This window comes from Barbus barbus, assembly GCF_936440315.1.
Source record: "Barbus barbus genome assembly, chromosome: 10".
In the NCBI taxonomy this organism is placed as follows: Eukaryota; Metazoa; Chordata; class Actinopteri; order Cypriniformes; family Cyprinidae; genus Barbus; species Barbus barbus.
The window spans coordinates 27,586,684-27,791,124 of NC_136738.1; the positions used below are offsets into that span (position 1 = coordinate 27,586,684).

Sequence of the window (204,441 nt, forward strand, 5' to 3'; positions counted from 1 at the left end):
TATATATATATATATATATATATATGAATTTTTGAATTTTAATATCCTTTAGCCATATTCTAATTCACTAGATCCCTTGGCAGTGGTCACTGCTCCCTACACATCGAGCAGGACATATCTTTGGAAGTTAGATTGGAAGTGTACATTAAGTTTTATTTATTTTAAAATATATTATATATCGTCATAGCAACTGAGTTGCAACAGATGTCTTATTTGTGCAGAATCAGTATTTAAAATGTTGCAAGTGTTGATACGAGACCTCTGTACTAGATCCCTGCACCCTTATCTTGTGAGTGTGCATCCTCCCTAATGCTGTGTATGTGTAAACATGCATATTTTACATAAGATAGTCTTTTGCAAAGTCTGAAGCTGTCCTAACAGGCCTTTTCTTTAGCCCTGCATTCTTCACCAAACAGGAAGTGCCAAGGAGACGAGGTTCATGAAAGCTCGCTGACCCTGATGGTCCACAGCCCATATCCTTCCACTCTCATTTAAACATGTGGTCTCCCTTTACATACGGCTGCTGTTTGTAGACAGGCCTAATGTGGCAGTCGTCTGTTTGCAAGGGAACACTGGACTTCCTGAACCAGATTTCTCAGACTGCTCTGTCTCTTTCTCTCTCCACAGCCTCTTTCAGATTTGTTATGAATTTATGATATTTTGACTAACATTGAAATGAACTAAGAATTTTCCTTGCTTCTAAAAGATGAACTAGAGTAGAAAACAAATGCAGAATTGTAATTAGAATTTTTTATTTAAGTAGAATTAAATGGAATTAAATACAAAACACTTTTTTTTTTATTATGACAACAAAAATGTATAATAAAAATATGCATATAATATACATAATACAAAAATAGACATAAAATATTATTTTATTTTATATTATAACAAATGAAATGATCCAAAAATGAAAACTAATTCATAATATTACTAAAACATTTACATTTATGGACGATGCTGGAAGGACAAATTAAATGTAACAGCATGGATCATTGTTTTGTTGTTAAATTCAGATTTTTTTTGCTCCATCTATGAACCATTTTCCAAGTATAATTATAAAAATCACAACATGATTATTGGTTTCTTTGTATGACGGCAGGCAGAAGCGGTGAATTTAATGTTGCTGTTCCTCAGATGTAAAAACATGATTTGATTTCAGTATGTTTGTACAGACCACAGCCTTTGAGGTATTGAATATTTCAACAGCCACATAAATAATGCTCCGGTGGCCCTGTTTCCACAGGCATTTTACACACAATAGCATGAACAGAAGGGAAAACAGACTCAGTGGGATTGGCGTAACACCCCTCAGAGAGGCTTTTATGTACAGAAAAGTAGGCTTTTAATAAAAATACAAATACAAATGGAGTAATGTGTCCATGGGACATAAGAGAATCGTGCTGGGGGAAGTGAAGATTACATTCACTCACTCTCATGATGTTCCAGCCCTGATGATTATCCTTCTTCTGTGGGACACAAAAGGAGACTTTAGACCAAATGAACAAGCTGCTCTTTTCTAAACAACAAAGGATGATTTGGATTATTGGATTAGTTCTTTATTAAAAAGAAATAATGAATATAATAATATAAATAATAAATTTGAATATTTATTTACCATGATAGATAAATAAATAAATGTACTCAGTGTTTTTATCTTTTTTTGTTTTCAGTTAAAAATATTTGTTAAAATAAGATGCTTTACAAGCAAAATTACATGAAATATTAAAACCTGTTTTTCTCATTTTGCAAATAAACTTAATTCAAGATATATTCTTTGGAAACAAATCATATTATCTATTATCATATTATTTATCTAAGTACATGTGTCTTTTTAGATTATTTTTAATGAAAAACAAAAACAACATTTTTGAACTGTGATCCAGGTCATCGAGTTTGTCTTTCCCTTCACAGAGCATCTCTTATAAAAAGAGAAATAAAATAAAAATATACATATATAAAATGCACAATACCTAAAATAAATATATATAAAGATAATTAAATTAAATTAAATTAAATTAAATTAAATTAAATTTTATTTTATTTATTTTATTTTATTTTATTTTATTTTATTTTATTTTATTTTATTTTATTTTATTTATTTTATTTTATTTTATTTTATTTTATTTTATTTTATTTTATATTTGGCCCATGGTGGAAGAACAAATTAAATGTAATAACATGAAACATTGTTTTGTTGCATTTTTGCATTTTGATCCAAATGATTATTTATCATTTAGCTTGCTTTCCCTTCACAGACCATCTTTTCTTCAGATACTTTCATTAGGAAAGGATTTGGGGGGTTTCATGGAGTAAGGGTGGGTTTGGTGAGAAATTTAAGCTGTAAGTGGGTGGAAACTGGCAGGAAGTGAGTGTCCCATCTTTCTGGGACCGTTGCATAAATGTCTAAAAATTCTCTCAGTAAAGAAAACACATTTCAGGCATAGTAAAGAGTTTCTATAAACATATTTTAAAAGCAATGAGTGACTCAAAACGACTTAATCTTCAAGTCATGTTTAGATTTGTTGTTGTTGTTGTTTTTAGAGTCGTACAAGGAGTTTTTCCCAGCATGTACTGTATGTTATGAATGTGTGATCTTATGCTGTCCAGAGTCATGAACATGCATATTTCCAGCCTTACTTCATATGGACAAATTCCCATCCACGTTCACAGTAGAAGAAGGAACGTCTTTCATCTGTGGGACAGCTCTCTCAGGAACGGCCTGCCCTGAGTCATATTTATATTAGCGTCTGATGCATCTTTTTGCAGTAATATGAGCCTGCTTATGTATACTCTGGTAAAACACACAGCTTCTTTTAGAAATCCTCAAACATCTAGCTCCATCTCCCAAGGGAACAATGACATCACAAGTGGATATGATTGCTTTTATCACTATTAAGATTGCACTGCCTATCTTCTGAATCCAAACAAGCTAAATAACATTAGATCTACCATATGCTTGTGCTCAAATTAAAGGTTAAGCACTTGCTTAAGATCATAAATTCGGTTGTTTATCAGAAAATGTGTGGGTGTTGTTACCATTCTTTCATCAGGTTTAACTTTACAGTGAAAACACATTGCAGTCGAAATAAATCTCATATAGGTCTACATAATTCACATTTGATGTGTTAAATCTACCATTTCATGCTTAATCTTTTGTTACATAATAGTCTATATATTTAATAATTCTCACTATTAAATCATGGGATTTGTGGCTCTAATGCTTAAAAATGTTTAACATGAACATGGCTGCATTGTTTTCTGAAATGGTTGTAAATGATCACTTCTACCCATCAGCAGATGTTTAACCCTTAATACTTGAGCAGTTCCTGAAATAATTATTTATATACAAACAAAATAATTGGGCGTAGCAACGTGCAAAACCACAAAACCTTCCATGCATTTCTGATGTGAGCTCTTAAGCCGAAGGGATGATGATATATTAAAACAAAGATGCTTGTTTTGTTTTGCTGACTTACTTTTTTACCCAAACATAGCTTCTGGAGATATTTTAATATTATGTAAATGTGGCAAAGTCATTTAATTAAGTCTAAATACTGCAGGAGTCTCAAATTAGAGTGTGGGAGGACAAGATGTGTCCCAAACAAGAGATCAACTTCCTTCTAATGTGTGCAGGGGCCATTGTTTCTGGGAACCGCTGGTGTGTCCTGCTGTACCAGTCTTATGACTTGCACGCACATTGTTTTTGGAAGACGTTCTCCAGCTGTGCTTTTGCACGGGACCAATTAGCACAGAAGGTTCAAGTCACACACACACACACACACACACACAAATGGAACGTCCTTCCGCCTACTCATCTTTGTGTTTGATAAATTAGAGACGGTCTCCTTTATTTTAGTGTCAGCTTGACCGCGCTTCTTTTGTATTTCTCTTACTCATCGATCTCTCACCTGAGCGCACATTAATAAATCCGTGCCCTCACATGCTCTCCTCACAAAATAAACACATTATTGCCGTCATTATGGAGCAGGCGGTACAGTGGCGCGGCCCTGACAGCGCCAACCATCCTGCTTTTTGATCGCGGTGATAAATGAGCCGTTGCTTCTCATCCACACAGGGGTATTTCATTTAGATTACTCTTACTTTAGGGCCGCTGACAGTGGGAAACGTTGTGGGTACAGGTTAGCATTGTTTTGTTACGTCCCTGTGGTACATTTGTATAACAAACAGACAGGATAATAGAGCGTCGTTGTCAGGGCTGCTGCTTTTTCCTGCATTTTTCCTTTTTTTATGATTATTATTCCAGGCCGAGGGAGGAATGAGGGGGTCAGACCTGAAGACCTCATTTCACACCTCGCGTTGAGGCAAGGTCAGTGCAAACTCAGTATGTCTTTAGCCCTTTCTGCCGGTTTCATCCTGTTTCGCTGCACCTGCAACAATACTCGCCGTACACTTCCTATATTTAAGGGAGTTGCTCTTAATGATGCCGTCTCCTGAAGCAGTGGCTGTAGGCCTCATTTGAATGGAAGTAAATGTTAAGTGAATCAGTCCTGCTGAGGCTCCCCGTGGAGCCGGATTATGCCCCGTTTTGGGCCTGGAACTCCATCGTGGGCTCAGATGGGGCTCCTTCTGCATGGAGATAAGCTTGCCTTCAAGCCATGCTGCCAACACAACATGAAATTACAGTGCTTGCTGCCTCATTTAAGCTGCTCAAAGTTCTTTGCATAAAACTTAGACCTTCAAGCTGAAAGATTGTCTGTGACGGTGGAAGGTCACAGGTCAACTCTGATCTTGGATAGCAGGAGAAAAACAGTGCTAAAGAACTGTATAAGCATCCATAGTTTAGACTGAAAAATTAATAGGCCTATTAACTTAAACCAATGCACTGCAGATAGTTTGTAAGGACTAAAACGTTTGATTGAAACCGCTGTTTGTGTGTGTGTGTGTGTGTGTGTGTGTGTCTAACTGTTGTGTTGATCACTTTGCATGTTTTGCTTGTGTTTATTTGATTCATTTTTTAAGCACTGAATAATAATAAAAATAAAAATACTATATAATACAAAGCAATTATTTTTAGAATAATAAATATAATAATACAATTATTTTGATGCTATTAGTTTGAATTATTATGTATTTATTTTTTCAGGACTTTCTAAGATAATATTTTAGAAATTGTAGAGAATATTTTAACTAAAATGTTATATAAAGAATAATATCATTAATTAAATGTATTATTACTATCATTCATTTTATTCTTTTCAAAAATGTAATGTGTGTGTGTGTGTGTGTGTGTATATATATATATATATATATATATATATATATATATACTGTATATACACACACACACACACACACACACACACATAATATTATTGTAATCTATCTATCTATCTATTTTTTAATTAATGAATGAATTATTTTTTTAATTACTGTCGCGTATTGGCCATAAGCATTATGAAAAAAGCAAGGGCACAAAAACATTAAAATTCAAAAGTCATTTAAAAACAATATTTTTTTTCTATGTCCTGTTATTAATTTTGCATATTGTTGGGCCTGTGTAGTTTGCATTGCAGCTGTCTGTGTTAAGTATAAATTGTAACAGCTTTTTTTTTAGCAACATTTGCATCTCAGAAAGGTTGATGTTGTTTGTGTATCCACAGTTTTGTTTGAGATTCAAGCTGTGGGCCCCGATCAGACCGTTCCCCTGCTGGGTGACCTCGGTGGGCACTGAAGGAGGAGGTGGGCATGGTTTACATTTCCTCCATTTCAAAGCTGGAGGCTATCGACCACAGCCTCCTAAACAGGGAGCAGACCCATGTCTGTTTGATCATATGGCATGTGAAAGAGAAGTAATTAGGAGTGAAAAGACCCTTCTTTGAGTCAGGACATGCATGATATCCCATTACAGCTCTATGAATCCCCTGCTTGTGCAAAAGATTTGTGTGAAGTCTGACATATGATGGTTACATGAGCTTTGAGTTTTGACTTGACATGCAAAATCCACATTTACATGGGGTTTGGACATAAATGTGTGCTGGCAGTGTGTGAACACACCCACCCTACAATGATAAAAATTCACCCACTCCTCATTTTTTAATCCCCTTTAAATAGGGTGACCATACGGGCCATTTTTACGGGATGCGCACTTGCCAGGATTTCTGTATTGCCTAAAATATCCAGGTTTTGGCTGTTTGCACTGTTTAGATCGATCGTTGTATGACATTATTTCACAAGAGCTATATAGAGAGCAGAGCAGACGGCTCCTTATGCTTTCAAATCGCTCTCGCGGTGGTGTCATGTCAATGATGGGTGCTCAGCTTCAAGTCGAATGAACGAACATCGCTTTGATTGTTCTCATCTTCTCACATGCCAAGATTGGTCGATTATGTACAATACCTTCATGTTATTGGTCAAACTACTTTGGATATTTTAGGTAATATAGAAGTCCTGGCAAGGGTGCGTCCCGTAAAAATGGCCCGTGTGGTCACCCTACCATTAAACCAAGTCAGTCTCACTAGACCTGCCATTTTGATTCTCTCACAGTGTGACGTCACATTTCGGAGGGCCTGACCAGGGGGGTTGATTGACAGCCCTGCTCTCAGCGGATGTACGCTGTCCTCCATTTTCTCCACGCTCGAGCATGTCTCGCAAGCAATCCTGATGCTCTGTGTTTGGATGTAAGACTGAACATAAGAGTCTTCATTCTCTCCCAACATCTGAGCTGCTCAGGACGGTGTGGATTACTTTAATTTTTCATGGTAATGCACCTCAAAATCTACCTTATACGTGTATCACCCCAGACTCTTTTGTGAATGTCATGTCGATATAGTGCTTAGCATTTTAACCACATTTGAGTGCGTACATTAAGTATTTATTAACTGATCAGTGCCGCGCTTGTGAGATTGGTTCGTGCCATTGTAGCGCGAGATTTGTTCGGCAGTGTGGTCGTGTGGCTCTGTAACATTGTGCTGTTTCGTCCCACTTTCAGTCCATTTGGCTTCCCATATGTACGGCTAAACACTGGTTCTCTCGCTCTCAGTTATGTTGCTTCTACTGGCTGTTTATTGATGTAGATATGCAATGCAGAAAGACATATATGCAACATCCTCTTCTGGAGACGGGGCGGGAATATGCAGCTCATTTGCATTTAAAGCGATACACACAGTATATATGTTTGTGTGTGTCTTATTTATTACATTTTTACATTACATTATTTTTTATTATAGATTTATATAAACTATTATATATTTGCATGTAGGGCAAATCAAATGTTTAAAATATAATTTTTCTAAAACAATATAAAAAAAAAAAAAAAAAAAAAAATATATATATATATATATACATATATATATATATATATATATATATATATATATAAAACAAACTTATATTAAATACATTTATCAGCATTTATTACATCACAATCTAAACACATATATAATAAATTGAAGAAATAAAACTTACACACACACACTTACACATTTTATTCATTATATATTTTCATTATATATATATATATATATATATATATATATATGTATATACAAACACAATAGTAGATGTATTTACTGCTTATTATATATTAATATGAACTATATTAAACTATTATATATTATAATGTATATATAATTTTATAAAAATAGAACATTTTATGGAAATAAAGACAAAAATTGTAGCTTTCCTTTTACTGGCTACTCTCAGAATGACTAGAACTCTTTCAACTGGATACATCAACAATAACCAGAATGAATGTGCTAGTGTAGCAGTTAGCACTATTATGCTAAATGTTACATCACCTAATTAATATTCATGAGCCAAAGTAGTTCCTTAGCCCCTGTTTGCCACGACTTTCTAAAACTATTCCAGATATTTACAGTCTTCCATTAAAACAGCAGGGGAACGGCAGTGTAGTCGGCCAAGTAGACGTATACCAGCCACTGTCTCTATCTCATTCTTTCCCTTCACATACTACAGCATACCTCTCTGTCAGTGCATACTTCAGATAGTGTGTTTTATGTACGTGTAGTGGTGTGTAGCACTGGGCCCTCGGGCTAATGACCTCCAGCTGTCGGAACAGTGATGGCTCGCGGCTTTTCTGAGGGACACAGCGGTCGGCAGCACATTCCATATGTTTCATTCGTCGTTTCCCCCTCCTTCTTTTCTCCTACTCTTTTCTCCTCCTCCGGCTCCTCCCGAGAACAGCTGGGGCCGACCTGGGTGTGCGCTGTACTGCCATGTCTCAGTGCCTTGCCTCAGGACCCCTCATTTGTTTATGTTATTGCTGTCATTTCACAAGAAGCACATTTATAACCCCATGACAAATCGAAGTAGGGAGTGAATTACTCCTCGGCCTCCAAATAAACAAAGCGATATGTACAGACACATCAGTCACTGGTGCAATGGTCAGTGTCTCCCATTGGAATGTTGTGAATTCAAAGTAATAGTTCACCCAAAAAGGTAAAATTGCTCATTGTTTAGTCATCCACAAAAGCAAGTCTTAGGCTGGATGTTGAAGCTGCTCTTTCCATACAAGGAAGATGGATGATAATTTATACTGCCAAGATCCAAAAATCACCATAAATGTAGCACATTTCAACATTTCAAGTCCTCAGAAGCTGTACACTCTCAGAAATAAAGGTACAAAAGCTGGGGGGGGCGGTACCTTTTCAAAAGGTACATGTTTGTACCTAAAGGGTCCATTTTGGTACCTTGAAGGTACATATTAGTACTTAAAGTGTACATAATTAAACCTAATAGATACAAAAGTGCACCTTTTGAAAAGGTACGCCCCAGTGACAGCTTTTGTACCTTTATTTCTGAGAGTGTACGATAGCTTTATGTGAGGAACGGACCGAGATTTAAAGTGTTCATTGATCACCTCTGCTGTATTTCCTGAATGTAATTTGTAATTGCATGTTCCTCAGATGAAGCTAATGCATGACTTCAGAAGAATTGGTATATATATATGAATCTTGATCGGACAGTCTCCAAACATGACCTGGTTACTGTAGTATAGTAATGCCAATTGCATGCTAGTTTCAAACATGCTCCATTCCACAAATGTAAAGCAAGTTACTAGTATTTATTATATAACTGATTATTCTAACTCTAAATTCTCATTAGATGAGCCGTGTTCAAAGCCATTGCAGTGCCTATAATATGAAAAAATTTTATCGCAATTTTTAATTTATATATCACAGTCCAGACTTATTTCACAATTCTGAGAATTCCCAGAATTGTGATAAATGCATCTGAATTTTGAGATCTAAAATTGTTTTCTTAGAATTCTGAGTTTACATCTTACAATTCTGTTTTTTCCTCCATGGAATAAAAAATAAAAAAGGTAATTATACGACTTTTTATCTCACAATTCTGACCTTTCTTCTGTTGCAGAAACAAAGTTCCATACTATAAACACATAAGAAATATATGGAAATTTAAGGTGTTTATTGATGATATTTTCCTCTGTGATATTTTGCAATTGCATATTCCTCTTACAAAGCTATAATGTATGACTTCAGACGACTTGGAATGAGTTGTGTGGACTACCTTTATTGACAATTTTATGGTGCGTTTTTGCTTTTGGACTACAAATTACCATCCAATTTGCTAAAAAAAGTTTCATTTTGTATTTCAAGGAAGAAAGAAAATAATACAGAGTTGGAACAGCATGATGACCAAAATTTCAAAACAGTTTGGAACAAAATGTGCTAGAATAAAGACAAAAGTATGATGTGAGTTTCACACCTCAGCAGAATGGGACATCATGCAGGAAGGGCCTGCCTGTGTGGTGTGTGTGTGTATGTGTGTGCGGGTGTATGCTAGTGTATGTGTGGATAAACTCACACTCAAACAGAGTGTGAGTTTGCAGCTCCTTGCTGTGGTTTTGCCTGGTCTCTCCTTGTTGTAGCTCAGGTTTTCATCACTAAGTATTGACCCAGCACTGGCCCCAGCTGTGTCATTGGAGGCATAAAACTGAGCAAGTGCAGATTGCTGAGTAAAAAAAAAAACATGACCTAGTTACTATTCAGTATGCTTTGCTGCAAGTATCAAAGTAATGCATAATCATCTGCAAATGTAAAGTAAATTGTTATTATTTATGATAAAACTGATAAATTTTGAATTCTGTAGATGAGCCATAGTCAAAGCCCTTGTTAAGCCTATAACCACATACTGGTTCCTACACTGTTTGACAGCTGTTGACAGTCTGTAGTTAAAAAAAGTAATAATAATAATATATATATATATATTATGTATATTATATATATTATGTTATATTATGTGGAGCCCAGATTTTACACTAGGCATCAATTAAAAACAGTATCTAAATTGATTGTTTAATTAAACAAAATAATTATATAAATTATGTGTGGTTTGAGGGTCAGAATAATTTTTTAAAGAAAGTAATACTTTTATTCAGCAAGGATGGGTTAAAAAGGACGTGACGTGTGGTGACCCATACTCAGAATTTGTGCTCTGCTTTTAACCCATCCAAGTGCACACACACAGCAGTGAGAAGTGAACACACACACACACACACACACACACACACACACACACACACACATACAGGAGCAGTGGGCAGCCAATGCTGCAGCTCCCAGGGAGCAGTTGGGGGTTTGGTAGGTAGCAAGGGTCTTATCTCAGTCGTGGTATTGAGCGTGGAGAGAGCGCTGGACATTCACTCCCCCCACCAACAATCACAATATAATCACAATAGGACAATACAGACCTTCAGATTGTTACAAAAATGTGTTTTTTTATGCTGTTCTTTCTATTCATCAAGGAATCCTGGGAAAAAAATGGTTTCAACATTGTTTTCAACACTAATGTTAATAATAAGAAATGATAGGAATATTAGAATCAGAATATTCAAATAAATTCTAAAAATATTCTAAAATATTCTAAATTCTAAAATAATGAAGGATCATGTGTGACTGAAGACTGGAAAATTGGCTCCTGAAAATTCAGATTCAAGAAAACAACAACAACAAAAGACTTGATGTGCATGATTAAAAAATTGCATTGGCCCCAAACATTTAAATGGTATGTGCACCCTTGATCAGGAAAGATTTGACTAATCATGTTGATGTTGGTAAAGAGGTGTTACAGTATAATGTTGGATGTCTGGTTTCTTCGAATGGGGCGGTTTACTGTTCACTCTGTAGGCAAACGTGGGAAAACGTTCTGACCCTCGTTCTCTCACTATCCCGCCTTATTAGGCGGTCCAGCACAGCCTTACAGTACAAATTGCAGAAGCAAAGGAAAGTCAGAAAAGCAGAAGAGAGAGGAGTTGCATGAAAACCTCTGACATATCTGTAATGAACACACCCTGTCACTAACATAATCTCCACAATAGAGTTGGAAGCTGATCGGAAACTATTGTGATCTGTAGGGAAGTTGTCTGAAATGTATTAAAAGAACAATAGATGTGGATGAAAATCTCAAGATGTTTCATAACATAAGTCATGCTGCTATACAGTCCATGTGCAGCTATAAACATCTTATCCTTTACTGTCACAGTTTTCCTAATTTTAGATTAATAGAAAATCTAAAATATTAAATAACACAAAGAAAATAGAAATTGTAGCATTAATTAATAATAAAACGTTTTGAACAAATCAGTTGACTGAATGATTTAATGATTCATTTATAGATATAGCAACTTTTTCATTTCTGAATTCAGTTTTTTTTTTTCAACAAATATATATGATTTCAGACTCGAATCAGGGTTATTATTGTTAACTATATACAGTGCCCTCCAAAAGTATTGGAACAGTAAAAACTTGAAAATTGCTCTGTTGGCCGTGGAGTCAAGACATTTACAAATATGATTAAAAGATGAATATGAGACAAAACTACAGAATGTCACATTTTATTATTGAGTGATTCAACACATAGATGTTTTACCAGCTAAGAAGTTCAGCACTTGTAGAGTTTCAAAGTTTTTATAAAATATTGATAAAAAACTATAGTGTGTCGGTGATACTAAAATAACATTGACTCCTTATGTTCACACGGTTCAAAATGGAGACTTGAATCAGGGTTATCCTTAGCTAGATGTAATTTTTTTTTTAATTAAATAAATGTTAACTGAAATAAAAATAACAAAAATCTTTCTTTAACTTCTTTTATTTCAGCTGTAATTGCCAAGGCAACAATTCTCTCTTTTATTCCTTTTTTTTTTTTACATTTTTGAAAATAAATAAATAATAATAATAATAATAATAAAACATACAGACATATAAAAAAGAAAAAAGAATTAGTAAACTGCAACTACAAATAAAAACAGACGATATAAAAATGAAAACTAATTCAAAATATAAATAAAACTATAGTAAATAATAGTTTCATTCATTTCAGTAGTAAATCAGTGACACTATTAACTTGAATGCATGCATATGCCATTGTTTTGGAATAATTACTGATGTGTGTGTGTTCACGCTTGGCTGATGTGTGAGTGTATTGTGCAGCAGAAGAGGATATGGTGGTGGCACTGTATTCGGCATGGCTGCAGCTGGTTGAGATTCAGGTTCAGAAGACAGTGGCTCTTCAGCACAAAGCTCATGAAGTCAGCAGCCCTGCTCCCACCTGGCAGCCCCCGCTGGAACCACTCACGTCACATCAGCTTTAATGCTCTACTTCCCTCCTCCAGAGGCCAGAGCCCAGATCCTCCAGCGTCAGCGAGCTAACAGCTGCACTGCGTCCTCCGTGAATGCACACAAATGCACATGCACACATAAACACATGTGCATGTAGGCCTACACATGCACCTCCCATAAGCATACTGTTTGCCTCAACACTCAAGGCTAAAAGATGCCGTTATGTACACTGTTAAACACCCAAACACCCAATTAGACTGAGACATTCACATGCATGCCTGTAAAGGTAATGCATTATGTATTTTTAGTTGCACATTCTTACGCACAGTTGTAACCACGTTTACTCAAAATTTTTAATTTGCTGAAAATGTACTCACTCTTCCAAGATGTAGATGAGTTTGTTTCTTCATCTGAACAGATTTGGAGGAATTCAGCATTACATCACTTGCTTACCAATGGATCTACTGCAGTGAATGGGTGCCGTCAGAATGATAGTCCAAACAACTGATAAAAACATCACAATAATCCACAAGTTATCCACACGACTCCAGTTGATCAATGAATGTCTTGTAAAGTCAAAATCTGTGTGTTTGCAATAAACAAATACATTGTTAGGATGTTTTTAACTTCAAACCATTGCTTCTGGCCAAAATAATACATAATCTATAATATCGCTTCCTGCAATGAAAAAGTCTATCCCTTGTTGTCCTATATATATAATGTATACATGATGCATTACATAAAGATTACATAAAATCTATGCAAGATTTACAATAATTAATACCCGCATTAATTTTCATTTACATCAATCTCAACAGTCAATAGCATGATGCACATGGGAGGTTAATATGCTCCGAAGTGCTTAAAACACAGATGAGTGTCAGCATCTACGAGTACTTTTTAAAGCTCTGTTTAAAGAGCCCATAAGCTGTCAATCACAGACAGAATTTACAGTCTCTTAACCAGTCTGATCCGGTCTGGTCCATCAAAATGAAACTGCTACATAATGGCAGTCTCACATTAGAATCACATTGGAGACAATCCAGATATAAGTATTTAGTCCAAATACTACGGTGGCCGAGAGAGCTCAACGCGCTGCAACTTCAGAAAACACATGCAAATAGAAAAAAACACCAGCAAATCAAGAAAACATCTTCATCATTTTGACAGCACATGCGCTGCAAATCCTCACAACACATGCAAATTAAGAAACGCGCTGCAAATCCTCACAACACATGCAAATTAAGAAACACGCTGCAAATCCTCACAACACATGCAAATTAAGAAATGCGCTGCAAATCCTCACAACACATGCAAATGTCCTTTCTTTCATTAGCCTACTAAAAGGGCCTGAATAAATTTTAAAATATTATTCTTACTGTCATTTTTATTTTGACCTGGTTTTAACAATTAATGAAGCATTGCGAATTTATTTTCATTAACCTTGAAATTAGATTTAGTTGAGGATATTAAATTAAGTTATAAGTTAATGCCATCTTATATAATAACGTTAATCGTGTAATTTGTCATTATTAATCTAGTAATATCCAAAAGAAATCATGCAATCAGGGTGTTAAAATAAACAACAACAACAACAACAACAAAAAAACACTCACCTTTCAGTTCACCAACAACTCAACCAATAGCCACTGCACAATAAGCAAATCCCGCTGATCCGTCACTTTTTTTGGGTCCCCTTGAAACATTTCCATTGTGGTTCATGCAACGCGTTTCTTAATTTGCATGTGTTGTGAGGATTTGCAGCGCATGTGCTGTGAAGATGCATGATGAAGATGTTTTCTTGATTTGCTGGTGTTTTTTTCTATTTGCATGTGTTTTCTGAAGTTGCAGCGGTTGAGCTCTCTCGGCCACCATAAAATAGACTATCATTGAAACTGCATCAAAAATAAGTGGAGATTTTTTAGGGTAAATAAGACAACATTCTGAATAGGAGTTTTTAATAACTGGTGGGAAAATGTACTGCAAGCATGAAATAAAAAGCATGGGAACCAGCCATCTCCAACCGGAAGAGAGAATTTGGAATACAGTTAAAGCTTCCATTTATATCATGAACATCTATGATGTACGATGTAGGCTTGCTTCTAAGGTCCTTTGTATGGCAGTGAGATTGTTTGCAGAGATGACAACCGGCCAAATATAAATGGCTTCTAATCATGTTTATGAGCTGGCAGACGGCCCACCCTGAGCCCAGCCCTGCCCTGCCCTGCCCAAGCTCTGCCCAGCACTCAGGGGTATGTCCTGCTCCTTTCTGTGTAATACCATTTCACTAAAGCGTGGTGGAGAGGAAGGAGTGTTAAATGAGCTATGTGTCCACTTATTTCCTGATCCAGATCCTCTCTCTTTTCCTTCAGTGCTGCAGGCAGAGTTCATTATAAATGAGGCGTGTTGTCTATAGCCTTGTGACCCATACTGCCTTTCTGACTTTGGCCAACATGACAAAGGACATTGCTAACTGTTAGATTTCCCATTCACCTCGATGGGGGTGTAGAATACAAGTAATCGAACTCTGTTCGGTGTACATATAACTGGATTAACCACTCACAAAGGAGTGACAACTGTATTTAGCAGCAAGTTTTTATAGGTTGTATTCTACGTTACATTAAAATAAAATAAAAAATCCTTATAGAATGCTGCTTCTATATATTTGTTGTTCTTAAACCATATTCGTCATTCTATGATCATCCTTTCCTTTCTGTTTTGTCACACTTTCTTCAATATACTAAGGTTTTTGTCTGCTCTTTTAATGAATAAAATTAAATAAAATTAAAATCCATTTAAATTTGTAATACTGTATATATTTACTCAACTTATTCCAATTGGTGCCAATATGTTGGCATTAACAAAACCTGGGCAGGGTATTTCTAATTCCCATCATGCTTTGCATGGGAGCAGATAGGGAGAGTACATTTTGAAATGAAGGGTTTTTGTTTGTGTTCTTGGGCAAGATGAAAAGAGGGAAGCTTGTTAGTGTTTAATGTTCTGTTATTTTGGGATGTAGAAGAGTTTCCATTGTAGTGGCTTTGTGAGGTTATGCTGAAGAACTTTGAAACTTGTTGAGAATGATTTAAAAAAGTTTAATATATAAAGTGCTTTATATAAAGGAGTGCTTATTGTAAGAATGCCATTCTTTACACGTTGTAAGACTAAATGTTTTTTATCAAGTTAATCTAATTGTGAACTGGAAGTGTTGCTTCAATACCACATTTTATTGGGCCTTTCATAATACACTCTTAAAAATTAAGAACCTTCAACATCAATGAAACAATTCCATTGCATAAAATGTACGTTATAGTAGAAAAAAGTTATTTCTAATTTCCAACATGTGGAACTACTGTTCACATTTGAAGACTTACTGCATAAAAAGATACAAACACTGTAACATAAATATAGACCTCTGCCATTATCTGAGAAAGACATCCCTCTTTATCATGATAAACTCCAGTAATAGAAATCATCCCTCTTTTTTCTGAGGGCCAGACTGTGACACTAAAGGGCTACGCTAATGGGATCATGTACCAATTTTTACTCCCACTGGTTCACGCTTCCCTGTCTGTCTGCATTCTTTAGCACATTAATAAAGCCACTGTACTCTTGTACTCTATTGAGTGTGAATATGTAATTTACAACACATAAAGACAGCATCCCACAAGCCAACTCGATTCTCAGACTACTACGTAAATTAAGCATTTGACTGAAAATTGGCTAGTAGGATCACATCACAATATAGTCTCACCTACTATCCATACAGTGTCTAATTAGGAGAATAATTAGTGTAGTTCTTGCACATATATTCACACAGATAGTACAGAACTCTTGAAACTCATACGCTAACATTCTTCCAGCTGTATCAACATAACATGTTTAAAATGGGTTTTTGTTTAACTTGGTCTCAACGTGGGTGGACAAAATAAACAATGGAAGTGTTTTTGAATTGCCTATGATGTGAGAAAATGTATCAGGGCAACAAGAGGATAAATAAGCCAGCTATAAGCAGCTATATTATGGTGTTGTATATGGAAAAGAGGATGCAAGACTTTGATGATCTACCAAAATGCTCTCAAAATGACTCAAGATCTTCTTTTTTGAACTATGAGGAAGTGCAGAGCTCTGTTGTAACAAGGAGTGGCCTCTTCAAATATACTGTAGGCATGTTTTCCATCTATTTAGTGCTACTTATTTCTTTTAAAACAATAAGAGAGCTGTAAATCTGTCACAGATTTTGATTTAGATTTGGAAATGAATGTGGATTGTGATAAAGATTCAGGATAACTTTTCATTTTAGATTTGGAATCTGATTTATATTTATATTTGGTTAAAATCTGAATCTGGATTCTGATTCTAGAAGATTTATTGACATATAATATATGACTTAGCACTGATAAATCTTTATGAATTATTATGTCTGATTATTATTTTTATACTATACGGTATAAAAATGTCTCACAGCGTAAATAAGTATATAGTTCTGGTTGGCTGTTCAAGTTGTAAAGCATTATTTTGCCATATTTTGTTCTGCTCTCCTTTATTGAAGTGCTTTTGGGAGACATGTGTAAACTTTTACCCTATATATATATATATATATATATATAATTTTTAAACAAAATTGTTTAATGATTGGAAGTAGGTTTTCAATTATTAAACAATAAATATGCAGTTTTAAATAAAGATGAAAGTTTTGACTCTTACTGATTAAATGTTAACTTGTATTTAATGTGATGAAATACACTTGGTTATTCTACTGTGTAAACTTAAAGAGAACTTATGTAATACATCTACGAAACATCATCTTGACACCAGCTGGTTTTCATTACAAACAATGTCTTGCATCTTTTGTTTGAAGATGATTCTTAGTTTGATATTTTGTGAGATATTAAATGTGACTTTTTTAAGTGTTTAATGCTGTTCTGGCATCTTTACACACATACACAATTAAGGTATCTGTCTCTCTTGTTCTCTCTCTCCAAGGGTGGAAGCAGCCCCTCCTTGTTTCTTCGGTCCTGACTCCATCTCTTTGCCTGTGGCTGGAACAGCTGTTGCAGAGGCTGAGGATTCTGGGTACACAGCACTGGGGCACTGCTGCCAGTCATGCTCATCCTCAGCACAGCTGCCACTCTCCATGCAGAAAAACTCCAGCAAAACTTCATCGCAGGGCCTCTTCTTGTGAGTTACTTTGGTAATAAAGAGCTACACACTTGAATGTGTAGAAAACGTTGTTTTCAGTCCTCTGGGTGGATGTGATACATTGCACAATGAAAATCAGTCAGCGCTCTTCTCTCATTGAAAGAAGGCAAGACAGCTTCCAAAATACAACCCATGGGACACAGTCAGTCAGCTCACTGATTACTTTACAAGGATCATTTCTCCAGCAGACAGGCCTCTTGCCAGGCCCACACGAAATCTGAGGCTGTAGAAAAGTGAGCAGATTACTCTTACTGCCACTGTTTCTATAAAAAAATGTATATATGTTTGCATTTTCATTTATTTGGCTAATTTAATTCATACATTTTGCTTTATTCTGCAGAATCCAGTTGATCCTAAAATCTGGTGGCATGCGATGACAACACTGTTGGCTATGAAACTCTTTGGAAATAAATACTAAAAGCTGGAATACACTACATGACTTTTGCCTAGATTTTAGCTCTGATTTACAGCCTGGACAAGTCGACTCCAGTTGCCCAAAGTCATAGCCATACTGCAGATTTTGCATAGTCAGAGTTGACAGATGTTCACAGAAAAACACGTTGTGTATGATGGGCACTGATTTTTTTAGTTACAAACTGCATCCCAATTCACATACTATACATCCTAAATAGAATTCAAAACTAGAATTAATGCATTCCATATTGTAGTATGCTGACTTGAGTATTCAAAGTTACATGGATAGACTGAATCAACATCAAACTGGCTTGAGCTGAATAGCTAGACTTTCTTCAGGCTGAACTTTTCAATTGAACTTTATAATGTAATTTCATAATGAATTAACTTTACACAGTTGTTGAATGGAACCAACACTGAACTGATTTGAGGTCAATATTGAGATTGTCTATTGTCTTACTGCAGCTGGGGCCACAGCATATGATTTCATCCAGTCGGACGATATCAAACATGTTTGATATTTTGTGCTGATATTTGTCATGTGTCTCCTAGCAATGAGGCGCATGTTTCTATGTCAGCAGTGTTTGGAAACAATAAAAAGTCTGATAGTGTGTGATCCTTAGTCATTTAGTGTATGATGCCTAATTTTTCTCTGTAACCATTTACAGTCTGTAAGTACAAGATGCCTAGTGTTTGTCACACAGCAACAGCCTGGTAATGTAATATTCAGAGAAACTTGAATGTGAAATGATTTATGACTAAATTACAGGGAGTCATTTATTGTAAGATGTTGTACTCAAGGCCACAGACATTTCAAATCTACAGCTTCTGGTGCACTGACACAACTTTGAGATAAAGTCTCCAGTTTTTTTGCCAACAACCTTGAGCTAACAAGACCACCCTATACTGCTTGCAGTAAATTCAATGTACCTTACGTTACTTGTCATTTACTAAACCTCTTATCTTTCCAAACCACTATTTTTTTTTTTTTTAATCAAAGGGCTACAGAATGTCTTAAAATTACTTTAAATAATATATTATTAATGCAATTAATATTAATGCTGTTTTTAAAATAATCTTAAGATAAATTGAAAGTCATTTTTCCCCTCAGTAACTATTATTTTTATTGAAGAAAAAGCAGTTCTTGAAACTTCTGGGATCACAATATTAGTCTTGGTTAATTAAATTAATATATCAACATGTCCAGTTTCTGTTGGTAAAAAATGAGGAAATATATTAGCTTATATTGGCGGGGTGGCAGTACAATGGGAGGCCTTTTAGTGAACCACTGTAATAATCTATTTCAATAATTAATAATTTAATGAAATTTTCTTTAATGCAGTTCATAATGACCAATAATCTACTGCAATTTTATTCAGTGTAGTCGGGCCATGTACTGTTGTTGTGTCCCTACAACAGGAAGTCAGTCACCTCCCTCACTTCCTTCACTCCATTTTCCCTAACTTCTGTAGGAAATGACAGCTTCATTTAAACAAAGCAAGGCCTCACATGCTGAAGACAAACACGTCCTCTCTGTCTGCTGCAGGATTATTGTTCCTCATTGCACAATCTTAAGACAAAAGACTTCCTCTGCTCGATGCTGAGTGGAGAGTTAGACACGCAGCTACTGAAATTCTCATATATCCCATTAGGCACCTGAATGTACGCCGAATTCCCATGGTGCACGGGGAACACCTCCTTCTCTGAAGCACAGCAGTTAGCCCACATCTGTCAAGCATCGGTGTGATAGACAGAAACCGAATATCAAATATTTCCAACATATGGCCATGAATTTTAGAAATGGAACTTTGGCTCTGATATGCTTCAGTGAATATTTTTGGGAACAGCGTGAAATAAACATTTGTGAAATTTCCGCATGACATCAGAGGTATAGTAGTAAATTATAAAAGGTTTAAGCCAGTTAACATTCTGTATTAAGGATGAGAATCTCAATAGAACTCAATGATTCTACTTCTAATTCTTTTTAACAATTCCAATATTTTATGGTTCCATTAACGATTGTTCTACTTATCTACAAAAAATATTTGGAAAAAAGAAATCTATTGTCAAATAATAAGATACTTACAGCAATAAATGTAAATGTTTTTGCAAAAGGTTTGTTTATGTTGTACTTCACTTTTGAATGGCCAATAAAATAGTACAGACCAATAATTGGTAATCTAATAGTGCTACTGACTACCCAGCATGCTTTTCATCAAGGTAATTTCTGAACAGGTTTGTGTCTAATCACTTGAAGGAACTTTTTTTTTTTAATGCAAAATATGTTCTTAGTTGACTGTAATATTGCCTGTTGCCTCTAGTCTATTACCATTGCTGAGATATTTAATTTCAGAAATGTAGTGCTGGCTTGACAGTTATTGTCAGTGTCGTTTTTTTAAATGTTGCATTTCTTAGCATTACTTAACTGCTACATAAATGAGGTGGCTAATTCGTACAAATTTGTACAACCTAACTCGTACAATTTTGTAAGAACGGTCTAGACCCCAATGATATGGGTAGGTTTAGGGACAGAGTTAGGGGTAGGTCATTTGTACGAATTCATAAAATATGTACAATTAATTAGCCACCTTGTAAAATATGTACGAATTGCCATGAGATCGGGTTGGAAATGACAATGAGTCTTATGTTCAAATGCACAGTAGCACTGTAGTCTATATATGATTTGATTCATTAAAAGAAGCGGCTCATATGATTCATTCATTCTAAAATGGACAACACTGGTTGTGCTGTAGGTTTACATTTTTCAATCTAAATGTTATGGTGCCGCTATTTTATACACGTGCAAGAACCTCTAACGGAAGCGAAAGTCAGACGGTTGGTATTACAAAAAAGGTTCTTATTTCCCAATCTGCATTGACCGTTGTTCCAGGGTCCAAGGATTGTGTATGACAGCATGGGTAAAAGGAGCAGAGACCAGGGCCGTGTGTCAGGAAGAGGCCCCAGAGAGAGAGCAGAGTTTGAAGTGAAAAGGAAATAGCCTCTTCTCGGATACCAGAACAGGAACTCATAACGTACAGGATAGTGCTGTAAGTGTGCTTTAGAGAGCTTACACTGACATTTTTACAACATTCAGTTGACCTTGACACATCTTCATCAGCTCATTTACATAAAAATACAAAGAGAAGAAAAGACATAAATATGACAGATTGCGTTTTAAAATCAACAGATTGCGAGCTGTTAAAATTATTTGTAATAATATTTCACAATGTTACTGTTTTGACTGTATTTTTAATGTACTAACTATACAGCCTTGGTGTGCATAAGAAACTTCTTTCAAAAACTTAAAAAAAATCAAGTTGCACACATATTCTTTATGTGAGCTAAAATGTCTCCGTGGGCGACATGAATGAGACTTAAAAGCATGCGGTATTTTACACAAGGATGTAGTACATTTTGTTATGATTTAGGAACAGCAAGCTTATGAGTTTATGTCTAGTCTAGCATAAATTAAAGTACATTTTAACAAATGTAACTTTTTGGCAAATCATTAAGGAAAACGTTATATATTGATTTATAGCCCTAGATGATTTTCCGCTACAAGCACATTTCCTCTTTGAGGTCCAACAGTTAGTCAGTATTATTCATGACCACAAATTACAAGACATAGCTGTTCTTTGAACAAGAGACAGGTCTGATACCTCGTACACTTAAGTTTAATCATCTAGCTCTCTCATTACCAAATGCATATATTTTGTAAATCAAATCTATGGAAATTTGCAAACCTAAATTATGTATATCAAACACCAAACTAAATGCACCTTCAACATTTAGTTTAAACCAGTCCAAGTTTGAAATAACCAAATTCCAACTAATCATCCATGTGGATTCACCTTTCAATCTTTAGCCTTGGAAAGCAAGAGCTTAAAAGATTTCAACCAGTGCTTTGATTTCAGTTTTTTAGTCTTTTGACCCTGTGGCTTTGTGCCCAATTGTGCAAGCTGAAAAGGGTGGCCACTCTCTGTGCATCTCTCCAGCTTCCTGTTTGTCTTTGAGTCTGTCCTCTAAGCTCTCAGTACCCTACTGCAGTCTCTCTCCACAGGATGCATCTCTCTCTTGACCCTTCCTCTTTGTTGAGCCTGCAGGGATCTGGGTGATCTGATCCATAATCACAGCTTTCTGGCCCACATCTGGCATTCTCCCCCCCTCAACCCCCCCAGTCTTGATATTTGATGGTTAAAACAAGCACTGCCAACATCCAGCAGACCCAGTTATTGGAGATGACCTCACAGGCAACGGTTCCTCCCATGCAGAGGCTGTTAAATTTGCTGATGGTAGATTATTGTTTTGTGGTTGTTCTTATGTTAAGGACTGTTGTGACAGCGTCATGGCTTTGTGTCTAAGGAGATGTTTAGGAAAGAAAACATGTGTGCTAATTACATTGTGACTGATCAGATGAGGAAAGCTTCGAAAGAAAGCGGCAGTCAAGGATAAAGAGAAAGAGAGAGTCTGTTTCTTATTCAACTGCTGAGCCAGATGCACCACACCCATGAAACAATTTTTCCAACTCATCTGGCTCACTAAGATATTGTAGTCGACACATTTATTTAAGAGAGTTTTTTATTCTGTAAACTGTGAGTAGAGACGGAAGAACGGTTATAGGTATAGTTCACTCAAAAATGAAAATTTGCTGAAGATTTACTCACCCTTTGGCCATCCAAGATGTAAACAAGTTTGTTTCTTCATCAGAACAGATGCATTCCCATGCAGTGAATGGGCGCCGTCAGAATGAGAGTCCAAACAGCTGATAAAAACTTCACAATAATCCAGACTCCGGTCTATCAATTAACGTTCATTGAAGGGAAAAGCTCTGTGTTTGTAATAAACAAATCCATCATTAGAACTTTAAACAACTGCTATGGCTAAAATATGAGTCCTCTATCCATAATAATAGTTTTCTATGTTTTTATCAGCTGCTTGGACTCTCATTCTGACAGCAACCATTCACTGTAGAAGATCCATCCATTGGTGAGCAACTGAAGTACAACTGGGTGCAACTGGGGGGGTTCTCCTTTAAAGAAATGCTTCTGGTGACATAAAATTTGCTGTTTCAGTAACACTTGTTCCAGAAGTTTCAAAAGCAGAAATGTGACTCAAAAAAACTCAAATTTTTCCACTGACATGAACTATTCAGTAATCATACATTCATTATTTGAGCTGTTGAGAAGTTGCTTTGTCTTTTTATCCTTAAAACATTTAATTGTATGTATTTTAATCTTATTGTCTGGCCCAGTGTACTTCCATTATAAAAATAGCTTTTATCACCTTTAATGTCAAACACCGTTTTTTGCATGTAATATCCATGCTAATACATTTTGTATGTTTCTTTTTTATTTTGTATATTCCAGACAGAGAGATGTATTGATAGATAGATAAACAGATTGATAGATATATAGTCAAGTCACCTTTATTTATATAGCGCTTTTTTTTTATACAGATTGTGTCAAAGCACTTAACAGTATCAAATTGGAGAATAGAGTGTCAGTAATGTATAATAGTAAGATTAAACACTCAATTTTCAGTTAAAGGCATTTCATTATTGAGTTCAGAGATGTCATTGTCTCTCAGTTTAGTTTAAATAGTATCTGTGAAATCAAATTGACGACAATCGCTAGAAATTAAGTGTCTCCAACTGAGCAAGCCAGAGGCGACAGCGGCAAGGAACCAAAACTTCCTCTGTGACAGAATGGAGAAAAAAACCTTGGGAGAAACCAGGCTCAATCAGGGGGCCAGTTCTCCTCTGGCCAGGATATTATTGTTTATTTATTGTTTTAATTAAAATGTTAAATGTATAAATGTTTCTATTTCTATTTTTATATTGTTGCAATTTCTAACAATAATAGTATTATGTAGTTAGGTATTTTATTATATTTTGAGTTATTTTCTTTTATTTTTAGTTTTTTTGTATTTTTAGTCAAGGTCTTCGCTGGGGATATGTCCCCGGGGCTCATCTAGGTGTCCGGCGTCCGCCGACAGTCAGGGACTGTCAGACATCATCTCCCGGCGCCGATCCACCATCTGATCCAGACATGGAATGAGAAACAGAATAAGAAAGAAACAGACAAATATTAGCGTAGATGCGAGTATATCGTGTGTTATGAGGAGTGTTCCCGGTTCCGGTTGATCTAATTAATGCAGCCTAACAATCCTTTAACGGATTTGAATAATAGAAGTGTATTAGTGTGTTTTGTGTAAACCAGGTTAAAGAAATGTGTCTTTAATCTAGATTTAAACTGACAGAGTGTGTCTGCCTCCCGAACAGTGTTAGGTAGATTGTTCCAGAGTTTGGGTGCTAAATAGGAAAAGGATCTGCCGCCCACAGTCGATTTTGATATTCTAGGTATTATCAAACGGCCAGAGTTTTGAGAACGCAGCGGACGTGGAGGACTATAATGTGATAAGAGCTCGCTCAAGTACTGAGGAGCTAAGCCATTCAAGGCTTTATAAGTAATTAACAAGATTTTAAGATCTATACAATGTTTGATAGGGAGCCAGTGCAGTGTTGACAGAACCGGGCTAATATGGTCATACTTCCTGGTTCTCAGGACTCTAGCTGCTGCATTTTGGACCAACTGTAGTTTGTTGATCAAGCGTGCAGAACAACCACCCAGTAAAGCATTACAATAGTCTAACCTTGAGGTCGTAAATGCATGAATTAGCATTTCTGCATTTGACGTTGAGAGCATAGGTCACAATTTAGATATGTTTTTGAGATGGAAAAACACAGTTTTACAGGTGCTAGAAACATGGCTTTCAAATGTAAGATTGCTATCAAACAGCATACCTAGGTTCCTAACTGATGAAGAAGAATTGGCAGAGCAGCTGTCAAGTGTTAGATAGTGTTCTAGGTTATTACATGTGGGGTTTTTAGGTCCGATAATTAACACCTCCGTTTCTTCAGAATTTAGCAGTAAGAAGTTACTTGTCATCCAGTTTTTTATATCGACTATGCATTCCGTTATTTTCTCAATTTGGTGTGTTTCACCGGGCCGTGAAGAAATATAGAGCTGAGTATCATCAGCATAACAGTGAAAGCTAACACCATATCTCCTGATAATATCTCCCAAGGGTAACATGTAAAGCGTGAAAAGTAATGGCCCTAGTACTGAGCCTTGAGGTACTCCATACTGCAATTGTGATCGATATGATACCTCTTCATTCACTGCTACAAACTGATGTCGGTCAGATAAGTACCTTTTGAACCATGCTAAGGCACTTCCACTAATGCCAACAAAGTGTTCTAATCTATTTAATAGAATGTTGTGGTCGATAGTGTCGAACGCAGCACTAAGATCCAGTAGAACTAATATAGAGATGCAACCATGATCAGATGATAGAAGCAGCTCATTTGTAACTCTAATGAGAGCAGTCTCAGTACTATGATACGGTCTAAATCCTGACTGGAATTCCTCACAGATACCATTTTTTTTTCTCAAAGGAGGAATATAATTGTGAGGATACTACATTTTCTAGTATCTTTGACAGAAAAAGGAGATTTGAGATCAGTCAGTAATTAACTAGATCTTTGGGGTCAAGTTGTGTTTTTTTAATGTGAGGCTTAATAACAGCCAATTTGAAGGTTTTGGGGACATATCCTAATGACAATGATTAATTAATAATAGCCAAAAGAGGATCTATGACTTCTGGAAGCAGCTCTTTTAGTAGTTTAGATGGAATAGTGTCTAACATACATGTTGTTGGTTTAGATGATTTAACAAGTTTATACAATTCTTCCTCTCCTATAGTAGAGAATGAGTGGAATTGTTCCTCAGGGGATCTATTGTACACTATCTGATGTGATACTGTAGCTGACGGCTGCATGGTTACAATTTTATCTCTGATAGTATCGATCTTGGAAGTAAAGTAGTTCATAAAGTCATTACTGCTGTGCTCTTGGGAAATGCCAACACCTGTTGATGCGTTATTTTTCGTTAATTTAGTGACTGTATTGAATACAAGGGGTTCTAGAAAAGAGACAGTCCATGGTTTCTGTTACATCATCAAGTTTTTCTGCGCTGTTGGATATGCTGAGGAATTGAGATAAATCAGGAAGATTACTTTTGTGGTAGAAGTGATGGTTCTACCATACTTGTAACAAGGAGTAGAATTTACAGTTTGAACTATATGGAGTTTACACAAGACTAGATAATGATCTGAGATATCATCACTTTGCTGCAGAATTTCAACACCACTAACATCAATTCCATGTGACAGTATTAAATCTAGAGTATGATTTCGACAATGAGTAGGTCCTGAAACGTGTTGTCTAACCCCAATAGAGTTCAGAATGTCTATGAATGCTGATCCTAATGCATCTTTTTCATTATCGACATGGATATTAAAATCACGAACAGTTAAGAATTTACCTGCAGCCAGCACTTACTCAGATAAAAAAATCTGCAAATTCTTCAATAAATTCTGTGTGGTGTCCTGGTGACCTGTATACAGTATTCAGTACAAACATCACAGGGGATTTATCACTAACACGTGTTTCTCTAGATAATGTTATATGCAGCACCATAACTTCAAGCGAGTTATACTTAAAGCCTGCCCTCTGAGAAATACTGAGAATATTGCTTTAAATTGTAGCAACACCTCCCCCTTTACCTTTTGGGCGTGGCTCATTTTTATAGCAGTAATCTTGGGGGTAGACTCATTTAAAGTAATGTATTCATCTGATTTTAGCCATGTTTCTGTCAAACAGAGCAAATCTAGGTTATGATCATTGATCAAATCATTTACAAAAAGGGATTTTGTAGAAAGGGACCTGATATTCAGTAAGCCAAGTTTTATCAATTGTTTCTCTGTATTGTAAACAACCTGTTTGATGTTTTGATCAGAACGGAACAGCGGTGTTTTAACCTGCGACTAGGCCGCCTTACAGTCACCCATTTGCCCTGCTACATGGGCTCTAATGCCGGAACCAAACAATGTACAGGACTGCTGTAGATAAATCACTTTCAAGTTTGTTTTGCCCTCAATTAGTCTTTTTATAATACATGACCGTTTCCTTGTAAACAGGCAAATTCATTCATTATGAAAAAATGTACACTTCTTATGAGTTTTTCGAGCGGATGGAACCACAGTGCTGTTTATTCTCTTCCTCTTGGGAATGTATGCACATTGATTTGCTTTCATGTGCTATAAATAAATAATATCATGTAAAATTGGTCACACCTGGTCTGTGGATTTGTGTCACTGTCCAGTAAACCTCTTCTGAAGATGTAATGAAAGACTCCGAGATATGGGTGGTCCACGTGCCTGCTAATGAATCGGGTCATGTGATGAACGCAGCAAACCTAACAGAGAGATAATTATAGACACACACACTCTATTACAAGACACACATCAAAGGAAAAGGCAGTCTGAGAGCTTGTTCCTATGAGGCATGCCCCACCACCCCCTTTAAACAGAATCTCAAATCTTGAATGCCAACGACTCAGCAATTACCCAAATTGACTCGAACGCTTTTGGCACACCTTACAAGACCCAGTCATTACTGCAGGGGTTAGCAGAGGTTGGGGCTATGCCAGATATGCTTAGAAAACTTTAAATGAATGAATGAATGAATAAATAAATTGATAATTTATCTATTTACTTAGGGTGCTCTCATTTTTATTTGTACGTATGTAGGGTGTACATACTTGTATGTTGGATAGACACTAAAACATTTCAAAGTTTTGACAGCGTCCATTTGGCTGAAAGAATAAATATGCCATAAAGGTTTATTTTTATTAAGTTGTGACTTATTTTCTAATAAGAAAAAAACATTGCAATCATTAAAGGTTTGGTTGGTTATCTTTAAAGCTCAACTGAATTTGTTCTTGATCATTGAGAATGACATTGAAAGCATTGTCCATGACATGATGTTATGGTACCTTAGTTTATTTAAAAGGTGTCTTTGTACTAAAACACTGTCTATTGATCCAGTGACTGACTGGGCAGTGAGGCAGCAAGGCAGCTGTCTATGGTTTCAGACACAGCTTCATTTATCAGTAAATGATGGAGAAATTCTGTCAGAAAAGGGTCTTTTTAATAGAACATTTATTTATAAATTAAATCCAGATGGGGCTAATAAAAGAAAAGTCTTTGTATTTTATATTAATTTTCATCGAATCAATAAGTATGAAATGGTGTGCAACATCAATGCTAGGGATACGCCACCCAAAAATGTAAATTCTGTCATCATTTACTCACTCTCGCATGGTTCCAAACCTGCACTGCATTTCTTTCTCCTGCAGAGCACAAAAGAAAATCTCTTAAGAATGTTGGGAACCAAACAAGTGTGATACGCTTGCACTGATTTATGACTGCCTCTTTTGAGTTTGAGCTCCATCAAGTTGATTCTTTATCGTCTATCTTAAAAAAAAATGTATACACTATCATTTTCGTTTCTATAATGTGTGAATATATCCCCTATAGCATTCTAAAACAAAACCAATCAGAGCGCCTTGTTATCACTAGTTTTATTTTGATTTCTCGAGTCTGCTATTAATTTATAGCCCATTAGCATCGGCAGCGTGGCTGCCGCTAATCTCGCTTAGATTGCTAATACTTTATTCACACACATTACCATTGTTTCACTGTTACTTGCTTAAATGGCAGATTTGTGTCTACCTTTGAGTGCAGGTGAGGACACATTCGAGCTGCATTCGGTGCAGCTGGAGCTGGAGGCCGTGGAGAAGCAGTTCCGCGACCTGGTAGAAAAGCAGGCCCAGCTGAGAGAGCGGAGAGCCGCGCTGGAAACATCCCGGGCTGATGCTCACAAGTCCGGGGTAAGTATACAGCACGCTGCTAACACTCCCACCAAGTGGATGCTGCACACTGGTGGTGGTAGAGGAGAGACCCCCCCACATGATTGTAAAGCGCTTTGGATGTACAGCAATACACAATAAAGCGCTATATAAATGCATCATTCATTCATTCATTCATTCACCACCTCTACTCCGTGTGTTTCTCTGCACAGACCCTGTGCACCCAGGATGCGATCTTCCCAGATGTCCTTCACTCCGGCGCCGGGACGCCACAGACCCTGGGTGCACCAGCAGCGGAAGACGCAAGCCAGGCCCCGGGGTGACGACCTCTCCCCCTCCGCCGCCTCCGGTCTTCGAGATCTCCACCCGGAACCGTTTCGCGAGACGGAATGCGACGCTGTGATCGTCGGAGACTCCATTGTCCGGCATGTCCGTGCTATGTTAGCTGGTGTAAAGAACAGAAACTGCTCTTTATTAATAATTGGAATATTTTCTGCGAGCGTCCTAGGTTTTTCCGTGCTGATGGCCTGCACCCCAGCAGAGTCGGAGCGGAACTCCTGTCGGACAACATCTCCAGGATGCTACGCTCCATCTGACTAGTAAGCCAATTCTCAAATAACTGCTATGATGACTTTTGTTCTACCCACTTAAAAGATAGAAGTACTTGCGTTGTCCAATCTATACAGACTGTGTCTGTTCCCCGAATAGCGAGGTCAAAATATTTTTTTATATTTTATTGTCAAATAAATTTAATGCAGGATCTAGAAAAAATCTGATCGTAATTAAACCAGAAATACGCAAAATAAACGAACAAAAACAATTTTTAAAGCTTGAGCTCCTAAATATTAGGTCACTCGCACCCAAAGCAGTTATTGTAAATGAAATTATCACAGATATTAATTTTAATGTACTCTGCCTGACTGAAACCTGGCTTAAACCAAATTAATATTTTGGTCTAAATGAGTCTACTCCACCAAGCTACTGTTATAAACATGAGCCCCATCAGACTGGTCGTGGCGGCGGTGTGGCAACAATATATAGTGATATTCTCAATGTTACTCAGAAAACAGGATACAGGAGGTTTAACTCATTCGAAATACTTCTGCTTAATGTTACACTGTTAGATATGCAAAAGAAATCTCTCCTATCCATTGCTCTGGCTACTGTGTATAGCTCGCCAGGGCCATATACAGATTTCCTAAAAGAATTTGCAGATTTACTCTCAGATCTATTAGTTAATGTTGATAAAGTGCTAATTGTCGGAGATTTTAACATTCACGTTGATAATACAAATGATGCGTTAGGACTTGCGTTTACTGACCTAATAAACTCTTTTGGAGTCAAGCAAAACGTCACCAGGCCCACTCGTCGTTTTAATCATACGCTAGATTTAATTATATTGCATGGAATTGATCTTACCGATATAGATAACGTACCTCAAAGTGACGATGTTACTGATCATTTCCTTGTATCGTGCATGCTGCCTATTATTGATATTAGTTATATGGCTCCGCGTTATCGTCCGGGCAGAACTATTGTTCCAGCCACCAAAGACAGATTCACAAATAATCTGCCTGATTTATCTCAACTGCTCTGTGTACCCATAAATACACATGAACTAGACAAAATGAGTAGCAACATGGGCACTATCTTCTCTAATACATTAGAAGCTGTTGCCCCCCTGAAATTCAAAAAGGTTAGAGTAAAATGTACTGCGCCATGGTACACCAGTTATACCCATTCTCTCAAGAAAGAAACTCGTAATCTTGAGTGCAAATAGAGAAAAACTAACTTGGAAGTTTTTAGAATTGCGTGGAAAAACAGTATGTCCAGCTATAGACAGGCTCTAAAAGCTGCCAGGGCAGAGCACATCCGCAAAATCATAGATAATAACCAAAACAATCCAAGGTTCTTATTTAGCACAGTGGCTAGATTAACAAATAAACAGACGCCACCCGATCTAAATATTCCCTCACAGTTTAATAGTACTGACTTTATGAATTTCTTTACTGATAAAATAGATAACATCAGAAATACAATATCAAATGTAGATTCTACTGTGTCTAGTATTTAAGCTTCATTCATTGCACCCAAAGAAAAACTGCAGTACTTTACAACTATAGGACAGGAAGAGCTAAATAAACTTATCAGTGCATCTAAACCAACAATGTGTTTATTAGATCCTGTACCCACTAAACTACTGAAAGAGTTGTTACCTGTAGCAGAAGAACCGCTTTTCTATATTATTAACTCATCGTTATCTTTAGGCCACATCCCAAAACCATTCAAGCTGGCGGTTATGAAGCCTCTTATTAAGAAACCACAACTAGATTCTAATGAACTGGCCAATTACAGACCCATTTCAAATCTTCCGTTTATGTCTAAAATTTTAGAAAAAGTTGTGTCTGCTCAATTGTGCTCCTTCTTGCAAAAAAAATTATCTCTATGAAGAATTTCAGTCAGGTTTCATGCCTCACCATAGTACAGAAACTGCACTTGTTAAAATTACAAATGACTTGCTTCTTGCTTCAGACCAAGGCTGCATCTCATTGCTATATTATTACTTTGATCTTAGTGCTGCGTTCAACACTATAGACCATGGCATACTCATAGATTGATTACAAAACTATACTGGTATTCAAGGGCAAGCTTTAAGATGGTTTAGATCCTACCTGTCCGATCGCTACCACTTTGTTCATTTAAATGGGGAGTCATCTCAATTATCACCAGTAAAGTATGGAGTACCACAAGGATCTGTCCTAGGTCCTCTGCTATTTTCAATATACATGTTGCCTCTTGGTAATATTATTAGAAAATACGGGATTAGTTTTCATTGTTATGCTGATGATACTCAACTATATATCTCAACAAGACCAGATGAAACTTCTAAACTATCTAAGCTAATAGATTGTGTAAAAAATGTAAAAGATTGGATGACCAATAATTTCCTCCTATTAAATTCAGATAAGACAGAGATATTACTTATTAGACCAAAAAACAGTACACAGAATCTCTTGGATTACAATTTACAACTAGACGGATGCACTGTTACGTCCTCTAAAGTCAAAAATCTGGGTGTTATATTAGACTGCAACTTGTCCTTTGAAAATCATATTTCCCATGTTACAAGAACAACATTCTTCCATCTTAGAAACATTGCCAAGCTTCGAAACATGCTACCTGTTTCTGATGCAGAAAAGCTAGTTCAGGCATTCATGACCTCTAGACTGGACTATTGTAATGCACTGCTAGCTGGTTGTCCTGCATCTTCAATAAACAAGCTACAGATAGTCCAAAATGCAGCGGCTAGAGTTCTTACCAGGTCAAGAAAATATGATCATATTACCCCAACTTTACAGTCCCTGCACTGGCTACCTATTAAGTTCCGTATCATTTACAAAATATTATTACTTGCCTATAAGGCCCTAAATGGTTTAGCTCCTGCGTACCTAACTTGTCTTCTACCATGCTACAATCCAACCCGCTCCCTAAGGTCGCAAAACTCTAGACTTTTGGTAGTACCTAGGATAGCAAAGTCCACTAAAGGAGGTAGAGCTTTTTCACATTTGGCTCCCAAACTCTGGAATAGCCTTCCTGATAACGTTCGGGGTTCAGACACACTCTCTTTGTTTAAATCTAGATTAAAGACACATGTCTTTAGCCAAGCATTCACATAATGCATCTTATAATCTTGTACTGCAGTTATATCTGATCAAATGTACATTATTATTATTCTTTAGCTTGGGTTGAACAAATAATTTTTGCTTAGATGGAACAGCAGCTACGCTAATTATGTCTCTATTTGATTCTCTGTTTCTGTCACGGGATTAACATCCCATGGTAACTAGGAATTACAGAAGCTTCAGTCTGGATCCAACCCTTAAATGATCTGAGATGACCGAACACCTGAGAAAATATAATGCCAACCCCTCAGAGTACCTCAGAGGATGCCAACGCTCAGACAACATACAGAATTACCAAATTTTGCCATAAATTATATATATTAAGGTTCTGCAATATATAAATATATTGTGGAAACTTAATTTCCTGTAGAGCTGCTTTGCAACGATTTGTATCGTAAAAAGCGTTATACAAATAAACTTGAACTTGAACATCAGAGCCCACTGACTTTAACGGAGACATTTCTCAAACTATCTGTTACACAGACGAAAGAAAATCATACAGTATTTGAAAAGACATAAGTGTGAGCAAATAATGACATTTTTGGGTGGAGTTTCACTTTAAGATGAATGGGTGTAACTGGTTTAAGAGAGAGAGAGAGAGAGAGAGTTTGTGTGTGTGTGTGTGTTACTACAATGATCTGGGCTGTGTTTCCCAAAAGCATTGTAAGCCTAAGAAGTTCGTAAAAACGATAGTACGACTGATCTTAATATTGCGGTCTGTTTCCCAAAAGCATTGTAGCTTAAGTAGCACTTGAAAATCAACGTAGATCTACGGTAAAGCCCTACGTTCATCGTAAGAAGACAGAATTATGAGTTCACATGCAGGACAATATCGGTCTATCTGTCTGTCTGTCTATCATAAAACTTACTCAAAAGGGATTCATCTAGAGCAAAACTGTCTCTCTATCAGTCTTTCAGTCTGTCTGTCTTTTTATCTTTTAGGCAAGGCTCTGTCAAGCCGCCATTCTATATTTGTCTTGACAAATTGTTACAAATATGTATATTTGGGCCGTGAGATTTGGTTCATTTCAGTAAAATGAAAAGGAAATCAGTAGGACAATTGAGACCAGAAACAAACAAAAGTGCATCTTAAACAATAGCCACAGTCTCTGAAAATATTTGTTTTCACAAACATCGAGCTTTATGTATTATTGTACAAATGTAGGTCTCAGTTCTGAACATGTTTGCTTGTTTGGCCAGCTTTTCCTCCAGCTGAGAGGCTGAAAATGAGAGGAGTGAGAGGAAACCTCCTCAAGGCTCTCATTGTTGTGCTTAATCCTCTTCAGACGGACCCGGACAGAGAGAAAGAAAGGCACATTTTCTGAAGCGTGCTCTGGTTCTATTCATCCACAGAGCTCTCTCTCACCCTCAGCTCAACAGTGTCGCGTGTCTCACCCCGCGCAACCAACAATGCCTTTAGTCATGCTAAAGACCAACCTTTAGCCACTTTATTTAGCTGAGCGGCGGTGAGGACATAACTGGACTACACAGTAGAGCTCATGACACGGAAATGAGATCAGTGAATGTTGATAGGATGATATATATAAGAAATCCACGGAAATTCACACAGGAACAAATTATGTTAACATGATGTCTTGATTCAACTGCCAAAATACACCAAATAAGTAGGTCAAACCCATTATTAATAATAATTTAGGTGTCAAGTAAACTTTGTGTAGATATCACATGACAAATTATATCATTAAAGGCAATGTTAAAGAATGAATGGAGGGTTTGTTGTCTATTTGCAATGTGTGTCTGTGACTGAAATATATAGAACATCTATGACAGGAACTAAATTAAAAGATATAAATAAAAAAAAAACATCACATTTTCACAGCATATTATAGCTGTGACTGTAATTTGAAGCGGATTTTGTTTCTTGACTTGTAAAAAAGTATTTATTGGCAATATACATCTTTTGTGACATTAGAAATGTCTTTAATATCCCTGCTGTGTGTGCTTCCTGAATAAAAGTATTTCATTAAAATAATCTACTGACCCCAAACGTTTGATCGGTGAAAAAAAAATCCGTAAAATTTATGGTAAAAAAATGGCAGGTGTGGTTGCCGGAATTCTACCGTAAAAAAATACGCTAACAACATTTTAGGTTTTACGGTTTTAACTTAAATGTACAGTTAAATACCAGTTCATAAAGGGGCAATGTAAAGAAAAAGAAAATAGGGCAAAAGTTTGGATACATTACTATTTTATATTTTTGCAATAAGTCACAAAATGTTAATATACTTTAAAATAAATTTTATGCAATGCTGATTTATTAGCAATGTTGGAAATGAGTCATACATTTTTCAGGATTCTTTGATGAATAAAAAGTTAAATAAGAACAGCATTTATTTAAAATATAACTTTTGTAACAATATATACTACCATTCAAGCTTGCGGTCAGTATTTTTTTTTTTTTTTTTTTAAGAAATTAGTTTTTATTCAGCAAGGATTTGTTAAATTGATAGAAACAGTGATAGTAAAGATTGATATTGTTAGAAAACATCTATATTTTGAATAAATGCTGTTAAATTTGATCAATGAACCCCCCAAAAATATCACAGGTTCCAAAATAAATAAATAAAATAAAAATAAAAAGCAAAAAAATTAAGCAGCACAACTGTTTCCAAAATAGATAATAAATCAGCATATTAGAATGATTTCTGAAGGACCATTGAAGACTGGAGTAATGATGCTGAAAATTCAGCTTTGATTAGAGAAATAAATTATATTTGAAAGCATATTAAAATAGAAAAACATTTTTTAAAATTGTAATATTTCACAATATTACAGTTTTTCTGTATTCTTGATCAAATAAATGCAGGCTTGATTAGCATAAGACACTTTCATAATGCTGCATAATTATCAAAAATGGTAATATGATAAAGTCATTTCATGTCACCATTTCGTCAGCCTACACTTCACATAAGAGGCCTGTAGCTGGCACTCGGGCTTCTTTAACTATGAGAGTTTCATCAAATAGTAAACGGCGTAGGATATCATACATAAATATAAGTCAATTGAATAGCCTACTGATTACCATTATTGCGACTTTTGTTTTGTGCAGTGCTTTTGTAGTCATTCAGCATCTATTTTCTCAGCGATATAATTTGATTTATAAAATTAGACAAACCGCAGATCCAGATCACTCCACAAATAAGCTCGTCTGTCCCATGTAAATTTCTACCGATTTATGAATAAGAACAGAAAATAACTGCTCCACTTCACATTATTGTCCAATGAAATTTGAACTTGAGCCAGATCATGACTGGTTGGTGTATTATACATGAAAAACGGGCATTGATGAATTATGTAGCTTAATATTCAAAAATATATAATATATGGATTTTTTATTAAATCGACGGCTAGCTTTGATTATTGATGAAAAAAAGTTTTAAATATTTTTGGTTTATTTTTTTCTTTCCGTCGACCCACTCACTGTTAAAATCCCGGTCATTTTTTACAGTGTATATTAGGCTATGTAAATTTATCATGATTATTAATATTAATACATTTTACATTGTTAATGACTATCTTATGATATTTCTGTTGCGTCATTTGAACTTCTTTAAAGCAATAAAGCACTTCAGGCTCGAGTGTCACAATGGTTTTTACCACAGGTTAGTCACTCACAATCCTTCACAGCATGCCTATTATCACTGCTTATCTGTGGTACAATCACTCTAAAACGCAGACCCTTTTATGTATTATTGCTGTATTCGATTTAGTAAATAAGTATCAACACGACAGCAGCGCTATCAAAGTGAGACATGAACGCTGACCCCGGTAAACTTCACACACTTCAGAGGGAATGACGGGGTGACAGGTTGGCCGTGACTGTACAGCGCTGCTGATCCGAGCAGAAAGTCTGTTTCACGGCTGTGAATTATCCTCAGTCAGTGTGAAATATCTGTTGTGTTTGACAGCGTGTGGTGTCGTAGGAGGTATTGTGTTATGGATCTGACGGCCCATCAAGAGCACTGACAGCACAAACATCTCTATCCATTAGAAGCCTGACAGAGGCCGTGACAGACAGGAGGAGAGGAAAGAGGGAAACGCGGATCTGAGGAAACTGAGTCAGCAGCACACATCTGTTGCCAGAGCACCGGGGCGAGCCAGGGTAACAACAACCAAGCACAGATGAAAATCACTGTCAAACTCGAGCGAAACATACTGGGCAAAATAAATGCACCTGTGGCAGCTGCATCTGGTCCAAGCCTCTGTGTGGAAAATGAATGACAATTTGTAGAATTTGTCATACTAAAATAAATCTAATTTAATTAAGATAATTAAAAATCGAATTTAATTAATAACGTAACAATAAATAAAATTGATCATAAATAATCAAATAATCTTTGATGTTAATACCATAAGGCAACATATTTTTTGTCCTTAAAAATTTTAATATGAATTTATATTTACAATAAATGTATGAATTACTAGATCATGCAGTACATTCCCATGCATCCACCATAAAAAATGTTTTAAATAAAAAACTAAATGTAATATATATTAGAAAAATTTAACTAGTATTTGTTATTGTTTAGGTAAAGCAGATGTTTCCAAACAAAAACAAAAAAATCTTGGGAATACAATTTTTTTTGTGTCCCTCACTATCTTACTTCATCCTGTTTGTTTCTTGTAATATAACAAAAGACTCTTCCTTAATGACATCACCATGCAGGAAGTGATTTAGGAGGGAAACCAGCAGGACAAACATCAGTGAGTATTTGATGGATTTTGGCTTGTCTCATGGTATTAGTTTGTCTCCTTTTAAAACATTGCTTCCTGTCAGATAATATGACAGATTTCAGTTTGCTAATATCAAAATGTCAAAATAGGGTTTAAAATGTCACAGTAAACTTTAGTTGCATTGAATGTGTTTGAAAGTACTTATTATTATTATTATTATTATTTTGCTGTTCTGATTTATACCACTTCTGCTTCCTCTGTTCATTTTGAGCCTGTTTTAATTTTGCAGTTTAAGTAACTTTGCATGCCATACAGTGGTAGTTTTTCTTGTAACTTCCACTTTCCAGTAGTTATGATTGTACTTTTGATATTTCTAATGAAATAGTGTTATGTGAATCACAAGGAACTCCCAAGCAATTCCACAGAGTACTGAGATCAGCTGAAAACGAATGAATAACAGTGACAATGATGTGAATAAAATGAGCTGTCATTGTATTGGTCTGTCATATCAGTCAGAACCCTATATGTTTTATGCAAAAGAGCATGAAAACACAGACAGCTAGTATATGTAGGCAAGCATATGTTTTGGGAATTGGCAAGTAGCCATCTGAAAGTCCCTAGATGACTACTAATGAATTGGGCTTTCAATGACTACTGCAGCTTGGGGGCTCCACCCTCAGCTTTCATGTAATGTTTTTGTGTCTGATGGTAAAATTGCACATTTAGGATTGTTATAAGCCTATTTGATAATCGTGAACTTGTTTATCCACATTGAAGCCCATATATCTTCCATAGATTTTCCTGTAGCTGTAACTAGTATTGGTCATAGATTTAATTTATATCGAATGATATGTACGCCACTGTAAGTTGATTTTGATAGTTTTAACCAAATGAATAACTGTGCATGCAGCACTGTTACTTTGTAGATCCTCCATTTTTCCAAAAAAGAAAGAGCTGAAGTTGAAGTCCTACCTCCGAATGGCTATAATCATTGGTTGAGGGCCAATTAAATGATCTTCAAAGGCATTTTGGGCAATGAACTCTGGTATTAGCTAGTGTGTGTTAGCATGCAGAGTCTTGGTGGATAAGTAATAAGACCCACTTAACTCTTCAATTATTTTCCATTACAGGGGAGCCACGGCAGTGTTTTGCCTGCTCAGTTTATTGGTAATGGAAGGCTCCATACTGGGGAGTGTTAATTGGTAGGTGTCAGAACTAGAGAGTTGTGGGTTATGTTTAGAGCATCTTCATTAGCGCATAGATCCTTAAGTGAAACTCGTCACTGCCTGCGCGTACGAGCGTGTGCTTTTTATCGTACCGCTTGCATGGCGCTTTTTCAAGCTGGTCTCCAAGCTGAGGCCCTTTCAGAAGGGTGGATAAATTATGTACATTTTTTAGCATTTAAGTGAAACTGTCTTTCATTGGGCGCAGCTGCACTCATGGGCACTTTCTTGATTTCTGTGGTGATTAATTCAGTTCACATCTTTATTTTCAAAAGCCGATTACGTCATTTAAAGTCATTACAGATTTATCCTCTTTCAATGTCTCTGGATAATTCACACAGCCAGGATTAATAGGAATTATTTCACCTCTTGTGAATTATTTCTTAAATTCAGATTCCAAAGAGTGCCGTTTGGTCAGGAGGGACATCAGTGGAGATAAAAGCCATTTGTTCTGACAGAGCATTTCGGTTTTGTTTAGGGGGTGTGAGGACACTACATGGACTATGTGCATACACTCATGCTTCATTGTGTGTACGGTTTCATTAAACTTTAACTGCAGAGCCCTTCTGGCTCAAAATCTGTCTAGTTTAGCCCCAAATCCAGCACCCCTCCCCCCAAACACCACCCTGTCTCCCACGTCTCACGGGACCGCTAGATCTCATTTAAACACGGCCAAGTCACACGAACACATTCGCCCTAGAGAAGTTTGCTTCCTTTGACAGACTACCCTTCACCGACGGCGCGTTTTCATTAAGGCTTGCAATTTGGACACTTTCCAAATCACCTCTATTCTTTCGGGCGAGAAGCACACTAATTATGCCAGCGTCTTAAGGAGAACTGGAAACACAATTACGCATCTTCCTTCTGGTGCCTGTGCGCAGTGGTTTGTAGGTCAGGGGGACGCAGGCCCATTTCATCACAATGAACGCATGAGCTGCATGGCTAATGTTTTAATCGTAATAATTAATACCACTTCGCTCTCATGCTGCTGCTAATTATGCATCCACACGTCACAGCGCAGACCTCGTTGATATCTGGAGAGAGGGGATTTCAGCCAGGTTTTCCAAACCCCTAGGAAGTCAGGGTTCATTTGGCAAGCCATTTCCAACACTTCACTTGAATGCAAAACGTGTGAAAAGGGCTTTCTTACTTTCTAGATTTTTAAGTTGCATTTTTAGTTGTGCAGTATGTTTCAGCTATGATGAAAAAGCAGACTGTTCAGTCTGTTCACACCAAGAGTGAAATTTATATTAGCCAGTATTTACAAAATGTGCCACTGATTGATGATCAAATGTTGTTCATTTCAGGGGTTTTCTGGTAATTATGCCAATATGTGGGCAAAAAGCATATTTCTCAATTTTTTCGGCCATTTAAAAGTATAAATGTAGAGATTTTTGTAAGCAGCTCGATTGACGTTCATTGTATGGACCAGTGGTGGACAAAGTACACAGATCAAGTACTTGAGTAAAAGTACAGATACGTATAATAAAATATTACTCCAGTAAAAGTAAAAGTACTGCTTTTTCAATTTTACCCGAGTGAAAGTACAAAAGTACTCGATTTTTTATGTACTTAAGTAAAAAAGTACTGATAGATTTATTTTGCAATTTTATATAGACTACTTTATTTATTTTTATAATCCTACTGCCCAAAATACCTGTGATTTTCCCAAAATAACCACTATATGGAGTCAAGATATATATTTTGTTGTTGATATGGACTACGTTAATGAGAGTGATGTAGTAATGTTCACTGTGAAGCTTACACTGCGATATACCTGAGAGAAAACAGATTTGACCATCTAATTTTCACCAGTAAGAAAAAAAGTGTTTTAAAATTTGTTATTTTGCAGAACGTCAGTTATATATGACATGAGAATTAGGCCTGAAGTTAGGAAGAACATTTTAAGGAAAATATAATTATATTTCATAATGATTTGTTTCTTCTCAAACCTTGTCTATGGTGTAAAAACACCCCTGGCCAAATGCCCCCAGAGGGCATCACTTCATAATTACTGTAGTTACCATGTTCTGAACATCACATCCTTTCTTTTCCCCCAGATGTAATCTATCTAGGTGGCTAAATAAAAATATTTGGACTAATATAACTAAAAATTTCCTCAACATGTCACCTGCAAACTTGTTAGCTAGACAGTTGGCATCAGCTAATAATATTTACTTATTTTCAGTATAGTTATGAATAAACATTCATATCTGTCTACTCGGCTAGTTGATCTAAACAATATAAAAATTTGTACTGTTGATAAACAATATAAAAACAGATGTCACATAGAGTCGTACATAAATGGGCTAAATGCGTAGCATTTTAATAAAACAGCAACTGGGAATATGAACGTGCATGAGTTATTTTATTTAATCTATGTTATTTTAATCTTTTGTTTTTTGACCTATAACATAGAGACACTGACATTGATCTGTCTGCATTCAAGCATTTCAGTGGGCTTAAATAGATCACCCTTTACAGCAGATTTAGTTCACGAACAACTGACGGTTTTGACCTAAATGTGATTTTCAGTTACAATAATTAATCCTAAAATTCGACATTAGTAATTTACTATTTGCAGCATTAGTTGCGTTCTTTACTTGTGAGTTCAGTTCACTGAAGACTCGCTCTAACGGATCATTTGAATCAGTGAGTTGTCGACTCGAGAACAGCTGCAATCGGATCATTCCAATTCGTAAATTAATCGTGTGTTGCGATTTGCGAACCGATTTAACAGGTTCATTGAAAATAATCAGTTTGTTCGTGAAGCAGACACCACTTCTGCATCTCGGAGCACGTGATATATTATAAGGAGTAACAATATGTTTTATGAAATGTAGTGAAGTAAAAAGTACGATCTTATGCTTTGGAATGTAGTGAAGTAAAAGTAAAAGTTACTCAAAATAAAACTAAAGTACAGATACTTGGAAAATTTTCTTAAGTACAGTAACGAAGACGTTTTACTTCGTTACTGACCACCACTGGTATGGACAAAACAAAACCAAGACATTTTCAAAATATCTTCTTTTGTGTTCCACAGAACAAAGAACATCAAACGAAAGACATGAGTGAAATATTAGGACATTATTTGCAAACATTTTCAGGACTCTTAATAATTCACTCATGTCTTTCTTTGTTCTGTGAAACACAACAGAGGATATTTTGAAAAATGTATTTGTTTTTTTTATCCATAAAATGTAAGCTAATAAAGTCCAATGTTGTTTGAATTCCAATGTTCTTCAAGTATTCTTTTGTTTTTCGTAGAACAAAGAAAATCAAACAGGTTCGGAATGACGTGATTGTATTTTTAGGGCATTATTTGCAAACATTTTCATGTTTTGATTTTTTTGTTTTTCTTTGAAGGACTCTTAATAATTAACAAGTTAACAACTCGTGTTGTTCCAAATAGCTTTGGTTTACTTTGCTTTGTGGAGCACAAAAGAAGATATTTTGAAAAATGTCTTTGTTTCCTTGTCCATACAATGGAGTCCTATGTTGGTTGAACATCAGTGTTGTTCAAAAATTCTTTTGTGTTTCATAGAAGGAAATGAGGAGTAAATTATGACAGAAAGCTAATTTTTAGGTGTGAAAAGTGTTGAAATTAATTTGTGGCTTTTTTTTTAATTGTCTGCGTGACCGATTGCCGTTGAGATGTATGGGAATGTTAAACAGTTTCTCCAGGTAGTAGACCTTATTGGTTCTCCAGACCTTTCCCAGTTCACAGATCCATGATGTCTCCTCATTTTCCTGAGGAAACACATCACTTCCCAACTGACAGGAACACTTCAATGCAGACGGGGGCGTAGGTCGGGTCGAGGGGGAAGTTTTTCAGCAGCAAGGTTGCTGAGGAGATGAACGAAAATGTCCGTTAGTGGGTGGAGGTCCTTGGAGATAATAAGAGAGCAGTTCCACCGCTTCAGATCAGGGCTGAAAGATAGTAGCCTAGCTGAAATCCTCACAAACACTCCAAACGCAGATGTTCTTCAAAAGACCTCTGCTAACATGGAGATATCCCGCTTTCATGTTTAGTCTGTCTGTATCTCTCTGGCCTGTAACCTAAGCTCTCCAGAGCAAGTGTGATTTTACAACCCCTTTTAATTCTACAGTAGTGCATAAACCCTGTATGTACTTACTATAGACACTGTTAAAGAAATGTTCAGATTAATAAATACTTTCTTTAAAGATGCAGATAAACGTTCCTGTTTTTCTGATCAAATTCTGGTGACACACATTATTAATTTTTACTTGTTTTAAAGCAGCGACTGTAATATCAGTTGGAGACTCACACTGTGCATTTAATGTATCTATCTACCCAATTAAATAATGTCACAACCATGCAGTTCATTAACATGCAAATGGCGTCTTATGAAGAGATTAGTTAATTGCAACTCATTTGCATAATTAATGAACACTCGAATGAATAATGCTTTAGTGAATTTGTGCTGCGCTGTCATGAAATAAATTATAAAAGACAGGCTGAGACCATTGTGTAAAATCCCTGTGAACTGCATGAAATAATAAGCAGGTGTGAGATGTATAATAAAATCAGAGCATGGGAGAAATATGCATGTATGGTCATTCGTACACATTACTTAAAGCTGGATGTTAGCGTGTCACAGTGACAGCACGCAATATCTCTGTAGGGTATCTGACTCTGTAATAAAGAAGACTGATTGTCACTGGGAAAAGTTATGATGGCCATTTATTACACCAAAACGACAGAGGGTCTGTCAAGATGATTTCTTAACCTCTTTGCAATGTGGTTATAAGATTTTTGTCCTCTAGTCAGAAGAGCAGACACACTTTATCCATTTTTAAGCTGATAGTCTCGGTGAGAATTCCAAATGGTGTCTTGGCAGCCTAGAAGGGCACTAGGATTGTAATCGTAGAGTCATTGCAAATGTACTTGAGCAATCAAATCCATTCACTAAATGGTCTTTCTAAAAGACATAAAATTTTTTGTAGTTTCTGTGGTCTTAGTTGGTGCTTGTCGGCAATTAATTTTGAAGTCTTTATCTGAGATTTTGTAGAAAATATTCATTGTATTTTACGTATTTTCATGTTTGTTTGTTCGATTTTAATAGCCCCATATGGAGAGAAGCGTATTTTAATCTTAAGTTTTATTTTTTTGCAACAGTCTTTACACCCACACTCTCACTGGGACACTTTTGTACCTTATTTACCACTTAAAGGTGCATATTGGTACCTTAATGGTACGTATGTGACCCTAGACCACAAAACCAGTCTTGGGTATATTTGTAGCAATAACCAAAAATACATTGTATGGATCAAAATGATTGATTTTTCTTTTATGTAAAAAATCATTAGGGCATTAAAGATCATGTTCCATGAAGATATTTTGTAAATTTCCTACTGTAAATATATCAAAACTTCATTTTTGATTAGTAATATGCATGGCTAAGAACTTCATTTGGACAACTTTAAAGGTAATTTTGTAGCGCCCTCAGATTTTCAAATAGTTGTTTCTCGGTCAAATATTGTCCAATCCTAACAAACCATACATCAATGGAAAGCTATTTATTCAGCTTTCAGATGATGTATAAATCTCAATTTCGGAAAATTGACCCTTATGACTGGTTTTGTGGTTCAGGGTCGCATATTAATACCTAAAGTGTACTTATTAGTATCTAAATCTTACATATTTGTACGTTTTGAGAAGGTGCTGCCCCATTGAAACTTTTGTACCTTTTTCTAAGAGTATATACAAATTGATATTTATGCATAATCAAGGTATTTAAAAATGGATTGATTTATTGTGTGTGCCAAACATGCACATATTTTTTTGCAGCAAATATGAACAAATGAGAAAACTAATTACAAGAAGACATTTTAATTGTTTTTGTGTATAAAAGCAATAATCTCTATTCTGGTGAACTGCTGAGGGGGTGTGTGTTTTATGACTCTTGCTATGATTCAATTGTTCAAATCTAAACGTTCTTAATTATTTATTGGCAGTAATTGACTTCTTTCTGAAACTGCCATTGTGGGTGACAGTAAGATGTTTAATGATATCGCTTGATCATGCAAATTTAACCACAACTGCAGAATCAGATGCTACTGATTTAGCACGTTATTTTTCCTCTTTTCTCTGAGATTTTGTACTTCTGAAAGGTCAGTGTCCTACATTAAGACAAATCATTGTGACATGACCTCACAAAAAAAAAGAGGAAGCCAGTCTCTTCCCGTGTAGAATTGAAGAAATAGTTCACCCAATAACATTTAGCATTATTAAATCACGCCATATGTTGCTCCATGTTTTTTTTTCCAATGCAACACGAATAGAAGTTATTTTCTCCTATGGCGTTGCATAGAAAACAAAAATAAGTTTGGAATGTAAATAATTGGATGAACTATTACTTTAACTCCCATTTACACAGTAGTACACCAACTCTAAATTCTATATTGTAATATTAGGACTCCCTGCCCTACTGACACAAAAACCTAAAGAATCATTTCTCAAATTGAATTGCAATATCCCACAATCCCTCCGCTTTTATAAAGTCAGTGAGTCGGATTACATTTGCTTTTACTTGCCTTTAATCTTTCACAGCATTCATATTACATTCTTTCTGGGGATTTACTTGCTGCAGTTTTATTATCCTGCAGCATTGAATTATATTTGAATTTGTTTCCCTGCAGATTTGCTCATAAATCACATTCACAGTCATTACTATGGTTGTTATGTGGCTTTTTGTATTCTGGACAACTTTAGTACCAATTTTGAACCATAATGATATTGTTCTTTTCTGAAACACAAAGTCGCAAAGTGCTTTATGAGTTTATGCACATTAAAAAATGGTATTATGACCGACCTCATTGAAACACTGTTTAAGCAGTGGTTAAAATAACAGTTTCTCAATGTTTTGCTGAGAATTTCAAAAGCTAAGCATATCATATCATATCTAGTGCTGTGGTCTGGGGTGGTCAGGAAGGAAGCTGTAATCTTTGGGGAATATTGCAGCTTTGGGCTTGGAGGGGGTTAAACGGCATTCAGATCCTGCTGACTGCCGGTTTATTTAGACGAGACACAAGTAGGTCATTGATATATCACTAATTAGTGTTCCCCTCACATCCTTGACTTTTTATACAGACCTAGAAAATCCTCAGCGGTTTTAGTGTCTGCTTGACTGAGTATACAAAGGAAACCAATGTGAGGTCAGATTCCTGTCCTGTTTATTTGTACATGCAGTTTAAGGTAAACTGTTAAGCAAAGATGGTCTTACTGTAAGTCTTTGGGGTGGTTTAAATGACATCTGTACTTAATAGACCAGTTGTGACTGTGCATTCCTTGTTATAATGGATGATGTTGAGTAAATTCATGTCATTGAACTTGTTAAACTGGCATTATGCTATTTTGTGGACAGTGTTGTAAATGCAGTTGAGCAATGTCATTCCATTTATCTAGTACTGAGAATACAGTCATCAGCTAACCACAATTCTTTCCTGCATCCCTCGTCGACCATTTCATTTTGACCTCCCGGGGTAGTTCTCCATGACTTTGACCCACTGGACCAAACTCAGAATCCACTAAACACAAGGGAATGTTTCTGAGAAGGTCTTAATAAACTTGTTAAGATGTTGCTTGACAGTTTTATAGCCTGTAACACAATGAGCAGTATAGTGTGATAGAGGAGGACCAGGACTATGTGACAGGCCCTGGTTATGTGCATAGAGTGTTTGGATCCCTAAAATAATTTTAATCATGTTCCATGTTTTTACATTAGCTCTGCTCCAAAACTTACAGTAGTTGATACTGTATCCTGCCTATTGACAGTGGCCTTCCAAGGCTGAACATAAGAGTTTAGTTGCGTGAACTTGATTTTATGCATTCAGAAATGTGTCTGACTTCAGTTTATAATGAATCTTTAAAGAGAGAGGTCAGCCAAATATGAAAATTCTGTGTTTATTTTCCCGTTTCGTTCCAACCCCATATGATCGGCTGTTATCCGCGGAACACAAAAGATGACAGTTTGAAAAATATCTTTGGGTAAAATGGAAATCAGTGGGGTCCAGTGTTGTTTTTCAAGGAAGAAAGTAAGTCCTAAGACATGAGAGTGAATAAATGATGACAAAATTCTTAATTTTTTAGCTTAACTATCCATTTAATTTAGCATTGCATGATGGTGAAATAGTCTCATGGGCATGCAACGCTGTTGCGCTTTGTGCATCCCCAAGTTCAAATCCTGAGATGTGGACTTTGCCGGATCCCCCCCCCCCCCTCCCACTTTGCTGCCTGTCTGAAAGTACTGTCCTTTCCTAATAAAAAGCAAAAATGGCAAAAATAAATCTAAAATAAAATTTGCATTGCATTCTCATAATTGCCACAAGGGGTGCTTTAGTGGGCATTAGCATAAACCGTCTTCTACAATAAGTTCTTTTGAGAATTCAGTAGTGTTTGTGATAGTATATTGCTAAGCTAACAATGCTGTTCACAAATTTTCCAAAACCACACACAAATATTCAAAACATTTGTTTGTTTTAAATTAGCTTTCAGTATTGATTGTATTATAAGTTCATTTATGATACTCTTTTATCTAGCTTTATCCACCACCTTGAATACATTATGAACTGGCAACACGACTGAGCCTGGTTTCTCCCAAGGTTTTTTTTCTCCATTTCTGTCACCGATGGAGTTTGGGTTGCTTTCCACTGTTGCCTTTGGCTTGCATAGTTGGGGACACTTAATTTTTGGCAATATTGATGACTTTATTACACAGACACTATTTGAAGAGAGCTGGACAATGACATCACTGAATCAATAATGAACTGATTTTAACAGAATTGTGTTTGCATTATTGACATACTGTTTCCCTGTTTAACACTGTAAATCTGCTTTACAGCAGCAACAATCTGTATTGTATAAAGCATTATATAAATAAAGGTGACTTGACTTACTTGACTTGGCTTGTGGATCCACAATGCCTTATGAGATTACCTTTACCAGGTCTGTGATGGATGCATGCACTGCCTTAGTATTTGAACAAAATACTGTATATCAAAAGCAGGCTAAGCATGAGTTCTAGGTAGGCAGCTCACTAGTTTTTCAAAATAAAAGTAATGTCTTCGCCCATTTCTCCTACTAGCTTGGTCTTTCTCGGTTTAGACATTTTCTCAGTCTCTCTCTAAACCCTGAATGCCATTACATTCTACGCTGGAGACATAGTGTGTGTTAATAAGCTGGGACATCTGGTAACCAGCTTCTTTTCTGATTTATTAACTGACGTAGTTGCAGTGGCCAGAGGGGTTTACGGTAGATATTTGAGGGGAGGATGAGGTGCTGGAGGGGGGAGAGAGGGTTTGGGTTAACCAAGAGACATGGGTGCATATGTGAAGTGAGAACGATAGTGTACTGCCTGGGATATGTTCTCTCACTCTCTCTGCGTGTGTGTGTGTGTGTGTGTGTGTGTGTGTGTGTGTGTGTGTGTGTGTGTGTGTGTGTGTGAATGGAAAGTCCTTGAAATGATAGGAATGCCAGTGCGAATGAGTGTGTGTTCTTACTCATCAGTGTGTTAACTATAGACCACAGGCATAAATGACACTTATCTGAGCTCAGATTAAGTTATAAAGCATTCTTCCAGATTCAATACAAGCTGATCTCTATTAAATTCTGCAGTATTTGTGGTATAATATCAGTTTCCACAAAGTATTTTGACTTTTTAAAATGTATGCATCTCATTACACTTTTTTTTATAACAATTTATTACAATTTTTCCTCATTCTCTTATTACGCTTGCAACGGAAGTACAAGAAATATACATTAACATGCACACCATTTTAAAAAACAACAACAAATGCAATAATTAAAATTAGTTTATGCTAACTGAAATTAGGCTGAAATTAAATATTACATATTATAAAATAAATTAGAAATGGTGCCTTGGCAATGGACTTTAGTATTACTACTAATATAACTTAACTAGCACTAACCAGTACCATAGTATAACAACATTTACTACTACTAGTATAACAACATTTAACATTTACTAAAATTGAAATAAAAATAAATTAAAGCTAAATGGAAATAATAAAAACAAAAACTAATAAAATGAACAGGAAGATAACAGGATGGTTATTTTTATTTATTTATTGTACAATTTCCTGAAAATGTGTAACCACAGTTAATATATTACAACACTTATCAATTCATTGTTGCACTAACCATTTTAAATTCGGTTATAATTATTTATGACAAGCTATAATGTATTACAACACACATTTTGAATAATTATAATGCATTATACCCTTTAATAAGCCTTTATAATGCATTATACATAAAGGCTTTAAGTAAAGTGTTACCAAATTTTCTTTTGTGTTTATTTCCAATTTATTGATACTGATATTATATACCAAAAAAATGGGAAGAAGAGGGCAAAACAGGATTGGAAAATGTTGCAAGACCATCAGGCCTACTTTAAATGTGTTGCCAGTATGGATAGATAGAATTAACCTGTATGAAATGTTCTTGGGTTAATGAAGTGCAATGGTAGCCGCAGTAAATAAGATCATCAGCCTGCCGCAAGAAAGCCCCTCCCACTGCTGAAGATGATTCAGCAAGAAAAATACGATTTGATGGCACACATTGAAGGATGAAATTGACAATGTTGTTTTTACACAGTAATTAGAATCTGTCCTATGCTTTTTCTCTCACACACATATATATGAACAAACACTGATTTAAAGGCTTCTCTTGTGTTGCCTTTATAAGATCTACTGACACATATGATGTCATTATTCCGGTCAGTTCTTCTGATGATGCATCTGTTCTCAGACCGCCATCCGCTGAGGCCTGAACCGATTATACGGCAACGGATCATCCAAACCAAATACCTGCTGTGAACTTTGACCCCAGGAACATGCAAGGGTCACATTCCAAGTTGCAGTTCCACTGAGAACCAGTCTGTTCGTACTGTTTGGCCTGCTTTCGATTAATGGCAATCGCTATGATTTCCCAGCAAATAAACATAAATAAAAACAAAAGGGGAAAGCCGAGCGCGCAAACTGCCTCATTTATTGCGATATCACGTCTGTTATTCATCACCATGGCGACCTGCGAGAGAGCCTTGATGCGTCCCGCTCACAGATGTGACCGGTTTGTATTCATTGGATATGCAAATGTGTTGATCCAATGCTCATTGTTATTCACTGCCCCTGAGACAAATGAGGTTGATTCTGTTTGTGTATTTGCTGTCTGCCTTTAGTCCCGGGAAGAAACGGCGACACAGATCGCTGGATGCTTCAACAGGGCTGAAAACGAATGCGGATTTTTCGAAGGTTTGCTTCGAAGCAGCTGCGAAAGGGAGAGGTAGAGCTTTGGCTCCTCTCTTCTCTAATCTCATCCCCCGTGGAGGGAAGCATTGGGCCATGAACCTGGCTGCGAGCTGATTGGCTGCTGAGGTGATGGGTAGGGGGCTGTCAGTGTGAGGGACGCAGCTGTTTTGGAAGAGCCTGTGTCGGTATCTGCAGCATGTCGACGTGTGAAGTACAAAAGATGAATCCTATTTCTCAAGAGAGCCCCACATATGTCAAGTATATTGTCCCATTATACCAATTCATTTATCAAGCCACTGAATGCCAATTAGATTCACAGGATGGTGCAGGTATATGGCGAGTGGTCGGTGCCAACGCTCTGCCACAGCTGAGCTCCTCTGGCTGGCTGCACCTCGAGCGCCACCACTGCCTCCCTCTCCACGGCGGGGCTTACCGGGGCGTAGTAACCTTCCCGAAAGGGCGAGAGGCCTCCCGGCGGCGACGCCCTGCACCGAAACCAGAGAGTTGCCGTTTCGGCTTGGCCCCCCTGATGAAGATGTCAGGGAGAGGGGCCCGAGCCATGTGCCAAATGTCTCCACAGCCTGGAGATCAGATCAGATGAGAGGATCGGATGATGAAGCAGCCCGCCACACACCTTCAGCTGGGTACGTCCCAGCTGAGACAAGCTGAAAATTAAAGAAGGGGAGGAAGCGGAATCGGAGAAGTTGGAGAGTGGAAAGAAACCGGCAGAAGGAGAAATGGATATTGTGACATCAGTGTTAACGTGCTTTCTGTTCAGGATCACAACTGGATTGCATTTAATAAATTCAAGATGCATTGTGGTCAGATCATTGAAACCACATCAGGAATCAAGTGATACTGTTTTTTTTATGATATTCAAGTCTTTAATTATTGTCATGTTTCTTCTTTTAGACACAATAATAACTAAATCACCCTTATTAGCATCAAGTGAACAATCTTCTTTTTAAGATTGCACATTGTCAACAAAGAATTAATTTAATAAATTTTTTCGCTACTACGTTTGTCCAAAGCTTTTCACTTTATTAACGTATTAATTAATTAATGTTATTAATTCAGATGTTTTTTGTTTCCACTATGTGAAATAATCATTGTTTTTTGGTTACTTTTTATTTGTAAACCTATAAACCTGTGTCTTTAAACTTTGAATTTGTCATCTACAATTTATGAAAACTTTTTAATAGTTTTGGTAAACAAAAACAACAGAGAAATGTAAATGCTAATGTATTTTAATCATTGTGAATTTTCTGTCATGCTCTTTTTTATGTTTGTTGGTTTGTTTTTGTTTTTAATTCTGCTCTTGTAATGTGAAAAAGGCAACACACCAATACTCACACACATCATTTTATCTATTTTTGTGGAGTAATTTTCTCCCCATTTTCACTGCTAATCTCTATAAGCATCTTTTACTGTGGGAATGTTTTTAAAGTAGTGAAGCATAAAAGACCAGATAGGGTCTTCCCAAAATGATAGGGAAGCATTTTGAATTATCTGTATTTTTTTTTAAATTTGGTAGATGACAGAACACTTTGAGTAATTGTAACCTCTGATGTAATAGAGTGTGGTGAAACAATGATACAGTCAATGCCAGGTGAAACAAGGGCCAATGATAGTACAGTTATAACTGTCAAAAAGTCCATCATGTCAATTCATAACGACAGCCAGTGATTGAAAAGTAACGATGACTAATTACAGTCCCACGTGAGAGATCTGCCCCAGTCCCCAGCAGCGTAACGTCATAAGATTTAAATAGTTCTTATTCCCATGGCTGTGGTTCACATTCTCCACGGCTGTGCTCATGTGCTGATGGATTCAATTAGCTGGGCTGTATATGCGCCTGTGGACGATTTAGTGACCGTTTGTTTGCCTTGGGGCCTGGAGTTGCCTGGTTTTGTACATCCGGTTTTATTTTGCTTGATTAGATTGTCACTGGCTTTTTTGGAGTTACTACATTTTTACATAGAAGTAGTTTCTCAGAAATGACTTCATGTTGCCTTTTTTTTTTCTTGATCTGGAGATGCAGCAATGCTGGGCAGCCTACTAAAAATCCTAAGCCAGTCTTGGTGTGTTGCAACCCAAAAACAGCCACAGAGAGAAGGGAAAAAAAACTATGCTAAATTCTGGTAAAATCTAACAACAGTAGATAGAAAAAGGAGGTGAAAAAGACTGTGCATCCAACATTTGGTAGTATGACTAATAATTAATGTGTCATGTTATTGATTTTGCATATAGTGCATGGTAATATTAATCACTTTTTATATTTCATTTTATGTTCTTGTTGTTGTTATTTTATTAAAAAAATGTTTTTGTCATTTATTGTATAGAGTTGACACTTGATGATACATTCGTTGGACATTTGTGACCCTAGACCACAAAACCAGTCTTAAGTCACTGGGGTATATTTGTAGCAATAGCCAAAAATACATTGTATGGGTCAAAATTATTGATTTTTATTTTATGCCAAACATCATTAGGACTTTAAGTAAAGATCATGTTCCATTAAGATATTTTGTAAATTTCCTACTGTAAATATATCAAAACGTCATTTTAGGATAGTAATATGCATGGCTAAGACCTTCTATTTGACAACCTTAAAGGCAATTTTCTCTGTATTTAGATTTTATTGCACCCTCAAATTCCAGATTTTCAAATAGTTGTATCTCGGCCAAATATTGCCTGATCCTAACAAACCATACATCAATTGGAATCTTATTTATTCAGCTTTCAGATGATCTATAAGTCTCAATTTTGAAAAATTGACCCTTATGACTGGATTTGTGGTCCAGGGTTACATTTGGTCCAGTGTAAAATCTGGGTCCAGTTAACAAGTACTGATTTTGAGTTCACTGATGACTGTTTTAAAACACTGTTGTTCTTTGTCTCTTAAATCGCTTCCTCAAACAGAGGGTAAAGGAGAAAGATTTAGAGATTTGAAGCCCCCTGGGACACGGCATGCCACAGCTGGGCTTTATCTTTACTGATAGCTTTGGGTGCCGTCACTGATGTTGCCTCTTATCATATCTCTCCTGATCTCCCCAAACCTGCCAGACAGAGTAAAATCGTATTGCTCTGAGCTCTATCATTAATGTAATGGTTTCTCAGTTTTGTCTCATGTAAGTATTAACTTTGTCTCAGATTTTTATTTATTTATTATTTGTAGAAATTAATTTAGACACCAATGAGGCAACTGTGTTCAGAAAATAGGAAATTAATGAGAAATGTTTGAATTAAAATTCAAATATACCTTTTGATTGCAGGTCTTCACATTTTTAAATATTTGAAAATATACAATATTAAGGGACCTGAATATGTTGGTAATATAGATTTTAGACTTTAGACTTACTTTTTTGTTTTGTTTGTTTTGTTAACAAATGCTTATTGAATTTTCTTCTGGGAACAGTATAAACCAAAAAGCAGCTGTACATAGTTAGAACCCACCCCCTGGTAGACTTTAAAATAAGTAAATAAATAAATATTAATAGATTAAAAATAAGTATTAATATTTTCTCATATATTATGCCATTTTTAAATGTATTTTCAATTTAAATATGCATTTTGCATTTACCCAAAGTGCACCGTTAGATTGAAAATGTGTTTTATTGCTGGTTGACATGCATTTTGTTATATATTTTATCATTCTGAGGTTTAAATGAAATATATTTTCAATTTCAATTTGATATATTTACCATGAATTGTGTTTTAGCCAGAATACATTTTTGCCGTATGGATATTAGATTTTATGCTGATTGTTAAGTTTGATTGAAGTCTTTGCTATAGTTTCTTCATATGGAAGTCAGGGCCATTAACACACAAGAAGTTCTACATTCTTTTTGCGGAAAAAATGCACCAAAACAAGGTTTCCAGTCATATTTTTTATGTTCATACTGGAAGTGGAACTCAAAAACATTTACATTTTTTTTCATGTAAATGTAAATAACTAGAGCTCATATTGTAAAAATAGCAAACAGGCAGCAAGTCTGAATGGTCTTAACTTTAACATCCTCTGTAATGTTTTTATGTCTCCTTAAATGTTGCCGTCAGTAATTGAGAGGTGATGAAGGTATGATCTCATGGGGGAAAAGTTTCTGGAACAGTAGCGGGGGAAGGAGAGGAGGTCTCTACCCCACGGTGAGGCCACATTCTTGGCTCTGCATAGGTAAGAGGTGAATCCCATTAGCATTTCTGCTGATAGCAATATCTGCCAAGAACAGCCTCCTGCAGAATCTCTGCTGCTTTGAGAGATTTGAAGCCTCGTTGCAGACTGATCAGCAGGCCAGTGTGAAATCTGTGAATGTTATGGGCATTCTGCACTGATCACGAATGGATTTAAACATGCTAAAATTGGTTAAATTAAGATGAGAATACTGTGGCTGTATGGGTGCATGGCTAAAAGCATAATTAGCCAAACATACTTATAAAAGAGCTAGTTCTGGTCCTGTTATAATATTTCTGTTCCACTAACACACCACACTACCCCCATCTCTCATTAATTGGACAAACAGATAGTCCTTTAATTAGTTAAGCTATTGGGCTGGTTGGGATGTTATTTTAGTATTGTTTATGTAGTATTTATTAGTGTTTTGTATTTAAATTTTCAGCGTTCACTTTAATTTCATCTTATGTTTTATCAGTTTTATGTGCTTATGCTTTATGTATTATATGTGTAATATTATGATTATGATGTAAATCACCCATATGGAAGCCTATTTTCGGCATAGGATAACAAAGCTAATTGTGACTTTTTGTCTATCAATTTCTCAGAATTGCACTATATATATATATATATATATATAGATGTAAACATTAACTTGCAACTCCATAATTGAGATATAAACGTAAAACTGCTAGATAAAAAGTTGTGATTTTTTTTTTTAATTGATAATTACAGAATTTCAACTGAGAATTCAGAGCAAAAAAAGTCAGAATTGACAACAACCTCTTTTATCCATGATTGCATTCACATTATTGCACTTTCAAACCTTTATGTAACTTGATGGACATTCCAGTTTTTGGGAAATCTGCAGATCTTAATGTGAAGTTTAGCAGTAGCAGATTTCTTGTTGACCCGCTGATTAGCAAAACTGCTTTTCTATCGCAGCTCCAGAGACGTCACACAGGTCATGAGGTGTTTCATATAACAAGGACGTTTTGATGTTAAAGGCAATTCATCAAGCCTTACTTCTGCTCCCAGAGGCCATAACAGCACATGGCAAATAGAAAAATTTACTCTTATCAGGATTGTGCAATATAATCCTTATTTTATCTTAACAGATCCATTCTCTTTCTGTTTTGCTTTCAGGATCAGATAGCAGGCCCTCGATGTGTTCAGAATGGGAGCTTTCCAAAAGATAGAGGAATTTGGGTCACATTTTAGAATAACTCCACTCATGTGCTACTCTAACTAATCTGCAGATTCAAAATAATCCCTTAATGCTGTAATAACCCTTTATATAATTATGCATGGCTTTTATTCTCAATACATGTAATAGTTTGAATAGGCACAACTGCGGAAATGTTCAGCGGTCCATCTGGCCGGTGTTAGCATGCAGTTTTCCCAAACTGGTTGTGAATCACTGGAAGGTCATGACCTACAGGGCAATGGAGTGAATCTGTGATCGTAAAGTTTTTTGTTTAATATTAATGTTTACTACAACATGGCTATGGCACAAACTGGTTTATTGTAATTTGCATGTTAATAAATGCACCTTATGTGCACCCCTTTACATGATAATTAATTGAATAATTTAGCTAATTTAATGCTATTAGCTACTGATATGAGTGTTGTACTCCATTTAACACATTTTAGGATGTTTAAATGTGAAGTGTGTAATTTCAGTTTTAACCTGCCACACATCTGCCATTAATTGGAAAAAAGATCCTGCTAGTTAAGCCAATGCTATTGGGCTGGTTGGGATGTGTTAATTTATTATTGTTTTTATTAATATTTTTAATTAGCTTTTATTTTTATAATATCATTTTAATGTAAACTAAAATTGTTGTGTTGAAAGTGCTCTATACATAGAGTGGAGATTTTAGCTGTTTTGTGTTTTTTATATTTCTGTGTATCTGCATTTTTTTGTTTGTTTTAAAAATTTTAGTGCTTAAAAACAAATAATTAGAATATTTTTTTTAATTTAAATTTTTATTTTATTTTTTTTAGTTGGTAACAACACTGCCAAACAAACACAAATAATGATAATAATAATAATTAAATAATATTTTTAATAATTTAAATATATAATTAAACTAAATGTAATTTAATTTATGTATTTATTTTGCTGAAGTTATGATAAAAGAAAATACTTTTTAAAACCGATACTCTGCAGACATTCCCCTAAAATAAATGTAGGAAAGTTTTGTCTGGTGTTTATGAACTGTGATGTTGAGAGGAGCATGAAAAGTGAAGTTGTGAAATGCTTTTGGCTGACTGTGGAACCATATATACTGTATGTATATGTGCAAGTGTTTTTCATGCTTTGCACGTGGTGTCTTGCGTAAACATCAGCAATATGCATCGTAATGACCATGCAAAATACCCATGAAGAACTAGTCATCCCTTCTATGACCTTTGCTCTTTTTCTGCTCGTTGCATTTGCACGTGTTAGTAAATTTAATAACTATTGCACCTTTGAAAATTCAGTTCATTCCTTTCTCTCTCTTTTTTCCAGGACCTCCCAGAAGTTTCCACAAATCAGCCCCCTTTTGTCCCCCAACACACTTTAAGGATTGTTTGTTTATCCAAAAACTTATTTCATAAACTCTGTCAGCAAGGGTGAAAATATCAGGAGCACTCTCTAGGACAGAGCAGATGTTTTTTTTTTTTTTAAAAGCATTCGACTCCAGAAAAGTTAAAGGTACAGCGTCTAATTTTGGCACCCATACTGTAAATTCAAAAAGAAATAGTGATTATTTTCAAATAGGTTTCCCAAATACTCCTATACTATTTGCCGTTTGCAATGATATTACGCAGCGCCTGAAAGTAGTCCCCAGCTAAGTAGTCTCGCATAGCTAGACCTCAGACTGACGGCCGAAGGTCTGGAATGTATCGTAGCTTTCATTGGCCAAGGCCCGCCCATGAGGCCGTTTGACTGACATGTCAAACAACCAATCACAGTTCGTTTCGTTTCGGGGGGTGGAAATGTCGCCACAATAACAAACCGGTGTGTGAAACTCTCGGTCTCGGATGTATTTTAAAGAGTCTATGCCGCGAACTTTAAATATTTCACATACTTTTGAAAACCCAGCATTTATTGACCCTGATAAGCATTCATCGTCACATTTGTAAACATGACGGCTTTCTTCTTTCGTAAGGGGGTTTGGCGCCACTGCATCTTTGTTTCCCGGCGGACCGAAAATAAACGCGACACTCGCGTCTCCTGGAAATCCGGTTTAATTCAACCACTCAGATTACGACTTTGACATTCCTGAAGTGTTTCCAGAAAAGTGTGCCATATGCATCAGACGTTTAGCCAACGGTCCATGAGACTATCAGCTAAGACTATCAGCTAAGTAACTAGTTATGATATAGCTGGGGACTTCTTTCAGGCGTTGCATAATATCATTGCGCCTGCTGCACCCATGGTACGGCAGCAAAGTTCCTTGATTATTACGCCGGAATGAGAGTATAGTTCCTAGCCACATCGGCCTAGAAAATCGCAACTTTTCATTTTCCGTCAGTCTTAGTAAACGATGTAACTACAGAAGAGTCAAGCTTTAAATAGGAAAATTATCGAAACTCTTTGGTCATTTTTGAGCGAGATGCTAATGGTCTAATTCAATGATTCAATGATCTATGCTAAACCCAGAGATCGGCTGAATGGATTCAAAAACGGTAAAACTCAACTGTTTAACTCTAGGGGAGTTATAAAATGAGCCTATTTTCAAAAAAAGTGGAGTGTTCCTTTAAGGGTGATGTGACACTAAAGGCTGGAGTAATGATGCTGAAAATTCAGCTTTCTATTACAGAAATAAGTAACATTTTATAATATATTCAAACAGAAAGCACTTTTTATTGTAAAATTATTTCACAATATTTACTGTATTTTAAAACAAATAAAGCATGGAAAAAGCATCATTCTCTGTTGATGGCCATTCAAAATACCAAATATTTTTACGTGAAAGGAAAAATAAAAACACTTTTAAGAAGTGAAATACAAAATCCAGAATAACCAAGTGAGTGATGCAGCTGGCTGATCATTCATTGCCTCTCATTCTTAAAAGCAGAGTGTGTGTGTGTGAGAGAGAGACAAGACTCTCTTTCACACTTATTAAAAAGTCTCTGTGGATTCGTCCCTATGGAGGAAGGAGACAGCGGCTGTAACTATTGATAGGCACTGAAAGAAATGCACACACAAACTGTGAGTCTCAGAGCAAAAAAGTGACACACAAATGTGCTTAAAGAGTGTCTGAAAGACTTGATGATGTCCCAGGACTCACACTGTGCTCCTTATCCACAGCACATGTGCGCTCGCTATTATCACTCAGAGGGGAATTGTGTCTGAGGCATCCTGAGACTCACACATTTAATAAGGCCACGTGTGTGTGTGATGATCTGCTTTGTCATGGTCATAAGGCTCACATGAAAGTGAAAAAGGATTTATCATGGAAAAGATGGTTAGATTGATAGATTGTCAGATAGAACGGTAGTACTCAGACATCACCCAAACTAAATGAGATTTCACAAAGCCTTAAAAAAGCACTAATTCATTTGTGTACATTGTTTGTGCTGCAAGACATTACCAACTGTCCATAAAACCCATTGCATTCCTCTATAATTGCTTCCATTACCTGAAAATCTAAAGTTTATGTATGAACAAATGTAAGCACTTTGTGTCAAGTCAACCATATAACTTGAAAAATCTTGCTGAAAGTCATTCCAAATATAAAATATAATCACCTACATTATTATTATACATTATATTTTACATTATATTTTAATTAAATTAACCCCTTGTGTCAACCCCCCCCCCCCCCCCCCCCCACACACATTTTTGAACATAGACATGAAAGTGCACTATCAAAACTTAAATAGCTATAATTCATTAATTTCATGGAATACAGACTCTTCTCTAAGGTTGGACTCTTCTTTAAGAAGACAATCTGCAGATTACTGCAGGAGTGTAATCATTTCAAAATATTAAAGTATCAAAAAGTTATAGAAGTTTAAATTTACTGTAAATAAAATGCACTGTACCACTTTTTTTTTTTCATTTTAGCCTATATAAAATAAATATTTTACAAAATATTTGTGAATCCAAAATTGCTATAAAACTAAAGCCTTACAGTAGTCTATGTCTAAATAAGTTATGTTACAATTTTGAAGTTGATATAAAAAAGAGGTTCCTGTGAGATTTTATTTAGGGCATTACACCAAGAGCCACGAGTGCCATCAAAACTCCATTTAATTTTTTTGATGCATTTTTGTGTCGCAAATGTCTAAATTGCTCATCAATATTACGTCTATCAAAAAAATAACCACTGAACATGGAATCTTGAGACTCAGACCTTTCCGAAAAATGTTGATACTAATAGACCATAATACATTTTTTAATATGACACGTATTAAGTGAAGTGATGTGAAGTGGTGTGTGGCCAAGTATGGTGACCCATACTAAGAATTTGTGCTCTGCATTTAACCCAAGTGCACACACACACCCCGTGAACACACACCCGGAGAAGTGAGCAGCCATATTGCTGCGGCGCTCGGGGAGCAGTTGGAGGTTCGGTGCCTTGCTCAAGGATCTCATCTCAGTCGTGGTATTGAAGGAGAGCTGGTTATTCACTCCCCACCTACAATCCCTGCCGGCCCTGAGACTCAAACCCACAACCTTCGGGTAGCCTAACAAGTCTGACTCTAACCATTAGGCCATGACTGCCCCATAAGGGTTGAAGACCTCTAAAAGATATGAAAGTACCATTTCCATAGTAACGCAATGTTTGATTTAAAAATGGTTTTCACAGGATGAATTCTGAGGTTTCAAATTATATATAATTTATCATGATTACTAAAGTATGTGATAGAGAAAAAAAGACATCAAAAAAAAAAAAAAAAAAGAGCACAATTAGGGTCCACTAAAATGAGTTTTAGCATTAAAATAAGTCAAATTTAAAATCCAAGTAATCTGTTCAAGTTAGATCGTATTTCTAATCAGTTCTCACAAAATTTGGAAAAAGCCTTGCTTTTGAGATATTCACTTTGGTTTGGGGCGTCAAACAGAACATGTTAATACATCGCGTTTTCCCGGTGGGCCGTTGTACAATGTGGGCCAGCTCTTTGCGTAATATATATAAAACATGGATTATTAGTAAATGTACATGTATCCTTCCATCGGCCCAGACTAATGGCCCGCGCGGCCCACTTCATTCAAAAATTCTAATTAATGTAGCGTGTTCCGGCTCAGTGTAGCGCTCGTCAGTGTCAACATGTTTGAAACAGCCAATCAAAGCGCAGAAGGCGGGTTTAATGTTCACAGACGCTGAGCTGCGCGAGACTTGAATGCGAGCTGAGGTAAGATGTAAGCAGCTAAACATGACGAGAGACAATTCAGCAATATTTGACATTAATTTTCAGGAATGCAAACTACTACTGGTCTTTTCACATTTCTCATATTTTAATGCCGTTATTCGAATCGTCATAATGTAGGCTACATAATGCAGTTTTCAGCAGACATGAGATAAGAGTTAGTTAATGTAAATCTGCTTTCTTCCGTGATTTCACGTGTTAACTTAAAAATATAAAAAATCGTTCTCAATCTTACTCTAGAACAATGTAAATCTGAAGACTTTTGCTTTTGGGTGCTGTGCATAGGAAAGTGATGTATATTATAGGCCTAATAAAATATAATTTGCTTATTAATTCACATGCATTAGCCTATTTTATATACACACTGGTGGTTAAAAGTTTGAAATAATTAAATAATAATTTATTTGAAAGAAGATTGAATTTATTTGATCAAAAATTCAGTAAAACAATAGCATAATATTATGAAATATTACACTTAAAATAGTGGTTTTCTATTGAGGATGTTTTAAAATGTAATTTATTTCTGTGATCAAAGCTGTATTTTCAGCATCATTACTCTAGTCTTCAGTGTCCCTTCAGAAATAATTCTAATGCTGCCTAATTTGCTGCTTTTATTATCAGTTATTATTTGTGATCAATTATTAATAATGGTTTTATTATTGGTATAATGGTTCTCAGTTAAAGAACATAATTTATTTGAAATATAAGTACTTTGTAATAAGTGTAAATATCTTTACTGTCACTTAAATCAATTTAATCAAAGTCCCTTTTTGTATGCTATAATCTTTGATTAATTCAACATTGTTGAAGAAAAATATTAATTTATATTTTTTAATCTTACCTAAGACTGAATGGCATCACATTTTCCACAAAAAATGAAGCAGCACAACAGTTTTCAACATTAATAATAATCAGAAATGTTTCTTGAGCAGCAAATCAGCATATTAGAATGATTTCTGGATCACGTGACACTGAAAACTGGAGAAATGATGCTGAGCTACAAATAGTGTATATGACAATATAAAGGACCCATAAAAACAGTCCACATTCTGCACTATTCAAGTCTTCTAGACGATACCAGAGCATTGTGTCATATGGACTGCTAATATTGGTATTTAACTTTAGTGACATTAAAGTTGTCCCTCGTAAAAATTATTTAAAATCATTTACTATTTGTCATATACACCAGAATTATAATGTCAAGAATATGCCACTCATTTATGGTGTGTTGCGAACCGAGTTTGGTGGGCCGCTCTGTGCCAAAAAGTCCAGGGTCACTTTTTGGCCCCAGTCCACCCCTGCTGGAGTCTGAAGCGTGTGAGAAGCTCAGCGCGTTCCCGACCATGCGGCGCGCCCGCACTCACTTCAAAGGCTTCCCTTGACTCAGAGCGCTGTGACGTCTGAAACGCGAGGCGCGCTCGAGCAGATGAGATACCGGAGCGCAACAGGCGAGCGCACATCGCGAGCTCACAACTACAATGACAACTTCCTGATATCTTTACCAAAAGTTTATTCGAACTCTGCACTTTTGTTCTAAGGAAACATTGGCTTTCTTTTGTGTTCTGTGTGGTGCTATGACTCTTGACGAGATGAATTCGCTGAAGTGGAGATCTGTGTTTGGGATCCTGTGGTACCTGTTGATTCTGTGTGACTGCTACAATCTGGATGTGGAGCATCCTTTAGTTTTTCATGGACCCAATGGATCATTATTCGGATTCTCGGTTCTCCTTCATCAGCATGCTGAGGACTCTTGGTAAGTGCATCAAACATGCATGAGAAGTTTGAATGTTTTAATTCAAGGGTGAATGAGCAAGTTTGAGATTTAAACTAATATTTGCTCTCTTTGACTGATTTTCAGAAGCATTTTCTACATTTTTAGTGCATTTGTTTGTATTTCTAACCTGCATTTAATTCTGTTGAATCAATTAAATAAAATATATTCTCACGTGTGAATAATTATGGCTTTCACCATTACAATTAAACTTTCTGACAGCATAACCTACATTTTATACATTCATCCAGCTGTTAGCTGTCTCCTACTAACACAGTATATTTTGATATAATGATGATCACTGTTTCAAGCTTTAGAGTTATTGGGAGTGGTTTTTCACCTTTATTGTTTCAGAGATTGCTTTATTATTAGTTTTAATTCAAAGTCTGAGATGATAAAGTAGCCTAGATAGTGGAATATTGTGAAATGCATCAAATGTTCCAAAATAACTTGCTCTTATGAGCATATCTGTGAGAATTTCTTTTGCCCCGAGTCCTGATTAATTTCATACCCTGGATTCATGGTTGCAAAACATGTATTGTTGACACGTCCTGCAGTGTGACATGCTTTTCTCCATCTAAAACCATTTTAAAATGCATTTTATGCTTGCTGCTTTAATGACATCTTATTAATTCAGAGATAATTGTACTTAAATTAATTTGTCACACTGCTGGGCCGTTTATCATGAAGCATTCCTTCTAAAATCTTGATGTTTGTTTCAAAAGTGGCAAAACACACTTGTTTAATGTCATATTTATTGTTAAGGCTGATAGTTGGAGCGCCTGTGGCTGATTCCAGCTTTTATCCTCATACCAAAAATCCTGGAGCCATCTACAACTGCAGTGTGTGGAGCTCCCAATGTGAGCAGCTCCCTGTTGGTAGGTCTTCCCTCCCTTACCTTCAGAAATGCAGCTTTTCTTGTCGTTTTGTCTATGATCTGAAAGGCAGAGTTGAGTAAGAGGTTCATTTTTAAAAGGGTTACTCTAAAAAGGTATGCAATATGTGGTTATTTGGCAATGAGGTTTTTTTTGGAGCAACAACAAATTTCATCAGTAAACTGTTATACTATGCTTAAGAGATCAGTAGTGCATGTGGGGTCCAAAAGATCAACAAAGCTTTGAAATCTCATTTAAACCTGGGAAAAACAAGTTTTAGGATTTTGCTAGATTTGTCCATGCCAGCTCCAATCATGCTGTCATTAATGCTAAAGGTGACAAATAAAATAACCCCATAGACTGATCGTATATTTAAAATGTGAAAAAAGTATAATAAGTAGTCAATATACCAATATAATATAAATCAGTTAATGACTTTTCATAACAGACTTTAATGATCTGTTAAGCAGGGCTCGTTATGTTATTTATAAAAGTTATCCCACAGTTTCTGTGGATCACCCTCTTTTTTTCTCCGTCTGTTTGCTGAAGACCAACTCTAAACAGTCAAGCATTTGCATTTGACCACGTTGTACCATTTAGACTTCACACTTTTTGAAAGCGCTTTGATTGAACTTGTGTGTGATTTCTAGACCCCTGACTGTGAAAACGTCCTGTGAATAAATTCCCCATGCGGGGTCAGCCAGACTGTGGAGGGTTTCCTCCTGTCAGGAAGAGGATGCTTATACTCCCAGCCCGAAACAAGGGATGGGGGATAGTCTTCTTTGTAGGTCATGCTACAGGATATATATAGCTAGCAAATAAAATGTCCCTGTTTAGTCAAGGGAAATGGCATTAAACAAATAATTTCCACCAAAAGCCATGCCGGAGTGCACACACGTTCGTTTCAAGATTGTTAACGTGTCTGAAAAGGTTTCATTATTAGTGGCATTTGCTAAGAGAGGTATCACTATTATTATTGCTCGTACTTAAGATTAGAAGTTTAACCAAATCCATAGTATATACTGTAACTTTAGCATGTAATTCACTGCGATTTGTGTGCTATAGATGGGTTTTTGAGTTGTGGAGTTATGTGTGCATATACGGGTATTCCCTGGCAATAATAAAATGGCAGAGAAAAAACTATAATAGACTTTCTTTGAGTGACTGAGCCATACATAGGAACCAGAGTTGGTTCTTAGGGACCTTTTTACTTGGGCCAGTACGCAATCACAGGCTAAAAACACTCAAAATACCTTAGCAACCACATGCAATGCCCTGGCAACCATCTACAAGATCACATTGTGTAGTTTTGCATGAGCAAAAAAACACTATTTTTTTTCTGAAATGTTAAGATCTAGTTGCTGTTAATGGTCTTACAAGAATATTTAATGTATGTGGAATGGACATGGTTCATAAGTGTTGCTCAGAAAACCCCAGTTTTTGTACTAGTGCACTTGACGCAGTGTCTCAAAACACTTTCTTTTTACATCACATCATGCTGCTTTCAGAGATATTTGTAGCCTTGTTTTAAGTTTCACAACACGCTCCTCATCCTGTGTCATTCAGAACTGAGCTTGTGAGCCACAGGTGTGAATTTGCTTGAGATGAAAAACATTTGCACTGCATGTCTCTAATATTTTGCAGTTTCCTAAAGTAAGCAGCTTGGGCTCTTGATTGATTGTGTATTAATTTAGGCATATTAAGTATATTAATTTGACTGCATGATTTCAGGAGGTGTACACCACTGTGGAAAACACTGTTTGGCAGAGAATGATAACCAGTGGCTCGGTGTCAGTCTGTCGCGGCAGCCCTCAAAAGGCCATGTTTTGGTATGTCTTTTGGTCAAAGCATGCACTTCATTCACCAAGGCTGCATTTATTTGATCAAAAATACAGTAATAATGTGAAATATTATTGCAATTTAGAATAACTGTTTTCTATTTTAATTCATTTTGAAATTTAATCTACCGCTGAACTTCAGAGTCACAGGATCCTTCAGAAATTAGTCTAATATGCTGATATGGTGCTCAAGAATCATTCCTTAATATTTTAAATGTTGAAAACAGTTACAGCTTAATGTTTTTTTGTTTTTTTTGGAAACCCTGACATGCTACCATTCAAATGTTTGGTGTAAACATGAAAACAAATGAAAATAATACAGTTCTTCAGTTGATAAAAAGTGACCGTAAAGACATTTATAATGTTACAACATATTTCTATTTCAAATAAATGCTGCTCATTCATTTGAAGTAACACTGAAAAAATGCTGAAAAATGTCATGGTTTCCACAATAATATTAAGCAGCAAAAACTGTTTTCAACATTGATCATATAAAACATTATTAATAATAGTGCACCAATAATAATTGATAATAATTAAGCACCAAATCAGCATATCAGAATGATTTCTGAATGATCATGTGACACTGAAGACTGGAGTATTGACTGCTGAATATTCAGCTTTGCCATCAAAATAATAAATTAGATTTTAAGAAATTTAAAATATAAAACAGCTATCTTAAATTTTAATATGTCACAGTATTGCTGTTTTATTGCATCTTGATTAAAAATAAATGCAGCTTTTGGTAAGCACAAGTTCTTTCAAAAATGCTTAAAAAATCTTTTAACTGATGGTTACATTTTTTATAGTGTTACCTGAGTAAATGCACTATGATTATTAATGTTAAATGAAAACTCCCCTGTTTACTTCTAAGTCAGAAATGTTAATAAAGAACTAAATTGTTTCATGATAGTTTTGTGTGGAATATGTATGATGAAGGGTATGATAAGTAAATAGTTGTTTAGTTCACTCTATTCTGGTGTACATTTTAGGCATGTGGACATCGGTGGAAGAATATCTACTACTCTAGTAAAGACAATCAGAACAAGCTACCGCATGGTGTTTGCTTCAGACTCAGTCCAGATTTGAAACATGCCAGTCATATTATCCCCTGCTATAAAGGTACAGATTTCTATTACTCCTGTATTGGTTAGGTTGTGGTTCACAGGTTCAAATCAAGTGTAACCTAATGCAAACTACTGCTAATTGTTCCTTAGATCATCAAAGGAAGTTTGGTGAAGGTTATGGGTCATGTCAAGCAGGAATATCAAATTTATTCACAGAGGTATAAGGAACTTTAATGGCATTTTGATTGAGCTGACATTGAATTCAATCGATTTGGTAACAATATATTGTGTTTGTAGGACCTGATGGTCATGGGAGCCCCTGGTACCTCATACTGGACCGGATCCGTTCTTGTCTACAACACCACAAGTAACATTTCAGCTGCTTATGTGGATGATGACAGTGAAGTTCTCTATGGAAGCTATTTAGGTGAGTTCTGAAATTGACAATGTTGTATTCTTTGTAACAAATCCAAGTAAGAATTACTGCCTGTGTAGAACATTCCAAATCGGCCATTCATGAGGTTCCATGATAGCTAAAAAGCTTCCTTAAAATGCAGCTGCCTATGAAGGTGATATACAACAATTACCCAATTCTACAGATTTTGGAACAGAAATACTGTACGGTCTGTTTTTTTATGATTTGTTTAAAAAGTAGGAAATAAGTGCTTTTCCTTTTGGTGTTTAGAGATACAGTGGTCTAATTTTGCTAAAATGTTTACTATTAAGCATGTAAAAATAGAAATATAATCCAGTGATCATCAGCTTCTTAAGACGTGCAGCAGGATACAGACTTTTGCTGTGATATGGCATAACGTTTTTCTATTTAAACAGGAAACAGACACCGTTGCATAATCTATGAGCATCTGGTGCAAAATATGGCTAACGAGTCACTTTGTTTTGATCTCATGGCAACCTATTTATACTTTCTAAACAAAGAAACTCATTTTAAACTCATTTTAGTCATGGATATTGCATTTTGGACATGATGATTTCTAGGGTTCCTCTCTTAACAGTAAAGTAGTCAGTCAAATCAAATTTATTTGTGTGCCACTTTTCACAACACACTTGTTTCAAGCAACTGATAATAATAATGTAATGATGTTAATGTTTATATTTAATATCTTCTTGCCCTACAGTCACATCTACTAAAGGGTTCCTGCTGTCAATTTCCAAGCCTGAAAAGTCATGCAGATTAATAAAATAAAAAAATAGCTATAGTGAATATAAAATTGTATTTGTATTTCATCCGCAAGAAATTGCTTGTGAAGGCTCTCTATAATATGACTTTTAAAAAATATTTTCCAGTTATCACAAGCATTGTAAAGTCTAAATGAACAGTTTTTATTGATTATCACTGAATGAAGCTACAAAAGTGACTTGCAAGGGTTAGTTTAGCATTGTTATTTTAGTATCACTGATTAGTATCAGTCAATTTTTATTATTAATATTTTGAATTACTTTCCATTTAAAATTTTCCATTTTTGTTTTAAATTGAAAGTTTTAGTAATTTCTTGTGTTTTTTTTGTCATTTATATATATATATATTTTTTTTTTATATGTCTATACAGTTTTCTTTTATTTAAAATTGTGTTTTTTTAGTACATCAAGTTAAACTACTTGAAAGTAAGAAATGTTGACTTGGCAATTAGCTGAAATAAAATAAATATTTTGATATTCAATATCATTTTTATATTTTGTTTTATTTCAGTTAATGTTTATTTTATTTCACGTTTTAGCTAACCATAATAACTCTGTAGATTAGGAAGATCTGGACTTTAAATAATTGCTTTTTACTTACTTTTTTTGTGCACTTTGAATGGGCAATTGGGATATTTCACCACAATATATGGTTTTCTTCCCATCAGGTTATGCTGTTAGTGCTGGACACTTTCTAGATCCTCAAAGCACTGAGATCGTGGGTGGTGCTCCCCAGCATGAACAGACTGGTAAAGTAAGGGTTAACACCACCACCACCACCATCATCATCTGACTATTAGAACAGACCCAATTTTAAAGTAGTTAAATGTCACAGTTCTCTAGTTTGGTTAGTTAGACTGTTTGACACAGCCTGTAGGTTTTTGCAGCTTAATAGCAATCTGCTGAATCAGAATCAGAATGAGCTTTATTGGCCAAGTATGTTTACACATACAAGGAATTTGTTGTAGTGACAGAAGCTCTACAGTGCAACAGAAAGACAGCAACAGGTCAGGACACAGATAATAAAGAATAATATACAAATATACAAATAGGCAATGCACAAAGCAGCAAAAACACAATATATAATATAGACAACTATGTATGTACAGGTCTGATATGTGCAAATTTGAAATGAAAAAAAAAAAAAACGTAAGTGTGGTGAATAAATAATGTATAATAGTTGTGTGTTCCGCGTTTATTGTCAAGTGTTCATGAGATGGATTGCCTGAGGGAAGAAACTGTTTCTGTGTCTGTTCGTTCTGGTGCTCAGAGCTCTGTAACGTCGACCAGACGGCAGCATTTCAAACAGGGAGTTTGCTGGATGTGAGGGGCCCAGAGTGATTTTGACAGCTTTTTTGCTCACTCTGGATAAGTACAGTTCTTGGAGGGTGGGTGGGGGGGTGGGGGGGGGGGGGGTTGTACCAATGATTCGCTCAGCAGTCCGGACTACTCCTACTCTCTGTAGTCTTCTGAGGTCATATTTGGTAGCTGAGCTGAACCAGACAGTTATAGAAGTACAGAGGACGGATTCAATGATGGCAGAGTAGAACTGTTTCAGCAACTCCTGTGGCAGGTTGAACTTCCTCAGCTGGCGAACAAAGTACAACCTCTGCTGGGCCTTCCTGACAATGGAGTGTATGTGAATGACCCACTTCAGGTCCTGAGAAATTGTGGTGCCCAGGAATCTGAATGACTCCACTGCAGTCACAGTGCTGTTCATGATGGTGAGTGGGGGAGAGCAGGGGGGTTTCTCCTGAAGTCCACGATCATCTCCACTGTTTTGAGCGTGTTAAGCTCCAGGTTGTTAAGACTGCACCAGACAGACAGCTCCTTATCCTCCTGTCTGTAAGCAGACTCATCACTATCCTGGATGAGGCCGATCAGTGTGGTGTCGTCTGCGAACTTCAGGAGCTTGACAGAGGGGTCTTTAGATGTGCAGTCGTTGGTGTAGAGGGAGAAGAGCATTGGGGAGAGAACGCAGCCCTGAGGAGCTCCAGTGCTGATGGTGCGGGTGCTGGATGTGAATTTACCAAGCTTTACTAACTGCTGTCTGTCTGTCAGGAAGCTGTTGATCCACTGACAGACAGAGGTGGGGACGGAAAGCTGTGTCAGTTTATTCTGAAGGGTGTTCGGGATGATGGTGTTAAAAGCGGAGCTGAAATGAATAGTGAATATCAGTAGTTGTGTATAAATGGATTTAGATATGAGACCCTCTTGACATCTATACTCTGTAGGCAGTTGCGAACGGTAAAACAGTTAAACTGAACTCTTCTTCCATCTTTGGGGAAGAGGAAGTAGGTTTTTATTTGCATATGTGCTGAGTTTGCAGTGCTTATGAGTTTGTGAGTAACAGTATGGTGTCTGAGGATTTTACCAAAGTAACAGAGACTGGAAAAAAAGTTATCGGGGAGCTACCATTCATATTTGTGTTGAAACTATACGGAAATGCATTTCATTCACCATCATATGCAATCCATTGTTAGGCTGCTGTGTGTTATAGTTCCCATTTCCCTTATTCCTGTGTTTTCTTTTACTCCAGGCCTACATTTTCAGGATTGAGGGCAACACTTTGAAAATCGTTGCCAAAACCAAAGGCAAGAAGGTAAGAAATTTCAAGAATTTTAATTTCCTAGGGCATGTTCCTGTTGAATGAACACAATAGTGATGTTTGCTCCTACAGCTCGGCTCTTATTATGGAGCTAGTCTATGTGCTGTTGACTTGAATGCAGACGGACTGTCCGATCTGCTGGTTGGGGCTCCTATGTTCAGCTCAGTCAGGGAGGAAGGACGTGTTCATGTCTACATAAACCAGGGAGAGGTGAGACAGTGACATGATATATATTTAATTATGTTTTGATGCATACCTATGGGTTAATCTCACAAAAAATAGTTTACCCTAAAATTAAATGCAATAAAATAATGTTTGTTTGTTTATTTTTAGGACCGCCAAAAGTACTTTTGAAAATCATTTTGTTGATGATTTTAAAAAGTTATTTTAATGGGCCTAAACATAAGCATGCATAACAAATAAAATTAAAAATAATAAATAAATACTATTTTATTGTTTTATATGTAAATCAGCATAAATTAAAGACATTACATCAGATACTACCAAGATGTAAACATACGTTTCAGTTTTGATTTTTAAATGATTTGTTTCTCAATTTAATTTAATTTTTAAATAATAATAAAGTAAATTATATTTATTTTATAATAAATAAATATATAATTTATATTTATTTCACTGTGTATTATTTTATATTATTTAATAATTAATTATTTTTCTAAATTACATTTTTTGTTAATTTGTTAATTTGCATATCTAAAAATGATGTGAAGGGATAATGAGAAAATGTGCTTCTTCTTTTTTTAAGCCATAAAGCTTTGGGGGTGGAATATGACCAGTATGTGTTCTTGATGTGTTTGATGCAATTCACCCATTTATTCCTTGGTAATTTTAGAATGGTACGAGTTGCGTTGTAATGCATTTGATAAAATTACATCTACATATTTAGAGCTGTCTTATCTTACTGTGTGTTTGTTCAGTTTAGAAGTATGTATTCTGGCTTTGATCGTGACCACCAAGGCCATATCAATAGAACAGGTTTCCTTTTCCCATAATGTCAAAAATTAACCACCTACTCCAAAAAAGCACCATGCTTTTAACACTTCACATGTGACTGCTTGACTGTCACCATTTACTGTGCTGTTTAATGTTAATAGATAGCACATTTTCTGGTCACAGTTGAAGCACAAAAACAGTCCAGTCAACTGTGGTGAATTGTGTATGAACTTCTAACAATTAACATCATGCTTCTCTTGGAAATATCCTCAGTGTCACTGTGTCTCTTTCTCAGGCTAAATTGAAAGAGGCAGACTTTGAGTTAGTTGGGAGTGACTCTTACGCAGCACGTTTTGGAGAAACCATCATGAACCTTGGTGATATTGACGATGACGGATATCCAGGTACAGTTCTGTATGTCTGAATGACACATCAAACCACTTCAGTTTTTTACGTTTCTCATGCTGAATTGCTTTATTTGACTAGCCAAGTGTACTAAAATGGTTCTGTATCATGTTTTGCTGTATTTAAAAATGGTACTAAGGGTTGGTTTTTTTTCCCTCAAGCTAGGTTTGATGTTAAACCTCAATGTTTCACTTCCTCGTTTTGTATCTTCTTTATATTTCAAAGCCTGTCTTTGGTCTAACCCCATCTTCACATTAAAGTGGTTTCTTGGCTAGATATTTGTTAATCTCTGAATCAGATTTCAGAATCATGACCTTGATGATTCTCGGCAGAGCGGTTGGTGTAGTTTACAGACAGAGCATGGTTAGAAAGAACAATCACACATATAATGGACATAAAATTATTATATAAATAATGTTTTCTCTATTATAAAACCTAGTGAGCTGCCTGTTACCTACAGCTATCTTCTTAATAAAACATCCTAACAATGTGTTATTCTAATAAACCTAAAAATATCTAGCGCACCAAGCACTGGGCATAACAGTCTATAAGCTCTTGTCAGTATTGCATGCATTTTATGTATATTTGTAATAATTTCTTTGAAATGAATGCTTTCAGTGAGCTTGCATTGCTTTATGGGAATAGCTTTTTATGAATAATATATCATTTGTGACCCTGGACCACAAAACCAGTCATAAGTAGCATGGGTATATTTGAATCAATAGCCAAAAATACATTGTATGGGTCAAAATTATAGATTTTTCTTTTATGCCAAAGATCATTAGGATATTAAGTAAAGATCATGTTCCATGAAGATGCTTTGTAATTTCCTACTGTAAATATATCAAAACTTCATTTTTGATTAGTAATATGCATTGCTAAGAACTTCATTTGGACAACTTAAAAGGCAATTTTCTCAATATTTAGATTTTTTTTGCACCTCAGATTACAGATTTTCAAATATCTGTATCTCAGCCAAATATTGTCAGATCCAAACCAGTAGTACATCAATGGAAAGCTTATTTATTATATTAGCTTTATGATTGGTTTTGTGGTCCAGGGTCACACATTTATTTTATATAATATTTGCAATGCTATGTTAGAATTTGACCATTTGACCAAAATAAGAAAATAATAGAATTTGACCAAAATAATGTATAGTACCATTCCAAAGTTTGGGAATAGTAATTTGTTTTTAAAGAAAATAATATTTGTATTAAGCAAGGATGCATTAAATCGATCAAAAAGTCACAGTAAAGACATTCAAAAGATTTCAAATATGTGCTGTTTTTTTTTACAACTTTCTATTCATCAAAGAATCATGAAACAAATGTTTTACCATTTCCACAATCTTTATAATAATTTTTCTTCTTAATAATTCTGAAATTCCAAATCGGCATATTAGAATGATTTCTAAAGGATCATGTAACACTGAAGACCAGAGTAATGGCTGTTGAAAATTGAGCTTTGTCATCGCAGGAATACATGCAAATTATATTAATATTCAAAACAGTATTTAAAAAAAATGCAGTAATATTTTTCAGTTTTGCTGTTTTTACTATATTTTTATCCAATAAATGCAGCCTTGTTGAGACTTTTTTCAAAAACATTTTAAAAATCTTTTGAATGTTATACCTCAGAAGGTTGCTTTTCTTTACTTCCTATGTTAAGCAACACTCTTGTTTAATTATGTCTAATTTGTCTAATTATGCTTAACACTAGGTTTTGGAACAAAGCTAATGCAACAATGCTTGTGTTTCAGATGTGGCCATTGGAGCCCCTCAGGAGGACGATCTGCGTGGTGCTATATATATCTACAATGGGAGGAGAAGTGGCATTGCACGGAGTTTCTCTCAAGTACGTTCCCCAGCTGATGTTTGTGCTGATATTATGGGTGGGGAAGAATAAAACGGAGGCGGGATAGGTCAGACCTGAGCAGTCCTCCCCATCCTGTGCAAACTGCCCTATTGTTTTGAGTCTTTCTTCTGCTCTCTTCCACACTGAAGTACTAAGCGTCCAGTCTAATTGCAGTAATTTCCTGAAATCCCTTTCTCTCCATGTATAGTTTCAAGCAGCGATCAGGGCAAATCCAAATCATGTGAATCCAGTTATAAAAACTAATGTTTAGGAAGAACTTCATCTAATTATATTAACTTCAGGCCAAAATGATTACATACAGGATGTTTGTAGTGATCAGCAGCAGCTCTTGTGGCCTTGTAACAGTGCTGTGGTTTTCCAGTAATTGTAGAGCATGACTCTAGAAATGTCAAAGGTCATGGGTTTGATTCCAATGTTACACAAACTAATTAAATGTAGAACGTAAATGTAAGTCACTCAATAAAAGTGCCTGCAAAGTAAAAAAAAAAAAAAAGCTATAATATGCATTCATCTGATCATTATTGCAAAATAAACTGTCACTGACCGTTCAAAATCAAGTATATTAACGTGATCTCTTGAAATAGATGTAAGAACGTCCATAAATAAAATCATTTGCATGTCTCTTGGAGTACAGTACAACTCCATTGGCATTTAATATGTCAAATTTTGAATCTAAATATCTTCTGAATGCTGTCTTTGTGCTTTCTTCAATGCAGAGAATAACAGGCTCTTTGTTGGGCAACGACTTCAGGATGTTTGGCCAATCAGTATCTGGAGGAGTTGATATTGATAGCAACAATTTCCCAGGTAACGCTTTTAACACAAAAACATGAATAGCATACGTTTCCTTTGTGAACATGAAACATGTTCAACCTACACGTTCAAAACTTGGGGGTCAGTAGTATTTTTAAAGAAATAATAATTTTATTCAGAAAATATGCATTTTTTTAATTGACTGAACAGACATTTTATAATGTTACAAAAGATTTATTTCAAATAAATGCTGTTCTTTAGAGATTTTTATTCCTAAAAGAATTCAGAAAATGTATCATGGGTTCCACAAAAATATTAAACAGCACTGTGTATTGAAATATTCAACTCTTTTTAACATTAGGCATATTAGACTGATTTTTAAAGGATCCTGTGACACTAAAGACTGTATTAATGGCTGCTGAAAACTCGAAGCTTTGCATCGTAGGAATAAATTACATTTTAAAATATATTAAAAGAGAAAACAGCTATTTTAAATTGAAATAATATTTCACAATATTACTGTTACTGTGTTTTTGATCAAATAGATATAGTCTTGGTGAGTGTAAAAGACTTCTTTAAAAAGTAAGTAAAATCTTACTTTCCCCAGTCTTTTGAAGAGTAGTGTACCTGTTTGGTTTTTGACAGGATATATCGCAAATTAGACCTCAGACAAAGTATTAGTGTCTAAGAGAGTGGTGTTACTGTCTCGACATGTAGTTGTTTAGTTCTGTGCACACTACTTGTATTGAATGTAAATGTGTCCATCACTCACTGACATTTTGGGAGTGAATTCACTAGTCAAATGTGATTTCTCTTTCTGTAAACAACCAAACTCTGCATGCACAAATGAAGAGCAGCAGGCTAGTGTGTGTACATGGCCATAACACCTCTTTAGAGGAAAGGACATGCGCAACATGTTTTCAGATCAGCATTTTTTATCAGTTATGCTGTGGGTATCAGCTGTGATGTACTTCCTGAATATGTATCACACAAAATCAAAAAGAGAGACAAAATTAAGCTGACGCAATTTTTTTTTCTCAGATTTAACAGAACTTCTTGTTCTCAGACTCTGTTTCCTGTCTTGAAGAGTAAACTTTTTGAAAGCAGAAAAATATGCACAGTACCACAGCCACATCACCCTGCAGCCCAAGACCGGTTACCCACTGAAGCTAAGCAGGGTTGAGCCTGGTCAGTACCTGGATGGGAGACCTCTGGTGAAAACTAGGTTGCTGTTGGAAGAGGTGTTAGTGAGGCCAGCAGGGTGTGCTCACGCTGTGGTCTGTGTGGGTCCTAACGACCCAATGTAGTGACAGGGACACTTTACTGTCAAAAAGCACAGTCTTTCGGATGAGACATTAAACCGAGGTCCTGACTTGCTGAGGTCATTAAAAAACCGAATGGCACTTCTCGTAAAGAGTAGGGGTGTAACCCCGGTGTCCTGGCCAAATTCCCTCTACTGGCCCTTGTCTACCCACACGGAAAGAACCTATATAAACATATATGTTTTAATATAGGTTTTGATATATGTTTTTAATATATGTGACATATATAAAATTGGCCGTTTTATAATCTAGAAGTATTAGGCTTTTTTCTGTCCTGTTTTGACCACCCTCATCGGAACGCTTCATATGAATAGGCATGGTGGATTGTAGACTCAGAAGTAAACGCTCACTCCTATAATTGGCTAACAGTTGTGTATGTCTGACAACCTACATCTTTCATAGATGGATGCTGCTGTGATTTAGGTTAAAAATGCATAAATACTCAGTGCATATCAAACAATCTGTAATAAGATAAAGTAATAGTGATCACATAATAAAACCAGTTATTCACACTTTTATTTACACTAGATGTGCGAATTGGAGGGCGGGGCTAAAGAGGCAGCGATGTAGAAGCAGGTGTTGATCATCTTCTGTGGAGGCGGTGTTTTGCCACACTATTACATTATAAACTGGCACATTCCACAAGCTGTCATTTTGGCAGGCTGGCTTCAATATAAGCTGTTTTAGACTAGCAAGAAAGTTTTGAGTTCTGAAAATACATTTAACATTTAACAAAAATTAAAAAATGCAGAATAGCCCCATTTATTTATAACTAGATGCCACTCCCAAGTTAAATGTAGTATGACAGTTGTTTTCAGTAAAATTAAAATGGTTAATATTTGAAAGAATATTAGTGCACTTTTGAGTTCTGTGAAAGAATAACCAAGTCAGGTATGTTTTATGGGAATTTTGTGTTCTCACCCAGATGTTGCAGTGGGAGCTTTCCTGTCAGACTCAGCTGTGGTGTTCAGGTAAAAACAGCAGATTAATTTTTCACACACATTTGCTTTGGTAACTTTTAAGATTTGGTATTTTCTATAGGAATTTATTCCTGCATAACTGAATGTGAATGCCCATCATTCAATTCTGCTCATCTTCCACTCCTGAAGTTTAGCTAATTTTATTATGTTTTCAGATTCCAATAAGACTATAGAACTCTATTTAGCACATTTAAATACATTCCATAGAATTCTGAAAATGACCTTATAAAATCAGCATGGAAAATGCAAAAAATTCTGTAGCATATTCCATAGCGGGCCTAGCTATTATGGAGACCGGGGCTAGTTGTCACTTTTTTTTTTTTTTTGTCCCAATGAATATTATTCACAGAGACTTTTGTGTTAAAGTCTGTATAAACAGTATTTTATTTAAAAAACAAAAAACATTACATTTCAAACAATGTCACTGTTTTGAAATGAAGAAAAGTCACTTGAGCAGGCATGGGATGTTGTTGTATGGGATAAGCTGTCATAATGGGAACCTGCCATTAAAAATCTATATACTAACTAACTATATACTAAACTTAATTGGTCAACTAAATTTGATCAAAAACAAAATGAAACACTTTGGTAACACTTTACTTAAAGCCTTTTTTAATAATGTACATTGTAAGACATAAGATCTTGTTGTAAATGATTATAACCGAATTTAAAATGCATAGTGTAAAAATAAAAAGAATTGATAAGTGTTTTAAAGTATTAACTGCACTGAAAAAAAAAATTGAATTTACTAAATCTTTTTAAGGTAAGTGGTTGCAATCAATTTATTTTATTTAAATAAACAAATTTAGTTGACTAACTTTCAAATTTTTTTAAAATGTAGGCCAAGCTAAAATAAATAAATGCAACCACTTACCTTAAAATAATTTGTAAATTCTATGAATAATTTTTTTCAGTGTGTGGTTACAATTATTCATGAGATAATATAATGCATTATAAGGTCCATTACAAGGCATAATTAATGCATTAAAACTACTTTTGTAATGCATTATGCATTAAGGCTTTAAGTATAGTGTTACCAACACTTAAAATTGAAAAGTTAAAGATCTTTTTTTTTTTTAAATGCAATGACCTGACAACTAACCCAATAACTCTGGTTGTTTCAGGACGCGTCCAGTAGTGAAGGTGGATGCTGTCATGTTGTTGCCTGACAGCTTGAACCGGTCCATAGCCCAGTGCACTGAAAACGGTCTTCCTGCCGTATGTGTCAAAGTTAAGGTGTGCTTTAGAGTCGGAGGGAAACAAATCCCAGGAAACATAGGTGAGACCATAATACCCACTCAACATAATTTTAATTTAAAAAGTGTTTTGAAAACTGTACTTTTGACTTAAAATTCCCTCCAAATCAACAATATCTGTGCAATAAAACCCTGCAGTGATACAAGACCATTTTGCAATTTCCTGCAGTGCTATCTGACTTTTTAGATACGATGTGAAGTGACCTCTGATATTTTGAGCTCCCCACACATGCTCTCAGAGTTGTGCACACAGAGTTCAAGGATGAACGTTTTGGGCTCAAACTCTTTGTTTGCAAGAGGTTGAGTGTTGGCACGTCTTATCAGCACGTGCTGAAGGCAGTGGCAGTTTGCTGTACTTCAGACATCTTTCCCAGCTCTTTATCTCGGCCGCACATCCCCTCTTTTGTTGTGGCGGTTGGAGGGCTCAGGGTGTGTGTCAAGGCCTGCCTTCACTGATAGATCAACGCTCTCTGACAAAATAGTAAACAACAGAGCCGTGCTTGATGACAAATACTCATAATCTTGAAACTGATATGAAGCAGCGACAGCAGAAATGTGCCACCCAGAGATTTTGCTGTAGCGTTTATACAACAGTAGATTGATAGAGCTGTATATCTGTCAGTTTACAGGACTGCTGTATGTGTTATTTAAAAGTGAGATAATAAAGAGTGGGATGTCCCAAACAAGAGCAGTACTGTTTGGTTTAGTTGTTTACAGTCACACAGTAACATCATAACGGCTTTGACTGTAGCTCATCCAATCAGAATTCATAATCAAAACTATCCATTTTATATTATTAGTTGTACTGTTTTTGCCCTGATGCCTTTTTTGTTTTTGCCTTTTCATTTATTTGTAATGAATAACCTTTTGATTAGCCATCATTAAACAGAAAATAATTAAATAATATAAAGTACTTTTCATTTTTTAAAAGTATTTAATTAACTTGATTATCTAAAACAGGTGTTATTTAATATATGACCAGTTTTTGTAGAATTTGCAGCCTTTCTGTCTGCTAAATCTGTATGACTTTTGTTTAATAAATGCAATGAATAGTTTTATGCATTTAGAATTTTACTGTTTAATTTAGTTTTGCTGTTTTTCAGCATCTTGCATGTCCCCTGTCATTCCTTCATAAACCCCTAGTGTTTCACCATAAGATGCAAATGAGATTCTGAATTGTTCTGAAGTTTTAACGGGTTGTCTTTGCCTAACTGTAACTTTGTCTCTAAATACCATACTTCTTCCTGTGCAGAGCTGAAGTACAACATTACAGCTGATGTTCACCACAAAGATGGCTTCCCTTCCCGATTTTATTTCAGTGGAAACGGCACATCCAATGTTACAGCGGGGAGGGTGAAGGCCAAGCATGAGCAGCTCACTTGTGCCACCCACCAGGCCTTCATGAAGGTGCGAGAGATTGTTTATATGTTCATTTATATGTACATATGTGTTGGGGGATGTTACTTTTAACACTGTAACATTATGACTTTAGTCCCAAACAAATTACTGTACATTTTATGACAAAGGCAGATTCATCATTTTGTTTGTTTTATAAGTTACCCTGACACTGTTTTTTGGATTTAGAAATTGTGTTGTTTTGTTATGTGCTTTTGTTTTTTTTATTAACTTTTCATATTTCCATTTGGCCTTAATTTAAGTTTTATTTTAGTTTTCGTCATTTGAGTCTTTTTGTCTAATATTTATGTTTAATTTCAGCTATATTTCAGTTAACAAGTATGGTTTATACATTTGGTTGATAACATTTGCATATTGCATGTTCATACAGAATATATAAACATTAAGTATCTTTTTAGATAAAGAGTTCTGAAGGTAAAAGTAATTTGAACATGTGCTTAGATTTAGATTTTTGCTTTGTCACTTGCATCACTGAGGGTCAACATTTCTTTCTTACAGTTAATTTATACCATATGTTGCCATTCTTTTACCGTTCACTAATGAGAAACATTTAAACTGATATTTGGTCATATAGATTGAGTACAGGAACGAAAATCCCTTAGGTACAGAAATCTCTTCCAGCATTTCAGTGTATGGATGAAGTTCATCTAAAAATCCACACGTGTCTTGATGTTTTCTTAGATCGCCCCCCATTGTGCGTCACAAACTTAAATACTCTATACAAAAGTGCTGACTCAGACTGAAGCCCGTAGACTTCACAGCTGTGATTCGCCCATGTCACTCTGCTCTTCATGCTCGAGTTAATCAGCCTCTCTGAGAGGCCCAGGTGGTGTGACTCTCTCTCTAGGTTTACAGCATGACTCCACGCAGGAGGCCGGGATGATAAAGAGGCTCTTACAGATAGTTTGTTGAAGTTGATAGCAGGTTGTCGCTGCTGGTGAACAAGAGTAAGAGCCAGGCAGGATGGCACGGGGGAGGACGGGACAGAAAGAGACCTAGACAGTTGATAAAGTGTGGATAGATGGCTCCGTGAGTATGAGTGAATGTTCCAGGTGTTTGGTGGGCCCCTCTGGACGCCTCTCCCTCTGTCTCTTCCTGTAATCAGGGCCATCTGATCCAGCTCATGTTTTACACAGTAATTAATGGAGGCCTGTGTATGGCTCCGCTGTTATTAATGGCCGCTGATGGAGACGATGGCCATAAACAAGTGTGATTATCTGTCAGAGGCAAACCCAAACAAGGAGGCTGCAATATTTGAGGTATTTTTAGAGCTTAATTAATGAGCAATAAGAGTAACAAATGGAACACAAAGCAGATGTGGCGGACACCTTGTGCTGTGTTTTAGAAAGGTGACGGAGGAGCTTGTCGAACCCTGTTATATTTTGTTGTATTTACTATTTCTTTTTGAAAAAAGGAAGTTTGAGATGGGTGTATCGAATATTGTGTTCATTTAAAAAAATAGCCTATAGTCTTGTTTATGTCAGTGGCTACTTACTAATATGCAGGGGATATTGATGAGAGAGATGTTGTTGTTCTAGAGAGAATTTGACTGAAATTTTGATGCGTTACTATTTAAAAGTTTGGGGTGTGTAAGATTTTTAAAAAACTTTTTGGAACAAGTCTCTTATGCTAACCAAGACTACAGCAAAAAAATAAAATAAATAATAATAATAAATATATATATATATATATATATATATATATATATTGTGAAATCTTATTACAATTTAAAATAAATGCTTTCTATTTTAATATATTTTAAAATAGGATTTATTCCTGTAATGGCAAAGCTGAATTTTCAGCATCAGTCTCATAATCCTTCAGAAATCATTCTTATATGCTGATTTACTCCACAAGAAATCTTTATCTTATTGAAATTCTCATCATAATTAATGTTGAAAACCGTTGTACTGCTTAATATTTTTTGTGGAATACAGTTTTCAAGGGCTCTTTGATGAATTGAAAGTTCAAAAAAGGCCCATTTATTTTAAATATATATATCTTTTGTAACTCTTAAGTCTGTATTGTCACTTTTGCTCCATTTAATGCATTGTTGCTAAATAAAACTATTGATAAAAAAAAAAAAAAAAAAAAAAGCTTACTGACCCAAACATTTGAACAGTAGTGTATTTATGTTAGCGTAAAATGAATCATCAGTTTTTGGTCTGTTTTTGTCCACTTTTACTATGACATATAAATGGGCTCAAAGCTTTACTCTAAATTTCATGGGGTCTGTAAAAGATTTTTATGCTTTGAATACTGACGCTTTATGCTGTTGATTAACACAGCAAACTATTTACTCTTGTCCTTCAATTTGTAAAAACAAACATTTAGAATAATTTAATTGCAAAAAAAGGCCAGTAAATAATGTTTCTAAATGCATCCATCTTGAAAGCGCTAGTGTGATATTAAAGCGACAGTACCAGGAAGAAATTTGACATCTACATTTACAAACTTGGCAGGCACTTTTATCCACATTTTAGCTCCTGTAGCTATGGCTTTGACTCCCAGGAAGTTAATGGACTGATCAAATACTGTACCTTGAATGTAATGTAAGTTGCTTTTGATAAAAATGTCTGCCAAATGCATAAATGGAGATGTAAGTGAAGTTCCACCTTGAAAAGTAGTCCAACCTCAAAATGGTGTTTTAGACAGCTTTACAGCTCTCAAGTGTCTAATTTTTATACAATTAATCAAGAGTGCTTCCCATTTTTGGTTTTAAATACCGCAGTGCACTATCCTGCTACATTTGTGCCGGTTGTAGTTGATATTATTTTCTGTGGCGATCAAGTTGCATTTATGACCCCTCCACCCAAAACTAAAGAAATCTTGACTGACGAGCTAAGGTTTTGACAGTGTGTCATTGAGAGTTGCAAATGTACCAGGCCTGATTTTTTGAACAGGAAAGCAATATTTTCAGTTCTTGTTCTGAGTGACATAAACTTTGAGCTGGATGAAGGTGTGAGGGGAAACACCCAGTCTTTCTCATGATCATATAAAGCCTGTTTTCAACACCATGGTGAACCACAGCAGTTTTCTCATAAATCATTTTGCAGGTTCCTTGAAATAATACTCTATTATTATAATGGGTTGCACCTATGAGATTAGACATGCCAAAGATACACTAGATGTGTGTGCGCACATTTGGACGACTGAATTTAGTGGCCATATCCTGAACAAAGTATACAAGTTCACAGCGTTGACTTTGAGTTTAGCCTTTGCTGCAGAAATTAGCGTCTCTCTGAGGTTGTTGTTGTGGCTGGAGTCCAGCTCATTTGCACTGGCCATGGAAGAGCCTTCCAAAACCCCGGTCACACATCTCCCCTGCAGCTAAATACAGGCCCGAGAGACCCCACAGGACAACTCCCAACCACCGAGCCCCCAATTAGAGACGGCCATCACAGCTGACAGAGCAAACCTTACCTACATTAATTATCTGCACTGAGGTTAGGAAAATTAAGATGGGAGGATTAAAAAAAGTGTAGTCTAACACAAGTTTGGGGTCTGCAGTTTTAAACAAAGCATCTTGTGTTCACCAAGGCTGCATTTATTTATTCCAAAATACAGTAAAAACAGTAATATTGTGAAATATTACTATAATATAAAATATCTGTTTTGTGTTTTGTTATATTTTATAATGTAATTTATTCCTGTAATGGAAAGCTGAATTTTCAGCATCATTACTCCAGTCTACTGTGTTACATGATCCTTCAGAAATAATATTAATATGCTGGTTAATTATTATCAATGTTGGAAACAGTTGTGATTCATATTTTTGTGGATACCATGATGTATTGTTTTCTGATTTCTTTGAATAGAAAGTTAAAAAGAACAGCATTTGTTTTAAATAGAAATATTTTGTAACATCAAACATGTATTTTTTGTATTATTGAATTAAAAGTATTAATTACCTTCCAAAAAAATAAATAAATAAATAAATAAATAAATTGCACAGATTCCAGATTTTCAAACAGTACTACTGTACCAGTAGAAACTAATTGAATCATGCGAAATAACCAAAGTTTGAGCCCTTATCCCAACCAGCTTGATATTGCAACGTTGGTTGTTTGACCAAATGGCAAATAGCAGGAATGTTTGGGAAACCTGTTTGGAAACAATTATTAGAAATAGAAATCATTTGTAACATTATAAATGTCTTTACTGTCACTTTTGACCAATTCAATGCATCCTTGCTGAATTAAAGTATTAATTTCCTAAGAAAAAAAAACAACCTCTGAACACCTTAGCAACCGTATCGGAACACCTTGCATTGGTGGTGGTGAAATTTGGATAGACAAGCACCAGTAATTTTCTTCAGAACATCTTGTTTATATGTTTTATTTCTCATGTGTGCAGAAAGACGTCCGGGATATCTTCACACCCATCCATTTTGAGGTGAAATATGAACTTGGAGAGCACCACGTGCTACAGAGGGACTCCGGGGACTTGCCTTCTCTCAAACCCATTCTACAGCAGAAGGATGAACATGGCAATGTCGTGAAAAACAAGGTCTGTTTTCTTCATTTCTCCATCTTTGTTTTGTTATTGTGATCAATTTCTGTGGCTACTTTATTAACCTCATTGTAGGTCACAATGTGTCTTGATTTGAAATCTTTCCATCTTTCTGTAGACCATCTTTGCCAGATATTGTTCCTGGGAAAACTGTTCAACCAACCTGCAGGTTTCTGCTCATCTGGTTTTACCACAGTAAGTCATCAACATATACTATATTGCCAAAAGTATTGGGTCACCCCCTTCTAATGAACAGGTTTGACAACATTTATGCATTTTACATTTAGCAGACGCTTTTATCCAAAGCAACTTACATTGCATTCAAGTTACAGTTTTTGCATTTTATCAGCTCTTGCTTTCCCTGGGAATCGAACCCATGACCTTGGCATTGCTAGCACCATGCTCTACTATTTGAGCTACAGGAAAGTTCACTTTAGTAAAGACTACCTAGTAATTTCTATGAGTACAAATCTTAATGTTAAAGCATATAATGATATTCTGTTGTGTGCTTCTAATTTTATAGCAACAGTTTGGACAGGGCCCTTTTCTATTCTAACATGACAGTGCCTCTGTGTATAAGCCACGGTTCAAAAAGACATGATTGATTCAGTCGTTGTGGAAGAACTTGACTGATCTGCAGAAAGTCCTGATCCCAGCTGAACACCTCTGGTGTGACTTTATATGCAGACCTTGAGCCAAAAACTCATCACCAAACACCATAGACTTGTATAGACACTATGAGGACAAACGTGTTGGGACACCCCCTTCTTTAGAACAGAAAAAGGCACTAACAAAACTGTGGCAACAAAGATGGAAACATAATTCATGTATTTAAAAATTGTATTTCCCTCTCTGTAGCAACAGTTTTGGACGTGTCTAAAATGACAGTACCCATATGTACAAGTCATTGGTGTTTGGTGAGTTTTTGGCTCAAGGTCTGCATATAAAGTCAAACCAGAGGTGTTCAGCTGGGATCAGGACTTGGCTTTCTGCAGATCAGTCAAGTTCTTCCACACTGACTGAATCAATCATATCTTTTTGAACCGTGGCTTATACACAGAGACACTGTCATGTTAGAATAGAAAAGGGTCCTGTCCAAACTGTTGCTATAAAATTAGAAGCACACAATTCCATAGAATATCATTATATGCTTAAACATTAAGGTTTGTACTCATAGAATTTACTAAAGTAGTCAAACCTGTTCATTAGAAGGGGGTGACCCAATACTTTTGGCAATATAGTGTATGGCTGAATCTCTTGGAAATTGCAGAGAAATGTCTGTTCGTTATTTAACTTTATTTAAATATAAAAAATGCTATTGTACATATGTATGTCTGTGTTTTACTAAGTTTAATTTATGCTGTTTTTTCATGAACAAATAATTGCATCCAGACATGATGGTTTTCATTACTGTATTTCAGTAAAGCTAATTCAACTTTTTGCTTTATGGTAATGAGAATTTGGGGGGAAAATGTTCAGTTGTCAGTGTAAAATGTTGTTTATAATGTCACAATACAAAACATCTTAACAATCCTAAAACTGGCTTCATTTTATAAGAAAATTATTTTTTGGGGATAAAATGAGGATATTTATGTTGTACATGTATACTGTTATACAACAGCTTAAGCTTTAATACTTATAGTTTTCTTGAGTTGTTTTTCTTTTCAAGTGCATGGTGAACTAGTACAGACCTCTGTAAATATTCTAGTTGTGCTGGTGTTGTTTGTGACTAACAGGAGGGCTTTTGAGATTATCTGCTCTCCTCATGAATACACCCATTAAACCAGCATGCACAGTAGCCAAAGCTTTATATTGATCCATTTTATGCATCACATTTCTTGGACTCGCCCAAATGAGGCGAAAGCGTGAGTATGAACATTAGCATTTTGGATCATGTTTGCAGCCGTATGCAAACTAATTTATGGACCCCCCTCACCCATTGGTGATAATACATGATCTGATTATTCATAAGGCTCTTGTGTGTGTGTGTGTGTGTGTGTGAGAAAGAGAGAGAGAGAGAGAGAGAGAGAAAGAGAGTAAGGGGGAGAGTGTCTTGTCACTCTCCCAGATGCACCTGGTGCCTTTAGATGAGAAACATCAGGCTTGAGCCCTCACTGCACAAGCTACACAAACAAATGCAGGAAAAACACTGGCACCTTTCCCCATCAAATTCTACAATAATGAGTCTTTCGAATATTCAAAAATGAACATAAACTATTAAAATTATTTTTACTATTTTAAAAAACAATTATCACAGTTTAGGTAATTGATCAGAACAAATATTTTAAATGTGTATATTTTTATTTTAAATTATTTGTTTTGCTTTTGCACCATTTACCACAATATATACAATTTTATATTAAAGTATTTAATTGTTTGCACATAATTTGACATACAATTATTTTAAGGCCTTGTAAACAAATTGTACAGGGTATAATTATATGAACATAAATTCCCATTGTAATGCCCAATATTTAAACATTTAAAATATTTAGCCCAGTTATAATGAATGTTATAATTTTATTAAAAATGATGCAAAATGCTAATTCTGCAGTTTGTTTTATTAGCAAAAAGGTTTTGAAGTTTTTCCTTAATTTGGCAGCTTTAAAAATGTTGTGTAATGTTTTTCAAATATTGAAAATCTATAAAAGGATGTGCCAAAAAAGAAAAAGGCATTGAATGGTATTTTATACTGAAAATTTTCAGTATAAAATTATGCTTAAACCATAATAATAATAATAGCTATTATTATTATTTATATATTTTTTCTGAATCTTTTCTTCACTCTGAGTTAAGAATTATACAATCTAAACAATGGATTAAATATGGATTAAAATTATTCACTTATAAAATGTATAAAATGTTATGTTTTAATTAACTGTTTTGCCAACAGGTCCTACAGGAACATGCCATACTTTGCCCTGGGTAATGGAAAAAGCATCATGTTAAACACCACACTGGTCAACATTGGAGATGATGCTTTTCTACCCAAACTTTACCTGAGGTTTCCCAGCAACCTGCATTTCATCAAAGTGCTGGAGGTAATTTAATTTCGTTTGGGTTTGTCTTAGATATCTGACAGCCAGCTTTTAGCTCTTTGTATGTCTGATGCACTTCACTTGAATCTTGCCTTTGATGTGCTTTAATATTTGTGATATTATTTCAGGAAGATAAATACATCAGCTGCGAAATTGCAGAGGAGAATAAAGTGGGCATTGGACTGGACTGCAATGTTGGGAGTTTATACATCCCCCCTTTCTCAAAGGTAAATGTCTTTAGCAATGGAAGATAAATGAGTTTGTTTGTCACTATGTCTTGTTGGAATATAAACATCTCTGTGCTTTCTTCCAGCTCAACATCACCTTTTTACTAGATGTGATGCAGAACAGCAGCGCGGGAAACCTTAGCATTAAAATCAATGCGACGAGGTGAGAGATCCAGAGATCTCAGCCCTAGATCTGAGGAATTCGTTACAAAGGATGGTTTACACAAATACAAAGACATCTGAGCCTAATGTAAACATTTGTGTAGAGCATCTCGCTACTGCTTATGGTTGTAAATTGACATCAGAATGCAAAAGACAAACAAAGGCATTAAACAGCACGCTCAAAGGTGTTGTGTGCTCTCAGTGTTACTGTTAGAAACAAGAAAAACAGTGGATCTAAAGATGCATGCTTACATAGCCTTGTAATGAGTTCCTATAATGAAATCTCAGGGTATATTAGGGTTGTACTCCAATAATTGAACTCATTAAACATTTTCCCACATATACATTGACCCCAAAAAGCATTTGGACACTTAAACTGCACTTAACATGACATTTCATTAGATAGGGCACTATCAAACTAAGTGGCATCTGCAAATAAATGCTGCTAGAGCTTTCCTCAAAACTAACTTCAACTTTTTAAGAACCATTTTCTTGCATTTATGCATTTTTAACTTTTAAAAATGGATAAATGTGAGAAAATGGCCAGATAATTTGTGTTGCTTATGTAGCCTGTTTCCTGAATAGTGAATGTAAACCAATCCAATGTGTGTTTTTCAGCGAGAACTTTGAGAACACAGATCTTCAGCACGACAATGTGGCTGTTCTTACGTTGCCCTTGAGATATGCAGTTGACCTCAATGTTCACGGGTAAGTTGTAAGTCTGTTTTGCTTATGAATGTGAATCCATAGATATCGGAAGAATAACAGACCAAATTACGGGATGCTTCTCTTCATCTCTCCTCTGCAGATTTGTCTCTCCGACTTCATTTCTGATTGGAGAAGAAGAGTCGGTGCCGGTCGACTGCTATCCTGAGAAGTTCAATTATACGTACAAGGTATTTTAGCGCTCATCAGACAGACAACAATGTCATTAAGCACTAATGAATCATTTGACATGATTTGTTTCGTTACAATGTCTATTAACTTGCAGGTGATGAATATGGGTCCTAGTAAAGCTCGTGATGCGAGAGTAAAGATCGGCTTGCCTCTGATGCTGGTGCCATACAAATACCAGCTAATCAGGATCACCGATTTACAGGTGAGATTTACATATGCAGTTATGCATTTGGGGTCAGTAATGAAATGGATGCTTTTTCATCACTGGAGTAAATTGCATTTTAAAATATATTAAAAGTGAAACATATTTTAAATTGTAATATTTCACAATATTACTGTTTTCACTGTATCTGAAACACAGCCATGTTGAGCATAGAGACTTGTTAAAAAATAATATTGATGAAAAAACATTATCTTGGGGTGGTGATGGCGCAGTGGATAAGACACATGCCTTTGGTGTGAGAGACCCGGGTTCGAATCCACTATGAGACACCAATGTGTCCCTGAGCAAGACACTTAACCCCTAGTTGCTCCAGAGGCGTGCGACCTCTGACATATATAGCAATAGTAAGTCGCTTTGGATAAAAGCGTCAGCTAAATGAATAAATGTAATAAATGTAAATCTTAACTGGTGTACTGTATATTGTATACAGTGTTTTAAAGGAATAGTTCACCGCAGAATTAAAATAGTCTATTTATATTCACTGTCATGTCATTCCATCTATTTATTTTTTCTTTCACAAAATGAGATGTTAGGCTGAATGTTTGTGCTTCTACTTTTGAAACAATAAAAGCGGAATGAATGAGGATGAAGATTTATGGTGTAAGATAAAAAAGAACAAATGTATCAGTTAAAAAATGAGTCAGTTTTAGTGTTTTCATGGAATATTTGACATCTTTGTCAAAGCCAAACTGCATTGGCCATTGTATGTCATGTGACAAATCATGACATGTCAAGTTTGAAAAAAACTAAATTTGGATTATTAATAGACACTGGCTTAAATTTCATCTGTTCCTCACACAGAGCTGTTGTTCAACTTCAGAAGGCATCAGATATAGCAGTTTTGTTATTAATTATATTATGTATGGTGCTTTATTATCCTTTCTGGAGCTTGGTATTATAAATCACAATCGGCTTACCTTTTATGGAAAACAGAATTTCAGACATTCTGCCAGACATCTCTGGCTTTATTCACAGAAGAAACACAAACTATTCCTAACAGTGCATATAACTTAGCTTATAATAAATGCTATGCATTTATATTAACACATCTTTTACTTTACCTAAACTTGAGTTGTTTTTTTGTCTTGCAGACAACTCATGGGCATTGCTTCCAGAGGAACAATTCAGTGCAGATTATTGATGACTGTGACGTCCCAGAAGCTTCCTTTATTCAAGAACTTGTATTCTTTTTCTCCCCAAAAAGCAAGCGCATAATGGTAAAATAATAGTCATGGTATTGAGTTCTGGTGTGTTTAGTGTAAATGCTACGAGGAGGTCTCACGCTCTGTTGCTCTGCAGTTCTGTGGTCCTGAAGATAAGACCTGTAGGATGGTGGAGTGTCACTTCGGTGACTTGGAGGTTGGAAAGGAAGTTACCATCACTATGGAAGTGGAGCTCAACCCCAGGGTTCTCCAGATGAGTCCAGTGAGTATTTGTTAAAGATGAGACGAATAATGGACCAATCATACCATCTGTCAATCAACCATTGTTTGACAGACGGATTACCTGAATTTTATAACTAAAAATACAACTAAAACACATGACCTTATGCATGTTTATTTCCTACAGGGCAGACACGCTGTCATGATGCTACGTGGCATGATTGACCTTATTTCACCAGTGAAGGATGCCGACACCATCCTACTAAAGGATGATGTTTCTGCTAGAGTAAGTCATCTGAATCTCTAATGCCAGAAATGCATGATGAGATGCTGCATTTACAGCCTTTTGTTGAACTTGAATGTTTGCTATGTTTCAGGTGTTCTTGGAGGCTCTGTACAGCAATAAGCCTGTGAAGGCTGTGCAAATTTTTCTAATAGTATCCAGTCTGATCGTTGGGCTGATGATTTTAGCACTGCTTGTCTTTGCCCTCTGGAAGGTATGCATCACATGACACTTTCTCAAGTATGATTTAATGTCATATTCTCATGCAAGACTCTTAGGAAGACTCATAGGAATTAAGAACATCGGAATTGTTCATAAATTTCACTAAAGTTAGACCTGAAATATCTGAAGATATGACTTTTTTTTAGAGATACAACAACTCATAGAGGGTTTAACAGCATGCTGGGTTTTACCATGGTAAACGTTTGTGGTAAAGGATGTAGAACCTATCAAAGCAGTGCTTTTCTAAAAAACAAATACAGTCAAATGTACTGTATAATATTTTTAAATGATCTGAATATGTGCACATTGATGCATTCTGCTGATGTTTTTCAATGTTTTGTGCCATGAGTGTTGCAATTTTAAGTATCAAGTTTCATTTTAAAAAACACTTTGAAATCCAGATGTTCACTTTAATTCCACTATGCTCCATCCAGCTGTTTTTGAATGCAAGAATGTAGTTAAGAAACCTGTGTTTGGTTTCTGGTAAATGTGAACCCGTTCTAATCTAACACAATTATATAGGGTTGTTAATTAAGACCGAACAGTCATTCAGTCAATCTACCAATTAGTACCCTACTAAGCAAATACATCAGCAAAGAGTAAAAAAAAATCCAACTTGTTGGGTTTGAAATTGAGACATACTTTTGCTTATTGACAATCATGCATTCTCTTGCTTTTATTAGCTTGGATTCTTTGAGCGGAAGTTGAAGGAGGAGAAGGACAGTTGGGACTATGTACCTAAGAATGAGAGTGTGTCATAATATGGGATTTACACCACATACAAAACCAATCAGAATGGAAGGGACAAACCATGAGGACTACTGCTCTGTCAACATCAAGAGCTGCACTCATGATAACCTACGGCCATTAACCGTAATGGCTGAGAACATTCGTCACAAAGCGATGAAGAGTACAAAGACTGTCAAAAGAATCTGCATTTTCTGTCAGCAGGATGAAGCCAATGCACTTTAGAGTATGGAACATACTACATGAGCTCAATGAATCACTCCAGGACTGTGCCAAGGGAGAAAAGGATTCAGAATGTACTGTCGCTACAGAGCGTTACGGCTCTGTTCCAAAACCTAGTGAGCAACCTTTGTAGGCAGCATTACTTTGGAGGCGGTTCTTAAAGGTAGGAAGCGTGGCCAAATTTTAAGACAACATTACAAATACAATTTATAAGGTGCTATTTGGGTTTGGATTCTGCCTTAACAGCTGCCTATATAGGCTGTAGACAGCAAGACAGCTCACTAGGTTTTGGAACGGAGCCTAAGTGTTTCATCACAGGTTTGCCTTTGATCACTGAACATATTGGCTAATGGCCCGCTGTAGAGGAGAAATTTCACTGCTGTAGCTTTTCTTACTATGGTTATTCCTGTGTTTATCTGAAGAGAGCCTTGCTCTTTTACGCCCGCAAGTTAGTATACCCTCCACAGAGGTGACACAGGATTTTCTGGCACTTTCCATCACCCTTTCCGAAGCAGAACATTGCTTCGATAGGGGTTTTCACACCTTTGCATCACTGCAGTATCGGTTCTCCTTGCAAAAAAAGGAGGAAATGACACGCATTCTCTCTCCTCCCAAACTCTCGCTGCTGAGTTCAATAGTTAGAAGTTTAACGGAGACGCCAGATGGAAGGAGCGAGTGTTTGCTGTGTGCTCTGGCTGGGTGCCATGGAAACGGGGCAAAGGAGGCTGCTGTTGTGTGTCTATACTGCGCTACAGAAGAGTGACGGGATTGGCATGTGTCTGGCTCCCAGCCATTGCTTAAGTGTGTGTGTTTATTTATAGGACATGAAATCCACAAACATACAAAGCACCATCACCGCTCACTCATATGCAGGCCCATAGGGAATCCGCACGTGAAGAAAGCTCTCTGCTAAATTCAAACATTAGTCAAAAATTATATTCAATAAAATATATATTTAAGGTTAGAATTGAAAACGTGTAAAAACAGCACAGAGTTAATTTCAAAAATCGAAAATCAATTCAATTTAATTTCCCAAACCTGATTATAATGTCAAATGTGTCATCGTATGCTAAATGATTTTTTATATTGTTATTATTATTATTATTATTAATAATAAAAAAATGTTAAGTAACATAATTTCTATATTTTTAATATTTTAGATTATAAAACATTTATAAATTATTTCGCAAAACCATTTTTCCCAAAATAAATGCATAAAATATGGAAATGTCAGCTGGTTTTGCTTGGACCTGCTCAAAAGTGTGAGTTGGTGTATGAATAAAAAAAAAGATACAATTTGTGGGATATAATCTTTAGATTTGGGAAACCACATCGAATAGGTTGCTTGTCGGTGCTTTTTATATAAAATATGCAAAGAGAAAAAAAAGAAAACAAGTCTACTGTTCAGGGATTGGTGTACAAAAAAAAGCACATTGTTTATTTTTTTAAATCAGTATTTTTAATAAGTTAATGTTTTCATTTTATTTCCTGTGTTTAAAAATTATACAAAGTTTTGTAAAAAAAAAAAAAATACTTTGGTTTAATTAAAATTTTTATGCACTGGAATGTACTATGTGTCATATGGTTTTGCTCTGTCATAAAATGTTCTATATAAATGTTAAAGCTTTGCTCTGTGCAGTTTGTTCTTTCAGTTTCTCGTAGCTCTACTATCTAGCACAGTCTCTCTTTAATGTGGTTGTGTGTGTTCAGATACAGCTGCATTTAACCGGTGACTCCTCTGCCTCCTCCATGTCTGCTCCAAAGAGTGTGAGGAGCTGCGGGTGAACTCTGGAAAATAAACAGAGCTGTCAGGACATTTAAACATTACAAGGATTTATCTGATATACGCACACGTCCCTCCCTTTTTCTTAGAAGCTCACACTTTTCTGTTTATTCTTCTGTCACTCTTTCTGCAGCTTTAAGAAAAAATTTTTTTTCATATAATGTTTGCAGTGTCTTCAAACAACACGGCCTGTCCTTACAAAGGTCATCTGAAGTTCAACTTCTGCAAGTATACAGTGGCTATCTTCACTACTGTTTTGCAAATAAACAGGGATGGGACTTATTCAGTGTTTTGAAATGAAAAATTCTGACTTTTAGGACATTGAATATTTGTCTTTTAGGATATTGCTGTATTTGCAACTTGCAAAAGACACTCAAGGTTATGTGTTGCAGTGATTTTACTATGTTTTTGGAGTTTAGTCAGTTTTGGAGTCACTGCTGTACATTTGGCTTTGACTGACATTTTACCTGATCAGGAGTTCAGATGGGACCTCCAAGAGATCTCCGTCAATGTTCCAGGGGTATGTTCCTTCAGAGGAGATGATGGGCACGGTTTTTGAATCGCATTCCTCGTTCTCCTCTGAGACGTCATCAGCCCAACTTCCCTGAGAGCGTGGCCGCAGCTTCACAGCCTTTACGGTGTGTGTCTCAATAAACGAGAATCCAAACTGCAGAGGGAAAAAGGACAATCTATCATTTAATGTTTTTGGCAATTACCAAACGTTAGGGGAAAAAATATATACATATCATATATAAAATATATCAAAGATGAATGTATTAGATTCTAATAATGCGCTACAGTACCTTTTACTGTACTGCATTATTTTTTATTTATTTCATTGTTTTGCATTGTTTATTTTTTTAATTGGTTTTATTTGCGGCTGCAGTTTACTTGTTGACCACAAGGAGGCAGTGATGAACAGCTGATCCTCTTCGACTCACCTCAGTCCTGTGTGTGTGACCTGGAGTGAACCTGGATACAGAACCAGGCCAGGACTGGGCTCTCCGTCCTTCACATCATATATCCTTTTATTTACTGATAAGCAGGTGTGTCCATCAAATTCTTAATTAGATAAATGGCTTAGCAGTCATTATAATTCTTCAGTGCAGAGGTCTAATGTAAGTACCATTTGCTTAACGTAAATGTACTAAATGTAAAGTATGTATATTAACCCTAGCGTTTTAGTGGAATAACACTTGCTCTGACCCAAATCCTTGCAGCAGTCATGATGTAAAGCTTGACCCAGACAATGTGCATCAACTACAGGAATGTTCCTGTTCGGTGTCTTAGTGGGTGATGAGTTCACATGCAAATTGATTTGACTAAATCTCACAAAAACATGTCCAGGCCACATTTCACCCTCCAATGATAGGAAATTATATTTAGCATATATTTAGAAATATTAAGTGTTTTTGCATTATAAAATTTATTTCAATGCCAATTAAACAAAATTTCCCCTAGTACCATAATGTGCAACGATGTTTTACAATTGAGTTTGTGTTGTAGTTTTTGAAAATCCTATTATTATTTCCAGTGATGATATTTTTATGTTAGATACGTTTTATTTTTTGCATGCATATATATATATATATATATATATATATATATATATATGTATTTTGCAAATGCAAAAATACAGTACATTAAATATATATATATAGAGAGAGAGAGAGAGAGAGAGAGAGAGAGAGATAATGGGATCTATTTTTTTTTCATGTTTTATATAACTATATATATATATATATATATATATATATAGTTAAACTCATGTTATATGTAGTTAAAACATGAGAAAAAAATCCCATTATCTCTCTCTTTCTCTATGGTACATAATATACAGCATATGTTTAAGCATTAAGCACATTTTCTCTTTTACATGTAGCTTACTTTCTACATGTAAATGAGATGAACACACACAAGCTCTTTTAAAATGGGCAATAAAGGCCCATCAGTACAGCACAGAGACCCAAAAATAGGCAGCGTTTTACTCTGCGGCACAATGACATCTCATACAAAAGTGAAGAGCAGTAGGTCAACGCCACAACCTACACAGATTATTTATAGAATGTGGGTTAACAAACAGCACTAGATTGGATTGCTTAAGAAAAAAGAAGAGACAGGATCTGAAATGGGCTAATCTGTATTAGCCTGAAAAGTGTTTTGTGGGAAGCTGACAATCAGCGACTAATTTGACTTGACAGTATGCTAATTCTGCTTAAGCTGGGGAGGTTGTTAACTCTATTTGCGTGGGCTAGATTTCCTGTATGTCTGACTGATGTGAGTTCAGGAAGTTCCCTCAGTAGGCAGGTGAGCTCACCTGGTTGTTTGTGCTGCTGTATCTCTTCAAGTGCTTGATGAACTCTGACCTGGAGGTGTTTCCAACAGCTATCAGTGCCATACTGCCATTGTTTAACCTGCGGTAGACAGAAAAGGTTATTCGTGTTTATTGTTCTTAGGTGCTTCATTTGTTAATAAAAACTTCTGTGCCTGCCATGTATGGAGAGTCTGTGGCAAGCATTATGACCAGAAAGCCAATTCAATATTATAATAAACCCACACTCTTTTCATATGGAAATGAGAATTGTTTATTTAATAAAACCAGTTTCTCTTCTGTTTTTCCACAGGTCTATAAATAGAAGTAACTCACACTTGTACTGTTCCATATCTAAACGTCAGAGGAAAATGTAATGGGAGCTTCAAGGTATAAACAGGTCCTGATAGAATCTATAATACTATATAAGTAAAAACGTTAGTATTAAAAGTAGTTTTGTAAAAGATTAATTTAGTTAATCCAATATATATATATATATAATCCTATATATATATATATATATTTTTTTTTTGCGTTTTGACTGAGCAAATCATAATATATATATTATATAATTTTTTTATTGAGTAAATCATAATATATATATATATATATATATATATATACACACACACACACACACACACACACAAACACACACATATATGTCTATACAGTAGTTCTGTTATTTATCACTATATGAGATATATTTTGGAACTTGAAGTGAAAAATTATACAATTTTGAGTGTCCAATCAAAATTATAACTTGTAAATATGAAACATGGAGGTTTTTTCACGAAAATGTTTTTTGACAAAGAAATTCTGTTCACACGTTTATTAACAATAGCACAAGGATCAATATTTTTGTCTCATTTGCTTGAGATGTAAAAGTTGGCAAAATATTAAGACTTGTTTTTAAAAAAATTGTAATTAGTATTTCTTTCAGATTTTTCTTGTCTTCTGCATAAGCATCATTAAATTTTGTCCGATTTCTGCTTAAAGCAAGAAAAAAAAACTATTTACGAATGAGGTCAGAATAATTCAATATGTATTTTCAGTAAGCAAGTCTTAATGTTTTATGCAAATTAATTTCTATTGTTGAAAGTTTGTTTCGATTCTTACTGGAAAACAAGACAATATCAAATAAAGAAATGATTTCTTGCTGGGCGAACTCTGTGACCGCATTGACTCCGCCCCCCACTAAAGATGCTGCTTACGAGAAGCTGAGCTTAACTTGTGTCGCTCTGTAAAGACAGGAAGGAGAGGGGGTTGTTGAGCACTCGTGGACAGATGCTCGGTCCTTAAGTCTACCCGGCCACTCCCTTTAATCAGAGTAATTATGTGCTGATTAGTCCAGTTAGGTGGCTTTGACCTTACGAGTCTGATCCAACCACTGATTCCAATCTTCAGGATTACATTGGCCTACTCTAGCCGGCTTCACGCACCAAACGCCCACGATACGGGCCAGAAAACAGTCAGGAGACTGACACACTGACCTGGCCTCAAGGTTTTACGGTCTACACTCATATCAGCTTACTTGCTTTTAAGGTGTACAGTCTGAAGGATTGAGGGCAATGCTTAGTTTGTACATTATGAGGTTCCAGAACAAGAACCAAGGCTGATCATAAATACGTAAACAGTGTTTTAAACCGAATCAAACAAAAGAAACTTATATTGTCATGATCACTGCAAAAAAGTTTTCCCATGAAGGAATTAGGTGTTATGGAGGAAGTTCTGACCTGGTGTTTGGGGCAAGGCCCCTGGGGGCCATTGAGCACAGGCAGGGAATAGCCATGATGCTAATATTCAGGAACAGGCCTCGTCTGGTCTGCCAGGATTCATCCTCACCTATCAAAGAATGGAGAGAGAGAGTTTTTCATGTGTATATAATACTCTTAGATGCACTTGAATGTCTCTAGTGTGAAAACGTTAATAGAAATAGGAAAGAATGGTAGAATGGCAGCTAGCATGGAAGAGGGGGAGTCCAGCAGTCATCTAGATGATTTTTCTAAATGGTCAGGAATGATGACGCTTAATTAAAAAATTAAATATGATATAATATAATTTACATACTGTATATATTATATTGTTATTTAATTGCAAGTCATTATCATCCAGACCACTGCTGAACTAAGATGTAAGAGCATTTTTGTCACATGGTACATGTTACTATACGCGCTGCTAGAGATGGACCATATGGACCAATCACAGTCATTTGTGATAACAGGCTATTTTATTCAATCATTTTCAGATTTGTATTGTGTATAAATCTCCAGTCTCCAAAAAAAAACATCCTAAAATCTGAATGCAGCTTATTGGAAAATTCAGCTTTTAATTCGCCCAGTAAACACCCCCTTTGTTTCTCATAGGAGGCACTTATTAACCAAGAGCATTTGCTGCCCAATGAAGCAGATATCTAGTGGTGCAATATCTTCAGAGTATCTTCTAATTTAGCTGTACTCACAAATGTCTCCTCCATCTCTGTTTTGCTCAGCTCTGTGTAAAAGAAAGAGATGCTTTTTAGTGCACAACCATTATCTGCATTTGAGTAATAATGGAGTTGCATGGGCTCCTCACAGTGTGGGGCATCCTGCCTTATTAGCATTAGCTGGGTGACCTTCAGCATCTCCAGCATTTTGATTTCTTTCCAATGGCCAATTAAGCAGGGGGTGGTTTATTTAAAATAACATTCAAATAATTACGCTCAAAGTTGGATGGGGATGAGGGGTGAGAAAACCTTAAAAATGCTCTTTAACACACTTTGTCTGATCCTCGGCTCCTCTGCTGGTTATAAAGGACAGTTCGCAGTCTTCAGGTCTTCACAGGCACGGTCGGTCAATCGGGGAGGGATACAAGGAGAGAGAACAAACGCGTTAGATGGAGTGTTATGATAAGTAGAGGGAGATTTCTAAGAGACGCTGCCCATGTGTGCTGTGCCAGGCTGCTCTGACACTAATCCCAGATTTGATAGAGCACCAGCCAGTCCCTTGGAGCCCACCAGATGAGAGACAGCTACAGCTGACAACACAACTGAGAAAGAAAGAGCGCTTACTTGAGGTTTGCCAGTGTTTTAATGAGAGCGAACTCGCGGCGCTGGCTGGGTGGCATCCAGCGGTGTCTCTCTGCCAGTGCGAGCGTCCGCCCACCAAAACCAAACATGGCAGAGAAGCCGAACCTCAGCAGGCGACCCATAGAGCTAAAGCTGCACACGTCCACAGGCTGATGATGACCTAGAACAAACCACGTAATGCAGTCAGTATGCTGAGGTACCAAGGCACTGCCCTAAAAAAACTACAAACCACTAGGAACAAAGCACACTAGAGCCACAGGAGGGTTAAACACAAACCCATTACAAATGAAGATTACAGCTCTGTTACAAACGACCAATTTCGAAAGCAGTATGGCATGCATTCTTTGTAAAGAAGGTGATCTCATAAAGCATAGCAATGAAAAATATAGTAAGAGATTAGGTGTTAATTATAAATGCATTACATTCCATACCAAAAATTCTAAAAATAAAATAGTTCAATCAAATTGACCATTCTACCCAATATATGCTCCATTGATATTCTCAGTCAAGTGTCCTGAGCACTTCATGAGAGGAGCGCTACTTTGCTTATAAATGAAATGGGTCACTTATGAGGCGTCATTTAAGATGCTGCCTTAAAAGGTATGTAGGTAGTAGACAGTGAGGCTTTGAAACAGAGCCATTAAGAGCATGATAATAACTGATGCAAACATATATATGGTAAGATTTTTGAAAGACATCTTTTCTGCTCACCAAGGCTGCATCAAAAATACAGTAATATTGTGAAATATTATTACAATTTAAAACAATGTTTTATATTTTAAATATATTTTAAAATGTAATTTATTTCTGTGAGGCAAAGATGAATTTTCAGCATCCATTATACTTCAGTCTTTAGTGTCACATGATCCTTCAGAAATCATTCTAATACTGTATGCTGATTTGGCACTGAAGAAACATTTCTTATTATTATCAAAGTTGAAAACAGTTGTGCTGCTTAATATTTTTGTGGAAACCCTGATACATTTTTTGTTAGACTTTATTTGAAATAAAATAAAATGTTTACAGTCACTTTTGATTAATTTGTTGTGTCTTTGCTCAATAGAACTATTATTTCTTTCAAAAGAAAAAAGACAAACCTTTGACCAAACTTTAGAACGGTAGTGTACAATGCGTGTATTTATGTACATGTATGTATATTTACATATTTAAGTAGATGTAAATGTGTATTCTATAATCAGCAAATCTAATTCTAGTCCATTAGAAACAATAGAGTCATCTATCAAGTGTCAATGTGACATCTCTTGAGTTAATTCATTGCATATGTCGAAGTGAACAGGAATGACTGGATCTGGTGGCCCATTGGTTGAGTCCAGTCCCTGTAGCCCGGCACATTCCTGACCTCCTTCTGTCTCCCCATGCATACGCTCTCCCCACTCATGAATTATTCATCGGATCCTTCCAAATCCCGCCAGTTGGCCTTATTCACATGCGTAAATATTGCTTAATTAGAAATGGACAAGACCTATATTGGCCCTCCTAAATGGGCATTACGCTCTCATTCGTGTCAGGTGTCTTATGTGCCGTTGATGTTTCTCTTTTGCCTCACAGCGACAAAAGCCAGACATTTTGTGTAGTCCAGAAAGGGGAAAACGTTTTTTATTCAGTTTGCTTCACATAAGACGCCTAATGCCTGCATGTCGGAATGTCTTCTAAGGAAAAGCTGTCTTTTGTTGAGCGAGTGCCTACACATAGCTCAGCGGTTCGTACCGAGAGCCACAATGTTTTGAAGGAGCAATTAATCACGACGGTATGAGGATGTTTCTCAACGTTCCTGCTGAGATGGCGAGCGTACCGCGGTGCACAGAGAAGGTGCCAATCTCAGCGAACAAAAGAAATTCAGCACTCGTTCTTAAAACTCACACCTCCCTTTAGTCAAAAGCTATGAGTTACAATACCATATGGCTCAATTCTTAGGACTTAATGATGAGACGCATTCTCGCACACGTGGAGGTCAGATTGCGGTTAATCATCCGAGTCTGTAGCCAAGCGAGAACAAAAATGGGCCGCAGAGTTTTAGGCAGCACCAGTTCTGACTGGTTATCAAGCAATCCAGTTTTGCGCCTTTAAAGGGTTCACCCAAACATTTTGTTACAAACCTGCATGACTTTTTTTTTTTTTTTGAAACACACACAAAAAACTTGAATGTTTTAACTGTTTTTGTTCATACAGTGAAAACCGATGAGGGCCAAACAACAGAACTCCCTAAACAAAGACATTTTCCAATATATTTGTGTTCCACAGAAGAAATAAAGTGAATTACGACAGTGGTGAATTAGGGTGAATTACTATTAGCTTTTTTGGGTTAACTGTCCCTTTAAATTTCTTTTTTCTTTTTTCACAACTGTCATATGACTTAAGAATATAGTGCATGAGTCATATGGACTACTTTTATGGTATTTTTGTGCATTTTTTAAATCTAATTGTTGTATGAAAAAAAAAAAAGTAAAATTCCTTAAAAATTCAAATTTTGTCTTCTACAGAGGTAAATACCGACATACAGTTACAAAAAGCTATCTTTACTCAAAGCTATTATATGATTTTAGATATCTTATATGTCTTCGAATATAGTGCATATCATATTAATTGTCATTGTATTAAAAAAAAAAAACTATGAAGATTCCCTAAAAATCTCCTTTTGTCTTCTACAGATATAAATATGCATATATCATTCTGGAATGTCATAAGGGTGAATAAATAATGAACTATCTATCCCTTTTCAGTCTGTCTTCACACAAAGCTTTAGTATGACTTCAAATGACATTGCTTTTGTACATTTGGAACCCTGATTGTCATTGTATGGAAAATTCACTTAAAATTCTTATTTTTTCTTCTAGAGAAGAAAACAACTGCATACATTATTCTGTAATGACATGAGAATGAGTAAATGACAGGGTTTTCATTTTTGGGTGAACTGTCAGCCTGTTCTTCACCCAAAGCTTTAGAGATATAGAGTCATTTGGCCTACTTTTATGTTGCTTTTTATGCTGTTTTTGTACATTTTGAAGTCTGATTGTCATTGTATGGAAAATAACTACAGTATATGAAGCTTCCCTAAAATGCTCCTTTTGTCTTCTCCAGAAGCGGTCTGGAACAACATGAGGGTGAGTACATAATGACAGGATTTTCATTTTTGGGTGAAATATTCCTTTAACGCAACAAGGAACTTCATATGAAGCCTGTGATTGGAAAACAAAATATCACCAGACAATCATTTCTCAATAATCCAACGATACAGTAACAACAGAAAACCTCATTAACTTGAGCACACAACTGATTCTGTAATTCTATTGTGCGGTTCTGATTGTGTTCATCCCAGTCGTAATTCAGCTGTAAAGCGGAATTTTTGCCAGTACGTGTTCTTTTCTTTTTTTGGAGGATGCAAGCTTAGCTTGTGCATGTAATCCCCTGACACAAGCCAAATCCGCTTGTCTGTTAAGCTAAGCCCAGGAGAGCTTGCACAGTCGACACAATGGCCCAGACATATTGGTGCTAACTTCAAAAACGCCTCACAGAAAGACAGACAGACAGGAACACGCAGCACTAAAGCCAAAGCGAACACTGCCAGCCAGAAGTAACACTTCCAACGACGGCCCACAGCCACGTCAAAGAAACTCAGTGTTTGTGGCAGGACCGTACGGGTGATTGACGACAGACGTATCTCCACCTCTCCCGGGACCGTCTCTCGTTCCATGGGACCTGTTAACCATGATCTCCAAAGCTGGAGAGGCAGAGCCCACGCGGGGGGTTTGTCTTCTCTCGGCCCCCATAACAACAGTCTGTGCACTCTAATTAAACAACAGATTACAGAGAGCCACTGCATGCGCCGCCACAAAAAAGAGGGCAAGAGAGACTTCCAATGGGTGAAAATGAAACCATTGCCCCTGCACACATAACTCAGTGGAATTGAAAAGTAAATACAAATCTCATTTACATATTATTATCATGTATATTTGTGCTCCATTAAGTCCCACGGTTCCTCGAGGCCTTTCTGTTAGCGTACAGGCTAGAGAATGACTAGAAGCTCATGCATGAAGGAGAGAAAGAAACTAAGATTAAAAAACATACCCATGATGATGTGCAAGGCTGCAGTCACAGCGCGTCTTATTCCATGCACGGAGCAGGCCACCACATCAGTAGAACCTATAGAAGGATAATTAAACACACTTTACAGGTTTTCTCAGTCGCTTTGGTACATTTCTCGAATCATCCTTGATATTTGCAAAACAGTAAGTGCATTTCTCAAAACATCTAGCGTACAAATAGCAAAACACCATGGATTACCTGCAAAAGCCAGTCTCTTGCTCAAAATACTTAGTTAAAATAGTTCATCTCAGATAGATAGATAGATAGATAGATAGATAGATAGATAGATAGATAGATAGATAGATAGATAGATAGATAGATAGATAGATAGATAGATAGATAGATAGATATATAGATAGATAGATAGATAGATAGATAGATAGATAGATAGATAGATAGATAGATAGATAGATAGATAGATAGATAGATAGATTGATTGCAAGTGAATAATGACATAAAGTTTGGTCTGCTTGTCCGACAGAGCTATGCTTTAGAAGACTTGGGATATAGCACAAGTCTATTATTTGGAGCTTGAGTCGTGGTAAGAAAATAACTTGAGTTAAGATTCATCGGTATTTCTTGTGTGCCACAGACACAGCATTCAGATTTGGATTTGCTTTTTGGGTAAACTGTTCCTTTAAATGGACTTGTGCATTTCATAAACAAGCAAGCTTTCTATCTAGATAAATTCTGTTCTCCGCACAGGTGATTTTGTGATAAAGCTTTTTCTCGTTAGACACACACTGATGCTGATGCTATGAGACCATCTGAATGCTGTGGCATATGGTCCCATGATGTTTGCTATAGTGTGTATCCCTGCACAGACACTGTTTACTCTCAGTGACTGATGAGATTCCATTAAGAATGGCTACAGAAACGTGAAAAAATGTAGCTTTGCTTTATTATAGTAGACTCTCTCCTCTGCATATCAATGTTCTCCAACACCTGCTACAGGGGACAGAATGGGAACCTGTCCATTCAATTTCTGTTCGACCAATCACGGCTCACTCAAAGTCCTCAATAATCTATGGCCTTTATATTCTAATTACGCACAGTTTTCTTTGTTTAGAATGTTTTCTTTTCAGAACGTAATATTACAATATGAATTTCAGTTGATATATCAGTTATTTCTATTAAATTACTGCTTGCACTATGCATGAAAATCATGTACTTAGGGAAAGTGCATACTTATTTGTCTGTAGTGATGCTGTTGTGACATACTGCAAAAAAAAAAAAATACTTGTCTATAAGAATTTTTGTAGACAAACGTCATAGCAACAAGGAGTCATGGGCAATATTAGGGTCATTCTTACAAAGTGTTAAACACAGTGTTATTATATGGCTTCAGAAGATTTGGAATATAGGAAATTTCAATAGTCTATTACAATAAATTATTTTCTCTGGACAGGTGATTTTGAGATAAAGCTTTCTCATTAGACACATGCTGATGCGATGAGATCATTTGAATACTGTGACATAAAATTTAGTTCATTCAAATATTTCTTTGTTTTTCAGGTGAAATATGACCTGAACAGGAGATAAATGGTCTTAAAGTTCACCCATTGGGAAATATTAGGCACCTTTGGAATACTATTTTCAATGTCCTGTGATGTGGGACACACTAAATCTCGTCTGGCACACTGTGATTTATAAAAACATAAAACGAAGCAGCTTCGCCCATCTAATGAGTGAGGTAAAGTTAATCATTACAGGATGAGGACTTTGTTAAAGGGCATTAATTTAAGTTAATATCGCCTTGTGCCAATTAAGGTGGTTTACCTTGCTGGCAGCTTGCGAAGGGAGAACAGGTGTGTGTATTTGTACTGATTACTACCAGAGACAAACAGCAGAGAGAGGCTTGTCCTTGTCGGGTGAGTAGGCATTTCCTTTCATGCAGTTATCTGGCCAGTGTGTTTGCTCAGATCAACAGGGTATGAAAGCAAATGTCTGTAAATGAGAACAGGATGGAGGTGTTGGATGAAACCGTTCCCTCCCTTTCTGCCGATAGAGACGGCCAGGCCTACAGTGCTGGACACACACTCCAACTGAATTTGGCTGCAAGTATGTGTGCCTCTTCCCACCTACCAGGTCACTGGTAATGTAGCCCTCCCTCACAAACACATCCATGATGCTTCCTGGACTCTCTGGGAGTTTCCATATGTTGTGATGATTTCAACACAAAAGCCAGGCTCTGAGCCTCAACTCAGTAAAGGTAACAGCGTCTGACGGACTGACTTCCAAAACATAGTGAGCTGCTGTACTGTCTACAAGCTACTAGGGATGGACATTTTAGTCATTTTGTTTACAGTAGATTAATCAGATGAGTACATCCTGTGTGCGTCAGACATGGCATTGTTTCATGAGTCGTGACTCAGTTTTTTTTGCATATTCATTATTATATGTCCCATTAAAACAAAAGGCAAGACTTTTTGCCAAACTCAATAAAACACTCAGAAAATTTGTATCTCTGAGATTTCTGCAAAACAGATATTTGTCCCGTATTAAATTAATAAACTTTTGGAGCATTTTATTTAAAATACAATTAATATCATTTGCTCCCCAAAAATTATTTATTTTAATGTTATGTAGATGATATTGTAGTTCTAATTTACTGAATTTAAATTATACTAATTCTAGCTTTAAAAAATGTGTTTGGTAATGAAAGCAAAATGTGATTATGTTAATTTTTGGGAAAATGTTCTTAATTGACGTGAAAATGTCAATAACAAAACAATAGCACACTGATTGGGGAAATTGTATTAAAAAAAAAATTGATAATTTTTAAATTATTTTGAATCAAATTCACATTTTACTGTATATATTTTTCTGTACACTGTAAAAAATTCCCACCTACTTATTAACTTAATGTAAGTTCAGTTGCTGCCTCAATTTTTATTAAATATAATTACAATATATAATATAGTATGTCCCATCTAAGTTTTTTCCATTTCAATTATGAGTTAGACTTCTCAGCGTGAAGACACTTCAGAATTTTGCCTGATGCACATACAGTTTCTTTTTTCTTTTTGAAACAGCCTTCACATCAGGAACATGCATCTTACATCTTAAAATATTGCCTACGTAGGCAGCCCACTAGGTTTTGGAACAGAGCTGATATCACTCCCCATCGTAAACGTCAAGCTGTGGCTTTAGCAAAGTGAGTCCTGCAGGGATACATTCTGGTGCAAGCAATAGGCGTGTGAGAATCTGTAATATAAGGAGCCCTTGGTCTACAGCCAATTAAAAGAAATATAATGAATGCGGTTACTTAACAGTCTCAGTGACTGTGATAAAAATAATCTCATTATCTGAATGCTAAAATTACCATTTCTATCAGAGATCTGGTAAAGCTGAAATGCTGTCATTCCACATCGTATGTACTGCATGTAAAACAATGTTTTTGGTGATTGACATTGATCGTTTTGTTCTTTTGTTGTTGGGTGGTGTCTGTAGCGCTGCTGTTGTGCGGTAACACTATATTTCAAGCATGCATCTGCCTCTCCCGCAAGGCTCAGAGCAACAGCCTGTGCCAACATCATCAGGACTTCCATATACAGTATTACCCATCTCCATTCCAGAACCCGGTGAGGAATGGTTGTAGCGCCCAGATATTAGAGTAGGGGGGCGAATAGGAAGGAAGGGGGCTTTGAAAGCGGGAGATGTGGGGGAGAAAGAGAGAGAGAGAGAGAGAGAGAGAGAGAGAGAGAGAGAGAAAAAATTGTCCTTGGAAGTGCGAGCACTTCTGCAGAACAATTAACTTAATTAAGCAGACAGCATGAATATTCATAAGGCAGTTAATGTCTCCCTCATCCAGGCAGATGAATGTGATGCAATGACTCGCTAGTCAAGCATGTCTAAGAGTCTCGAGGAAACTGCACCAACATTTTGGTTCTTTGCCTGGAATATCAAAGAAATTAACAGTCCCCCTGAAACCCTTAAAAGCAGGCAAATTAATTAGAAGCCTGCAATTTATATGCTATACGTACCGAGGTGTATATACTATGGTGCAGTGAGAAAGCCTTTAATTGGGCAGGGCGCTGCATTTTTGCATGTTTATCCTGCATTGTGTAAATAAGATATTTGAAACGCTCTTTGTAATTAGTTTAATCTTTCGAAAAAAGAAAAACTCGAATGTTTGTTCAACTTGACTGTGTTATGAATACTGACAAAAAGGAGCATAAAAAAATGACAAATTAAAGTGTTAAAGAAGCTAGTCTGTTTTCCTGCTAAGATAATTAGACATCAACTTGGCTACCATAGGAGGGCCATTTCATGTATATTTTATTGATGTGCACTTGGTAATTACTTGCAGTAAATCGCTATAGTTGATTCGTGTTCTTTATTGGCATAGATGGTTCCATGAAGAACCTTTAACCTCCATTGAACCTTTCCATTGCACGAAAGTTTTACATTCTTAAGAATAAAGGTTCTTCATTGGCACCAATGGTTCCATGTAGAACCTTCAACATCCATGGTTCCATTAAGAAACATTAACCTCCATTGAACTTTTCCAATGCACAAAAGGTTTTTTTACATTCTTAAAAATAAAAGTTCTTCATTGGCATCAATGGTTCCAAGTAGAACTTTTAACATTCATTGAACATTTTGATTGCACAAAAGGTTTGTTGCATTCTTGAAATAAAGGTTCTTCATTGGCATCAATGGTTCCATGTATAACCTTCAGCATCCATGGAACCTTTTCATTGATGGTTCCATGAAGAAACTTTAACCTCCACCGATCCTTTCCATTGCACAAAAGGTTTGTTACATTCAAAAAAAATAAAAGTTCTTCATTTGCATCGATGATTCCATGTAGAACCTTTAACATCCATGGAACTTTTTCATTATACAAATAGAGGAAGAAGGTTTTTTAGATTATGAAATGTTCTTCACACTAACAAAAAAAAAATGGAACTGTTCACCGAAAGGTTCTTTGAAGAACCCAAAATGGTTCTTCTACTGCAATTTTTAAGAGTTTACATGCGTTTTTGCAAAGAGAGTCAATTTGACTCCATTTCCTCTATCCCTAAAGATTGATCTGGGTCTGATGTCACACCAAACGACAAATCCAAACCTGCGCAGGAAAACGGCAGAGACAGGGGGTCGTTTTTTTCCCCTCTGCAGTTGTGACAGGAAACTGTTTACAAATACTCCCGTGGGATTCGGCACTAATGAAGAGAAAGCGTGACCCCGGTACGGTCAGTTTGCAGCGGGTGCGGAGTTGGAGGGCTTCCATTGCTCCTAACAACAGCACTCCATTTTGCTGTGCCTGAAATGACAAGTGAAGGTCAATCTCTTGGCCGCAAAAGTAGGGGCCCCTACCGTACCCATCTACCCTGCTCTCCCCTCCTCTTCCCAGCCCAGTTTGGCAGCTCTTTGGGGTTGGTTTGTGCCACACTCCCGCTAAAAAAGAAAATATCTGAGCTTAGTCAGTCCTATGTGAGTGTACACAATACGCAGGGCTCTGGGCCGCTGATCCAAGGCCAGAGGAGTCCATTTCAAAGGCAGCAAAGGAGAGTCAAATGGAGGATGCTCCATTTCAGACACTCTTGAAGGCAATTAACTCAGTGTGTGAGTGGGCCATTCAGAGGCCTGACTGTGATTAAATCAATTTGATAATGATACACTCGCTTGCTGCTGTTATGAGCTGCCTGTTTGTTTTCGCTAGAGGAGTTTCAGAACACAATCAAACTAAATCATTCTGACAGCACAGAAACTAGAGACCGAAATTACTACAGGGTTCGATTTTTAATTGGAAGCACGCCTCTGATTGTTTTAGTGCCGAAATGAAGCATAAAGGCTGTTGCTATACCTTATATTCTACTCATATTTTGAGTATGATAATTAATGGACTCATGATTTTGAGTAAGGTATTTAAGTACCTCAAATTTGTTTGTGGCTTTTAGTCTTTTACTCTCTATGTCTTTTTTGAGGATGTAAACATGTATGCTAGCGTACTCATTAATAATTTTTTTAAGTTTAATAATAAAATAATTAATTTGACAGATTATTCAAGCAAAATTAGTTTTGATCTGATAATATAGTATATGTTATAGAATATATAATTAATTAATTAATCTAAGTATACAATAAGACAAGAAACTATTATTATTATTATTATTTAGTTAGTTGTTTTTTACATTTATGTATTTATTTATTTGGTAACAATGAAATATTTATTAAAAATATGTAATTTACAGATTATTCAAGTAAACTTGGCTTCAAATTAATAATACTGTATAATATAAAACATAATATATAATAATTTTTTATATATATAATAATAATTATTATTATTATTTCATTTAATTTTTTACATTTATGTATACATGTATTTGGTGAAAATTACATTAGAATTATGTATTATTAGAAATATGCAATTTACAGATTATTCGAGGATAATTGGTATGTGTGTGTGTGAGCGCGTGCATGCGTGCGCATTTTTGTGACAAATGAGGACACAAATTTGTATAATGACACAGGTATGACACAGGTATTACAAGGTGAAGTTGACTTTTCGGGACATTGCCCCATGTCCCCACTTTTCAAAATGCTTATAAATCATACAGAGTGAGTTTTTTTGGGGGGAAAGTTGAAATGCAAAGTCTCCTGTGAGGGCTAAGTTTAGGTGTAGGGTAGGTGTAGGGCAATAGCACCTACAGTTTGTACAGTATATATTGTACAGTTTCACAAAAACAAACGTGTGTGCGTGTGCGCACGTGTGTGTGTATACATACATATACACGCACACAGACAATTGGACCAGAAACTATTATATATAATTTATATTATGATTATTATTTTTTTATGTTTTTAATATTAAACTTAATTTATATGTATAAAAAAAAAACGTTTACACATTATGCAAGTAAAATTGGTATTTACTTTCATAATGTACTTCTGAAACGTGATATTCAACAAGAATAACCATTGGGAATTTGTGTTTTGGAAAGTGGCTTTTACATACTAGAATGGAGCCAGGTGGTTTGAGGGGGAGGGGTTAAAGATTTGGTTTTGTGACATCATCTGAAAAAAGCAAGATATATATTGATATACATATACAAAGACTAACATTTTTTCTTACTTTCAGGATAACATGTACTGTATATGTGATGTGTATAATGTATATGATGAATTATGCACAGAAAGACCAGAAATGTGTGTAATAAATGCAAATTGGGTCAATTTTGAATTCATGTTGACTCAGCGAGGACCGAGAGCTGATTCGCATGTGCTCTCCTGAGAAGAGCTGGACGCTTTGGGCTGTACTGGGGACAGCTGCAGGAGAAAGAGATACACCACCCCTGATCCTCACCTGCTGGTATTATGCCGAGAGGAAGTGCTGCTTGGACAGGCGTGAAGATGGAATCTGTGTCCCTCCCAGCGTCCATCTGGGCCCGGAGAAGCAACCCGTGGGCCACCTCAGCTACAGAGCCATCTCCCCCAACACATACCACACTAGAGAGAAAGCAAACGGATGGGCAGTGAGTCACGTGACCCAGACTCATGGCCAAGGGCTGGCTAACACACATGTAACAATTAGGCTGTTGTTCATTCATATGTGGATAAATGTAAATCCATATGGACGAGTATTTGATTGAATATACAGATTACACATGGCGAAAATGGTACAGTTATTCCTTAAATATGATTAAATTATTAGAGGAATCCATTTCAATTAATGGAAACCATAATTCCCATTACGTCGTATTGAACAATAGATTAAACCGTGGAAGGCGTATATTCTAATTGGGAAATGTCCTTTTTTTCAAGAATAGCAGAAAATCTGTCAGATCTCAGCAGCAAAATAAATCATTAAAAAACGGCTGAGCCCACTAATCTGCTTTAAGCACATTACTAATAAATGAACACAGCCTAGTAAAGCTGATTACATTTAATTCAGAAATGCCCTTTAGCAATACTGTACAATCTCACAAATAGATTTGTTTAGCAGACACGGCTAGTACTAATAAGCAAGTAGTCATGCCACTCACAAAATGAGTTCTGTGACCTTGCAGTCGCAGGTGTTTGGGATAAATCTGATTGCAATGTTTTGATCTGCCATATATGTTAAGCCACGAAGGACGCTGCAAATCTACCAAATCTGGATAGTAAATATTAAGCGATACATCAAAGCTCACCTATTCACCTTTGGGTTATTTTATGGAGCAGTGGAAGGGACTAACTGTGATCTTTTTGGCAGGTGTCAGAGACTGTGCCTTATCTTCATCTGTAGAGGTTAAAGCTTCAACCGAGAGGCCTCACCAAACACGCGGTGTGCAGAGACAATACAGAGCTTTATGGGAATGACGGATGGGGTCGAGATGAACAAGCCCCATTCCACATTAACCAAGGTTCACTGTTGAAGTTAACATGTTGCATGCAGGGCAGTCAACTGATTAAGAATGTTAATTACACGATTTGCTGATTAACAAACTCCAAAAAATAAATTACTGTAAACTAGTGATGAGCAAAACTTTATGTTGATGTATAAAGCTTGTCTTAAATATTGATATGCAATGAATTTTAATTTAATTAATCTGCCCAAGACAAACTTCACATTCACTCTCAGAAATAAAGGTACAAATGCTGTCACTGGGACAGTACCTTTTCAAAAAGTATACTTTTGTACCTATTAGGTTCGAATTGGTACACTTTAAGTACTAATATGTACCTTTAAGGTACAAAAATGGACCCTTTTTGTACAAACATGTACCTTTTGCCCCAGTGACCGCTTTTGTACCTTTATTTCTGAGAGTGTTGAGTCTGCCATTTCTTTAAATGGTTTGACTATGTACAGATGGCTTTTTGGTTGTTTCATCAATCACAATTAGGAGTTTATTGAGGCAAAAGTCGTAGTTAATGGTTTGTTAATGCCCGAGAATCGGACTTTAAAATAAAGTGTGACTTAAATTTCTTATGCAGTTCCTCATGCTATTATTAAAAGTCAGAAGGTATGATTCATTTTGATCAAATGCATGACTGATTTATGCATGTATGTTTGTATGTGTGTGTATTTTCAAATAGCGAAGTTAATTTGCAGCATAATATCTCACTTACTTAATGCACATTTCTAATAAATAAGTTTTATTTATATTTTAAGTTATTTACTGGTAAATACACCTGAAAATGGTGAAAATGGTGTGTCTCTCTCTTCTGAAAACGTCTCTCTCTACAACTGAAAACGTAGATTGGGGTACTTTATTTACTCCCCAATGGTAAATATTAGTAACTTTTGAAAGTGTACCGCCCCAGTTTTGTACTTTTTTTTCTTTTCTGAGAGCCTATGCAAGAAAAACATGAATAAAAATAAAAATTTCAATATAAAAACGCCTAAAAGTCAATCATACGGCTTTCATGTTGAAGGAAAGAGAGAATCGGGGAGCTGATGGTTAGGAAAACTAATGCAAAAGTAATGTAACATACTGAATACATAAAAGTAACGTTCCTCAACGCTGCATGTCAGTCTAATATTGTAGCACTTATCTCACTTCCCATCTATCAGCAGTCAATGTGATGGCATTAAAATTTGCACAAATAAGGTCTTTCCATTCAGGGTGCTGATAATTACCATAAATGTGTGAGGGGAATAATTGCATCTATCACTGATGTGCCATCACTTTAATGTCTATTGTGTGTGGCACACCGCGTGACTTCATGTGAGACATAACTGAAATAGCAGCACTCCATTTAAACTGGTGGAAGCATCAGTTGCTGAAGTAATTAATGAGTGATGATCTATTAATGAAAAAACGTGTGATTAGTATTACCTTTGCGGAATTAATTCTTCAGAGGTTAATTAATCGAGTTCAGAGAAATGAGGACAGGGGACTGAGTTTAGAATGTTGTAAAACATTTCCTCGACAGGGAAAAATGGGACAGGGGGAATTATTCAAGTTTCTTCTTTTCTTTTCTTTTGCTTTTGCCGAGGTGTTGAAGATGGTGTGTTTTAATGTTTCTAATAAAACACTCTATGGATTGTTCTTGTCAAGCTGTCCGCTATTATGTAAAATCTGGACTAGTATATATATATATATATATATATATATATATATATATATATATATACAGTGCCCTCCAAGAGTAAAAGTATTGGAACAGTAAAGACAAAATTGCTCTGTTGGCTGCGGAATCAAGACATTTACAAATTGATTAAAAGATGAATATGAGACAAAACTACAGAATGTCACATTTTATTATTGGATGATTCAACACATAGATGTTTTACCAGCTAATAAGTTCAGCCCTTTTAGAGTTTCATCCCTCTATCTGATGTGAGCATAAGTATTGGAACAGTTGCCTCACAGGTCTTTCTAAGTGATCAGCTGTGTCCTGTTGCATTAATTCGTCAGATATTAAAAGCAGGGAATGTGTCGTATCAGATATCCATTACTTCTGTATTCTGAATCTTGCATTCGATGATGACACACACAAACCAGGATGAAGATGAGGGAGCTGACTTTGAGAGAAAAGCAAGCAATTTGGATGCTAAAAGAAAAGAGGAAGTCAATTAGAGCTCTAGCAAAAACAAAGGGCATGGAAGTTTGGAAACCACCAGCGACACCAGCAACCAACAACGATCTGATCGGCTGAGAAAACAACAGTAGTTGATGACAGACATATTATAAAAGCTGTGAAAATGAATCCTAAAAGACGTCTCTGTAAAATCACAAACAACTTACAAAAAGCTGGGGTGATGCTCTGACAATTTACTGTCCTCAGGAGACTTTGACACAGAATTACAGATGCTACACAGCAAGATGCAAACCTCTGACCAGCACCAGAAATAGAAAGGCAAGATTAGAGTTTGCAAAAAAGCACAAAGGTCAGAAGAGTGTTTATGGACCGATGAGACAAAGATTAACCTTTATCTAAGTGATGGGAGAAAAAAAGGGAACTGCAAATGATCCCAAGCATACAGCCTCATCTGTAAAGCATGGTGGAGGTGGTGTCATGGCATGGGCATGCATGGCTGCCTCTGGAACATGCCCTCTCAACTTTACTGATGACTTAATGTATGATGACAGTAGCAGAATGAATTTGGAAGGGTACACAACCATCTTGCATACCAATATTCAAGAAAATGCCACCAGATTCATTGGGAAGTGCTTCATATTGCATCAGGACAATGACCCAAAACACCCTGCCAGTTCAGTCAAGGAATTTATAAGGGCAAAGAAATGGAAAGTCTTAGATTGCCCAAGTCAATCTCCAGATTTAAATCCGATTGAACATGAATTTCTCCAGCTGGAGATGAGAGTAAAGACAGAAACTCCCCAAAACAAGCAACAACTGGAACTGGCTGCATTAAAGGCTGGGAAAAGTATTTCAAAGGATGAGGCCAAGAGTCTGGTGATGTCTATGGGTCACAGACTCACTGCTGTGATTGTGCGCAAGGGATCTGCAACTAAATAATAGCTTTTAATCTTTTATATCTGCCTTATGTTCAACTGTCCCAATACTTATGCTCACATCAATGAGTGGGATGAACTCTAAAATTGCTGTTCTTTTTATTTGGTAAAACATGTATGTGTTGAAACGGCTAGTAATAAAATGTAACATTCTGTAGTTTTGTCTCATATTCATCTTTTAATCATATTTGCAAATGACTCCACAGCCAACAGAGCAATTTTGTCTTTACTGTTCCAATACTTATATGTGTGTGTGTGTGTTTTCTATACAATAACTGACTTTTCAAAATATCTTCTTTTGTGTTCCACTGTAGAAAGTCATACAGATTTGGAACAACATGAGAGTGACTAAATGATGACAATTTGTATTTTTTGAGTGAGCTATCCCTGTGAAGACCCTGTGATTGAAACGTACCCCATATGGCTGTAACAATAGTACTGACACAAATTCCCTGCTTGAAGATTATCCTGTTTAGCAAACAACAGAAAGTGTGGTCTTTTTTTCTCTTTTTTTCCCCCATCGGGTTAAGTAGCTTAGATATCCTCAGTGATTTGTCATGCTGACAGAAAATTAATTTTCAACAAAATCATCAGAGCATCATTTCTATAATCCTCAATAAAGAATAAGCTTTGTGAAATTGGAATACACAGAAAGATCATGACTGATGTTGAAACTCCAGGCATTATCCTCAGCATTAAGTCTTGAGTCTTAGAGCTGCGCTATACAGGAACAAGATAAATCTTTTATCTTTAATGATGCCACAAGGTCATAATAGTGAGGAGTAACTAAAGGTGTAACTAAAGCAGTATTGCTACTAACTTAACATTACATTTTTTTCTCTCATTTCATCTTAACATGCAGAGACAGCTACAAGATATTTGTGGGTTGAAGTGTGGGTTGAAGCAACTCAACACAGTAGAATTGTCTGGGTGAACTTAAGGTGGGTGTTTCTGTTTGTTCAATGTTAGAAAAAACTTGCAATTACTTCACCTCTAACCACATTTTTCAGTAGCATTATTTTGAGTTGAGCTTTTTTTCTGTAAAATTCTTTAGGTTTGATGTAATCACTCTTATTGATAACATTGATTTAATATTACTCTTTTTTTGAAGCAGTTATATAATCTGATCAGAACTTGATATAAATTATAAATCAGTAAATTTCAGTACAAGTCAGTAATTTTTTTTTTTACAAATTAACACTTTTATTCAGTAAGGATGCATTAGATTTACCAAAAGGGACAGTATAGAGATTCATAATGTTACAATACAATTATATTTTTAAAATAAATAAATAAATAAATAAACTTTGTTCATCCAAATCCTGATTTTTTTTTGTTGTTGTTAATATATTTAAAATCCAGCCTTACCCTCACAGGAATAAATTAAAATGATAATATATTTTAAAATAGTAATAATATTTCACAATATTAAAGTTTTTCCTTTATTTTGATCAAATAAATACAGCCTTGGTGAGCCTAAGACACGTTAACATTAAAACAAAAATCTTACAGACCACAAATATTAACAATAAGATAATAATAATATTTAAAAAATATTTATATTTCTATTAATATTAAAACAGAAAACAATAATATTAATATTAAAGCAGAAAATATTTATTTTTTAAACTTTTTCAGCACTTAGTGCAAAAACAGCTTCACATCAATTAAATTAAATTTTAATGTGGCAAATTGCTATAAACCACTAAAATCGACCCTTTTTCCTGATCTGTATTTCTTCTATTTTCTCATTGCTCCATGTTTCTTTATCGTTCTCACATATAAATGATATAAAGCAGTCCTGCACACATCTCTATCAGTAAATGTATTGTGATACCACCCAGCCCTATAGGCCTCACAGTAATACAGACACCATGTGGTTTTACGTCTTCCTGTGCAAACGTCATCTTACTGTTGAAGATCCGCTTCGACCTCTTACAGTGTCTGATCTCTTTATTTCTAGATTCGCAAGAAGCCGGCCACCAAGCCCTCTTACCACCTTCATACACCACAGATTAATCACCATTCAACATGAATGTGTTCTTCGCTTGGCGCTTGCCCTTGTCCCTTTGTCACTGCCGTGAACCTGCATGCTGTGTTTTTAATCAAAGACCACTGTGCCAGACCCAGCACGTCCCCTCCCACCGAGCCCAGAGGATGCAGCGGAACAGTAGGGCGGCAGTAACGGATGAGCGTTAAGCCGGGGCCGGAGATATTTAAGAGGAGCTAATTGTGAGAAGTACTGGAGCACGCGGAGAGAGACCGTACGATGTGGTGTGAGCGATGCCCCGCACCCGCGGTCGGCTGGATGGCGGTACTTCATCACTGCTTCCAGAACAGGTAATTAAGGAGCCACCTGCCGAGCCGCACCGGAGAGACCTGCTCTACCGGAGAGCTCCGCACTGGGCCCCGCGGCACGCTGCTCCAATCAAAGTATTATCACTCATTTTGCAAAAATCCACCTCTGCCTTTCTCTCTCTCCTCTCTCTGTCCCAAACACTACTTTATTTATTAAGGCTAAATGTCACCTCGAGAGAGGCAGGATTACTCTGTCATCTGGCTTTGAATCCATGCCATCTTCACTCGAGTGAATAGTGACCAGAGGTTGACAAACTCCCAAAACGACTACATAGTTCATGCAACTTCTGCGCTATATTACAAATATTCTGAAGCCGTGTGATAGCTTTCTGTGAGGAATGGACTAAAATGTATTTATTCATTAAAAATCTTGTCTGAAATGATTGAGCCTCTTGAGCTGCTCTCCGACATACAGTGCAATTACACCTCCAGTGACCCAAGTTTAATTTCCGGCTTGAGTCCTTTACCGATGTTGTTCACCACTTTCATGCCTGATCTCTATGTTGTGCTATCAAGTGGAGGCATAAAATGGATGAATAAAAAAATCTTGGTAGCATTTTAGTTTAGGGACCACTTTTCACTAGTTGCTTATTAGCATGCATATTACTGCCATATTGACTGTTTATTAGTACTAATTATTAGCACATATTAATGGTTTATTCTGCATGACTGTATTTTAGACCCCTTAATCCTACCCCAGACCTAAACTAAACAATTACCGTACTAAGAACTAGCAGTAAATTAGGAGTTTATTGAGGCAAAAGTCATAATTAATAGCAAGTTAATAGTGTAAACTAAAGTGTGACCAAAATCTTGATTGACAGCCGTAGTCACCATTTACTTTTACTGTATGGAAAAGAGCGACTTGGACATACCATAAATGACACTTTTGATGACATCATTTTAATTAGTTTAGTTTACTTTTTCTTATCTTTTGGTTCTGCACATTTAGGCCCGGTTTCATAGACAGGGCTTAGCCTAAACCAGGATTAGGCCATAGTTCAATTAGGACATTTAAGTCATTTGTATAAACGTGTCTTAGAAAAAACATTACTGGTGTGCATCTTGAGACAAAGCAAAGGCACTGATTTAAGATCAATCAGCGCAAGTTTATTTCATTTGAAACAGCTCAGATTTATATTTTAGTCTGGGACTAGGCTTAAGCCTTGTCTGTGAAACCGGGGGGTTGTGTTTGATCAGAGAGGCCACTGTTATTTTAGGATCATTAAGATATTTTTTATAACTTTAAATTAGTTTTCTATTTTCATTTTGTCATGTTTGTCATTTTTATTAGTTTTGTTTTTAAATATGGCTTTGTATATTTCATTAATTGACTTCCATTTTAGTTTGAGTTATTTTTAGTACATCGAGTAAAAAAGAAAAATAGTGAAATATTTCCCTGGCAAATAGCTGAGCTAGCTAGTTTTTTAAAAAAATATTTAAGTTGACATTTATTTTATTTATTTTTATTTTATTTTATGATTTTATTTACTTTAACTTTACTTAGCTAAAATAACCCTGAGACAGGTAAATGATACCTCAAAAACTATAATTTGCATTACTGTAAAATTAAAACGCATGGTGTGGATTATTAGCATATTATATATATATATATATATATATATATATATATATATATATAAACATATTTAAGAGAATATTTTTATGTTTAAAAAGCAAAGCATATATTTATGCTCGTTTGAATGAACTGCTCCAACCTACTGCTAAAATGCTTCAGAATGAATCATATCATTGGAGATTATTTTTTGTTGTTGTTGTTGTCATGAAGTATACATACCCATCATAGTCTTCCAAGCTACAGTCTTTCAGAATGGACAGTGCGTGGCCCTTTCTCTCAGTGACTGTGGAAAAGAAAGAGTTAATGTTAAAAAAAACCCCAAAAAAACGAAAGTGCCAAACTGCCTTTAGTACCCTTTTCCAGGCATTGGCAAATGGCTTAAGCCGAACATATGGTCCTGGCTGTAAAGCAGAATTTATACTTGCATGCTGTTTGCATTTTTAATCAAGAATATGAGTTGTGGTACAAAGAGGCGACCGCTCTTGTGTTCAGCTTGCCTAAGCTGCACAAAACAAGGTCAAGATTGTTCCCAGCATTCACTGTGTGATTTGCAGTTACTGCAGTGCTGTGACATAACTTGGGTGACAAGGTAATCCGAGGGTCACGGGTCTGAAAAAATAGGACTAAATGTGGTCAGTTTGTTGGATATAGGCTTGATCCAGTAGAATTGTCGTGTGACAGAAACCCCTGGCCTGTGTGGCACGGAAGAATGCCACTGAATGCGGGGGAAGAGGGGTGGCACGCCGCAGATGGCATTGTGCACGCCCGTGCCCCACTTAGCATTTTCTGGGGCACCTCCGCCATAGAGCGGGTCCCAGCTGTGACCAACCATCAAAGGGCTCACCGTGGCTGATGTGACACTTGCAGATGGATGTTTTTTTGTTGTTTAAGAACGTGTTTCATGATGCACATAGAGATGCAAGTGCTGTGTCTGTTCATTATGACACGCCTGGCTATTTCTGGTACCAGCTCCAATACAGAAGCACACAGACCACAGAACCTGCACACAACTGCGGGGACAGAAAATCATGTGATTATAGTTTTAAATTAAACTATTTCTTTTTTTCTGTATGAGTTTTATTCATTTCTGAAACTCACATAAGATTTTCACAGATTTTTTTAAATGTTTTTGAAAGTTGTCTCACACAGGCTACATTTATTTGATAAAAAAAATACAGTAAAAACAGCAATATTGTGAAATAATTCTAGAAATAAAATTACTTTTTTTCTATTTTAATATATTCTAAAATGCATTTATTTTAATTTATTCATGTATTGGCAAAAGTACATTTTCTGTAGCTATTAATTCAGTCTTGAGTGTCACATGATCCTTCAGAAATCTTTCTAATATTCTGATTTTCTGCTCAAGAAACTTTTCTTATTATTATCAATGTTGAAAACTTTGAACTTTTGTTAAGAACCATGATACATTTTAATTTCATTTTTGATTTGATAAGGATTCTTTGATAAGGATCATTTATTGGAAATATTTTTTTTTTTTGTAAAAATTACAAAAGTTGTGATCAATTTAACATGTCCTTGCTGAATAAAATAATTAATAAAATAAAAAAATCATACTGATTTCAAACCTTTGAACAGTAATGCTTGTTTGTGTGTGTGTGTATTTACATATATATATATATATATATATATATATATATATATATATATATATTTATTTTATTTACTTTAATATATATGTTATATATTTATATATATTCTACTGTATGTATATATACATATATATATATATATATATATATATATATATATATATATATATATATATAGACTGAGGTTGACTGCTCTTGTTTGCGATTAATAAACATGCAGTTATCTCAAAAATAAAAATTATTATTTTTTAATTAATTTATTTTTTTTGTGTGTAAAAAACACCAGATTTAAAAAGATGCTTAAAGAATAATGCCACTTATATTATTTTCTGTTCATTCATGACATGAAAATAAAATATATTGCATTGTGGGATGCAGTACAGAAATAGCAGTATGTTAGTATGCTGTTCCAGAGTCCAGACATAGTCACAGACTAAGATTTGAGTTCAATTCTTAGTGCTGACCTGTAGGGGGCGAGCTTTCAAATCAAAGTGAACTTAAAGGATCATGTGACCCTGACCTTGCCAAACAAAAACATAACCCAGGTACCTGACTGAGCCACATTCTGTCCTGAACTGTGAAATATCATTCAATTTAGTTAAAAATCAAACTTCGATTTAAAACTGGTCTAAGCACATAAAATACTAAATTAGACTCTTAAATGACCATAAACATGCAAAAAAGGAGATTTCCATGTAAAGCTTTAGTTATCAGAAAATAGACTTGAATTACACACTAATTGCTTCTCTCAATTGTGACAGTTCGCTAATATTGCCTGTTCATCTCTCACAAAGTCTATAGAGCTAATTCGATCACGTATATATTCTCAAAGCTCTGCGTTGTGAGTGGCAGAATGAGATATTTAATTTCTATTAGGTAAAATGTTGTTTAATGGCTCCACCTCGAGCTCTCAGCCTCTGCCCTCGGGAGCACATAATCAGGAAACGGATTCTATTACTGTTCAAATGGCTTCTGGAATCAGGTAGCCACATTCATTAGAGCACAGATTGCGGAGTCCCCTTCCCAAAAGCAGGGGGCGCCTGGTGCGTGTTTGGGTGTATGGGGTCCTGTGTGTGTGTGTGTGTGTGTGAGGAGGTGGGTAAAGGGGAGGAGAGGGGGGAGTCCCACACTGTGTTAGAACAGATGGGTGCAGTCCCTCCCCTTGGGTCAGGTTACTGACGGAGGATACACTTCTCCTGTCATTATGAGTGTGAGATGCATTTAGGACCATCCGCAGCAGTGTTGTACAGCTGCTACTTCCAGTATGAGCACACACACATACACAACCTCAAACACACTGCAGAGAGATATGGAGAGAGGTGGGAATAAAAGCAAAGGAGAGCTCGGTTTGTGCAAACATTTGTGCATATTCATAAGCATCACATTTGTATGCATCTTATCAGTTCATGCATTTCCTGAAATTGTTTTTGCTAACACCATGCTCTGCTGTTTGAGCTACAGCAACCCCAACACAAATTTAAAAAAGCAAAATAACTCTATTGTAGATGGTATTCATTTTAGCAGTTTGCGCTACAGCAAGCCAAATTTAATAAAGGAAAGTAATTTGATTAACTCAATCCAGTCTCATGGGAAAATGTAACTATTTTACAAAGTGGTGATTTCATTTGAATTCGCACAATGTGATTTGTATGGGAACGTATGATTTTTGGAAAAAAATAAGCATTGAGGTTTTCCCCTAAACCTAACTGTTAGCACGCCATAAGCAGAGTGTACAAAACATTTGTGCATATTCATATGCATTTACATGTATGCATTAGGTAGACAGTATACATTTTATCAGTTACATTACACATAAATTTTATCAAACAACTCTACCCAGTCATGAGAAAACATATCTATTATATGAGATGGTGATTTCGTCTCAATTTGTGTAATGTGATTTAATATGGGAGCAAACAATTTTTAGGGGGAAAAAATAACATGAATGTCCACCCCTTGAATCTAACTGTGGCTTAAGCAGATTGTATGAAACATTCATGCATATTCATAAGCATCACTATTACATGTATGCACTTGGTAGATATTACATTTTATCAGTATGTGTATTTCCTAGAAATATTTTTTAGAGGTGTTAGCACCAAACTGTACTGTTTCAGCTACAGCAACCCAAATCAAAAGAGCAAGCCAACACAAATTTAAAATAAATAAATAAATGCTTAATAAACTCATCTGTATTCGTAAGGAAGCATAAGATTTTTAGAACAAAGCAAGCATGAGGATTCAACCCTAAATGTACCCACCAGTGGGGCGTAAGCAGATCGTAGTATGAAAATGTACAAATAAGAGTGTACAAATTCATTCAAATTAAAGCAGCAGATGCAGCACACAGTTATAATAAAGTTTGGAAAGTTGGCTAGTGTGATGTTGTGTGGTTGCCAGGGTGTTCTGAGTAGTTGCTAGGTGGTTACTTGATGGCAAACTCTTAATATTTCTACACTAATCCTATTTATAACCAATGTTTTCTCCAATTTTCTAGTTAAAATATCTAAAAATCCTTTTCAACAATATAAATTTCTTGAAAAGCATCACTGCATATTAAATATGTAAATATGCTTTCAGAGCATGCATCAGTAACACAAGTGTACTTTGTTTTACTCTACTGGCAGCTTCTATCCATTTGTTTTAAGTATAAATAAGTTAAAAACAAATCTGTGAAAAAAAAAATTGCTAGTGCAATAAGACGAAATGCATTTAAATTCATACTATGAATCTATGAAAACACGTTTTAATATCTTGTGCAGTGTTGCTTCTCAAGTATTTGATTTCAAGCATTTTTAGAATGAAAAAGTGGTCAGTGCAGGATATTCTGATATAAGTCAAATCTAGTATTTTTTCCCCTTTAATGTTGGTTTTTAGTAAATTGCATGGAGAGATTTCAATTGCAATGGTAAACATGATTAATTTTGCTTTTAAGTGTGTATTCAAATGATGCATTAACATAGGGACCTTGACATTCCTCACCCTAAAATATTGATTTCCTATGATACACTGCCAATGCCTAATGGCGTAAAGCACCAGCTTGTTAGCATATAGGGAATTGTTGAGCAGTGAGGGATGATCCTATGAGCGAACAGACCCTGAGGGCAGCCGTTAATGCACTTCGACCTCGAGTGAGGCCTGAGGGGGCGGCAATCACCTGTGCGTGTTGATTTCAAGCTGAAACAGTGAAGAAAAGCTACCTATGTAACTGTTTGTTATCCTGTACAGCGTAGATGCATGAGACTTACTGGTCACATCGGCTTCTATGTCAGCCATCTTGAAGAGCGGTGCAACTTCGTCCAGGTATAGCTGGTACGCCTCTTTCTTGTGGCTGATGGGATTCACAAAGACTTTGAGAGACTTGGGACGGTTCTTAAAACCTGCAGAGCAAAGAAAACAACACAGAGCGGGGAAGATTCATCAATCCCCTTGTGTCATGAATCCCATGGGCATTCATTTAAGTGCTTGATACTCCTCCAGTTTAGAGAAGCGCACATCTGTTAATGTGAGCCAAAGCCCCTGTCCTACATAATAACGATTTCTTGTCGTGAGTTCAGCTTTTGTCTGCCACCCTTGCTGCAGAATGGCTCTCACACAGTGTGAGTTCAGTCTCCAGCAATTGAAAAGGTCAGATCAGTGTCTGTTGTTTACAGCGGCTGAACGTCTGCCAAGAATGAGGAGAAGGCTTGAATAAATACACCATGTAGGTTCTTTGTTCACGTTTTTGTGGTGGGAGAAGTGGTCGATTGATATGTGATGTGGTTTTAATGAGTGATACCAATAACTATAAAGTGGGGTAGTCAATGCATTATATGTGAATATTATATGAGAACAAATTTGAACCCAGAACTGAGCAAACATTTTTATATATATATATATATATATATATACATATTATCTGTATTTGAATCTTATTATTATTATGTTTTTTATTTTACTTATTTTTACAGGGGTTATTCACTGTTTTTGCAAGAACAGAAGAGGTGCTTGATTTCAGTTATTCTTTCATTCAGACCGTTTTTAAGATGCTCTTATAACAGGTCAATCTGAGGACAAACAGGACAGTTTGACAGTTGCACCTGTAGTAAATACTGTTGTCAATCCCAAACAGCAAATATGTCCACGTGCACCTGGCCTATGCTACCAACATATGTTTTGGGGTCGGTAAAATATTTTAAAAAATGTTTTAGAAACAAAGCCTCTTACTGTATGTTCTCCAAATATGCATTTAATTAATCTAAAATGCAGTAAAAACAGTAATTAAATAAACTTTTTTAAATAACTTTTTATATTTTCATTAAATAACTTATATTTTCATATATTTTAAAACATAATTTACTCCAGTGATGCATAGCTGAATTTTCAGCATCATTACTTCAGTTTTCCGTGTCACCTGATCCTTCAGAAATCATTTTAATATGCTGATTTGCTTCTCAAGAAACATTTCGTCTTATTATCAGTGTACAAAACAGCTGTGCTGCTTAATATTTATGTGAAAAGTGTGATACTTTTTTCCAGGATTTGCCATCAATATTTGATTTAGTATTTTCTGTATTTCCTCCTTTGCAGGGAGAACCCAGTATTGAGTAACAGTGGATCATAATTAGCAGAAATTAGGGAGCTGCTTTCTCTCCCGGCCTTCCTGGAGTGCCTGAGATCGATGGAAGCTGAGGTGAAGCTCAACGCTCTCTCTCCTTCCTCCATCATCTCCCTCATTACTCTAATCCGGCCCCTGAAGCTCTCGACCCTCGACCTGCTAACGAGCCGCTACCCTCGGCTTGCCCTCCGCCATACCCCCTGCTGACATCACAGCGCAGGAGTTCCAGGGGGTGCCCAAGGTCACAGTTCAAATAGACACAAAACGTGCACCAAAGTAGATGCAGGATGTGAGGTGGGGAGGCTGGGGGGATTTGGGATCTTGAAAGAAGGTTGCGAGTCTCGCTCAGCGTGGGGATGCTGATCCCATCTCCCACTATGTGGCTCTTGGGGGCCGCGGTGCCGGGACGGTAGGGTCCACGCGGGGAGCAGGTGCAGGAGGGGGGCGGCACCACCGCTGCTGTTATAGCTGTGAATGGGGCTCAGGAGGCTCAGTAACCCTCATCCTCACCGAGGGGGCTTTGGGCCCACCACACGACACATGAAAACAACGATGTGAGGAAACGCTCATCTATTGCATCAGATTTAGTGGCCACATTTGCATCATAGTTTAATAGAGGTAGTTCAAAATACCCACACAAAACATGCTATTTATAAAGAGTCTCTGGTTTTCCCAAGATACTCTCTGTTCCAAAACCTTGTGTGCTGCGTATATAGACAACATTATTTATTATATATTATATTATATTATATAGTTATGAGGCAATGGCTATGCTGGTAGCATAACCATACTGCGTTCTATGAATCATAATGTGTACTGCATCTGATGAACACTTTGCAGAGAGAGCAATCCCAGAATTCACTGCAGTGAACTTGGTGAAAAGATTGCTGACAAAAAAAAGAGAGAAATGCTTTTTACAAATGTATATATGTCAGATATATATATATATGTATATATATATATATATATATATATATATATATATATATATATATATATATATATATATATATATATATGACTGTTTATTTATAATTATGAAAATATATAATACCCACACTACTTAAGTTTACATCATCACAAAAAGATTCATTCATTCATTCATTCATTCATTTCAGGAGTTATTCCTTCTTTTGCAGGAATAGTATTGGTGCTTAAATTTAGTTATTTCTTTATTCAGTTTATTGTATTGTTGTTTATCAGCATATTACATTGTTAGCTTAGCAACATGCTAACACCAAACTTGTATGTATAGAATTTTCCAAATCAGTTTAGGTTCTATTGCAGTTAGAATCCTGCCGTAGAAGGTAGCTGTCTATGTAGGCAGTAGACAGCGAAACGGCTCACTAGGTATTGGAACAGAGCCCTCATCTCTTATTAATTCATTACGCTGAAACGGGAAACTATGTTTCTGTTGTTTTAATGATCATATCTGAGCTGGAGTTCAGGATAAATCTAAGCACCACAGAAGGGAGAGTGGGGACGTAGCCCGTCTGTATGCACGATACCGTGTTACTATGGCACATAATCCCATGTTTGTGTGAGCCATGCACGGTGGCTCCCAGGAGCTCGCTGAAAGACAATCGAGACGAAGGGGCCACACTCAGGTTTCACCTCCATGAGTCCTGTTTGTGTTCCCGCAAAAGGCCACTGTGATTAGCAACCTGAAAGAGACTTCAGACAACCTGTGTTCACACATCAATTATAACCTTTTGGAGACACCAGACGACACATCTAAATATTGTGTTCTGATGTTAATCACTTCTGTATTCTGTTTTGAGGTAAAGCTGTAAGGCATTTATTCCTATTTTTCACTTAAATGGGTCGATTTCACAAAACATGTTTAGAACATGGCTGGGTCACATTTCATAAAAAAGTAATATCATATAAGTGATAGAAATTCAATGTAAAAAATATAAATATTTATAATAAAACAAGTAATAATAATAATTTTTATTCCAGAAAATTAAAATTGTATGTAAGAGTATGTCTATATTGTATGTCTATATAATTTTTTTTAACTGTACAACAAACGCTACCATTAAAAAATAAATAAATAAATAAATAAATATATATATATATATATATATATATATATATATATATATATATAGGGTATGTCCCCTAAGGTACAAAATCTAAAAAGTATATATTTGAACCTTATTGACACCTAAACGGTACATATTTGTAGATTTTAGGTACTAATATATACTTTTAAGTTACTAAAATGTTTAGTAAGTTTAGTGTTTACTAAATTACCATTTAGTTTTTTTACCTTAGGGTACCCTTCAGTGAAAGTTTTATTCCATGTTTTCTGAAAGTGTATATGACCTGGATGAAATATGACCTGGGCATGTTTTCGTTGACATTCACCCACATGCATTATGCCCTTCATGTGAGTAAGTTGGTTCTGTTTGTCCTCTCAGTAGCTTTGTAGTGACGTCCACGTTTCAGACATGTGTCTCTGCCACCTGTGGACATTCCATGAGGTCAGCACGTTCTGCGGTGATGCAGCCGCCCTATGACTCAGAGGCTTAAGGCTGTTTTACCCCTGAGGGCTATCAAGACCGGCTAATGTCACCCAACACAGTAGCTACATCTGTCTCTGTCCAGCCCCTGTCTCAGGGCACAGAGGGTGCTGATGGGAAAGGTAAGGAGCATCTGAATGGTGTGGCTGAGGGTCTCCCTGCGGAGAAGATGATTCAGCACAGGGGAGCACTTTTCCCATAATCAGGGGTAAATTACCTGAAAGCGGGGTCAGGTTACACATTGATTTCAGAGACAAACTAAGCCCCAGGACTGCCCGTAAACACTTGCCCGCTGCGCTAATGAGAGGACTGACCATGCGGTTCAGTTATGTTTGATTGCAAAGCATCGATGCTTCATATTACAATGCAGCATAATTTGTGACTGTGAATTCATTCGTTTTCTGGGTTATGTGCCATGTATAATTCAAAAGGAGAATCTTTTAAATTCCAAATAAATTGTTTGGTTTTAGATGTAGAATTAAAATAAATTGAAATTCATAAAGTCAGACTTTAACATGTTTAACTTTGACAAATCCTTGTTTGAAAGTTTTGGGGAAAAAAGCCTTTTGAGAAGATGGATCGATGGATGAATAGACAGGCAGACAGACAGATAGATAAATAGATAGATAGGATGGAAGGATGGATGGATAGATAGATATATAGATAGATAGAAACTCAAAGGATGGACAGATAAACAGAAAAGATATGGCATCCTGAGTCAGAAAGGACTCTGAAAGAGCTGAAAATCAATTAGGGATTTTGAAAAATAAGTATATTTCTATACGATACCAGTATGCTAATTTGGCCAAGACCACTTAAAAAGGTACATAGAGGACAAGAGAGTCACAACGTACATAACACAGCCATCAAACTGCACTTAAGTAACCCATAAACCGTTCCACTCGCTGAGCCCACAATACCCAAATGAGCTTTCTGGGGTGCACGGAATATTTGCTAATCCTCGAGAACAGATGTCTTATTTTTGCCCTGAAATCCCTGACTGGCGAGGGGAGTGAGCCCTCCGACGGATAAACCCAGATTGGGGCCTTGCAGTGGGAAAGGTCAGGATTGGAGAGGAGCTGGATCCGGCAGGCCCGAGGGGAGGTAAGAGATCTGGGGGCCATACAGGAGATGGAACGGGTGAGAGAAAAAGAGCGTCACTGTCCTGTCCCGCTTTCCTACCGGCCGTGAGATCTCCATACGGGGGACGAGTGCTTCGACATTTCCTTAGATCCTTTGCCAAGAGTGGAGCATCTGGCATGGTGTCAGAGACTGGCATTAGTGCGCATTAGCAGTGGGGGAGACCCAGCCCTCTCCAGATTTGTCACCTTCAGCAGGGGCATCACCAGGCAGGAGCTGCTCCAACCGCTAGACGAGGTGGGGAACTGTGGTGGAGGTTTGGGCTTCAAATCAATACACTTGCTTTCAATGGAACAATTAATTCACACAGGCACCATATAATGAGACGAATGGAGATGCTTGGAAAAGAAAATTAAGCGTGTAATGCATTCTATTAATTATTCCATGCTAAAACATGGGATGCACATGCATATTGTTAAATTAGAGCCATTGTAGTTCTCATTGTGGATGATAACACCTTTCCTAATATTAGCCAGAGAGGGGAAAAAACAGCACCATGTGTTAGGTGCCTCCATTATGTCTGCGTACACGTCTTTCTGGGGGCGGGTGTGACAGACAGAGAAATGGGGAAGTTCCGTTGGGAATACGCAGAAAAAATCCACAAGCAGCACTCAGTGAAAGTGATACTGCAGTCGTACCTACAGCAGAGCCCGTAGGAGCATCTGTCCACCCTGAGACGTCCCAACACAGCCCCAGATACCTCTCACAGCGGCATTTAGGGGTGGGAACCTTTAGGCACCTCAAGATTTGATTTAATTTGGACACTCTCAGGAAAAAAATGTTTAAAAAAATTGTGCCTTTAGGGTTACAACAGCTTGTCACTGGGACAGTACCCTGAAAGGGACATATTTGTTCATTATTTACCCCTAAAGGGCTCATAGTAGTACGTTTAGGGTACACATTACTACTCTAAGGTACAAATATACACCTTTTAGAAGTAGATAAGTTCTCCCTTTAAAGGGTTAGTTCACCCAAAACTGCCACCCTCATGTCGTTCTAAACTAGTAAGACCTCTGTTCATCTTCGGAACACAAATTAAGATATTTTTTATGAATTTTGAGAGCTCTCCGATAGACGGCAATGTAATTAACACGATCAAGGTCCAGAAACATAGCAAGGACATCATTAAAATAATTAATGTGACATCAGGGGTTCAACCGTAATTTTACGAAGCTATGAGATTACTTTTTGTGCGCAAAGAAAATAAAAACAATTACTTTATTTAACAATTTGTTTCCTCAGCGTCACCCTGGTGCCATTTTGGAGAGTATCACATATGTAAACAACGTATGCTATTCTGTGTCAGCTGTGTCACGCGGATACGTTGTTTTCGTTCAGATCAAAGCGTAAACAACGTAGAAAACATCTGCGTGATGCAGCTGACAAAGAATAGCATACGTTGTTTACGTTCAGTAGATACTCTCCAAAATGGCACCAGGGTGACGCTGAGGAGACAAATTGTTGAATAAAGTCATTGTTTTTATTTTCTTTGTGCACAAAAGTAATCTCGTAGCTTCGTAAAATTATGCACTGTAAAAAAAATTGTTCCAAAAAGTTGTTTCAACTTAAAATCATTTGTTACCCCCGCTGACTTAAAATTTTTAGTTTAGTTAACTTGAAATTAATGTTAATTTAAGAGACAACTGGAATATTTTAGTTGAACAAACCAAAAATTTTAAGTCAGCAGGGTAACAAATTATTTTGTTAAAACATCTCAATTTCTCAGTTTGTCTTCTGAAGATGAACGGAGGTCTTACAGGTTTGAAACGACATGAGGATGAGTAATTAATGACAAAATTAAAATTTTGGGGTGAACTTTCCCTTTAAGGCTACTGCCCAAGGGATAAGTTGTTGTAACCCTAAAGGTACAAAAGGCTGTAAACAGATCTAACAGTTTCTGGCCAATCTTAAACTTTAACTGGAAAATTACTTTTAAAATATAGTCTAAACAAATTAGACTTTTGGTTCAATTAGACTTGTTTTTCAGGTAAAATCTTTATAATAAGTTTAATAGAATGTGCCTTTTATTAATATATTTTGTCTTACTACACTAGCAGATTTTTTAATTGTTTTAAACAAGCTAAAACCAAGTAGAAAAAAATCACCAGTAAGAAAAATTATATATAAGATATTGCCACAAATCGTGATATATATGGTCCGGATACATGTTTATGTTCTTTGAAGGATTTTTGGTCACACTTTATTTTAAGGTTCTATTCTCGCTATTAACGAACCATTAACTACAACTTTTCCCTCAATAAATTCCTAATTTGCTGCTTATTAATAGTTAGTGAGGTAGTTGTTAAGTTTAGGTATTGGGTAGGATTAGAGATGTATAATATGCTCATGCAGAATATGTGCTTTATAAGTACTAATAAACAGCTGATATGTTAATAATAGGCATGCAACTAGTTAATAGTGAGAATTGGTCCCTATACTAAAGTGTTACCGGATTTTTATGTAAAATAGGACATAATTACTCACTAAAGATAAGATTTTTTGCAGCATTGTTCATTGGCGTCTTGTTTTCTGTAGTCATACATCCATGACCATGTTCAACTTTCAAGTGAAGCCTATGCAAATGCACTGATGTGCTACATTAAACATAATTTTTAAAGGTCAAGTCTGTTATTGTTTGCTCCACTAGTAGTGCCAACAAGAATTGCAGTCTCTTTGAATGGCATGATAAGGATGCACATAACATTCATTTTGAGCAGGAAAACTGACTTGTCTGAATAATGGAAGACAGGAAAATGTTGGAAACTTGTTTCATTTTTATTTATTTTTTTTAGTTCTGTTTGGCAGTGCTGGAGGTGCAGACATTATACACTTCAGTTTTATTATTCAATTTGAAATTGTGATTCTTGAATTTTTATCGCTAATAAGAAATAGAAAATAGTTACTCTTCCACAGAAGGAAGATTACACGAGTTTGCAAGGACATGAAGGTAAGTAAATTATTCCAAAATTATCTTTCTTTTAACACTGTCATTGTGGACTTGAACTAAACCTTTCACTCACTCTTCATTAACCTTTTTTGCCTTTAATGTAAAACAGGATCAGAGCAAGCAACCCTAAACAGAGTTTGGGCTGGCCAGAAAACATCCCAGCTGAAGTAAAAGCGCTCCAGTCAATAAGATACACAGACTGATCCGTTTCCAAGGAGCCAAGGGGAAAGAGTCACCATGGATATGTAGGTTGACTTAATGGAAAACCTGTTAATGTTTAACATTATCCACTCGGCTATCGAGCTATTGTACATCAGCTCACGTAAATGCCGTGCAAGGCCCAGCCTCCTTCAAATGCCGAACGCGTTTTTAAAATCGCGTTTCGAGGCAGATTTCGCTTCCCCTATTATCTTGTTAAACAACTCAAAGCAATTTCATGCGTGGTGCACAATAGCCACTGTTGTGCTTTATGCCAAATGCACATATGAATTCAGATGGGTCACAAAAGCCTTTGGAGGAATGAGATGGACCCGGTCCTTGACCCTTGAGTTCTCTCCTCTCTCTGTTTGTCTTTTCTCCTCCCTTTAGGGCTGCAACAATAAAGTCCAGCTTGACGCAGGAGTGTGACCACGCGCTTTGACAAGAGCACCAAGAGCACATTATGTGTCCGGAGCAGAGCGCGGAGGGCTTCCCGGGCTCTGATTGACCTGCCTAGACTAATCTTTCAAAAGAGGGTTTAAGGACACAAGGAGTCTATTCCAGTTCGACTCGATGACTACGTCGGACCCGAGTAGACTGTAGTACAGGTGCTACTATTGTTACTGGTTGTCTCCCCACACGTTTGGTCTGTGGCCTGGCCCGAGCGCTCGCTCTCTGACCGCAGGGTTTAATCTGTCAATTGGGCGGCTGCACCTCATGTGTCAGCGCACATCACATGGCTTGTCAGAAAAACACGGCGATGCTGTGGACGGCATTCACGGCTCACCTTGAATGAAATCACACCAGGGATTGAGGGTCTGGGTTTTTTTTTGACCGTTCACCTTTTGTGCTGAGTGTCAGCTGGGACACACCCTCCATTGTGCCGCCTCCCTGGGAAACACCACTGTAACCGGTGAGCACCCCTGTAATCCAGAGTGCCCGCTCCAACCAAACCCCCCCCCCCCCCTCCCCCCGATTCGTCAGCACTCGCTTAACAGCCAATAAAGTAACAGAGATAATCCAGCTATGGAAAACATGCGTCCGTGTGCGTGTGAGAGCATGTGCATGGGATGAACATTTCCATGAGGACAACTGTATGAGTTTGAGAAGGTATAAATTTAGTTGGTGATCGTGTAACACATGACAACTGTGCTGCTGCTTATCAGAACCTGGAGAAGGAAAGGCACAGGCCCTAATCAATGTTCCTTTATTACATCTATAGGAGAGAGAATGGACTGAAATCCATTCCCAAAATGGTTGAAATATTTCATTTACAATGAATAATGATCAAATATTTCTCATTTAAATAATAAGACTTACTAAAAAAATGTTTTTGAGTGATTTCCTCATAGCTCTGGAGTTTAGTTAAAAAAAAAAACTTTTTTATGAACGAACACATGATGTACAATTCAGCCGAATGTGTGAATCAAGATTTGCATGTTTACGTGAGTCTTAATTCTGTGGCTGAAATCAGGAAAATATACTATAATTATACTGTTACTATTTCTGCCTATATGTTATTGCTAATATGCTATTACTACTATGCTCTTCTACTCTTGCACTACTCAAACTTGTGTCATCATCATAATAAATATTTTTATTAGCAGCCTATCTGTCAAACGACCTTCCTCAGGTTAGGGAAATAATTGTGATAATGCAAGTTATTGCAAGTGATTTTTGTATTTTGAATTGCTTTTGTAATTCTGTTTGGTTAGTATCACTGAAATTACCTAATCTGTAAATTAATTATTCAGTAAAAACCTGTTTATTATTTGATCTGCACTGCAAAAACACCTAATCCTGATCAAATCTTCTAGTTGTAATATCTAAATCTCCTTACATTTACATTCAAAGCACATTGTATAGGATATAAAGTATTATGATATTATGTTTTCAGACAATATAATTTTAATAGTGTTTTCAGGCAGATATTTTCACTGAACATTAATCTAATTAAGAAGTCATTTTTAGCTGTGTAAAGTGTGGCTATTTTACAAGGTGGACACATTTCCTATATGAGAGGAAAATGACCAAGTTTACCAGCATTACAAGGTCATGAATATGAAAGACTGGATGTAACTTTACACAGACAAGATCCAGAAGTGATTCTAATTTTATGCTAACACATATAAAGTTTAAATCTACAGGCCATATACTTTTTAAAACACTGTATTTTAATGGCTGTGAAATGTCAATTGTAAAACACCACAATGAATCTCATCTTTGGGTATTAATTGTTCTCCTTGCAGCACTAAATAAGCATGTCCTCTCTCCTCTGGGCTCCCTCAAGGCACATTCTTTAATTATGTTAATTAATTCATGTTCTACCCACAGTACATGCAGCCCTCACTCACAATTACCCGCAAAAAGCCAGCATTTCAATTTTTAAAGGGCTACAGCTCAGAAACACTTTCGTGCGAAGAAGTTACATGGCCAAAGTCTTAACAAGGATTCATCAAGCTGGGGGAAGGGTTTGACAGTATAAAGTTGTGAGGCCTGGACAATCCCCTCTTTAATTCCCAGTGCGTAATGCACCTCCTGAGCACTGCTGCTGTTACATCACCTCTTACTCAGTGCTGTAACTGAAATTCCAAGGATTAGCTGGCGTTAATACAGCATTAAGACTAGGCCCTCGTCGGACAAAAACACTTTCCAGAGATTTCCCCCACACCATTATCTAGTCCCAAACTCACATTTCATATCCAATCCGGTTTTTAAATATCGCCTACTACTTGCATAGTGTGCGGTATTTATGTGGGGCGCACAGCGGGCAAAGAAGGATTTCTGAAATTGAACTTTCAGCCTAATTGTGACGCTAGATTAAATCAGTGAAAATGTGCAGCTCTGCATTGTCTGCAGACTGGGATTAACAGAGATTACACATACTCATTTTCACAAAGGCAGCATCTGAATGCTCAACGCTCATTTAGCTGACGAAGGAAGTTTATACTAAATCATTTTGTTGGTCCTCAGGAGAGTCTCAGACGGGCTTTTACTGAATCCCCCGCTATGAAATCTCCTCCTTGCATCCCTCCCCCTGGTTTTCGAGAACCGGAGAACGAAGAGTTCTGACGCATTTGGAAGGACACCTGTCTCCCGTGCAGCACAGCGAAGCGCTAGGCAGGGCCGCTGGCCCTTCTTGGCAGTGAACGATAGCGAGAGGAGCACAGATAATTACAAACTCCAGGGAGGCTGTAGGACCAACCTGTTCCTCTAGTCTGATCCAGCAGGTCCTTGCGGCCAACACCACCTCTTTCAAGACCCCCTCTGACCCCCCCTTCAGACACACCACACAATGATACGGTCATCACACAAAAGAGATGGTGCCCCTCGACTTTCAACAAGAGTACCTTATAATCCAGTCCGTGGAGTTTATTCATGGCTGTTTTGTGTAGTCAGGATGTTGCTGACACACCTAGAACATCATTTCATATCATATTTGCAGGTCTGATGCATAGTTGAGAAATCATTTAATTGTGATACAAAGGCTCTGTTCCAAAACCTAATGAGCAAGTGAGTCTAATGCTCTTCATTGACTACTCAATGAGTTATACAAATAGCTTTCCTTATGCAAAGGACTAACTTGATTTGAGTTTGGTGTTGCATGTGTTGCACATGTTGCTAAATTAATAAACGGTTTATTATTTAATAAATCTAATAAGCATAAAAATACACAATGTTCAAAAGTTTGTCTAGTAAGATTTTTTAAATATTTATTTGATCACAGTAAGACACAGTAAGAACAGTAAAATTGTGAAATATTATTTCAACTGAAAATAATTGTTTTCTATTTAAATATTTAAAAAATAATTTATTCCTGTAATGCAAAGCTGAATTTTTAGCATCATTACTCTAGTCTTCAATGTCACAATGATCTTTCAGAAATCTTTCTAATATTCTGATTTGGTGCTCAAGAAAAATTCTTATTATCATCAATGTTGAAATGCAGTTGAGCTATTTAATTTTTTGTTATAACCGTCTTTATTGTCACTTTTGATCATTTTAATGCCTTAAAAAAAGGATTTATTAAAAAAAAAAAGACTTACTGACTTCAAACCTTTGAGCTGTACTGAACGCAGCACACAAAAATATTGGGTAAAATATTTCATATTTAAATTCGATTGATCAAAGGTTGTTGTAAGTATTTATCTGACTTTCTTTTGTGATATATTTGTTTCTCATCAGTGCATTATGAGATTGCCTTCACTGCAAATGAGACATGCTGCCACAGAATTTGGCATAAAATAGTATCAGCATAATTAACACTGTCTTGCATCAAGAGCACACTTAAAATGCTGCACTCACTAGGTTTAGGTACAGAGTAATTGTATCTTATTCATTACTGGGTTGGGCTAACTTTATTCCATAAATGTCAGCAAACACAATAAAATTTAGCAAATGTTGACCAGGTTAATGTTTGCATGCCATAAAATTCACTGAAGCTCCAAGATGAATTAATTCTAAAATGCCTAATGTTTGATTTGTGACCTTGTTATTTCAGTGTATGGTGTGTGAACGTACCGCTGAGGATCTCTTTGAGGCTCTTGAACCAAATCTCACAGTGGTCTGCACTGAGGTTGTTGAGATGGATGGCATGTTCCTTGAGTTTGAGCCCTTTCTTCTTGCACTGGAAGAGTGTGATGCCCAGCAGAGTTCCACCCGTCTGCTGCCCCGCAGAGCGCCGCCTCTTTACCTTCACAGCAAACACATCCTTAAGCTCCACATACTCTTCCTGCATCTTCACATCACGGTCAGCTAAAGCAAACACACAAGAGAGTTGTGAGTTGGGTTTTAAAGTTATGTGTTTAAATGCCAAAACTTAATGTAGTTTTTTTTTTTTTTATCATTTTACACCCCAATTGACCCTTAAAGGCCTGGTTAAATTTAAGACTGTAGTATGCAAATGCCAATGTGCACTTTTCAGCACTTATTCAGAGGCAATGAGTTTGCATTCATAACTAGTAGGAAATAACTTTTAGCATAAGTGCTTGGGAGAACGTTTTATTTCAAAACAACAAGCAAATATGATTTATGACAAATATGACACCGGTTTATTTAAGTTTGGCTCTTTATATTGACTCTTTTTTTTTTTGATAACAGGGAAGCAGCACTTGACAATTAAATGGCTTTAAAGGCATAGTTCACCAAAAAAACTACAAAACTGTAAAATATTATTACTATTTCAAATAACTGTTTTCTATTTTAATTTACATTTACATTTATGCATTTAGCAGACGCTTTTAATATATTTTAAAATGTATTTATTCTTGCAATGGCAATCTTCAGCCTTCATGGTCACATGATCCTTCAGAAATCAATCTAACATGTTGATTTGGTGCTCAATAAACATTTTTATTATTACCAGCATTGAAAACAGTTGTGCTGCTTAATATTTTTTGGTAGAAACTGATTTTTTTTTTTTTTTTAAGAATTATTTGATGCATAGGAAGTTTAGAATAGCAACATTTATTTGAAATAGAATTTTTAACAATGCAAACGTCTTTACTGTCACTTTTGATCAATTTGATGTGTCCTTGTTAAATAAAAATATTCATTACTTCTTACTGACTCCAAAATTTTTAACTGTTTTTGCCCATTCAAGAAAGATCAGTGGGGTATCAATATCAGACCCCTTTGACTTTCATTGTATAGACAAAATATGTTTAACATTTCTTCTTTGGAACAACAACATGATGATTCAATGATGATTTTCATTTTTGAGTGAACTATCCCTTTAATTCTTCTACAAGAACCAAAACAAACAACACAAAGTTTTAATGGGTGAGAATTCAGACTTTCAACAGCGCCGCACTTCATACCCCAGCGTTACGTTGGGCTACGAGCTTCCTATTCTCCCCTGACCCCCCGCTGTAAACCATTACCCACAGGCAAACTCCAATTAAACCACACTGAAATCTGTCGCTAAGCCTCAAGATGGACAGAGTTCTGTAGCTGCCTTTCTAAATGACAGTCTCTCTCTCTCTCTCGTGTGAAAGCCTTTCTTCATTAGGAGCACCCCAAGCTGCACCTCCGCGTTTCAGAACATTAACTACCCTCTCACATTACTGCGCAGGACACCCGCCGCCATCTGTTCCTACTCAGGCGTCTGCTCGAACCTCTCTATACCTCCACCACTCTATTTATTTAACTCCGAAGCTGCGTTTCATTGTGGTCACTCTACAAAAACCCAGAGTCAATTGAATTAGTGGGAATAGGACATAATCTCTCCCGACAGAGCTTTCCGAGAGCAGGGGCAAATGACAAAGTGGCCCGTGTTAACGGCCGTGTACAGGAAGCTTCCTCCGAGGGGGCGAGGGAGGGTCTTGAAGGGTAGGTGGAGACCGGGACAAGGATGAAAAGGGGGGCTTCTCCCTGCTACATTAAAGTTAGCCTGCGCCTTGTCCGAATCATTCTTGGCACATCTGCCTGATGCCGACCGTAAACAGGATTAGAGAAGGACTTATCTGCTTGATGCTAATTGTGTTGCAGTTTTTGCACATGCCCACCCTTTTAATAGAGAGACTCCAAACGCTGCTGTACAACTGCCCTTTTCAGGCAGCGCTTATCAGCATGTGCACTAGTCAGGTTGGTCTGGGCTCTGAGGTCTTTTTTTTAAGTCTTTGGCAATAGGACCTAATTAGTCTCTCCAATTAAGAGCAGGAAAATTGAGTTTAAATGAGTGGCCCACTAAGTAGAAGCAATGAGATGTAGATTGAGTTAATACACCTGGTAGAGCACGAGTCTGACTGGCGTTTCCTGCTGATTTGCTCAAAAAACAGGCCACACAATTGGAACTTTACTTTTTGCTAATACTGTGCTCTCTCTATTTTTGGGAGCTCATAAATTTTTGCTTACACAAACTTTTTTTATATATCTCTATTGTATTTTAGCCACTACAGCTCCACACTTGCTAATCTATTCTTAAGGAAATAATGATGCAACTTTAACAACTACATTAAAATTGGCAGCAAAATTAATCTCTTCACATGGCTTTGCTGATGCAATTAGAAAGCTAACGCACGTATTAGAAAGCTGACGTAAGATGAAAATATGCCAGAAAGAAAGAAAAAACAACATAAAAAACAACATAAAAAACTACTTGCTCTTAAATGATTGTTCCAGTTTCTTTTTGCAAAGGAAGTGTCATAAGTTTGTGCAATAAGTCACTGAGTGTTTATTCCATTATTATTTAATTAAAATTTGATTATATTCCGATTATGTATGTATCATGTGACGGTGATTACTCAACTGCCATGATCCAAATAAGACTATATATAAAAATACTGAGTAAGACAACTGGCATATGCCTGTATTAGGAATGCTGAATCTTATTCCGAATATCCATTTTACTGGAATATACAAGTAATAATGGGAGCTAAATGATATAGGCATTAGGCAATAGTGTAAAGTTTAGAAGTGCCTAATTTCGCTCTCTTGTCTGCTTTTTGATGTTCTTGGGTGTTTTGAAAATGATAAAATAAGTGGTCTTGAAAATAGAATATATATAGCCTACACACACACACACATATATAAATATATATTTAAATATATATATATACAGTGTATGTATGTATGTTTATATATATATATATATACATATATATATATATATATATACACACACACACACACACACACACTTTTTTATTTTATTTTTTACAGCTTGACATAAATGGTCACTATATAAAAATGGAAAATGTATATAAAATATTCTTATATTCTTCAAAATTTCTCCTTTTATGTTTCAGGTGAAAAGTTAACAGAATATTTGTTTTGAACACCATGAGGGTGAGTGAATGTTGACTGAAATTTCATTTTTGAATAAACTATCCCTTTGTATGCCACAGGTAATCATGTGATCATGTGGATAGTGATTACCTATAGCATATGCACACACTCACAAGTTCATATTCACAGTATCTAATCTGAAAGATTCCATATTGCAGCAATCAAAAAGGCAAAACACACCTTTAAGATGCATAGACAGATGTAGATTTCTTGTAAAAGCCGTTACGCCTCTTTTGTGTTATCTAAAAGGGATTTGAGAGTAATCCATATAGAAACTCAAAGTTGGGGATAGAGAAGGGGGTTGAAGATTTTGGCCGCTGGTGCCACTGCTGCAGGGCACACAAGTTCACAAATAAGAAGGGCCATATGTTCAGGGTCATTGGTCTAAAGGGGCTGCAAAGGGCCAAATCAATATGACACGTCTGGTAACACACAAGGTCATATAACACAGAGCCCTCCTGAAGACTGAGTATGGATCTGTCGTCTCCGGAGATCTCATCTCTCTCATTGACAATTACATGCGTGTCTGTGTGTAGACACCACTCACAGCCATCGATGACACACACACACATGCTGTCATTACACTCACCGGCTGCCGATTCATGTTTTCTGGATTACTATGAAATCAGGCTGGATGAAATGAAACTCAGTAGAATAGGATGAGTTGTTACACTTGCTCATTTTTTTCCCTGAAAATGTTTAGACTAAAGTTTTGGAATTGTGCCTCAAACATCTTTGAGATTTATTATCGTTAACAAAGAAATTAAATTGATAGTCATATCATATACTGTATGACTCAGTGTATTTTTAAGTTATAGAGTTATATAGATTTCTATTTTTATTTTTTTGCCAGACAATGCATGGTGGTTGTTTACTGGCCCAAGTATCTAGGATGTCTTCAACAAGCCACACAATTAAAGATTATTCATGCCCAATACACCTTACTTTGTGTTCTAAACAAATCCCTAACGGATGATAAATATTGTTAGTGATGCCCGGCTTAGCAAAAATGAACCTAAATCCCAAAATTGCATGGACAAGTGCACTGTGCATCATGCATGCAAAACAAAAAGAATTTTTAAATAATTTTAAATTATCTTTTTCTGTTAAGAAATGCTGGTTGTCATAAAATCTTTGCATGCTAGGAAACTGTTAATTAATTTGAAAATACCAATTCTGTTGAACCTCGCAAGGCGGATATCCAGAGAGCAGAAAACAAAGCAGGGAACAACGTGTCTGTGGCCCCCAGCGTGGCAAGTGTCATATTCTGGCGCACATGAGTCTGATTTCAGATGACAAGATGGGAACAGCCCTTCATTTGAGGCACAGTAAGACACGGGGAGATTAAATAAAACTGTGCACTCTTCTAGAAAACTTTATTGCTTCCAGATGGATACAAGCTTCCTCTCAGCAGCGCTCCGGCAAAGGCGAGATGCAGGGGGCCCGACATCATGTCATCATGCAACTAATGTATGGACAAAAAGAATCAATTCTACACTGGCAGTGATCTGAGCTGCTAGACTTTATTACAGTGAGATTTCAATATACGTGTGGTCTGATATATATGCATTGATTTTAATAGCAGTGCTTGAAGAATCACTTTTAGTATTGCTTGTACTTAACATTAGTGATATGAAAAACATAAGTATTATATTACTCATACTCTTTGTGAGCCAGACATATATGATACCAGCTGAGAAGTGTTTTGTTACTTTTTTTAAGTGATTAGACTAACAATTTGTACCTGTTAGACAATAAAATGGCCAAAAAAGCTCACTTTGAAAGATGGACCCAAGCCATATCTAGAGACTTTTGCCAGTGGGCAAGAAGATTATGACACAAATAATAATTTTTTTGGACTTTTTTTTCAGTAAAAATCATATCAAAACAAGATAAGCGACACTGCATACAATATCAAGGCTTTGTTGTTTTTTCCCACTTGTCCATAAAATATTCCACTTGTTTTTTCCTCGTTTTAACTTAAAAACAAGTTGTTTACACATGGTAAAATACATTTTAAAAAATCTGCCAGTGCAGTAAGATAAAAACACACTTGTATTTAAGATACAACAAAACGAGTCTTAATATCTAATGATGCTTCCGTTTCAAGTAAATTTATCATGTTTCATAGATTTGTGGATATTTTAACTATAGGAATAGGAAAATTAGACTTTAAGAGCATGATTTTGCAGATTTTGAAGACTTTAAGGCAGGCTATTCAAATTTGACCAGCAAGTAACCTCATAGAAGCCTCTAGAAACTGCATAACAACATCCTAGTATCATGATAGTGAAATTTGCACAGGTAAGCACCACTCTTTCCTTCAGAAAATGTAAAAATCTTATATACTTCTCCATGTAGAAAATATCCCTGAATGTCTTTTAAATCTCATCTGTTCACCTGCATTCACAGGGTGCAGTTTGGCAGAGGGTCTCTTTGTCTCATCTTCTCCCTACTCGTTGTTGATGCGTGCAGCGCTCTCACAGATGAAACTAATACCGTGGTTTGAAAAGGGTCCAACTGCGGAAAGCCTGTGCCAGGTCAGCAAGCCACTCTTTGCCCCCATGTTGTGTGGGGCCATGTGGTTCCCAGCATGGCGTCCGAGAGCATATTTTCCACCTGTGCCTGTGGAAGCCTGTGTGCCCAGACCCACACACCAAAACCCAATATTTACATTTTTATATTGCCGTTTTCAAGCCCCCAGGATGCAAACAAAGGAGACAGCGTCTGTTTGTTCCCTGTGTGCAATTAGACTGTGACACTGTATATCCCTATTGTAATACAGAGGGGTCACACACTTGAACTTTGACTGTGTTCAGTACACAAGCCAGTTGATTGGCGTGCGTGAGACAATCTGATTGATAAATAGCATTTTAAAGAATCTATAAAACACAAACACTTTGCATGTGCAGTGCAGCTCATTACTGTATATTTTGGTTTTGGTCTGTGCATGCAGATTTCCATCATTGCACACCGCCCCTTGTGTGTTTTTGGCAATAAGAGTGCAATACTCTCCACTTTACTGTTTAGATACATTTTACTGATTTATCCATCAAGGTCAGCACAATGCAAAAAAAAGTAAAAAAAAAAAAGTTAATCAGATTCCAATTTGTGGTTCTGGACAGGCCTGGAACTTTTGATGCTTTTGTTTTGATTTCTGTTTTGTTTTGTTGTTTAATATTGGTTAATTAAATAAAATATATTTTTGCTAATTTATGCATTCGGTTACCAATAAGAGTGTAATGCTCTCTGCTACTATTAAAATACATTTCACTGATTTTTCTGTCAAGTTCAGTGGAAAAATAAATGCAATAAAAAGTTCCATTATCATCTAAATTTATTTTGATGTTTTGCTTTTTGTGGTTTCATTTAGCCACATTTTGTTTTGTTTTTAGCTACATTTTGTTTTCATTTGTTTGTTTAGTTATAGCCACATTTTTTTTTTTTTGTCAGTAAGGTCAAGTGTGTTTATAACAATTTGCCCTGCTGAAAACACTGCAGGCTTACAGCGAGATGCATTTCATGCAATGCAAAACTGCTCTTATGCTCATTCTTATGCTGTTGTGTACTTTTGGAAGCATGTACGTCTATCTCGTTGGGTCTGTAACCAGAGGCTCCTACTCCGAGTCTCAGGTGTTAGTAGAAGAGCTGAGCATGTCTCAGCATAATGACTCATTATTGATGCTAATGATGTTCTGCTCATTATTTTTAAACAGGCTCTAGAAATAAACAATTATCGTCACCTACTTTTCATTATGCTCCCGGCCAAAATTATTTGTGGATATGAAAGAGGAAAAAAATGTGATCTTTAAGACTGGATAGCTTAAATGTATAACATAATTTCATTAATGTAGCTAAATTGCTAAATTAACATTACTTATCAGCATATCTGAAGTTGAAAACATGTTTTTTTTTGGTTGATTGATGTTTATTGAAGAGTATACCATTATGTAGAGCTGACATTGACTCTGCCCAGCATTTTTCCATGCGGAGGATGGAGAATGTGTCTGGACTAAAAAATGTCCCCCTTCTGTCCCTCAGTACTGTGAAATGGGATCAGATAACCTCAGCGGTGCAATTAGCCTCAGAAATCTGAGGCTGAGCCAGTCAGTCCAGTTCCAGAGAGCTACACTGGGGCAGATGCTCCATGCTGACCGCAATGGTCAACCAAAGTCCTCAGAGTTCTGGGAAAAACAGGTCATTTTCAAAGATCTAGTACCGCAGCTTGTGTATGGTAAACCATCTAGCATTTGCTTGCATGACATGCTCGTTCAGCTCAGCGCTCATATAAATGGCTAAGTGATCAATGAAACAAAAGCTGAGAACTAAAGTCAATATGTTAGGATCTAATCTGAAACTAAATCATTTTAAAACGCACATAGAAGAAGAATGACATTGTGCATCTCTCATCTAATGTATTACTCCCTCTTAGAGATAAGTGAGCATGCATACAGGATATACTCTATAAAGTAATTAGATTCTGTCATCGTAGAAAGGAAAATCCCTGCAGTGGTCATATCTGATTATGGACTTAAAAAAAGCAGTTTAATCCAACCATGTTCTTTTTTTATTTTTATTGCACAGAGATTGTTCTTCATAGCTCAGAAGACCTAATTGAGTTCTTAGCTTGACTTTCATCAGATGTTTCTCCCAAAATTGCTACGGACACAACAGTTGAGATATAGTTTTGTTTTATGCCAATTTTAATATTAAATAATGTCTGATTTCATATTAATCTAAGATTTTACATGCCGACTCAAATTTGAGACTTCTGAAACTCTGACCTGTGAGATTATAAGGGTGTTTTGTCAGTACACAATCTGAGAAACAAAATATTGTCATATAATCTCATTGCTCTCAGAAGAAACAATTGAGATACTGAAGCGATCTCATGTGTGATTTTTTTTCCCCTATAGGTTCATCTCCTGAAATTAGCCATCATTTAAGCATTCTGTGCAAACATTTTAGCGGTGGAATACGACACAGTGTTTATATAGCATGCATCATTTACTTAAAACTGTTGCCTTCTGTATCAGTTGTATGATTAAAAAATAAAAAATAAAAGCATACATTTACAATCTCTGACCCAGGCACTTTGTTTGTATACGTGTACAGAGCCAGAGGTAAAATCAGCGCACACATGGCGTGAACCCGTGATCTAAATGAACTGCGTGGACTGGAGGCGTGAACTGCTCTGGCACCCAGATCAAATCACGGTGTTTGTACATTCAGAAGACAAACTGAAGTAAAGCCAAGGCCAATGCTAAGCAAATTCAGGGTTCAAAAAGTCAAACCCAGATCCCTTTGGCAAACAATCCTAGTCTCCCGCGCACTTCTGTGGTTGTGGCTGAATATGAGGCCAATTCACCCAGCTCTACTTTCATTTCTAAAAGGTGAGCTAACTGGCATGTTGTTTACGCTGGATTGGCTGTAGGTGATGCCATGAGAGAATTCTTCATTCTAATTTTAAAACATACAGTAGAAATACTGCTGGCCTCTAAAAAAAGAAACTCTATATATTATTTACGGTTTGTCCTCTTGTCAGCTCCGTGGCTAGCGGTGTCTTGAAGGGATAGTTCACCCAAAAATTAAACTTCTGTCATCATTTACTCATGACATTCCAAACCCATATGACTTTCTTCTGACAAAAGACAAAAAAGTGTCACAAAAGTATTAAAGGACAAACCTCATATTTTGAGTAAAAGTTACAATGGTGGGCAAGAATGTAAGTGACTAACAACTACATTTCAGTTTTTTATCAAACAAAGCTATCATATGGCTTCAAAATACTTATTACAAATACGTATATAAAATATATAAGTTTTATAAATATATATATATATATATATATACACACACACACCTCTGATCAGACGTTTGGAATAATTATTTATTGGGTGTTTATTATAGTAAATACAAACAGTAATATTCTGAAATATTATTATAATTTAAAATAACTTTTTTCTAATTGAATATTTCTCTTACTTTATTATAATATATAATAAAATAGAGATTATTTATTTTAAAGCATGATAAATCTTCGCAATATTATTTAATAAGTATAAAATATTATATATGTTTTGTTTTAATTTTATATATATATATATATATATATATATATATATATATATATATATATATATAATAAAAGCAATTTTCATAGGAGCCTTATAAAAATACGTCTTAGTAAATCTACTTCTAAAGAAGAATCTTCTTAGAGGACTTAGAGGTTTTTGCAACTGAAATCTTAAATCTTACACACAATAAAAAATTGGTTCTTCAGCGGCTCTTTGTGGTAGTTGAGGTGCTATATAGCACTGCTAGTGGTTCTTTGGCTCGTAATCATAGGGGAACCAATTTAAATTCTATATAGCACCAACTGTTTAAACTACCACAAAGAGCCACTGAAGAACCAATTTTTTATTGTGTGTAAGATTTAAGATTTCAGTTGCAAAAACCTCTAAGTCCTCTAAGAAGATTCTTTTTTTAAATGAGTACTTTTATCAGGCTCCCATGAAAATAACACTGGATAATTTTTGAAAATAAGGCATTTAACGATTAATAACATTTTCTTTGTCATTAAAGCATTGGTCTCAAACTCAATTCCTGGAGGGCCACAGCTCTGCACAGTTTAGCTCCAACCCTAATCAAACACACCTGATCCAGCTAATCAAGGTCTTCAGGATTACTAGAAACTTCCAAGCAGGTGTGATTTGGAGCTGGTTGGAGCTAAACTGTGCAGAGCTGTGGCCCTCCAGGAATTGAGTTTGAGACCAATGCATTAAAGTGAAATTACTGAACCTAATCAAAGAAGAATGCTCATTTAAAAGAAAAAAATCTAAGAAAAATCTCAGATGGACTCTAAATGTTAAGAAGTGAATTCAATAACAGCTGTTTCTGTTTTGTAGGTCTAAAGCAGTGGTTTTCAAACCTGTCCTGCAAGCACCCCTCCTCTGCACATTTTGTATGTCTCCCTTGTCAGACACACACAATTCAGGTCTTGCAGTCTCTACTAATGAGCTAATGAGTTGAATCAGGTGTGTCTGATAAGGGAGACATACAAAATGTGCAGGGCAGGGGTGCTTGCAGGACAGGTTTGAAAACCACTGGTCTAAAGCATGTGACATTGCAAATAAAACGCATAATCAGAAATTAAGCAACGGGAGATGTAAACAGAGGTATCACATCATCACTGAAATCCAACACACAGTGTTGTCATAGAAACAAGCACTGAAATGCCACATTGCAATCATGTAATTTGATATTGTGTTTGTCTGCTGGTTAATGTCCTTCAATCTCTCTCAGCTGTCTGTAGTGAGGGATCAGGGGCAATATTCTAATCTGTTATCCTTCGGCAGAAAAAAAGCACATGAGCGTCAAATAGAGAACCCCAGCATATCAGGATCTCGCTGTCATTTTTTGGCATTTTCGAGAGAACATTTGGTAAAGGCCATAGGGGGTTATTAGATGAATGCTTTCTGTGTAATGAGAGCTCTGGCTTAATAACATTAGCTTGGATCACAGATGAAAAGTACTGTCTATAAAGCTTACGCTGACTGAAAGTCTCTCTTGCACTCGGCAGCATTCACGCTTTGAAGTGCCTGCACAAAACAACAGCCAAAGACAGGAAGTACATGCCTCAGCTTCAAACTGCTGGGCGTGTTTCAAAATTGTTTCATTTTCCCCATTCGGTTTTGTTCCCTGATCAATCAAGCAGCGTAAATCAAGAATCCACTCTTTAAGAGCTTTTTTAATGAATGCCTCAAAGACGACAGCAAAGGTGGTCTTATATTCATATTTATGCACGTTTATATTTGATGCTGCTGCATTTTCCATATAAAGGCCCCCTCGGACACGTTTGCATATATTTCTAGTTACTAAAAATGTGGGTGGATTCCTTAAATAAAACCTAAAGTGAAAAACTACATGGCTTAGAGTTTCACTAATATTGAATGAAATCAAATCCTCCTAAAGTCATATGGTTATCTTAGTGTACTGATGCAGATAGTTTTGAGTATCATTTACTTGGACATTTACTAACAGTCCACAAGACTGACAGATGCCCTACTTTAGGTGGTCATAACAGTCAGCCGGAGTCCATTACCAACACAGCTGTTACACATGAGTTTCTGGCAGGACTAAGATTACCCCCTTTTCCCCCCCTATATATTTGGATTGTTATATTATTGTAGCCCTCTTTTGTTTGTGTAATTACTACAGTAGGGTACAATGCAGCTAAAGGCCGCCCACAGTTTGCTTACTTCTGATTCTAATGTTTACAGCGATCAACATATTGTATTGAATATTAATGGAGCAGCACACTTTTTGTGAAAATAAACGACAAAGAAGTGTATTTTTATTAAAAAGCATGTAAAAGGGATCTTTTTGGACCTTTTTAATGTTGCAACAAGGGGGCTTTATTAATTCACATGGATCCAGGAAAACGACTAAAAATGCTGGATTATGCATGCCAGGCTAGTTGGCGATGTCTTTTACTAAAGAAACATTACGCCCCTATACTGAACGCATAATATGCATATGCATGAAGTCACCGTTTTCACCAATTCACGTTTTCATAGTTTACACTGAAATGATAATGGTATCGTTTTCAAAAACGTGCACTTTGAAACCAAAACGCATAAAAATATTTCTGTTTTTTGAAGACAACAGAGTCTTGTAAACAACCCCTCAAAAAGTAGAGCCTAGCAACACTAAGATCACGAGTTCAATTCCCAAGGAATGCATAATCTAATAAAATGTATGCCTTTGTTGCAATGCAAGTCGTTTTAGATTTGTGTCTGCCAAATGCATAAAATGTCAAGTTAATCTTTTTGTTTAGCTCTAAATATAAGTGAATCTCATTGGCAACATATATCTGCAATCTTTTCTTAGATCAGCATGTGTCATTGAAGCAATGGCACTGTGGATGATGTCCCTTTGTTTTGCAAACTTCATAGAGACAGGTGTTTAAGAAAGCTGTGCTGTGGTAGAAGGATGTATAGGCCTATATTTCTGAAAATGCAACTTTTTATGTGTGAGTCTAGAGTTTGTGTGGTAATTGTAGTTCTATGTGTGCAGCATGTGTTAGTCCTTATGAAAATTAACCAAGGTTTTATTGTAGTAAAAGTGTTGTTACCATGTTTTTGGGGCTGTATTGATTACCCTTTGTATAACCACAGTTTTACTACAAATTGTTAAACTATGGTTAATGTAGCAAAACCATGGTTAATTTGTGGTTAGTATGGTTTAACTATAGTTTTTTTGTTTTGTTGTTTTTTTCTTTTATTTGTAATAAAACCATGGTTAATTTTCATAAGGGAGGCCTATAAACATAACCAAAGTATGTGAGAGAAAGAGACCCAATGATTCTAAATTCAAAAGCGATTAATTCTAATAAAGTCTCTGTCTTAATAAATCTCAGTAAGAGCTTTTCTCTTTGTATTACTACAAGACATATTTATAGGCCTAGTAACCAAAATAAGAAATAGTGACTCAAATGCAATGATTCATTCTAAGATTTCGAATGAAATTATTTGTTCTAACATTCTGAAAGTAAACAGGAGTAGCATGCGATCACCATGGAAACGGCGGGCGCTGCTCACCTGTAGGGGTCTCGGGCTGAATGGGCGTCCATGTTACCCGCGTCTCCGTGAGAACCACGTCGTGGCTCTTCTTCCCGATTTGGAAGATTCCTCTCACAATAGGTTCGTCCGGTCTGTATTTCTTTTCTGTTCGGCCCTTATCGGCGTCATCCGTGCATAACTGAGGGGCCGAGACGGAGCGTTTCTCGTTTTGCTGTTTTCGCTTTTTCTTTTTTGCCTTGACTCGCTTTCTCGTCCCGCGAGGAGACACCGGTTGCGCCTCGCGCAACTCTTCCTGACTCTCCGACCACGCGTTGAGCACATTTATTGATTTACACGGGGATTCAAACATAACGACAATGCTTACGGGGCAAACTCGCCTTTGTGTATTAATTTACCAGCTCTCGGTCGCTAGGCTCTTGAGGAAGCTTCTCGTCTCCATGCACCTCTAGAGCGCGCGCGCCCGCTGGGCTTTCTTAGCCGAGCACGCGCGCTGCCCCCACTCGCATTTAGTCTGTTATTACTATTTCAAATAATCATTTCATTTGTGTGCCAATGTGGAACAACTGCGACAAGCCGTTTTAACATTTAAACTATCCATTTTATGTTACTTGGAGACTTTTCATGTTTAATGAAAGGTTAAAGTGCTAGAGCTAGTGAAATTGAAAAAAAAAAAGATTGGAAAACCAACTAGAAATGTAAAAAAAGGCTACTAGTTAGTAGTAGGCTACTACTAGTAAAGCACTGGCCTGCTTAGCTGATATGATTTCGCTATAGAATTTAATTGCAAAAAAGTCACTATTGAATTAATTTTAATGCAATTAGGCTATTATTGATTTTAAAAGTAGGCCTACTATAGACACTATAGTTAGTTAAATAATAAACGTCTTAAAATAGAACAGGAGTTAACAAAAATATTTTAATTTTGTTTAACAGTGATGGCACTTACCCTATGCGACAGTATTTCTATGGATTTTATTTTTTGTGTATGTTAACAAATAGGTTGCCTCAGACTTGGACGACTGAATGTGTTTTCTTATTCTAATGACTGCATGCCTGGTTTATTTGGTGTGCTTAACTATTAGCCCTAGTACGAGGTGAACAGGTGTAAAAAAGTCTTCCTCACACAGCACCTTGGACAGTTCCTGAATGTGACCAAAGCTTCTGGGACTAAGCACTTTACTCCCAGTGGATGGTCCCCTTTTTATATGCCAAATGATTTTATAAATGTTTTGTCAACAGTCTCAATGAAGTCGTATAAATTAAACGCATTTCTAAAGGACAATGTAGTAATGTAGTCGTGATGTCTTGTATTTCTCCCATCTAGCCTCCAAAAAATCTTGCACTCAGCGAAAAGGATTTTACAAGTTTTTTTTATTTTGTTTATATATATACAAATATATAAATTGAAATATATTCAATTTATCTTCGTACGCTTCTAAGATATGCTGGGGCATTTCAATAACTCTCTTTTACATCATTATCTATTTATCTTCATTATAATCTATATTTTGCGTGTGTGATAACTTTAACTTAATTTAATTATGAACAAAGGCTTTTCTGCACTTCAATAAAACACAAATATCCGATTCATTTTAAGAAGATTTGTTTGCAGGCGTGGCATGAACAGTTGTGGATTATAAACGAATCGAGGACTAACATAGGCGAGGACGAATTCATTTACGCTGATGTGTGATGTGAGTTTTTTCCTCGAGAGGTATTTGGTGATATAGTGTATTTAGAAATTCCAAATATTTTTTAGAGATGAATTTTTTTTCAAATATTTTTTGAGGTTAAGTAATTCACCGACATTTCGTGATGCTGCATGTCATGTTATTTTTAGATTTTTTTTTGTTTTGTTACCCCTGTATGGTTTTAAATACACCTGGATAATTTCAGACTTTATGGGGTGCATTTATATCGTGGCTCTGCGTTGGGCTCCTCTGTGCTGATTTAATATTTATTTTAGCTGTAGGCAATGCGTTCAGGTAAGAAACACTCTTATTGCGCACTAAAGCAGCAGCTTAAGGTTAGTTAAAGCCTTCTAACAATGAATATCCTTTAGGACAGACTAAAAATATGTGTTTAATAATATTCAAGGGTATAAATTCACATGACCTTGAGATTTAATATTAATAGTTTCAAAATTTAGCCAACCATCTAAACTATTCATCACACCAAACCTTTGATACTGTAGCCTAGATTTTGAGACTAACATGAATCATTTTTGTTCATCTGTGTTTCTATCTGAATAATCAGATTAGAGCAAGTATGTGTTTTAAAGAAAATTAAAATCATTATGTATGCAGGTAAAACATATTCTGAAGGGCTGGGAGTGCATTACATAAATGACTGTAATAATGCTCAGTTCAAAACCATTTGTTTTATTTCTTAAACCTCCATCATGAACTGATACACACATACAACAGTCTCAAAACTAGAATCACTTTGAAATCAACCTCTTTTTTGGTTGCATCTTCATTGTTTGTTCCTTCTTCGCAACCAATTAAAATTTCCAGTCGAAAATACCCGAATAGTTAGAGCAGACTAATTCAGTCCATTATTTATTTTCCATCTTAGAAAGACAGGCCTCTCGATCAGCTTTTACACAGGGTGAATTTAAAAGGTGATAGTCAAGCTTTTATGTACAACACTGAGACTCTAACACCGAATTTCCCCCCCACCCCCCAGCACTCAAGCAATTCGCAATTCCACAAATGATCACTGATTGAACGTAACATTAAACGGGATTCAGAGGATGGGAATTGTGCAACTCTGCATGATTTTACAGTAATTCATTGCTAAGGCAACATTACAGATTTTTAAGCACTTGCCTGCTGGTTATAACTAGATTGAGTACTGTATAAACAAGAGATAAATCAGTTTTATAAAACATTAACATGAGGGGTTGCATGGAATGATGCAGGGATCTGACTTTATAAAAATTAACAATTCTATACAAAATCACAACAAAATAATTCAGTATGGGATAGATAAGTAGTAAAATGTAATAGGTTGAAAAATATATCAATCTCTATTAATTTCTATAATTGGCCCAGTATTGGATTAAAAATTGCATAGATTCCAAATTATTGCTTGTGATTTTGTAGCATGGATAATTAACACATTCTGAAGAAGGTCACGCCTGTTCCCACCTGTGTGTGACCGCAACGTAGAAGCGCTATAGAATACAATACATAAGGTGAACGAGAATAAACGAATTCTCTCTTCTCCTAAAGGCAGTAACAACAATAAATACGTACATAAGATTAAGCATATAATGTTGTTGCTCTTTTTGCATCAGCCATAACAGAATACCGTGACGAGCAGTCTCACAAATGTCCGTTAGAATCACGAGTCGTGAAATATCGCGTTCAGCTGGGCGTTCATGACCCGCTCGTGATGCGAGTGCCCTTCGTACGACATAATGTTCTCCATGGGTACATCACAGCGCTGCGTGGAGCCCGCGTAAAGAGACGCGTGTCCCTGCGCGCCGGCCAAGCCCGCCGCCTGATAGTGCATGGTGAAGGCGTAGTTCTTCTCGAATTCCGACGAATGCTCGTGTTTGAAGGAAAAGTTCCCATTGACGCTCAAAGGCGGGCTAAGGGGTCCGTCAAACGCGGGACTGGTGCAGTCTGTGAGCGCGGTGTCAAAGAACGGCTCCAGTGCGCTCCCGTACGCGTGCGGCTTGACGTGAAAGATGTGAGAGCTGTCCATTGTACCGTACGGAGGGCTGGGAAGACCGGGAGTCTGGTAGGAGTAGGGAAGAGCGGAAAAGGAAGCACTTGCTGTTTGCATATGAGGGGGCATCTCTTGGCTCTGCTCGGGGAGAAAAGTTCTGGGGTTCAGTTGGAGGCATCCTGCTACCAAATTGGTCGTGGGCTGGGACAAGCCCTTGCACAGGGCCTGCACGAAAGACATCAGATCCGGGCTCTTGCCCGACCTCAGGGTTTCCGAAAGCGCCCAAATGTAGTTCTTGGCCAGTCGGAGCGTTTCGATCTTGGAGAGCTTTTGCGTTTTGGAGTAGCACGGCACAACTTTGCGCAGGCTCTCGAGCGCGTCGTTAAGGCCGTGCATGCGGTTCCTCTCCCGGGCGTTCGCCTTCATGCGCCTCATTTTGAACCTCTGCACACGCGCCTTGGTCATCTTCTTCTTCTTGGGTCCCCGTCTTTTCGGCTTGGTGTCATCGCCGTCTTCTTCCTCCTCCTCTTCCTCCTCGTCATCCTCATCTTCGAGTCGGTTGAGTCCCACTTCGTCGTCCTCCATATCCTTATGCATGGGCACGCTGGTGTTCTCCACGTCTCGCTCGTCTTGGGAGCTGCTGTGACACTTGTCGGTCCAGTTCGAGCTGGTTTGAGACTCCAGCATCATGCTTTCCTCGGTGTAAGACTTCGTCATGTTTGAACTCTGTAAAGTGATAAATAAAGCCTTTAAACGTCCATTCAATCACATTTTCTGTATTATCTTTCAAATGAGAGCCATGCAACCCTTAAGAAATTAAATGCGCTACGCTGCACGTCCAAAATGCAACAACACATGACCTGTGGATGAATCATAGCTGCTTACTTTATGCAGCTTTATTATGTAACATCATCAGTGTTTCCTAATCAGATAGAGTCCTTGTTGTTCATTTTGAAATAAAGCATGAATGAATTTGATAAGGAATCTATACAGGTCTTTTTATTTTATAGGTATTCAGAAACAAAATCTAATTTCTGGTTAGATTTGGAATAAATTAGTCTGAATTCTCATAAGCAATTGGTATAGCCCTCAAAAGCAAGATATAACTTGTTTTTAACTTGTTTTTTCCTAAAATCAAGTGTTGTAGCAACAGCATATCAGAGGTTTAGACATTAAGATTGTAAAAAAGTATTTATTAGTCCCTTTACATGAAAATTCGTCGGGTATAATTGCATTGCAAAAAAGGTTTTCATTATGTTAACAGAATGAAATACTTTTTTTTTTTTTATCAGCAATTAAATTGAAACGCGCAATTAACGTGTCATTGCACGTTAGCACTTCTTCACTATCTAACGTAACAATAAATTTACGTTTTCAATTTTTGCGGTTGATTTGTGGGTTTTACGAAGTATATGCTTATAAATTAAACGTCTGTTCAGATGAGTTTACCACAACGTTTTCATCATCATAAGAATGATCTGAATGCGAAATAGTTCAAAATAAATATGTGAAATATAGACAGATTTATTAAAGAGAGAAACATGACATACCTAGGATTTGTTGAATGTCTTGTTATGATAGTTTCATGCCCCTCGTGGTGGTGTGGGAAGTCCTGCGGATTGAAGCCTAATGTGGCTGCGCCGATGGGATGCTCTGGTTATATAGCGGTGCTGCTGATGCTGGAAGATGCGAGTGGATGTCTGTCTGTGGCTGCCTCTACAGTCCCACCCTGCGCCCGTGATTGGCATCTGGCCCCGCCCCTTCCCCCGGCACGCGCCATATGGCCGGCTACGTCAGGAAAACTGCCTCAAGCGTCACGTGATCTCTTCCATTTGTATTCGCCAGAGCTCCGTATTCCGTCCCTTTGTGGCCGAAAGAAAGTGGCCATCTGTCGCCAGTTAGAGACTCCGCGGACCTGTTTGTACCCGCAGGATGGATTAACCCTTTCAAGCGTGGGACACATTCAATCACGACCGGCTTGGCTACATCCCGTTGTCTTAATGCGGACAATTCCTTATGCGTGTCCATAAATTAGCTCATAATCACTCAGTAGGTTTTGTCACTAATTAAATAGGTCCTGTCTATAGCCTAAATACGCCTAAATTATATAACATTTAAATTCGATTATAATTATTAGTAGGATATTGTTATATTTTCATTACTATTCGTACTTATTATTATTTGACTTGACTAATTAGGCCTAGCCTATTTAAAAAATAAATAGCCTAAATAAATCTAATTTTATGCTGAATTACAGCCTATATGATTTTTGAGAATTTTGTGGTTTGTTGGGGTGGATTTGTTGCTAATCTTTCACAAATATCTCTTGATATTGATTGTAAACAGTGATTGCAAAGTCTGGCTCGAGACCCCTCTTTTCAGCGCTGGTCGGTGGGCACGCGAGTCACACGCGTCCTGACAAAAAGCCTGTTTCACGGCTCACTAACCTGATCCAACGTCCGAAATCTGCTGTTTTCTATTCAATTTAATATCATTGCCCCTCCAACCCCCCTAAAAAAAGATAGACCAACGTGATGACCGTTGAAAAGGCGAGAACATAAATGAGGGAGTAACTATAGACAGTAGCATTTAAACGCACGTGGAGAGTTTGTGCTTTGAGGAAATAGTAGACTATTTCTTCCCTGGAATTATTTACATTATTTATATGACACCTGACAAGTAACAGAACCCTTTTCATTGTAAAGGTGGGTGCATGATCTAATCATGTCTCAATTAATCGTGCATTTAGTAGTTTTGAGAGCATTGCCTTTAAAATATTTTATATTTTTGCTATAATTTAAGCTTGCTCGGCTTTGAATTTATCAACTTCATGAGAAGCATATTAAAGATTTTTATGCAGGTTTTACATTTGTTTCGTTGAGGCAATGCAATTATTTTTCTTCTCTCCAAATCTTGAGTCGAGTATCTCGTCTCCTCCCATGCTGTTTGTTCATGCGTGGAAAATATTTCATTTCCATTGTTTGCTTATCTGTGCTTATATCTCCTGACATCTGTTAATGGCCTACCGCAGACATTTGATAACCAGGTAACCGTGAAGTGTCCACGAACACTCATGGGCTCTGAGTGCTGCTAATCTTTCTCATAAAAATCGACAAGTTTGTGCCGGTCAAAGGTCCGAAAGGAAGCCGTCTGTATATGGCGCTGTTGCCATGCAAACCAAGAGATGTGAGGAGAGTGATTTCAGCACCACTGACAGCAACTCAGTGGACTTATGCATTCCTCGTTTCTTCAGCATCCCACATATTGACACTCTTTATTTTATCTGCTATTACAAATTACAAGAATATAAATATATAGACTCTGTATGATGTCATATTACATTGCTTTGCACAGACTGATATTTTCTCTCGCTTAATGCTGAGGTGAATAGCTAAATAAAAACCTAAAATTGAGATTATTGCTTAAATGGATAAGCCTATATAAAATAATGTATCTGCGGTTATATTTATATATAGCCTATTTTAGGCATTATTCAATGACTTTGAGGGATCGACTTCATAAAATATCGTAGCTAATTGATAGACTAGTTCTAGTTCACACACATGTTAAGTACCGATACAAAAGGAACAGAAGTAGGTTGCTTCCTGTAAGCTTCCGCTCTCGACACAGAAAGCACAATACGAGGTCAAGCCAATGATATTTATTAATTATTTGACCTTTAACGCCCTCTGCTTAAACCAACAGGCCTCTCCTCCGACTGTGGATCAGTGGATCTAAACCAAATCTCTCTCTGCTTGAATGGCTCTCCCAACTGAATAAATCCCTATCTCTTATTTCATTGCGAGTTGCTCTAATTACTTATGCAAAAATGCAGATTTGTATTAATTAGTTTGTCCGCTGATTAGTTCTGTGGTATTCTGGCGTAATAAATCATGCAGAGGCACTCGTTTTGGCTGGTGACCCATCTGTGCAGCTCTGTGGATTCAGTGTTTCTCTAGTTCAAGGGCTCGTTTGGGTTGCAGGTAAGGCCACCTGCTGCATATGGGGCCAGTGCGGCCTCTCGGGCTCGCTTCAACAGCGTTTCAATTCACACACAAGAAAACAAACGGCTAACATGGGTAAAATCATTTCCTTTAACAAGTCGTTAATGTTGTATAGCCTAATGAAAACATCAGTAGGCCTAGCCTGTATCATGTAAGCCTATGATAACATAAATATATGCTATTCATCTTGAAATAATGATCTGTGTGGCATTCTAATGTAATAATGCCTATTAATGTTGTAGGTTAAAGTGAGTGTGTATAATAGCCCCTATATAAAACAATGTTTTTGCACCAGAGTTCTACGAATTAGAAATAATTTTGATTCTGTTTATATCAGAGCATTTAAGGAAATTAATTCCCAGTGCATTAAATTAGCATAAAATAAATAAACAGCTCAATTGGTTTTCACCTTATTAAATTTTTATTTAAATTGCACTGTAAATATATTATATTATTTAAAATGCTTATAAGCCAACGCATTTTACGTTTAATATGCTGGTTTATTGACTTAAACCCTTATTTCACAGGAACCCTGTGTATGAGATCGGAAGTGTCTAATCATTGTCACGAGCGCCATCTTCTGGTTAAATGGAGAAACTACACTAAAAAAGACAAGTAATACATTGAATAAATGTGAAAAATGTAAATAAACTGAAATAGTATTTTCTTGTAAAACGTAATTTAATGATTTTATTTATTTTTATTTTTATTTACAAGTTCGAAAAATCATTTCCTACAGCGTATTCTCTTTTTCAAAATGTCTGAATATTAAATCAGAATAGAATATTTCATACAATAATTCATAAAATATATATAGGCTATATATATAAAACATCTTCAATATTCTCCAAGAAGTGCTGTTAAACGTTTTAGGCACTTGTGTAAAAATGTTGTAAAATGAGAATGCTGTCAAGAATAATGTCATAAATAGATTTTCCTTATCAATTAACTTATATTAAATAAATCAACATTTGGTGTGACCATCCTTTGGGTTTAAAGCATCTCGGTACACTTGCACATAGTTTTTCAGGGAGATTTGCAGGTAGGTTTCTTGAAGCATCTTGGAGACATTGCTACAGTTCTTCTGGATTTAGTCTGTCTCAGTTTGTTCTGTTTCTTCATGTCATTCCAGACAGACTGGATGATGACGAGATCAGATCTCTGTGCGAAGTACTGGCGTTGTCAGACTCCTTGTGCAAACAAAGATCTCACTGGATTATTACAATTAATGGCAAAGTGAATGTTTGTAAATGTAAACTGATATTTCCTACTGACACACTACAGCAAAAGATAGAAATAACTGACTTAAAACATGTTTTAGCTGGTCAAAATACTAGTGTTCTAATAATTTTGGCCACCACTGTATATATTATATTACAAGCTTTAATTCATGCAACAGCTCTTATACATACTGATATTCAAATTAACTGATTGTAATTTAAAAGAGTTTTAGAGGTGTTTGAAACATAAGAGTCCACTGCTAGAGCAAACAAACATTTGCAAAATTTGGCTATTGACTGAAAACCTTACTAAAGTTATTAAAATATATGTCTACTGGTGTTATGGTGAAATTGAAGCTTGTGGATCCAAATGCATTTTTATTATAATAAGGAGCAGTCAGACAGGCAGAGGTCATATACCAGCAGCACAGTATCCAAATGGGCAAGGCAAACGGGAAATCCAGGTAACAGGAAAAAAGGTCAGAAACACGACAAACCAGGACCAACAACCTGGAAACAGAGAAACCGCTTGGCACTGTATGCAGAAAGATCTAACAATACTGAGCCCAGAATGCTGGGTCAGAGTGGCTTAAATAGTGCCTGGTATTGGAAACAGGTGAGAGTGTAATCAATGAGCATGATGGGAAATGGAGTCCAAGATAAAGCCCATGTGGTGTGTATGTGTTTGGCGGCCTCTGGTGGTGAGCCAAGAGGCCGACCGTGACAACTGGCCTCCACTACCTCAGTAATCTTGAACACCAGTTTTATTGTTAAATACTTACTGTATTTTTACCTCACAAGCAAAAATGTTAAAGGTCTTCAGCATTATTTTGGGCAGTCCAAAAATTCTAGCATATGCATACAGTTTTATAGCATATGCTGTCTTTTCCATGAGAAGTGTTTTACCTTGCATTTAAGATGAAATCCATCCAGCACTGTAAATACTAAAGTATATAAGTATATATCTTTTTAGGGGGGAAGATAATATGTTCTACTCATATATCATATTTGGAAACATATATGATTCATAATATCAAAGGGATAACCATTGTTGTGCACCTCAGAGATATATTGCTTCAGAAATACTGATAGTGGTCCATAAATCAAGTTGTAACCATCCACTGGGTAATAACATGAACACAATACCTCTTCCCATCTGTTTATGGCAAAAGAACAGTAATTAAGATTCCACTGAGAAATGTTGGCAATACAATTCAATTGAATTAGCAATTACTTCAATTTTGCTGAAACAAACAGGCATCACATAAGCAAAGTCTTATTTTTTATTAATCATTTCTTGTGAATTATTCTGGAGCACTTACAGTAACACAGACTGAAATAACTACATTACAGATGTTTTAATATATGTCTTCCCTTCTGGAAACACAGCATAGTGTGTTATTCTGTTGACGAATAGCTCTTACAACAGCTCGAGGGGTGTTTTAAATCAGCTGCCTCCTTTTCAGCAGTAGATTTTATGCATTGACCGTCATGCAGGGTATAGTGATTTAGACAAATTGTGGTTTCAGTCTCACGGTTAGATGTCTATCACACGTGCTTCATCACAGATGGATTACTTGGTTAACCACTTCCCCGCCTTGCTCAGTGATGCAACTTCCTTTTTTAGCTGATCAGTAGATTCACAGACATCTGTTTTTGGCTGTGTGACATTAAAGGTTTCATGCACTTTCTCATAAAGAAATATTTACTTTATTTATCCTTAAAGGTATCATGTTAAAAAAAATCAATAACCAAACAGCCAGACTTAAAAAATAAGAAAATGAATGTTGTACTTATATATATATGTGTGTGTGTGTGTGTGTGTGTGTGTGTGTGTGAGATAGATAGATAGATAGATAGATAGATAGATAGATAGATAGATAGATAGATAGATAGATAGATAGATAGATAGATAGATAGATAGATAGATAGATAGATAGATAGATAGATAGATAGAGTAGGCATACATATGATATGAATGTGAAAGTGACTACAAAGAAAGCATATTATATTCAGGTAAAGCAGCTAATGCAAATAATGTTCCATTGTCATTCAGCATAACATATTTGCAATAATAAACATATGCAATAATTAAACAACATACTTATTCTGTACTTATTAAAATATATAAAAGAATAGTAGACAATACTAAATTCATTATATTTTAAAATCTAGTAAAAACATCTTGCTGACAAATGAGTAAAACATCTGTAAATCATGGTTAAAATGTATGATAGTCATTATTTTTGCTCAGAAAAAAATGAAACAAAACAGTAGTGTAAAGTATACATTAACAAAGAAGATACTTTATCTGTCTGCCTGTCTGTAGTGTAAATAAAACAAAGATTATTAGAGTATGTTTTACAAGATTTCACGTTCAACTGAATGTATTGTCTGCCGGATTTTTGTTTTTGTAATAAATTGTGAAAATGGTTAGTACGCCAGTTTTCCCAGTGTACTACACAGACTTCACACTGCAGTGTCAAGAGTGCCAGCTCGGTTTTGGATCAGGTAGGAGTGGTGCACTGCATATCTTCTTCCAGCAGGTTTCAGGCCAGGCATATTTTTGGGCTCCGTCTCGCCCATGTTGTTACTTTTCACTCTTTTTTCCGGAAGCGGAAGTTTTGTACTTGAAGTTATGGAATAGTTTTGGCAGATGATTCAGTGCACTAGATACTTTCTAACTATCAGCGTGCGATCATCATCACGTCCCGTTGAGATGGTAAGATGTGTTTTTCTGCTATTTTATGGCTGGTACGGTTGCTTTCTCTAGTATTTATTTTTAATCTTGCGCGCTCTCCTGTATTTGCTGCTGGATTGAAGTAGTTTGACGCGCAGATGCTCACTGAAATGCAGACATTTAAGTGCTCTTGCTAGTTTAATGCGTACTATGGCGTATCAGCACGCTCGCTTTCGTTTCTAAAGTTTATTTACAGAGTCTAATGGAGTTGTTTTGCATGCGCGTGTGAATGAAACAGTATATTAATAATCATATTTTGGAAAAGCAAAGTGAAGGGAACTTTTTGTGTTGTAATGCATGGGCTTTTAGGATGGGGAGAACGGTTTTGAAACTAATCAGATGACGTTGCAATGATTTTTTCCCCCTTTTCTTTTCTTCCTCCTTTGGTAGACCCTGATGATCACTGATATGATAGTGGTGTCTGTGCCACCTGCTTCACTCTCCTGCCTGCTTATGTTTGGAAAGCCTCCAACTGTAGAGTTTATAGCTTCATTAGACACTCTTGATTTGCTTGAGCTTTTGTGATGTTTATAGGAATGCTAATGACATGCTTTTCAATAGATGATGGTATCTCTCTTATTGCATTCTTGATTAGGCTAGAAGACTAGAAGTGTGAACTCCCCTAGGGCCACCCCAAACTCTCACCTGATTTTTTTTAATAGGCTTTATGCTTGAGTTACGTTATGTTGACCATCCCAGATTACATCATTAATTTTTTTTTCTTCTGGAAAATGCATTTCATTTGATGCTTTGTGCTTTTTAAAACTTTTTCTGAAGGTGGACTGAACAGTAAAACAAAACGTGCAGACCACGTAACATCTAGAACAGTTTATCTTACATAATTTAAAAATAAGTTTGTAAAATACTAGTGCTGTCAAACGATTAATCGCATCCAAAATAAGAGTTTGTGTTTACATTATATATGTATGTGTACTGTGTATATTTATTAAACACACATACAGTAGATATTTTGAAAATATTTACATGTTTATACATTTATATATTAATATTCTTATATAAATATATTTAATATATAACATATTTTTCTTAAATATATACAAGCATGTGTTTGTATTTATATATACATAATATATATACACAGTACACACATATTATGTAAAAAAAATTTTTTATCTTGGATATGATTAATCGTTTGACAGCACTATAAAATACATCAATGAATCAAAATAGCCTTACTTTTACCAATGCATAATGTTTCTGGAAGTTGGATCCAACATGTCCGTACACTAAACATATATCTGTCAGTTATGTTAATTAAGCGAGACACCTAAAGCACTTGATCATTAATTATTTTAGATCAGTTATTTATTGTTATGAGTTTATGACTTGTTAGTTGGTGCTTCCTATCAGTTACCATTAATTATTTTCTGTAAATTACTGTCCAAAAGTTTGGGGTCAGTACATTTATTCAGCAGTGATGCCACAAATTAACCAAAAGTGATGGTAAAAATGTTTATAATGTTACATACAATTTTTATTCCAAATAAATGCTGTATTTTTGAGCTTTCTATTCATCAAAGCATCCTGAAAAAAATGTATTATGGTTTTCACAAAAATGTAACACAGCACAACTGTTTTCAACTTTGATAATAATAAGAAATGTTAGCAGAAACTCAGAATATTAGAATGATTTCTGAATGAAGACTGGAGTAATGATGCTGAAAATTCAGCTTTGTCATAACAGGAATAGATTACGTTTTAAAATATATTAAAATAGAAAACAGTTACTTTAAATTGTATTAATATTTCACAATATTAAAATTTTTACTGTATTTTCTGACAAATAAACACAGCCTTGGTGGACAAAAAATTATTTCAAAAACATACTTTTTTTTTTACTGACCCCAAAACCTTGAATGGTTCATCTTTTTTTTTTTTTTTTTTTTTTTTTTTTTTACTTATTTAATTCATTCAAGGACTGACAGCAGTTTGATTGTTTTTTTGGATCTGAAGCTTCAGTGCTCTTAGCCATTGTCAGGTTTTCCTAGTTTAGTCTAGTGGCTCTCAAGTCTCCTTAAAAGTTCATTCCACTCTCTCGTGTTCGTGACTTTAACACAGTTTTATGTGAATATTGAAAGTAGGACAGCTCTGTTCTATGCAAACATAAAAGCAGGAGTGCTGTCTTCTGGGTGTCTTCAGATAACATCGGTCAGGTGTAAACACTGCTGACGTGTGTGTGTGTGTGTGTGTGTAAAAGAGAGTGTGTTTGAGCAAACGAGAGATACTGGTGTGTATTTATTTGCAGAGATAACACGGGTGAATCCGCGTTGTCGCATGATTTACTGCATTCCTGCCACAGGGAGAGACCATGTAAACACATTCTTAAAGGAAAAGTTCATCCAAAAAAAAATTTATTCACCACTGTAGATTTACAAATATAGGAATAGACTGAAATTTAAGCCGTCATTGATTGGAAAAGCTCTGAAATCTCATGTGTGGTTGTGTTATTCAAACTCGCTGCACTGCAATCAGTAAAATTTCCATTTGAGTGAACTCTCTCTTTAACAAGAGAAATCAGCATTAGTGGTTGGAAAAGTAAGCCGAGTTTGTGTTAACAGGTCTCGAGTTGCTTTTCGTGGAAAATGTGTCACGCTAACTAAACAAAAGGTGTGGCTCTGTTTCCTTAGCAAAGTACTGTTATTTACAATGGGAAGTTAGATTATATTAAAGCGAACCATTTCCATTGATGCTTTTGAAACAGTCACTGCAACTATATATTGCATTTCCTTCCCATGTCTAGATGCCATCTAGATTAGTTTGGCTTATTGCCTGTTGTTTCAGATCCAAGGAACAATTTTCTAAGCCATCAGTTGTAATATTCCCATATTAGACATGCAAAACTGTAGTTATGGCCTGACTGCTGATGCTGTGTTATTGTTACATGATGTGCATGATGCGCTCTGTGCATAAAAACAAACCAGAAAAGGTCATATGTGGCTAAAATGAATGCTGTTGGGGGCTTTGTCCACAGGAAATGAATTCAGCTAGGGGCCTGAAACAGACCCGGCTTATTGAAACCTCAAGAGAAAGGCTTCAAAGAGACGTGAGGGAAATGACTGTTGTGTTGTACAGTTTACATCTCTCACTCAATAATTGTTAGTAAGATGAGGGTTTAGTAAATACTTCATAAACCCAAATGGTTTGACTACAACACAGAATTATTTTCTTTTTGGATGTATTGAAATGGAAGTTTTGACAAGGTTTTTGTTTAATGGCCAATGGGTCATAAGTCATGATTTGCTACTTGCTAATTCTAGTCAAATGTAGGAGGAGTAATATTCTCATTCTTGAAAGCAAAACAACAAAACAAAAAACGATAATCCATGAGCGTGTCAATATTTTTGGTTAATTTCGCTATTCATATTTAAATGTTGCATATAGGCTACCATATACAAGTGTGAGGGCAGACTTAGTAAAATCAAATTGTATCTTTATTCAGCAAGGATGCATTCAATTGATCAAAAGTGATCAAAAGTTAATACATTTATAATGTTCTAAAAGATTTCTATTTCAACTAAATTATATTTATTTTTAAACACCCTGAAAAAAGTATCATGGTTTCCACAAAAATATTAGGCTGTGCAACTGTTTTCAATATTATTAATAATAATAATAATCAAAAATGTTTCTTAAGCACCAAATCAGCATATTAGAATGATTTCTGAAGGGTCACTTTACCTAAATACTTTTTGTATAATGCATCATAAAGGGTTATTAAAGGGTATATTGCATTATAATTATTCATAATGTGCGTTATATAATACATTACATCTTGTCATAAATAATGTTAACCAAATTAAAAATGCATAGTGTAACAATGAGTTGATAAGTGTTATAAAGTATTAACTGTGATTACAATTAGGCCTATTCATGAGATTATAATGCACTGTACAAGGCATAATTAGTGCACTGAAACTACTTTTATAATGCAGTATACATAAAGGCTTTAAGTAAAGCGTTACCAAAAAACTCTTACCTACCCCAAACGTTTAAGCGTTGGTTTATCTGCCGAATGTTAATCATATTAACTTTTCATCGTATATGCTGTATATATGTCTTCAGAGCTAGCCCAGGACACATCACTCACAGTTTTCTACATTTAGATGACAGTGATCCGGACAGGTGAGACATTTCAGGAAAGTGATAACTAGTTTACATGGTCTCAAAAGCGTTTAGCCCCTTGGGTAGTGCTTGCTAAAGCAAAACAGAGCATGTTATACCTCCTTTACTGTAGGAAAATCAGAGTAAAGCTTATTGCTTATAAATGTGATTACATTAAAGGGATAGTTTACTCCAAAATGAAATTCCTCTCACTATTTACTCAACCTCTTGTCGTTCAAAACCTGTATGACTTAACTTCTTTGAATTGTATACAAGAATTGTTTGGAACGCATGTTTTTGTCCATATAGTGCTAGTCAATGGAGCTCAGTTTTGCGTGGACACAACTGATGACAGAATTTGATTCATGTTTAAACATTCCCATTAATGTGATTAAGAAACACCAAATAGTTTCGCTTAATAATAAAAGTGCCAAGTAGTATAGTTTATTAGCCTAACTGTAGACCGTTTGTAGTCTCCAAACAAATTAATATAGAATAGCATTCGCAAGTGTGTTTATCTACAGTTTCCAGTGACATTAAAAATGACTCCTCTAATCAGAATTTAAAGTTTTGTAATGACATTTTAAGCTTTGACATTTGTTTTTTTTCCCCTCCCTCTCTAAGCTTGAAATTCATGTGAAGGAGCTGCCATTAAATATTCACTACTTGTACTTCAGGCAATGCTGTAGGCAATTCCGCATTGTGAATTAAGCAGAGCATCTAAGAGTAGCTGGAATGAAAAGCAGTGCGCTCATAATCCATCAGGACCATGTGTTGAGATGTTTACAGTGCTGTTCTGAAGAAGCGTGGCGGTCTGATGGATCTTGCATTGGTTTATCTCATCAACTCCCTCCTATTGCTTTCTATATTTCTTCCATAATCAGATCCTTAGCCGAGGCCTAGTTCCTGGGATTCCAGCCAACCCTCCTCTGGGTCCCATGTCAGTGCTATTCATCACAAGCGTGTGTGTGTGCGTTTGTAATGTTATGAAAAACTAAAACATTATTATTACTCACTTAAGCTTTACTCTGTGAGGTGCTGGGAGTCGGAGATTTCCACTGGAAGGTATGAAATCGGAGCCTCACCTGTTTCTGACTGAATCCCAGTGTCTGTTGTGCTATCATGCTAACGGTAACACCCTGGGCGCTCCATATGTTTGTTTCACACTGCGCAAATTGAAACCCTGGGAACCGCTGACCTTGTTCAGGCTAATGATTAAATGGTTTTATCATAATGCTGGTACATGGTGTGTCTCTGTGGCTGGACCTTTAACAAACAGGCAGCCGATGAGGAGGCCCAGGCTTGTATAATATTTATTTTTATTTTTTTTGTATGTCGTGGTTCTATTCTGCCTCTAGTATTTATTTTGGACGATTGTAGTGCTACAGATCTGATACAGCTCTTAAATAAGGAAACAATTTGGGTTGGGAATTGAAATCCGGTTCTATTATGTAATTTCTTGACTGTGTTTTCTTCTTAGATGTGAGTCTTTCTATTGGGGTTTCCTTACTAAGTGAAGTCTCACGTACAAATGACTCTCATGAGCTGATACTTTTTAATAAATCAATAAAAGGCCGGTCAGTTATTTGTTTGAATTACTCAAATCAGTCAAAACCATTCCAGACTTGGTGCAAGTTGGTACTTGCATCATGTCCAACCCATAATTATCCAATAACTATTATGGTATTATGTGTACTAAAATGTTATGACACTTAAATTAGAGTAGTTAATTGTTCACAGAGTGTAGCTTAATGAAAGCTGCAGTCCGTAACTTTTTTTGGTTAAAAATGATCCAAAATCAATATTTGAGCAAGTACATAACCAGCCAGTGTTCAAAACGATCACCTTACTTTAGCTCGATTCACAATGGTTATCTTATAATAATGTTTTCTAATTTGAGTGGTACGAATAGGAAATTTGAGGATGGCACTGCGTCATTACATCTCGTCTGTAAACATAAAGAAGTTGTCCTGGCTACTAGGCTATCACATGTGAGGATCCTGCAGGTGACGGAACGTTTATAGTCTTTTCTCACAGCAGCTCGAATAATTAAACGTATCATTTTGATGGCGGATTGTAATCCAGAAAGGATTATGTCTTTGAAATTAAATTATATTCCAGTTTTAAATGTGCTTCTGATTACAGATAGCCTGGGATTACACAAGATTTGTATTTTAAAGAAAACCAGTTGGAAGGGAGCATAATTAGCTTTTTGGGTTAGAAGAATTTCTTAATATGAAATTCGAATGACATGACAATTAGATTAGACTGCACAGAAATTGAAATGTACACGTTAATACACTCTATACCCATAGTCATGCAATGCTGTTAACATTAATCATTTGAGAATGAAGTATAAAAATAATAATAATTTGCACGGTTTGATGTGATATGAGCCAACCGATCATTAGATTTAATCACCATTGGTAGAGTAATTTATTGTAATGCTTTTTTCCTCAGTTGGTCAGAACAAACGTGGCAGACTTGTTACTTGTTCAGATGGCAATATACGGTGAAAATTCTTATTTGGGTCATATATTCCAAGACATAGGTTAGAATCTGTGATTGTGAAGTACAGTAAACATCCACACCGGTGGGTGACTGACTGGCACATATTCACCTCAAAACATTAGATTCATCTGTGCTGGAGCCGTTCCGGACTCATAACCCCACGCAAGCAAGATAATTCCGCAAATAACTGCAATTCCAGGTTTTCAAACACAGATGGCGACAAAGAGGCAAAACTTACGGACTGCAGCTTTAAATACTACAAGTAAAAAAAAAAAACATGTTTTTATTTGTTTTGTTTAGTGTAGGAAAGTATTTAAGTGTTTTTGAAAGAAATATCTCATTAAGAGACACCAAGGCTGCAGTTATTTGATCAAAAAATACAGTAAAAAAATGAAATATTGTGAAGTATTTGTGCAATTTATTATAAATAATGTTTTCTGTTTTGATGTATTTTCAAATTTAATTTATTCCTGTGATGGCAAGGCAGTTTTGTCACATGATCCTTCAGAAATTATTCTAATATGCTGATTTGATGGTCAAGAAAACATTTCTTATTATTACCAACAATGAAAATTGATATTTTAATATTAATATTTTGGTGGAAACCACAATGTATTTTTATCAGAATTCTTTGAATACAAAGTTTAAAAGAACAACATTTAATAAAAATAAAAATCTTTTGTAACATTATACGTAAATCTATGTACTGTCACTTTTGTTCAGTTTAATGCAAAAAATTCTAAAAAAATTAAAATAAAATAAAAGTACATCTTACTGACCCCAGACTTTTGAATGGTACAGTAGATACAATCAGTTATTGTTGAAGTACTAAACAAATCATTAAGTTACCAAAACTGTTAAAAAATGTAGTTTGGCTTCATTTTTGCTATAAGTGGTACGATGGCAGTGGTTCACACACTTGAGGTATGTTGTTTAAGGTCTAAGATAATTGAAATAGCTTCTCTGCATTACAAGCACTGTGTTGATTCTGTTATTAGGTTACACCATCTCCAAATGCAGATCACGTCCCACATCTCCCCATCTCATTTCTTGGGTGGTAGAGAAGCTGTGACAGAATGTCCTGTTTCTTTTGCCACTTGTAAAGTATTAAGATTAAGAATGGTTTGTTTAACCTTGTGTGTTACCCTGGCACCCCCTTCACTCTTGTACTCTTGCTCACTTCCAAACTCCAGGACACAGTGTCTGGAATACAAAGTGTGCCATAAAACACACTTGGATTAAAAAAAAACATTAATCAGTGCGCAGCAAGGCAGGGGAACGCAAATCAGTGTTTTTATCTGCCTCTCGCTATTAGTAACATATTTAGCATTAAACTAACTGGAAAATCGAGAAGGCCCAGATGGAACTGGTGGACTCACATTTTCTGCACTGATTTAAGGGGAATAATTATGATAGCATTCTTAAAACGAGTGGGCTTTTGATGTTAACGTTAAAATTTTGGTCCGTCTGTTGCTTAGAAACTAGACAAATTAGGCAGATGCCTAATTTATTAGAACCTCCTTGATGAAAATGTAAAAAACTTTGCAAGGTAAAATACATGTTTATAAACTGTTCATTTTGTTTACCTGTGTATCATAAACAGTTATGGTAATTTGTTGGGTCACCACTTGATGTCGAAAGTATAATGGAACTTGAAGCTAAAACAGTTGAGGTTTGCTGCAATAACACATGCAATTACTGCATTTGATTTTGCTTTTGTCCGCTAACACTGTAAAAGAACTGTGATGAAACTGTGTGCAATTATAGTGAAGAAATATTTTTTAATAATTTTTTTTGTTGCTTTCTGCATACAAATAATTATATATATATAGATATAGATATAGATATAGATATATATAGATAGATAGATATTTTTCTAATATATTTCAAAATATACAAACATGCTACTGTATTATATATTTAAATATTTTGCCCTTCCTATATTTCAATCCAAGAAAATACATTCACGTCACATCTAAAGAAAAAAAATATTTGTTGTCTATAACATGTAACCACATACAACCATATACATACTGCCCCCCCCCCCCCCAAAAACAACAACAACAAAATCTCTCTCTCTCTCTATATATATATATATATATATATATATACTGTTTATCACATTGGCCAGAGAAACTTCCAGACGCTCTAGTCCTTGAGGACACACTGAGTTTGATAGTGTCTGAATTTGTCACAATCCTTCTTCTCACTTGCTGTCAGGAGACAAGTGGAAGACTCAAATGTAAGCAGAGAGGGAGACTTACCCTAAGTGTCATTACTATAAGCACTGTGTCACATGTTCAAAACAAAAGCTTGTCACATCTTCAAAGGAGATTGATTTTTAGACTTTAAGCTTCCGGTGAACACTTGCATAACAAAGAGACGTTCTGGAAGCATTCTCTCTTGATCTGTTTTTAAGCAGAAAGCAGCAAGGCAGTGTTAGGTTTAGGTCTTTTTTACATATTTCCTGTTTGCGGTGCATAAGTGACATACAGTTTGGTGCCCATATCAACATGTTGTGGTATTCACATGTGAAAAACCAGAAACAGAACCTACATCAGATTTAGTATATTGCAGTGCATCACAGTGGCATAATTGGATTGCGATTGACATTGAGCCAAAATTGTGGGAGAGAGAGCAATATGGTATCGCTTTCTCTCCTTCACTTTTGGCCAGTGCTTTATAGGGGTGTGACGAGACACTTATCCCACGAGACGAGACACGAGACTGGGTTCACGAGAACAAGACGAGATTTTTAGTGTTTGAGTTTTTTTTTTTTTTTTTTATCTTCAATGATGAAATATATAGGGAAAATGGTCTTTTATTCAACTGAAATACAAAATGCAAAAAATGTAGGTGCATTTTGAAATCAACTTTATGAAATTAAACTTCTTTTTAAATGAATTATATGCAGTAATAAACAAAATGTAAACTAGAGCTGCACGATTCGGGATAAATTGATAATCACAATTTAAAAAAACTAAATAAATTGGAGATCACGATTCTCTCACAAAATAACATAATTTACTAGTGGTTCTGACAAAATGTTAATTGCTTAAGTCTTTTAAATATATATATATTTATATATATTTATTTGAAAAAAAAATAAAAAATTCAATTAAGGAGTCAGTGTCTCAATTCATAAAGACTCGTTTCATTATTGAAATCTACTGAATGAATGATTCAATGTCAAATACATTTTTAAAATGAGTTGTCGCCACTTCCTGGCGGGAAGATGATAAGCGTTACAATACAAGTGTTAAGATACTTTCGTTTTGATCGCTACTGTAGACAAGTGTTTATACCCAAACTATAAACTTTTATCCCAGTAGGCCTACTTCTGTTATTTAAATGTCTGTAACACAGAAATAATGATGTGTGGTTGAAAAGACTGTTTGCGTTGCTCTTTCTGGATCAGCAGCAGCATGAATGCAGATTTGAATGTTTAAGATTTTTATGTTTTACTCTTATGATGTGAAACAGGTGTTAGTGGAGTTGTTAGTGTGAGCAGCGCGTGTTTTGTCGCCGCCCATATTAGTGAATAACAGCATTCACATCGGAAGCGTGATGGCCGACTCTCTGATTCATTAACATGGGCAGTGACAAAACGTGCTTCTCTCGATCCACTGACACTCGCGATGTGAAACAGTCGTAATAGACATAGCTGAATCGTTGTCATTCAGGAATAAGATGTTTGAATCAAGATTGCAAGTGCAGTTTTAACTATTAATGGTGCAGCTCTAATGTAAACATTGTAAAAAATATTTTGTGAGGATATCGTCATGTTCTCGCGAGACCAATCGGATCTCGTGAGACACATCGGAGATCTCGTCACATCCCTAGTGCTTTATCTTATAGAAGTCTGTGATGCACCATCATACCATTAATTGATCTGTAGAAATCTGTTGAATGCAAAAAAAAAAGAAATGATAAAAGATCCTGAAGTGTTGATGCCTTATTGTAAAAACAGATTTGTGATGTAATATATATTCATGAACAGTGCAGTAAATTCTCTTTTTTACAGTTTGTGCGAAACATGCCTTACACTTGTGTCTGTTAGCTCCTCTTTGTTCATATTTGCATTCCTCAGAGAAAAATCTGATAGTTCACTGCATGCAGACATTCATCTGTTGGTATTTGTAGATATATAGAACATTATCAGTTTAGAAATGCTGAGCTAGAGAAATATAGGATTGTTTTATTTTTGGTGTACCACAGGGCTCTATATTTGGCCCTAAAAGTTTGTCAACAGCAGCACATTCACACCCGTGGGATTTATGGGAGGGCTACAGAATAACCTTTTCTTTCATAGATGCTTTGGTCTCTAAAACAATATCACAATGGAGGACTTCATCAGAATGCCATGTTATTTCACAGGATAGGCCTTGGGCTTGTGTTTAGAGCCAATACCAAAGGTCATTGAGGGTGGCAGTTCACCAAGTCACTGGCGCAAACTGGATATTGTGTTTCTAACTTGGGAAGAGAACATTGCAGGTGTGGTTCGAAAAGAGCAGCTTGCTGGGTAAGGCTTATCTTGTTCTGCTTTGAAGCTCATGACATCACTGCATGGATGCAAGATAACATTACTTTCAGGTCACTGGCCATTCTTTCTTAAAACTAGTTGTGTTTTCCTCACTAGGATATTGTTTTAGCTGTAAATGTCTGTAAAATGATTAAGTTCCTTTAAGGTTTAAATGGATAATACTGAGATTTATGGCTGTGCGAAATTGCTAAAAGCAATTACATTTCAATATTTTGACCATGTGTAATGAAATATATTTTCAACATTTAAGCATTTGCTATGTCTGGAGCCATTTCAACCAAACAGCCAACCATTTCAAACAGCCGTTAATCAAGTTGTTTCCACCACTTTTTTCCACTTGAAGAATATTTAATAATTAATTGTTTGTCCACCCTATGGACATGGTGTTAAATTATTGTTTATTATTTTTGCAATTCTGTTTGATGATGCTAGTGGCACATACATTATAAAGGGTAAACATACCTATTAAGCTCACCAAAATCTACATTGAGACATTTTTAGTGCACAAGATATTGGTTTCAGTACAAAAAGTTATGTTAAAATATTAATCTCACACAAAAATATTTAATTTTATTTTAAATGACAAAAGCATTTCAGATATACATCATTAAATTCAAAAAGTCTGGCTGTGCTTAATGGGTACATTTTTGTACCCTTTAAGCACACCCCTGTTCCCATTAAGCTCACACCATGTTTTATAAAAATGTTTTGCTTATCTTAAGGAAAATTTATAAAGAATAATTGCAAAAATATGTTGGGTTTTTTTTGAAGGTACAAAGGCAATCACAAAAAAAAAACAGAACACTAAATTCAAGCAACAATTCAAGTCGATCAGTTATATATTCAATAATCAATATATTCAATTACCCTTCTTCCCCTTCATGTATAATTCAGAAGTACTAATACTTCATCTGTCTTAAGCTTTCATGCTCATGAGACAAGGAATGATCCGGAACCTAGTCTGATGATGCTGTCGTTTTAATAAAATATTATGACATTGTGATATCCTGAATATCCAAAATTATGTTTGTTTAAATATATATTTGCAGTGAAGTCATCCTGAATATTCAATGCCTGGTTCTTCTGAGAATCAGCCTGTTTGGACCGGATATGGTCTTAATCACTAGGTCTCTGTGTAAGCATGATGCATTAATTGTGGGATGTTTCTTACGAAGGGCTTTGATGTTCTGTTGTTTGTGTCGTGTTTGTCTTGGAGCCCCAGTCCTGTTTTTGTTTGGGGCCTTGGGACGTGGGGACGGACACAACGAGCAACCGGTCAAATCTGGAATGAGATGTGGGAACTAGGACGTCCTCACTTCAACAGAAAGAGGTCATTGCGAGAGCATGTTTGGGGTGCATGCAGCGTTTTAAAAAGTCATATTTTCTCAAGGCGTTTTCAGCCAAACAAGCTTTTGTTGACAGGTTTGAGAAAGATGATAGCGACAGCGTGTTTATTCAGTGGAATTGTGGGGGTCACTGATTTTCCTCACCGCTCTGACATCCAGCTATTCATCACAGACTCTATTAGTTTACAATGTTTGAAGTGGTTAGTCTGCTTTAATGGCTTTAAGGATCAGGGTTTAATCTGTTTTTTTTTTTTCTCAGTTTAAAGTCTGTTCACTGTATATATGTATAGTATATGTATGTATACATATAGTCATTATTATTATAATAAAAATATTGAACATTAAATTACAGTTCTTCTCCACAAAGCCATGGAGGTGGACTGAGACGTGGCCCCTACCAATACCCTACCAAAATGTATACATATACTTCATTTTTAAGGGGTCTAAGTTTGGTTCTTTTACTTAATTGTTAAAGCATGATAAGCAGACTAAATGATTGCTGCATTCATCACCACAGAGAAGGTTATTTTAAACGGAAGGTCCAGTTTTGATTAAACATTATGAAATCAAAAAGTTTAAAATAAACAGATAAATAAAATATATGCACAGATGAGTTGTTCGCAATAGGACGCTTTTAAAAAAAATAGGATAATTTAATTTATGCAACTTTTTTTGGAGTTTTGTATCACAGCCGAATGAATGCAAATATCTTATATAACGCAAGGTTCATAACAAAAATACAGCTGGATTGCTGGGAAAATTGGGACATTGTGTTTACAGTTTACTGTGTGTGGGGTTTACTGCAAAGGTTTCTCCTAGTTAGAATTCTGCATCTGTTCTGTGATTGGTGGATGAGCGGCATGCTTGACGTTGCTTAGTAGCGCTTATGTAAAGTCACTGCTTTCTTCATCCTTCTTCCCGAAGTCTCTATCCATTTAAAGCAGAGTATGTAACTCAATCAGCACTGTTTACAAATCACAGGTCCAAAATGGAGTGGAGAGCACGAGTTTTCCTGTGTTTATAGAATTAAACAACTATGCTGTTTGTGAAAGGGAATGGAGCGTGTTGTTCTTATATTTGACTGCTGTTACATGGCTTGTTGACAAAGACTTTTGTGTTTTCTGTTTATTGAATCTATCAACAGACACGTTATTTAGGTTAGCATTTTGTTCTTTTTTTTGTTGGAGCAGCCATGTATCAAACTACTTGTAGGATTTCAAGTCAGAGATAAATGTTTTCCTTGAACTACATAAAAGATGTGAGTGAACATAGTGTTCCAGTCTGGATTGCTATAGCTAATCAACATTTGCTGATTTGATGCATAAATTACGCTTAACATGACATTAGAGAGGGCCTGTTTGTGTGGTAATGTAATTAATCATTGTGTGTTACAAGTGAACAATTAGTTTTTAATGAGAAAAGGGGTGTTTGAAATGGTTTTTAGTGAGTCTGTGTTCTGGAGTACACTGTTTGCTTCCTTTTAACTTTCTCCAAGTAGACTGGACATCAATTCTGTTAAAGGAGTCCAAAAATAACAAGCCTCTGATGGGATTTGAACCTGTGAACAGATATGCAGCTGAAACTGAGACTCTGTTTGCAATATTAGACTTATTTATCAAAACCTAGTAGACAATTCTACTATACTAGGACATGTCTCTATGGAATACTTGATAGTGATTGGATGCTTTGCAGCATTTTCCCGTCAAATATTATTGTAGAATGACTGTTAAATAATTTTATTGGCCGTTGATGATTTCCAAACATAGCTGTGGTAGTTTTGTTTCTTTTGTATTGCTAATTTTGTTTCTGAAATAATGAAAAACATCCACTCATTAATATTTCATGTGCATTTCTTTCTTTTTTTAATGTATGCATGTAATTAATAAAGAGACGAAAAGCCATTTAGTTATCACAAAATAACATTTGAAAAGTTTTTTACTCACAATTTCTACCCAATAAATATTTTGGAGCTTGACATAAGTAGTAAAAATGTATATGCACTTTAAATGATAAGATTTTATTACTTTCCATGACTTTTCCAGATTTTTAAAAAATTCGGCTGCCTCACATATCCGTTTTCCAAGATTGTGGGATTTTTTTGTTGTTGTTATTTTAGCTTATTTTAATGCTTGTTTGGTCTTATTTTGAGAACCACTGTTGTACATTCTAATTCTGGAAGGTGTATTCGTACAGGTATATTCCCCAATGTTGATGTGTTTCCTTAGAATCACCAGACTTTGGTAATAAAATGTGGTGGTGTTCCTGGTGGTTTACACTTGTCACACTTCGCTGATCAGTCTGAAAATAGACACATGCTATTAATAGCAGTGTGTGAATTGTGGGAGATGACAATCCTGATTTATAAATCCATCCCATTTGGTCAAGTTCATCTGTTGCTTCAAAAAGTGCCAGATCCAAAACAGGAAATGACTCCGCACCAGCTTGTAATCTTTCAACTAAACAGACATTTCCTGCTCAACTTGTTTTTTGACTTTTTCTTTTTTACCATTTATTCCAGTTAAGACCCCTGCTCCGCCCCCATCTCTCTCTCTCTCTCTCTCTCTCTCTCTCTCCCTCCTTTTCCCTCTCTTTCTTTGGTTTGCTTCTTATGGACAGGAATCTTGGAATCTTAGTAGATGTTATTAGTTTCTCATGCTGGTTATTTGTTGTCGCTGCCTTCACATGGCCTTCATCTCTTATTTGATTTTCCAGTAATTTCTGGAATCAATGTAACCTCTTATTTTATTTTTTATTTTTTTTGGAAAAGCAAAACATATTTCTATCGGACAGACCATTTGACTGCCTGAACCGAAACATCACATGTACCAGTTTATTTATTTTTTAGGTTAAAAAAAATTTAGTTACCACTTTGGGTTATCACCACATTTTGGTGATGTTATATGAATAAAATGCTCTCTTTTGACTATTTAGGCTGACTGTGTCAGGATGATTATGCTATTTAAAGCTGCAGTGTGTCATTTCTGCACCTCTAGCATCTATTATTGGACAAAAACATGCCACAGATAATTGATGTTCTAAAGAAATGATTTACCCAAAAAAGAAAATATGCTGAAAATGTACTCCCCTTAAGGTCATCTAAGATGTAGATGAGTTTGTTTCTTCATCAAAACAGATTTGGAGAAATTTAGCATTACATCACTTGCTCACCAATGGATCCTCTGCAGTGAATGGGTGCCGTCAAAGTGAGAGTCCAAACAGCTGATAAAAGCATCACAATAATCCACACAGCTGACATCTTTATGACTTTTTTAACTTCAAACTGTTGCTTCTCGCTAAAATACAAGTCCTCTATCCATAATAAAAAGGTCATCCTGTCTGAATCAGGCAAGAGATATGCACAAATGAAACAGTCCAAATTCCAAAACATTTCTAAACAAATATGTTGCGGGTTTTAATGTGTAAGGACAACAAAAGATGGATGTTTTGACTAGAGGAAGCATTATTGTAGATTATGGACTCATATTTTGGCCAGACGTAACAGATTAAAGTTAAAATGCGTTAATGATGGAATTGTTTCTTGTTTATTTAATTGATGGACCATGTGTGTTACTTCTGTATTATTGTCATGGCTTTTATCAGTCGTTTGGACTCTCGCTTTGACAACACCCATTCACTTCAGAGGATGCATTGATGAGCAAGTGATGTAATACTATACCAAATCTGTTTTGCTAAAGAAACAAACCCATCAACAACTTTCAGCACATTTTCATTTTTGAGTGAGCTCTTCCTTTAACACTTTGCTTTTGTGATATGCATTACACTCACTCTAGATTACAGATCCACATGAACTATTCATGTAAAGTAAGAATGTAGGAATTGATGCAAATTTAGGCTAATACATATATAATTATAGTCTGTTTTGGATCAAGGCCATGTACTGTATGCTATGCTTGATTCTTAAGAAACATTGTCTGTAAAGTGTATTTGGCCCTTGATTTCAAGTGTGTCTGTGTGATTGCAGACAGTGTGACACATGGTCTGTCTCACATTGTGTTTTTTCAGTTAACACCCTTAACCTCATGTGCAGCTAATGCATCAAAGACATTTTGCAGTTCTGTGCTTAAAGTGCTCAAATGAGCATAAAATGTGTGAATAGTTTTGGTTAATGTGACTTCGTTCAGATTCTTACATATCTGGTTCGTATGACACAAGACAGTGCTCTTTGGGCCTGCTGTCAATCCCGAAAGGGGGCCTGGCTATTGTCGTGACATTCAGGTCTGAGTCAGTCTGTTTTCGCTTCTCTCCAGGTGAACCGTCCCCCACTGTAGTATCCCGTCCGATCCAAGGACATGGAGGAGTGCGAGTCCCCCCCTGCCAGATTGAAGAGGAGGGTCTGGGCTCAGACCCGAGACTCCTGGCAGGCTTCTGAGTCTCAGGACCAGGGTGCAGAGGAGCCGCTGTCTGCCCAGCCTATGGAGGATAAGACTTCGACAGAATCAGAAACCGGTACAGTGCTTCTGTTAATGGTGTAACGGTTCAGATCTGTTTCTTTCTGTACAAACAGGTACTACATACTAGAGAAATTAACCAAGCAGCCATGTAAACTCAAAATATGTATTGCAAGAACAAAGATAAGTGGAAATCTGGCTAAAATACATACAATGCATGTTTTCCTAAGTTAAAAGGATTTTAGTTATTTTAATTGTATGTGCATTTAAATATAGTAATGCGTAGTAATAACCAGTAAAATTTCTATTTTTATTATCATATATTTTTACTTAAATGTTTTTGAAACAATGTAAACAAGTCATTTAATCAGTTGATTGAAATATATACAGTTTCAGAATAATACATTTAATTTACCAAGTATAATAGCATTTTTGCTACAGACGTTGAAATACTGTTAAAATTCACAATTCTGTAGAAGTTAATATTAATCACATTAAAGTAATCATATTTACTGGATATTTACTTTGCTTTTATGTTGTTATACTGTTTATTTTAGGCTGATACCAATAACTAATATTTTAACTGATCATTTTCCTGTTATGGATTGTATTGTCTTTAAATATCACGCAGTTGCTTTTACATGAATTAAGCCTACAGATAACAGTCTGCATTTTGAGAATGTCAGCATCTATTGCACTATAAAGATTCAGAGATACATAGAATCACCGTGAATACTCCTATAAATTTACCCCTAAAAACGTATGCAATTTTGGCTTGATATTTCTGTTTTCAGATGCAAACCATACAGTTATCATTTTTATTATTTATATCTGAGAATCTCAACTTGATGCTGGGATTTTGGGGGTTAGGGGCTCTGTGGGAAGGTGTACTGGAAGCTAGTGAGCAGCAGGGAGAGATCACAGAGGTTTAGCTGCTCGGCTTGGCATTTGATTCTCCATTCAAGTCATGATAAACCAATTAAGAGCAAATAAAGGTTTCTGGAAAAAGAACTAATCGCAGACCACAGCGGTAGTTCAGAAAACCGCTCTGTGTTTGTCGTCACTGTTAGATTTGTTGTTTACTGTTTGCTTGTTGTTGCTTTTAGGGAAATTAATTTGTTTATTACACGGAACACTTACTTGTATTTTTTTTCCTCAGGTCGTAAACCAAATCAAGTAGAGAACTGGCTCAGGACCTGCAGGTGAGTTACCTAACAAACTAGCTGCTCATAAAATACAAATGCAAATGGTGTGAGAAAGATCTGTGTACACGCCACAGTATGACGTGAATTGGTAAGTAAACAAAACGCTCAGATGCGGCATAGGAAAGCATTCTGTCCTTTGTCTTTGGTGTCTCTGACAAGCAGTAAATTTGAGAGAATCGTGTGAATAGTTGAGCGGGTTCAGACCGTGATCTTCCCAGAGTCAGGAAAGTCGTTACTTGTGAGGACTGACTATTGTCCTTTCTGCTGCCGGGGGGGGGGGGGGTTTGGTGGCTTGTTTGAGTCCTTTGGGGCCCATTAATGCTGACGGTTTCGTCAGAGAGTTTTTAGTCTTTCTCTCTGTGCTGCCAGGCAGCTTTTTCTTTTTTTCTTTTTTAGATGAACAACTGTTTAGCTCTGAAGCGTAGGAGGAAAAAGCCATTGATTTACTTTGTAGATATGCGTCCCTCATGACCAACATAAACCTTCCATGTGAAAAACAAAACACAGATTCCAGAATTTCTGGTACGTGTCCCTGTCAGCTGTTTCATCTTGTGATCTAAAAGGAAGCCGTATATGTTTGTTTGAATGTTGCAGGTAATTTGGCTTTACGTCATTTACTCAAATTTTCTCAGAGAACATGTAAGAACTGTTTGTTGTTGTTAATGATGTCATATTTAATTGCTGTTTGAATCTTTGAATTTAAAAGCTGGAATGAATCCAAAAGTGATTTTGACCAAGTGCCATACTTTTTTTTTCTTTTTGGTACAGTGAAGGTATATAAACAACTTGTTTAGAATTAAGTTACGCCGCTGTTTCAGAGGAAAGAAAATTACTAAAATGGACCCACATCATGTTCGAAATGGGCCATAATTTCATGTTTCGTTTCAAAAGATGTTTTTGAAAGTCTCTTATACTCACCAGTTCTGCATTTATTTGATCAAAAATACAATAAAGACTGTAATATTATGAAATATTTTTACAATTAAAATTTTTTTTATTTGATCATGTGTTTAAATATGATTAATTCCTATATGGCATAGCTTAATTTAAGTAGCATTGCTCAAGTCTTTAGTGTCACATGATCCTTAAGTAATCATTTGAATATGCTGATTTGGTGCTCAAGATACATGTCTTATCATCATCATCAATTCTGATGAATAGAAAGTTAAAAAGAACGGCACTTATTTTTTGTAACATTATAAAAGTGTTAGTAACATTATAAAACAGTATTGTCACTGTTGATAAATTTTTTGCATCCTTGATGGATAAAAGTATAATTTTATTTATTATTTTAAAAAAAACAATCATAAATATCCCAAACTTTTGAGCTTTAATAAAAATATGTAATAAAAGTGATATAATTGTCTATCATATATACACACACACACACTCAAAAACCTCATACTCAAACCAAATATCTGTTATTAAATGTAAATAACCAGTTTGAGATGGCATTATGGGTAAATAATGGCAAAACAATTTTTTTGGCTGATCTGTTCCTTCACAGTTGATTTAATCAAATGCTCCTAGTGTAAATTCCCCCGTTGAACCCAGATGCAGCATGTTTGAGCATCAACGCCACACACTAGGTCAATAAAAATATGCTCGTGCTCGTCCTATTCCCAATTCCTGCTCATTATCATTAAACACACATGAGACAGACATCCTCCTACAGCCTGACAGGAAATGTAAGTGTCTCTACTGCCGAGAGTTTGCTGAATATCCGGAGCTAGAGAGAATTCGGTTTTGGTGCTGCTGCTGGTGTTGTGAAACATGGCCAGTGCGCGGCACAGCGAGAGCTATTCTTAGCCTTGCTTTACATGGTGTGTTTTTTTTCTCACGCCGTTCGGATCTCCAGGTGTCTGGATGAAAGTGGCAGGGGATTTCGAAGGCAGCGTTTTGTAAGTGTTGAGACGACAAGTTCATGCCAAGAGAATCTGTGTCAGCACTTTGCTGAAGGAAAATAACACTTCAAGAGAGGGAAGGGTGTTTGTGTGTGTGTTTCTGCTCGAGTGATATTTTTTAGGCAGAGATTTGGCGAGTAGAAAGAGGATATGACGTGCTATTGATCTTTCAACAGGACTCCTCTTGGGGCCTCTTTGGATGAACAAAGCGGCAGTCCGTCCAGAGGTGAGTCAATCATCTTCTTCAGACGAAATTGGTGCGTTTATCTGAATTTACAGAAGTTTTCTATGTTAGTCTGAAGTAGGTTTTACTGCAAAACGTTACTCAACTGCCTGCTGACTCTTTTCTCTACCACTCCTTGTGAACTTTGGAGCAAGGTCTCTCACAATGGACTACAGCGCATGCACATTCGCTGGCACGCACACACACATGCACACACACTGCTTTGGGGCCAATAGCAGACCCCCACACACTCCAGGCAAAGAAGTGCCCGATTAGACGAACGTTTCCTCAGAGTTTAATACTAAACAGGACTGAATCCAAGAGCAGGATAATGTGTTATGGATCAGGTCATTCAAAACTGCATCGGCATTATTTCGGATAACTACTTAGGTAAGGCAATTGCACTTAAGAGTAAATATTTACCAATAATCTCTGTGCGTGCAAGCTAAAGCCACATTCGGGCTTTGAAGGGCTATTTGGATGCGTTGGAGTTTTTTTATGGGGGAAGAGAATGGGAAATGATCACTTATTCGTCACGATGGGTCAGCACAAAGTGTTTGCTCTCTGAAAACTGTTCTTTGCTTTTTTTTTTTTTTTTTTTTTTTAGGACCGTTAAAGAATGGCTGTAGCTTTGAGGATGACCTGTCCCTGGGAGCTGAGGGTAAGTACTCTGCGCTTTCTTCCTCAATCGGACATAATTGCTCTCAAGTGTGCTCCTTTGTGAGGAATCTGACAAAGAATTTCAAGAATTCCACGTAGCTCTTTTGAGGTTAATGAACCGACCGACAAACAAGAATGACTGCTGGCATTTTGTTATGTCTAGGTTTTTTTTAACGTAGTATATAATTTGTCGATTTTTGTGCTGATTAGTCTTTGGGTTATGTGCTGTTTTGAGTTTGCACAAGGACACAGGGCGACATGCACACACTTGCATGTGATACTAGGTTAAAAGACTGGTCTTGGCACATCAGATAACTTATCTCTGGTTTCATGGCTTGCACCCTATGGACCATGTGTTAGCGGGTGTGGAACGCTTTAATAATATTATTCCACGAGGTCTAAATGTCAGAAATGTAGCAGAAGTCTGATGTTAGCTGACAATTATTTGCCATCAGGAATTATGTTATGCTTATGCACTATGTTTGATTAGGGAGTGGATTTTTCTTTTACACACTTTTGTTGCATTATCAGGGTCCAAAATGGAACATTTTCCAGTCATAAATATTTATTATCACCCATTAAATTATTTATTTATTTATCTAAAAGGATTTGCCAAATTTTTGTTTAGAGATAAATTACTTTGTCAGATTAATATTGTGCATGATGTCCACTAAGGAAAAGCTTAATAAAGAGAATGATTAAAAATAAATAAATATATTATTTAAATATTACATGTGTGTGTGTGTGTGTGTGTTACAGCATTTCTAGAGGGAAAAATAAATTTGCATTCTATGACGCTATGCTTCCTGGGAAATACATTTTTTGTTTTTTACTACTCAGAGACATATTTTCACATTTAATACTTGACAAGTGTTCTTTGCGTCAGTAATATTTAAAAAATATATATTATTGTTTAAAATACTTGTAGTATTTGCTTGTATAATTGGTCCCCTATTATACTGTCTTTTTTCCTTGGTAAATTATGATACTATATGTGTGGGTGTATTTTTTTCACAGTTCTTGAATGACTAGTTGAAACAACACAAGCCGAGTGAAAACGTTGTTCACAGACTCTCCACAAGCAATTGTGTTATTGCAGTCAAGCAGATTTCACCCTTCAGTGTGTCTGTATGTGAAGAAACGAGTCCAGGCTAGTTCCACTGAATGACACTCTCCGCTCTTATTGACAAGAGCACAGGAATCAGGCAGCACCAGTTGTGGGAATTTCTGTGGAAATTTAAGGTTGTGCATTTTTCCTCGAGGCTGATGGATGAGTGCATGTAAGCCAGGACGTTTCAGGACAGAAAAGCTCTGGCTAATGTCCTCTGTCTCTGTGTTCAATCCTGTCCTCTTTAGTGAACTAAAACCTGGTGTCTAATGTGATTTGTAGCACGAATCGTTTGGCAGGTTAGGATGTGTGCTCATAGAATTCTGTCATTGTGCACTAAGTGCTGAGGAAAACGTTCCACAATGTGGATTGTCATCCGGAGTGGATGGTTCTCCACTGAGTAAATCACTTTTGGAAATTAACATCGGCTCAACGTTAAATAAGGCTTTCGTAAGGAATTTCTGACAACTCCCACTATGCTAAAATGGCAGCCAGGGCTTTTGGTAATTGCATTATTGTGTCAAAGGTTGAAAGGTGGGTTTGGTATCAAATTAGGTAGGAATCCAGCACAGTTAAGCTTCTCTTTCTCTCTCATCTCTACAGCCAATCACCTCCAGAACAGCAGCACAAAAACAGCGGCCAATGGGTAAGTAGGTCTTCCAAAATGTTCCCATCTCTTTCTGTTTAGGTCTGGTCACAGGCTGGTCACTGTCTTCTTTCCTTAGCTATGAAATTGCAGCCGAGGCCAAAAGGTGCCAGTTCAAGCAGAAGGGCAGAAGTATGAACTCCACAGGCTCTGGAAAAAGCAGCACCACCGTGTCCAGGTACTATGTACTATGGTCATTAGCACATGCAAAATCTCTGGGCTTGTGAAACAGCAACAACTGAACCAGTGGTTGGTCAAGGAGTCTGAAGCTGATATCATTTTAGCTATATAAGTAAATCTTTTTAGGTATATAAGCAAATTTTATGAATTAATGTATTATATGTATTATTATATATAATGCTACACCCATATGGTCCATGGCAACCAGTTTCCTACATAACCGAGCTAGTAAATATCAACATTAATAAATAAGCCAGTGCCAATGTGTATAAAACATTATATCAAAATGATGCTGCTATACTGCACTCTAGATATTTGTATGAAAACTGATGCCAATATTGGTTAGCTGGATAATAACAATTGTAAATAAATAATGTAAATAATACTACAAATAATAATATTATCAAGTGGCATCTGCAAACAAACATTGTGAGAGGTCTTCTCAAAACTTCACATTTCTGAGCCATTTTTGATTTCTTTTTTTTTTCTTCTTCACTTTTTGCCCTAGTTTATGGTTTATCATTTCAAACATAATTTTTGTCTATATTACTTTAAATAAATGCCATCTTGTTTGATATTCTGTTGAATAAGCAATTAACGCATTAAGTGTGGCTTAAGTGTTTTTTGCGGCCTTGAGCTGTAACTTGATTACTTAGTTTTGTTTTATTTTATGTTCACAAATAGATTGCAATTCTTTTCGATACTGTTAATGGTGCAGAAATTACACACTTTACCTTTTAAATATCAACATATTAATATAAATATTATTGAACATGCTTTTTTTACATTTAAAATGTACATTTTTGTACATTTTAAAAAGTTTTTTTGAAGATCTTTTGTATGCATTGACTGTAATGCGTTGCTTTGGTAAACATCGATGGTCTGTTTGCATGTAGATGAAGGTTTGTGTCTTTAATAGTTGTTTTTCCTGCAGTGTGTCAGAACTTCTGGACCTGTATGAGGAGGATCCAGAGGAGATCTTGTACAACCTCGGCTTTGGGCGTGAGGAGCCCGACATCGCCTCAAAAATCCCTTCTCGTTTCTTCAACTCCTCTTCTAGCGCCAAGGGCATCGACATCAAAGTTTACCTGGGAGCCCAGATTCAGCGCATGGAGCTGGAGAACCCAAGCTACGCCCTGACAAGTATGTAGACCATGCTGTCAACACAATCCAAGGCATCTGATAGTACTTCAGCCCGCCATGCCTGTGCACGTTCAAAATCATGGTCAAAACTAGGCATGAAAGGAACTATTAAATGTTGCAAGCAGGGGTGTAGCATTTACAGCATTTAGCAATTTCTATGTTTGTCCTCCGTTTTTCTTATTTGAGAAATAATCATTACATCATGGTTTCGTTTCGCTAGCCATGGTGCGAAGAAAAACATTGTAGCCAGGCAACTGAACAACACAAGTCAACACAAAGTCAAAATTGACTGTTTACTTTCTTAATGCATGTTCTCAGTCTTATTGTGCACGATTCATTGTGCATGTTATTCCAAATAAAAATGTTTGTAATAGAAATCTTTTATCAAAATAGGTTAATAAGTTTGTCTGCCTTTTGGAAATTACTTTCCTTTTCGGCTCGCATGCAAAACCTTCTCTAATAACTCCACTCCAGGTTTTGTATTTCCCGCTCCTTGCTCACTCCCTGCTCATATTTGAAAGCAAATTTGCAGCTTTACCGATCTACTACGTATTTCTGAATCATTTTTCATAATCTCTGTAATATTTCACAAATCTTTATTGTATTTTGTTTGCTTGTAGTCTATTAGTGTTTAATTAAATGCATATTTCTGACATGCAATATATTTTAGCAATGAATGACCGATCTTTTTTTTTTTTTTTGTATCACTGGTATTACAATTTTTTTTTACTTATTGTTATTGTCATCAATGATTTAATTGTGCATGTTAGCTTAAAGTTAATCTTAAAAAATGTTAATAGTTTAATAAATATTTAAATATTAAAAATGTTTTAACTAACATGAAGTATTATTCTATATTATACTAATATAGTACCGAGTATTAGTAAAATTAAACTAATAAATTAAAATGAATAACAACAGATATTAAAAAAACAAAACTACTCAGACTTTAACCAAAAATATAAAATCTAATTCAAAATAATAACTATCATTTATTGTTCTAATTTTAAATACAATGTTTATTATAATAAATATTTGTTTGATGTAGTTGACATTTTTATTATTTTATGTACTTAAACAGATTGCACTTCTGTTAAATGCTGTTTGTGGTGCAGAATATTGCACCCTTTAACTTTAGATTGAAATATTAAAATATTACTATAACAGAATTTCCCACTAATATAAATTCATTTAAATAAACATTTAACAGTGTTAATCTCAAATAGTAAAAACCACTGTTTTTATACTGTACATTGTAATATAATGATACATACATAAAATAAGTGTTTTAATTGTAACACATTTTGATTAAAACAGTGTAGAATTTTTATTGTGAGACATAGAATGATAATATTTATCTACATGTCGGCATCAGCCATAATTTTGATAACACTTCCTTAATTCCATTATTGGTCGTTAATGCGGAGTCAGAGCGATCTTGGAGAGAACAGCACTTGCGAAAGTGATTCGCTAGACAGTCTTACACTACTGGATGCAAGTATCTAACCATAAGGAAGAAAGACAAAGACAGCCAGGCAAGAGTTGAGGGAAGTTGTGGTGCCTAAAGGAGAAGTGTGTTTGATTTTAAGATCACACTACAGAATGCTTTGTGCTCATTTTTCAATAACCATATATCTTCAAGCAAACGCTGAGCTCCGAGCCTTCCAACACTCGCTGATCAACAACAAGTGCTGTACAGACTCAACTCAATAGAAGTAGAGCACAACGAAGCCATTGTCCTCCATGGGCACAGAAATGAGAGGGAGACACAGAGAGAGAAAGTGTCAAGCAGAGCTGATTCCATCCACTCACATCAGGATTCGGCCTGTGTGCCAGCTCTGTACCAGCTTGTGTATTGGCCTACATTTGCATAATTCTAACTGAGACAAGACAAAGCAGCGGAACAGGAAGATCCTGGGTGAGGGTAGGGATGTGTGAAATCTGTAATAAGGCCTGTTTTTGTTTCCCTGTTTGATTGTGAGTGCACTGCTTTTGGCTTCAGGATTGTTTTGCAGCTTAGTTTTAGTAAGAGCTTGTGCGCATTCGACTGACTTTGACTAGCCTGGCATTGAACTGTTAGGCCAACATTTACATTTTAATATCATTAATATGCCAGTTATAATTTACAATTCAATCCAATATTGCTTTATTGGCAGGACTGTAAAAAAATACAATTCAATGCCAATGCTTGAAATATGTGTAGAGAAATATAATAACAATGAAAGATCAAAATAGTAGAATAAAAAACTTAAACAGTGTAACGCATGAGAACTTGTGTGAACTTTTCATACCACAGTGTTTAACATATAAACACACACAGGCTTAGGGTCACTGTGGCGGACCGTAGGGAGACACACTGAGGTCAGACATAATACATGCATTACACGCAGTATGTGAGTGTGTTTAATTTACACTCTTATGTCATTCCAAACCAAGAAAAGAACCATAAACGCTTGCGTCTAACCCACATACTATCATATATATTAATAATCCTGTCTATCTGTCTGTCCATCTGTCTGTCTGTTTATTTTTTTATATATATTCTATCTATCCATCTATCTGTCTGTCTGCCTGTCTGTCTATCTGTGTATTTGTTTTATATATACATTCTGTCTATCTATCCGTCCGTCTATCTGTCTGTCTGTCTATCTTTGTATCTGTGTATTTTTTATATATATATATATATATATATATATATATATATATATATATATATATATATATATATATATATATATATATATATTCCGTCTGTCTGTCTATCTGTGTATTTTTTTATATATTCTATCTATCTGTCTATCTCTACATTTTTATTTATATGTATGTATATGTTTGTTGTTAAAGTTAACTGAAATTAAAACCATAAAACATTTTTTCATAATTTCAAAGTAAAAAAAAAAAAAACTGTTAAATGAAATAAAATAGACAAAAAACTTAAACTATTGTTATTCCAGCTAGTGTCCAAGGTAGCATTTATTATTTACATTTTCAGACACTTTTCAACCTCAGGTACTACTTGGAAAAACTAAAACTAATGAATAAAAATTAATAAACAATAACTATATAGATAAAAAAATAAAATAAAATGACAAAACACAACAAAATTGCTAAACCTAAAATTCAAGTGAAAACCGAAGATATAAAATCTAATAAGCTAATACATACATTTGTGTCTATAGCTTTTTGAAGGTAGTTATTACATTTTTATTATTTTGTTCATAAAATTGTTACCTTTACATTAAAGTATTATTAAAAATATGAACAAACAATTTGTCACTCATGTAAATTAATTAATTTAAATAAATATTCATGTTATTTATTCGAGACATTATTACATAGTACATTATATTAGAAATTACAAGTCAAAAATTACAAGTAATTACAATAAAGCAATTATTTAAGAAATTATCATTTATTTAATTATTTAGTAGTTACAATAAAGCAATGATTTAAGTAAATGATAAATAAAATAACGAACAAGGAATCTAATTTTTGGTTACACTTTATTTTAAGGTGTCATAATACATAGTAATTACCTAATTAAGTACTTAGTAGTAGCTGTTGTACTTACGTGAAACAAAATGTACTTACTATGTAACTAAGTTATGGAACACCCTGTACAGTTTGTAATTATGTAGATGTAATAGGCAGCTACTGTTACACATATTTAACAGGCCGAGCCTGTTACACAGCTACTTGTACACTTAAGTGCAATCTTAATGCACTTTATTTTAAGTAGCTTATGCCTGTGTAATATTATGTAATTTTAATGTAATTAGAAAGGTATTACATGTATTTAAGCTATGTACTGGTGGGTTAAATAAGGTGGACAGTATAGATACACACTTAAGCACAATCTTGATACACTTTATTTTAAGTAGCTTATGCCTGTGTACTTACATTTTATAAATGCATTGTATAAAGCCTGCAAGTGCAACACATATGTAGCAATCTTTTGGTTATATAAGTACCTGTGTAACAGACTTGGCCTGTTACATATGTGTAACAGTAGCTGCCTATTGCATCTACATAATTACAAACTGTAAGTACAGGCTGTTCCATAACTTAGTTACATAGTAAGTACATTTATTTCATGCAAGTACAACGGCTACTACTAAGTACTTAACTAGGTAATTACTCTGTATTATGGACACCTTATTTTTAGTTGTTCTTGTTACACGTTACATGTACAGTACTTACTGTTATAATAACAATAAATTATGCATAATTACATGCAAGTGACCCTAAGACAAACCCTAACCAAGTAAGTACATATAGTTAATTAATATTACTGCATACTGTATGATTACACTGTAATAAGGACACCTTCAAATAAAGTGTAACCGAACAAATAATATTACTAACAGCAACAGGTCTATTAAGTTGCTACTGCAGATGTTTTGAGACTTTTTTTTTTTACTGCCACTTGTTTACATGTTTCACTTAAGACAGATCTACGGTTTATGCTAATATACCCTAGGCGGGCATTCCGACCAAGAAGTGTATGTGAATGTTTACTGTGAGGTGTTTTGTGGATTTCTTCTCCCATCTCTTGTTGACTTTTCTTACATAAGTCTTGCTTCCTCCCCAAATGCTCGTCTGTGGGGGCTGTGATCTCGAATCGGACGTGCTTGTCCCTCTGTTCCTCTTTTCTTTTTCTGGCACATGTCCTGCAAGCCATTCCTGAACGCTGACTCAGACAGCCTGGCTGCATCGCAGGAGATAAATGAAGACTATTGATTTCTGAGCAACACACATCACTGGCTTATCACTTGTTATCATTCCATTACATGCCTGCAGTATTGTCAAATCCTTTCCCTTTATGTCTGCCAGAACAAATGACGAGCTTGACGTTGATAAAGACCATCAAGTCGCACAAAAGTTGCAGTGTTTTGAACTGAATCTTGTTTTTGCAACGGAAAGCCCTGAAGTTTTTGAATTGTCCAGTTCGCAGGATCCCAATTGGAATGATTCGATTTTGTTTGTGAAATTTTGCAGAGCAATGGTATATATGACCGGACCTTAAACAGAAACTGTTCTTGACTCATTTTGAATCTGACATGACAACAAGCGGTTTAGGTGAGCAAATGAATCATCTGAGCCGATTCAGAATGCTGATACCTGTGGTCAATTCAGTCTAAATTACAAACCGGTTCAACTGTTTCAGAAGTTATTTTATTTGTCAGATATTTGTTGGAATCTCTGTACAATTCTGAATATTATATTATATTATATATGCAATCTATTATTTATTGAACATTAATATGACAAATATAAAAATAAATATTAAAAACAACAATTATATATTTTATAATATTATTAATATTGTAGTATTCTTTGTTTAAAGCCCTACAATTAATAATGTTTAGAATATATTATATTTTAATTATTATAATATTAAATTTAAATTTAGTAGACATTTTTATCCAAAGCTACTTACAAATGAGGAAGCAATCAAAAAAATATTAACAACAACAGCAATGATATAATATATGTAGTGCTGTCAAACGATTAATCATATCCAAAATAAGTTTTTGTTCACATATGTTTGTGTACTGTGTATATTTATGTATATATAAATCCACACACATGCATATATTTAAAAACATTTTTATGTTTGCATATTATATATATATGTGTATATACAATATAAATTATATGAATATAAATATATACATGCAAATATTTTCAAAAAAATAAAAAATAATAATAATATATATATATATATGCATATTTTCAAAAAAAAAAAAAAAAATTATATATATATATATATATATATATATATATATATATATATATATATATATATATATATATATATATATATATATATATATATATACATGCATGCATGCATACACATATATATACATACACATATATATATTTTATTTATTTATTTATTTATTTTTAAAATATTTGCATGTATATATTTATATTCATATAATTTATATTATATATACACATATATATAATATGCAAACATAAAAATGTTTTTAAATATATGCATGTGTGTGGATACACATATATATATATATATATATATATATACGCACACACACACACACACACACACACACACAGCACACAAACATATATTATGTGAACAAAAACTTTTATTTTGGATGTGATTAATTGTTTGACAGCACTAAATATAATATAATATAATTATATTTATTATGTTATATATAATACATTTTATATAATTATATTATAATAATTGTGGTTACTTATATTTTTTATATATATTAATGTGTAATTAATGTTTTTTTATTTTGTTTTAAATTATTATTTTATTTCATTTTTTTTATTTGCAATAGCAATTGCAGGAAACACTGCTTAAAGTTGACCGTTTCTATAATGTTTCTAGAGTAAATAATTTAAAGGTTTCAAGTTAGATGTTTATAGGAAATGGTCTGTTCTAAAGCTCTCCTTCTTTTTCTGTAGGCCGGTTCCGTCAAACAGAGGTTCTGGCCACGGTGGCAAACGTCTTCTCTGAGATCTACTCCCAAGTATCTGGAAGACCCATGGACAGAATCGGCAGCGCCGACATGGAGACTAAAACCCCATCTCCATTAAAAAGGAATAATTCCGCTCTAAATGCAGCCAAGATTCTAAAACGGAGTATTACGAAACAGAACCTGCTGGCCTCTGTCACGGAAGGAGCAGCCAAACAGCTTTCAGCGTCTGACTCTGACAACACAGAAGGTGCAAACTCTGACGTACGGGATACCGAGCACAAACTACAGCAGAAAGGCTTTAGGAAAAAAGATTCATCTCTGGCCACAGTGACCGAGGAGGCTCAGCAAAGCATCTCTGAGGCTTCAGTCAACGGAGACGTCCCAGAACCTTTGCCCAAGGACTCTACGTTAATGAATGGTGACCACTCCACTGAGACGCCAGCTCTGGATAAAGGCATGCCACTTTCCCCTGTCCAGGTGAGCATCAGTCAGGTGTCTGACGAGAGTGACTTCAAGGAACTTGAGCGCCAGGAGACCATCACTTCCACCTCAGATAAAGAACCATCCAACCTGCTGCCCAACCCGCACATAGCCCATCTACTCAGCCAACCCAGAGACTCGTTTGAAATGGAGGAGGTACTGTTCTCTCTCACTTCCACTTTACCGAAAACAAATCCACCCTGCATTTCCGTGTCCAGTTCTCACACTGACAATCATCTCCAAGCTTCTCCTAAAGTTTTTTTTTTGTTTTTTTGTAAAAACAGCAGATGGTCATGACACTCCAAGCTAAAAATAAGTAAGGAACTTGGAGCGCCTGGAGGATGTTCTGGGGATTATGGTTTTGCCTTTGATAATGTTAAAGCATGCTATTGGATCCTGATAGCAGGCAATGTTCATCAGTGATACTCAAGTCCGGCTTGCCGCAAGTTTATCAGTGGCCAACACCATTGCCTCCAAAACTTGCATTTAAAGCTGCAGTGTGCAGTTTTTGACGATAAAATATTTCCTCCTATCATTTTCTGCTATTTTAACACTGCTTTCAACATAAAGTAAAAGATCTTTACTCATTTTGAGTTTGATATTATATTATGCACTTTATTTGAACAAGTCACTCATCTGAGCTGATTCTGTCCATGATTCAGAAAGATGACTCCTGCACTCATTTCAGTCTACCATATTATTTAACAATAGTAATAATATAATGTTTTTATATCAATGTGCAATTCATATTGGTACTGCTAATTTATTATTTTATTATTAGTATATTTATACAGTATTTTTTAGCAAGAAGCATATATTATATATTTAGTGCTGTCAAATGATTAATCATGATTAATCGCATCCAAAATAAGTTTTTGTTAACATATGTATGTGTGTACTGTATATATTTATTATGTATATATAAATACACACTTGCATGTATATATATTTAAGAAAAAACATGTTAAGTTTATACATTTAAAAATATTTATATATAATATAAATTATATGAATATAAATATATACATGCAAATGCATGGACATATTTTCAAAATATATACTGTATGCGTGTATTTATATATAAAAAATATACACATATATATATATATATATATATATATATATATATATATATATATATATATATATATATATATTATAATATAACATTATATTATAAGAACATTGCATGCTTTCAAGTGTATCAAGTTTCAAAAAGTTAATCATTTACTCGCCCTCATTCTGTTTTTGACTGACTTTCTTGTGCTCTGTGGAGCAAAAAAAGATGATATTTTGATAAATGTCTTGTTTTTGTACATATAATTCAAGTCATGGGACTCCAGTGTACTCTAAGTATTTTTTAGTGCTCTGCAAAAGTCGGTCAGTAAGTCATATAGGTTTGAACCAACATGAGGGTGAGTAAATGATGACAATTTTAATTTTTGGTTGAGTTGTCCCTTTAAAAAGCTAAGACAATTACAAATAAACCACTTGTTACACTGTAACTTTTTTTTCTTATAGTTGTATTTGTTTGAGCATCCCGACACGGTATGATATAGTAACACTGGCTCGACCTATAGTGTGAGTTTGGGGTGTGACTATCTGTTTGTCCAACCACCCAGTACTTTTATCAGGTCGTTTTATATGCTGGCCTCTGGTCATAATGCATTTTCTAACGATAGCTCATGAGCTGCATAATTCGAGTAAACTGGTGTAATGTTCAAGTGTCAAGTGTGATCCGTCAGACTGGTAATGATCGATTTCTTTGCAGTTGCAGAGTAATGAGGATGAAGCTCTTCCTGGTCCTTGTGGCATGTCTCAAGCTGGCAGCGGTGAGTGCGGACAGACTGCGGTCATCAGTCACGCTACCAGGAAACCGAATTTGTATTTGTGTCAAAAGCTATATGCCATTTTGAATGAAAACAAATATCATGTAAAAGAGACTTCTTAGCTATGGGTTGTGTTGTTAGTTTTGCTATGGTATTGTTTACAACATCTGTGAGATTTGGATTGCTATCTTAGGCTTTTTTTTTTTTTTTTTGAGTTAAGAAAAACAATGCTTTCAGACTCATTCCTCTTTAGAACGCAACGCCCGTGTGATGAAATCTGGTTGTATTTCCCTAAAGAAAAACACAGAAACTTTTTCCAAGAATGCAGAGGAAGAAATGTCTTATTTAAACACTAGGCATAACTGTGATGCATTTTATCACGCTGCCTTATGGCCCAGCCCTAAAGACCTGAAGGGGACTTTAATGTGTGTTTTAGATAAAGTATGGATCAAGTCTGCCCTCATGTGGTAGAATTCAGTAGATGTTCACTATTCAAATATGTAGAAGAATTTTGGCTTCAAGTTAAGTTTTATCAATAGCAAGTGTATCATTATGAATATTTCAGTACAAAAAACATTCCTCAAAATAACTAATGGAATAACACTGACACAGTGATAGGAAAACAAAAATAGGTGGCAGACTCAACCTAAGTAATGAGATCTAAGCCTTAAAACTCATAAGTGTGAATTATAATAACTGGCTTGAATTTTGAGAAGTCTTTGACTGCTCGGAAATCAGTCAGTCACTCTGTTTTGGTGCTCACATTGTGTCTCCCTACAGAGAGGTTATTGAGGACTGCCAGCCAGCAGTCTGACAGCAGCGGGTTTGCAGAGGATCCATCCACATACGGTCACCTGAAGGTACGTGAGTGTGGGCATAACCATCTGGGCTCTCTACAGCCTATGAATACAAAGATTGTCATTCTCCTTGAACCCAGGAAAAAAAAACAAAAAACTTTTGTTTGAATTTAGCTTGCACTGATATCAAAAAAGTATGAAAACTTAAAATTATTTAAAAGTTGTGTATATATATATATATATATATATATGTATATATATATGTATATATATATTATATTATATTATATATAATTTTTTTATATATATTTTACAATAGGAAAATTATTATTATTATTATTATTATTATTTAATTGTTTTTTTATTATTTAATAATTATTTATTTAATTTTAATGAAAATGTAATTTGGCACTTCTTCATATGTTTATTATAGTTATTGGTTTAAACTACATTTTGTTAAAAATGGATGTTCCCAAGCTCATTAATATTGTCTAGTAATTTATGAACATGCTTTCGGGCTACTGGTAATACAAAAAATTTGAATATTGACTTCAATAAGTTCTAAATTAATATAAACAATTTTCATAGGAATATGAATATTTAGTAGTGGACGTTGTCATGTTCTAACCCAGCATTTGGTAGCTTTGAAATCTTGGTATCTCCCTCTAAATCCTGAAAATGTTCTTGAAATGATGAATTAAGATTTACCAGAACTTAAAATTGTGGCACGTGTTCATAGGGGAATTTACAAAACATAAATGAGGACAAAAATAAATTGCTGGGTTCTTTCAACATCAACGTTTCTAAGAACCAGTCCTTCATTGGGTAATGGAAGTGAAACTTCTCTCTTGAATTTTCTTAGGTACAAGAAAGCTCAGATAGCTGTGACAGTGAAACCACAGTGACATCGCATGTAGGAGAAGTGAGCACACCCACAGCACACACATTGGAGTACCCCAACTTTGAGAGATTGCAGGGTGAGGAAGCCCATCCTCAGTCCACCAGAGGCACATTTAGCCAGAGTGGAGCCAACCGAGAAGTTCCTGAGATCACCAGCCTTCAGATTCCTAATTCAGACTCTGACAACATTAGCACCAATGGATCGCTCCTTTCTCCTGACTCTGATAGGGCTTCCATAGTTGAATCTAATTTCACCACAGCGCAAGAACCCACCACAGTCTCTCCAGAAGTGGATTCGAGTACAATGGTTGATCCTGCAACAGATTCCATCTTGGATGTAGCTCATGAAGGCAACATATCCCAGCCTGGCTTAGGCATAGATCTGGACTCCTCTGAGGATTTACATCCATCCTCTGGGCCAGATCTTCCAGAGTCTTCGGACCTTGAGCAGTGCCACTCTGCTACTCAAAGGAGACAAATGGCCCTCCAAACAGCCCATCAGAGGTCATCATCTATGGACGAGGAACGTCCCGGCCGAGTATGGGTAAGGGACAGGAACTTGCTAAGGGAAAGCTTGGAGAGGAATCCTTTAAGGAGATCTAGCTCCCTCCCAACATCTCCGCTCAGCCCAGCTCGAGTGGTCACCTCCATGCGAATCCAACTTGGAAAGGGTTCGGTCAAGCACTGTACCCCACCCTCATACTCGTACCGCTACGACGAAGAGAATCGCAGTGACCGAGAAGAAGTGGATTCCATTATGGAAGAAGATGAAGTAGATCATGCTGGTGGCCAATCTACTCTCTTAAATGCTGCTCCAGCAGGCGGTTTAAAGATGGGCAGGGGAACGCCACCACATCTTCTCAACATACCCCAGCATCTGACTCGCTCTTCCAGCTCACTTTATAGCGTCCCTGCAGACTGGCCTCAGAGGTCCTTGGGAGAAGGTCCAAACTGGAGCACATGTAGCGTCCCAAACCTTAGTCAATTTGCAGGTCCGGTCCACCCTCCTCCTCCTCATGGGTCCTTCTACTCTCCACATCAAGGAGTGGCCTACAACTCCTCATACCCTACCAGACTTCCCCACCACGCTCACTTCCCACAACCACAGAGCTCACCTTATCCTCAACCTCTTCAGAGCAATACATTTACTCCACCACAGGGGGCGCGATTTACACCCCAGCCCAATATGCATTATGCTCATCCTCACAGTGCGCCTTACAGCCCATTCTACTCACCTTATAGCATTCCTCAGGGAGCTCCCTACGGCCCCTCGTTGAACATGCACGGCAGCCCGTATCAACCTCACGTCCCTCTCACACAATCCCACAGCGCCCCCTACAGTCTGGTCTACAACGGTTCTCCTCATCACCCTGGTGCCCCCTACAGTCATCCATACTATCCATCTCCCCACTTCCCTTGCTCTTTTGAGACGCCTCCTGCCCCCATACCTGCGATGGGCAGCACAGAGATGCAGCTCAGGAGGGTCCTGCATGACATTCGTGGGACAATGCAGAATCTTGGTCAGGTAAAAGCTGCCAAAATTCTTTGTATACTTATGTATTACATGACCTGATTTCATGACTCTCCAAACAAATCTTAACCTGCGGCAAATATGGTTATTAATGAGGTTGTGCCTGACATGCTATTGTTTGTGATTAAAGCAGAGTGGAATGACAGTATACACTATTTGACGGTATAAATAGGTTAACTGGTTTTTGCTATAACACAGAAGATATATTTGCTAGGGCTGAACTGTTTTGTTATTTACACACAACAGTGATTGGGAAACATAGAGTGGGACGTGTCCCAAACAAGTCGAGACGAGAAAGATCTGCTTAAGGAATGTTGCTAGAGAAGTGGAATTTCGATGTTTATGATTACCAAGCAGTGTTGCAACTAGTATTAGTTTCAATATAATATTATAAAAAAATTAATACTAGCTGCAACACTGTTTGGTAATCGTGATAATCAAAGTATTATTAATATTATATAATTATTAATAATAATAAAAATAATGATGATGATGATGATGATAATGCTGATATTACATAAATACAGTTACATTTATTCTTATATATTATTCAAAATAAAATAAAAAATAATGAAATGATCAAATGATTTTTTTTTATTTGTGTTCATAGTATTTCACTGTTTTCAACTGTTGTGCTGCTTAATATTTGTGGAAATATATTTTTGTAAAGATTATTTGATAAATACAAAACAGCATACTGTATATTTTAAATGGAAATTAGAAGTCATTTGAATCAATGTTATAAGTCTTAACTGTTACTTTTGATCAATTTAATGCAAGTGTTCGTCGCAAGTGTTTTTATATATAGCCTATCGCTGAAAGGAACTGAGTGTCTTCAGAAAAGTTTTCATTGCATTTCAACTTTATCTGATAAAGTAGCATTCATCAGGGCAGCGCTGCTTTGTTTACAGCCGTTACTGGGAAAACAATATATTTTTGACGTTCCAAAAGCGCCTCCTACTGACAGAGAATCAATTTGGATTTTCAATAAGCCCGTCTGCTGTTTCCCCCCATCCGCCCATATAACTCTTTTAAATTAATATAATAATTTTTACTTCTGACCCGGTTCATAATTTTATTTATTTTTTTTGTTTGTTTTTCTGAGAACCTGTATCTTAAAAAAATTCTTAAAGTTGATTTTAAAAATCCTGCAGACAAATTTAGCTTTGCACACTGCCAGCATCTATAATGATTTTGATCAGCGTTTTAGTGTTCATAACAGAGGGCTCTCTCAATTTTGTCAATTGATATAATTAAGTGTTACAATATAATTGTTTATTGTTTGTTAATTGATTTTGTAGGCTTTGCATACACATGTACACCCCTCAAAAGCTGGAAATCACAGAGCCCACCTCAACAAATCCCCTGTATATACATGCATATATACATATACATGTCTGGTGTGTATGTATTTGAAGCCTCTGACCTGTAATAACTGTTTTGCACAGTAAAATATCTGCATAAAGTAAAACAAGGAAGTGTGTTCCGGTTTCTTGCGAATCCCACCCGAAATGCAAATAATCAGCCGAGTCAGCATTATCCTGGGCTCAGTTTAGACATGCTTTTCCTGTGTGACTCATAAGTCATAACCGATCTGTGGTTTTGTTGGCAGAGCTCATCCGTGCATGGAGGGGACACACCCATTGACAGGAGCAGTACACTGCGCTCTGTCCAACCACTTTATGAGGTACATCATTTCCCAAAGATGAAGCAGTCACATGCTAGGTCATTTTCCTAAACCTGAGTTGCATCACCAGAAGTCTCTAATGAAATTGAGATGCTCATATAAAGCTTGTGCAAGAGTAGTCTTTAACTCATTATTTTTGTCCCTACTGACTTGCTGTGTGCTGCAGGAGCTCCAGATGCGGCGCAGAAGTCTGAACGTCTTACGGACTCAGATGATGGATCTGGAGCTGGCTCTCGTGAGACAGCAGTCTATGGTCTTCCAGCATCTTAGTCCAGATGAGAGGTGAGGAACTCCTAGATCCCCAAATCACAAGCCACAAAGAGCAAAACCTTTACCCTCTGGCTCCTTTTGCCCAAATTTCAGACACTAAGATTTTCTGGTCTATAAAGCCAAAAAACTGTTATTTTTGTTGCATGTATCAGGGGTCAGAGGACCACAAAAAAATTAAGAAAAAATATAATACAAAATGTGTTTTGTACTGTTAAGTATATATTTAAAAAAATAATAATAATAATAATAGACTCAATCCTTAAAAAGAACTTAAGGTTATGTCTATGTTTGCACCGCGGTTCTAATGTCTAATGAAAATATAAATATTATATTAATTTCCTGTTGTACTAAATGCCTAAAGGCTGATGTAGCCATAAATGAATCATTAAACAAAGAACCCTATAATGTGTAAACAAATCATACATACTAATGATTTATCAGCAAATCATTCAGAGAATCATGTGACACTGAAGACTGGAGTAATGATGCTGAACATTTAGCTGTGCCGTCACACGAATACATTATATGGGTGGTGATGGCGCAGTGGATAAGACACATGCCTTTGGTGTGAGAGACCCGGGTTCGAATCCACTGTGAGACACCAATGTGTCCCTGAGCAAGACACTTAACCCCTAGTTGCTCCAGAGGCGTGCGACCTCTGACATATATAGCAATTGTAAGTCGCTTTGGATAAAAGCGTCAGCTAAATGAATAAATGTAAATGTATATTTTAAAACACATAAAAATAGAAAACATCTCATTTTAATTGTAATAATATTTCAATGTTTTTACAATAAATACACTGTAAAAAATGCAGTTTTTAATTTTTTGAGTTAAAGTAATATGGAATTCAACTTAATAACTTAATATAATTTAAGTTCAAATGAGAGCCAATTGAAGTAGTAGTTGGAAGTAGGTGGACATTTTACAGCATACTAATGATTTTTCAATGTTGAAAAATAAATAAAGACCATCAGATTGGTACTGGATGATCACAGTGTTAAAATATTGCTTTTCTGTATCAACTTTATATGATCACTGCCTCTTCGAATAGCGACTTGTGATTAAATTAATTGTGAGAAACTTACATCTTTTATTGGGGTTTGTGATGTTGCAGGCGGGAGGCAGAACAACTTCAAGCACTGCGGACTGCAGTCATGCAGGAGCTGCAGGATTTGGAGCTGCAGTTGGAAGATCGTCTGCTCTCCCTGAATGAACAGATGCGCAGCAGCTCGCAGCACCCCAGCCTCTACCGTCACCACATGGTCAGTGCATGTAACTGCAACTACCACATAATGAAGTAATACTCTAATTATGATGTAATAGCATAGCTTATACCTATTCTGCTTTACCTAATATGCAACCTAAAGTATTTTTTTCTGTTAGAAGGTAATAGAACAAAAAATGTCATTTTTATTATAACCTCTCAGGATTGGAAGTACAGACTAGTCTAAATGTGAATTCCAGTGTGAATTTCACTAAACCTGATGGATTTAGAATAAGTTAACCATAAACAGACATTACATTGTGATAGTGATTTAATTAAACAATGTTTTAGATATTACACAGTTATACACCGTTAGTGTGATACACAATATTGGTCACACCCTTAGCGCACACTGAAATGTGAGAACTAGTCAAGTGAAGAGTACAGTTTAAACGTTTGTGGTCCGTAAGATTTGTTTATCTTTTTTTAATTAAATTATTAATTTTTAGCAGCGATGTATTAAAATTGATCAAGAGTAAAGACAACTTTGAAGTCACAAAGATCTTTTTCATTAATCAGAGAATCCTGAAAACCAAATGTATCACGGTTTTCACAAAAATATTAAGCTGCACATCTGTTTTCAACATTGATAATCATTTTTCTAGTTTCTTAACTAGAAATGTTTCTTGAGCAGCACATATGCATTTCTGGAGAATCTTGTGACATTGAAGACTGGAGTAATGATGAAAATTCGCTTTGTATCACATGAATAAATTATATTTCAAAATTTATTAGAATAGAAAGCAGTTATTTTAAACTGTACTAATATTTTACATTATTACTATATTTTTGTAAGTAAATGCATCTTTGGAGGGCATAAGAGACTTCTTTCAAAAACAATACTTTTGATTGGTACTGTTGATGTTTTTTGAATCCGATTCAATGATCTATGCTAAGCTAAGCTAAATGTGCTACCGCCAGACCCGGAGATTGGCTGAATGGATTCAAAAACGGTAAAACTCAACTGTTTAACTCAAGGAGAGTTGTAAAATGAGCCTATTTTCAAAAAAAGTGGAGTGTTCCTTTAACCTTTAGTAACAGATATGTGTCTCACAGGGCATGCACAGAGGTCAGAGCATGGAAAGCCTGTCTAATTCTTCAGCACTGCGGGCCATGGAGCCAGTGAGTGGATTATTCTCATGTTACAGGGTCCTGTATCACATATCATCTGCATGCTTTATTCTACTCTCAACTTCCTCTCATCCATTATAAATTCCTGTATGTGAATGTACAGGTGACGGACCTCCTGAAGGAGCAATTGTACCTTCAATCTGAACTGGTTGAGGCTGTCACACCCAATTCAGGCCGCTCATCAAGGGCGTCCAGCCCTGGAAGACTCAACCGAACGCTCGAGTCTTGCTCTTCTTCCCTGCAGAGAGGCAGCGTTTACCGGGCCACCCTTAATCTCATACCCACCGTCCCTCCACGGCCTGGAATGGAGGTTGCTCGGCCCGTTTCTCCAGAGAGGATAGAGGGGAGCATGACACCTGCTTCCTTGGAGTTGAGCAGAGATGAGGACGAGATGTCACTGGATGGTCGCAGGAGCAGGGCGACAGAGGACTGCAGTCCCACAGAATGGAGGAGTGGAAGTGGAGGGAATGGTGACCTGCAACATCTCATACAGGAGGTGAGAGAACTAATACTGTTACCCTGATTAGAGGACTAGCATTTCCAACAGCTAATCTATTAAGAAGTATCTGACAGCTAAATGCCACAAATGACCAGTCAGAATTGTATGGTCTTATTTTAAACAAATACTTTTTTTTTAAGAAGATAAGATTTTTATCTCACAGTTCTGACTTTATATACAATTCTAAGTTTGTATCTCAGAATTGTGAAATAATATCTTGCCATACTGAGATGAAAAGTCTGAATTGTGAGATACAACACTCAAATCTGTGATGAAAGGTTTGATTTGTGAGATGTAAACACTCAATTCTGTGAGCAGAAGCCTGAATTGCAAGATATAAACACTCAAGTTGGTGAGGAAAAGCCTAAATTGCGAGATATAAACACAGTTATGTGAAGAAAAGTCTGAATTGCGAGATGTAAATACTCAATTCTGCAAAGAAAAAGTCTATTGTGAGATATAAACTCACAATTGTCAGTAGAGATGTTGGATTCCAAAATTTGGAGGAAAATGTTCAGCTAATCTTGCTTTAACTCTTAAATTGTGAGATTAAAAGTCACAATTAATAATTACCTTTTATTTATTCATTCATTCATTTTTTTTTCCATGGTGAAAATAAACTTCCATAGAGAGACTTGTAAGAAATACTGTTAGATTCTGCCAAAGAATCTAGAAATGACGTTATGTCAAACCTGAAGACACACAAGTGGCATGTGTTTCCTTCTCCATCTCAAAAGAAAGCGGAAAAAGCATATTTAACTGTCTTTGGCACCGTTTGACACAGTTCTTTGTAGCCGTAATGGTTTTTGGTGGTGTTTGTGATGATTGACAGATTTGCTCATGAAATATCATGCATCAGTTTATGCAAATTTATTAGACTGTCATGATGGTCCAGCAATTCTGATGCTTCTAAGGGAAACTTGGACTGAATTGGATCCTTGTAGTCGCCTGGGTAATTTCATGGCCTGTGGAGTGATGTAACAGCCTGGCAAGACCTGATGTTCCTCATCGGTGTGTCAATATGTGTTTGACACTGCGTAGCACTGCCAGTTCTTTGGATTTCATATATGCATAACTGTTCAAATTGTTTAACATAAATGGCCTTCTTGTTGTATGACAGGTTTATAGATACCTATTCCCAAACTGTGTCGGGCTGTAACTAAAAGTTGTAACTTAACTTTTTCAGCAGTATGATAGTAGTTCAGCTGTTTTCAAAATAAAAAGTTTAGCTTTTCTAGTAACAATGCATTTAAACGCCAAGCCTAGATTAATTTATTTCTAGCTTGTGTACCACTCTCATTCAGCCCAAATTTGCTTATATTCCAGAAAGTATTTTTTGGTATCACTTTATTTTAAGGTGTCCTTGTTACACGTTACATGTACTTACTACTATAATAACAATTATTTATGCATAATTGCATGCAAGTAACCCTAAGCCAAACCCTAATCCTAACCTTAACCATATAGTAAGTACATGTAGTTAATTAATATTGCTTAGTACTTACATGTATAATTGCACTGTAACAAGGACACCTTAAAATAAAGTGTAACCTACTTTTTTGATGGAATAGTAGTGGTTTGTTGCCAAATGTTTGCGTAAATAAACAGATTAAGATGCATTTTTTACCGATTCGAGTCCCTATGCAGATTTTTAGGCTTGATTTCCTGCTTTTAATGCAGTCTAACATCATTTCTTATTCATCCTCCCACAGATTAAAGAAAGTATTGCACATGAAATCAGGCAGGAGATAGTGAACGAGCTTCTGGCTGCTGTGTCACCGCATAGATCTCCGCTCCCAGCCAGGAAGCCCCCTGTGTAAGCATCATAACAGAGGATGGAGGTTGGTTTTGATGGATCACATTATGCTTAATACAGAACTGTTGATCTGTTGAATGTAAGATGTATACATTAACTTCTTGAAATAAGTCTCTTATGCTTACCAAAACTGCATTTATTTGATTAAAAACACATTAAGAACATAATATTGTGATATATTAGTACAGATGGTTTTCTATTTTAATATGTTTTAAAATGTAATTTATTCCTGTGATGGCAAAGCTGAATTTTTAACACCATTAGTCCAGTCTTAAGTGTAAAATGATCCTTCAGAAATCATTCTAATATGCTAATTTGGTGCTAAAGTAATATTTCTAGTAGAAAAAGTCACTTGAAAAATATTCAGCATTTTATCTACTATTTGTGTGGGCTGTGTACTTTTACTCTCAATAGAAGGCAGTAGGCAGGCAGCTTACTAGGTTTTGGAACAATCTTATCAATCAATATCACTGTTTTGTTTCCTTCGGCAGGTGAAGAAGCAGCAAATCCTGTGAAATAGTCACAACGAACACTGGTTAAAGCTTTGCACTGAGAACGGCCCAGCACCTCTCTCTGGTTCGGTCTGTGAAGCCCTTCCTGACTCGACTGCTTCTGGACTTTAGGGCTGCAGGGAATCTGCTCATGCGTTTAAGTCCAGATTCCACTTTTGCAGTGGTTGAGATCTTCCACTGTCTGAATCCACAAAGGGCACGCAGCTTGTTGTGGTATCCGTCTGGTACATATTACTACAATGTAATGAATCTTTTGGGATGTATTTAAGTATGTGATGCAGGTCTTGTTGGATGTTTGCAGCGGTTGAAAAGATTTGTGGGAGACTAAAGTTTTCTGTGTGTCTGTCTGGGACAAAAATGTCTACTGTAATCAGACTTGTTTTCTAATTCAGCCTCTGTGAGGAACTAACTGTGCAATACATTTCACTTTTTTCTCTCAAACTTGAACTGACCAATCACAACTACTGTTCTACTCAAAATGCACACCGCTGTCTTCATTTCCTGTTGATAGTCTATCACATACTGTATGTATAGACACTTAAGCTTTCAAAGCACATTCATAAACATACTGTTCTGTGAGAAGAAAAAGCACTAAATATTCTTTATATATATGCACACACATTAGCACGCCCATAAAGATATTTTTTATTCTTGCAAACAGCAGATGATAGTCTGTCAAATCTTCTAATGAGGATTTAAAGTATTCGACTTAATTTTCCTCAGTGTGAATGAGTTTTTGTTTCTGTTTTTGTCTAAGCTGTAATGAACTGTAATACTAATTGATTTATGCGACAAAGGGACATGTTGCCTTTCCGCTTGGGATGCATGAGGGATAATCTTTAATGCAAATCATTAATAAAGATTTATTTATTTTGTACATACACTTGCTGAGTCATAATTTAGTTTGAGTTCCTGGAGATGGTGGATGGTGTTTGTATTATGTGTCATTGAAACAGATTTGGAGAAATTCAATGTTACATCACTAATGGATCCTCTGCAGTGAATGGGTGCCGTCAGAATGAGAGTCTAAACAGCTGATAAAAACATCACAAGAATTATGTATCATTGAAACAGATTTGGAGAAATTCAATGTTACTGTACATCACTTGCTCACTAATGGATCCTCTGCAGTGAATGGGTGCCGTCAGAATGAGAGTCTAAACAGCTGATAAAAACATCACAAGAATTATGTATCATTGAAACAGATTTGGAGAAATTCAATGTTACATCACTTGCTCACTAATGGATCCTCTGCAGTGAATGGGTGCCGTCAGAATGAAAGTCCAAACAGCTGATAAAAAGACATCACTTCACAAGACATTAATTGATGGACTGGAGTTCCAAGTAGATCACTTGTGGATTATGTTTTTATCAACTTTTTTAACTTTCATTCTGACGGCACCCATTCACTGTAGAAGCTCCATTGGTGAGCAATTAATGTAATGCTAATATTCTCCAAATCTGTTTTGATAATGAAATAAACTCATCTTTGATGGCCTGAGGGTACATTTTCTGCTAATTTTAAGATTTGGGTGAACTATTACTTCTCCAGCAACCATTCCTTTAAATGCTTAGTAATTTTGGCTATGTAAAATGACACCCAATTTTCAGCTATTAAAAACAGATTTAATGGCATATGCAAGGATACCAGAAAGGGAATGTGTACCCCTCTCTACCCTGTAAATTCCCTGTAGTCTGGATGATTTAGACACTTTTACAGCTGTAATAACACTCTTTGTTTGTACAGAAGAGTTCATATAAGCGCTTCAGTAAAAATATGAGCTGCACATTTGTGCTCTGCAAGTTGCAACCTCTGGTATGCCTCAGCCCATAAATGTCTGAAAGGTGGATTTACAATGCCTACTTATTATTATTGTTATTATTATGCTTTCCTTTTTGTTTTTTTAATGAGTTTGAAATGAAATTGACTAATGATTGTTATTATTGTGCCATCAACAGTTCATTAGTCTTCTTAATCGAGTGCATTTA

At 36.1% G+C, this 204,441-nt stretch overlaps 4 protein-coding genes across 6 annotated transcripts; 2 read left to right on the forward strand and 2 right to left on the reverse strand.

Annotated features, from left to right (window-relative positions):
* The first annotated feature begins 61,861 nt into the window (after nucleotides 1-61,861).
* itga4 (integrin alpha 4) lies at nucleotides 61,862-92,243 on the forward strand. Its single transcript, XM_079426551.1, has 28 exons — nucleotides 61,862-62,140; nucleotides 62,924-63,036; nucleotides 64,765-64,862; nucleotides 65,864-65,993; nucleotides 66,089-66,156; nucleotides 66,236-66,365; nucleotides 67,804-67,889; nucleotides 69,675-69,737; nucleotides 69,816-69,953; nucleotides 70,993-71,101; nucleotides 72,865-72,959; nucleotides 73,697-73,787; nucleotides 75,981-76,026; nucleotides 77,160-77,314; nucleotides 78,544-78,698; nucleotides 83,064-83,216; nucleotides 83,338-83,414; nucleotides 86,113-86,260; nucleotides 86,386-86,484; nucleotides 86,571-86,647; nucleotides 87,265-87,354; nucleotides 87,455-87,542; nucleotides 87,638-87,745; nucleotides 88,858-88,983; nucleotides 89,066-89,191; nucleotides 89,336-89,434; nucleotides 89,526-89,645; nucleotides 90,337-92,243. Exons 1-28 carry the CDS (start codon nucleotides 61,962-61,964, stop codon nucleotides 90,412-90,414), a joined length of 3,045 nt encoding a protein of 1,014 aa, XP_079282677.1. The 5' UTR covers nucleotides 61,862-61,961; the 3' UTR covers nucleotides 90,415-92,243.
* cerkl (CERK like autophagy regulator) lies at nucleotides 92,022-148,152 on the reverse strand. The gene is made up of 13 exons (XM_079426552.1): nucleotides 147,649-148,152; nucleotides 134,780-135,013; nucleotides 122,097-122,228; nucleotides 117,455-117,518; nucleotides 109,203-109,345; nucleotides 101,870-101,944; nucleotides 97,766-97,943; nucleotides 97,474-97,530; nucleotides 97,178-97,209; nucleotides 96,453-96,561; nucleotides 94,723-94,819; nucleotides 92,873-93,072; nucleotides 92,022-92,410 (listed from the first exon to the last, which is right to left on the reverse strand). Exons 1-13 carry the CDS (start codon nucleotides 147,977-147,979, stop codon nucleotides 92,329-92,331), a joined length of 1,734 nt encoding a protein of 577 aa, XP_079282678.1. The 5' UTR covers nucleotides 147,980-148,152; the 3' UTR covers nucleotides 92,022-92,328.
* A 1,840-nt stretch (nucleotides 148,153-149,992) lies between these two features.
* neurod1 (neuronal differentiation 1) lies at nucleotides 149,993-153,014 on the reverse strand. The gene is made up of 2 exons (XM_079426783.1): nucleotides 152,859-153,014; nucleotides 149,993-152,034 (listed from the first exon to the last, which is right to left on the reverse strand). The coding sequence occupies exon 2, from the start codon at nucleotides 152,023-152,025 to the stop codon at nucleotides 150,979-150,981; it is 1,047 nt and encodes a 348-aa protein (XP_079282909.1). The 5' UTR covers nucleotides 152,026-152,034; nucleotides 152,859-153,014; the 3' UTR covers nucleotides 149,993-150,978.
* A 6,150-nt stretch (nucleotides 153,015-159,164) lies between these two features.
* itprid2 (ITPR interacting domain containing 2) lies at nucleotides 159,165-203,334 on the forward strand. 3 transcript variants are annotated; one of them, XM_079427150.1, is made up of 19 exons: nucleotides 159,165-159,254; nucleotides 176,063-176,261; nucleotides 177,363-177,405; nucleotides 179,489-179,538; nucleotides 180,143-180,196; nucleotides 181,907-181,949; nucleotides 182,029-182,127; nucleotides 183,064-183,272; nucleotides 189,720-190,369; nucleotides 191,985-192,045; nucleotides 192,823-192,902; nucleotides 193,702-195,264; nucleotides 196,883-196,957; nucleotides 197,124-197,239; nucleotides 198,345-198,492; nucleotides 199,551-199,616; nucleotides 199,729-200,121; nucleotides 201,837-201,965; nucleotides 202,432-203,334. In XM_079427150.1, exons 2-18 carry the CDS (start codon nucleotides 176,105-176,107, stop codon nucleotides 201,942-201,944), a joined length of 3,915 nt encoding a protein of 1,304 aa, XP_079283276.1. In that variant the 5' UTR covers nucleotides 159,165-159,254; nucleotides 176,063-176,104; the 3' UTR covers nucleotides 201,945-201,965; nucleotides 202,432-203,334. The 3 variants fall into 3 exon arrangements, with proteins under 3 accessions (XP_079283276.1, XP_079283277.1, XP_079283278.1); XM_079427151.1 differs by lacking the exons at nucleotides 159,165-159,254; nucleotides 176,063-176,261; nucleotides 177,363-177,405 and adding an exon at nucleotides 179,134-179,309; XM_079427152.1 differs by lacking the exons at nucleotides 159,165-159,254; nucleotides 176,063-176,261; nucleotides 177,363-177,405; nucleotides 179,489-179,538 and adding an exon at nucleotides 179,759-179,925.
* Nucleotides 203,335-204,441: the final 1,107 nt, after the last annotated feature.

Coding starts and splice junctions, on each gene's coding strand:
- itga4 (XM_079426551.1), top strand. CDS start 61,962: ATGACTCTTGACGAGATGAATTCGCTGAAGTGGAGATCTGTGTTTGGG. Junction 62,141..62,923: donor CAGCATGCTGAGGACTCTTG/GTAAGTGCATCA, acceptor TTTATTGTTAAG/GCTGATAGTTGGAGCGCCTG. Junction 83,217..83,337: donor GCAATGTCGTGAAAAACAAG/GTCTGTTTTCTT, acceptor ATCTTTCTGTAG/ACCATCTTTGCCAGATATTG.
- cerkl (XM_079426552.1), bottom strand. CDS start 147,979: ATGTTTGAATCCCCGTGTAAATCAATAAATGTGCTCAACGCGTGGTCG. Junction 101,945..109,202: donor TCTCGGCATAATACCAGCAG/GTGAGGATCAGG, acceptor ATCCTTCTATAG/GTTCTACTGATGTGGTGGCC. Junction 97,531..97,765: donor AAAACACTGGCAAACCTCAA/GTAAGCGCTCTT, acceptor GTGCCTGTGAAG/ACCTGAAGACTGCGAACTGT.
- neurod1 (XM_079426783.1), bottom strand. CDS start 152,025: ATGACGAAGTCTTACACCGAGGAAAGCATGATGCTGGAGTCTCAAACC.
- itprid2 (XM_079427150.1), top strand. CDS start 176,105: ATGGAGGAGTGCGAGTCCCCCCCTGCCAGATTGAAGAGGAGGGTCTGG. Junction 176,262..177,362: donor TTCGACAGAATCAGAAACCG/GTACAGTGCTTC, acceptor TTTTTTCCTCAG/GTCGTAAACCAAATCAAGTA. Junction 181,950..182,028: donor ACAAAAACAGCGGCCAATGG/GTAAGTAGGTCT, acceptor TTCTTTCCTTAG/CTATGAAATTGCAGCCGAGG.